General features: G+C 41.0%; 3 protein-coding genes and 7 long non-coding RNA genes across 12 annotated transcripts; 2 read left to right on the top strand and 8 right to left on the bottom strand.

Annotated features, from left to right (window-relative positions):
* The first annotated feature begins 27,370 nt into the window (after positions 1-27,370).
* LOC120438761 lies at positions 27,371-28,383 on the top strand. The gene is made up of 2 exons (XR_005612119.1): positions 27,371-27,489; positions 28,044-28,383. It is a non-coding gene; the product is annotated as an uncharacterized LOC120438761 (long non-coding RNA).
* A 6,166-nt stretch (positions 28,384-34,549) lies between these two features.
* On the bottom strand, positions 34,550-38,871 carry LOC120438744. Of its 2 annotated transcripts, none has more exons than XR_005612095.1 (4): positions 38,817-38,871; positions 36,913-37,048; positions 34,708-34,784; positions 34,550-34,604 (listed from the first exon to the last, which is right to left on the bottom strand). It is a non-coding gene; the product is annotated as an uncharacterized LOC120438744 (long non-coding RNA). The 2 variants fall into 2 exon arrangements; XR_005612096.1 differs by lacking the exon at positions 38,817-38,871 and adding an exon at positions 38,624-38,810.
* Positions 38,872-72,137: 33,266 nt separating this feature from the next.
* On the bottom strand, positions 72,138-219,629 carry LOC116336284 (NACHT, LRR and PYD domains-containing protein 1b allele 1-like). Its single transcript, XM_039609149.1, has 15 exons — positions 218,931-219,629; positions 216,317-216,493; positions 212,843-213,016; positions 83,741-83,914; positions 80,836-81,009; positions 78,297-78,470; positions 76,189-76,229; positions 75,981-76,010; positions 75,759-75,835; positions 74,934-74,989; positions 74,587-74,801; positions 74,125-74,384; positions 72,854-72,973; positions 72,615-72,756; positions 72,138-72,471 (listed from the first exon to the last, which is right to left on the bottom strand). Exons 1-15 carry the CDS (start codon positions 219,512-219,514, stop codon positions 72,152-72,154), a joined length of 2,718 nt encoding a protein of 905 aa, XP_039465083.1. The 5' UTR covers positions 219,515-219,629; the 3' UTR covers positions 72,138-72,151.
* LOC120438737 (focadhesin-like) lies at positions 114,836-115,323 on the bottom strand. The gene is made up of 2 exons (XM_039609163.1): positions 115,201-115,323; positions 114,836-115,086 (listed from the first exon to the last, which is right to left on the bottom strand). Exons 1-2 carry the CDS (start codon positions 115,303-115,305, stop codon positions 114,919-114,921), a joined length of 273 nt encoding a protein of 90 aa, XP_039465097.1. The 5' UTR covers positions 115,306-115,323; the 3' UTR covers positions 114,836-114,918.
* Positions 169,039-169,776, bottom strand: LOC120438747. Its single transcript, XR_005612101.1, has 2 exons — positions 169,724-169,776; positions 169,039-169,251 (listed from the first exon to the last, which is right to left on the bottom strand). It is a non-coding gene; the product is annotated as an uncharacterized LOC120438747 (long non-coding RNA).
* LOC120438758 lies at positions 202,961-203,700 on the top strand. Its single transcript, XR_005612116.1, has 3 exons — positions 202,961-203,081; positions 203,179-203,326; positions 203,443-203,700. It is a non-coding gene; the product is annotated as an uncharacterized LOC120438758 (long non-coding RNA).
* A 1,085-nt stretch (positions 219,630-220,714) lies between the features above and the next one.
* LOC120438738 lies at positions 220,715-225,297 on the bottom strand. 2 transcript variants are annotated; one of them, XR_005612087.1, is made up of 4 exons: positions 225,179-225,297; positions 223,927-224,062; positions 220,873-220,949; positions 220,715-220,769 (listed from the first exon to the last, which is right to left on the bottom strand). It is a non-coding gene; the product is annotated as an uncharacterized LOC120438738 (long non-coding RNA). The 2 variants fall into 2 exon arrangements; XR_005612088.1 differs by lacking the exon at positions 225,179-225,297 and adding an exon at positions 224,986-225,172.
* A 14,233-nt stretch (positions 225,298-239,530) lies between these two features.
* Positions 239,531-240,378, bottom strand: LOC120438734. Its single transcript, XM_039609160.1, has one exon. The coding sequence runs from the start codon at positions 240,361-240,363 to the stop codon at positions 239,536-239,538; it is 828 nt and encodes a 275-aa protein (XP_039465094.1). The 5' UTR covers positions 240,364-240,378; the 3' UTR covers positions 239,531-239,535.
* A 19,553-nt stretch (positions 240,379-259,931) lies between these two features.
* LOC120438756 lies at positions 259,932-261,790 on the bottom strand. The gene is made up of 3 exons (XR_005612114.1): positions 261,778-261,790; positions 261,083-261,111; positions 259,932-260,564 (listed from the first exon to the last, which is right to left on the bottom strand). It is a non-coding gene; the product is annotated as an uncharacterized LOC120438756 (long non-coding RNA).
* Positions 261,791-278,803: 17,013 nt separating this feature from the next.
* LOC120438752 lies at positions 278,804-279,200 on the bottom strand. The gene is made up of 3 exons (XR_005612108.1): positions 279,171-279,200; positions 278,951-279,054; positions 278,804-278,854 (listed from the first exon to the last, which is right to left on the bottom strand). It is a non-coding gene; the product is annotated as an uncharacterized LOC120438752 (long non-coding RNA).
* Positions 279,201-288,358: the final 9,158 nt, after the last annotated feature.

A 288,358-nucleotide genomic window follows, 5' to 3' on the forward strand; every position in this document is an offset into this window, starting at 1 on the left:
CTACTGCAGTCACTTTTTAAAAGAATTTCACCTACACTGCTTTTGATGTGGAATTTAACCTTAAATTTAGATGGTCCATTTATAATATAATATGAAACTGATTTCTTTGTTTCTCCCCAACATCACAACAAACCATTTCTGTTCCTTTTGCATCAGGAACTAAAGTGGGGTGTGGCTTTAATTTACTGCCCCAGCTGTGGATATCTTGAGAGTAACAATACACATTCATAACCATCGCTGTCTTATGGTCTGAGGAGACCCTGAAGGATGAAGATAAATAAAAAGAAGTTTATGTGCCAGCCAGCCATGTAAGGTGGACGTAGCAATGTGAGCACAATTCTCACAGTGTTGGATTGCTCTCTGGGTAGATCACCCCACTGATGTTGATGCCTGCCTCACATATAAGGTCAATAAAAGTAATGCAGCACACATGGAGGAATGGCTGTGAATTATTTAGAGAGGAAAGATTTGACATTTTCTCGATACTGCAGCAGAGGCAGGGGATGGGAAAAAATGAAAAGAGCCTCTCACCCTCATTTTCCAAATCAGCCTGTGTGCTCAACTGGTGTCCTGATAGATTTATTGTGAGAGCATTATCTTCTCTGGTGTTGGGCTTCATCTCCTGCCCACTTTGAGACTTATAAGCGAGAAGAACAAACACTCACAATTAGAGCTGCTTTTCACTCTTTTAAAAATACAGACCTGACACAGTGTGGGGGGAAATGATCTGTATGTAAAACATCGTTTGGTGTTCTACATATCTGAGTAAGGAGAGGAAATTACATGAGGTCTATTGATTGCATTTTTGTCACCAAGGAATTAGTCATTAGTCTGTAACTTGGAGGGAATCAACACTCTTAACAAGAAATGAAAGCAGTTTTTTTTAATCACTCACATTTAGTTTGTATGAAAAGATGAATATTGAGGAAGAACAAGGTTGGCAATTTAAGCCAAATCGGACTAATAACAATAATAATAATAATAATAATAATAATAACATTAAACACAATAGGGTGTAAGACCTTATCTGTTCATACCGGGTCTGGGGCCAGGTGTTGGTGCCATCTGTAGCAGTTTAACACCTCAGCCTGGATGATCCAGATGTAGAAAACTGTGTGCTCTGACCTCTGGCTCTGGCGGGTCTGCTGAAGACGGAGCGCTTCGTGTTGCTCACCTTGTAGTCGCTAACTCTCACGCTGAGGTTCCCCCACTCCGCCACAGTCCCGTTCCCCGGCCGCAGAGCCATCCTCTCTTCGCTTCTGGTTTCACACCTGCGCGGAGTGACTGAGCCGATCAGCCCGCCACCTTTTCCTCCATAACAGACGGAGAAGGGGCGTTTAGGAAACTTGGAGGCGGCCCAGAGTTCTGTTTGCTTTTCTTTTCCTTCTTCTTCTCTTTTTAAAATCTCAAGCACGGTGGAATAAATGGAGACCAGGCGGAGTGTGACAGGGTTAACTGATGGGGAGCCGTGAGGGAAGCCCCGGGAAGCGTGCAGTACAGCGTACTGAAGCCCGACTGTGGAGGAATGAGGCTGCGCTGCTAAGGCAACTGAGGAGCTCTCACACTCTCTTCCTCTCTCTCTCTCTCTGTTCACATCACCGTCACTGCAACAGTTTAGAGAAATCTCTACACAAACTGGCTGCTGCTCATCCGTAGGTGGACTGACTTCAAGCTCCATCAACTCCAGAGCTTTCTTTTCTAAGTGACACCGCAGCAGTGGTGGAGACACTGTTTATATGGGGGTGTCCGGTATTATGTGAGCCTTGCTAAGCTTCCATGTTTAGTTAGAGCAGCCTCTAGCTGATTAATTGTGGTAGCACCTGGACATGTTGAGCATGTAATATTTGTCACAAACTGGCTCAAAGTAGTTGACAAGTAGGGAGTTTGTGACCAAGGGTTAAACGATAAAACTAACTGAGATTCAGTAATTTCCTGTATTATTTTGTGTTGTATAAAAAAATGAAAACTGGTGCTTTATTGATAATATGGTTGCAGGGATAACTGGGACAGTTTCCCAGACTAACCAGTAGAGGGGAGCACAGCTTCACATTTGGGAGTTTCACGCTACAGTGAACGCCATCTTGAACCTACTGTATGCCTCGTCACACCTCAGCCTGGGCATCATTGAATTTAATGAAGCCATTATTCTCAAAACAGGCAAAATATCTGAGATAAAGTTCAATGATGTCATGTTATTGGCAGGCTTTACACCCCCCCCCCCCCCCCCAACAGCCCACTGAAAAAAGAAACAATCAAGAAGTTAAATGAACTCTCTCAGCTCTCTGTGTTTGGGTCATACAGACAGTTTAAAGAGGGGAAAATCCAATGGAAGAGTACACAGTCTCACTGGTAATTCAACACCAGTCCAAGAGTCACTTTGAGAAAGCACTGGGAGAATCACATTGCATTATGCATGTATTACCCTGTATTAGCCACAAGGGGGAACCACAGCACCAAGTTAAATGAGCAGCTGTCAGTGAACTGGCTAGCAGAGTTTAGCCATTATCAAGCATTGCAATGTGTGAGATTGGAAAAATACTGTAACAGAATAATGAAATATGTGTTAAATATTATGAAATAGGTGAAAACTAGAATCCAAAAGAATCCAAGTGATGCATCACAGAATTTGAAGATGTAAGATAAAGCACCCCACAAAAAAAAAAAAACACAAGGAATAGTGTGTCTACATCATGTATCTACTGTACATACTGTACATAACGACATGACATAAAAGCTGCTACTTCATCTTTACTGTAGCTCACTTCCTTATTCAAACAGATGATTCCAGCAGCAGGTCTGACTGTTATTGAAGTTTCAGGCCATTTTTTCTTCCTTAGCCTTTTCATGTGTTCTCCCACAGCAATGCTCTTAACTCCCACTCATATTTTCCCTCTGAACCACATGTCAACTGACATTTCCCCTTCTCATGGGGTCAGATCTACTGCCCAGGTAGGAAGACATTCATACAGAAGCCGGGGAAAAGAAGATAGACTTCTTGAGCTCTGAGCTCCTGTTGAATCTAATCAAGAAATTTGTGTACTTGTTTCTTCAATGTATAAAATGCATAATTGATGCAATTCAAAGTAGGTTGCTAAAGTCATAAATACTACAGCTGCTGTGGACTTAGCCACCATGACATTATCCATTGGCCTGTGATCGCCATCTTTAGTGTTTTGAAACCAGATGAGACAGGTCAAGGAAGGATCTCACTTCCTCTGATCCGCACGCTCGGTGGCTAATGAATTTTCCCAAGTCATTCGCCAACAAGCATATCCTGAATAATCCTCGTCTCTGGCAGTTAGAATGACCAAATCTGGTAAATGGGCTCAAAGTAATGCAGTATGACCTGAATCGAGTGACTGACCCCAACACTTGCTTGCCAAGCAAGTGTTTCTATTAAAGTCAGGGATTTTGCATAATAAAGTTAAAAAATTAATTTAAATCCATCTGTTACATCTCAGCTAACGGTGGCTACACAGAGAAATTCTTCTGGTTTGCCTGCTGTTCAGAGCCTAATCTGCAAAAAGCTATGTGCCGACAAAACAATGAACTGTTCATGCATGAACTCTGGACAGTATTAGAGGTTAGAAGAGTGTATGACTCTACAATAATAGAAAGAAAATCCCAACAATCAGATATCCCCCTATCAGGGGCGGATCTAGAGAAATTTTTTTAGGGTGGCATGAGGGTGGCAAAGAAATCAGATGGGGTGGCAAAATCAAAGCCTTTTTTTCATACACATATGCAGGTGGTTACATATGGTTAAAATAATTCAAATGCAGTAAGTATACACGTTTTTCATATAAATATAGTCTATAACTTAATTATTGTCTGTAGCCCACATAATTACACACTTTAGTTACATAAAACGTGAGTTTTGGTGCTATGTACAGTATAGCCTGTATGATAAATAAATATGTAGCCCAATAAGTATAAAATCCAGAAAGCTACACAACATGGGGCGGTTCATTTACAAACACACGTCTAACTTAAGTTTCACACTGTTTTTTGTTAGAAAACAATCACATTGTTACAGCTTAAATTACACAAAATGTCAGAAATCTGCACTGTCATGAACAAAAATTTAAACCTAATTTTTCATGATTTGTTGGATTAACCCTCTGAGGTCTGAAATACAACCGGCCAGTTTTGACTCCTTTTGAGTTTACGTTTGTATTTCACCCTCAAATTGTTTCATTTTATTTTTTCCCCCTTGCCTTGTTTGGTATCGTTCTTTCCAGCTCAACTGAATTTAGTTGTTTTTTTCACTGACATACTGCATTAGTGTTACTGATCTGAAATCACACAAAGAACTTAAAATCCTAGTAGTATTTTTTACTGTAAAAAAACCACAGACATGTTGAGTAAATGTTTATAACTTGAAATGGAAATATAAAATGTACATTTTGTAAACATATACAACTATTTATCCAAAAATGCAGCCAATACACCTGCTGTTTTTTTCATTTTGTACAACCATTTAAAAATATTACTAAAACTAAAATGAGAGAACAATCAGGTGTTGCAATAAAATGCCCCACAAATGATGTGTGCCAGTAAAAAAAAAGTTTGTCCAAAGTAAAGACAGAGGAGAACAGCACAGGGACAAACCTGCAGGCCTGACAACAGGAGGTGTATCACTCCGCTGGTTTTCTACTTAGTGACAGTGTTTACAAATGTGCCTTTGTGACATTCATTAGTGCCCTCACTGACACACAAAACAAAACGACTACATAACAGAACAGCTACACAAGACAACACAACACACTAACTGTACACTCCACACTAAACGTCACAAATCTCCCACATCTAAAAACTCTCTCGCTCGCTCTGTCTCTCTCTCTCTCTCTCTCTCTCTCACTCGCTCGCTCTGTCTCGCTGCCGTCACTCCCAAAACTCTCCCCTCTCCCTAAACAACCAAATCCCACGTGTTGACTTTTTTAAAAAATTGGTTGACATGGTACATTTTTCCACCGATAGGAAAGAGGTGGCTTCTTTTCCTTTCTTTACTGTTTTCGCGCTTTCCTTAGAAAACGTTTAAAATACACACACACACATAAAAAACGTGATGACAGTATTTAGAAAAAAGCATGGATTATATATATATTATCATAACTCTGGATTTACTGGCTTGTAATTAAAATTTAAAAACTTTGAAGTCCGAACTTTCAATGTGGGCTGAAATAGAGACTCAGCGTGGCTGCAGCTTGTTGCTACGTCAGTCATGTGATTTGGAGGTGCAGCGTGTCCGTGGACCACAGAGGGTTAATAACACTCACCTTCCTTCCATTTGCAGAGTGTAACATCCAACCACCTGTGTGAAATCCGAAATTCCCATGGTGTTGTTCAAAATGTGCTCTGGCACAATCATAAGCTTCGCTTGTTACTGAAAACAAGAAAAAAGCCGTCCTGCTATGGGCTGAACCATTTGTTAATGGTGGAGGGGGGAACACTATGCAATATATTCAGTTTTAGCATTTATATTCACTGTTGACTGTAACTACGCTCAAACTGTTAATGCTATCTTATTTTAATAAACAACACTGTCATATGCAAAACTGGGGTGGCACTTGGGGTGGCAAGGGATCATTTTAGGGTGGCACTTGCCACCCCATGCCACCCTTCTAGATCCGCCCCTGCCCCCTATAAGAAAGCACTTAATGATGAAAACTCCCTTTTAACACAACGAAGCCTCTGGCCAAAACAGATTCAGGGAGGAAAGCTTAGTGCACCTGGTATTCCCAGGCTATCTCTCATCCAAGGACTAACCAGGCACAACCCTACTTAGCTTCCAAGATAGGACAAAGTCAGGCATGTTTATGGTGGTATGGCACTAGACCTCGGGAGGAAGTCTCTCCAAATCTATGACAAGCACCCCTTGATCAACAACACTGGTCATTTGAGTTGAATTTAATGCTATTAGAGACATCATAAAAGAGAGAGAGCTGAGTTTAAATCAAAGGGGGGATTCTATGTTTTGTTCTGTTTTGCTTCTGTCTTTTAACTACTGCATAAATAACATGAATGTTCTGATTATATAGCATATTTAATCTCTTAAACCAGTATGCAGCTAGATTTTTCTGACTATAGTTTATTAGCTATCTCAGGAGCTTATTTACAGATCCTTTAGCTAACTGTTGCAGAGCATTGTAAATATTCTTACTGTCATTCTAACTGTTGTTGTCTTTGATATATATTTAAACCATCTCCAATTGTTTTTAGCTATTTCAATTAGGATTAATTAAGCTCCTGAGGAAGGGTGATCTAGGCAACTATAGCAAGTGGCGAGGAATCCCACTGCTTTCCGTTCCTGGAGAAAGTATTCTGTCTAGTCCTCCTGAACCGATTACAGCGGGCAGTCAACGAAATGTTACGTGACGAGCAGGGCGGATTTCAAAGCGGTCGATCAGGCGTGGAGCAGATCGTTACTCTGTGCACCATCGTCGAACAGACGCTGGAACATCAACGGAAGCTCCCGATCAACTACATTGATTTCGAGAAGGCGTTCAACGGCGTACATCGACAGACAATTTGGGCTAAAACTATTAGAACCTCTTTTTGGGGGCGGGGGCTAACTACCTAATGCGTTTATTAGGCAACTATATTTAGATATATTTAAGCTATTTAAGACAATTTAAACTTTTCCAAACAGTATCTGGTACTATTTAAGGGGTTAAAAATATTTTTCTTTTCCTTTATCTTTGCTAACTGTTCACACCATTGCTTTGCTTTGATTTCTCCTGCATTATGCCCCAAATTTATTAGATCAGATGTTATAGTTCAATATCCCATGATCTCTACTTCATCAAATAACTTCTAGGCACAACATGGGATACAAAAACTCTGCACTAATACTGCCAGGCTGCTGTTTCTAAATAAACATGTAACTACAGTCCCACCTTATAGTCTTAATTACAACAATATTCCTTTTCTTTTTTCGTAGATAGAAATGTGTGTTTAAGAAGTACCATTAACCCAAGTGAGAATTCTACAACCACTAGATATGGTCAGGGTTGTGACATTGCACACTGTATTGTGATTTACATATTGTTAAATGCTTATTGGTACGCTGAAGTCTGGCACTTTTTTCAAATTGTCTCATTTACTCAAAAATTGTATGAGGAATATACGCCTGTAGAAAAACAATCCCGTGTAAAAGAACCCTTTCTTTGACGTAAAATACTGTTTTTGTGGATTCTCACTGAAGCAGGACTTTTCATCTACACAAGTACAATATCTCTTTTGTACTAAGTGTATTTCAAAGATACCTTCCATCTTGTCAACACTAAAGTTGACAGACTTGCATGTGGAAGACACAAGAACAAATAGTAAGTCAAATATTGTTCTTTCTCCTTTATGTGTGAGTAGATAGAGCACGTGTGTTTTTCTTAAGGAGCTCATCACTAAGGCTAAAAAACCCAGTCTGTGTTCTCTGTGTTCATGTTCAAAATGAATCGGAGATGCCAGCCTCCCTCCCACATCTTGTCCTCTCGCTGCCCACTCTTCTCTCCAATCGCAGTTTATTCCCTGAGCAAACTGGCATCCAGGCTCATTCTTAGCCGCTTCAATAACGTGACACCTCAGCTGCCGGTGCCCAATAGACTGCCCAGCGCCTGGGCTCATCTGCATCAAAGCTCTCACTGCGACTGCAAGTTGGCGAGGTTACAAAAACCTCCTGGATTTGTTACTGCAGGTGCCTGAGGGAGAACAGCTGGTGCTACGACTGCGATGCTCTCCTTTGAGGAGTTAGGCAGTTTGACATCAGAGTGAAAGAGAATAATGTGTTTACATGGTCTTTTTGTCTGAAAGGAAAGCAAAGGAAAAAAGGTGCTACACAAACACAGCAATGCTGAAGTCCGGCGATTCTGTAGTCTCGTGTCGTGCCCTCGGGACACACGTGTCACTTCCCATCTGTCTTGTGCACTCTTGTCGAACAAGCTCCCGGAGCCATTGTGTTTTCAATCTTGGTTGAAAGAGCAGCTACTCTATCTTGTACAGCACATTAAATTTTAACGCCGTCATATGAGTTTCTTCATGTGTTTTGTTGTGTTTAAAGAATCGCCTTGTGGTGCTCATGTGTCTTCAGCAAAGGCGAAGGGGAGTTTATTAAAAAGCTGCGACATGTGATCTAATAGTTTGTGTTTCCTGACGCTAATTTTATTTCTGTTTACAAGAACACGAGTGTTCAGTAGAGCAGACTCGTATCTACTTATCCGTGTTGATGCACAAAGTTTGACAGTTTTCAACATGTGTTGAAGACACATTCGTACTATTGAATTACAGTACATTATTTTTAATGACTGCCACAAAACAATCAATAATTCATGTAGGTTAAATAGTCAGTTTTTGGGGTGTTTCACTTTAGTGTTTAGTGATTTTTTTGCCTGTGTAGGTTCTCAGTCATCCACGTCATGGAAGTTCTTTCCATGACGTGACTGGACTTGTTAAAGTTTCCGAAACCTCTCATCTGAGAAGCTTCTTCAGTCCTAAGACTAAATGGTGGAGAGTCCCACGTATTTAAGCCCTAGTGGGAGGGAGTAAAGAAGGTCAGACACCAACTACTAAGAAACAGGATAAGAAATGGAGCAGCATTGTCATCCCTTAGGTAGCAAGTCCATCTTCATCTAAAGGACGGAGCTCACTCATTCGAGGACACCAATGTCCACATTTTGGACAGAGCTACAAAGGGTATTTTACCGTGTTAGGTCAAGTAATTAAGTCAGCACTGAAGTTTGGATGGAGTTTGATGGAGCGATGATAATGAGCTGTGATGCCAGCTATCCAACCTGAGGTACAGTGGTCCCTCGTTTATTGCCGGAGTTATGTTCTAAAAATAACCCACGTTAAGTGAAATCATGAAGTAGCCAACTCTTAATAAATTATTATACATGTTTTAAGGCTGTAAAACCCTAACTACACACTTTATACACTTTTTTTCAGACAGGCATGAACATTTTCACACTTTTTCTCTTGTTTAAACTCTCAAAGTTCAAACCATGTAGAAAAACAAGTGCAGTATTATAGAATGAAACCAAAGGCACCCATGAGATGACGACACACAGTACAGCACTTCAGAGTCACAGAAAGCGACTGATCTGGACATTAATCAGTATCTCTTTTCTTTGCCTTGAGAAACTCCAAAGACCAGTTACCTGCTTCCACTGGCAGCCATGTCAGCCCATGCTATAATATTGCCAGAACTGTTTGACAAATAACGATAATGATGGGATGAAAACTCTTCCCATCTTTCTGTAACTTCTTTCTTTCTTTTTCTGCAGACTCTTTTTGATGTCTTTTTAAAATCTGTCCTCCTTGTCTTTCAGTGCATCCATTGGTTTGTACTTTGTTGTAAACTGGAATTTCATTATATTCATTAAAGCATCTCAAGACTGTACTGTACTGAATAGGTGTTATGAAGTGATTTTTCTTATCAATGGAAAGAAGTCTTCATGCAGTTCAGTTGTCTTCTGTTGTATTTCAGACCTTGCTGAGTTAGCCAGTGCATTCCTTCTTTCAAAGAATCCACCAAATTGCTGAATTTTTGCTATTTTGCTAACTGATTGAGTTTGTTTTTCAGTGTAATGATGGCCTCTGTCCCTTGAATCAGCAACTGGGAGTACCAGGTAAAGGTAAAGTTACCAAATGCAAGTTCAACACCTGGAATAAACTGCAGACTTTTTTTTTAATCATGTCGCTTCGTCATGAGTGAAAGGAAGCAGCCCAAGATGATCAAGATGGCGATAAAGGAAGTTCAACAGAGTGACCACTGCATCATCCACACCTCTATGAGGCCTGTATGCAAATTGTAGTGGGTCTATAAGCTTCTCTACTTGCTGCAGGATCTCCTTCCTGACAAGTTTTTCAAAGGACTTCATCACTAAGGATGTTAAAGCCACAGGCCTAAAATCATTTAATGATGTAGGTTTTGTGGTCTTAGCAACTGGAGAAATAATTGATTTTTTCCATACCTCTGGAACCTTCTGTTGCTGAAGAGATAAAAGAAAGATGTAATAAAAAATACTGCATAATTGCTCAGCGCATTTATGCAATATTTGCATAAGCACCTGGCCACATATATTATCAGGACCTGGACTTTTATTAGTCTTACTCATTTTAAAAAGATTTCCCACCCTTCTTTCATCAAAGAACAAAGCTGGGGGGGCTCTGGTGCTCTCTATTAAGAAATCAAGTGTATTCCTTGAATTATAATTATCATTAAATCTCAAATAAAATCTATTCAGCTCATTGGCTAACTGAGAGTCTGAACTAAAACCAGGGAGACTTATCTTATTACAGTCACTGTAACAGTGGCCAGTCATGTGTTTCATGCCTGCCCAGGCCACCCTTAAGTTATTGCTAGCCATCTCCACCTCTACCTTATCCTTGTATTTTATTTTGGCTTTTTTAATTTCTGATCTGATCTCCTTCCTAATTTCTCTAACTTTCAAGATATTCCCTTCAATAAAAGCTTTTTTCCTTTCATGAATCAGCCTCATAAGAGCTTTTGAAGACCATGGTTTGTAGTCGCCATGATGTCAGCCATTGGTTCCAAGTCCCAGTGTGAAGCCTCATAGTTTCACCATCACTGTTTTAGAGTTTTGAAAGCGGCTTTGGCAGACAATCTGCACACTTATTTGCTAACACATTTTCTAAAGCACGTCCACTTTAGATTTCACTTTTCAGACTCAAAACTTTCAGACATCTTTTAACTGGGGGCTATAGAAATAAAATTCAATTCAACTTGAATCTAGTCTGTGGTGAACACAGATGACTATTTGCTAACCAGTGGCTTTTACAACATACAAGTTGATATTTTGGCCAAGTGTTTCACACAATAGGTAACAAATTAGCTATTGTTGGTTTACTTTGCACCTTTGCAGCCAAAATAAATTCAACCTCAAAGTCAACCTCAGTGCCCGCCTCTCTCTCACGCACACACTCACATAAACAGTCATATACTTTTATATAAATGACAATTGCATATTCATTAAACATATGTGACAGCTAAAAATTATGTTAATAATGCTTGCAGCCATAGTCACACATGGAGAACAGATGGCAAGAGCACTTACTGTGATTTCACCTCACATCTTTGTCACAAAAAATCTCTGTGTTTTACAGTCAGATGGTGAGAGGTAGGTGTTAAACGGTGTGTAGCGAACAGAAACAACGAGGAAGTCCACACATGCAGTGTGCAAAATTTCACATATTGGAAGAAAAACCCGAGAGTCTGTGCCTGTATACTAAAGAGGAACGAACATGTAAAAGGTTGATATCCTGCAGGTTTGAATTGTTGTATAAGTCAGAGGTTAGCAGATGTTAAGGTGGTTTGATAAGATACAATGGATATGAGTTTGTCCATTAATATCAGCATTATTTTAGAAAGTTACAAGTTTTTTAATGTTGCCTTGTGAATTGGATTGTGGGGTAATTTGCCAACATGAAGCTTGATTTTCAGACTAAATTTGTTTATATTTAGGAAAATTGCAACCATTATTTTTTTTCATCAATTTCAATCTGCATTCTTTTGAAATGGCTAGCAGGGGGAGGCTCCTCTGGAACAAAAACCAAACAAACAAACAACAAATAACTTACCAGGCTTCAAAAGGCTTTAAATGATCAGTGAGGTTTGAAAAGCAGGGTATAAATGCAAATACATTATGTCATAGGGGCTATGACGTCCGTGTTTCATATACAGCTGAATGTGGCAAAAGTTAAAGATAAAAGTTAAATGTATGTAAAAGTAATCTTTGTGAGCCCTGGGGTTTTCATCTTCTCCTACAAGCTGTCATAACACCTACAATATACAGGCAGGTTATCACAGTGCTGGTGTGCTGCCCCTCAGTAGGCTTCAGAAAGCTGGCCATTTAGAAGAAAGTGGGCTTAAAGAGACAGTAACTTAGGCTACGTTCACACTGCAGGTCTTAATGCTCAATTCTGATTTTTTGATCAAATCCGATTTTTTTGTCTGCTTGTTCACACTACAAATAAAATGCGACAGCAAACGCGCTCTAGTGTGAACGCTCAATGCGGCCCGCATGTGCAAAAGAAGATGTCACACACAACGCGCTCTGTTTAGACCCAGACCAAACAGTATTGTTTGACTGATGGCCCTTAATATAAAGACTTCGGACTTTACGTTTCCCAATTTTTGCTTTAAGTTATTTTGTTATTTACATAATAATGTAGATAACCTAATAATTATCCTTATTGCAGTTTTAGAGGAGCGGTGCTTCAAAGGATAGTTGCAGATTTCTGTCAGAATCAATTTCAGGTGGTGTGGATAATTTTGCCGCAAAATACGGCAGAAGGGAGCGGCCGAAGAGTGAACTGTCAAAAGTAAGTACTGAATATGATGTCACTTATTTATGTGCGAATGTTTAAGAACATTAAAACATTACTGTTGGCCACATGTCGGCAAAGTTATATGACATTAGTGATGTTTGTACTTTCAGCGGTAACTTGGTTTTAAAGCCTCTACTTCTAAATATATATATAGTTGACCTTAATCTTACAGAGAATGTGATGATTTTATGGATAATTAAAGTCAGTCATATATCCACAAACACAACAAGCTGAAAGTCGGTGATGCTGCTCGGTTTGCAGTCCTGAATATGACGGCACAAGCAGGATTCACTGCACTGTTAATGTTAGCTATGTTATATTGCTGCCTCTGTTCGGTGGTGTCGAGCCAAACGGACTTTAACGTGTGTTTGAACGAGCTGACGGTTCACTCGTTAAGCTGAAAGAAAGATGCTTTAATCACAGGAGTCACACATGTGTCCACTGGACCATCTGGGAACTCTTCTTGTTTAGCACTCGTAATAACACAAACACTAAATCCTCCTTCTCTTGTGCTGTTTTGTAGCAGTGTGTACACCTGAGACTGTCACCTGTCTGTCTGTCCTGCACTCTCTCTCTGTTTCTTTCTCTCTGATTGTGGAATAAAAGTATGAACATGTATTTATAAGTTACACTTGTGTTTGAATCCTGCAGCTTATCACACATTTGATTTCCATGTGTGACGACTGCAAGTGTCCAGAGTGAGGACAGACTGAGGGACCCACTGCTGCACATCATCTGTGAGGCTTTGCACCCTGATGATCCACCAGGACAAACTCAGCAGTGTGTGAGGAAGAGGAGGAGGAAGAGCCAGCAGCAGCTGACAGATGGAGAGAATAGACAGACTGTTCCCTGTTTGTGAAGGACTGCTAGGAAAGTTTAACATAACTAATTGTCTGTCCTGAATCATTATTAGGTAATGTTCAAATAATGTTATCATCCCAGTGTTTTCAGTGTGGGAGAAAGTACTCAGGGCCTTCAAGTTACACACTATGAAAGGCAGCAACAAGTTTAATATTCAGAAACCTAAAGTATGTATCAGCAGCAGAATGGAGCTAAAAATAAATGTTTGTTTCAGTTCTATGAAGCTTTGAGTATTTTGGATTAGTAGCACTGCTGTGTTTGTTGCATCATATTGCTGTAATAGTTTATATGCTTTATATATTCTGAGCTAAGTTGATCTATAGTGTTACATCATATTCTATAAGGATGTTATGTGTTTGTAGACTTTCTGCCCAGTTTGACCCATTTAGCAGAAGTCAGCCTGTTTAAGGCTCTGATATCTATTCTGTATGACTTAAAGCAGTTATGACATGGTCTGATTTTCTCACCCATCCATCCATCCATCCATTCGCTTCCGCTTCTCCTTTTCAGGGTCGCGGGGGGCGCTGGAGCCTATCCCAGCTGTCATTGGGCGAGAGGCGGGGTACACCCTGGACCGGTCGCCAGTCTGTCGCAGGGCCAACACACAAGGACAGACAACCATTCACACTCACATTCGCTCGCACATTCACACCTAGTGGCAATTTGGTTTATCCAATTAACCTATCCCCACAAGTTGCATGTCTTTGGACGGTGGGAGGAAGCCGGAGTACCCGGAGAGAACCCACGCAAACACGGGGAGAACATGCAAACTCCACACAGAAAGACCCCGGCCTGATGTTGGAATTGAACTCAGGACCTTCTTGCTGTGCGGCAACAGTGCTAACCACCGTGCCACCGCCGTATTTTCTCACCCAATAAAGGAATATTTCATATATCAGTCTACTCTTCATTCCATCAGAAACAGTTTTCACAGCTCGTACATTTTCCTTTTTACACATATATGTAAGCATTGAGCCAAATGTAATAATGCTAACATATTAGATGAACAATATTTGTCTCTTCTTTATAATACATCTATATATACGCTGTCAAAGATACTTGTCTTTGAGTGAAGATTTAAGGTAATAGGAAATATAAATAACTGCTACTTGCATCTATGACCCAGAGTTCAAGCTCATCTATCTATCTATCTATCTATCTATCTATCTATCTATCTATCTATCTATCTATCTATCTATCTATCTATCTATATATATAGTGAGAGAGAGAGACAGAGAGAGAGAGACAATCTGACAATACATATAATATTGTCCATATTATATTTACATTACCACAGTGAGATGACTTTAGTCTCATGAACAACATTAGCTAATTGTTATTTACTAACTAATCTTGAAATGACTGTTCAGCACAGAAATGAAGCCCAACAATCATGTTTTACAGTCCTGTGGTCTCAGCCTCAGATACTCAACTAATCAAAGTGATGTCATGACAAAAATGAAGGACCAACAGGACATTTTTTCTCCTTCATTTCTGTCAAACAAAGCTGTATGAAACGTTTCTCGCGGTTAGTATCATGGTTGCTAGGCAACCTGAGGAGCTCGACGAAGGCTAGACCGTCCCATTTCACAAGCCTCTCACTTCCGCACTTCCCGTACTTGTAGTACGCACCGTACGTAGTGTGCGTACTTCAAGCGTGCATACCCTGAATTGGGACACAGTCAGTGGCTGAGACACAGGTCTCCAAGTGTCCAGCATTCAGACCTGAGGACACAGTATATACATCTACAGTATATATCAAATATATATCAGATAGATAATATATATCAGACAGAGACTGTGCAGAGACTGTAGAAGGACAGAGCAGCAGCAGAGCAGTCCAGATACACTGATGATCCTCTGTCAGATCCAGAGGGACACACAGGGATGATGCTGGACTCTACATTGTGTCTGACAGTGGAGCTGTTCTCAGAGCAGTTCACTCTGCAGCACTGACAGTCATCTGCACTTCATTCCTCTGTCAGTCACTGCTGGATGAAGCTCTCCTCTCCACCTCCCAGTAACATGGCCCAGTCAGAGCGTCTCTACACACAAGCTGCTGCTGCTTCAACCTCTCTGGATCATCAGGACACAGCTGCTCCTCTCTCAGCACACACACCGTCCTGTTTACCATCATCACCTCCACCTGCAGAGAGAAGAAGGAAGAGCAGAGGAGATAAACGAGTGTTTCCAGAGACTCTTCATCAGCTGTCAGTCAGTGATGCAGCACATCCAGTATAAAGAGCAGCAGGGACTTCAGTGCTGGGACTGTACTAGGACTCATTGTTGCTTCACTTTTTCTAATCTTTGGATTTTTATTGAAGTTGATGAAAATGTTTTTCACTCCTACTTTGAGTTTGGACTTTCATTCATTAGAAGAACCTTGGTGTGTCCACTCTGAGCTCTGTAGGAACCCCAACAACAAGCCCAACAATCCAGATGGACGCTTCCAGCTGTTAACTGGAGGAATTCCATCCAAACATCTGCTCTCACTAAATTCTTCCTCACCTACAGACTGTGTTCTTCACTGCTTTAAACTTGGAAATGAATGCAGTCATTGGTCTGCATGCTGCTTTGTTCAGAGAGCTGATTGGCTGTTGACAGTGTTTGATCAGAGCGTGTCAGCCGTTACTATGGTGACCATAAAGGTGAGAAACAGGAAGTGTTTGTGTCCAATCCTGAAGCCTGTCACCATTCTCCTCTCACAGCTTCACTGAGAAGCTGCAGCTTTACAGGAAACACTGGATCTTTGTTTCATACTGACTGTGTTTAGTACAATACTGCTGACAGCACCACCCACTCACTCCATCACTCTACTGACCTCAGAGTCTCCAGTCTGTAGTCTGGACTCTGCTGAAGATCAGACAGCTGCTTCACATCTGAATCCTTCAGGTTGTTTCCTCTCAGGTCCAGCTCTCTCAGATGGGAGGGGTTGGACTTCAGTGCTTCTGCCAGATAATCACAGCTGATCTCTGACAAACCACAGCTCTTCAATCTGTATAAAGAATGAAAGATGTAAGTTTATTAGACAAAGTGCTTGAAATCATTCAGTGTTTCATCATCTGTTCAGAGCTGAAGAAGGTTCAGAATGTAGAAGTTTAGAAAATGGAAACTCCAAACAGCTGAAGCCAACAGGAAGCAGCTTCAAACAGGAAACTGTGCAGAGTTTCAGACTATATGTCCTGATGTAGCCAGTTGGATTTTGGAGATTTGAATCTCTGTTCTGTGACTAAGTCCTTGAATCATTTCTTCCAGTTGGTCCAACAAGACAGACTAAGTATTGGACATGTGTTGTGGCTCCATTAGGGGAGCTTCTAAATGTGATGTGATGGCCTCTCTGGGTCTGTCAGGTCACAGGACTGAAGAGAGCTCAAACTGGGCACACAGTTGTTCCAGTCTGGACCAAAGACTCTATACTGGGACTGAGGGACTGCTTTGACAAACCCACTGGGACTTTTTAAAGGCTCATGGTCTCACTTAGATCATCGATTTCTACTTTCATTTCTTTCTGGGAAAAATGGGGATTACTTTGAAAACAGGAAGTATTTTCCCCAATAAGCAGCCCTGGATTAGTAAATCACTCCAACATGTTCTCAGGCAGAAGAAGCTGTCTTGTTATGAGGGAGAGAAGAAAAAGATTGAGGCACAGAAACTTGTTGAAAGAGAGATAAAGCAGCTAAAATCAGGTGTAAAAGTAAAGCAGAGGATGAGCTGAATAAAGGACACTCAAGGCTGGCTTGGAAAGGAATGAAGTCCATGGTGGGGATGCAGAACAAGGAGCAAAGATGAATGTGATGCTGAATCAGCAGAAGACTTGGACTCATTGGATTCCAGCTTTGATATCATTGATTTCAATGAAGAGCTTTGTGATTGTAGCAAAGAGCTGGTAGCTCTGAGAGTCCCACTGATGAGGTGTTTGTGTGGAAATCTCTTAGTGGGACCAAAGAGAGAAAAAGCCCTGGTCCTGATGCTGTGGGAGGGAAATGATTGAAGTGTGCTGTGAGGAACTGACTGGGAGATTTTCACACATTTTCCAGTCCTCCTTGGAAAAAACAGGAAGTTTCCAGCATATGGAAACAAAGGTTAAGTGTCCTATGGCACTCAGTAGGGATGGGTACCAGTATCCGGTGCCATTTTGGCACCAGTTCTGACATAAACGGTAGTAATGTTGGGATTTAAATATATATTCTTAGTGCTTATTTGCTGATTATATTGTTTTATGTATTTTAATAAGAGAGGGCCAGCTCTGAGTAGAGTCTGAGCCAAAAGTACTGACAGGAAACTGCATGCTTATGCACAGCACAGGAGGTGCAGACAGAAAGTGAAACTAAGCAGTGTTTTGATGAAAACTTAGAGTGTGTGACGTGCTGCGGAAATATATAAATAACCATGCTGGCTGCTGCTGCTTACAGACCTGAGCGTGTGTGTTCGTGTGTTCAGGTCTCCATTCCCAGGAATGTAAAATAAAGATCATTTTTTGAGCTTTGACCACCCTGGGTCCAGTCTGTCTTTTCCGGCAAAACAATTCAAAGAACGAAATTTAGTAGTAACCAGACTACATTTTGGTGCTTTTTTTCCCTGAGATGTCATACACTTTGTATTCTAGCCAATCATTTTACCTTTCCAAGGATAGTAGGCAGGCGTACGTTCTTTTAGAGCAGAGCTACAGATTAAAAATGCCCAAGGCGAAGCGATCAAAAGTCTGGCTGTACTTCACAGCAAAAGATGTAAACTCAGCAGCCTGCAACAAGTGCTTTAAGGTGATACTGTGCAAAGGAGGTAACACCTCGAATCTAATGAAACACCTGGTGACGCATAGCGTTCTTTTAAAAGCCAAGAAATGCACCGTATTTGATAGCTTGCCGCAAGACCTCACACCGAGCACATCTACTGCGGGTGTGGTGCCTGTTATTGGACCCGGAGTTAGCAACATCCCCCAAGAACGCAAAGAGGAGAGTCCTGGCCCCTAGCCCTGCCAGTGTAGCAGAAATGATGACCGATGATGGTGGCAGCAGCAGCCGTTCTTCTCTGCGTGAGTAGCTTAATGTTGTTCGTGTGTAATTTACGTTGAGTAGGCTAACCACGTTATTACTTTAATGCATGTAAGGTGAACTAGCAAACACCGTCGTAGTTACATGCGGCTGTCTTCTTGTTTGATGGCAGATACTCCCTTCACCCTGGCCAAAAAGGCTAAAATGACCAAAGAAAAAGTGGAAAACAGCTAAACATGAGAAGTTTTTTGACAAAGTTTGTGTTCTCCATTCTTTTAGCACCGTTTGAGCACCGGCACCATTTCAAAAGTACCGGGTTGGCACCGGTATCGGATAAAATCTAAACGATACCCATCCCTAGCACTCAGTGATGATGGTGCTGTGGCCCCACCACCTCCACCTCTTTGTAAAGGAACTAACTGTAATCTGAAGCTTCAAATGGAACTAAGACTTCCTCCACTAGGTGGCAGTGTCTGATGAGAAAGTGTTAGTGGAGCTGGCCTGGAGTCAGAAACAGGAAGATGCAGGATTTGGGCTGAAATGCGGAAAAGTGGTTGGCACTAGTGCCTTAAAGCAAGAAGGTTGTAGGTTGAAGCTTGTTGGCCTTTCTGTGGAGGTTGGATGTTCTCCCACAGTCCAATGAAATGCTGCTTAGGTTCATTGGTGCTTCTAAATTGGCTGTAGGTGTGGATGTGAGAGAGTGCTTCTCTGTCTCTTTCTGTTGGCCCTGTGATGGACTGCTCACCTGTGCAGGTGGACCACGCCTCTTGCCCTATGACAGCTAGGGCACAGGCTGCAGCCCTGTGAGCCTAAGCTGAATAAACAGTTAGCAAAAATGATCCATAGATGGCCTGAAATTCCCCAGTTAGCAGTTTGGTAGATAGCTATGACATGCTAATCCCATCCAGCAGCTGTATTCTACCTGTAAGCTGATCCCTGCTGAGCCAAAGCACTTTTTCATATACAAATTACAACCTTTAATAGAAACCTATTGGTCAGCATCTTATTAGCCTGCTGTTAGCTTCATTCCACAGAAAACTGAGAGAAACTAACAGAGTTGATAAAGAATAAAGAGAAATGTGCTGATTTAAAGCCTTTGAAGTGCTTCAGATGATCTGTGTCCACTTCTGTCCACTCATTCATTCATGTAAGCTTCTAATGCAGCTTTGATCTTCACAGTCTGCTTCATGAAACTCATTCTAACCCTGAATGTCAGAGTGTTCCTCCTTCTCTTTCCCATCATTCATGCTGGCAGTGGAGGAGATTTGGATGTTGGACTGTGTTTTGGATGATGTGTGTATGTTTGTGTTGGACTGCTGTCTGTAAAGCAAACGCACATTTTGCTTTGGATTTCAGTGTCAGACAGACTTTAAGGTGGAATGAAGAGTTGGAGAGTTTCACAGTGAATTATCCAGTGGAGGATTTTTCTTCTTCTTTGAAGGTTTGAAATGTCAACATTGTTCTGCTGCAGTCAATGGACTAAACCAGAGAAGAAGAAAACAGACTTTACCATGAAGATCCTCAGTGTGGATCAGTATAATATCAGCCTGATGTCTGCAGTTTAGTGTCAGCACAACTTTCACATCATATTCATCTCAGCACAACTAAAACATGCTGACTGACCTCAGAGTTTCAAGTCCACATCCTGGACTCTCCAGGAAACCACACAGATGCTTCACTCCTGAATCCTGCAGCTTGTTGTTGTAGGTCAGGTCCAGCACTCTCAGATGGGAGGGGTTGGACTTCAGTGCTGCTGCCAGATAATCACAGCTGATCTCTGACAAACCACAGCTCTTCAATCTGTATAAAGAATGAAAGATGTAAGTTTATTAGACAAAGTGTGAGCTTGAAATCATTCAGTGTTTCATCATCTGTTCAGAGCTGAAGAAGGTTCAGAATGTAGAAGTTTAGAAAATGGAAACTCCAAACAGCTGAAGCCAACAGGAAGCAGCTTCAAACAAACACAACAAGAGAAAAAACTCTGAATGTTTCACATTAAAGTCGTACATTTCTCATAAAAACAGGACAAAGACTTGAAAAAGTCGTGTTTTTCCTTCCAGGAACCACAAGGCTTCACTTTTAAAGGTGAAGTGTGAAAGAAACGGACATATTTGAAGTCCAACACCTTTTTCCAGTCACATGATTAAAGCAGACAAACTACAAGCTCATTTTCATTCCAACAAGTCATCTTCTGACCTGGACTAACAACACTGGTCTCTATGTGCAGCTGGCTGTGAGACCAGTGCTCAGGGAGCGTCTACAAAGTGCAACACTGAAAGAACATCACACACTCATTTGCTTCCAGCACTTTCACACAAACATCTACTGTCATTATTGTCACCAAACTCTGTGGATCCTTTATTGCAAATTCAAATGGGATCAAATGGTCAGACAAAAGAGGATTATGAGGAAATATGATGAAATGTTGTGTATTAGCAGCAAGTTATTGAATCATTTTCCTCAGAAACCAAACAAAATGATTGACAAAAATGTTTTTACAAACTCAGTGTTGGACTTGGATCAGCAGGATAAGCTGATGTTTAAAGGCATTTGAGTCTCGCTGTATGAGAGTCCAGTTATTCCTCAATATTTATGGATGATGTTCTTTCAGTGTTGCACTTTGTAGACGCGCTCCCTGAGCCTCACAGCCAGCTGCACATGGACCAGCTGACATTACCCAGCATTAGAGGCGGCTGTAAAAAATGGATTTTCCTATTTAAATGGTTTTAATTTGAATGAAGCGATGTTGATTCATTCAATCCTGAATGGATTTTTTTAATATAAATGTATTTTGCCAGAATCTCAGGTTAAAGCTCCCAAAAGTATTTCAACAACAAGCAAACAGATAAAACAGTAAATGAGAGCAGCTAAACACACAAAGATGGAAACACAGAGCGTGGATCATTCACTCGGACGGCACGCACACGGACACGCCGTCGGGGCTGAAAGTGGACAGCTCACAGATCCTGAAGCTGCAGGTTTCATCTGTCTCCAACCAAAACTGAGTGAACCAGCAGCAAAAGAAGATCCAAACTACGCTTTACGTTTGATGAACATGGTCATGAATTCTCTCTGACTTTGACCTTTACTTCCTGCACAGCTCTCTCTCTCTCAGTGTACTTCAAAAATCTGTTTTCTGCATTATTCACTGCTTATTACGCACCAGTCTGCTGTTGTGTTCACTTCTGTCGGCCTCCGAAAACAAAGCCTCATTTCTGCTGTTCAATACTGAAGAAATTGAAACCTTTTAAAATGCTGACAGATTACAAACTCTCAGCTGTGTCTGTAATCAAACCTCTGTAACTTTGCTTCCCTTCAGCAGCATCACCTCATGTTCACATGTTGATTCATGGTTTGCTTCAGTTTTTGATCGACTGCAGAATATTTTGAAGGTTATCTGCTATAAAAAGCCAGAAGAGGAAAATCTGCTTCATGTGTTTCTGTTTGATCCTCAGTGACTTTGACACAAAGGCCTCTGCTGTGATGATCACACCTCTGATCAAGTCTCACAGTGTTTGTTTTATACATATGGATATGTGCTGATAAATGATCAGAATTAGAATATTTCCACTGTCTGCTGTGTGCCGTGACCTTTGACCTGCTAAAGACAGACAGCTGTGGATTATTCATTGTTGTGTCTGATACTTAGAACTGTGAGGAAGAACACTACACAGTTAATCAGGGTCCCCCTCTCTGAATCAGGAAAGGTGGGCAGGCAGGCGTGTGGGCGCGGGCCATACGTTGAGTCTCACTGTTTGAAATGTGAACATTGTTCTGCTGCAGTCAATGGACTAAACCAGAGAAGAAGAAAACAGACTTTACCATGAAGATCCTCAGTGTGGATCAGTATAATATCAGCCTGATGTCTGCAGTTTAGTGTCAGCACAACTTTCACATCATATTCATCTCAGCACAACTAAAACATGCTGACTGACCTCAGAGTTTCAAGTCCACATCCTGGACTCTCCAGGAAACCACACAGATGCTTCACTCCTGAATCCTGCAGCTTGTTGATGCTCAGGTCCAGCTCTCTCAGATGGGATGGGTTGGACTTCAGCGCTGCTGCCAGATAATCACAGCTGATCTCTGACAAACCACAGTCGTTCAATCTGTATAAAGAATGAAAGATGTAAGTTTATTAGACAAAGTGCTTGAAATCATTCAGTGTTTCATCATCTGTTCAGAGCTGAAGAAGGTTCAGAATGTAGAAGTTTAGAAAATGGAAACTCCAAACAGCTGAAGCCAACAGGAAGCAGCTTCAAACAAACACAACAAGAAAAAACTCTGAATGTTTCACATTAAAGTCGTACATTTCTCATAAAAACAGGACAAAGACTTGAAAAAGTCGTGTTTTTCCTTCCAGGAACCACAAGGCTTCACTTTTAAAGGTGAAGTGTGAAAGAAATGGACATATTTGAAGTCCAACACCTTTTTCCAGTCACATGATTAAAGCAGACAAACTACAAGCTCATTTTCATTCCAACAAGTCATCTTCTGACCTGGACTAACAACACTGGTCTCTATGTGCAGCTGGCTGTGAGACCAGTGCTCAGGGAGCGTCTACAAAGTGCAACACTGAAAGAACATCACACACTCATTTGCTTCCAGCACTTTCACACAAACATCTACTGTCATTATTGTCACCAAACTCTGTGGATCCTTTATTGCAAATTCAAATGGTCAGACAAAAGAGGGTTATGAGGAAATATGATGAAATGTTGTGTATTAGCAGCAAGTTATTCATCATCATCATCATCATCATTTATTTATATAGCACTTTAAAAACACACCTGGTAGACCAAAGTGCTGTACAATACTAATATGCGCATTGTAATAAAAAAAATAATATCAATAAAAAATAAAAGAATAAAAAATAAAAATAAAAAATCAGTTACCCACAGAGTTAAAAGCCAAGGAATAAAAATAGGTTTTTAATAAAGACTTAAAAACTGGCACTGATGTAGCCTGTCTAGTATGGAGAGGAAGGTTATTCCAAAGCATCGGCGCTGCAACAGAGAACGCTCTCTCTCCTCTAAGTTTCCGCCGTGACTTTGGGACAGAACGCAGCGACTGCTCAGCTGACCGAAGGGAACGAGTGGGGATGTGGGGCTTCAACAAGTCAGCCAAATAAACAGGTGCCAGACCATTTAGAGATTTAAAAACCAATAAAAGGACTTTAAAACGGATCCTAAATTCAACTGGAAGCCAGTGTAGAGAGGCCAATATCGGAGTGATGTGATCAAATTTTCTTCTGCCAGTTAAAAATCGTGCCGCAGCATTTTGCACTAATTGCAAGCGTGACAAAGTGCCCTGCACAACCCCTATTAAAAGAGAATTACAATAATCTAAACGTGAGGTAATAAAGGCATGAATAACACGTTCCAAGTCACGCTTGGAAAGAAAGGGCTTAACCTTTGATAAACATCTGAGGTGATAGAATGCTGATTTTACCACCCCGTTTACATGGTCATCAAAGGTAAGTGCAGAATCAATTTTAACTCTGAGATTTGTGATCGAACTCTTTAGTTGGGAAGTTAAAGCTGCAAGATCAACATCCGGAGTATGAGAAGAACGATTTGGGCCAAATAAAATTGCTTCAGTCTTCCGATCATTAAAATTGAAAAAGTTTTTTGCCATCCATGCTTTGACGTCAGTAAGGCAGTCAAGCAGAGGTCGAGTTGGGAGACTATCAGAAAGACTAAAGGGTAAGTAGAGCTGGCAGTCATCTGCGTAAAGATGGAATGGCACTCCATGTTTCCGGAAAATCGCGCCAAGAGGCAAAAGGTACAATGAAAACAATAACGGCCCAAGAATAGATCCCTGTGGCACACCCCAAAGCAGAGGGGCCACAGAGGATGAAGCCGACCCCAGCTTAACACAAAAGGTCCTATTTAAGAGATAGGACTTTAACCACAAAAGTGCCAAACCAGAAATTCCCACACAGTGCTGTAAGCGGGAGATCAACAAATCATGATCCACTGTGTCAAATGCAGCGGTCATGTCCAACAAGACCAGCACTGCATATTTACCATGGTCTGTGGCTATCAGGATGTCATTCATAACTTTTACGAGGGCTGTCTCCGTACTGTGAAATGGCTTAAAGCCGGACTGAAAGATTTCTGACAAATTAGAGTCATTCAAGTAGTCCATCAACTGAGTATAAACAATCCTTTCCAGAATCTTACTAAGAAAGGGAAGCTTAGAGATGGGTCTAAAATTGGATATGACTGAACTGTCTAAGCCCAGTTTCTTAAGTAAAGGATGTATGACTGCATGCTTAAATTCCCTAGGTACTTGACCAGACAAAAGACTAGTATTAATAATGTTCAGAATGTGTGGTCCAATGATAGGAAATACCTTTTTAAGAAAAACGGGGAGGAACAACGTCATTAGGAGAGCCACACGGTTTAGCTTTCAACACAAGTTTCTCTAAGTCAGATAAAACAATTGGTAGAAAAGCAGAGAACAGACTTGAGCAAGAACCATGCATGGCTGGGTCAGCAATAGGTAGAGTCAGAGGTCTCAAACTAGCAACCAAGTTATTGAATCATTTTCCTCAGAAACCAAACAAAATGATTGACAAACATGTTTTTACAAACTCAGTGTTGGACTTGGATCAGCAGGATAAGCTGATGTTTAAAGGCATTTGAGTCTCGCTGTATGAGAGTCCAGTTATTCCTCAATATTTATGGATGATGTTCTTTCAGTGTTGCACTTTGTAGACGCTCCCTGAGCCTCACAGCCAGCTGCACATGGACCAGCTGACATTACCCAGCATTAGAGGTGGCTGTAAAAAAATGGATTTTCCTATTTAAATGGTTTTAATTTGAATAAAGCGATGTTGATTCATTCAATCCTGAATGGATTTTTAATATAAATGTATTTTGCCAGAATCTCAGGTTAAAGCTCCCAAAAGTATTTCAACAACAAGCAAACAGATAAAACAGTAAATGAGAGCAGCTAAACACACAAAGATGGAAACACAGGCGTGGATCGTTCACTCGACGGCACGCATACGGACACGCCGTCGGGGCTGAAAGTGGACAGCTCACAGATCCTGAAGCTGCAGGTTTCATCTGTCTCCAACCAAAACTGAGTGAACCAGCAGCAAAAGAAGATCCAAACTACGCTTTACGTTTGATGAACATGGTCATGAATTCTCTCTGACTTTGACCTTTACTTCCTGCACAGCTCTCTCTCTCAGTGTACTTCAAGAACAGTTTACCTTCAAAAATCTGTTTTCTGCATTATTAAGTGTGCCTATGCCAAGAGGCACACTTATTACTATTCCTCGGATTTATTATTCTTATTATTCTTATTATTCTCCATAATCGTACTGCCTGCTAGCTAGCACGACGGGACTTACTATACAGCTGTGTCTTGGCGCTAAGTTATTGACGTTGAACTTTATTTTACTCATAAGGGTTAGTTCGTAGAGTTGCCATACAAATGGAATCGTGCCACATTCAGAGAAAATATTACGATTTATTCTGTCGTTATGAAGCCTCCCCTGTCATTCTCTGGCCTGTTGCAACTTCAATCATGAAACTGATCAACAATCGGCTTTTTCGCTCTTTTCTTCTCTTTTCGCTAAACAACAGCAGCACGTTTAAGCTTGATCAGCTGTTGTTAGAATTCATTTGATTTTAATTTCTAGTATCAGCTGATGTTTGCTGGAGCCACAGCTGTAGAAGCGGCTGGTCCAAACCAGGAGATGTCCTTACTGAATCATCAGAGCTGAACTGGTGATGGAGAAACAGGTTTACCTTTTTTTTAGGTGACATGAATGAGTTGAAGGGAAGTTATGAACTGTTTCTGAGAGACAAATAAACACCAAGCTCCTGTTTTCGTGTAGCTGACAGCTGGTAACTGTGCAGGGGCGGATCTAGCAAAGCTTTTGCCAGGGGCCAGGTAGGGCATTAACAGGAAAGGGGACACAAAGATATACTTTTCTTTCTTACTCTAATATCAAATATTTAGCTTTTTATTAAATAGTTATCTGCATCTTACAACCAAAGTTTGTATAATAATACACAAGATTGGCTGTAGACCATTATTCATCATTCAGAACACTGTAAAAATAACAAAAACAAAAAGTGAATGCAAAAGTGCATAAATATTTATTTTACGTGTTTGATGTGTGTGGCGGGCGTGGTCTGCAGTGCTGCTGCAGGGAGGTGGACCCACCTGAGCGGCATCTGCAATCACGCCTCTCGGGCGTAGTCTGTGCTCTCTCGGCTGTTTTTGGGTGTGTATCGGGCTGTGAGTTGAAAAGCTACAGCCGGCTGTGTGGGTACACCAACCATGTGTGAAAAGTGGTCCATAACGTAATGCTTCAAAGTGTGTTCATGCAAACATTGTCGGGTCTGCCGTGGTACAATGGGACTTCTGCTCATGAACCTGTGTGCACAGCGTCTGCAAATCGGCGCTGTACAAAGTCACTTCATCTTTACCCAAAACTGTAAGCTGTCATCTGTGAGGCGCGAGCGGTGTTTGTTTTTACCATAGTTCATGGTGGAGAATGGCTGCTCTTCTGAGTTTTGCTCTCTGTAGCTGTATGAATGGCAAACTACACTGATTAGCAGCAGCATAGGCACACTTAAAATTTCTTCAGAAATTTTCGCTTTCTAGTTCACTGCTTATTACGCACCAGTCTGCTGTTGTGTTCACTGCTGTCGGCCTCCGAAAACAAAGCCTCATTTCTGCTTTTCAATACTGAAGAAATTGAAATCTTTTAAAATGATGACACATTACAAACTCTCAGCTGTGTCTGTAATCAAATCTCTGTAACTTTGCTTCACTTCAGCAGCATCAGGTCATGTTCATGTAACCCAGTGTTAAAAATGGGATTAAAAGTATAAATATTCATACTCTCACAATGGGAATAAATATTGATAAAAACAAAGTTAATTATAATAAATACTGATAAAAGCATGTAAACATAAGTTTAATTAATTTGTACATATGTATATGTAATATATAAATGGTGTGGGGCAGGACTTAGTCCTGCAGAGTGTGTTTGGTTAGATCCACTGAGCGACCAATCATTGGCGGTCTGACCCTCCCCAGTCTGGGTGCGTTGCTCAGACATCTGTGTGTGCCTTCGTGTGCCAGTCAGATAGCCAGAGACACAGATGGTGAAAGATCAGTTTACTCGTGCATGCGGCGAAGAAGCTAGCTGGATAGTGAAAGTCCTTTTTCGGCAAGAATAATAAGAGTGATACTGTATTCCAGAGGCCGTGAGCCAGCGTGAGCACTGTGAAGCCCCATGTAGCATTTGTTGCTTCACATGGTAAGTCCCAGGCAGCGCATGTGCACTAGCATAGCATGCTACTTGCCGCTAGCTCCGATGCTAACTTCCGTTAGCCATTTTGCAATGAAAGTGCCTTTTCCGAGGCTAAAGCAATTAGCACTGAGTCTGCTGCACTTTTATACGAAATGTTCTTTAAAGGTTCATGTCATATTACTGTGGTATTGATGTATAATGTATGGTTTTGTGTGGAGTTATTATGTTAGTACATGTTCACTTTTCTCATGGTGCTAATTATAGTTCTACACACTAAGTATTAACAACGTGAAATTGAGTGCCTTCACCTGCACTTTACTTAGCTGAAACTTGATAAGTCTCAAGCCAATGTGTATTTTTAATGCACTGCCGAGCTATTTTGTATTATTTTAAATGTGTGTTTCCTATGCACTTTTTCCCTTTGAAATTAGAATAATTTGTTGTACAACATAGAATATTTTGAAAGAAATTTAGAAGCACTACAAGCAACTAGTAGTAATAATAAGTTACAGACATCATAGCTTAAATGTTGAACTACTGTGTTCTGGCCTGGTCCCCAGGTCAGGTTTTTTTTTCCCTTTGCTTATTTGGATTGGATTGGTTTTGAGGACCTGAGAAGAATCGAGGATCCTTTTTCCAGTACTGGATGGCAAGCCCAGCCCAAAGAGCCGGATGAACTGGTAGATTGTAACCCGACTGGTTACAAACACACTGAGTGAATATTGAACATTGAAAGACTGAAATTGACTTTAAAAAAAGGCACAAAAGACAATATATCCTTGGGTCGACCATTTGTGGGGTTTATTTTATTTTGTTTTCAATAAGCACGCTCTACTTTTGTTAAATGTGCACAACCTGCTAAACTTTAATAATTGCTAATAAATGCAATTGTGTTTTCTACACCTATTGCGTACAAGTCCTCTTTTGTCATACACCCTTGGCTCCTACGAATCTTGAACCTGTCTGATCTGGTCCATATTTGCCTTCTGTCCTCGTACTGTGGTTAAAGGTAACTATACTGCCTGTACTACAGGCAAAGAAGGCAAGAAGTAGCACTAACAGGTCTTACATGCCCATTACTAGTATTGCACCACCAGTGTTAAATTCACATGTTGATTCATGGTTTGCTTCAGTTTTTGATCGACTGCAGAATATTTTGAAGGTTATCTGCTATAAAAAGCCAGAAGAGGAAAATCTGCTTCATGTGTTTCTGTTTGATCCTCAGTGACTTTGACACAAAGGCCTCTGCTGTGATGATCACACCTCTGATCAAGTCTCACAGTGTCAGCTTTGTTTTTATACATATGGATATGTGCTGATAAATGATCAGAATTAGAATATTTCCCACTGTCTGCTGTGTGCCGTGACCTTTGACCTGCTAAAGACAGACAGCTGTGGATTATTCATTGTTGTGTCTGATACTTAGAACTGTGAGGAAGAACACTACACAGTTAATCAGGGTCCCCTCTCTGAATCAGGAAAGGTGGGCAGGCGGCGTGTGGGCCGCGGGCCATACGTTGAGTCTCACTGTTTGAAATGTGAACATTGTTCTGCTGCAGTCAATGGACTAAACCAGAGAAGAAGAAAACAGACTTTACCATGAAGATCCTCAGTGTGGATCAGTATAATATCAGCCTGATGTCTGCAGTTTAGTGTCAGCACAACTTTCACATCATATTCATCTCAGCACAACTAAAACATGCTGACTGACCTCAGAGTTTCAAGTCCACATCCTGGACTCTCCAGGAAACCACACAGATGCTTCACTCCTGAATCCTGCAGCTTGTTGATGCTCAGGTCCAGCTCTCTCAGATGGGATGGGTTGGACTTCAGCGCTGCTGCCAGATAATCACAGCTGATCTCTGACAAACCACAGTCGTTCAATCTGTATAAAGAATGAAAGATGTAAGTTTATTAGACAAAGTGCTTGAAATCATTCAGTGTTTCATCATCTGTTCAGAGCTGAAGAAGGTTCAGAATGTAGAAGTTTAGAAAATGGAAACTCCAAACAGCTGAAGCCAACAGGAAGCAGCTTCAAACAAACACAACAAGAGAAAAAACTCTGAACGTTTCACATTAAAGTCGTACATTTCTCATAAAAACAGGACAAAGACTTGAAAAAGTCGTGTTTTTCCTTCCAGGAACCACATGGCTTCACTTTTAAAGGTGAAGTGTGAAAGAAATGGACATATTTGAAGTCCAACACCTTTTTCCAGTCACATGATTAAAGCAGACAAACTACAAGCTCATTTTCATTCCAACAAGTCATCTTCTGACCTGGACTAACAACACTGGTCTCTATGTGCAGCTGGCTGTGAGACCAGTGCTCAGGGAGCGTCTACAAAGTGCAACACTGAAAGAACATCACACACTCATTTGCTTCCATCATCCAACCTGAAGAGGAAACAGAGACGGCTCCCCTTCAAAGTAAAAGCTGCTCCTTTTGGACACAGTATCAAAGAAAGTCTACAGTATAACATAGAAAAGACAGAAAAAAGTTTTGGTTGTTTTTGAATTGTGCAGAAATGAAACTACACTAAGCTCAATTATGTGACAGACATTTCATCCCATGTCAGTTTGGCCTCATCCTGGGCCGGATTATCCAGCACACACTCTGACCACAGGCCCAGGGGCCACGCACAGCTGGGCTCCATCCAAGAGACAGGAAACAAACCAACACAATAATAAAAAGCACCATGTGATCTTCTTACATCTTCAAGACAAACATAGTAAAACATATTTGTTTCCTGATAAAATGATGTGACAGGTAGAACAGAGTAAAGTGGTGGTGTTACAGCCTTTCTCCCTCTGCTGCCGAGGCTGTTAGTCTCTCCCAAACTCAGCTACAGGACTTCCACATGAATGAAAGCAGCAGAAGTGGCTTTACAAATGAAAGAGGAAGAGGGAGAAGAGAGAGAGGAGGCCACCTGACCATCACTCCAGCTGAAAACATCAGACTTCCATTAAAGTTGGTGAGAAAATGTTGAGCAGGATGAGCTGCTGGCTAATCTGGAGGCTGTAGCAGCAGCTCACAGTCACAGTGGATTTCCACTCATGAAAAAGCTCTGGCTGCTTCATTTCTCATCTCATATCAGAGACTTTAGTGAAGCTGTACTGTGATGCTTCCATATTCCAGTGAGGCCTCCAGAATGATTTCAGCTGTTCTGTACACACACTGTGTGCCCTGTATGGCTCAAAGTCTCTGCAGCCTGTTTTTATCTGCTATCATCAGATCTTCATCATCCTCATTCACATCCCTCACACACTCTACAGCCTCATCAGCACTGACTTCATCTTCACTGACTGATGGAGCACAACATGAACCTGTGGAGGCTGAAACACTGTCCTGTCAAACATCTCCCCGTCACCACTCCACTTCTGTCAGCCTTTAAATGAACCCTGCTCAAGTCTGTCACTTCTGTTTGGAGCCAAAAGGAAAAACTGTTGTTCAGTCATTTGGAAAGACACAACATTTCTGAAAGCACTCAAACTTCTTCACATTTGTCTTCAGACACATCCTGAACATTTAGGAACTAAAGAAAGTTTCAAACATCAATCAAAGACCTGAAATATAGAAAAACAACAACAGCTGCAGTCAGTGAACTCGCCTCAGAGTCTCCAGTCGACAGTTTGGACTCTCCAGTCCAGCACACAGAAGCTTCATCCCTGAATCCTGCAGGTCATCATTTCCACTCATGTCCAGCTCTGTCAGATGGGAGGGGTTGGACTTCAGAGCTGAGGCCACAACTTCACAGTGAGACTCTGAGAGTCCACACAGAGTCAGTCTGTGATGATAGAAAATATAAAATGTGTTATTATAAAAGCAGAAAATCTGCATTATAAACACAGACTGAATGTATATGAAGACAAAACAGAGTGAGGTCATAATCTGATGAATCTGCTCTTCACATCTGTGCTTCAGCTCCTCTTACTGTGTTTGACATGACACAACGATTGAGTCTCTCTCAGACCTGCAGACTTTTAATGAGAATCTTTGTTTGGCTTTAATCTGCAGATGAAGGAGGAAGATGGTGTCACATTTAGGCTTCCATAATGTCCACAGTCTGTCACTGAGATCTGATCCAGAGTCAGAGTGAAGACACACATTTGGACTGTTTCCTGTTTTGACTCCAGAACATTTTGAATGAGTTCAGCTCAGTGAAGAGTTCCAGCTGGAAAGATGATCTCTGTTTGCTACCTGCTGCTGTCAGGTACGACTGTTCACGTCCACACGCAGGAAAAACCTGCTGACTGTTACCAAACGGAGCAGAAATCTCATCACTGGACAATAATGATGAATGAACTCAGAGCTGCTGATATCAGATCTGATTTCAGGGAACTAAACACAGAAATGATTGGCTCATTTTAGTTTTCTGAGCCATTATCTGCTGGTGTGTTGCTAGTTGGCAGAAAATGATTTGTATTCCTGTTCAGGGCTTCAGTGTTTATGAGTCCAGATCCAGGTGACAGCAAGTCCAAATGATGTTACCTGTCTGTGTCCAGCAGCAGCCTGTATTCACTTTGAATATTGTTAGAACCTGACATGGATCAGTTTGTCTTTGATTGGTCTGTAAATGTCACTGTTTCCATTGGACCTGAGTGACGGTACAAAGACAGAGAGGAGAGAAAGGAGAGAGAGGATGGAGACAGCAAAGAGAGAGCAAACACAAACAGGTGAGAGTGGACAGGTGACCAAGGTCAGCAACCAATCAGAGAGCTTCTGTTTGACCCACAGTCACTGATGATGACTGCACATAACCAAGCAGTGTGTTACTCTGATATCAAATATGGATCCTGCTCTTCTAATAATGATCATCAGATGATATTATTGTGTTATTTTGTAGCTGAATACGATGTTTGTGTGATTATCAGTGAAAGAAGCAGTGAGGAGGATGGAGAGAGAGAGGACAGAGGGTGAAGTTAGAAACACTAAAAGGATTTTTCATGGATTTCATGGATGATTTGAGTGATTTCCAGCAGGACACTTAAACATGTCAGTGGACGTCCTAAAGAACATATTCACTGATATGAAACGTGTCATTGAACAGGATTAATATCAGTGGAAACATGGTGGAAACAGCTGTGACTGCATGGATGTGACACACTTCAAATCTGTTCTCCACTCTTGGATTTGGGATCCATGGAGCTGCTGCTGAGTCTGTACAATAAAGGATGGTGTGGAAGGTTGCAGCGTACGGACACAAACACTTTGTGGTTACAATCTGATTTTATTTTCAAAATTAAACTACTAACCTACACTGATCAATGATGTTAATGATCACATCTGGACTCACCCAGCCTTTCTGCAGTTCCTCACAGCTGGAATCAGTCTCTGTCGTCCCCGCTCTGATGTGTTGTACTCCTGCAGGTCCAACTCATCCAGAACCTCCTCTGACATCTGCAGCATGAAGGCCAGAGCTGAGCACTGGATCTCAGAGAGTTTCTTCTCTGATCTGTTCTCTGACTTCAGGAACTCTTGGATCTCCTGAAATAATGAGAGGTGGTTCATCTCCATCAGACAGTGGAAGATGTTGATGCTTCTGTCAGGAGAGATTTCATCACTGTTCATCTCCTTCAGGTTGTTGATGACTCTCTGGATGGTTCCTGGACTGATCTCTGTCTGACCCAGCAGGCCTACTAAGAGTCTCTGGTTGGACTCCAGACAGAGGCCATGAAGGAAGCGAACAAACAGGTCCAGGTGGCCATTTTTACTCTGGAGGGATTTCTCCATGGCTCTCCTCAGAAATACATCAAGTGATTGGAGATCTTTGTTATCAAAAACACTGGAAATCATCGTGGTCAAAGATTTTAGTTTAAGGAAGTCCTCCAGCACCTCTGTCTTCCTGTTGGTGTGACAGTGGAACATGTAGACAGCAGCCAGAAACTCCTGAATGCTCAGATGAACAAAGCAGTAGACTGGTTTCTGGAAGATCACACACTCTCTTTTGAAGATCTCTGTACAAACTCCTGAGTACACCGAGGCCTCTGTCACATCCAGACCACACTGCTCCAGGTCTTCTTGGTAGAACATGATGTTTCCTTTCTCCAGATGTTCAAACGCCAGCCTCCCCAGCTTCAGAAGAACTTCCCTGTCAGCCTCCGTCAGCTCCTGTGGACTCGTCTCATGTCCCTCGTGGTACTTGTTCTTCTTCCTCTTTGTCTGAACCAGCAGGAAGTGTGAGTACATGTCAGTCAGGGTCTTGGGCAGCTCTCCTCTCTGCTCTGTAGTCAACATGTGCTCCAGAACTGTAGCAGTGATCCAGCAGAAGACTGGGATACTACACATGATGTGGAGGCTCCTGGATGTCTTCATGTGGGAGATGATTCTGCTGGACAGCTCTTCATCACTGAATCTCCTCCTGAAGTACTCCTCCTTCTGGGCGTCAGTGAAGCCTCGTACTTCTGTTAGCCTGTCAACACATGTAGGAGGGATCTGATTGGCTGCTGCAGGTCGGGAAGTTATCCAGACGAGAGCCGAGGGAAGCAGATTCCCTGGATGAGGTTTGTCAGCAGCTGGCTGACTGATGACTTCTGTGTGACATCAGACAGCAGCTTCCTGTTGGTGAAATCCAATGAAAGTCTGCTTTCATCCAGGCCGTCAAAGATGAACAAAAGCTGAGAGACAGCCAGCTTCTCTGCTGTGACCTTCTGTAATGTTGGATGGAAAACATGGAGCAGCTCCAGAAGACTGTACTGCTCATCTCTGATCAGGTTCAGCTCCCTGAATGAAAGCAGAACCACCACACTGACATGTTGGTTCTCCAAGCCCTCTGCCCAGTCCAGAGTGAACTTCTGCACTGAGAAGGTTTTTCCAACACCAGCCACGCCGTTGGTCAGAACCACTCTGATGGGTCTCTGTTGGTCAGGGAAGGCTTTAAAGATGTCCTGGCACCTGATTGGAGCGTCATGGAGGGCGTCCATCTTGGAAGCTGTCTCCAGCTGCCTCACCTCATGTTGGGTATGAACCTCTTCACTCTGTCCCTCTGTGATGTAGAGCTCAGTGTAGATCCTGTTGAGGAGGGTTCTACTTCCTGTTTCATCACTTCCTTCAGTCACACGTTCACATCTCCTCCTCAGACTGATCTTATGTTCATCTAAAACCTCCTGCAGACCAACATCTGCTGAAAGAAAGAAAAACAGAAAGAAAACTCTTCAATGTCTGAACAACACAAGAAGTCCAGTTTTCAGAAATGAGTCCATCAGCAGACAGATGTTCAGTCTTACTTTGTACACAGCTGCTCTGACTGGCTGTCTGCAGTCCAGCTCTGCTTCTGGATCTTTCTCCACACTGTGCAGAAGCTCTGATGGTGACACAGAAAAGTCAAAGTGGAGATACTTCTGTCCACCTTTGATTAGACTCATTATAAAAAGGAAACAAAGTTTGAACACAGTCATGTTTCCAGTTCACTGACTTGCATTTATTCCATGGACACTCACTCTAACCTGAACCACAGCTACAACCCAACATTGTTGAGGCCTCATCTCCTCCTTTCCTGACTGTAGAGCTTAAATATGCAACAACCAACAAATAAAGAATTTGGTTCATTTCAAAGAAATTCACATGGTGACCAAGTAAAGTAACCGTAGTAAAGGAGACAACATCCCGTTGATGGTGGGATTATTTTAAAGATTTGCTTTAGTCACGTCACCAAATGCAGTTGAACCACCCGTGGATCCATGTTTGACCATCTACCACTCTGAGCTCTGCTTTTTAATCATTTTATTATTATCATCATTCATTCATTCATTCTTTGGAGGGGGGCTATTTCCTAATGCTGCCCTAATAAGGTGATGTTCAAGGGGAAATATAACAGAAACTCTTTCAGTGTTATTCATGAATAAATTAACAGATAAACTGTGAAGAAGAAGAAAACTGAGATTTAAAGGAGAGAGTGAGAAACTTGATCATCCATCCTCATAATCCATGTTTCTCAGTATCTGCTGTGACCATCCTGCAGTAATAACTACAAGTCTACATTTCTGTGACTGTTGATCAATCACAGCAGGAATCTGAGCTCATCTCTGCACACAGAGCAGCTTCAGCTCTGGGATAAACTGCTCGCTTCACGTCCTTCTCAGCTCACAGACACTCATCCTGATATTTTCCTTTAACGTTTGATGGTATAATTCATCTGAGTTTACACTTAATCTGCATAAATACAGAAAAACAGACCCAAACACCATAAACCATCAGTTTCACCATGTAGAATATGTTGTTGTTCCCTTGCTTTTAATTCAGAGAAAAACTCTGATTTTGATTTTCTCTGTTCTCTTTGCCACAGCCCATCCCAGCAGCAGCTGAAGCAGCTGACTGTCACAACACTGAACAACCTGGCTGGCACACATGTTAATGTTAGCCATTTAAATATTAGCAGTTAGCTGAGGCCACAAGAAGAAGAGGCCCTAGAAGAACGATGGATGATAAGATTAGATTTTCAAGACTAGGCAGAGACGTGTTTTCCTTTACTGTCTCTTACAGAGGAGGGAGCAGATACCAGACGAGGTCACGGAGGTACGGGGAGGATTCGCAGCAGACAGCAAGACTGCCACGTCCATGCGAGAGAGCGATGGCTACGATAATCTCTGTTTTTGTCTCACTATATAATGTTGTACAGCCCATTTGAGGGTTCTCCTCTCTGTGAACCAGATGCTTGATTTCACACAGAGGTCTACAGCGCTGTGTAAACTTGTAATTTCAACTGCCAAAGCAAATTAAATCTTTTTAAATGTAAAATAGAAAACCCAAACCCAGATAACTAGAAGGGTCGCATCAGGAAGCATCAAACACATGGATCCATCTACTGCTGCAACCCCTGTGGAAATAAGGGAGCCTCCCAAAGGACCTTTAGCCCATAGCCACATTAGCAGTCTGCTAAGCTAGAATTAAGGTAGCTGTTAGCTGCTATGGCTAATAAAACAGCGAGGCAACAAACGTTATGGTTGTCCTGTTGGTCTGTAACATTATCATAGATGGAGTTAATTTAACAGGAAAACAGTTCTTTATGTTTCTCTCACAGAACCTGATTGAACAGCATCAATGACACAGAAACAGGATCAGCCTACATCACCAACTGAATTTGATCAGTTATGGAACGATTTACCTCGACAGGCTCCTTCACTCGCTGCTTTTAAACCTCCTTTAAAACACACTTTTACTCCCTGACCTTTGACCCAGTGTCACATGTTGACTCACTACCTCAGACAGCTTAAAAATAGTCTTTTTGTTTTTTGGTGCTGTCTAAAAGAACCGTAAAATATCTGTCCTATTTACAGTTATGTTCATATATTTTTGTACTACATCAGGAAACTCAAAAATATAGTTTGTAATGTTTTAATCCTTATTTTCAAAACTGTTTTTGTCATTTTTCTTGTCCTATTGCATCAAAAATCATTATTTACACTGAATAAATGAGTCAGCAGCTCTCTTACATTGTTGCTGCAGGTTCATTACTGAACACTGGAGGTTCTCCTTTGGACCGGTCACTCCTCACAGACACACAGCTGGATGCTGCAGATCCTGCTCCATCCTCTTCCTCCATCTTCTTGATGTCAGGGTGGAGTTAGTCTGAGAGGTAAACACACACACTCAGAGGTGCTGTTGTACTGGAAGCATCACACTGACGGGTTTCTAAAGTTCTCATTGATCATTTCATGGAGTTTCTGTGGTAAACACTGTCCTGTGACGTATGTGTTATGGTGAGGGTCATGAGGGCTAACCAGCCCCACTCCTTACTCCTCATATTTCAGCCTGAAGCACAAGAACAGCCTCAACCTAACCAGGAGGCTGTAACCTCAAAGGGACTTCATGGTTAGAAATAAAGGTTCAATGAAATGAAGCAGATCATAAAAACATGAGTTCCAACTTTAAAGGAAGCATCCACACGATGACGGCACAGCAGAGGAGCACTTTCTCTAACACACTGATTCAGTTCCACTGACACAAGGACACACACAGGAAGGCGCACACACACAAGCCTTTATAAGAAACAACACAATCATCTGCGCTTGTCAATCCAAGTCCTTAGCCCATGAGCCCGCGGTATCACACCACAGATATTCCCTTACTTTGAAAAAATAAAGACAGTTTTCAGAACAGACCTGATGTTTCTGCTACAGCCTGTTTACCAATATAATCAATATCAGATATCAGAGCAACAGAAACCTCGGTGATCAGGACGCTGGGACTGAGAACAGGAAGTGGCTCAAACGTCACAGTTTCATAACGTCAGCCTGAACTCCACTCACGGAGTTTCTGTCGCCATTGTAGTTTTTAAAGTCCCGTGATAAAGTCTGTGAAGGTTCTCAGTCATCCAGGTCATCGTAGTCAAAGGAGTTAGCAAAGAAAAGCGTCTGGACTTCTTTAAGTTGCTTGAAGACGTTTCACCTCTCATCCGAGAAGCTTCTTCAGTTCTAAGGTCAAATGGCCGAGAGTCCCAGATTTAAACCCAGTGGGAGTATCCCCCCAAAGAGGGACAAAGGACCCCCTGATGATCCTCTAATCACATGAGCCAAGGTGTGAAAGTGGGTGTGGGACCTAATCAGCCAGGGTTTCGGGTGAGCTCATTGTGAAACCTGGCCCCACCTTGTCATGTGAATTCCTGAGGTCAGATGGCCCAGGATGTGAGTGGGCATTAAGGCGTCTGGGGAGGGAACTCAAAACTGGATTATAGATGGCAGACAGTTGGTGTCGTAAACCACCGCCTCTGTTCAAAGATGGTCGCTCAGAGTGGACATAGATGGCCTCTTTCACTCCTCTTTCAAACCATCTGTCCTCTCTGTCCAATATGTGAACATTGGCATCCTCGAAAGAAATCTGGGACTCTCTGCCATTTGACCTTAGAACTGAAGAAGCTTCTCGGATGAGAGGTGAAACGTCTTCAAGCAACTTAAAGAAGTCCAGACGCTTTTCTTTGCTAACTCCTTTGACTCCCGTGATAAAGGCGGGTCTTTCTGTGACTCCGCACGCTCATTGGCTAATAGCTCGAGATTGACACATCGTTATCCAATGAGCGTGCGGGAACTTCCGACATAAAGTTGTTTCCTTTGAAAAACCAAAGTCTGATTATTTTTGCCTCCACTGACGGAGCCTGTTGTTCCCGCCACAGAGACACAGTAATGTCAGAGCGGTGTTAACACTCACCCTGCCTCAGCACAGCTCTCACTCTCCTCCTGCTCTCTCACACTAAACGGAGGCTCAGCTAAACTCACTTCCTCTCTACTTACAGGAAACCAGCGCTCAGAGGAGCCGACCGGCCTCACATTTCACCCACAGACACGAACAGCGTGGAATTATTTTATGTCATAAGAAGAAACATATTCATGTTAACACTCACCTGCCTCAGCTCCACCTTCCTCCTCCTGCTGCTCTGAACGGAGGCTCAATACTTTCACTTTCACTGCTGCTCCCTAAACACAGAGGATGCTGGGACTTGTAGTTTTTTTTTCCTTCCGGTGCGGTCTTCCTCTTTGTTTGTTTGTGTTTATGTTCAAGTTATTTCGATCATGTAAACATCAACAGAACACGTGAAGCCACACAGAGTTTGTATGTCGAGGTGGGTAGGAGGGTTTGAGGGTTTGGGGAGGGGTCAGAGGGAAGAGGTCTTGGCAGTTGCAGGATCTCTAACATTAGAATCTAAAAATGTGTCTCATATAGGTGTTATTTTGGTACTTTACACGTCACACAGTTTCGACAACTCCTTATATGGTACAAGTTCCTCTTTTCTTTCTGGCTTCCCGTATTTATTAATATACTTGTATAGCTCTACACTAACTTCCTGTTTTTCAGTCTGGCTGAGCACTTAGTTTGTGAGTCAAAAGTGGCCTTGCTTTACAAACCTTCATTATTAAAGTACATAAAACTGTCACAGTCCCCGTGTCTCTCTGGTTGGCTCACGCTGGCTACAGGTTTTGTTGTTGTTCGTTTTTTTTTTTTTGTCTCTCCTCCTCCTCTCTGCCTGGGTGGAGCTCGTTACGGGCTCTCGCTCTTGGCCCACGCACCTGTGTGATTGTGTCCACCTGCTGTTGATCTGGCTGATTTCCCCAGCTGCTATTTAAGGCAGTGGCACAGAGCAGCTCACCGCTGGAACATTGAACCTCCTGAGTTCGTGCTCTCGGCATTATCAAAATAATCCCCTGTCTGTATTTTGCTGTGGAACTAACGTTAACTTCTGTGTGTAGATATCCCTCTTCCAGACCAAATCACGGGACCTGCCCGGGTGTGGCAGCGTGTGTGGAGTTTTGGAGCGAGTGCGGCTGAAGAGGAGTGCGTGTGTGCGGAGGAGCTGTGGCGGTGACTGTGTGGAAGAGGAAGCGTGTGTGTGGATTCCCCCCCCTTCTCTCCCTGGAGCCCTGGACCCTCCTCCCAACTCACTGTACATATATATAGCACTGAGGTGATCCCTGTTGTAAATAAATCTCCTTTTGTTCTCTAAGAAAGAACTGTCTGCGCGTGAGTCCATCCAGTAGCCATGACAAAAACAATATAATCAGAAAATAAGCACTAAGAATATATTAATTACATGACAGTTCTCCCCCTTTTCGTGTTTCCTAAGAAACTCGACATAATTCCTAATCTATCCCATTAAGTTTACTTGCATGTTAAAAGGCTAAAATATAACGTACGTAATATTTTATATTATATTATATAATATATTTTATAATATAATATAAAATATATTATGCTAAACAAAATGAAACCTTTCAATTGCCCAACCCTATCTGTCCCCTCAACGGGTTGTATGTTTTCAATGTTTCCTTATTATTCCGTCATAATTATTTCTATCCACAACAAATAAATCAAGCTCTAAGACAGCACCTTGTGAAATGTGAAATGTCCTAAATCTACTTCCTACACCCCCTTTTTTTTACCCAGAATCCCAATTTAAACCCACTTCTGACTTCCCTCAGTGCTCACTGTAAACTCCAAACAGATACAATTAGCTTTTCTGGTAAAAGGTCCTAGATTATTTTGTCAATCTTTGGAAACATTCTCTATAGAGTTAACCCATTTCATCTTCAAAACTTAGCCCTGGTTTCTTTGCCCCCTTTAACGGGTAGAGCATATCCGGCCTGAACACTGTGTTTGGGCAATTTACATAACACAGAAATCCTACAACTATTCCTAAAGTCCCTCTCATTACTCTTCATTACTTTTATGCTCACATTTAACCTGTGTCTAACGAGCTTTTAATTTCCTAAACAACACATTTTCTGGAACTATGGTTCTCTGTGCTCTGTGCTTCTTTTTGGGTTCCCCTTTCTCTGGTTTGTTCCGTTCGGTCTGGGGCTTCCAGGATTCTCACCACCAATGTGGTCGCTGTGGTCCTGAAATCTTCTCCTGTAAAGGATAGAAAACAAAACGCCTCTCTCTGCTACACCTCAACAATCTACTGTGTTCATCTATTGTTCCCTTAATTATTCAAAGTTGGTTCACAATATCATGTTCTGGGCTCTATCCTTTATATTAACTTTACTTAATCTTTACGTAATCTTAATTTATTTAATCTCAATGTTCTTTATGTGTGTGAGCAACACTTTTAATTTTATTAAACACACCCAGTGTCAGATATACACCATCACCATATCAGCATAAAAACAGACAAAGACGTTCCTCTTTCTGTCACATTCTTCCATACATGGCAATTTGTTTCACCTTCCAGATTCCTGGGGACTTACAATTTCTTGACTCTTCTTCTGTCACTTGTTACTAGGCAGCTCAAATGCAGTTAGAAGCTAAATGAATTCCAGGCCCTCGGCCTGGCCTATGTTTAAATCATTTGTGTTTGTAAGTCTGTATGCGGTTTAACCTTCTGCTGCTCCAAGTCACTTACACAATAGATCGTCGGGAGATTGTGCCAAACGAAGCTTAAGACCTTGAATATACTGAGCATGAACACTTTCATGAGCACAATATGCAATGTGTGTATACAATGATTATAGCTGCACCTTTAATAAAAGTTTTAGTCTAATGCCAGTAGCTTTAATAAACATTTTAATGCAATGTTAATGATGAAGGCTATATTGTAGCAGTAAAGTATTTTCTTTATTCCCACATTCCCTCTCTTGACCTTTCAAAAAGAAAGGTCACCACACTTCATGTTGTGTCACTCCTCGGCTTATTCGGCCGCTTCTAAGTCCATCAATGGTATCATGGCCACCGGAACCACTGTTCCGGGGTCCACTGCCCTCGTTATTACCTTTTCCAGCAGTCCTCTGGCGTAACGAATGAGACAACAACCGCAGGTGACCAGTATCCCTAAAAAGCGGCAGTAGAAAACATTGCAGACATGAAAAACCCCTTCCATTTCCCAAACACTGAGGTCATCCAGCTGTCCAGCGGATTGTCAATTCCCGAGTGCTCATGCATGGTTTTAGACAGAGTTTTCAGCCCCTCCAGAGCTCAGGTTACTGAGCCATCTGGAGCAGTGTTGTTGGGGATAAAGGTACAACACACTGCTCCAACACACGCCCTCTTTCTCCGCCAACAACATGTCTAGGGCCATTCGATTTTGCAATCCCATCAGCGATGTCGGACCCAACTGTTCTGTGAACCCCTCCATGGCATCTCTGGTCAGGTTAGAGAGTCTCAGCACATTATAATGAACATAGTTAATGCGATCAACATTCTTATTTGGAGTTATCCATATGAACATACTTTCAAATCCTGAAGCTATTTGGTCCACTAGTTTATACTCATCTGGAACTCCCCTGGGCACTCCTATTGAGTCAATCCAGGTAGGCGAGTTCATTCTAGGGTCATAAGCATGTATCCCCTGTGTCCCTCTCTTTGCCAAAGTGTGTCTCTTACGTCTGGCTGCCAATGTGCGTGTGTTGCGTTGTGGTATGGCTTTTACTTTGTTCCTGATTAGCATGAGTGGAGCTCCGAGTTGCACCATTGCGCACGTCCCTTCACTTCCCATATGGGCACGAACCAAAAGGGTGTTACGTCCACAATAATAATAGAGCCCACTTCTTGCCCATGTTCCAATTAAAGTGTTCATTTGGCTTACATTGTTTGTCGTTCTCCCCGTGAGTGTGACAGAGCACCAACTTGGGTCAGTCTCTCCCAACTTGTACTTTACCGTATCCGCTGAGAATTTAAAGCATGTGTAGTTTTTTCGCTTGGGCATGAATGGTCCTACTTGTGTTTGCTTGTGAATTAGGGGAAATAAGCTGGACAAGATAGTCCAGTTGCCAGTACTCACCGCTTCTCTAGTCAACCGCAACATGCAGTCATAGCCCCACTTGTCCTCTGGATACAGTGGTGCGGGCTCCGTGAACAATGGTCTAGCTGAAGCACAGGCAACACAATCAGATACATGTTGTTCTTTAGCATTTTGAGCCACCCAGTCCAGCCAGGGGTTACTGTCACTGAAGCCGGTGACACGCTCAATCAGGTTCTCAGGGTTCAACCTAGTGTAATCCACCGTCAGGACTTTTCTCCCTTTTGTTTCCTGCTCCTCTTAATGTAATGGTACATTTTATTTTACTTTATCAGACTTACCCAAAATATATATGCTTTCGTTACTTTGCTCCTGTCTTCCTCCAGTACCAGCTCTTTTAATAATTTACTGTTTTAAAGGGAAAAAACCTTGGTCACTTGGACAAGTCTTTGTTATTCTATAACTGCATTTTTATATGAAAAGTCTAGCGATCCCCTATGTGACTCATAAATATTACTTTGGTTGTAATTATTTTGCTCTATCAAATTTAATTGACTTCTACAGTGGCCTGCTTTTGTTAATAGTAACATGAGTAACATCCAACATTTTCTCCCCTTTAGCATTTGGTATTTTCCCCACTATATAATTTACTACCATAATCTACACCCAGTCAATAAAACAGAATTTTCTCAAAGCAAACATCAGAAACCCAAAATCAGCAGCCCCAGAATTAAGTCTTCCGCTCCTCCTGCTCATAGCAAAAGCAAAGCAAAACAAAGCAAAACAAAACAAAGCAAAGCAAAGCAAAGCATCCCCTTTCTCTTGCTAGCGTGGTGAATTGTTTGTCAACATCTACTCATTCTACTCTTGGTCCAATCTTTATCTCAGTGTCCAGTCAGTCCAACCTTTAGTCCACATCGTCAGTCCAGTCACACGCATTCACACCAGATATTGCTGATATTGGAGATTCCCGCGCAAATAATCAGATTCTCCACCCTCAGCAACGTGAGCTCATACATTTGTTTTATTTTCTTTAGTTTTTTGTTTTTTAGAAAAGAGTTCTTTATGCTCTTGGACTGGATTGACTCGCTGCATTCATTTTAGACAGGGACTTACAACCTGATCAGGTCCCCATAGGTCGGCTTTTCCTCAGCCCATTGTAATCTGGAAAAGCTCACCTTATATTTGTTCTCCCGAAAATATTTACAGCGCTGTTAATTCAATCTTGCAGGCCTTCTTAGAACAAAAATGAGAAAAAGAGAGCTGATTATTAGCTCATCAAAACACAAAACATCATCACCTGACAGGTTTTCTCTTAAGTGCACTGTTACAATTTTTAAGGGCCCAATTCTAACCATGTCCATGTTTAGTAAAACTCCCTCTACTGAAATAAGAAAACAGTCTGAGGTCAACTGACATAACTTCACCTGCTAAATACACAGAAAATCTTGTTAAAGGCCGCACAGTTTTGCACACCATTGATATTCTCATTAAGCCCTTTCTAAAGACGTTATTAGGGATGGGTACCGGTATCCAGTGCCATGATGGCACCGGTTCTGTCATAAACGGTAGTAACCAGACAGAAAAGCAGCGCACATTTCGGTGCTTTATTTCGGTGCTTTTTTTTTTCCTGAGCTGTGATACACTTTAGATTCTAGCCAATCATTTTACGTTTCCGAGGATAGTAGGCAGGTCCAGGTACGTACGTTCTTTTAGAGCAGAGCTACAGATTAAAAATGCCCAAGGCAAAGCGGTCAAAAGTCTGGCTGTACTTCACAGCAAAAGATGCAAACTCAGCAGCCTGCAACAAGTGCTTTAAGCTGATACTGTGATACTGTCAAAGGAGGTAACACCTCAAATCTGATTAAACACCTGGCGACGCATAGCGTTTTTTTAAAAGCCGAGAAATTCGCCGTATTTGATAGCTTGCTGCGAGACCTCACACCGTGCACATCTACTGCGGGTGTGGTGCCTGTTATCGGACCCGGAGTTAGCAACATCCCCCAAGAACCCGAAGAGGAGAGTCCTGGCCCCTAGCCCTGCCAGTGTAGCAGAAATGATGACGGATGATGATGGCAGCAGCAGCCGTTCTTCTCTGCGTGAGTAGTTTAATGTTGTTCGTGTGTAATTTACGTTGAGTAGTGTAACAGCCCTTTTGGGTTATAGCACCACTAGGGGGAGTTGCCCTACTATTGTAGTAGTTGTGGGAGTCTCCTAGTGAGTGTGTGTTGTTAGCGGCAGCCATTCCATGATGCTCATGTTCCATTCTCCGAGGAAACACCTTACTGTTGTAACAGCCTGGCGCCGGCAACCACCAAACCCCGCACATGTATGTACAGACAGAGTAGAGCCGTGGAGACCTGGCTTGTATGGTCTTATGTTGCTGATAATGAATAAAGGTCTGTTGTTTAATTTAACTGACTGGCTTCGAGTTATCCGGCTAACCTCCACACCACATGCCCGCTGGACCTGCTAGCCGCTCCTTCCTCGCCAGACTGCTGTTACAAAGTGGCGCCCGAACATTGTTCTCTGGATCTTCGTCGTCATCCGGACCGACAGACGGTGGGCTCGGATATTTTTCCCGTGTTTTCCAATGATCAACACTTCGGCTGAGGTGGTGTGTTTTTTTCTCTTCGTCTGGCTGCATTGGCCTGGCCGATAGGACGCCGTGACGGAGCCAACTCCCCGTGATTTCAATGATATTTGCAGGCACGGATAAGCACCGACCCATCGCTTGACACGCTCGCCTGCCGAGGGAGAGTACTCCGTGAGTAACTGTACGGTCCGTTGGACCGCCAACTCAGTGCTATTGGACCGTTACGACATCGGCGGCGCTAAAGGTAAGGCTAAGGCTACAGTGACTTTGACTCAGTGTTCATTCAGAGGGACGTGTTGTTTTGTGTGAAGCATTGAAGCATCAGAGTGTGCATGGACGCTCTCTGTCTGACTGATATTAGCGCTTAGGTACTCTGTGTGAACGCTCTTTTCACTTTGCCATAACTTTTGTGGGAGCAAGTTGTTTCCACACTTTTAAAATGGCGTCCCACGCAGACACGGGGAGTGAGAAAGATGGCTGCGACCCGGATGCTGAGGCGCCTGGCCTGACAAAGTACATCATCCCTCACTCTACACCTCTTGACCTCAACCTTGAAGTGGAAAACTTGGAAGGAGAGGTCGAGAAGCCACGAGTTTGCTTACAGGATCATGGACCTACGGGAGAGCCGGGAGAGCGGCCATCTCCCCAACGAACCCCGCCGGTGCCCCGTAATGACCGCTGGTTGGACGGGTACCAGGTGGACTAACCGTTATCATACGGACAGACTCAATGTTGACTGAGAGTTGGTTTCATACATGTACATGCTGTAATTATTCTGTTCATAGCGGGTGATTACTTGTTCTGTTCCACTGAGCCCTCGTCATCGTGGCCCATGAGAGCCTTTGTTTGGTTTTCTGTTGTACTGATTTGAGTGACCGGTTGTGTTGTATGTTTGACTGTTTCCCTTGTCTGGAACCATCTCCAGAAGATGACTAACCAGTATCTCTGCATGTTCTATATTGTTTGCTTCAAGAACTAACTTTGTTTTTTGACTGTACCGATGCTGTATAACACTTCCTCCACAGCCTGCTTACTACCTAAAGTAGCTATGTATAGTGAAAGGGGGTAGCGGGAGGAGAGTTACCTGGGTCCGGCTGAGGACAGCCTTCTAATTGCCGGGGGGGTGATGTAACAACCCTTTTGGGTTATAGCACCACTAGGGGGCTGTGACTCAGTATGCAAATTAGCTGAAATAAGTGGAGAGAAAGAAGCTTCCTGTGTGTCTGTGTGTCAGAGGTGTAAAATGGAGGAAACAAGGTCTCTTCAGAAGTGCAGAGTTGGACAAGAAATATATAATTTAGTGATGATACATTGTTATAACGGGTTTATATCTTATGCTAGATCTAAGTATGTTAAAGTGCTTAAAGGGGAACATTACTGTGTGCAAACTGTGTGGCTTTTAACAAGATTTTTTGTGTATTTAGCAGGTGAAGTTATGTCATTTGACCTCGGACTCTCAGGACGCTGTGGAATCTGAGGCCAACAACTAGATATGATGTGGGGAAAATGGACAGAGGGAGTGAGTTGAAGTCTGATTTCAGACTATGTAAGTATTAATTAAACCAAGAGTAGGGCAAAACTTTTGTGGCCCTGAAGTTCTAATCCCTACAACATATAGATAGATTAATAAGCAAAATTTTCTGTGTTTAAGATCTTTGGGGTTGTTGGTTGTAGTGATGGGTTGATACTGTCAGTTAGGTTTGTGTTGTTTTTATTTAATAGAGGGAGTTTTAATAAACATGGACATGTCTAAGGGGGCCCATTAGTTTTGTAACAGTGCACTTAGAAAAAACCTGTCAGGTGATTTTGTTTTGTGTTTGATGAGCTCACAACCAGCTCTCTTTTTCTCATTTTTGTTCTGAAGCAGGCCTGGAAGAGAGTGAACTAATAGCGCTGACAAAATTTCGGGAGAACAAACATAAGGTGGGCTTTCCAGATTATAATTGGCTGAGGAGGAGTCTACCGGTGGGGACCTGATTGGTTGTGAGTCTCTGTCTAAAAGGATTGTAGCGATTCAATCCAGTCAAAAGCCTAAAGAACTATTTTCCTAAAAGGAAAACAAAACAAAACAAATGAATGGAGCATCTGATTTTGCACAGGAGGCTCCACTATCAGCAAAAATATCATGTGTGAATGTAGGTGAGTGAATGTGTGTGACTGGACCAAGGTGGGGATGATTAAAATTTATCATGCGAGCAAGAGAAAGAGGATGTTGATTTTAGGTTGCTGATGTTTGCTTTGAGTGAATTTCTGTTTTATTGATTGGGGTTAGACTATGTTATTACATTATAAAATGCTAAATGCTAAAAGGGAAACATTTTTTGATATAACTCATGTTACCATTAACTGAAGAAACACATGATTGATAACTGTTCTGTTTTAAGTTTAGTTTTTGTTATGACACAGATTGGATCATAAAGGGGGAGAGTTGAGTATGAAATGTAAAGTACAGGTTTTTGTTTTCAGGAAATTCCAAGGATCCAGACTTTGAATGGAGCAAGGAGTTCGAGGAGATGTGGAATGATGATTAAATTGATTTTATTCCTTAAACACAGGTTTTCAGGGTCGGAGCGAAATACCTGAGAGGAGGATGGCTGAAGTGTTTGGAGAGATGATAGGACTAACCTTTTTTCCCTTTAATTTCTTAAGCCCGGGTGACGCATTTTGAGTTTTATTTGGACACACATGTGAAGTCCAAATAAAAAAGGGGGGATTGAAATAAGTTTTAGGATCATTTAATGACATTTATTTTGGAGTTTTTTGATAGTTTAGATATGGTAGCACTGAGGCAGAAATTGTTATTTTTTAAAGAAAGGACTAAAATGAACTGAATTCGGTTTAGAAGATAAAATGCTGTGTTCATAAGAAGCTGTACACCATACTTAAAGGGAAACTGTGGAAATAATAATAATAATGGGGAAGATTAGCGAAGATTTTATGAGTAGAAAATGTTTGATTTCTTTTTGATTTTTAGAATAAGTTGTTATAATGTAGGCTTTAGAAACAGATATTAAATAGATTTATTTCTAGGGTAAAGGAGAGCTTGTTATGAGAATGTAAAAGTGCCGCTGTCCCAAATGAATAGCATTCAAGATTACACACATAGAAATGATTTCATACACATTGCATTTTGTGCTTATTAAAGAAATGTTGCTCAAGTCAATAACTGAAGGTCAGAAGCTTTGGTTGGCGTTATGTCCAAGCAATTTATTGTGCAAGATGACAGAGCATGGAAGGCCGTACACGCCTACAGACATATAGAGTTCATAAACACACATGACAGTATTGATTCCAGGCCAAAGGCCTCAAATGCATTTAGCATTTAACTGAATAGGAGTTTCGCTTGTAACTAAACTGTGTGACATGTAAAATATTGAGATAACACATCCAGCTCCACATGAGTCTTATTATATAAAATGCAGTTACAGAATAACGAACGCTTGTCGAAGTGACCAAGGTTTTTTTTTTTGCTTTAAACCAGGAGAAAGCTTATATATATTTTGGTTAAGTCTGATAAAGTATAATTAGAATGTACCATTACATTAAGAGCAGCAAAATGAAATAAGATGCTATACCAAAACAGGTTATAACACAGGAAATGTGAGTTCTAAAATGAAGTTAGTGTTAACACACAGAAGTTGTTTCTAGGCAGCTTTTAGCTATGGTGAAATTTATTCAGGAGTAATTGATTATATGCTTACACTTAGTTGATTAAAATGGTTGTTTTTTCTTTGATCCTTTAGTAGAGTAGGTGCTTATGATGATCTATTGTGAAAGGTGACTTTAGGTCAGAGCTACGTGCAGCTGAGACAGTACGGGATGTTGAATAGAGTGAACAACAGGATACATGTGTGAAAGCAGTGCTTTAAGACTGTTAAAATGCTGTGGATTGAGATGAGTGAAGTTTAAGACTATATATGAACAAAAGTCAGAAGGTCAAAACATAATTAGGTTCATGCTTTTGAATAAAGAGAACAATTGAGGAACAGAGTGAGTTAGCGAACCGTAGGAGGAAAAGGTGTTTTGTTTCCTTTGCAGGAGGCCTGATGGACCACAAGAGAGGGACCGAGGAAAAAACCTAATCTTACGCATGGAGTGTTATCAGGGGGGAGTTGGTGTTTTATTACTGGACCAGTTAGATGACATGAGGTTGTTGTCTGATTTACTGAGCCTGAGGGTGGCTTGAGAGGGTCGGAGCGGGAACAGTGACCCGGATGTCCATGATGCCATGGATGGACATGGGAGCAGTTGAATGGGCCAAGGAGTGACCCCACACAATGTATGGCGACCTCTGGTTTGCCAGAGGTCGAGAGAGGGAATTGTGAAGAGTAGAAAGAGATTTTGCTGCTATTATTTGCTGCTATTTTTTATAATCATCATTACCATTTCATTAATAACAGTTTTGATATTGCATTCAGATGTTCAAACATACTGGTATCATATTAGTCTTTAGTATAGGAGCAGTTAGAACCACTTTAAACTGTGGAGTTGAATCTATAATCCTAAATGCTTTTGAATGTTTTTATACTCTTACACTGAAGTCCAGGGTCAGTGGGTGAAAGACTGGGTTGCAGGCTGACAGGAAACTGCAAGTTTGCAGAGTATGCTTTGCAGGAAATGAAACCGAAAGCAGAGTCTCAGGAGACTCTCACCAGTTTATTCTTTATTAGCTTTTATGTATCTATATCTTTTGATTAAGCTTTTAATAGAGGTTCTTGATTAAAACATTTATTCAGTAGATTACATATACATAGTTTCAGTTTGGTTATTACATATATGAGAGTGGCTTCTGTCTCTCTGTCTGGTGAGAGGTCAGGAGCTAGTCGGCAAGGTGAAATAGGGTGCAACTGTGGTTAGCACCCTATTTGGTTAGCACATACACACACATACAAGTTAGAGAGAATCATTTATAGGTGAAAGTTTAATCATGTTTTGCTTGCAACTGCAAAATTGTGCCGGCACGAGTGACAGTTTGTGCAGAACGTGTGCCTGATGTTCCAGACAGATAAGCGCGGGCAGGATGGTGACAGGATGCACCTGCCGACAATGTTCTTTTTAAACTGTGTTAAAAGTCATTGTGGTTTTGATTTGACGTATGCAAGTATTGTATCTGCTTAGTGCATGAAGGGGCGTTGTATTACCCCGACCCTATAAAACCTTTGTTTTGTTCATTGTTCGAGAGATCCACCTCTGATATTCTGCAGGGTGCATCTCCCACGCGTGTGTTTCATTAAAATCATCGTTTGACTCCACCTGGCAGGGTCAGTGTGTTATTCCGATCTCCTCCACCTCTCTCTCCTCAAAATGAACCTTAACAGGGGGTTGCCCTACTATTGTAGTAGTTGTGCGAGTCTCCTAGTGAGTGTGTGTTGTTAGCGGCAGCCATTCCATGATGCTCATGTTCCATTCTCCGAGGAAACACCTTACTGTTGTAACGGCCTGGCGCTGGCGACTACTGAACCCCGCACATGTATGTACGGACAGAGTAGAGCCGTGGAGACCTGGCTTGTATGGTCTTATGTTGCTGATAATGAATAAAGGTCTGTTGTTTAATTTAACTGACTGGCTTCGAGTTATCCGGCTAACCTCCACACCACATGCCCGCTGGACCTGCTAGCCGCTCCTTCCTCGCTAGACCGCTGTTACAGTAACCACATTATTGACTATGTGCACGTTAGCATATGCTACTTCCGGTGCAGAAACTCCTGTGGGGAGCTTTGTTTCCGGTGTCCTATTCGCTCCTTTTTTACGGTCCAAAACAAGTCAAGCAAATGAATGAATCAAGCGGCGATTTACATTTCTATAGATGTCTTGGGCATTTACCCAATATATCTGTAAATGATGTTCATCGACTTGTCGATATTTTTTCCCCGCACCTCAGAACAAAAGAGAAAAGGGATTCAAATGTTATATTTCTCAGTATCTGTAAACAGCGGTCCCTCGTTTATCGCGGGTGTTATGTTCTAAAAATAACCAGCGATAGGTGAAATCAAGTAGCCAATTTTATTTTTTGATGGTGCAAAACGTTTCGTGGACATCGTGGACATACAGTACTGCACTTCAGAGTCACACTGCTAGCATCGATGCAGCGATTCTGTACTGTACAGGAGAGACGGCACGGAGGAGATCGTCTGCAGCGATCAGGACGCAGGACACGATGTGATGTAAAAAAAAGCATGCAAACTTGCACTAAAAAATCTGCGAAACAGCGAGGTGAAATGTGAACTGTGTTATAGTGAGGGACCGCTGTAATTTTGAAGATAAGTCACAACATACCCTTTGTAAATACTAATGTATAGAAACCCTTAACAGCAATCGTTCATTTTTGTGTGGCTTTTTTTCATGGTTTGTTAACATGCTGTGTAGGTGTGTACTTGACTAGCTGATAACGACATAACGGGGAAACATCTGGTTTGACTATTGTTGACCTGTAGTTTGAATGCTGGACATGTGCCTGTTTAAACCATAAGACCAGTCACTATACAGAGATGTGCTTCTGAATGTGGACGATGTGTCTTCTGCTGCAGTAATGCAGTTCTGCTTGTGTTGAGTGATGTAAACAACCGATCAATCTAAACTCTTTAAACGTCAAAATTGATCATTAGATTTTTTTATGACACAACAGTGGTGAGTGTTCCCACCTTCTGCTCTTTGTAACTTAACGCGATCTTTCCGTTTTCGAGTTTTGGACATGATTTTGGAGTATATCTTCGCAGTAGCGATTGACCACAAAGTAAAGCTACCGGAAATGTACAACCCCACATCAGGTCTCAAACCAGGAAGTTAGCATTTTCTCGGGCACAGGGTCAATTACATTAATGCATGTAAGGTGAACTAGCAAACATCATCATAGCTACATGCGGCTGTCTTCTTGTTTGATGGCAGATACTCCCTTCACCCTGGCCAAAAAGGCTAAAATGACCAAAGAAAAAGTGGAAAACAGTTAAAAATGAGAAGTTTTTGGACAAAGTTTATGTTTTTTCCATTGTTTAAGCACTGCTTCCAGCCAAGAATGATACCATATATGTCCCATAGCTGCAGAAAAGGCTAACATTGTTATCTTTTTACAAAAAAACAGCTGAACATGAGAGGTTTTTGGACCAATTTTGTGTTCTCCATTCTTTAAGCACCGGTTTGAGCACCGTTTAAGCACGGGCACCATTTCAAAAGTACCGGTTTGGCACCGGTATTGGATAAAACCTAAACGATACCCATCCCTAGACGTTATAACAATCTATCATCACTAAATTCTAAATTTCTTTTCCAAATCTGGACTACTGCACTTAGTCACAGACCTGAGCACTTTATTCAATTATCCTGTCTGTTACCAAGCCTTTCTTCTCACACAGTCACAGTGTGTCTTTCAGTGCAAGCTTCACTCATCCAGTCAGACAGGAAACTTAAGTTCTTTTTCTATTCCTGTCCCCAGTCATTCAACTAATTTGCATACTGAGTCATATCTCAAGAAGTTGCCGTGACAAGAGAAATGCATATTTAACCATTAAGAAGAAAGAAAGAAAGTATACTTTATTGATCCCCATGGGGAAATTCCTTCTCTCCATTTAACCCATTCACTCAGTGAAGCAGTGGGCAGCCATTGGGCGCACGGGGAGCAGTGTGTAAGGATGCTACCTTGCTCAGGGGTACCTCAGGGTAACTGTTCAGGGGAATCGAACCCCCAACCTTCCGATCATGGGGCCACCACTCTACCTACTGAGCTATCCCTGCCCCCATTACCACATTATTGAATTATTTTTATTTTCTTTCTACAGTAATCACTTGTTTTGATCAATCTGTACAGGAGCACTCCTAATTCACTATTCTAAAAACTACTTTAAGCTATAATCACTTTTTCCTTTTCACAAAAATCACTCTACTGTCATGGAACTTCCCTGAGTTATTCCTCAACTTCAGGGTTTAAGTGTGTTAAATTCACACTATTTTAACACTAATGAAAGATAACAAGCTGATTTTCATTGCATGTGTGTTATTAGGCAGGTTTAATCGATGTCTGTGCAGTGGAGCTGCAGATCCAGCAGGTCATGTTCTCAAAGCTGCCTTTCCTACACATTTCTCTGCTATAATTGGATCATTTTTAACTACTTTGATATTAGTCCAATGATCTTTGTATCACTTTTTCATCACACTAAGCGACTTGGACAAGATGATAAACAGACTCACATGCTGAAGATGCTGTCTAATCTTCGTGAGCTCTCTTGTATTTGTAAGTGTTAGTAAGGTTAATACATTTTCTGCTTGTGTGTGTGATTTTGTATATGTTTCTTTTTGCAGTGTTTCAGACTCCTTCACAATTTTCCCACTTAAGCAGTCAGTTTTCTTTTCCCCAGGTTTGCTAACCCAAATTTAGATTTCCCACATTAAATAACAGCATTCCTCTGTGTTCTCACCTACTGCTCTCACTCCGTTGTCCTCTCCCACTTCCTGTCCAATAACAGGAAGTTCTCTTTCCGCTTTGTCCTGCATTCTCCACTGTCTCTCTTTAACTGCCATGTTATTGCTCTTTGGAACTGCATTCCTCGTCTTCAGTTAGGAGCGAGAGCTCACTTGTCAGGTTTAGTGACACATGACGCTGTGAACAATTCAACCAGAAACTTGGCCTGAACGTTTCCAGTGATGTTAACCTATAACTTGCTTCCGACTGCTGCATGTGGAAAATTGATCCAGGTCTGCTTTGCACCTAAAAGTGACAAAACTAAGACATTTTCATTATTATCATCACTGCTTAAACAACACACTTCTCTCTCTCCAGCCAGAAACACCAATTTATGTCATGTATTCACATACATGAATGTAAGCGTGTCTTTGTTGCGTGTATGTTGTGTATTCATATTAATATTGAGTGTAAGCTGGTTTTCGTTGCCTTGATGTGTTTTTATAACAATCATCCTCAGAAGAAGCTTAAAGGACAGTTAATCTCCTGATGAAGAGAGAAGACAGACAGAACAACACCGTGGACTTGAAGAATTCACAGCAGGCAAAAAGACAGTGCAACTGACCTAAAACATTGAAGGCTCCAGCAGCATGTATGTTGATGGAAACATGCGCTCTGAATTACAAGCTGGAAAGTGTACCAGTGACATGACTGTGTGAAACCACTGGATGGGACTGTTTGAGTTCATATTTGCCATGCTGGGAGTTAAGCGCCAAGAAAAGACTGAAAAGAGGAAGAGAGAATGAAGAGAGAAGAAGAAACAGCTGATTTGGGCCTGTGTTTGATTTGGGAGGCCACACAGGAAGTTGAGAGAAGAGGGGACGAGGACCGGTGAGAGGTGAACGCTGGACGTGTTAAAGTGACAGCATAGGAACATTGGGTTGAAGATTGAGGCTGAATTTGTGGGTTTAGAAACATCCAGAGCATCACAACAGAAAGGTAAAGAAAAAAAGAAAGAGAGAGAGAGAGAGATAAATAAATAAATAAACTAATAATACATAAATGAATAGAAAAATAGAAAACACACATGTAGAAATTGTCACATGTGAAATTATTTTTGGAGAGAATCAGAAGTGAGACAGTTTGAATCCACAGCTCAGCGCAAAGATGCAGGAATTAAATCTGATTATAAAAACACATCGAGACAACGAAGACCAGCTTACACTCAATATTAATATGAATACACAACATACACGCAATGAAGACATGCTTACACTCATGAATGTGAACACATGACATAAATGCTAAATGGTGTAGATTTAACACACTTAAAGGCTGAAGCTGAGGAATAACTCAGGAAGTTGCAGGACAATAGAGTGACTTTTGTGAAAAGGAAGAAGAGACTGGGAGGACCAACCAGTGATTAGAAGCTTAAAGCAGTTTTAAAATAGTGAATTAGAAGTGGTTTCCAGCTGATTGAGCAAAAGAAGTGACTACTGTAGAAATAAAAATAAAATAATAATAATTGAATTATGTGGTAATGTTTTGAATATGCATTTCTCTTGTCAGGGCAACTTCTCGAGATTTGACTCAATATGCAAATTAGTTGAATGAGTGGGGACAGAAAAAAAGAAAAACTAAAGTTTCCTGTCTGAGACATGAGTGAAGTTTGCATTGAGAGAAATATATCTGTGACTGTGTGAGAAGAATTGTTTGGTCAAATATATGATAGCAGCCGCAGGACAATTAAATAAAGTCTGTGACTAAGTGCAGTCGTGCAGATTTGGAGAAGAAGTTTATAATTTAGTGATGACACATTGTTATAAAGTGTTTAGAAAGGGCTTAATGGGAATATTACTGTTGGGCAAACTGTGCGGCTTTTAACAAGATTTTCTGTGTATTTAGCAGGTGAAACTCTGTCAGTTGACTTCAGACTGTCAGGAAGCTGAAGAACCTGAGGCCAAGCACTGAAATATGATGTGGGCAAAATGAACAGAGGGAGTGATTTTAAGTCTGATTTCAGACCATGTAAGTATTAGTTAAGCCAAGAGTCGGGCAAAAGCTTTATGGCCCGGAAAGTTCTGATTCCCACAACATATTGTTTGATTAGTAAGCAAAACTTTTCTGTGATCAAGATTTTTGGGGTTGTTGTTTTAGTGATGGGTTCATTCTGTCAGAAAACAAGCCAAACCTAAATTATTTCAATAGAGGGAGTTTTAAACATGGACATGTGGAGGAGGGGCTCCTTCTTTCTGTAACAGTGCACTTAGAGAAAACTGTCAGGTGTCACCCCCTTTGGTGATGATGTTTGTGCTTTGATGAGCTAATAATCAGCTCTCTTTTCTCATTTTTGTTCTAAGCAGGCCTGCAAGATTGAATTAACAGCGCTGTAAAACATTTTTGTGAGAGCAAATATAAGGTGAGCTTTTCCAGATTACAATGGGCTGAGGAAAAGGTCACCTGTGGGAACCTGCCAGTTCCTGTCTAACAGGATTGCAGCGAGTCAATCCAGTCCAAGATCATAAAGAAGTCTTTTTCTGAAAACAAAAGAAAAAACAAATAAATGAGCTCATATTGATGAGGGTGGAGAATCTGATCCTTTGCGCGTGAGGCTCCACTATCAGCAAGATCTAGTGTGAATGTGTGTGCATGATGTGTGTGACTGGACTGTGACTGGACTGACCATGTGGACTAAAGTGGTGACTGACTTGACACTGAGACAAAGACTGGACCAACGTTAGGATGAGTAGATGCTGACAAACAGTTCACGACGCCGGTAAGAAAAGGGTGGATGCTTTGCTTTGCTTTGCTTTTGGCAGGAGCAGGAGCACAAGAGAGAGAGGGAGACCGAAAGGTTCACATGAGAGTGTGGAGCTGCAGACTCCACCCTTGGGCGGCTAATTTTGGGTTGCTGATGTTTGCTTTAAGAACATTTTGTTTTATTGACTGGGTTTAGATTATGGTATCACATTATATTGTTGGGAAAATGCCAAATGCTAAAGGGGAGAAAATGTTTGATATTACTAACCAAAGCAGGCCACTGTAGAAGTCAATGACATTTTATAGAAGGAAAATAGAACCAAAGCAAAATGTAGGAGTTATATAGGGGATTGGTAGACTTGTCACATTCCAAATCCAGTTATGGAATAACAAACACTGGTCCAAGGGAAAGGGCAGGTGATACGAGGTGGTACTGGAGGAAAATGAACAAAGTAAAGACAGCAAACCTATTTTGGTTCGATTTGATAAAGTCAAATTCAAAGAAGTACCATGACACTCAGAGGATCAACGTGAAACTAAAACATATGCACATTTTGTATGAAGCACATGACTGATAACTGTTCTGTTCTAAGTTTAGTTTCTTACAGCACAGAGTGGATCACAGTGAGGGAAGGACAGGGGGGGAACTGAGTTTTAAATGTGAAGTTGATGCTAATATACAGGTTTTGTTTCTAGGTGGTTCTGGGGATGCAGGCTCTGGGTGGAGCCAGGAGCTGAAAAGATCTAACATGATAATTAAACTGATTTTATTATTTAAACACAGGTTTGCAGCAAATATACTCGAGAAGAGAATCGCTGAGGTTTTCTGAGAAATGATATGATGAACCTTTTTCTTTTCATTTTGTAGTTGTGGTTTTGTTTGACACATGAAGATGTGACAAAAGGGGGAGTTTTAGGTCTAATTTGAAACAATGGATTATATGATCAGTGTATGACTTTTTGTGTGTTTGATCATTTAGCTACGGTAAAACTTAGGCATAAGTAATTGCTTTTATGCTGAAGCTTAACTGATTGAAAATGTTTGTTTTCTTTATGATTTCTTTTACTAGAATAAGCGCTTATAACAGGGTTCGTACGCTTTTTTCAGGGTCAAATTCAAGCACTTTTTAAGCACTTTCAAGGTCCCTTTTTAAGCTTTTCCAGCACACAGTTGCAGCAACTGTGACGTTCACTAGTAGAACTGACACACAAAACAAAACAAAACGACTACACTACACACTAACTACACAAGACAACACACTAACTTGAGACTCCAAACATGATAAACGTCACAAATCTCTCACGTATCAAAACTCTCTCTCTCTTCCCAACAACCAAATACCACATGTTGCCGTATCATTTTTTGATTGGTCGACATGGTACATTTTTCCACCAATAGGGAAGGAGCGTTTTTTCTTTTTTCACTCACAAGCAAAGCGTGTTTGCTAGCACTCTCCTTAAAAAACGCCGTTTTTACCGTTTCTTCCCGGAGTAAACGCCACTGTTTTATTCAGAATATACCCCAAAAACATCGGCTTTACATGACCTATCGACACAATTTAAAAACTGGTATATAGCTTGAAGTCCGCACGTTCGACCCAAGTTGAAATGGAGACTCTGGGTCCGTCGACCCCAGAGGGTTAATCAGAAAGCCTTAAGTTAGCTAGTTATGTATCGGGCTAATGTTTAAAGCTTTCACTTGAGTAAATTAACTCATATTACTGCTAAGTAATGTTAGCTAAGTTCACAGCATATTCCGTAATAGCGCTGCCATACTGCATCACACTCAGTGCATTTCAATCATTTCTCCAGCGAGTTTGGTAGCTAGCAAAATAATAACCATAATTTAAAAACAATAGCATGTGTAACGTGCACGTACTGGAAAATTATTTACTAGGACTCACCTATCATGTGACTGGAGAAGGCAAACTCCGCCATTGTTGTTTTCCATCAAACACTCATTAAAACAGCAACCTACAGGTATGTTAGCGCACTCATCCCCGACTGTCCGAGGGAGGGGCGGGGTCACGTATTGAAACAGACCAAGGCAGCCCAGGCGGGAAATTTTGCTTTTGCGTCTCATTTTATTTCTCTATCTGATAAGAAAACAATTCAATCAGATAGCTACTTATTGTGAATGAAATACAGTTACATTTTCAAGCACTTTTAAGCACCACATCTGAAATTCAAGCACTTTTCAAACCTTGAAAAGACGACATTAGAATTCAAGCATTTTCAAGGATTTCAAGCACCCGTACGAACCCTGTTATAATCATTTTTCATACACACATTGCAATTGCACTGATAGGAGTTGCCACTCAGTCTTGTGAAGGTCATAAGCTTCGTTCAGCGTGACTGTCTGAGTCCTTTTCCTACCATATTTCAATCCAGAGTGCTTAGGGGTGAATGCAAACACGCTTACACACAGAAATAATAATTAGGCTAATCCTTTTGATTAGAGAGTCCCGAATGTGATACTTTGAACCAACTTTGAATAATCAAGAGAAGAATTGATGAACATATTAGATTATTGAGGCGTAGCAGAGAGAGGTGTTTTCCTTTTCTGTCCTTTACAGGAGAAGATTCCAGAACCACAGCAAAACCACGAAGGGGTTGGTGAGAATCCAGGACCCAAGAGGAGGGGCACCCAAAAGAAGCACAGAGCACAGAGAAACCTCTCAGAAAATGTGTTGTTTAGATTGAAAAGAACATTAAAAGCTTGTTAGACAGAGGTTATAATGTGAGCACAAAGTAATGAAGGGTAATGGGAGGATTAGCTTTAGTAATAGTTTGTATGATTTTTATGTGATGTCAATTGCCCAAACACAGTGTTCAGACCGGATATGCTCCACCCGTTAAAGGGGGCGAAGGGACAAATGAAGTGAACTGTAAGTGTGCGCTTAGAAACCAGGAGTAAATGTTTAAAAGAGGAAACGGGTTAACTGTGTAGAGATCGTTTCCATAGAGTGACAAAAGTAATGTTGGACCTTTTTACCAGGACAAAGTTAATTATATCTGTTTTTAGTTCACAGTAGTTATTGAGGGAGTCAGTTAATTAGGTTAACTCATAAAAAGAGTTAAAAAGGGGGAGACTGTTACCAAATAAATATATATTCTTAGTGCTTATTTTCTGATTAGATTGTTTTTTGTACTTTGACCTCGTTCTCTCTCACAAACTTTATTACAGAGGGTGACAGGTCGCCTAGCAACAGAGGCTTTAGTAAGGGGAGGTTAAGAAACAGGAAGTTTAGTGCAGAGCTGCAGAGGCACATTAATAAAATACAGGAAACCAGACAGAAAAAGCAGAACTAAGTAACACACACACACACATTAGTCAGATCAGAAGGAGTTGTTTTGATCGAAACTGTGTGTGTCTGTGTGTGACCTATAGCAGAACTATGTTACCCATTCTGGCTTCTAATGCTTTCAGACCTGAGCGTGTGTTAGTGGGTGCAGGTCTCCGTTTCTGGAAATGTACAATAAAGATCATTTTTTGAACTTGACCAGTCTGAGTCGGACGTCTTTCTCTGTCGCCAAAAGAATTCAAAAGAACGGAATTTAATAGTCACATGGCATCGATTTGTCACATGGCATCGGTATGTTAGGTTTTGGGATGAGAACGTGTTGGATGGTTACCTGTCTTGGTCTGGTGGAGGTCTCTTCCCATAAGAAGACTGATGACTTTTTCATTAACACTGAAGTGTTTCTCTCTTCTCTCTCCCCTCAGATGACTTCACACTATAACCAAGGACACCTCATAGGGGATCATCTGATTGTGGCTTCTCTAATAATCTTTCTAATAGTAATATTGTTCACTGTTATGTTACAGAGTGAAGTGAGATTAGTGCTGTAAAACTTCCATAACACTGAACAGATGCCACCACAGATATGTTGAAATCTCAGTCAAAACAAGTCAAAACAAATGAAATCCATGAATCAGAAATGCTGATTGTTGAACAGATAATTCAGCCCCTCGGGCACCCAGCTGACGTGGCATCAGGCTGGACGGGCCCCTCGGACCCCCCAGCTGACGAGGAAGGAGGCTGGACGGGCCCCTCGGACCCCCCAGCGGAGACTGGTGGCTGGATGGGCCCCTCGGACCCCCCAGACCCCCCAGCGGAGACTGGTGGCTGCGTGGGAGCCGCAGAGTGCTGGGCAAACTGTTGAGCAGACTGTTGAGCAGTTGATGGTGCAGATGATTGGGCTAATGAAAGGGGTATGGGTGACGGAACACATGACTGAGCTAATAACTGAGCAACAGACTGAACTATGGAAAATATGAGAGGTTGTAGTGATTGTGGTGGTGGTTGCTGACTTAACTCTGAGACTCCAGAACTCAAGGACAGGGGCTGGATAGGCTCGCCTGAGCCTCCAGCAGACACAGGAATGGGTGCAGGCATCCACCGGACACGAGCCGCTCCCACCCAAGGAGTAGGTACGGGTGCGGTGGTAGGCTGTGTCCTGGCTGGCCTCACCCTGGGAGCCGGGACAGGTACCGGCGACAGCTGGGCAGCTGCTGTCCCCACCCGAGGAGCTGGTACGGGTGCAGGGACTAGCAGAGCCTCAGCCGGCCTGGAAACCAGAGCAGGGACCAGCTGGACCTCAGCCTCCTTTATCCGAGAAACAGGTACAGGTGCAAAGGAAGGCCGAGCCCTAGCTGCCCTGGGTGCAGGGACAGGAGGTGCAGAGTGGAGCTCAGGAGCATTTTCACTAACAGTCTCTATATAAGCAGGCTGGTGAGCAGGACAGTTTGGAAGTGAAGCCATACTAACAGTCTCTTGAGACGTTGCCTGAACAGTATTAACTGGGACAGACACAAAAGCATGGTGAGCAGGCTCAAAGTTAAATGGCTCTGAAACACAAAACTCAACTTGATTCACTAGTTCTGAGACACTGAGTCCAAGCTTCTTAGCCAGTTTAAGTATGGCAGGTGGCACTCTGTTACTATTTACATTTTCCAGCTGAGGCCCAGAAAAAAAAAAATAAATAACTGACCGAGATACTGGCAGAGCATCACAGAGAGTCAGATACAGGATCAGGATTATGAAGGTTCAGAGGAGCTGGTTGAAAAACTAAAGTGTTCATAGGAGCAGCATGACTAACCGTGGATGAAATGGCAGAAGGTCTGGTACCAGATTGCGGAGAATGTGGCAAACTGTCATTTTCACTCACGAAAGTGGTCTGCTCAGCTGCCGTGGAGCGACAGCAGCGTGAACGCTGCATTCTCCTGGAAGAGGGAGGAGACGAGTCAGCCCGCGAATCCTCCAGCGGGCTTGGCTGAAAATCCTCCGGCTCTTCACACAGGAGCGGCTGCTCAGGTTGGACATGTACAGTGGAAACAAGGAAGTCGTGAATGAGTGGGTGTAGCACACCAAATAGCCAGGGAAGTCCGGAAACCATTCTCTGTAACCAAATGGCTAACTCCTCCTGGTATTCCTTAATAGGCAGGGCAAACCACTCCTGACATAGAAACTCCATCGTATAAATTATGTCCTCCTGGAGCTCAGTGGAGGGATTGTGAGCTGGTGGGTCCATTATCTGGTCGTAGTCTTCTGTCATGATTCGGCTGTGTGCAGGCAGGAATAGGACCCAAACGCAAACTCACTGGAGACAGGACTGAACTCAAAATGGCAGCTTTTATTGCTGAACACAAAACCTAAACTAGGAAGAATCTAACAAAACACACACAGGGAGCCACAGATAGAAACACACAGCACAAGAGAGACTACGACACTGACAAAGCCAAACACAGGGCTTAAATACACAGAGGGATAACGAGGGAATGAGGCACAGAAGGAGAGCACAGCTGGGAGTAATCAGGCTGGACGAGACAAGGGAAGCAAAACTAGAAATACTGAGATGAGACACAGACCTTCAAAGTAAAACAGGAAACACACTGACTGAACTCTAGACATGTAAACTTAACAGAAACTGGGGAGACAACATAAGAACCTGAAACATGGTACAGAAAGGCACAGTAGACATACGACGCCACAGGGGAAGAGTAAAACAAAACACAGAAGCACAGGACCTCTTTCAAAACAAAATAGGAAACATAATGAGACAGACATGACAACATGAACTTAACAAATGACATGCAGACATGAAACACATGAGGGACGAGGGAGACTTAACACAAGGGTTGAAACGACACAAGGGGAATCTAATAACAAATGAACTAGAAAACCTAATGAGCTTAACCCTATACTATAAACATCAAAATAAACTAAAACTCAAAGCGCTGGGTCATAAGACCCAGGATCGTGACACTTTTATTAAAACATGCATATTAGGGCTGGGTATCGTCACTCATTTCTAGAATCGATTCGATTCCGATTCACAAGGTCCCGAATCGATTCGATCCACGATTCGATTCAATTTGATTCAATTTGAATCGGGGAAATTTTGCCTCAGACAGTCAGAAATATTATAATTCACGTCATGCATCAGTACATTTCTATATTTTTATATCTATAAAAAGAAATCTGACACTTGCGAGACTTTATCAAAGGTGTGAGCATCACAGCAGATGCCTTTGTGTCAAAGTAGCTGAGGATAAAACAGAAAAACATGAAGGTTTTCCTGTCCTGGGATTTTATACAAATATTCTGCAGTAGATCAAAAACGAAAGAAAACCATTAATGAACATTTGAACATTACCTGATGCTGCTGACGTGAAGCAGAGCAAAGTTACAGAGGTTTTAGAGACAGCTGAGCGTTTTGCAATTTTACATAATTTTAAAAAGGTTAAATTTGTTCAGTATTGAACGGCAGAAATGAGGCTTTGTTTTCAGAAGTAAGTAAAAGGAAAAAAAACAGCGGCCGACAGCGCTGTAAGGATGGTAGACTTGTGCGTAACAAGCAAGCGATTAATGCAGAAAACAGATTTTTAGACGGGAAACTGTTCTTGAAGTACAGGGAGAGAGAGAGAGAGAGAGAGAGAGAGAGAGCTGTGCATGTAGTGTGATTTTATCGTGGTGGCAGCAAAACAATCAGAGGGAATTCATGTTTATGTGAAGCGTAGTTTGCTTTGCTGCTTTACTCAATATTGTTTGGAGAAAGATCAAACCTGCAGCTTCAGAATCAGCGCAAAAAGGGCGTAAACACAAAGCGCGGACCCGCCGAAACATCAGAATCAGCGAGCTGTCGGCTTTCAGCTCGTGTCCGTGCAGTCAGGTGAGAAAGTCACATCTCACTGATTCTGATGCTTCGGCGGCTCCGCGCTTTGTGTTTACGTCTTTGTGCAGAATCCGTGATCCTGCTCTCATTGACTGTTTTAGCTGTTTGGTGGTTGTTGAAACTTTGTGAGGTTTAACCTGAGATTCTGGCGTTTTGGCCAAAATAAATTTATATTAAAAAATCGATTCAGGATTTTAATGAATCGATATCACGTTATCCAAGCGAGAATCGATTTTAATCGATAAATCGATAATCAAAACCCACCCCTGATGCATATACACGGGTCACACTGCTTATTCAACCCCCTCCAAAGATCAGATCTGAATCAGACAGGTTTTTGTTTTTTGTTTTCAAAGTTTAGACTTTGCTTCTATCGGACTTTTTATCAGTAACACGTGCTCACTTTTTGCAGGAACAGTTGAAACTAACATAAATAACTCAACAGGTGATAGTCAGCAGGGGGTTTACAAGTTGTGTGCTGCGTTGTCGGCGGTATAAGCTCGACCACTTGCAAGGTGAGCTGGCAGACATCACTGAATTCATCAGAGATGATTAGGTTCATTTTGACAAAGTGAGCAGATATTTAACCTCCTAGGACCTGGCGTCCACATATGTGGACATCACATTTTGGGTTGTTTAGACCAAAATACTAAATTTTGCTCTACAAGGGCCTGATATCCACTTACGAGGATGTTATACTGCCACTGTGCTATCGAAATTTTAGACAAATATCCTCATATGTGGCTCTCATTTTTCTCAGAACCAAAAAAAAATAATTCTTTGTTTTTACATTCATCAGGTCCCAATCAGCCCAAATATCAAAGAGAAATTAAAAATGAATGCCACGGAGGAGTTCGGGTCTTAGGAGGTTAAAGATGATGCCACTACTTTCTTGTCTAGAAGATATTAAAGTGTATTTGGTGACACACAAAAAAGGGTAAAGTTTAAGTATAGTTTGGGTCCACACATGTCCAAACCCTGGTGTGTGGGCCTACTTAGTTTTGAGAAATTGTCATGGGACCGGGCTCTGGGTGACCCAGGGCCTGTAAGAAGTTATGGACATGTGTGTTTTTGGTGCTGCTGTCTCCTGTTTCCATGTTTGTGTATCTAGGTGTGTGTGTGTGTGTGTGTGTGTCAGCCAGGAGCCTGGCCACACCTGCGGAGGAGAATTACTCACACCTGCAGCTGATCAAGCCTCGTCAGAGGAGCTACTTAGGAGTGTGGTGGAGCTCTCTCCGATGCTGGATCATTGCGTAACTTCACGTTAGTCTCTTGACGAGTTAGTTAAAGTTAGTCTGCCGCATTGTGGTGTTGCTGACGGCTGCCTCTTTGTTATTCCCCAGGAGGAGTGTGGAGACGAGAGGGCAGCGAGCACGGGGTGCTCAGACACTGAGGAGCGGAGACAAAGAACACTAACACTGGCAAGAGGACATGTCAGTAGTGATGGGAAGATGAAGCTTCATGAAGCACTGAAGCTTTTCATCCAATTGGTTCACCCCAGCGCAAAGCTTCTTGAAGCTTCATTTGCTCTAGTAGGACATCTACTGGACGTAACAATATTAGTTGGCATGAATTTGAAGAGTGTGGCATTTTGCACAGAACCTGTAAATGTCAACAACAAAAGGAGTGTGTAAAACACGTATATTGTAGTTATGGCTAGGGATGGGTATCGTTTAGGTTTTATCCGATACCGGTGCCAAACCGGTACTTTTGAAACGGTGCCGGTGCTTAAAGAATGGAGAACACAAAATTGGTCCAAAAACCTCTCATGTTCAGCTGTTTTTTTTGTAGAAAGATAACAATGTTAGCCTTTTCTGCAGCTATAGGGCATATATGGCATCACTCTTGGCTGGAAGCAGTGCTTAAACAATGGAAAAAAACACAAACTTTGTCCAAAAACCTCTCATGTTTAGCTGTTTCCCACTTTTTCTTTGGTCATTTTAGCCTTTTTGGCCAGGGTGAAGGGAGTATCTCCCATCAAACAAGAAGACAGCTGCATGTAACTACGACGGTGTTTGCTAGTTCACCTTACATGCATTAATGTAATAACGTGGTTAGCGTACTCAACGTTAATTACACACGAACATGAAGCTACTCACGCAGAGAAGACCGGCTGCTGCTGCATCATCATCCGTCATCATTTCTGCTACACTGGCAGGGCTAGGGGCCAGGACTCTAGTCTTCGGGTTTTTGGGGGATGTTGCTAACTCCGGGTCCGATAACAGGCACCACACCCGCAGTAGATGTGCTCGGTGTGAGGTCTCGCAGCAAGCTATCAAACACGGTGCATTTCTCGGCTTTAAAAAAAAAACGCTATGCGTCGCCAGGTGTTTCATCAGATTTGAGGTGTTACCTCCTTTGACAGTATCACAGGATCAGCTTAAAGCACTTGTTGCAGGCTGCTGAGTTTGCATCTTTTGCTGTGAAGTACAGCCAGACTTTTGATCAGTGTTGCCAACTCCTCAGTAAGGAAAATCGCTATTGGTTGTCCTAAAAGTCGCTAGAAGTCGCTAAATGACGTCATCACCTAATTTGCATAATTGGTCATGCTAATATAATTGTAACCTATGTTGTTGGAGAGAGAAATAACATCGTGGAAGAGACATAAAGTGAGTAAAAAACGTCCTAAATGCATTTAGAGTTTATTTAGAACTACAAATTAAATTTCTTTTATCAATTATTGTTTTTTTTTTTTAATGTCACAATTCCAACCCTGCTTCTTTACCCGGGCTTGGACCAGCAAAAGTGACCCGAAATAGGCACTCTGGTGGAGTTACTTTGTGTGTGTTCATAAGTAGTTTTAAACCTTGTGATCCACAAAACAGCATAAGAGTAAAAGAGTAAAAGAAGAACTGACTGCGTTACATACAGAAGCATAGAGCTGCTACCCAGGCAAAAGAAAAATAGAAGTATATCACATTATAACGTGAAAAGTTTATCGTTCTAACAAGATACTTTTCATGTTTGTACAAGATACTATCATGTTTGTACAATATACTTTTCACGTTTGAACAACATAATATGACGTTATTACAATATACATAATTATCACGTTCGTACGAACGTGATAATTATAACGTTATAACATGATATACTTCTATTTTTCTTTTGCCTGGGTGGCAGCTCTACGCTTCCGTAGTTACAGCACCCGCTGCTTGTTGAGAGTAAAAGCGATAGGCGCTTTCACGTCTTTTTTTAGCGACTTTTTTTCTTAAAAAAGTCGCTAGGGGGTCTGAAAACTCGCTAAATATAGTGACAAAGTCGCTAAATTGGCAACACTGCTTTTGATCGCTTCGCCTTGGGCATTTTTAATCTGTAGCTCTGCTCTAAAAGAACGTACGTACCTGGCCCCGCCTACTATCCTCGGAAACATAAAATGATTGGCTAGAATTGGCTCAGGAAAAAATAAGCACCGAAATGTGCGCTGCTTTTCGGTCTGGTTACTACCGCTTATGTCAGAACCGGTGCCATGACACCGGTACCCATCCCTAGTTATGGCAGTATACTGTGTATATTTATGCTGGCAGTATGGAAAATGATTATTTGGAAATGCTAAAAATGGAAATGGTCATTTACTGTGAGGTGAGGTGTGGTTGGGGTATGGACAGTGGTTGTGCTTTTGTAATGTTGCGGTATGGACAGCTACACACTGAGGCTTTGAGCCTCAGTCCTGCCTGTTCACATTTTATTCTGTAAAAACTAAATTTTCACTGCTTTTATGACCTTTTTAGTGGGGAGAACATAGCTAGGATTTAATGATTTAACAAATCTTTTAAATCCTTTGTCCTCCACAATGCTAAATGGCTGGGAGTCCTCAATCATCATGCTAACCAGGTCTTCATCTATTTGAGATTGTTTTTAGTGTCTTTCCTCAGGAGAACAAAGCACAAATATAAATATCACACACGTAATGTATTACAGTTGTATAATATTGTTATATCATTTAGTAACATTACAGCATGCTATATTATCATGGCATTTGATGGCTCACCTGGTCGGACATCATCATTTTCAGCTCCTCCCATAAATGAAGCAAGCCTCGATACGCGCATCGCGGAAACGCCCCCTCCATTACTCGACACAAGCTTCGAAGCCTCAATACACAACGTCACATCACTACATGTCAGAGTCGGGAACGCACTGGGGATTTATTGTTGTTTGGATTATTTTGCATCACTGTAAATAAATGCACTGACCTCATCAAAGAGTCCAGCATTTGGGTCCTCCTTCCCTCATCATAGTCTGCCACGCAGGCCGTGACAGAAAAGCCCAAAAAAGAACGCCCACCAGACCAAAGCAATGGTTTTGACTTGATCAGCATTAACCCGCCCCTGACTTTGATGGGTGAAGCTGACAAATAAAATGTATTTATGAACAGCGATGCAGGGCCAGGAGTAGCAACGTGAATTAAATAAATACATCATTAAATAATTCATTAAATGTGTCAGTAAAATAATTAAAATAGAAAACAAACCAATAATTGATTAAATATGGAATTAACTAATTAGAATTGTATATAAACAAATAATGAAACATTTTCAATGAAATTAATGGATAATTCATTATTAATATATTTCTTTAATTGATTATGTACATTTTTAAATTAATTACTGAAATAATTAATTCATTAGTGATGTATTTATTTAATACAACCATAAAATACCATAAAATTGCTGATTTACTCAAAATAAATTGAAGACATCAATATTAAAGGTTAAATTATGATAATGAATACATGCAACTATAACTGATTACATAATGAGGATTTCTTAAGCTAAAGCCAAAGTGCTGACTCATTTGGCATATTACTCTCAAATGTTTTCCCTAATAACAATAACATAATTACACTTTAGCCACAAGAGGGCAGCAGCATTAATATAAGTCACATGTATATAAAGGTACAGTGATTATATTACAGTGATTTTGACAAAAACAAAACAGAAGTTGATGGCAGTGTGTTTTTCCATGACAGAATAATTACGCACACCCCCCTGCCTCATCTCGGACTCTCTGATCATCTCTCTCTGTCCCTGATCCCTGCTTATAAACCTCTAATTCAAAGACAAAAACCATCTGAAAAATCAGTAAGAGTGTGGACCACGGAAGCCACCATGGCCCTACAAGACTGTTTTGATAACACGAATTGGAGTGTATTTGCAGAAGGATCAGACTTGGAGGGCCACACATCTGCTGTACTCTCATACATCAGCTTCTGTACTGAGAGCGTAACAACAACAAAGACTGTTAAAGTGTTCCCGAACCAGAAGCCATGGCTCAACAGTGAGGTGAGAGTCCTACTAAGAGCACGTGACAGCGCCTTCAAATCAGGAGACCAGCAAGTCTACAAAGAGGCATGCCAATCTCTGGTCAAAGGCATAAAAGAAGCCAAGCGCAAATACAAACAGCGCATCGAGGAACACTTTAACACAAAGAACTCCAGAAACATGTGGCAGGGGATCAAGACACTCACCGGCTACAAAGACAGTTGCACACAAACCAACTCCCCAGACATCACCTTACCTGACACCCTAAACCATTTCTTCGCCCGCTTTGACCAAGAAAACAGGGACACCATCACCCATCCTGCCATTACAGAGAGGGATGACGCTCCCATCCAGCTGGAGCAGCACCAGGTCAGAGCCACACTGCGCAGAGTCAACGCGAGGAAAGCAGCTGGTCCTGACGGTGTAGCCGGTAGAGTGCTTAAAGCATGTGCAGACCAACTAGCAGAGGTTTTCACCACCATCTTCAACCTCTCACTGCTACAGTCTGTAGTACCATCCTGCCTTAAGTCAGCCACCATCATTCCAGTGCCCAAGAAGAACACAGTGAGCTGCTTGAATGACTATCGTCCAGTTGCTTTAACACCCATAATTGCCAAATGTTTGAACAGCTCATCATGTCCCACATTAAAGCTGCCATCCCTGCAAACCTCGATCCATACCAGTTTGCATACAGGGCAAACAGGTCGACAGAGGACGCCACAATAACAGCTCTTCACACAGCCCTCACACACCTGGACTGTAGTAACACCTATGTGAGAATGCTGTTTGTGGACTTCAGCTCTGCCTTCAATACAGTTCAACCCCACAAACTGGTTAATAAACTAAGCAACTTAGGACTCAGCAGCTCACTGTGCAGCTGGATACTGGACTTCCTGAGCAACACACCCCAGAACGTAAGAATGGGAGAGCACACCTCCTCCACCCTCATTCTGAATGTGGGTGTCCCACAGGGTGTGTCCTCAGTCCCTCTTATACTCACTTTTCACCTATGACTGTTCACCAATCCACACCAGTAACACCATTATAAAATTTGCTGATGACACCACTGTCATAGGACTGATCAACAACAACGATGATTCAGCCTACAGAGAGGAGGTTCAGCATCTGAAGCAATGGTGTGACGACAACAACCTGCATCTGAACACAGCCAAGACCAAGGAGATGGTAATCGACTTCAGAAGAACAAAGCGATCTGAGCACTCTACCCTCTACATTGATGGGAGGAGGTAGAAAGGGTAGAAAGCTTTAAGTTCCTCGGAGTCCACATCTCGGCCGACCTTACCTGGTCCACAAACATCTCCCACCAGGTAGGGAAAGCACAACAAAGGCTGTACTTCCTCAGGAAACTACGTCAGGCCCAATTACCCCAAAGACTGCTAGTAAACTTCTAACGCTCCACCATTGAGAGCCTTCTGACTTACTGCTGCACACTCTGGTTCAACCGCTGCACCGCGGAGGACAAGAGGAAACTGCAGCGGGTGGTGAGGGCAGCAGAGCGGGCAATCGGCACTTCACTAACCCCCCTCAGAGACATCTATACTGGCAGACTTCAGCAGAAAGCCAGCATCATCATCAAGGACCCCTCACACCCTGGACACTCCCTTTTCCCCCCCTTCCCTCTGGTAAACGCTACAGGTCCATCAGGTCAAAGACAAACAGACTCAACAGAAGTTTTTACCCACAGGCTGTCAAACATGCCCTACCTCCACCCTGATTGGAGGATAACTGCACTGCCAACACTCATGGACATTACACCTTATTTATAAATCGTATTTCTGTTTATACTTCAATGCAACCAACACCTTTACCTCTTTAAACTGTATTTATTATATAGCACCCCACCCCCACCCCCCCCCCTACTCAATGTGCAATATCATCCCCCCCACACACACACTCAATGTGCAATATCACTGATCACACTGCACCTCTCAATGCACCTGCTAGTTAGATGGCATGTATATGTATGTATATATATGTAAGTGTGTATGTGGAAATATGTGTGTGTACGCATGTACGGATGCAAATATGTATATATACATATATGTATGTATGTTTGCAGGTGTATGTATAACTTGTACATATCTTCTCTTGTGTAAATGTAAATTTGTCTGCTATTGTGTAAATACATTTGCTATTGTGTACTTCACACATATGGAGAGATGCCAAACTGCCTTTCACTGTTCTTGTAACAATGACAATAAAAAGCTATTCTATTCTATTCTATTCTATATTAATTATATTAATAATATAATTAATATGTCAATAATTAATTAAATGTGTCAATGATTAATTAATTAATTACATGTGTTGTAAATATTTATGTAATTAATTATTTCCGATTTTAATTCATTATTACCACATTTAATTAATTATTTAATGGTGTATTTAATTAATTCATTATGGCAGTCCTGGCGTTCCATATGTTCAGAGCCCAAGCTGCAATGTGAATACGTTAAGAGACTCGTTCGGGATAAGTTTTGTAGAGGACAGAGTTTAATATACGTTTTTAATGAGTTTTAGCCAAGAATGCAGCTGAAATGCTAGCATGCTAAGTTAGCCTGATTGCTACAGGCTTGTGAGCGTATTCGCTGCAGTTTTTTTAACAGCGTGCACTCTTTTTTCCTTCGTCAGGAGAGGTGTACTGGCAGGCACGTGACACAGATCAGACACTTATTTCTGTGTTGCAGATGTGCAGTAAAGAGCCAAAGACCCAAGTGCTGTCTCCTGCCTCTTACTTTCACGCCAGAACACAACGCAATGATGGGCGTAACACATGAACGGGTTACACGAACAGGAAGCTCAAACTGTTTAAAAACATGAATTCAAACTCCAGCATAAGAAAGCAAACAGCAAAACTTTATTTATACAGGCAGAAACACAAAATGCTGCTCAAAGCAGAAGCTAGCACAGACGAGAACCTCAGTAATCAGATTGTAAACACTGATCATGTGATTCAATATGTTATTCCAGCATTAAAGGTAAAAACAGCTTGTAATATTGTTGGAAACAGATGCCGGTCACAGATAACTTGAGGTGTTGCTCTTCAACCTGTAGATGTGGTTCAGCATCTACAGGTTGGAGCTTCACATATTTCCTGGTTTGTGCACTAATAATGAGCAGCCCAGAGACTTACTGAGGTCCCAGACTCTGCTTCAGTCCATCCAATGTCCTGCTCAGCTTCTAGTCAGAGTCCAGGTTTTAATAAGAACTAAAGTCCAGTTTCCAACACACACATGAAGATCACAATAATGACACTGTCAGTGGTCTTTGAGATTTATGAGAAATCTGTGTTCATTCACATTAAGTTCAGCTCCGTGAAAAGGCATGGATCCTCCTCACAGAGAGCATCGATCAGAAGTGAGCTGGCTTTACTTCCTTTTCGTCGCACTGTGTCAATAACGTCTCGTGCTTTATCTGCTCTGCTCTGCTGTGATCTTACTGATTCCATCTCCTGATCATTGATAACATGCTGCTCCAGGAGTTTATCCAGAAGTTTTTTTAAAACAGGTTCAGACACTCTGTCAATAAACTGTGAGTAAACTGTGAGCAGCCTCTCGTCTGCCGGGACTCCGGACTCAGCTGGGACATTTCTCATTAAGGTTTCTGTTCTTGGTGCTGAAGGAACAAAGAAAGATAGACATTTAACAGCACTCTGAACTGAGAATGAAAAGAGAAGTATGATTTCAGTTGAAGTTTTATAAAATATAAAATAAAAAGTTTGTAGGGTAATTTCTGCTGGTATTTGGCAGGAATCTTACCTGGCAGGCAAACAGATGATTTCCAGATTTCATTCCCCTCTTGGTCTTTGACCATCAGAGTCACAAACCCTGAATTTGTACTCAGGAAAACTTGAAATGTTGGATGGTAATTTGGGCCAGACTTTGAGTGAAACTGTGTTTGCTAAACAACAACACAAAGGTGCCATTTTCATGACGAGTGGGTTATCCAGGACTTTCATTTCATTTCAGCAGCATATAGTTTCTAACTGCTGACTCACCTTCGGCTGTATTATCCTGCTCTCAGGGTCACAGTGGACACTGTACCTTTGACTGAAGCTGAAAAGACAGTCAGCAGGGGTCTGGATGTATTTAGCATCATCGTGTTGTTGGGCAGACACCTGCAGTGACAGGACAGTTTATTATGCTGGTAACATTAATAAGTCTATTCACCTGTAGAGCTCATTTAAACATATCAGGTGTAGAATATCATGTGTCAGTATGAATCAAAAACAATAATTCTTCAGATTAGGGCTGTGCGATATGACCAAAATCTCATATCCCGATATAAGAATTCTATCGTCAGATAATGATATAAATCCCAAAAATGTAACATTTTCTGTAAATTCTGTGAATCTCGGGCAGCTCAACATGCGCGAAGTGTTTCAGCTGCATGTCATGTATCTGGAGTCGAGTGTTTTAACTGATGCATGAAATGATACATTTTTAGACATAAGTTGTAACGGCCGCCGTTTTCTTTGTGAGTATTTATTACACAGCGTGCTGCAGGGAAAAGCCTGTTCTAACGTTCGAGTCTAAGGTTTATTTTTTAGCACCTGTCGGCTCTTTTTTGCTTCTCATCCGTAAATAATCTGCTCTTTCACGTGATTCAGTTTATTTTGAAAAGTCTCAACAGGATCTTGAGTTTTATAGTGAAAGGTTTATGTGGAACATAAACAAGCGGACACGAGGTGGTTTTACCGTCGTTGTTGCTAACGACAACGCATAAAAACAAGCGCTTGTCCGTCAGTAGTGTGGTTATATTAAATATAAGAGAAAGAGAGAACTTTAGGAAATTAATATAGCCACTACAGTGACCATCAAAACGATGAAAAAATATTGCCGTAAACAGTTTATTTTGCGACACCAGGAAACAAACAATAGTGTAAAATGAAACGATAGATGTTTTTATATCGTCATCCGATATATATCGTTATATCGAACAGCCCTACTTGAGATAGAATAGCTTTGCACAGAGAAAAAAAAAGCTCCATGATTTTATTTTTATCAGTGAAGTGTCAGATCTGACATTATGGGTCACAAACATCAAATGTTCACAGCTTAGGGTCATTACTGGGAGTGAATAAAGAAGAGCAGTGATTGGTCAACAATGTGGGTAAGAAAAGTTAAATGGAGCCTGACTCTTTGTCTCAGGTAATCAGAGAGGAGTGACCAGTAAACCTGTACATAACTTTAGTTTATTATCAGAAAGCTGCTGAGAATCATTTGGATTCTGAGAGGACCACAGAGTGAAGATGATGAAACTATTTACCTCTGACAATGGGATATTTTCCTGGAGTAGAAACACGTTGATTCTTGCAGGTTCTGTCTCTGAAGGTCGGAAGAACAGCAGAACTTGGCCATTTACTGTTATGTTCAGGAGCCGCTTAAAATCATCCCAGATGAGGCCCCACCCAGAGAGGTGAGGAACCTTCACAACCACATGGGTGGCAGTGATCTCCAGCGGCTCCAAGATGCTCATCCCATCATCAGAGATGTGGGCAACAGACAGCAGGCCATCAACACACAGCGCTGTGAAAGGAAAGAGCTTTTCATTCTGAGAGTTCAGATTTACTTCTCACCTTATCTGAGGATTGCATCTCCTGCAAACAAGTTCACCTCCATCCTTTTTTGTTGTAAATAAACAGCATTATGGTTATTTTTATGATAAAGAACAGTTCATATTAGCTGAGCACCACACAGTAACACAGATGTTTCACAGCACAGTGCTCACCCTCCTTTGTTTCACAGTGTGGCAGGTGGAGCTCCCAGACTGCATCCTCAGAGCATGTGATGTTAAACAGCGGCCCTGCAGCTGTTTTTCCAGCTGATTGAAGGAGGCTCTCATCCCATTGGACAGTCCTGTACAACAGCTCCGCCTCCTGAGCCATAACAAACACTAGTCTGGTCAGAGTACACTGGAACACACCTGGACCAGGACACCTGAACCTGTAGGACACAGAAGGGCTGAAGCACTCCAACCAGCCTGTATGAGCTGAGGTCTGATCACCTACAGCTGTATCACGGGTCTTGTCACATCATTACATACATGTTATCAACCTAATGTGAAACTAGAAGCACCTGTAGGAGATGTGTGTGGATTCAGTTTGTACTTGAGGGGTGAAGCTTGATGGAGGCTGGAATTCAGAGAGGAAATACATCAGCTGTTTAAAGCAGCAATAAACAAGTAAACAGTGAACAAACTATACAGAGTACATCCATCCATCCATCTTGCATCTTTTCTTCCGCTTTATCCGGGGCCACAGGGGCAGCAGCCTAAGCAGAGAAGCCCAGACCTCCCTCTCCCCAGCCACCTCCTCTAGCTTGTCCGGGGGAACACCAAGGTGTTCCCAGGCCAGCCGAAAGATATAATCTCTCCAGCGTGTCCTGGGTCTGCCCCGGGGCCTCCTCCTGGTGAGACATGCCCAAACACCTCACCCAGGAGGCGCCCAGGAGGCATCCTTGTCAGATGCCTGAACCACCTCAGCTGGCTCCTTTCAATGTGGAGGAGCAGCGGCTCTACTCTGAGCCCCTCCCGGATGGCCGAACCTCTCACCCTATCTCTAAGGGAGAGGCCAGCCACCCTTCTGAGGAGGCTCATTTCCGCCGCTTGTATTCGCAACCTCGTTCTTTCAGTCACTACCCACAGTTGGTGGCCATAGGTGAGGGTAGAAACATAGATGGACCACACAGCTAGTGGCGTGTGCCCCTAGGCACACAGAGTACACATCAGGTGTTATCTGTACACACTTTCAAAACTGCGAGTAACATACTGACAATGACACAGAATCTTAAACCTGACTGGTTGTCTGCCCTGTGCTTTAACACACCTGACACAATTTCTGTGCTGAAGGCCTCTTTTTTGTGTCACAAGACAATAATCAGATCCACATGTTTTTCTCTCACCTTGTGCTTTATGTCATCCTTAGACAAATCAAGCTGTGTGTCTAATGAGTCTGGATTCAGTCTGACCTCAGAGTCACCTGATGAGAGACAAACATCGAATAATTCAGGATTCCCTGGAACTCTAACTGGTGCTGTTTACAATCACATTAGTTTTTTTTAGTGGTTTTCTGATCAAATACAAACTGTCTGTGAGGGATTTCTCTTTCTTCCTTAAGGACACACCATCTTCTTCAGCTGCAGCCTTCTCACTCACTAAAAAGATTTTAAAAAGTATTAAAATATTTTGACCAAAACCAGTACCTAAAAACACATCCTTAAAAAAACCCATAATTTATAGATTTTTGCAGAATGAAATAAGCACAAACGAGCTTTCATGTGATATGCTGTTGATGAAATAGCGATGAATGTGACGCAGAGTCTCAGTACTCACTGGTTTTGTCTATGGAAGATTCAAAAGTCTTGTCATCAACCCTGCAGAGAGCAACGTTAAAACACAACTGCAACTGATTAATGGTGTACTAAGCCTAGCCAGAGAAGAAGAAAACAGACTTTACCATGAAGATCCTCAGTGTGGATCAGTATAATATCAGCCTGATGTCTGCAGTTTAGTGTCAGCACAACTTTCACATCATATTCATCTCAGCACAACTAAAACATGCTGACTGACCTCAGAGTTTCAAGTCCACATCCTGGACTCTCCAGGAAACCACACAGATGCTTCACTCCTGAATCCTGCAGCTTGTTGTTGTTACTCAGGTCCAGCTCTCTCAGATGGGAGGGGTTGGACTTCAGGGCTGCTGCCAGATAATCACAGCTGATCTCTGACAAACCACAGTCGCTCAATCTGTATAAAGAATGAAAGATGTAAGTTTATTAGACAAAGTGTGAGCTTGAAATCATTCAGTGTTTCATCATCTGTTCAGAGCTGAAGAAGGTTCAGAATGTAGAAGTTTAGAAAATGGAAACTCCAAACAGCTGAAGCCAACAGGAAGCAGCTTCAAACAAACACAACAAGAGAAAAAACTCTGAATGTTTCACATTAAAGTCGTACATTTATCATAAAAACAGGACAAAGACTTGAAAAAGTCGTGTTTTTCCTTCCAGGAACCACAAGGCTTCACTTTTAAAGGTGAAGTGTGAAAGAAATGGACATATTTGAAGTCCAACACCTTTTTCCAGTCACATGATTAAAGCAGACAAACTACAAGCTCATTTTCATTCCAACAAGTCATCTTCTGACCTGGACTAACAACACTGGTCTCTATGTGCAGCTGGCTGTGAGACCAGTGCTCAGGGAGCGTCTACAAAGTGCAACACTGAAAGAACATCACACACTCATTTGCTGAATGGATTTTTAATATAAATGTATTTTGCCAGAATCTCAGGTTAAAGCTCCCAAAAGTATTTCAACAACAAGCAAACAGATAAAACAGTAAATGAGAGCAGCTAAACACACAAAGATGGAAACACAGAGCGTGGATCGTTCACTCGACGGCACGTACACGGACACGCCGTCGGGGCTGAAAGTGGACAGCTCACACATCCTGAAGCTGCAGGTTTCATCTGTCTCCAACCAAAACTGAGTGAACCAGCAGCAAAAGAAGATCCAAACTACGCTTTACGTTTGATGAACATTGTCATGAATTCTCTCTGACTTTGACCTTTACTTCCTGCACAGCTCTCTCTCTCTCAGTGTACTTCAAGAACAGTTTACCTTCAAACATCTGTTTTCTGCATTATTCACTGCTTATTACGCACCAGTCTGCTGTTGTGTTCACTGCTGTCGGCCTCCGAAAAAACAAAGCCTCATTTCTGCTGTTCAATACTGAAGAAATTGAAACCTTTTAAATGATGACAGATTACAAACTCTCAGCTGTGTCTGTAATCAAACCTCTGTAACTTTGCTTCACTTCAGCAGCATCAGCTCATGTTCACATGTTGATTCATGGTTTGCTTCAGTTTTGATCGACTGCAGAATATTTTGAAGGTTATCTGCTATAAAAAGCCAGAAGAGGAAAATCTGCTTCATGTGTTTCTGTTTGATCCTCAGTGACTTTGACACAAAGGCCTCTGCTGTGATGATCACACCTCTGATCAAGTCTCACAGTGTCAGCTTTGTTTTTATACATATGGATATGTGCTGAGAAATGATCAGAATTAGAATATTTCCCACTGTCTGCTGTGTGCTGTGACCTTTGACCTGCTAAAGACAGTCAGCTGTGGATTATTCATTGTTGTGTCTGATACTTAGAACTGTGAGGAAGAACGCTACACAGTTAATCAGGGTCCCCTCTCTCTGAATCAGGAAAGGTGGGCAGGCCGCGTGTGGGCCGCGGGCCATACGTTGAGTCTCACTGTTTGAAATGTGAACATTGTTCTGCTGCAGTCAATGGACTAAACCAGAGAAGAAGAAAACAGACTTTACCATGAAGATCCTCAGTGTGGATCAGTATAATATCAGCCTGATGTCTGCAGTTTAGTGTCAGCACAACTTTCACATCATATTCATCTCAGCACAACTAAAACATGCTGACTGACCTCAGAGTTTCAAGTCCACATCCTGGACTCTCCAGGAAACCACACAGATGCTTCACTCCGGAATCCTGCAGCTTGTTCCAGCTCAGGTCCAGCTGTCTCAGATGGGAGGGGTTGAACTTCAGTGCTGCTGCCAGATAATCACAGCTGATCTTTGACAAACCACAGTCCCTCAATCTGTATAAAGAATGAAGAGAAAGTTTATTAGACAAAGTGTGAGCTTGAAATCATTCAGTGTTTCATCATCTGTTCAGAGCTGAAGAAGGTTCAGAATGTAGAAGTTTAGAAAATGGAAACTCCAAACAGCTGAAGCCACCAGGACGCAGCTTCAAACAGGAAACTGTGCAGAGTTTCAGACTATATGTCCTGATGCAGCCAGTTGGAGTTTGGAGATTTGAATCTCTGTTCTGTGACTAAGTCCTTCAATCATTTCTTCCAGTTGGTCCAACAAGACAGACTAAGTATTGGACATGTGTTGTGGCTCCATTAGGGGAGCTTCTACATGTGATGTGATGGCCCCTCTGGGTCTGTCAGGTCACAGGACTGAAGAGAGCTCAAACTGGGCACACAGTTGTTCCAGTCTGGACCAAAGACTCTATACTGGGACTGAGGGACTGCTTTGACTGCACCCACTGGGACTTTTTAAAGGCTCATGTTCTCACTTAGATCATCGATTTCTACTGACATTTCTTTCTGGGAAAAATGGGGATTACTTTGAAAACAGGAAGTATTTTCCCCAATAAGCAGCCCTGGATTAGTAAATCACTCCAACATGTTCTCAGGCAGAAGAAGCTGTCTTGTTATGAGGGAGAGAAGAAAAGTTTGAGGCACAGAAACTTGTTGAAAGAGAGATAAAGCAGCTAAAATCAGGTGTAAAAGTAAAGCAGAGGATGAGCTGAATAAAGGACACTCAAGGCTGGCTTGGAAAGGAATGAAGTCCATGGTGGGGATGCAGAACAAGGAGCAAAGATGAATGTGATGCTGAATCAGCAGAAGACTTGGACTCATTGGATTCCAGCTTTGATATCATTGATTTCAATGAAGAGCTTTGTGATTGTAGCAAAGGGCTGGTAGCTCTGAGAGTCCCACTGATGAGGTGTTTGTGTGGAAATCTCTTAGTGGGACCAAAGAGAGAAAAAGCCCTGGTCCTGATGCTGTGGGAGGGAAATGATTGAAGTGTGCTGTGAGGAACTGACTGGGAGATTTTCACACATTTTCCAGTCCTCCTTGGAACAACAGGAAGTTCCCAGCATATGGAAACAAAGGTTAAGTGTCCTATGGCACTCAGTGATGATGGTGCTGTGGCCCCACCACCTCCACCTCTTTGTAAAGGAACTAACTGTAATCTGAAGCTTCAAATGGAACTAAGACTCCCTCCACTTGGTGGCAGTGTCTGATGAGGAAGTGTTAGCGGAGCTGGCCTGGAGTCAGAAACAGGAAGATGCAGGATTTGGGCTGAAATGGGGAAAAGTGGTTCGCACTAGTGCCTTAAAGCAAGAAGGTTGTAGGTTGAAGCTTGTTGGCCTTTCTGTGGAGGTTGGATGTTCTCCCACAGTCCAATGAAATGCTGCTTAGGTTCATTGGTGCTTCTAAATTGGCTGTAGGTGTGGATGTGAGAGAGTGCTTCTCTGTCTCTCTCTGTTGGCCCTGTGATGGACTGCTCACCTGTGCAGGTGGACCACGCCTCTTGCCCTATGACAGCTAGGGCACAGGCTGCAGCCCTGTGAGCCTAAGCTGAATAAACAGTTAGCAAAAATGATCCATAGATGGCCTGAAATCCCCAGTTAGCAGTTTGGTAGATAGCTATGACATGCTAATCCCATCCAGCAGCTGTATTCTACCTGTAAGCTGATCCCTGCTGAGCCAAAGCACTTTTTCAGATACAAATTACAACCTTTAATAGAAACCTATTGGTCAGCATCTTATTAGCCTGCTGTTAGCTTCATTCCACAGAAAACTGAGAGAAACTAACAGAGTTGATAAAGAATAAAGAGAAATGTGCTGATTTAAAGCCTTTGAAGTGCTTCAGATGATCTGTGTCCACTTCTGTCCACTCATTCATTCATGTAAGCTTCTAATGCAGCTTTGATCTTCACAGTCTGCTTCATGAAACTCATTCTAACCCTGAATGTCAGAGTCTTCCTCCTTCTCTTTCCCATCATTCATGCTGGCAGTGGAGGAGATTTGGATGTTGGACTGTGTTTTGGATGATGTGTGTATGTTTGTGTTGGACTGCTGTCTGTAAAGCAAACGCACATTTTGCTTTGGATTTCAGTGTCAGACAGACTTTAAGGTGGAATGAAGAGTTGGAGAGTTTCACAGTGAATTATCCAGTGGAGGATTTTTCTTCTTCTTTGAAGGTTTGAAATGTGAACATTGTTCTGCTGCAGTCAATGGACTAAACCAGAGAAGAAGAAAACAGACTTTACCATGAAGATCCTCAGTGTGGATCAGTATAATATCAGCCTGATGTCTGCAGTTTAGTGTCAGCACAACTTTCACATCATATTCATCTCAGCACAACTAAAACATGCTGACTGACCTCAGAGTTTCAAGTCCACATCCTGGACTCTCCAGGAAACCACACAGATGCTTCACTCCGGAATCCTGCAGCTTGTTCCAGCTCAGGTCCAGCTCTCTCAGATGGGAGGGGTTGGACTTCAGTGCTGCTGCCAGATAATCACAGCTGATCTCTGACAAATCGCAGCTCATCAATCTGTATAAAGAATGAAAGATGTAAGTTTATTAGACAAAGTGTGAGCTTGAAATCATTCAGTGTTTCATCATCTGTTCAGAGCTGAAGAAGGTTCAGAATGTAGAAGTTTAGAAAATGGAAACTCCAAACAGCTGAAGCCAACAGGAAGCAGCTTCAAACAAACACAACAAGAGAAAAAACTCTGAATGTTTCACATTAAAGTCGTACATTTATCATAAAAACAGGACAAAGTCTTGAAAAAGTCATGTTTTTTCTTCCAGGAACCACAAGGCTTCACTTTTAAAGGTGAAGTGTGAAAGAAATGGACATATTTGAAGTCCAACACCTTTTTCCAGTCACATTATTAAAGCAGACAAACTACAAGCTCATTTTCATTCCAACAAGTCATCTTCTGACCTGGACTAACAACACTGGTCTCTATGTGCAGCTGGCTGTGAGGCTCAGGGAGCGTCTACAAAGTGCAACACTGAAAGAACATCACACACTCATTTGCTTCCAGCACTTTCACACAAACATCTACTGTCATTATTGTCACCAAACTCTGTGGATCCTTTATTGCAAATTCAAATGGGATCAAATGGTCAGACAAAAGAGGGTTATGAGGAAATATGATGAAATGTTGTGTATTAGCAGCAAGTTATTGAATCATTTTCCTCAGAAACCAAACAAAATGATTGACAAACATGTTTTTACAAACTCAGTGTTGGACTTGGATCAGCAGGATAAGCTGATGTTTAAAGGCATTTGAGTCTCGCTGTATGAGAGTCCAGTTATTCCTCAATATTTATGGATGATGTTCTTTCAGTGTTGCACTTTGTAGACGCTCCCTGAGCCTCACAGCCAGCTGCACATGGACCAGCTGACATTACCCAGCATTAGAGGCGGCTGCAAAAAAATGGATTTTCCTGTTTAAATGGTTTTAATTTGAATAAAGCGATGTTGATTCATTCAATCCTGAATGGATTTTTAATTTAAATGTATTTTTCCAGAATCTCAGGTTAAAGCTCCCAAAAGTATTTCAACAACAACCAAACAGATAAAACAGTAAATGAGAGCAGCTAAACACACAAAGATGGAAACACAGAGCGTGGATCGTTCACTCGACGGCACGGACACGGACACGCCGTCGGGGCTGAAAGTGGACAGCTCACAGATCCTGAAGCTGCAGGTTTCATCTGTCTCCAACCAAAACTGAGTGAACCAGCAGCAAAAGAAGATCCAAACTACGCTTTACGTTTGATGAACATCGTCATGAATTCTCTCTTTGACGTTTACTTCCTGCACAGCTCTCTCTCTCTCAGTGTACTTCAAGAACAGTTTACCTTCAAAAATCTGTTTTCTGCATTATTCACTGCTTATTACGCACCAGTCTGCTGTTGTGTTCACTGCTGTCGGCCTCCGAAAACAAAGCCTCATTTCTGCTGTTCAATACTGAAGAAATTGAAACCTTTTAAAATGATGACAGATTACAAACTCTCAGCTGTGTCTGTAATCAAACCTCTGTAACTTTGCTTCACTTCAGCAGCATCAGGTCATGTTCACATGTTGATTCATGGTTTGCTTCAGTTTTTGATCGACTGCAGAAGATTTTGAAGGTTATCTGCTATAAAAAGCCAGAAGAGGAAAATCTGCTTCATGTGTTTCTGTTTGATCCTCAGTGACTTTGACACAAAGGCCTCTGCTGTGATGATCACACCTCTGATCAAGTCTCACAGTGTCAGCTTTGTTTTTATACATATGGATATGTGCTGATAAATGATCAGAATTAGAATATTTCCCACTGTCTGCTGTGTGCCGTGACCTTTGACCTGCTAAAGACAGTCAGCTGTGGATTATTCATTGTTGTGTCTGATACTTAGAACTGTGAGGAAGAACACTACACAGTTAATCAGGGTCCCCTCTCTGAATCAGGAAAGGTGGGCAGGCTGCGTGTGGGCGCGGGCCATACGTTGAGTCTCACTGTTTGAAATGTGAACATTGTTCTGCTGCAGTCAATGGACTAAACCAGAGAAGAAGAAAACAGACTTTACCATGAAGATCCTCAGTGTGGATCAGTATAATATCAGCCTGATGTCTGCAGTTTAGTGTCTGTTACGGCCCTGGGCCTTGGAGGGAGTGAGACTGCCTTTTTGTGTTCATGCAAATCCAAGTGTGCCATGACTTGTGGGTGATTGGCTGCTCGGAGTCCTGTGCCAGCCTTCTTTTATGCAGATCACAGTGTGCCAGACCTCGCGGACGATTGGCTGCCTGGAGATCCCATGACCACTCCAAGACCAATTGACTGGCTGATTGTCTGCACCTGGGAGGATAAAAGGCTGATGATCCTTCACACTATGGGGAACTGCTGCTCTGAAGTGAACATGCAGTATCCTCCTCGTCTGCGTTGCATGTGAATGTTGTTTGTTAAACCTGTTTGCTGTGTTACACCTGACATTCAGCCGACCTTAGTTTTATAAGAGTCTTGTGTTTACTGGCTCACCTTAGTTAACCCTTAGCTTTTATTCTTCCCTGTTCTTTTCACTGTGTATTAATTGTTTCCCCAGTGGTCTGTTGAACAGCCCCGTCAGTTTTTGGTTTAATGTTTGTAATAAAGCCCTTTATTAACTCAGATTTCGTGAGAGGGCTTGTGTATGTTTCTCCCCTCCTGTCGCCTTGCAGAGGGGGTCGTAACAGTGTCAGCACAACTTTCACATCATATTCATCTCAGCACAACTAAAACATGCTGACTGACCTCAGAGTTTCAAGTCCACATCCTGGACTCTCCAGGAAACCACACAGATGCTTCACTCCTGAATCCTGCAGCTTGTTCCAGCTCAGGTCCAGATGTCTCAGATGGGAGGGGTTGGACTTCAGTGCTGCTGCCAGATAATCACAGCTGATCTCTGACAAACCACAGCTCATCAATCTGTATAAAGAATGAAAGATATAAATTTATTAGACAAAGTGTGAGCTTGAAATCATTCAGTGTTTCATCATCTGTTCAGAGCTGAAGAAGGTTCAGAATGTAGAAGTTTAGAAAATGGAAACTCCAAACAGCTGAAGCCAACAGGAAGCAGCTTCAAACAAACACAACAAGAGAAAAAACTCTGAATGTTTCACATTAAAGTCGTACATTTCTCATAAAAACAGGACAAAGACTTGAAAAAGTCGTGTTTTTCCTTCCAGGAACCACAAGGCTTCACTTTTAAAGGTGAAGTGTGAAAGAAATGGACATATTTGAAGTCCAACACCTTTTTCCAGTCACATGATTAAAGCAGACAAACTACAAGCTCATTTTCATTCCAACAAGTCATCTTCTGACCTGGACTAACAACACTGGTCTCTATGTGCAGCTGGCTGTGAGACCAGTGCTCAGGGAGCGTCTACAAAGTGCAACACTGAAAGAACATCACACACTCATTTGCTTCCATCATCCAACCTGAAGAGGAAACAGAGACGGCTCCCCTTCAAAGTAAAAGCTGCTCCTTTTGGACACAGTATCAAAGAAAGTCTACAGTATAACTTAGAAAAGACAGAAACAAGTTTTGGTTGTTTTTAAATTGTGCAGAAATGAAACTACACTAAGCTCAATTATGTGACAGACATTTCATCCCATGTCAGTTTGGCCTCATCCTGGGCCGGATTATCCAGCACACACTCTGACCACAGGCCCAGGGGCCACGCACAGCTGGGCTCCATCCAAGAGACAGGAAACAAACCAACACAATAATAAAAGCACCATGTGATCTTCTTACATCTTCAAGACAAACATAGTAAAAACATGAGCATATTTGTTTCCTGATAAAATGATGTGACAGGTAGAAGAGAGTAAAGTGGTGGTGTTACAGCCTTTCTCCCCTCTGCTGCCGAGGCTGTTAGTCTCTCCCAAACTCAGCTACAGGACTTCCAAATGAATGAAAGCAGCAGAAGTGGCTTTACAAATGAAAGAGGAAGAGGAGAAGAAGAGGAGAGGAGGCCACCCTGACCATCACTCCAGCTGAAAACATCAGACTTCCATTAAAGTTGGTGAGAAAATGTTGAGCAGGATGAGCTGCTGGCTAATCTGGAGGCTGTAGCAGCAGCTCACAGTCACAGTGGATTTCCACTCATGAAAAGCTCTGGCTGCTTCATTTCTCATCTCATATCAGAGACTTTAGTGAAGCTGTACTGTGATGCTTCCATATTCCAGTGAGGCCTCCAGAATGATTTCAGCTGTTCTGTACACACACTGTGTGCCCTGTATGGCTCAAAGTCTCTGCAGCCTGTTTTTATCTGCTATCATCAGATCTTCATCATCCTCATTCACATCCCTCACACACTCTACAGCCTCATCAGCACTGACTTCATCTTCACTGACTGATGGAGCACAACATGAACCTGTGGAGGCTGAAACACTGTCCTGTCAAACATCTCCCCGTCACCACTCCACTTCTGTCAGCCTTTAAATGAACCCTGCTCAAGTCTGTCACTTCTGTTTGGAGCCAAAAGAGGTCAAAGGTTATGCCACTACATTCTTGTCTAGAAAATACTGAAAGTGTATTTGGTGACACACAAAAAAGGGTAAAGTTTAAGTATAGTTTGGGTCCACAAATGTCCAAACCCTGGTGTGTAGGCCTACTTAGTATTGAGAAAAGCCCACTAAAAGAACGCCCACCAGACCAAAGCAATGGTTTTGACTTGATCAGCATTAGCCCCGCCCCCTGACTTTGATGGGTGAAGCTGACAAATAAAATGTATTTATGAACAGCGATGCAGGGCCAGGAGTAGCAACGTGAATTAAATAAATACATCATTAAATAATTCATTAAATGTGTCAGTAAAATAATTAAAATAGAAAACAAACCAATAATTGATTAAATATGTAATTAACTAATTAGAATTGTACATAAATAAATAATGAATTATTTTAAATGAAATTAACCGATAATTCATTAATATATATTAATATATCAATATACAGTGGCTTGCAAAAGTATTCGGCCCCCTTGAACTTTCCCACATTTTGTCACATTACAGCCACAAACATGAATCAATTTTATTGGAATTCCAGGTGAAAGACCAATACAAAGTGGTGTACACGTGAGAAGTGGAATGAAAATCATACATGATTCCAAACATTTTTTACAAATAAATAACTGCAAAGTGGGGTGTGCGTAATTATTCAGCCCCCTGAGTCAATACTTTGTAGAACCACCTTTTGCTGCAATTACAGCTGGCAGTCTTTTAGGGTATGTCTCTACCAGCTTTGCACATCTACAGACTGAAATCCTTGCCCATTCTTCTTTGCAAAACAGTTCCAGCTCAGTCAGATTAGATGGACAGCATTTGTGAACAGCAGTTTTCAGATCTTGCCACAGATTCTCGATTGGATTTGGACACCAGACAGGTCAGGGATAAAGTTACTGAGAAATTTAAAGCAGGCTTAGGCTACAAAAAGATTTCCCAAGCCTTGAACATCCCACGGAGCACTGTTCAAGCGATCATTCAGAAATGGAAGGAGTATGGCACAACTGTAAACCTACCAAGACAAGGCCGTCCACCTAAACTCACAGGCCGAACAAGGAGAGCGCTGATCAGAAATGCAGCCAAGAGGCCCATGGTGACTCTGGACGAGCTGCAGAGATCTACAGCTCAGGTGGGGGAATCTGTCCATAGGACAACTATTAGTCGTGCACTGCACAAAGTTGGCTTTTATGGAAGAGTGGCAAGAAGAAAGCCATTGTTAACAGGAAACCATAAGAAGTCCCGTTTGCAGTTTGCCACAAGCCATGTGGGGGACACAGCAAACATGTGGAAGAAGGTGCTCTGGTCAGATGAGACCAAAATGGAACTTTTTGGCCAAAATGCAAAACGCTATGTGTGGCAGAAGACTAACACTGCACATCACTCTGAACACACCATCCCCACTGTCAAATATGGTGGTGGCAGCATCATGCTCTGGGGGTGCTTCTCTTCAGCAGGAACAGGGAAGCTGGTCAGACTTGATGGGAAGATGGATGGAGCCAAATACAGGGCAATCTTGGAAGAAAACCTCTTGGAGTCTGCAAAAGACTTGAGACTGGGGCGGAGGTTCACCTTCCAGCAGGACAACCACCCTAAACATAAAGCCAGGGCAACAATGGAATGGTTTAAAACAAAACATATCCATGTGTTAGAATGGCCCAGTCAAAGTCCAGATCTAAATCCAATCGAGAATCTGTGGCAAGATCTGAAAACTGCTGTTCACAAACGCTGTCCATGTAATCTGAGTGAGCTGGAGCTGTTTTGCAAAGAAGAATGGGCAAGGATTTCAGTCGCTAGATGTGCAAAGCTGGTAGAGACATATCCTAAAAGACTGGCAGCTGTAATTGCAGCAAAAGGTGGTTCTACAAAGTATTGACTCAGGGGGCTGAATAATTACGCACACCCCACTTTTCAGTTATTTATTTGTAAAAAGTGTTTGGAATCATGTATGATTTTCGTTCCACTTCTCACGTGTACACCACTTTGTATTGGTCTTTCACCTGGAATTCCAATAAAATTGATTGATGTTTGTGGCTGTAATGTGACAAAATGTGGGAAAGTTCAAGGGGGCCGAATACTTTTGCAAGCCACTGTAGTACTCTGCTACGGATCTTTTGCGGCTCCGTTTCTGCCTGGCTGTCTCACCACCTGTGGCTCTATACTTCTACCTGGACATCGCCTTCCAGCCCCGCCGCAGGTATATCCACCAAGGGCTTCGGCGGAATTTCAACATCAACGACACTAACTCAATATTTTCCATCTGGTCAAAAACTCGTCGTCCTCCCTGCAAGACTGACCGGGCTGTTGACCACAGTGTGCTGGCCCACCTGGCTAGATCAACTAAGCCTACTGTCAGGCATGGTAACTCCAGCATCAAGTTTGGTCTATTAAACATCTGCTCTCTCACTGGTAAGGGACATCTCGTACATGATCTCCTCTGTGATCGTAAGTTGGACTTTCTTTGCTTGACTGAAACATGGCAACAGCCCAATGACTTTGTTTCTCTCATTGACTCCACTCCATCTGAGTTTGTTTACACCTGTCAACGTCGCATCTCGGGGAGGGGCGGAGGTCTCGCGATAATTCACCGGAGGCACTGGAAAGTACTCCCTGTCTCTGCCCCTCCCTCCCATTCATTTGAATACATTGCACTACAGCTCCCTGGATCTACCCCCACCATCATATGTACTGTTTATCGGCCACCTAAGCCAAACAAGGAGTTTTTAAATGAATTTTCTGCTCTTCTCACTCATTTCTCTGTACTTTCTCCAAATCTGATCATTGCTGGTGACTTCAATATTCATATGGACAATGATAAAATCCCTCTTTCCAGAGATTTTACCTCATGCCTGGAAAGTTTTGGGCTTCTACAGTACATAAAATTTCCCATTCCAAAGGTCATATCCTGGATTTGGTCTGTTGTTCTGGCATTACCCCCACCCATTGTAGAGCCACATTGTTTCCCCAGTCTGATCATATGTTTATCTCTTTTGATGCAAACATAACCGCTTCCAAAACCTGTATCTCTCGTAATATCACTTTTAGGAAAATTAGTAATATCAACCCAGCTGTTTTTTCATCTGCCGTCCATGATCTTCCATCTATCTACAGCTCCTCAAACCCTCATGAACTCGTTTGTCATTATAATGTCAACCTTCATAACCTTCTTAACATATTTGCTCCCCTTAAACATCAAACTGTCTCATTTTCCCGTTTAGCTCCATGGTTTACCTCTGACCTGCGTCACCTTAAAGCTAAAGGACGCCAACTCGAACGTCTATTCAAGAAAACCGGACTTACTGTACATAAAGAAATGCACAATGATCATGTTTTGTTCTATAAGGACTGCATTGCCTCAGCCAAATCTGCTTACTACTCTGGTTTAATTAGTTCTAATGAAGGTAACTCCAGGTCCCTCTATTCATTGTTCAGTAAAATTACAAAACCTCCAGACACATTCCCCTCCCACATGTATTCTGTTGAGTTTTGCAACTCTCTTATCTCTTTTTTCACTTGTAAAATCTCCACTGTCTTCCTGTCAGTTATTTTCAAGCTTTACTCTTCCCTCCATAACTGATGTATCTAATCTCATTAAAAAATCTAAGTGATCCACCTGTCAACTTGACCCTCTCCCTACTGTGTTAGTTAAAGACTGTCTTCCCTCGTTAGCACCTCTCATAACCAATATTATTCATTCCTCCCTGAACACTGGAATTGTTCCTGAAGCACTGAAAAAGGCTTCTGTTATCCCAATTCTCAAAAAGCCTGGTGCATAACTTTGATAATCTTTGATAATCTTCGCCCTATATCAAATCTCCCCTTTATTTCAAAAATTCTTGAAAAAGTTGTCGCCGCCCAGCTTCATTTACATCTCAATGACCATAATCTCTATGAACAATTTCAATCTGGTTTCCGCCCCAATCATAGCACAGAAACTGCTCTGTTAAGAATTACCAATGACCTTCTGATGGCAGCTGATTCTGGTCTCCTATCCATCCTCATCCTTCTTGATCTTAGTGCGGCGTTTGATACCATTTCTCACAATATTCTCCTGAACCGGTTAGCTTCCATTGGTATTAGTCATACCCCCCTTGCCTGGTTTACCTCCTATCTCTCAGACTGCACTCAGTTTATCCAACTTAAATCCCACTCTTCAACTCTCTTTCCTGTTTCTGCTGGTGTGCCCCAGGGTTCAGTATTGGGGCCTCTTTTATTCATTATTTATTTGCTCCCTCTTGGTTATATATTCCGAAAATATAATATAAATTTTCACTGTTATGCCGATGACACCCAGCTCTACCTTTCTTCTAAACCCAATTCATCCCTCCCACCTACCTCCCTCTCAGACGGTCTTATTGAGGTTAGCTCCTGGTTCTCCTCCAATTTCCTCAAACTTAACAGTAATAAAACTGAAGTTTTACTTGTTGGTACACCATCTATCTTAACCAAATCCCACAGTTTTCCATTAACATTGAAAATTCTCCCACCCTTCCCTCCCCTCAGGTTAAGAGTTTGGGTGTCATACTTGATAATACTCTTTCATTCCAGTCTCACATTAATTACATAACCCGGTCTGCTTACTTCCACTTACGTAATATTAACCGACTCCGTCCCTTCCTTACTCCCCATGCTGCTGCCATCCTTGTCCATAGTCTTATTACGTCCCGTATTGATTACTGTAATTCCTTCCTATTTGGTCTCCCTAAAAGGTCCCTTCATAAACTCCAACTTCTTCAAAATTCTGCAGCTCGGGTCATAACCCGTACTCCGTTAAGTGCTCATATTACCCCAGTTCTTCAGCAGCTTCACTGGTTGCCCATAGAGGCCAGGATAAATTTTAAAATCTTACTTCTTACATACAAGTGTATCCATAAATCTGCTCCTTCATATTTGTGTGACTTGCTCCATATCACCACTGTTTCCTGCCCTCTCAGATCATCATCTGCTATTCATCTTACTGTTCCATCCTCACACCTTATTACTATGGGGAACATAGTATTTAAGTCACAGCTCAAAACACATCTGTTTAAACTGGCTTATTCGCTTTAATGCTGATTTTATCTGTTGTCATGCTTCGTTTTGTAATTTTAACTTATTTTATGTATTTTATGACTACTACAATAAAATTATTGCTAGTTTACTCAAAATAAATTGAAGACATCAATATTAAAGGTTAAATTATGATAATGAACACATGCAACTATAACTGATGACATAAGAATTTGGATTTTTAAGCTAAAGTGAAGGTGCTGACTCACTTGGCATGTTTCTCTCAAATCCTCCCTAATAACAATAACATAATTACACTTTAGCCACAAGAGGGCAGCAGCATTAATACAAGTCACATGTATATAAAGGTACAGTGGTTATATTACAGTGATTTTGACAAAAACAAAACAGAGGTTGATGGCAGTGTGTTTTTCCATAACATACCAACCAAATTAAATAATAAAAACTTTATAACTTACAGAGCTTTTTTAGAGACTTTGACCACTGGCAGCAGCCTCAGAACAGCCTCCTCTGAAGCAAAGTATTTCTGCAGGTCAAACACATCCAGATCTTTTTCTGATGACAGTAAGATGAAGACCAGAGCTGACCACTGAGCAGGAGACAGTTTATCTGTGGAGAGACGTCCTGATCTCAGGGACTGTTGGATCTCCTCCAGTAGAGAACGATCATTCAGTTCATTCAGACAGTGGAACAGATTGATGCTTTTCTCTGCAGACAGATTCTCACTGAGCTTCTCTTTGATGTACTGAACTGCTTCTTGATTGGTCTGTGAGCTACTTCCTGTCTGTGTCAGCAGACCTCGTAGGAGAGTCTGATTGGTCTGCATTGAAAGACCCAGGAGGAAGCGGAGGAACAAGTCCAGGTGTCCATTTGGACTCTGTAAGGCCTTGTTCACAGCACTCTGGTGGAGAGATTGGAGTTTTGGTTTATCAAATAATTTAGACCATATGGACGTTGTTTGTTGTTCTTCCAGCAGATTGAGTCCAGAGTTGATGAAGGTCAGATGGACATGAAGAGCAGCCAGAAACTCCTGAACACTCAGATGAACAAAGCAGAACACCTTGTCCTGGTACAGTCCTCTCTCCTCTTTAAAGATCTGTGTGAACACTCCTGAGTACACTGAGGCTGCTCTGATATCGATGCCACACTCTGTCAGGTCTGGTTCATAGAAGATCAGGTTTCCTTTCTGCAGCTGATCAAAAGCCAGTTTTCCCAGTGACTCAATCATCTTCCTGCTCTCTGGACTCCAGTGTGGATCTGTCTCAGCTCCTCCATCATATTTGATCCTCTTGACTTTGGCCTGAACCACCAGGAAGTGGATGTACATCTCAGTCAGGGTCTTGGGCAGCTGTCCTCCCTCTGTGGTTTCCAGCACATCCTCCAGAACTGTAGCAGTGATCCAGCAGAAGACTGGGATGTGGCACATGATGTGGAGGCTTCGAGCTTTCTTGATGTGGGAGATGATCCTGCTGGCCTGCTCCTCATCTCTGAATCTCTTCCTGAAGTACTCCTCCTTCTGTGGGTCAGTGAACCCTCTGACCTCTGTCAACATGTCGACACAGACAGGAGGGATCTGATTGGCTGCTGCAGGTCGTGTGGTTATCCAGAGGCGAGCAGAGGGAAGCAGGTTCCCTCTGATGAGGTTTGTCAGCAGCTCATCCAATGAGGTGGACTTTGTGGTTTCAGTCAGGATTTTAGTTTTGTGGAAGTCCAAATTAAGTCGACACTCGTCCAGACCATCAAGTATGAACACAACCTGGAAGTCTTCAAGCCTGCAGATTCCTGATTGGTTAGTTTGATTAAAGAAGTGATGAACAAGTTCCACCAAGCTGAACTTTTCCTCTTTCAGCACATTCAGCTCTCTGAAAGTGAATGGAAATATGAACTGGATGTCCTGGTTGGCTTTGTCTTCAGCCCAGTCCAGGCTGTATTTCTGTGTTAAGACTGTTTTCCCAATGCCAGCCACTCCCTTTGTCAGCACTGTTCTGATTGGTTCGTCTCTTCCAGGTGAGGCTTTAAAGATGTCTTCTTGTCTGATGGTTGTTTCTGGTCTGTCTGGTTTCCTGGATGCTGTTTCGATCTGTCTGACCTCATGTTCATCATTGACCTCTGCAGTCCCTCCCTCTGTGATGTAGAGCTCTGTGTAGATCTGATTCAGGAGGGTTGGGCTTCCTGCTTTAGCGATGCCCTCAAACACACACCGGAACTTCTTCTTCAGTTGGGCTTTAAGTTCACATTTACAGAGTGAAGCAAATATTTCTGAAGGTAAGAAATTCAGAAAAAAATATTATATAATAAATATCACAGCCTTTCAGTACCCTGAAAGGATGAATGTCTATTGGTCCATTTCTTGAGCTATTAGGAAAGATCAATATTCAGTCTTTAGAGAGATTCTCTTACTGCTCTGCAGATGGTCAGCCATCTCATGCTGCTTAAGTCTCCTCAAGAAGTGGAGTGTGATCTTCAGAAATGCTTCTCTGCAGCTCTTTCTTTCATCTTCATCCTCACCTCCAAACATCTCCTCATCCTCCATCTGGCTCTTTAAAGTTTCTGGGTGATCTGGACTCAGAAGCTTCTGGATCTTCTTCAGCTCGTTCTTCACAAACATGGTGATGTTGTCCTCCAGCCGCTGGAAAAGAAGACTATATGAATTACCCAGTGGTAAATGGACTGGTTCTTATATAGCTCTCTGTGATACTCTGTGCACACAAAGCATTTTATACAACATGCCTCATTCAACCAAGCACATTGTTCTATGCTTAAATACTTTCTTTCACACTCTGATGGATGCATCAGAGGGCAGCTTGGGTTTAGTACGTTACCCAGTACATTTGCCAGCCAGGGTTTGATTGACAAACCTTCTGACTAGTAGCTGACCTGCTCACTTCCTGAGCTACAGTCACCCCAATCTGACTGAAATCATGGAGCCCAAACTCTGATTTATGTTGGACACACTGACAATCCTCTGGTCCACAAAGTGCAGCATAGAGGTGACTGAAAAGAACAAATGTAAACGTAGTACTACAAACCATAACCACAGAGTCCAGGTGTGTTTGATGTTGCTGTGCAGACTGACCAGTGGAAACCTCGGCTCTCTCCTGCTCCACTCTGTGGAGGAGTAATGAATAATTAGCTCATGTTATGTCTGTCCACACACAGACACAAGCTAAAGGTCCATGAAGTGATGTTTGGATGGGTTCAGTCAATCAGATGACTGTCATGGTGAAGCTTTGCTAGTCCTGAGAATTAACAACTCAGTTTCCAGATGTCTGTAGTTTTCTGCTCAGTTTCTTTAGTCCCAACAGCTCTTACCATCTCCTGCATAAAGCTTTGTCTCCATGCTCAGATGCCCTGGAACAAGGTGCTCTCTTTATATCAGTGACTGGTTTAAAGGGACAACTTGCAGTGCTCGCCAAACTTTGTGTCAGCAAAAGTAGTTCTAATGTTTATTACACTTTTTACATTTTTACACACACAAATCAATGAACGCAAAAACATAAACTTTTCAGATATTTTGTTTTACAATGTTACAAAACTCAGTTCACAACTACACAGTCTGATTTACAAAATATTTATGACCACAGTTTGAGCCGATGTCTGTCCCGAGTCTGTGGACTCAGTAGTTTTGTTTTGATTGTTATTGTCTTTTGTTACAATTTCATCCTGATATAGATTTTCTAGTTCTGAGGTTTTGGTTTCTGTGTTCCCTCTGTACTGTGTTAGTATTGTGTCTCTGTGTTCACTTCCTGTTTTATTTTGACAGAGCCATGTCCTACGTTAGTGTGTCTACTTTTGCTTCCCCTTGTCTGGTTATGTCCAGTTAATCCTGCTGTGTCTCCCTTTTCTCATTCCCTGATTGCTCTTTTGTGTATATGAGCCCTTTGTTTTCTCCTGCTTGTTGCTGGTTCGTCTGTGTTATCTCCCCATGTCTCCGTTTAAGGTTTCAGGTTAGTTTTTTAGTTTTTTCAGTAGAGGTTATCTTAGCTTCTGCACAGGCCATCTCCACTGCACTTCACCGTTTCAATAAAGCTCACTCACTTCACAGCAGTGTCGGCATCTTGGGTCCTTTATTAAATTCAACATGGCTCGCCCCGCTAGCTGTGACATAAGATGTGAAAACAATATCCAAAAAACATGAGGGACAAACAGGGAATAGTTTTAAGGTGCAGGGCCAACAAACTGAGTCCAGCCATAAACTCAGAGTTGATTGAATTAGCATTTTGAATTGGCTGATCTGAGTTACTTCAATCAAGTCTATGTTCACTTTGAGTTAAGATTATAAATGATTAATGTAAAAGAAAAAAGCCATCATCAGCAACTGATTCTGATTCAGCAGGTTTTCAAATCTACACGGTACCCATCCCTAGCTGGCTGTAGTTAAACCTTTACTTAAAAAGCATCCCTAGACCAGCTGTCTTAGCTAATTACAGGCCAATCGCCAACCTGACAATCCTTGAAAGAGTAGTTGGGGGGAGACAATCAGAGGGGCAGTGTGATGATCTTAGGTTACAAACTACCACAGTCAAGTCATTAAGGGAGACGGGATCAAACTGCTCTAAGACAGCTGAGCACACAGGAGAAAGACTCGGATCTGAGGCAGCAGTCGGCGAGACAAGAGCCCTAATAGATAGAACCTTGTTGTTAAAAATGCTAAAAAATCATCACAAATACTTGGTGAAGAAACGACTCCGACATTATCACGTGAAGGAAGAAAACGATTGAGGACATTAAAAAGTACCTGAGGCCTGTGACTGTTTACTGACACTAAGTTTAAGACAAACTGTGTCTGCAGTTTTTACAGCTTCTTGGTGAGCAGAAAGACAGAAAGTCCTTAAAATCTGTAGAGAAACATACAATCTGTCCTTTCGCTCCTTTTGGCGCGTCTACAGTCACGTCTAAGGGAGCGCGTATGTTCATTCAACCATAGCTCTGATAAATGCTGAGTGCGCAGAGTCCTGAACGGAGCAGTAGAGTCCAAAATATCAGTGCAGGTAGAATGAAGAATGTCTGAAAGGTCCTCAACACTTTAACAGCTGGAGTTCATTATTCCAGAGTCCATAAAGGCAGCAGAAAAAGCGGCGCTGTTAGAGCATTAAGCACTCGCTTTTTACACGCTGAGGCACACGGCTTATCTACCGAGCAGCGCAGCGTTACAGTGAACAACACAGGAAAATGATCGGAGATGCCCAACTCAGATATTTCAGTGATGCACACATCCAGCCCGTGGGAAAGCTCCAAGTCCAGGGTGTGACCTTTTTCATGCGTGGGACCAGTAACCCACTGGGTCAAGTTAAAAGAGTCAATAATATTCCCTCTCCCCACTCCTTTTTGCTCTGGCCCTTGAGCCGCTGGCAGTGGCTATTCATAGGGAGCCCAATTATCCATGTGTCAGTATAGGGAGAGACTGTCATAAACTGTTGTTGTACGCCGATGACATTTTGCTTTTTATATCAGACCCAGAAAAGTCTTTAAAGTCCTTGCAGGTAATAATAAATACGTTCTCAGCTATTTCTGGTTACAAGGTGAATTGGAAAATCAGAGGCCCTTCCGTTAACTAGTTATTGTCCTAGGTCACTTTTTCAAACCGGTATGTTTTCCTGGCCTCAGAAGGGCATTAAGTATTTAGGCATTACCTTCCCGCCTCATCTGTCAGACCTGATAAAGATAAATTTTGAACCTTTACTCAGCGATATGAGAATTAATGTTGATCGTTGGTCTCAGATGTATCTCTCAATGTGGGGAGAGGTAAATGTAATTAAAATGGTATGTACACCTAAGTTCAATTATTTGTTGGAGGCTCTTCCAATTCATGTTCCTTTGAAATACATCAAACAATTTGACCAGCTTTGTAAAGCATTTATATGGAGTAATAAAAAGCCTAGATTGAATCTGAGAAAATTGCAGAAACCAGTGGACAGAGGTGGGTTAGAGATGCCCAATCTACTTTTATATCATTATGCTTTTTCTCTTCGGCATTTGGCACATGAGAAAGCGCCTCCTTGGTTCTCCATTGAAAGTACTGCTTGCTCGCCATTTACACCATTATATAGCTTATCAACTAATCTGTCCCCCCACATCCAATCACATCCGGTATTTTCTCATTTGAAAGAAGTATGGAAAATAATGTCCAAATTATTCAAATTTGACCCATATCTCAACCAATCTGCTGGTATTTGGTATAATCCCAAACTTTCTATTGCCAAATTACCCTTCTTTTAGAAGCTCTGGTTTCAGAGAGATATAACAGTGCTGGGGGATCTTTACGAAAACAGTATATTTAAATCATTTGAAAAACTTGCAAAAGAATTTGATTTACCTAGGCAGCAATTTTGGAAATACCTTCAACTAAGACATTTGATGGTTAATACATTTGGCTCATCCGCAAAGTTCCCTTTAAGCTGCAACTTTCTGGAGGGAACCAAAAAAATCTTCGGGCGTGGACAAGAGGCATCAGCTTATTACAAAATGCTTTTATTAGCTTCTGATCCTAATACACTGTCCCTCAAAAGAACGTGGGAAATGGACTTAAATCTCAGCTTTACAGTGGAGGAATGGAATGGCATTCTTAGGAATCTGAAAAAAATGTCACGTGAATTGCGTTCAAGATTGGTTCAATTGAAGATTTTAAATAGAGTTTACTGGACACCCTCACGGTTGCATAGGCTGGGTCTCAGTGGTATATTTCTTTGGGACAAGTGGCAGCTTACGAAAGATTATCATATAGACTGCTAAATAGACTGGACGACTATAATGATAAATGGGCCAAATACCTTTCATATACAGGTCAGTGACGTATCCGGCTAAAGTAGTTAAGGTCGGACTAAATATGATAGCTGTAATTGGGTCTATGTGAAATATTGGCATCATTGTGTATTTACGTTATTTTGGATTTTGTTTTTTTGGAAGAGAATATGTATTGATTCTCTATTTGTTTTGTTGTTGTGACTGGGAATGTCCATTCTGTTATCTTCTGTGTTTTTTTGTTTGTTTGTTTTTTGTTTTAATACTAAAATCTAATAAAGTTTGAGTAAAAAAAAGAGTCAATAATATTTAAAAAGTCCTTGACCAGAAGTTTAGAGTCACAGCAGACATGGATGTTGAAATCACCAAGGCAGCATCATCAGAAAACATAGCACACCCAGCTCTATCTGTCCATGAAGCCAGGTAACACACACCAATGAGTTACACTGCAGGAATGTCTTAAAGACATAAAGACCTGGATGGCCGCTAACTTTCTGCTTCTTAATTCAGATCAAACTGAGGTTATTGTACTCGGCCCTGAAAATCTTAGAAATATGGTATCTAACCAGATTCTTACTCTGGATGGCATTACCTTGGCCTCCAGTAACACTGTGAGGAACCCTGGAGTCATTTTTGACCAGGATATGTCCTTCAATGCACATATTAAACACATATGTAAGACTGCTTTCTTCCATTTGTGCAACATCTCTAAAGTTAGAAATATCCTGTCTCAGAGTGATGCTGAAAAACTAGTTCATGCATTTATTACTTCCAGGCTGGACTACTGTAATTCATTATTATCAGGATGTCCTAAAAACTCAATGAAAAGCCTTCAGTTAATCCAAAATGCTGCAGCAAGAGTCCTGACAGGGACTAGAAAGAGAGAGCAGATTTCTCCTCTTTTGGCTTCCCTTCATTGGCTTCCTGTTAAATCCAGAATTCAAAATCCTGCTCCTCTCATACAAGGTCTTAAATAATCAGGCCCCATCTTATCTTAATGACCTTGTAGTACCATATCACCCTATTAGAGCACTTCGCTCTCACTCTGCAGGCCTACTTGCTGTTCCTAGAGTATTTAAAAGTAGAATGGGAGGCAGAGCCTTCAGTTTTCAGGCCCCTCTTCTGTGGAACCAGCTTCCAGTTTGGATTCAGGAGACAGACACTATCTCTACTTTCAAGATTAGGCTTCAAACTTTCTTCTTACTTAACGATTAAGTCCCTGTATTCCACCGTTATATGGAAATCAGCCATTATAAGTTGTGTCAAATCTACTTGTACCTCACAGTTTTCTAAGTTCACAGAGAGCAGTAAACCTCAGAGCAGCAGCACATCAGACTGTGTGCAAAAAATCTAGAAGAGAAAATATTTTGACCCATTTCTAAACTAGAAAAATTTGCATTTCCTGCGAAAATGCTGTGTGGATGCCTTAACGCTGAAGCTGTCTGCTGAAAAGCTGAAAAAGCTGAAAAGTTGCAAAAAGTTGTATGGTGGTGAAAAAAAACATGTCACCCTAAGCAGGATTCAAACCTGGCCCTCCTGGTCTCAAGGCAACTACTCATCTCACTGAACTAAACTCATTCTCTCAAGAAGAGGAGGAGAGACCGACAATTCTGCTAAAATGAGCAGAAGCTGCTGAGAATTGTGCTGAGAAGAGGTGAAAAGGCTGAAAATTTTGCAGAAAAGAGGTAAATCAGCAGAATTTCTGCAGAAAAGAGGCAAAGGAGCAGAAACTTGCGCTGAAAAGAGATGAATCAGCAGAGTTTCTGCTGAAAAGAGTTTTTTTTCTGAAAACAGCCCAAAAAATGGAATTTGTGCTGAAAAGGGGTGAAAGAAATGAAAATTTTGCTGAAAAGGGGTGAAGAAGCTAAAGTATACCAAATCAAAGTATTTGTGCCAAAACATAGTGTTTCTGCCATATTGTGGTATTTGTGCCACAAAAGTTACTACATTACAACATGAATACGGATTAAAGATGAAAGAAACTGGCAACAAATTCCTCCACTACAAACCAGTCTGATACCACTTCTTTGCAGTGTTCACGTTTACTAAGGCACTACCCAAAAGGCGCCACAAGAGGGCACTCCAACACAAGAGAAGAGGTGAATGAGCAGAATTTCTGCTGAAAAGAGGCAGAAGGTTCTGTATGTAGAAAAAGAAACACTGTTGAACCATGTGTGAAATAAATAAAGAAATGAAATGAAAGAACAACCTGGTTCTGCTCAAATTCACCAATCAGAGGTACTGCCTCAGTCTGCTTCATCAGGCTGTGTACTTGTTTCTGCCATGGGGCGTTAACAAGAATCTGAGGTCCATATTAGAAAAGCTACTAAAATCATAAAACTTTGCAGAATTGTAATAAATTAGCAATATAAATTACAGGTCTGTGATAGTGTATAAATTTGTAGTGAAAAAAAAAAACACGTGGACCAAGGTGGGATTGAACCCACGACCTTTGAGCTGCAGAGCCGTGTCATTACTGATTGCGCCACCTGGAAAGGGGCAGCGGTCTGAAAGACAGATACTTGGGCAGTCAGAAAATAGATCGCGGTGAGAGGCAAAAAACGCCGTTTTTGAGTTACAAAACGTCGTGTAACTCAAAAACTAGGAGGGCTAGCAGCATAATTCTTGTAGTGGGTGAATCAGCGGACTTTGGTGTATTTTGACTGCGATTTTCATAGCTCGTTCTACCTCCGTCGCGGAGATATGACGAGAGAAGAAACGGCTTCATTTCCAGAGTTTGAAGACTGAGAGAAGGACAGATTTCCACCCTCAAACAAACGTAATTCATTGCTCAACGGTAAGATAATTGTAAAACTGCTTCCACTGTGAGTGTCAGCAGTGTCTGAAGATATATTGGCACAAGCCTCATGTCCTAACTTTGCTTTGTTAAAGAGATATGGCAATTTGAAAATGCCTCCCGTTACAGAATTTCAGCTCTGAATTTCAAAACCTCCCCATAGACTTTGAATGGGGAGTTGTCAGACCTTGTGTCACTCCGAGGCAAATTGCGAAAAAACGGTAAACCTCACAATAAAGATAGTGACATTTTCTGAAAGCCAGCAAAAGTACCTACGTTTTGATGTAGAATTTGTGGGGTTGAGTGGAAATTGTGTGAGTAGCAAGAAGTTGTTCAGACATGAAGAGAAAATTCAGAACGGACCAGCACTCACTCTGACTTAATTGCATAGCAACCATAGCAACGCATGTATTTTCTGAAAAATCACAATTTTGCAACTGAAAACTAAAGAGAGATAAGATTAAAACGGTAGAAGATCTGAAAAAGCTGAATCAGAGAGGAATAGCCCAATAATCTGAGAACATTTTAAAGTTTGAATGGAGTTTCTAGGTGAAAGCATGAGGACGTAGTTAAGTTTCAAAGACAAGCAAGTTTTAGCAGAATTGTGGAAGTTTCCCATTCATTTCAATGGGACAAATTAAAGGAAAAAAGTGTAATATTTTAAAAAGTATAACAGTAATAAACACCAAAAGTCATAGCCGGAATTAGCAGAAATAGCAGAACAGTTTAGAGTTTGAACGGAGAAAATCGGCTGAAAACTGAGAAAATCGCAGTCAAAATACACCAAAGTCCGCTGATTCACCCAGTACAAGAATTATGCTGCTAGCCCTCCTAGTTTTTGAGTTACACAACGTTTTGTAACTCCAAAAAACGGCGTTTTTTGCCTCTCACCGCGATCTATTTTCTGACTGCCCAAGTATCTGTCTTTCAGACCGCCGCCCCCTTTCCAGGTGGCGCAATCAGTAATGACACGGCTCTGCAGCTCAAAGGTCGTGGGTTCAATCCCACCTTGGTCCACGTGTTTTTTTTTCACTACAAATTTATACACTATCACAGACCTGTAATTTATACTGCTAATTTATTACAATTCTGCAAAGTTTTATGATTTTAGCAGCTTTTCTAATATGGACCTCAGATTCTTGTTAACGCTCCATGGCAGAAACAAGTACACAGCCTGATGAAGCAGACTGAGGCAGTACCTCTGATTGGTGAATTTGAGCAGAACCAGGTTGTTCTTTCATTTCATTTCTTTATTTATTTCACACATGGTTCAACAGTGTTTCTTTTTCTACATACAGAACCTTCTGCCTCTTTTCAGCAGAAATTCTGCTCATTCACCTCATCTCTTGTGTTGGAGTGCCCTCTCGTGGCGCCTTTTGGGTAGTGCCTTAGTAAACGTGAACACTGCAAAGAAGTGGTATCAGACTGGTTTGTAGTGGAGGAATTTGTTGCCAGTTTCTTTCATCTTTAATCCGTATTCATGTTGTAATGTAGTAACTTTTGTGGCACAAATACCACAATATGGCAGAAATACTATGTTTTGGCACAAATACTTTGATTTGGTATACTTTAGCTTCTTCACCCCTTTTCAGCAAAATTTTCATTTTTTTCACCCCTTTTCAGCACAAATTCCAGCTTTTTTTGCCTGTTTTCAGAAAAAAAAAAAACTCTTTTCAGCAGAAACTCTGCTGATTCACCTCTTTTCAGCGCAACGTTCTGCTTCTTTGCCTCTTTTCAGCCTTTTCGCCTCTTATCAGCACAATTCTCAGCAGCTTCTGCTAATTTCAGCAGAATTGTCAGTCTATCCACCTCTTCTTTGAGAGAATGGGTTTGGCTCAGTGAGATGAGTAGCTCCCTTGAGACCAGGAGGGCTAGGTTCAAAACCTGCTCATGGCAAAATTTCTTTTCACCACTTTTCAGCAAAAATTTCTCCGTCTTTACCCCTTTTCAGTAGAATATTTGGCTTTTCTGCAATTTTCAGCAAAAATTTGAGCTTCTTCACCTGTTTTCAGCAGAATTTTCAGTTCTTCACCGCCATACAATTTTTTGCAACTTTTCATCTTTTTCAGCTATGTTCAGCAGACAGCTTCGGCGTTAAGGCATCCACACAGCATTTTCGCAGGCAATGCAAATTTTTCTAATTATTCTTCATCTTCAAGTTGCTTCCGTACGTTTTTTAGCCTTTAACTAGTTCCACAATTTTTGTGCTATTTTCACCGTTCAAATTTCACAATATTTTGCTATTTCTGCTCTTTCCGGCTATGACTTTTGGTATTTATTACTATTATACTTTTTGAAATGTTAAGTTTTTTTCCTTTAATTTGTCCCATTGAAATGAATGGGAAACTTCCACAATTCTGCTAAAACTTGCTTGTTTTTGAAACTTAACTACTTCCTCATACTTTCACATAGAAACTCCATTTAAACTTTAAAATGTTCACAAATTATTGGGCTATTCATGTTTGATTCAGCTTTTTCATATCTGTTACCATTTTCATCTTATCCCTCTTTAAGTTTTGAGTTTTATCTTTGTGATTTTTCACAAAATACATGTGTTGTTATGGTTGCTATGCAGTTGGTTCTGTGTGAGCCACTGTACCTTTCGCAATTTTCTCTTTATGTCCGAACAACTTCTTGCTACTTGCTCAATTTTCACTCAACCCCCACAAATTATACATCAAAACGTAGGTATTTTTGCTGGCTTTCAGAAAATGTCACTATCATTGTTGTGAGATTTATAGAATTTTGGCAAATCTCCTCAGAGCAACACAAAGTCTCAAAAATCCCCATAGAAAGTCAATGGAGAGTTCATTTAAAATCACCGCTTGATTTCTGTAATGAGAGGCATTTTCGAATCGTCATATCTCCCGAACGAAGCGAAGTTGAGACATGAGGCTTGTGCCAATATATCTTCAGACACTCCTGACGCTCACAATTCAAGAATTTTTTTTCTCACCTATTACCATTTGGCCATAAATTGGGTTTGTTTGAGGGTAGGAAATTTGTCCCTCGCTCAGATTTCTTCAGATTTCAAACTCTGGAAATGAGGCACTTTTTTCTCTCGTCATATCTTTTTGATGGATTTCCACACAGACCTGAAAATTTCCATGACTGTTCACCAAAGCCTGCTGTCTCTTACGGTGAAAGAATGATATCAATACTCCAAATAGATTTAGAGTTAGAAAGCGTTGTTCGAGGGCAAGTCAAGGCAAGTTTCGCTTTGCCTCTACTCAGTTATGGTGCATTAGAAGTCAAATATCTTCAATAATTCATATTTTAATGATAAATCGTGAACACTTGAAGATTCCCTCATCTCTTCTGAACAAAACGGTGTAAGAATGACTGTTCTAGCCCCTACGGTTAGGAAATTATAGCCATTTGTTTGAGGGGTGTCTTCACTATTAGAAATAGACTGCAGAAATCCAGTCTCTCTCTGTGCTGCGTGTGTGTAAAAACAGGTGCACCTGTTTTGGCGGGAAAAAGTACACAGCCTCTCTGATTGGTGGATTCAAATTTAGCAGCTCCCAGGCTGCTTGACTGACCTAGAAACTTGGTTTTCTCTCCCTGTGTGCGTGTGTGTGTGTGTGTGTGTGTGTGTGTGTGTGTGTGTGACAGAGAGAGAGAGAAAGAGAGGGCGAGAGAGAGTTTTTATGGGAGCATCTTATTGTATGATTTAAATTCAATATATTTAGACTGGTTGACTGAATTTGGTCCTGTGTGTCTCTCTGTACATGTGTGTTTCCATATGTGTACATATTTGTGATTGTGTGATTGTTATACTTTTGTTTTTGCTGATTTTTTTTCATTTAACAATTACATTTGAGGGACCCTTAGCATGTTCAGGATTTTTTCAGCTGTCCATTTTGCTTTTCCAATTTTTCTATTTAACTTATTACGATTGTGCTAAGTCATAGCATTTCTGCTGCTTTTCAGTATTTGTGCTAAACACAGCATTTCTCCTAAATCATACTATTTCTGCTATTTCATAAGATTTGTGCTAAATATAGTATTTCTGCCAAATATAGTATTTTTGATTAATTATAGTTTTTCTACCAAATCATAGTACAGTTTTACTGCTTTTTATATGGCTTCTAAGACAGCCAATCATATCTGAGGGTATGCACATTAAAATTTGCATATTGTTGCCTTAATGGCTTCCCAGCCAGCCAATCATATCTGAGGGCTGGCACATTCAAATTTGCATATTGGGGCATTCATGGCTTCCCAGCCAGCCAATCATATCTGAGGCCTGGCACATTCAAATTTGCATATTGGGACCTTCGTGGCTTCCCAGCCAGCCAATCATCTATGTCATATATCTATAATATTTCATGTTTTTATTTTAAATGGTCAACATTTCAAGATTCTCCCATGTCGTCTGAACAAAACGGTCTAAGAATGACCGTTTTAGCCCCTACGGTTAGGAATTTATGTCTGTTTGTTTGAGGGGAGTCCTGACTATGAGAAATAGACTGCAAAAACTCCTGTCTCTCTCTGTGTTGCGTGTGTAAAAGCCTGCACTTGGTGCACCAGTTTTGGCGGGAAAAAGTACACAGCCTCTCTGATTGGTGGATTCAAATTGAGAAGCTCACAGCTGTTTGACTGACCTAGAAACATGCTGTTAACAGTGTTGCCAACTTAGCGACTTTGTCGCTATATTTAGCGAGTTTTCAGACCCCCTAGCGACTTTTTTTTCTAAAGAAAGTCGCTAAAAGACGTGAAAGCGTGATCGCTTTTTTACTCTCAACAAGCAGCGGGTGCTGTAACGCAGGCAGTTCTTCTTTTACTCTTATGCTGTTTTGTGGATCACAAGGTTTAAAACTACTTATAAACACACACACACACACAAAGTAACTCCACCAGAGTGCCTATTTCGGGTCATTTTTGCCGGTCCAAGCCCAGATAAAGGAGCAGGGTTGGAATTGTGACATTAAAAAAAACAATAATTGCTAAAAGAAATTTAATTTGTAGTTCTAAATAAACTCTAAATGCATTTAGGACGTTTTTTACTCACTTTATGTCTCTTCCACGATGTTATTTCTCTCTCCAACAACATAGGTTACAATTATATTAGCATGACCAATTATGCAAATTAGGTGATGACGTCATTTAGCGACTTCTAGCGCCTTTTAGGACAACCAATAGCGATTTTCCTTACTGAGGAGTTGGCAACACTGGCTGTTAACAGCCCCTGTTCACTTGCTGATGCTGCTGCTGTGTGTGTGTGTGTGTGTGTGTGTGTGTGTGAGAGAGAGAGAGAAAGAAAGACACACACACACACAAAGACCCTTTTTAGGGCAGCATTTCATTGTTGGATAAAAATATAATATATTCAGACTGGTTGACTGGCATAGACCCTGTGTGTGTGTCTCTCTCTGTACATTTGTGTATGCATATTTGATTTTCTGTGTATTTGGTGATTTGTGTATCTATATTTGATTTTGTGTATATCTGTTGGCTGTTCTTATTTGTTTTTTTTTCTAAATGTATTTTTATTTTATTTTTTTTCACAGGTGAACAAAAATTAGTTTTGAGCGAACTTAACCATGTTCCTTTTTATTCAGTTTGTCATTTTACCTTTCCAATATTTTCACTTAAGTTATTACTATTCTGCTCAATCACAGTATCTGTTCTAAATCATTGTTATTAAGCTATATTGTAGGATTTCTGCTAAATCATAGTATTTCTACTATATTATATTTTTCTTTCTAAATATAGCATTTCTGCTATAGAATACTATTTCTGCTATGTTATAATATTTGTGCTAAACTGGAGTATTTTTGCTAAAACATAGTATTTATTTAAAATTACAATATTCATAGTATATTGCAGTGTCTCTGGTAAATCACAGCATTTCTGCTATGTTGTACTGTTTTTCTAAATCATAGTATTTCTGTAATGTTTAAGAATGTTTGGCTAAATATGTTCTTTCTGTTATCTTATACTATTTCTTCTAAATTCTTGTATTTTTGAGAAGTTATCGTGTTTCTGGTAAGTTACAATGTTTCTGCTAAGTTCTGCTATGCTATTGTATTTCTGCCAAGTATTATGTTTCCTCTAAGATATTGCAGTTCTGCTAAGTAATTACATTTTAGCAAAGTTCCTTTGCTTCTGCAAAGTTTTTACAATTTCTGCAACTTTTCAGCTTTTTCAGCTATTTTTAGCAGACAGCTTCAGCATTACAGCATCCACACTGCATTTTCGCAGGAAATGCAAATTTTTCTAGTTCCCTTTGGGGTTTTTCTACTTTTGTGCTACAAAATGTTCAAGCTGATTACATTCATTAGAATAAAAGTTCAGATAATTTTCTCATATTAATGTTGGAGGTAGAAATTCAGGTAACTTTGCACAAAAACTGGCAGAAATTTCCTTCAAAGATGGAGTTTTGACTTTAATACTGTGAGTACATTTCAGAGCCTGGACTCTTTTACCTTTACTTGAGTAAAGAAGTTGAATCAGTATTTCAGCTTTAAGAGGGTATTTGAACACAAACATCAGTCCTTCTACTTAAGTATGTTTGCCTCTTTGTTTACGCCTAAATTAACTTTACTGTTAACGAGTTTTCATGTTTCTGTAATCCACCAGTGTGCTCATGCTTTTTTAATTGAAAACACATTTTTAATGATCAAATATAATTATTTTTGTTATTTGCGGATTTTAAATGTCCTTGACAGAGACAGATGATAATCATTATCCTGCACTGTGGTCTCAGGTTTGGTCGAGCTCGCACAGAGAATGGCTGCTATGTTGAACTTCCTCCTGGGATCTACACTAAGAAGTGAGTCCAACATTAGCAGGGTCTCTTTCCTTTATCTGGATTCACTTTAGCATTCACAGTCACGTCAAGCTTGTTATTAACTCGATAAGTCAACCCAGGGTTTCAGCTGAGCGTTCACATGAAACACATGGTGTTGGCAGCATCTGATCAATCATATTCATGGAGATGTGTATCAGCAACAGAGCAGCTGAGTTTGCAGAAGGAAGTCAAACTAAACCATAGGAACAATATGAGGAGATTACACACATAATAAAATACTAGCAGTAACACAGCTGCTGCAGACAAATCAGTCGTGTGATGGTGTGTGAGAGGAGAAGGACTGTAAAGGAGTTTGGTGTTAAAAGCTCTGTATGAATGTGGGAGACTTTGAATAAAAGGCAGCAAAACTGCTGACTGTGAAAGTCACCAGACTTATCAGAGCTCTGTGATTAAGACCTGTAAGAACACCTATTTGTACTTGTTGGCATTATAGCAAACACACACGTATATTAAGCCTTTGTTTGAACTCTGGTTGAATTTGTTACTTTCAGACTGAAACATCACAGAGGCTGCAGCTGCAGATCTTTGTTTCACCTGGAAATTTACTTTAAATGTTAGATGGAAAATGTATTGCTCAGTTTAACCAAAGTAAGAACAATAATCCATAAACCTTCATAAAGACAAACATCTCCCCAGAACATTGAGCTGCTGAAGTGTCACTGAAGGGAAAAACTATTTGTCCTCCTCCATCCAGCAACACCTGAAACACCTGAGTGGAAGCTCCTCCCTACACTGTGTTTGAAGCAAAGCCCAAAGGAGACACCTGCTGGAGCAGCTGGAGTCCTACAGACACTCAGCCTCTTCACTACACAAACACCTCCTACAACATCCACTCTTTCCACTCTGACTGCTGTGTTTGTGGAAACACTCCAACACACACCGCTTCACATACCAACATAGAAATGTGTGTGAAAAAGAGCTGAGCTGATATTAAACATGAGGATTTATTCAAAAATACAGGAACAACATCCAGACACACATTACCTCTCAGCAGCAGAAGAACAGCCTTTAAAGTTTATATCAACATCCTTCAACTCGTTGCTCTTTAAAGACACACAGCTGGGTTCAGGTCCAGGTTCTGGATTAGTTTTAGGGTTATGTCCAGCTGAGCCTGGTACGCCCCACAGCTCTGGGCTTTAAAACAACACACACAGAGGTATGAGTGTGAATAATGATGGAGCAGTGATGTGAGTGCTGAGCTGTGACATGGAGAAGAGTCATGGACAGTTAGAGATGGTCATCTCACCTCTGAGCTTTGGTCTGGCTCTCATGTTCCCCACACAGAGTGCTTTTAGAGGGAGGGACTCCCTCCTCTCTGTCCTCACACTGATCCATGCTGCTCAATTCCCATCAGCTCACACACACTTTCTACCTTCACCTGCAGAGGAAACACAAATCATCCCAGCACACACACTGACTGACCCACTCAGCACCCACTGATTAATTCAGACACATTTTAATCCCCAAAAGTTGATTCTGTTCATCTGGATGTTTTCAGTGGGAGAAACTTTTCGTCACTCATCCAGGTGACTCCTTCAGTCTCAGCTGGCTGCAGGTTTCCCCGATCTTATGAATAGGACATTTGCACAATGGCTGGGAGGTCATGACCCTTGATCAACAACCACTGATCAATGGCCATGAGTCCCATTCACAGAGAGTTGGGGAATGTCTGCAATCACAGCATTGCCTAACCCTTTCCTGGATGACTGGAAAGAGGAAAGAGGGGAACGTGAGGAGAAAGTTTACGGTCAGGAAGAACCAGGTAAGGAAACAGACAGGGAACAGTGACAGGCAAAACAGAAACTGTTAAACTGCTTGAGAGAGTTGACCACCAAAAAGTGATAGACAGATTTGCCAACCTTAAGGTGAGGCGACGCAGGTTAAAATAAAATAAAAAATCTGCAGAGCCATAGTAGTATCTGCAGTAAAGATCTTTTCATACATTCTATACACTGTACTATAGGCAGTGTTGCCTCCATTTTTATAATTTTTTTTATCAACATTTTGTACATTTGTACATTTCAAGGACTCTTCTATTTTTGGAGTGTATTTTTATGTATCTGTATTCCTTTCATCTGATTGGTCAATGTCAATCACAATTGTAACTATCCAATCAGAGAACAGATGGGTTTGGCTGTTGGAGAGGAGCTTTTTTTGAAGTGCAGGTCCTTGAAGGGTAATACAGTTTGAAGCTGGATGATCTCTATATAAATATCCGATAGCAGCTAGGTCCCCTAACTTTCAGTAGCTGTTGAAAGGATAAAATTGTGGCATATCAGTGGTTAGAAATACCATTATTACTTTAGGATTAGTTTAACACAAAGTCAGGGCTGACCCGGGACCATTGCTGTGAGTCACAGTGCGCAGCATAAAGGTCCTTTCACATCTGACGGAGCATGTGCTGCTAATGCTAACTGCTAACTAAAAGCAAAGGATCCAGAATTTGTTGCGCTGGCTGCTGGGCTCTGTGGGTTTTTGCAGCAGCTCTACTAGATGCACCTGCTCCTTGTCGTTTCTATCTCTGACTTTATGTCCTCTACAAGAGTTTCTGGTTTTTTTTGTTGGTTCTTCAAATGTTCAATAAAAACATGTATGCTCATTCATAACGAAGAAAGCTTTGTAATGAAGACTGTCATTTCCACAACACACCAATGACACTGGCCAATCAGATGAAAGGAAGAAAAATAGGGTCGTACTTGTAACTTGAAACTTGAGTGCAGAGTTTCACACGTATTTCTTGGCTAAGTCCACACACAAATCTTTTTACACCTACAAATCCTGATTTACAAGTACAAAATATTTATGACCACAATTTGAGCCCATACATCCACAGACTGATGGAGGCAGGAGAAGCTGCCTACAGTCATCAGTCAGTGGATCCACAGTAACATCGACTCTGAGCTGCTGATCATCAACTAACTGTTTCTGTCTCATTCCCAGACTCTGATCTCACATAAAACGAAGCCTCTCCCTCTGCCCTCTCATAATGTCTGGTGTTTTTGTGTTTGTTGTTTTGTTTTTATTTTGTTTTATTTTGCGAGTTGGTTATTAGATGCTGCTCCAGGCAGCCAGAGAATCCCCCGCCGCCCCGCCCTCTCCTCCCTGTGCAGCAAGCAGCAGGCGCACCTCGCAAACGAAGGGCGCCCTTACTCCCAGGAAATGGGCGATAGAAAACCGATCGGTGCCTGTGCCATGCCCAGTATGCGCTGGCTGATGTCGGGGCAGCATGAGTGCGGGCAATTTTTGTTGTTTTTTTTGTTTGTTTTTTTTGCCGATGCCTGTGATGTTGCCCCCCACCACGATGCCGCCCCGGGCAACCGCCCGTATCAAAAACCGCTACTGCTCACTTAAAACGAAGCAGATTTATGCTGAAACTAAGCTGCACACAGCTGATGTTTGCCAGGAAACAGTACAGACTGCTAACATTACCTTAACATGGAGACGATCAACTGCGCCACAACATCCAGGAAAGCGAAAGTAAAAGCGACGGAAGGAAACGATCAGAGAGGCGTTTGAGGGACGTTCAGAGTCAGGAACCTCAGAAACGGATCAGGCTGGAGTTTAATTCTGTTTTCATCTTTAGAAACATCTGGAAATAGTTATAAAAATGCTGCGTAATAAAGAAAAATAGTGTAGATTAGTTTGAGTTGTGTTTAGCTGAGCTGTGTCTTTAATCAAATCTAAACTGAAGAGTTCATTTTGTGGAGGAGCAGCAAGACACACAAGCACTTCTTTTTCTAACAATGACACTATGATGGATGCATCGGAGAGGAAGTTCCATATCTTGCCCAAGGATACCGTGGCGTGCAGACTGGAGCAGCCAGGGATCAAACCTCCAACCTTCCAGTTAGTAATTCTACCTGCTGAGCTACAGTCTGTATTTCCTGAACAACACACCCTCCTTTTGTTTCTTTATTTCCAGTAGCAACCAGGACCATAATGAACCCTGACTCCAACAGACACTCAGGATCCACCTGCCCAGTAAGTCACCCGCTAACTGTAACTATCAGAGCCCTGACCTTCTGCAGAGACGAGTCACACTGAACACAGCAGGTGTCCCTGCTCTCAGATACAAAACCTGCCTTTAAAAGTTAAGAGTAATGAAATCAGCAGTTCTGATTCTATAATTTGTAGTCTCACACACTTGTGCACTTTTGTTGTTTTGGTTCACATCGGTTGATATTCTGCTGCAAACAACTAATGAGAACATTTTCTAAAACCTCTGAGTGTCCATCAGGATCCTGTAGAAACAGCTTCCTTCCTAAATACTAAACATCATTATTTACATTCTGTTTATTTATTGTTTTAAAGTCACTCTAGCACAGATTTCTTTAGCCAAATGTCTTTCTGTGTCTTCCATACAAACGTTAAACATGCAAACACTCAACACAGCAACACTGAAAGCATTGGAGTGTAACTTTCATTCAAATCAAACTTTATACACAATTACAATCTAAATAGTAATACACCACAACCACTGCAGAAATAAATAAAAGAAAACCAAACACAATCCAGACATGAATACACAAATATATTTAAATCTATCTATTTATACATTTTAATATGATGTAAAAGAATACAAATACAAAACCTATCAAACTACCAATATAAAAAACAAGATCAGAATCAGAGACTTTATTTATCCCCAAGGGGCAATTAACCAACACCAGAGCAGCATGACGTTGAAGATAAGCACAATGAGAGTGAGATAATAAATACACAGAATATACAGTTTTAAAATTACACAGTTTTAAAATTAAAGTGACTGAAAGGTGAATAAATAACTGTAAGTGACTAAAAGTGAGTAAAGTGTTGGTAGTATAAGAGTGTAGTTTATGTTTCTGGTGTGGGAAATGTTCTTATCGGCTGGAGTTAAAAAGCAGAGTGGCTTTGGGGACAAAGGTGGTGCTCCTCCTCCTCTCAGTCCTGCAGGAAATGCAGCGGAGGCGTTGCCCAGAGGGGAGCCATTGAAATGCGGGGTGAAGAATGTGAGAGGGGTCGTTGATGAATTTGGCTGCCTGTCTGAGGGCCTGTTGATGAAAACCTGAGCCAGAGTTCTGACAGGCAGGCCGATGATTTTAGATGCAGTGTGCTGCAGTCTGTTCCTGTATGAAGGCTGAGGGAGTGGAACCAGCAGGTGATGGAGAAGGTCATGATGCTTTCCAGGAAGGCGTAGTAAAAAGTCATCATGATGGGTGTGCTGACTCCAAAGGAGTTGAGTTTCCTAAGGAGGTTTAGCCGTTGGTTTCATTTTACATTCACCGATTTTCACTAAGCTTAAGTTCACACAGCAGAGAAATTTGTGGCTGACTCAGTGTCTGCAAGGTGCTGCACAGGTCCTGTGGCTGCAACCCAAAAGCATCCCTACCTCAGCATGCTGCACAGCTGCTATCAGGCGTCCTGTACTAATATGGTATGTTTGGTTTTGGTCTTTGGTCTTGTGTTTGTTTAGATGCAACTTTGCAAACCTAAGCTGTACTGCCATAGCATTGTTAGAGAGGAGGAGAGCTTTCCAACAAGCAGCACTGCATGGTCTAGGATTCATCTGCTGGGACGGCCACTGCTGCACTGTGTTGAATCCTCCAGAGCAACAAATTAGCAAAACTTCTGTTTTTAAAAAGATGCTCACACTCGCTGATCCATTTATTAGTTACTGACCCTGTGAAGTCCGAGCAGAGCAGGACTCTGAGGACTGGACCCTCACACGTCTGTACTTTGTGCTTCTACCCAACTTTACATTGATGTGCTAACTTTAGCTACCAAACACAATGATGTAGAGATGTGATTCTACAGTAAGGTTAGAATACACCAGGGGTAGGCAACCTTTCTGATGGCGAGTGCCATTTAAAATTTCCTCAGAAGTCAGTGTGCCATATGATTGCATTAGCAGTAAATTTAATAACGCTCTATATGAACAGTTACACATTATATAGAACCACTTTATAGAATTATATTTGTTTGCAGATGTTGGCGGCTATCAGCGAATAGTTATCAGCTATTTTCAAACAAAAAAAAGACACTTTTTATCCATAACAGCAAATGAACTGTACAACAGAAAATACAAATGCTATTTATGGTCTCCTCACAAAATAAACTGGGCCAATATGGCATGTTTGTTAATACAGAGACACACATGTTAATGTGATCTCTGGTCTCCCACTCAGAGACACAGGTCTCCAAGTGTCCAGCATTCAGACAGCTACCTGAGGACACTCATGTGAGAGAAAATCTGCTCACACAGATATGTAGAGCCAAATACTGTCAATAAGGCCTCTGCAATGTTCTGAAGACAGTTAAACTTGTCAGGTAGTGATGTCCAGCAGGTGAAAATGCAGCTCCATGAACACACACAGCTGTAGATTCCAGCTGCTTCGATGTTGCATTAACTGCCATTAACTCAGCCAGTTAATGAGAGACAAATCTAGCTGCTCATTAAAGATTTCTGGTTTGATCAGAAAATAAAACATTGGTCCATACACCTGAAAGTCCCAAAAATGCATTGTGTCTCGAGTCTATGGATGCATTTTGACTAAAGACCGGCCCCCCAGATATTAAAGCCATAAAGCCTTTGAATGAAAACAAACGCTGTTGTGACAGTGATGTACAGTCTTGTTGGTATATGTATGATTTCTATACATTTTACATCAGATGAAAACTTTGGTTGTAAGCTTCAGATAATTATTTAATAACAGCCAGACATTTTAAATGAGAATAAGAAAGTATTTCTTTGTGCCCCCCTTTCCCGGTAATCCCCTACCTGGCCCCCTGGCAAAACTTTGCTAGACCCGCCCCTGCACAGTTACCACCTGTCAGCTACATAGAAAAGGATCCTGGTGTTATTTGTCTCTGAGAAACAGCTCATAACTTCCCTTCAACTCATTCATGTCACCTAAAAGGTAAACCTGTTTCTCCATCACCTGTTCAGCTCTGATGATTCAGTAAGGACATCTCCTGGTTTCATCTTCATGTTTCCCTCTCACCAGATAACCAAACCGATATCATGACCAGCAGTTTTTACAGCTGTGGCTCCAGCAAACATCAGCTGATACTAGAAATTAATATTAAATAAATTCTAACAACAGCTGATCAAGCTTAAACGTGCTGCTGCTGTTTAGTGTGACATCCGGCGGTTTCCTCTTTCTGGCGCAAAGTGGGCGATAAACAAACACGAGAGAAACGCTGATCAGCTGATCACTGATCAGTTTCATGGTTGAAGTAGCAACAGGAGAGGGAGGGGGGAGGATGAGAGAAGAAGATGCAGCTGTGCAGCAAAGACACACAATAACTCCAGCTTTGTGTCTTTTTCCATCCTGGCTGAAGTCTGGGACAAACTGTGCTCCTTCTCAGCTCAACACAAAACGCGTAATAATTTCTCTGAATGCAGGACGATTCCGTTTGTACCGGACGGTTGGCAACTCTACTAACTAACCTTGTGAATAAAATAAAGTTCACTATCAGTAACATCACAGCACCCACCCAGCTGTATAGAAACTCCGTCATGCTAGCTAGTACGCAGTACGAGTTATTGTAACTGACTGTAAAAAGTCAGCACAACGAAAATATACTCCACCTAAACTTGGTTTATATCTGACCCAGATAGACTGCAGGTCATAACTTCTTACCTGAAGTTCAGTTCACCTGACACTCGGACCGGCGGCTGCCTCGGGTCTCTCCTCCTCCTTCCTCCCCTCTCCCTCATCCACCTGCTGGCCTCCACCACTTGTTAATTTTACTGAATCTGTGGAAGCTCCGCCATAGCCAACACCAAACAACTGAGTTATTTTTTTACACACCGACCAGCGTCTGGCCAATCCACCACCAAAAAAAAAAAAAAAAAAAAAAAAATCATCGGGCCACCGAGCAAATGCCCAGTATGCCCGATGGCCAGTCCAGCTATGGTCGTGCGTGCCATCAGTTAAACCTTCATGTGCCAACAGTGGCACGCGTGCCTAGGGTTGCCGACCCCTGGAATATACAAACAGCTGGTGAGAGTCCTGTTTACAGACAGAACCACAGAGAAAAACATAACCTGGTGGAGTTCCTGTGTCACTCTGTTAGCTCCTCAACACAGAGGAACATGAACGTTATGACGCACCTCGTACTGCTCTGATTTAACTGTGAGCTGAGGCACCAGAGCCAAAAGCTCAGCCATGGCTTGAACCACTCCTGGCTGTGAGTGACAGCTGAGCTCAGGCCAAACAGTTCTCCATGCTGAGATAATATCCACCACCTGAGAAAGAAAGATTTATTTTAAGACCAGAACTTTGGACAAGATTCAAAAGTTATGATCCAGAAACATGATGATTCCTGAATTTAAAGAGACAAATGGAGACAGACGAGGTACCTCTGCTCGACACAGCTCCTGTAGTGCCTGCAGGACGAGAGCAGCCGGGGTTGCCAGGTCTGGTCTGTTGCATTGTTTTAAAGTGAGTGAAATGGCAGCCACCATGTCCCCTGCATGCTGGTAAGGCCTGGTTAACACACACATCAGCGTGGACAAAGTGGAAAATGTGTTTCTTCTCATTTTGTTACTATTTTTATTATATAAAAAAAAAAGCATTAAAAGTGCCAGGACACGTTTAATCAAGTAAATGCCAAACACAGCTTCTTATCATTGCAAACTCTTATGGCTGCAAATGTTTTACAATAAAAGCAAACATAAGCATTTGTGAAAACAACGAAACAGCTCAATGATTTGCTAAATTTGTACTGTAGCATCCATCCAGAGGGTTTCCCAGGTTTTCACTAATGCTGGCTAAAAAAGCTGCATGTACATGTTAGCAGGTGTAACAGGCCCCGGGACGATGGACAGTGTGCACCAGCTGGTTAGAACAAAGGAAATAATCAAATAAAATCATCGTTTTATTTCATCAATTATTTCTTTTTAACACACATAAAATAAAAAACACATAGTTTGGGTTAAAGGTTAAAACTATAAAGTTATGGCTCACTTGCTTAGAGTTGTATTATATGGGAAGCAATGCTTACAGACTGACATAATAATAGTTTGATTTCTTTTGCTTCAAATGTATACTTTTATTTTGATAGTCTGCCAGAGACAGGAAGTTAGGCGAGAGGCGAGTGGAGCTGCCTCTCAGTCTCTCTGTTTGAACTGAACTTTGTAAGACTTTGATCATTCTGCATTCAGTCACGTGTACCTGCTCTGGACATTTGTACGGAAATATTTAAAACTGGACTCTGAGGAGAAATTTATTTTGAGCGAAGAAAAGCTGAATTTCAGTGAACAAAACTCATTGCTGCGTGCAAAAAATGTATTTCAGTGTTTGCTATTATCCACACACACACAATAGCAGCCCCTCTCCATCAGTTTTTGCATTTGCGCTCGCTCGCAATGTGTTGCTCGCGCTCTCAACATTTCTGCCCGTGCACGCTCAACTCTTTCTGCACACTGTTATATTTGTGCCACAAAACCAGCCAATCACAGACTTGGATGCAAAAAAAATCTGATTGGCTGTTTTGGTCTCCAATCAGCTCGAAATGACAAAATGCAATATCCCAGAATCCATTTCGTCCAAAACTCAAACAAGGCAGTGGCGGAGGAACACAGAGTGGCGGAGTTTGAAATATTACTCTTTCTGGGTCACAAAATAAACTTTTAAGATATTTTCACGTGAGAATGTTGCTGTGTAAACTTCAAATACCTGCTCGATTCATCAAGACATCACATATTTCCATAAGTGCTCTAACGTTCTCGGAGATGCCTGTTACCCACCAGCTGACCGGGTGGTCACTCGGGTTAAACATAATATAAAAGGCTGAACTGACAAAAAAAATCACCGACTACACCACCAGGTATTATATGAAAAACCATAAAGCCTTTGAACTAAAACAAACGCTGTTGTGACAGTGATGTACACTGTTGTTGGTATATATGCATGATTTGTATCACCTTCATGTTTCCAAACCCATATCATGACCAGCAGCTTTTACAGCTGTGGCTCCAGCAAACATCAGCTGATAGTAGAAATTAATATTAAATAAATTCTAACAACAGCTCCTCAAGCTTGAACGTGCTGCTGTTGTTTAGCGCGACATCCGCTGGTTTCCTGTTTCTGGTGCAAAGTGGGAGATAAACAAACAAGAGAGACGATCAGCTGATCATTGATCAGTTTCATGATTGAAGTAGCAACAGGAGAGGGAGGGGGGAGAGAATGAGGGGAGAAGAGGCAGCTGTGCAACGTAAAGACAGAATAACTCCAGCTTTGTGTCTTTTTCATTCTAGCTGAAGTACGGGACGAATCGCGTTCCTTTTCCTCTCAATACGGATGTATTGTAATTGGTCCAGCCCAGAGTTGATCATGACCAATTGGCTAATCCACCACCTTTCATTGTTTATATCGTTACAAAAACACACAAACATAAAAATGAAAAATCATCATCGGCCCACCGGGCAAATGCCCAATGGCCAGTCCAGCTATGCGGTCAGCTGGTGGGTAACAGGCATCTCCGAGAACGTTAGAGCACTTTTGCAAATATGTGATGTCTTGATGAATCGAGCAGGTATTTGAAGTTTACACAGCAACATTCTCGCATGAAAATATCTTAAAAGTTTATTTTGTGACCCAGAAAGAGTAATATTTCAAACTCCGCCACTCTGTGTTCCTCCGCCACTGCCTCGTTTGAGTTTTGGACGAAATGGATTCTGGGATATTGCATTTTGTCACTTCAAGCTGATTGGAGACCAAAACAGCCAATCAGATTTTTTTGCATCCAAGTCTGTGATTGGCTGGTTTTGTGGCACAAATATAACGATGTACAGAAAGAGTTGGCGCGCATACGGGCAGAAATGTTGAGAGCTTGAGCAACACATTCATGAGCGGCGCAAATGCAAAAACTGATGGAGAGGGGCTGCTATTGTGTGTGTGTGGATAATAGCAAACACTGAAATATATTTTTTGCACGCAGCAATGAGTTTTGTTCACTCAAATTCAGCTTTTCTTCGCTCAAAATAAATTTCTCCTCAAAATACAACACTTGCACCTGCAAACCTTTTTTACGTGCGCTCAGAATAGCGGCACAAAAATAACGCCATAGACTCCTGCTGATTTTTGGAGAAACAGGGACTCAGTGGAGCGTCGAGCTGAGGCTTCGTTCACTGCAAAGCTACAAAGTGCATTCATTTATCTTAACAAGCAAAGTTGATGTGATGTGACTGAAGCTGAAAAAACAAATATTTCTATTTTTCTGAACTTTTATCAGCTTGTTGAGCAGAAACATCTATGAAGAGTCCAGTCAGTGATTATTACTCATTAGAAGGACGGGAAGGTGAATAATCCTGGTGTTGGAAGCTCACACTGTCTGCACTGTGCATGCAAAGTCCACTGAATGAATGAAACCAGCTCACTGACAGAGTGCTTTATACTACAGAGCACTGCATCTATCCCACACAGAGGCTGCTGTGGTGGAGTCCAATCCCAGCTCCTACAAACTGGGTACAAGAAACACTGTCCGTGTTCACAAAGAGAAAACTGTGTGGAAGACGCGGGAATTTCTCTTTGTTCCTTTGTCAAAGTGCTAAACATGGAGAGGGGAACATTTCAGTTATGTGCACAAACTGATTTACCAACATTTGCCACACACAGTGTCCTGCTAATGGTGCTAATGTTTAACACAGTTTGTTTATTGCAGTGTTTGATTTTTTGCTCTTGACATTGTGCACGGAGACGGCGTCACAGAGATTTGACAGACTTCAGTCTGATCTTTGCTTTACACTGATAAACCTCAAAAACACATGTTTGTTCATAAGGTTCATTTCAGGACCACAGACAGCGCAGGACGATCAGCTGTGCTTTATGGATCTACATAAACTCAGCTGCATTTGATGTGACAGACATGAGCTGTAGATCACAGATACACACACCCCATCAGCACAGATGTGTTAGTGGTGCTGTTAACACCAGCTGGAGACATTTACAGTTTGTTGTATCCCTCAGCTGTTGTCTAACTACATGAATGTATGTGTAGTTAAAATCCTGTACTTCCAGTCCCACATTGGAGCCTTTGGATCATGTGACCTCTGTTTATATGATTTCATTAGCTGGGGCTGTTCTATTAGTAAATTACTGGCAACCAAAAATCTCATGTTGCTCTGAACTGAGCAGCTCCTGGCAGACTGAACATGCTGTACTGAAATGAAATGACAACTTTTATAAATCACCTACAAAACTAAATTAACATCTATCGCTGCTATTGGTGGCTTGTGCTCACAGGCTGGTTTGCCAGTGACCCGGGTATTTGGGACACGCGGGTCACTGGTTTTTAAACTCTAGAAGCCTCCTGGATGAAGAAAAGCTCCTCAGACTACATGACCTGGATGACCACACAGATAAAAGCTCATCTGTATGTATGATGGACTAAAACACACTGTGAGCTCAGATGAAGTAGAAAGGTGCTGCTTATGTTCCAGCCCCATCTCCAGACGCTCACAGTCAGTACAGGCTCTTCTTAGTCGTGCTGCGTACCTTATGAGTGCCGAGGTTTGGCAGGCTTGTGAGAACAGCGTGAGCCAGGACGGGATTCTTCTCTTTGGTCAGTTTGAACAAAAGAAGCAGCACGAGGGGCGGGACCTGCAGAGGGAAACACCCACATCAGCAAACACACCAACCAAACATTAAATGCACTTTGTCAGACCTTACAGAGGCTGCATCATCCACCTGTACGTGCACACAAACTGACAGCTTCACAGGATGTTCAGCATAAACAGATAAAGCAGGGCTGAGTCTGCCCTTGTGATATTAAATGTGTTGTGCCCATCTTGTACTCTGCAGTCAGTTAAAGCTTCATAGATCACACATGAAGTCCCAACACTTTAGTATGAGACAGGTTACAAATAAGGAAACAGTGAGACAGCATCATGGTCCTTAGATACACCACGCTGCTGTGTCACAGCTCTTAATTACCACCACACACCTAATGGCACACCGAGCCTTAACTGTTGCAGAGCGACCGCTTCACCTGCACGGCCCGAGAGCGAGAGGGAGGGGCAAAGAAAATAAAGCTGAGCGATGACACGTTTAATGCTGTCGAGCCAAAAACATCACTTTGAATCAATATCACTGCAGGAAATCATCATCTAAGGTTTCATAGTGGTTAGCTTCTGGCTTTTCCTGTAACAAAGACCTGCTGCTGCACAAAGGCAGATTTAAGATGACAAGTACGAGCGAGCAGAGATCTCCAGAGGACTCAAATATGCCAACAACCTTCAACCAGTGCATCCAAACACCAGTGTGTGCAGCACTCTGGGAGCAATTAGAGCAGAAGGTGAATCCTCTGGGGCCCGGTGCACGCTTGAGTAATGAGGGGTAAACTTCACACTTCATCAGGAGCTAGTGACTCCAACACAAGTCCAGAGGGAAGTCTGTCCCCTTAAAGCACTCCCTAACCACTCCCTTTATACGGCAGCAGATTAGCAGCAATCACACAGCAGTGACAGCTTTTATCTTCCTGCTGATCTGAACCATTTCAAAGTCATGTGTTGGTGCCAAAATACCAGGTTATCAACATGTGTTTACTGCTCTTAGAAAGACAAACACAAGCTAGCTCCCTTACATACAATATATCTACATGTCAGAGGGAACATGCATTACTTTATATTCAGTCCACAGATTTAAGAGAACCAGTTGTGTGGGTTATCTACCTGGCAGGGGTCGGCAGCAGCGACAGCCTGGCTTGCTTTCAAAGCCAGCTGGCAGATGTTTTCCTGACCCGTGATGATGAGATAAGTCACAATCAGGACAAGAGAGGAGGACAGGCGCTGGCTGGACGACAGGGCGGAGCTGACCGCCAACAGCCAATCGGTCGCTGCCGCTGGATTGTTGGCCACTTTGCGCAGTACCGACAAAGACACGCTGAGCTCACTATACCAGGAACTCAGAGACAGAGTCAGTGATGGGGCAGGCTGAGGGGAGACAGATTCATGAGAAACAAATGATAAAGAACAAAGAGCAAAGCTACAGATGCACCATGAATGTTAATGAAGTGGAATTTAAGGATCAAGCAAAGCATCCCAGAGGAACAACACTCCAGAGACTGGATGCTGACCCTGAAGAAGAGGCCATGCTACAGAATGGTAAAGCCCTGTTGCTATGACACTGAGAGGGAAACAGTATTTTTGGATGGATGTCGTCTGTGCTCTAATGCTCTGTCCACTCACCACCTAACACCTACCTGCACTATTGTAACAGTGTTTGAATTACGTGGCTACACCTCAAAGAAAGACTCCAAAAACTGAATGTGAGAAGCAGGCCTGGGGCTACCTGCTGGGTTACCTGTTGGGCTACCTGCTGGGTTACCTGTTGGGCTACCTGCTGGGTTACCTGCTGGGCTACCTGCTGGGCTACCTACTAGGCTACCTGCTGGGTTACCTGTTGGGCTACCTGTTGGGCTACCTGTTGGGTTACCTGCTGGGCTACCTGCTGGGTTACCTGTTGGGCTACCTGCTGGGTTACCTGCTGGGCTACCTGCTGGGTTACCTGTTGGGCTACCTGCTGGGTTACCTGCTGGGCTACCTGCTGGGCTACCTACTAGGCTACCTGTTGGGCTACCTGTTGGGTTACCTGCTGGGTTACCTGTTGGGCTACCTGCTGGGTTACCTGCTGGGCTACCTACTAGGCTACCTGCTGGGCTACCTGCTGGGCTACCTGTTGGGCTACCTGCTGGGCTACCCGCTGGGTTACCTGCTGGATTACCGGTTGGGCTACCCGCTGGGCTACCCGCTGGGCTACCGGTTGGGCTACCTGCTGGGTTACCTGCTGGGCTACCTGCTGGGCTACCGGTTGGGCTACCTGCTGGGCTACCTGCTGGGCTACCGGTTGGGATACCCTCTGGGCTACCTGCTGGGTTACCTGCTAGGTTACCTGCTAGGCTACCTGCTAGGGTTTATCTGCGGGCCTGCTAATGCTGCGCAGCAGGCTGTGAGCCAGCCTGTGGTTGGTGCTGTGTGTGTTCTGGTCAGACAGCGGCTCAGTGAGACCCAAGCAGGACAGGAGCTGCAACACAGGGAGAATCAGGACCGGACTCAACCAGGGCGACGCCTCCGCTTGTTCAGGGACCAAACTCAGTGCTGTGTTGAGAGAAAGAATATCTCATGTAGGACACAAAGCTCTGTGAGGTTCCAACCATGACCTGCACACACAACCTGGTGAAGATATGCATAGCTTATTTGTGAGGTTAAAAATGTGTAGATAGCATGTAGAATTGTTGTAGAGAAATTGACACTGCCCTGGATGTAATAAAGGCCTGACTGTGTCATGAACTTAGGAGTATATTTTAGGAGACCCTCCCCCAGTTTGAACTGTGAAAGTAAGACAAAGAGGAGTTAATGCTGAGTGGAAATTCCCCAGAGGATACCTGGGTGGGGGTCTCAACATGTAACTGGATAACTGTGGTCTGGAAGGGAGATGGGCTTTTATGACCCCTAGGAAGTCACGTACACAGAGACACACACAAACAGTGCTTCGACTGTTACGACACACCCACACCTACATGCACACTCACTCACGTGCACAGACATACACACAGGTACGCGCGCACACACAGGCACTCACGTGCTCGTGCATACACACACAGACACACAGAGTTTGCAGCACACCATGGGGGTTTTATGATGGGGTCGCTTCTATAAAGCTGGCTGTAACTAACAAAGGGGTGAAGATTTTTGCAGAGGGACACCGGCCTCGTCTTCCCTTCTAGAAGAATGCATGCTTAAATAAAGATGAATAAAGTTTTTGTAAAAATGACTACTGGGTCCGGTGCCATCTCTGGAGGCCCGAGGAATAAAAAGAACCGGGGTAAAACTGATTTCCCAACACTAGTTTTGTTCCCACTAATTCTTTCACTTCTTCAACGCTTCAAAGTCCCGTCTCTTCTCTTCTCTTGGCTCTTGACGGAGGCGGTCACACTTTCTCCTTCTCCCTCTCCCTTATCTTTCCTGCTTGGCTTCTCATGTCCTTTGTATAGTCTCGCTTATTCTCTAACCCTAAGAGAGTCTCCCAGACTTGCTCTCTAAAAACCTAAAGAAGAATTATGGATTTGATCAACTGGTCCCTTAATGAAACTGACAACTCCTGACCTTGGAAGAGCCTGATTGTCCTGCGGAGATGTTTGCTGACGGATACTCGATGGTCGGTTGCGTCGTGTGTCTGGCGACACTCTCGATGGAGGACATTGAACGACATCTACCAATTCAGAACCACGATAACAGAGTTCTGGCTGATCTGAGCTGGCTCGGACCCGGCTTATTGAAGAACAAGAAGCGGCTACAGCTGTTCAAAATCCCACAAGGCTGGCCGACATGATAGACGATGGGCAGGGCTGTGAGTACTCAGACTGTGCTTATTGAATGCAATATGGATAACATCTTGAAGAAGAACAACGGGAATTGAGAGACCTGGTGACCAGTGACGGACATTAGACCAACTGTAAAATTAGAAGCATTTTGTTCGCACTAACCAAAACAGCTACCATCTTCATCTCATGCGGCCCCCCTGGCGCCAGCTGGATGCTCAAGGCAAAAGCTGACGGGAATAACAATTCTTCCTTAGATAACAAAACTGTGTTGTGACTCTTCCCCCTCCTTCAAGGCCACCCGTGTCGACCGAAGATTGTTGACTTTTGCCTAATCGGGTGAAGGGACACTTTCTCTCGGCTGAACACTGAACACACACACACACACACACACACACACACACACACACACACACACACACACACGCATGTACACTGACACAGACCTGCACTCACCCCCCCACCCCCTCCAAACGCTTTCGAAGCTTATGTCTTCTATGTTGTGAGATGTGCTGATTCATGTGCTGAGGTGTTTTTTTCTGTTCTCAAACTGATCTCCCTGTTGGAGCTCAGTCTGGGGGGAGTTATTTTTTTCTTTCCTCATGGTGTGCATTTTCTGTGGTTGTTCGGTTCCGGGTCGCTGCTCGTGCGGCTGACCGGCCAGCTACCTGTTCTGACCTGTCTCCCCAATGTGATGTTTGTGTATTGTATGTACGGTCAGCAAGGTCAGTCTCTTAATTGCCCTTTAGGGATAAATAAAGTCTTCTGAATCTGAGTCTCTTAAAGGAAGCTAAAGCCAGCAGAGCTTTGTCCAAAAATAATCACTTTACCAAGTCTGAGAAGGCTGGTCAGCTGATCTGAAGGGGCTTCCAACAAGAGCAAGGCCACGCCCATCACCAGCTCATCCAACAGCAACTCCTGCAGAAAACAAACAGCGATGCCAACAGGTCAATGCATGCCACAGAGGCCCGAGGGCTTACACATTAAACCTCAGGTGTGTTTTCCCTGGTAGTAACAAGGCAAAAAAAATGTTGCTTCCTTGAAAAGGATGAAATTTCTACAAAGTGTCTTTGAATGTCAGATATTCACATGTGTGCATGTCCATGTCAGCCCGCTGCTGTCAGTGAAGAAGCTGATAAGCATTAATGCCAAATAACCAGCTCCTGTGAGTCCAGGCTCAGGTTTGGAGCAGAGATATTTGCACACGTAAAACAAAAAGCATCACTTTTGTTTACTTCCATATTTAGGCTCGCTCACGTTAACTAGCACAGCAGCGCGGCTTCTTTATTTTTGTATCAGTGCACCTTACAGTCATGTTACTCTATCAAATAGTTACGTTACTGATTACTCTGTCTTATCAGGATACTTTTTTATGAGTATTACTGAATTCCTGTTAATGGTAGAGATTTTCTGCCTGTGTGAGCTGCTAGCTTACCTCTATCATCAACAAATCACTGGTACCTGTGGAATCTCTGCAGACAAGGGAAGGATCATTTACCATTTGTATCATTTGGATGGGAGGAGTCACAGAGCAGAGTCCGCCTCTTACCTGGGCTTGTATGACAGGGCTGGGGAACTCGAGCCGCGTCTTTAAACTCTCCATCATGTCACTGGATCATACCTGTGAACATCCAGAATCTCCATTAGAACAAGAGAAGGAGGTTTGATCAAAGTAAAGACAGCTCTCCTGTTAAACTACAGATGATCACATATCAGGGCAAATCAGACTTTAGCTCAGGGACGTGACATCGAACCCCTGACTGATCCAACACTTTATTCTTCCTCTCAAACAAACATTCCCAAATGTTTGTCCCAAACAAAGGAAACCAAGATTACCATTCAGCATCCACCCACTAACTGAACAACACTTTAGGTTTTCTTACATATTTTAATATGAATTTATGCTTCTTGATGTTATGCAAACTGAATATTTTGCACAAAATAGAAATTCTCTTTGAGTTGGACTGAATGAATTTCACATAACCTGATAATAATATTTATAATAACAACAAACATTTATTACATATACTAAACAATGAGGGGATGAGCAGCATCAGTAAACACATATTGCTTTTTTAATAATATTAATATATTAACACAGTAACCCAACCCCCTCCCCAAACACATCCAGCCCCACCCACCTGCTGTTACCATAACGATAAGCCAGGCTGTACTGTCCACCTGCTACCAGCAGCCTGTTTACTGGCTCCCAAAAACAGGAACAGGTAAGTCAGCACCTGTTCATCTTATCAACAGCTTATTTACTACAATATGTAGAACAGAGTTACTGACCAGTCAGAGCAGCGTGACAGTGCACACACACACACACACGCACACACACGCACACACACACACACACACACACCACTGCACATTAAATCTGAACACTTTAACGTGTCACCAACATGAAGAAGACATTTCAACAACATACAGAAAGCCTTCATTATATTTTAGATGAAGCTGAAAATAAGCTCAGTCCAGTTTCATGGCTGTGAATGGTTTGAAAGTCTGAAACCAAACAGTGCCAGCGGTTTCTACAGGATGTTGCCTATACAGCAAACAATACAGGCTGTGCTGTAATGCTAGGTCTGCACTAGCAATACAAGCCAGAACAATGCATGAGCACGATGCTTTAGAAATGACACCACGGAGGCTTTGCTGTGCAACACTCAGACTGCACGAGCCCGACGGGCCTGACGGGCCGCAGCTTTTTGGGAGAGCCCTCAGCGGCACAGTGGCAGCCTGTGATTGCTGTGGTGGAGCCCTGAGCTCATCACAGTCGGGCTCTGATGGGCAGAGCTTTGACTTTTCTGTGTAAGTACATGAGATTTATGGCAGTTACTTTTCATTTTGATATGTTCTCGTTTATTCTTGTGTTAGTTTATAGAAATGCTTTAGTCACTCTGGGGTCACCACAGCAGGAAGCTCCATTTGTTTCATATGGCAGCTTTTATTTTGTAAAGCTTCTTATTTGCCTTTAACCAGTGACTTTGTCACTTCCTGAGCCAACGTGTTAACCATGACACTAAGGAGGCACACTGGGAATACTGGGAATACAGAATTAGGAAAAGCTGTGGTTCTTTAAGAGTTTTAGACCTGAGGCATCATCTGCAAAGGATTTTCATCAAGGTATTGAAGAATGAAAGCAATACTTTTGTTAAAGCTTCAAATCTGTACTTGAATCATGATTTAAACTGTGGTTGTGAACAGGAAATAAAATGATGTAAGCAGGTGATGTTGCCGCTGCCCCTCACCTCAGAGACATGTGATCAGTCTGGATGAAACTTTGTATGAACTTACATGACGTGTACATTGTTGTTTCCAAATGCATTTTGCTAAACTATCTTAGTACTGTGGCAGTGTGTTGTCATGTATATCTATTAATAAGTGTTCAAACAGAGATGCTAACAGTGCCTGATTACGTTATCTTATATAACAAATATGTAGCTTTCAAAGAGAACACATGGTGATAGATGATGAAGTCTCCCAGCAGCCCTCCTACTGCAGTGTTTCTGGGATACGGCTCAGAGACACCTGATCCAGTTCTAACAATAAGCGTTAGTGAAAAAACAAAAACTAAATCGGGAGTCTCATGAATCCAAGCTGGGAGCTGGTCCACAGGAGATGGGCCACTGAGAGACAGCTGAAGGCACTGCTGAAGGCACTGCCTCCTATTCTACCTAGCAACAACAAATAAGGCTGCAGTCTGAGGAGGGAGTGTTCTACCAGTATAACTTTGTACTACAAGCTTTTTAAGAGACGACAGAGGCTGATTATTCGAGACCTCGTCTGTCAGAAGGAGGATTTTAAATCTTGGATTTAACAGGGAGTCAGTGAAGAGGAGCTAATATGTGACAAATATGCTCTCTTTCTACTTCCTGTTGGTACTCGTGCTGCAGCGTTTCAGGTTAACTGCAGGCTTTGAGGCTTTTCATGGCACTTGTCTGATAACACTGACTCACAATCATGCAGCTAGAATCACTCTCAGCTTAGTTCACTAGTGATGGGTCCAGCAACACTGACGCACCGACGCTTGTATCAAGCTCACAGAGTGAAGCCTGTATCGGTGCGTGCGTCGCTTTAAGAAAAAGTCACGTGATCGATACAGCTGCTGTATCGCTCATTGCCAACGCGCCAAGCTGTGTTTAAAAGGTACCGCATCCGCATCTGCCAACGGAATGAGTCGCCACCAAAAACAAAACAAAACACAAAATTACTCTCGTAAAGATAAAAATAAATAAATAAATACACATCTCTCCATAACAAAATGGAGCCCGAAAGAAAAAGAAATGTTTCTGCTGTGTGGGATCATTTTGATCTTTTAACTGGAAATACGGTAATAGTTTGTCTGTCTTTGTTTCAGTGTAATCTATCAGAACACCTCCTCAGTGTTTAGGCATTACACAGTGTTACGGGTCCGAAATTGAGGATGAGAGTAAAACAATGATGGTCCAGAAGAGGTGGTTCAAACAATTGATTTTAATGAATGCACGCAGCGTGGAGAGGTGCAAACTGCAAAGCAGTTGTACATCTCTACCCAAATTACACTCTAGATTGCTTTTATAACATCAGGGTATTGTAACGCCCCTTCTTGCGTTTACAAGCACATAATTTGCATGTACAGAACATTCATGTATTTTAAGAATTAACTGCAACATAGAGGTTCCTCCTTGTGGCATACTCTTAAGAATATGGTGATGATCTAAGGCCTTTGAGGTCACCATGGGCTGGACATCCTTCCGTCACCTGTAACTAGGCAAACTCAAATGCAACAAGAAGCTGAATACATTCAGGCCTTTGCTCAGGTACTATTTTACTGTACCAATATACTCAGCATATGAGTTATGATATATATATATATTTAACTCAATCATTTTAAAGTAGTTATAACTGCACCTGTAATAAACATGTTAATATTTGCTTATGATAACCCCTATAATATAAATTATACCATAATGCCAGCAGCTTCAATAAACACTTTGATGAAATGATAATTAATGCAATGATAAGATGATGGTTATGTAAAATAATCCCTGTAATTCCACAATTCCCCCTTTTGACGTCTTCCAAAGACGTCACTACACCATTCCCAGGTCCACTACCTTCGCTCTGACCCTCTCTAGCCGCCCCTGACTCAGCAAATCCGACAACAACCTCATGTCCTCTAGGTGGTCCAGCAATAAAACACCAGCTCCCACTTGAAAACACTTCATGCTTAAGTGGTCTCTGCTCCTTTTCTGGGTCTCTCTCTAGTGGAAATCTTCTCCTGTAAGGGATAGAAAACAAACAACCTTTCTCTGCTACACCTTACTAACTTACTGTGTTCATCTCAGGTTCCTGTCATTATTCAAAGTTGGTTCCCAATATCATATCAGGCAAAATGATAAACCCTACTGCCACGTCTACTTTGTTAAGCTCTTCAGCTAGACTCTGTACCGGTTTGCCAATCTGTGTGTACATGTCTCTACACTTTTAATGTCTAAATGCACATCTGGATGTATGTGCACTTGTATGTCTATCTGCATCTATGAGTCAATGATTTGTCAGATATAAGGCGTTAATGTGAGAAATGTTTCCTGACTATTAACTCCTGATACTCAAGGAACTTTCCTGTTTGCCGAACTTCCTAGGTTTGGCCTTTTACACTTTTACTAAAGAAATTTTAACAAAGCCCAAAAAGATTTTTATTTTGCTCCTGTGCTTGACAGGTTAAGCGAAGTTATTTTTGTTTTGTTTTGAAATTTTTCCTTCTGTGTGTGTGTGTGTACATAAGTAAGAATATAATAATCAACATAAGATCCCTGGTTTGCAAATGATTTTCTGCCCCGCTGCAGGGCAACCTCATGTGGTGGTGAGTCTATGTTGGCTAGTTTAATACAGATATGTAACAGTTGCTTGATTGCATGGCCCACTCAGAGTTGCGCAGTTTCAAAGTATGTGGAGAGTTCAATACACATTTCTTGGCTAATTATTTTCCCAATAAAAGTGAAATCATACATTGCATTTGATTTCACTTATATATTATCATGTTCTGGGCTCTATCCATTATATTAACTTTATTCAATCTCAATACTCTTTTGTGTGTGAGCAACGCTTTTAGTCTTATTAAACACAACCCAAGTAAAATGCACACCATCCCCATGTCAGCCTAAATCTCCGCTAAAAAGCACACTTCAAAGTTTTCTATCTGGATTTACGCCTCTTTTGGCCTCAAGCATATACATAACATGCCAAGGTTACTGTTAATGCCCGTTAGACAAGTTTCCATTATCTACAACATTTTGTTTCACCCGGCTCACCTTCACACATTTCCTGTTCGCTTATTGCATATTTATCTTTAACACCTTTTACCTCCGGAGTTGCTAAGCAGAAACAAAGCAACCTGTGGTCCACCTTTACCCTGTAAAATAAACCCCTGTCATGATTGTGTCTGTAAGCATGTTTTGCATTCATTCATTACACTCCCCGCCATTCCTGCAAGTTAGGAGCTGTAAAGTTGAAAGCTGCATCAAGTCCAGGCCTTTGGCCTGGCCTATATTTAAATCATGTGTGTTTGTAAGCGCGCATGCAATTCACCTGCTATGTTCTCATCATCCCTCAACATGTATCACCTGGACACTCTCACCAGTGAAGCTTAAAACCCTCTTGGATAGAACATCAACTCTAAACAAGCACAGTTATGCATTGCGTATAAAATTAACTCAACCTCATGCTAACCTACATAAGTACCTGTCTTAAGAGAGACCTCTGCACAGCTCAGACGCCAGTTGCAAGAGCTCTCTAACATTAGAATCATCAGCTGTGACCAGTGCTTTAAGTGGGCCGGTACGCGCCGGTACTCAGTACCGCCACTTCTAAATATAGCTCTTGAGAGTACCGCCACCTCTCCATGCGCCCAGAACGTGCTTTTAGCGTACCGGTACTCTCATTTGCACATCTGTTATAATCGTTTGGCTGCGCTGCCGCTTTTCAGAGCGCCCTTCACAAGCACGCTTCCTAATTCGTCCCACCGAGAGCAGAGACTACATTACCCATACACCAATGTGTTTTACAAGTGAAAAGCGCATGCGTCGCTTTTGCCGTTGTCATGTCAACGTGGTCCGGAGAGGGTGTGTAAAGCAGCGCAAACAGCTGCTCGGTTAAAATACAAAACAATGAACACTTAATATGCTCTCCTGGCTTCAGACTCTGTAGTAGTAAAGAACAAGGTCAGAATCAGAGGACTCGCTGGCTGACACCCCACCAAGCCAGAATGATATCGCTGCAGGTCAGGCGCAAGCTAATGAAAGCTGCACTAGTGCCGCAGCCGCGGGACGACGGCACTTTTGGCGGCGGCGAGGACGAGAATGACACCATGGCCGTTTATCAATGCCCAAATGCACGCGATGCGTACGCATCGCGTGCTCGGTGAGTACGCACCCGCCGAGAACGCGAGCACGGACTCGTGGGCCGTTCTCAGTTTTCAATGCACGCGAGCACGGACTCGTGATTTGTACAGTCGGAACACCTGCGACGTGATGATGTCACAGGTCGGAGTTTTACTGCCGTCCCCTCCTAATTTAACTGTGAGTAACATGTTATGAAGCTTAACTGTAATCACAGCCAAACCGGTTTACTCAGGAACAAATAAAACACTGAAATAAACCAAACATTAACATTTAGAAGTGATCTAAGTGACTTATATATCATTTTTAACCTCAGTAGTGAAACCTCTAAAATAAAAATAGTGTACATGTACATACGTGTACATACCTTAATAAAAACAAGCAGGTGAGATGTTAGAACGCTTTTATTTCTATTCTAGTGGACACTCAATACTATAGACAGCTGCTGGAGTTTCTTTAACCTGAGTAGTGAGAAGTCCGCGCGCGGGGGTGGGGGACGGACGATGTGCCGGGAGTCCGCTGTTGAGTTTTGGACGAAATGCATTCTGGGATATATAGCTGTCCCAAGTCTACACCGATGCATGCTCGATAAAATGGGCGGATCGAGAACACATCCGGGACTTTTTCGCGTTCTCGGCGTGATGCGTGCCAATTGGAACAGTACTTGGTCTCCGACTGATGACGTATCACGAGTACACGAGAACGCAAGTACGCTGAAAGCACGCATATTGATAAACGCCCATTTCTACCGATGACAACAGCCGCGTTAGCGAGCATGAGTGGCCAGAATGTTGGTCCCAGGCACAAGTCGGTATTTCTCCACAAATTACAAGTGGCTGATCAGCAGAAATCAAAAGTTGGGTTGTAGTGTGTGTAGTCAAGTTTGTGCTCGGCGTGGACATGTAGCAAGGGCAGAGAGTGTCGCAGGAGTGGAGTGGGTGCTTAATCTCGTCTTTTGGAAGGGACAAGGCTGCACAACAAAACTCACTACGAAAAGAAAATAAAAGAGCACAGAGACTCAATTTATCACAAGAAAGCTGTTGAAATAAAAGAGAAGGCAACACAAAATACAATGCAAAAACACATTGAAGATATGAGAAAGGCTGACTACGCTTCAACTTGCAATGTGTTTAGAACAGCTTATAAGATTGGCAAGCATGGGCGTCCCTTTACAGACATGCCAATAGATGTCCAGTTGCAAGTCTTAAATGGTGTCAAGATGGGCAGAGTTTTGCACTCTAATAACTCATGTGCAAATATACTGGATCACATTGCAGCTGAAATGAAAAAGAAGGTAGTCAATGACATAGTGATGAATGAAAGAAAATTGTGTGTGCTCATTGATGAATCCACTACAATAAGTGGAAAGTCTGTGCTTGTCGTGTGCCTGCGGTCAGCTATTTCCAGTGAAAATCCAGACACAATATTTTTTGAACTGATTGAGCTGCAGGGGACCACAGCAAAGGACATCACTGAAGCACTGTTAGGATGTCTTCATAATAATGGCTTTGACCCTCACTACCTACAGGAACATTTGTTGGCATTTGCTTGTGATGGAGCCTCAGTGATGCTTGGGAGGAAAGCAGGAGTTGCTGCGCAGCTTTGTTCCAAATTCCTTACCTGTTTGTCTGGCATTGTTCCAATCACAGACTGGAACTGGCAGTTTGTGATGTTTTGAAGGAGGTAGGAGGAATCAACCACTTTAAAATATTCTTAGATCAACTTTACTCCCTCTATGCATCACCAAAACCAAAGGGAGTTAACCGAGAGTGCTCACAATGTTGGACAACGTCTCCTTGTGATAGGCCGTGTTTTATCAGTGCATTGGGTTGCTTCAAGTGAGAGAACAGTGAAAGCAGTATGGGAGAACTACCAAGCTCTGCAGGTACACTTTACAAGTGCTGCTGCTGATAGCAGCAGTGACTCAAGAGAGAGCAAAATACAAATTAGTTTATAATTTATTTTATGTACATTTTGTTAAAAAAAAAAATTCAGTACCTTTTTGCACATTTTATTTATGTTCAGTAGCTCTTTCTAGCTCAAGCAAATCCACAAACTAATAAAATGATTTATTATTTTGTATAAGGTTGTCTGTTGACTGTTGTATATAAAACCCATTCAATATAGTTGTTGTTGTTACCTCAGGGGAGGCGGAAAAAAAAATAGAGTACCGGCACCTCTTTTGGGCCACTTAAAGCACTGGCTGTGACTTATATAGTGTTATTTCGGTACTTTATACTTCACACATTTTTGAACGTTGTTTATATGGGGAGTTCCTCTTTTTGTGTCTATATTTATTAATATGCCTTGTGCACTAAAACTTCCTGTTTTTCAGTCTGGCTGAGCTCTTGTTTGTAAGTCAAAGGTAGCCTTGCTCTACAAGCCTTCATTATTAGAGTACACATTAAAAATATTTCTTTTATTCCTAACACCAGTCCCCCTTTTTCATTTCTCACTTGAGAAATGAACTAATTCCTAATTTATCACATTAAGTTTACTTCAATACAATTCAATTGAATTTTATTTATATAGCGCCAAATCACAACAAAAGTTGCCTCAAGGCGCTTCATAGATACAGAGAAAAACCCAACAATCTTGTGACCCCCTATGAGCAAGCACTTTGGCAACAGTGGGAAGGAAAAACTCCCTTTTAACAGGAAGAAACCTCCGACAGAACCACGCTCAGGTACGGGCAACCATCTGCTGCGACCGCTTGGCGTGAGCTAACAGAGGCTTTGAAGAGAGAGACCTAATATTTAATAATCCACCTTTCACTGTTTTATTCTTCGGTTAAATGTGGATTCTGTATTGTTCTTGCTTTGTTACTATTGATGTTTAAGTTGTTTTATTGCTAGATTTGGTTTGTTGCTGTCTGTTTGGGAGCTGACATAGTCTCTATGGATAAGGGTCTTTGGCAGGGTAGCATCAGGAGAGAAGCTCCAGAGAGGCATGTTCCCTGTTAAAGCTAAAATATAACAAAAGAAATTATGCTAAACAAACAAAACCTTTCAATTCCCCAACCCTATCTGTCTCCTCAACGGGTTGTATGTTTTCAATGTTTAAAATAAATCAAACAAATAACTTAAGCTGTGTGACGGCACCTTGCGTTTACGCCAGGCTGTGAGCTGCCCTAAATCTACTTGCTACACCCCCTTTTCACCTAGTTTAATTTTTTTTCAATCCTAATTTAAACTATTCCTGACCTTCTCCTTCTCTCGTCTGATCGTCTCAAGCACGTCCTGTACCAAATTTACTTCCTCTTTTCAAGTCCCACATTTAATTACAAGCTCAAACAGATTTGCCCTATATTGCTGTCTCGGCGTGTTTCCTGTCAACTTAACAGAGTTATTCTCAAACTCAGAGCTGAGGTTCCCCTTTTCTAAGTCTGTATGTTCTACAAGAGAGCAAGTCAGTAAACAAGTTTATCCTCACAAAGGTTATTAGGCAAAGGTCACGTAGACATTTGCCTAGTAACCCTAAAAGAACACATTTCATGTAGCTAATCGCATATATTAACACCCCCCTTTTTGTGACACATCTCATGTGTTACAAACTCAAAATCCTTCACTCAAGCTTAGGAAATTAAAAGAAAAAGGTTAGTCCTATCATATTAGGCATACATGCTCCGGCCCTTCAAACCTGTATTTAAGGAATGAAATCAAATTAATCATCATGTCAAATCTTTTCTTGGCTCCATCCACAGCCTGCATCCTTGGAACGTCCTAGAAACAAAAACCTGTGTGTTAACCAGAACATCACCTTTTATACTCAGTTTCTCCACTTCATCCAACCTGTAATATAAAAAAGTTAAAACAGAACAATTATCAGTCATATGTCCAACCTTAGTCCAGTCTTTTGTCAGTGTCCAGTCGGTCCAACCTATGGTCTGCCTCGTCCGTCCATTCACCTGTCCATTCCCACACATTCACTCACACGCATTACCATCAGGTATTGCTGACAGTGGAGACTATCTCGCAAATATTCAGTCTTCACTCTCAGCAACATCAACTCATTTATTTGTTTTACTTTGTTTTTAAGAAAATAGTTCTTTCTGCTTTTAGACTGGATTGGCTCGCGGCAATCCTTTTACTTTGTCAGCGCTGTTATCCACTCTTTTGCAGGCCTGCTTACAACAAAAATGAGAAAAAGAGAGCTGAGTATTAGCTCATCAAAGTACAAAACAAAATCACCTGACAGGTTTTTCTTTATAAGTGCACTGTTACAAAACCCTTAAACATGTCCATGTTTATTAACACTCCCTCTTTAAAAATAAAACAACAACCTCAAAAATCTTCAACAATCTTAAATTTCACCCATAGAACACACCCAAAACGTAAAAAGCTACACCGTTTTGTACACGAGATCCCCCTTTAAGCACTTTACCAAACTCACATTCAACCTTAACATATAAGCACGTTCTCACAATATGTCAACACTAATTTATAAACCTCTTAATCAAATTTGCACCTCTGAACAATCTACCCCTCCTTTAAGGCCTCAATCACACACACACAGCAACCTCCTCTGTCCACATTCACACGAGCTCTCAAACTTTTTCCATACTCAGCCATATCTCAACAATTTAACTTGGCAAAATAAATACATGTTTAAACTTTATCACATTATTCGATTCTTTTCATTTTCTTTCTATACTAATCACTTACTTTGATCAATCAGTGCAAGAGCACTCCTGAGTCACTCTTATAAACACTTTAATCACTTTATTAAACATTCACACCATTCTATCACTCATACAAGTAGCAAGCCGATCTTCATTGCGTATGTTTGTGTGTGCTATTTTGCATATATGGCTTCACAGTCTCACAGACACTTTCCCATTCTCCAGTTAAAGAGTCAGTTTTCTCCGTCCCCGAATCACTAACCCCAACTTTAATTTCCCACCTTAAATCACAGCCCTCCTGGCCTTCCGCCAGCAGTTAGGGCTTGCTCTCAGGTTCCTGGACACTGTAAACAATTCAACCAGAAACTTGCCTTAACATATCCATTCATGTTAACCTGTAATTTCTTCAGACTCCTGGATCTGGAGAATTGGTCCAGGTCTGCTTGCCCCTAAAAATAACAAACTAAAACATTTTCATTATTATCACGGACGTCTAAACGACCCACTTCTCTTTTTCTAGTCAAAACTACCAATTATGCCATGTATGTAAGCGTGTTCTTCCTTGCGTTTTATGTTAATTGAATGTAAGCTGCTTCTTCATTGCATCCTTATGTATTCATTGCATTTTCATGTATTCATATTTAATTTATGCATCTTTTCACTGAGCTCTAGATTCAAACTATCTCACTTCTGATTCATTTCAAAAATAATCTCACATGAAACAATTTGTATGTGTGTTTTCTATTCATTAAGGTAATAACAATTATTTCTTTCATTATTCTTACCTTTTCTAATGTTTACCTCTTTGTTATGCTATGGTGGACATCCCTAAACGATTCATGAGTTCAGGTTTCAATTTTCAATCCAATCATCTCCTATCTTCTCGCAGTCAAACTCGTCCAGCTTCATCTCTCACTGGTCCTCTCTGCACAATGTCCTGTTCGGGCTTCAAAGCTCCAGCAAACACAGTCTCAACTCGGCTGCTGTCTTCTTCTCTGTTTCTTTACAGTCTTTCTTTCAGATTAAGTCCCAGCATGGCAAAATATCACTCAATGTCCAGTGCTCTTCCACAATTCTTTATCCCACTGTTCAACTGCCCAGCCTGTATTTTCACAGTACATGTTACATTACTCTTACATGCTGCTGCTGGTCGTCAGTCGTCATCAGTGTTAATGGATCAGTGGCACTGTCGTTTGCCTGCTGTATTCAAGTCCACGATGTTCTATCGGTCTTCATCAGGCGATTAACTGTCCTTTGAACTTCTTCTCCGCTTCAGGGACAAAGTGAGAGATCCAGCCGCACAATTTCGAGCCAAAACTGGCTTATTCTCCCATTCTTTTAATCTACTTTTCTGCTGCTGAACTCAAGGTTGCAAAGTTGAAAGAGGCGCCCACCTGTATTGACACACTAAACCATATAATTAGTATTATATTCATTTTTTCTTAAAGGCTTCATTTGCTTCATGTGCCTAGAGTTAAATCTCTCTCTCTGTGTTCTTTCTGTACACACTCAGTTCCCATATATGGGCATGCACAGTTCCTGTTCACTATTTCCTGTCGCTGCAGCCCCGGTACACAGAGCAATATTTCCTGTTCCTCAAACTAATCTAACTCCTTTGTTTTTTTTGTTTTCTTGAATTAAAAACACTTTCAAACTTTAGCACATCCTACTTTTCATCACACAAGAAATATATTTCACACTCCTTTATTCCATACACACCTTTTAAATGCTCTAACCTCTTTCAGACGCCATAAATCGTCTCACACGCACTGCCTTTCTCTCTCTCAGACTTCCCTTTTCACTTACTCAGACAAATCACCCAGTCACTCAAATCAAATACTGACAGCATTCACACAGTTAAAATCACACAAAATACGCTTTCATACGAGTATCTTGGACATGCCTTCCATGATCAGAAAGAGCAAGTCAAAAGAAAAAGAAAAAAAAACTGAAACCTCTCATAACATCACTGAAGGTCAAATATCTTCATAGACCCAAAAGTAAGCATATTATTTCCCTAGTCAAAAGTCAAACCGTTACTCACAGTAATTTTAATCTCACAGCCTTTGTGTTTTGAAACTAAAAGAGGAAGGACAGCGCCCAATTTAAAGTGCACATGTTGTCACTCAACGACACACACACAAAATGTAACTGTATATATATTATCTCAAACTGAAACAAAACCCATCTAAAAATCCTAAAACATCTTACTTCGACACCCCAAAACACACATGGCTTACAGACATATTTATTAATTAAATTATCTCAAATTCAATTTCAGTTCTCAGAACCCAGGTAACGGTCTTAAGTATCAACAGTTTATGTATCCTATCTCAAAACCCCTCAAAAAGTCATACAGTCATGGCAAGAAATAAAACTTTACTTACATATTGTAATAAACAAAACCAGCATCTTAAGTACATGCACCAGCAATGTCTAGCAGTCCCTATTAACTTCCTCATACTCTATTGACCTCTCAGCTGCCTTATTTGCATTCTCACACACACACACACAGTCTAAAAATAATACCAGCCTGACTCACAGACTCAGACAAGTCTCTTAATATATTTACACAGACGTCCTATGATTACAACTGCACAGATTTTAGGCTTCTCATTTCAAAACCTACACAATTTAGACAATTTTTAAATTAACCCTCCAAGGGACAAACTCCCTGAGTTTTTTGTGATCAATTTAACCAGTCTCGGCCCCGGACCGTGGTCAAATATCTAAGACCCTACACAATTTAAAAGCGTCAACCAACTCAACCCCTCCCGAAAAGCTCTGTTTTGGGGACATTTCACATCCCAGGCTTCCCCGAAGTTTTAAGTTAAAAGTTACACGCCCGAAACCCGGTTTCTACTGACCAAAAAAGTGCAAACCACCGCCCCGGACGGCAAACTGACCCAGTCAGTGGCTATTTTGGAGTGTCGTAGTTCTCCACACTTGCCAAGTGAACTATCCCTCCCCGAGGAAGATGTCGATCGTCACCGACAAATTGGAAGCGTCACCTTCCGACAAATGCACTTGTTAGACTCCCAGAGTCCCGTTCTATACAATTTAATTATTTTGAAGACACCCCGAAAATCACAAACCCACCATATCGGTGTCCAAGCCCGGCTTTATATTCAATTGAGACTTTAATGTCACAAACTTCACCAATTACCTATTATTCTAAATTCTCTTTATCCTAAATCCTCTTTATTCTTATTCCTTTGGGACTTTAACCCGGTACCTTTAGTGAGACTCTAACTCACTTTTACTCTTTTTCTTATCATTACTTCAACTTCAACTTCTCATGAGATTTTCACCAAAACCAAAACAGACCTTTACCAGTAATTTTCAGTGAGTAGACTTTCAATTTTGTCAGAACCAATTCAGCACTGTTTGGAAATAATTCAACAGGTAGTGCCTTACCTTTGAATAAGCCGGCTTATGTCCACTCACTTCGACCACTGACTCGTGTCTGCCTGTTTGAGCACCTTGGACCCTCTCAGTCTCAAGCTCCAACTTTTCTCCCTCAACCCTCGGCCAATGCACCAAATGTTACGGGTCCGAAATTGAGGATGAGAGTAAAACAATGATGGTCCAGAAGAGGTCGTTCAAACAATTGATTTTAATGAATGCACGCAGCGTGGAGAGGTGCAAACTGCAAAGCAGTTGTACATCTCTACCCAAATTACACTCTAGATTGCTTTTATAACATCAGGGTATTGTAACGCCCCTTCTTGCGTTTACAAGCACATAATTTGCATGTACAGAACATTCATGTATTTTAAGAATTAACTGCAACATAGAGGTTCCTCCTTGTGGCATACTCTTAAGAATATGGTGATGATCTAAGGCCTTTGAGGTCACCATGGGCTGGACATCCTTCCGTCACCTGTAACTAGGCAAACTCAAATGCAACAAGAAGCTGAATACATTCAGGCCTTTGCTCAGGTACTATTTTACTGTACCCATATACTCAGCCTATGAGTTATGATATATATATATATTTAACTCAATCATTTTAAAGTAGTTATAACTGCACCTGTAATAAACATGTTAATATTTGCTTATGATAACCCCTATAATATAAATTATACCATAATGCCAGCAGCTTCAATAAACACTTTGATGAAATGATAATTAATGCAATGATAAGATGATGGTTATGTAAAATAATCCCTGTAATTCCACAACAGCCAAACATGAAAATGAGGAGACAAACACACCGAGAATGAACACAGGTCGGCCTATATAGACACTGAACAGCTTTATCATATTTTTTTTTATTATGTGTTTTATTATTTTGAAATCAAGCATCTAGGAAGACTGTTCTGGGCCAGGCAGTCCTGAATTTCATTATAAAGGACTGCCAGCCCCTTAGTATTGTGGAGAGTGTTGGAGAGAAACATTCCAAGATCAGAGGATCCTTTAAGGTACTGAGGGAATAGGAAGACATCTTATCAGAACCTTTTCCACCTGGCTTTACAATTTTTGTGTAGCCCAGCTTCATCTGTGCCTGTGAGTTTTCCAAAGCTGGGGAAATGGTGCCAAAAAAAACAAAACAAAACCCGCAATAGACTGAATGCAAAAACAATGGATAAACTTATTTTTCTGGATAGAAATTTATAATAAACTCTGAGTCAATTACATTTAAATGGGTAATATTATGTTCACAGTACTTTCATTTTAATTTTCACTTAATGTCATTCACAATATATTTTAAAGATGTCTAAAATATTTGAAATGTAAAAGATATAAAATGATTCCATGGAAAATACAATACCTTACAGTGTATACACGTATGTCTAGGTCATTGAATCAGTGTCTGTTTGAGTCTCAAGTAAGTTGCCTGCAATGATACTTAATGTCCAGCAGGTGTCAGTATGGAGCAAAACAGCAACACTGTGTCGACACAGTATCGATACAGTTTGGGGAATGTGCTGAAACGCTTCACGAGGCCTCATCTACCCATCACTATAGTTCACAGACCTACATGGTTGTTTGTGCACACTGAGTGATATATTCTGCTCAAAGATGGCTCCTCACAGCTTCACTGGAGGCCACGATGATGCTGTTTCTAAGAGTTTTAGGGCCGAGCACAACGGCCTCTGTCTGAATTTAGAAGCAGGAAATTAGAGGTCACCATTAGAGGTCACCAAATCACAACAACAGTCACTTAAAGGCACAGACCACGAAGTACAGAGAAAATCCCACTAACCGGTCAACCCCAATGAGCAAGCCCTTGGCCACAGCAGGAAGGAAAATCTCCCTTTTAGCCGAACCAGACTCGAGGACGGGCAGACGTCTGACCGACTGGTGGAGAGGGAGGGACTCACATGGTGGATACACATCTCTCACAGACGGTGAGAGGACAAAGACAAAAGTGTCACCTCATATCAGGCGGCACCTCCAGGGCTGAAAACTGAAACCTGTGCAGAAGTGCCAAAAACTGCAATTCCCCTAACGGCCTCTGGAGCCTGCATCCAAAAGTGAGACAACCCCAGCAGCCCCCTATATGAGCACTGTTACAGTTTACAGCTGTAGCTTTTTAGCAGGCCTCACCTCTGCCAATCCAAGTGACCCACCTGTGTCACACACTGTGAAGCTAAGCAGTGTGTCACAATGAAAGCTCCTGCTGCTTCCATGGTTTATATACACATGCTGTGTGGATCTGTGTCTGAAGGAGCAGAATACATTGGGACGCACACTCATTGTGTCCCAAGTGTCACTTTCAAACTATAAAATACAAAAATAAAATCAGCAGCGTTTGCTCTGTTGGTCTCTAAAGAGGATATCAGGCTAAATACATCTACTGTTATTAAATTAGTGCGACACACCATGATGAGCTGCACTCAGACTGATACAGCCACACAGTACGTGACAGCTCAAATAATTAATCAAGAATAATCCCCCAGATATATAACAATGCTCAATCTGGAAATGGCAAAGCCGACCACCCAAGACAGAGTAGCATGTTTGTTTACTGCGGTGCACAGCTCGTCCTGGTGTTTCCTACATTTCCCACAGGCCAAAGCGCTTCACCACAAAGCTTCCGTTCACACGAGGCCATCCACAAATATCTGGTGATCGTAATACGGAGAAAACTAAACTGTAAAGTCGTCTGGACACAACTTAGCACTGAACAGGACCTGCTAATAGCAGCTTTCCATCAACACAAGCTAATGCTAACGTTATACAGCTGACGGTAGATTCACTGTAATAGATACGCGGCTGTAAGTGTAACTGCAGCAGGCTAAGAAAGACTAACGAAGCTCAGTTAAAGTTATACATGCTGTTCAAAAAACTTTACCTCCTCCAAATCTCATGAACCCATACTTTACTCATAACGCAACATAGAAAACATATGAGCTCATTGTGAATTTGGTGGCAGCAACATCCCAAAAAGCTTGCAGCATGGCCATGTTTCCAACATCACCTCTACTTTCAACAACCGTCCATAAACACCTGGGAACTGAGGAGACCAGGTGCTGGACTTTTGGGAGAGCATCATTTGTGTCTGATATAAGAGACAGAGCTGCTCAACAGTCCTGCAGCTTTTCATCTCGTGATGTCACAAATACCTGGACCACAGACAGGCTGGTTCAGGACTTGCGGTCTTCCACTACAAAACCCTGCTGTAGTGTGCAGCTTAGCAACATGTAAAAGACATCATCTCCATGGGAGCACATGTTGCTCTAAAACCTGTGTATATAATTCAGTCTTGGTTCCTTTCCAAATGTGCAAGATGCCAATTCCATAGGCACTGATCTAATGCCAACCATCAGAGATGCAGCCTTTTTAAACCGAACACTGATAACAAACTTCAGCTCAGTCCATTTGGATATGTCAGTGTTCACAGGCAGAACGTGCAGGTGTTCCTAAACCCATGCAGTGACTTCCATGACAGCGTGCCACCTGAGTAACAGAAGATCATGTTGGTTTTCAGATCTTTACTAGATTTACCCAGTAAAGATTTCACACTGCAGAACATTATTCTGATACTGTGCCACAGTTTGTAGATGGGTAAACCAATGAGAATCCTGTTCTTCCAGTATGCTCCTTTTATACCCAATTAAATGACTTCCCTATGGCCAGTTAACGGAATTAGTTGCAAAATATTCCTGTCCCTCCAACACTTACTTCTCTGGGTTTTTCTTGTCCTGTCCCACCTTTATAAAGATGAGTCGATGCCCTTAAATTCAAGATCAACTAATACTTTTCACAAAGTAGTAAAATCTTTCATTTTAAATATTTTTGAACATTAATTTAAATTAATAACTGTTGCCTGAATGTACAGTTTCCATTTCGTGAATACCATTTTTCATATGCATGGCCTTCTGCTGATATTATTCCTGGTAAATCTCTCAAAGATTTCTGGTCATCTCCCCTTTCCTTCATGTTATCAGCTTTTGCTTTGGATACCTGAACACTTGAAGGCAGCCTGTGTCTTCCACTGTTATATAATTACAGCCACATTTCTAAAATACAAGTCGTTACTGAAGTTTTCCAAAAACCTGCTTCTTCAACTGGTTAAGGAACCCTGCACCTTGCATCAGTTCTAATCTAGTTTCTCTCAGAGTCACAGCACTAAAACACCATCTATCCATCCTCTTAACCTCTCCTCCAACTTAGGAACCTGTGGTGTCACGAACCCATCCCACCTGTCACCTCTTGACCTGCCACTAGTCCATCACTGAGAGACAGAACCACACACTCATATTCACACTATGGTCAATTAAATTTAGGACCCTTGGATTATAGGAGAAAACTGTAATACAGCCCCCCGCTGACAGGCGTTAATACCAGGAACAGGTTTTTTGCAGGAAGGCACCAGTGTGTAAATCACTGTGCCTGCTGAAACTCCAAAATAATATTCTTGAGTAATGGTAAGGTGTTTAATGCCATTCTAACACACAGAATAGTGAACTGAGATTATATTTATAGCAATGCTCTCACATAGTTTTCATCATTCTTATCTCAAAACACTTCAAAATTCATATAAATAACTACAGGGCTTACTCCACTCCTATGGGATCCCACAAGGGTCAATCCTCAGACTAACTCAGGTTTTGTTGTATGTTAATTAAGGGTAACTGGACACATTCAGTGGGAAGAATATGCAGCAGTCCTGTACTGTACTATGTACCGGTACTAATTAGATGTAATTTCATTTCCTTCTATCTCCATCCATTTATCCAATCCCCATTGACTTTTGACTATGATTCACACCACTGCTTTAATGTTACTATGTTTGTAAGAAGGATCTGTAACAGTTTATGTTTGAATATACATATTTCTATACTGTGTGATGTGATATGTAGACCTCTCTGTGATGTCTGAGGTGCGTTTTAAATAGTGCTATACAATAATGATGGTTATTTATTGTTATTATTATATGACACTTTAAGTTTCTCTGGAGTACACTGAAGGCTAGTTTGTGTAAGAGGATTTTCCATAGACTTTCTTATTATTTTGTCCAAATTTGGGAGTTATTATGCAGTTTAGTAAAAAACCTTTTTAGTAACATATATGCACACACTGGAAAAAATGGCCCTCCAAAAACAAGAAAAAAAAACTTAATACAAGATATTTTAGCTTGAAATAAGTGAAAAAAATCTGCCAATGGAACAAGTGAAAATTCTCTTGACAAAATTTCTTGAAATAAGACAGTTCATCAAGCCTTACGAGATCTTGAAATTAGCTGGAAAAACTCATTCTTAGCTATATTTTACTAGTGTTGTGAAGTTTTTGTGTCTCATAATAAGTTTGTGACGCTCAAAAGTAGCTTCTTTTTTTAAACCTTCCAACATCACACTCTTTGTTGTAAGTGTATATAACTTATTTTCAGTTCTAAAATGTGACACTGTTCTAGATTTAAGTCCAACACCTTACTTGAAATAAGAAACTGGTATTTTGAGACAAAATTTATTTAAGTTAGCATTCTTTTACTAGTATTTTTGTAATAATTCTCCATTTCTAGTGCATTTACCTTTCTATACAGCAGTAATACTGTTCTAGATTCAAGACATTTACCTACAGCTTATAAGAAAAAAATATGAAAACTATAGATTTGCAGAGCAGCAACTTTATTGGTAAAGCCCCATAAAAAGAGAGGACTGCATTAAAGAAGCCATTTTGCAGTGACTTTTTGTTCTGCCCAATCTGGCGCTTAATACACTGCTGAAATCTGTGCATTGCACAGGCACAATTCAAAGCACAGACAAACACACTGCTAGGCATACTAAAACTGCTCAACCTCTAACATTTGTTATTAATACAAAGAGTTTTTATCATTTAAATTAAAAGTCCTGGGCTATATTAACATGGACATTTGACAACATTCTTCAAACAATACCATTGTAAAATTATCATTAAGGATGCACGAAGACTATCTGCTGAATACACTGTAGCCTAAACTCAACATTAAAAAAACAACAACTTTAAAATCAACTAAAAGGTAGGCAGCCTCTGCACTGCACAAAACAAACATAAAATGTCGGCATGTTCGCCGATATTACCGTGCACCCTTAATTATAAAACTGGGCTAACCTGGCCAATTTCCAGACAAAAATCAATCGCAACCAACATGGACTGTAGTAGCCTTGGAAGGAGAGAAGAAGTGCTTTCCTATAGTCCACATCGTAACCACACTGGCTCTACTGGCCAATAAAAGCATTCCAGTCAGCCATGCTCTTCTGATGTGAGATCTCGCTCATGGATTTTGTCCAAGAGAACCTCTGTCTGTATGACGGACAGCAGAGAGGCTACACACTTTGGGTATGTAAAGTCTAGGGTATAATAGTAGGCCATAAGGTATAAAGCACCCTCCGTAACCTCGTCTTTTCGAAACGTGGTTATTGGCACATCTCCTACCGCTAGGATGCAGTTGGACGGACTCACGATCAGGTCTGGGCAGGAGAGAGGACGTTTCATTAAATAGGTATTAGGGTCTTCTTGGTCCTTTAACACATAACACAGACATACTTTTGTAACAATTATGCACTATTGTTTCAACAAAAAGCTAAAGCTAAATTACAACAAAAGTTGAAGTTGTGAGAAACTACATCTCAATTTGCTACTTTTAATTATTCTCAATGCGATTACTGTTCACAAATGTCTAGCCTTCCTGAAAAACAGAAAACCAAGGCGACATTTAATTGGTTATCATTGAGGTGATAAAATCTGCTACCACATAATACATCCATGTTTGTATTTACTGGCCACAGAGATCTAACCTGTGAGAATCCGCATTCCCAAAAAATATGTTTTAGGTACCTTTGAAGGATTAGAACATACAGTATGTGAATATGAAACACTTTGGCACTCATCAGAAGAAGCGCCCCCCCAGTACTGCTGTCACAAAAAAAGTAACAAAAAACACAAACAAACAAAAAAAACCCCAAAAAAACAAAAAGCTACATTTTGCACAGCTCACCTCAAGGACATGCACCAGAGCCTCACTTCGATCTCGTACCCTCTTTGGAGGGGCAGAGGTGGATGGGAACAATGATGGCAGCACACGTAGGATCTCGAGAGCCTGTTCAGCTGTACAGAAAAAAGAATCATCATCTCATTACCACACTTGAACAAAATACTCAAGATTAAAATTGATCAAAAAGGTATACAATTGAAAAACAAACAAAAAAAAACACACATTTGGCCAGTGATTGGATAAAAGGTGAACAAGACACTAACACGGCAATTAAAGCTGTAGTCCATAGTTTTTACTTGTTAAAGTAACCTAAAACATGCTTAAATGTGACTATCCAACCATGTTCTCTGATTTAAAGTAGGTAATTTGTCATACTTTTTATTTCCCCCCAAGTCCCTCCTCCTGCCTCTACAACAAAACAAAGCAGTCAAGCGAGCCTAGAGCGTTGACCAATAGGTTTGTGTACTCTCTAGAGGGAGCTGTCAGTCAATGAATATGCCCTCCAGCTTGCACAACAATGGAACAACATTCCGAAGTCAGCTTTTAATAAGCCAGAAGGAACACTGTAGAGCAACCAAAGCAAGGAGAGAAGTTACCAATCCCTGGACTGCCTTCTACTTCACAAAAAAAATTTAAGCAAAGTCCTTAAGTTTAAAAGTCCTTCAAAAACTTCTGTTAGACGTTTACGACAGTTGAGCAGAATTTGCTTTTAAAAGATGGACACAGCTTCATGATGTACAAGGGCTCAAAACTGATATAAAGTTGGCAAAGTTTCTTTTAGACAGGTAAAACACAAAATTTATTTCAGGGAACTGTAAACTTTTTTTTTTTAAAGGGGTGTAGATAATTGCTGTATACTGTGTTTACAGTAGGCTAATATGACTCTAGCTTGAATGCTAACTGGACCTACATTGCATTAATGTCAGTCTGTAAACTTCATGCTAACTCAGGAGGGGAGGGACGGGAACGAAAAGGGCTTTACCTTGCACTGTATGTTATGTAGGCTCACTGATTAGTGCAGGGCTCAACCTTTCATTACATTGGCCTGTTGGTTTTTATTTTTAGCCTTTGAGTCTGTTTTCCCTGCGCGTGACTTGTAGGAGGTGTGGCTTTCAGCTCCTTCCAGAAGGAGAGGGGGAGTGGGGGATTAGGCCTTTAAAATTTCAAAATCTCCTCCTCCTGTCCTCAGTGACATCACTTTACGGACTACTGCTTTAACATGCCTTAAGATCCAAACTATACTCTGATCACCAATAACACCAAAACATCATTGCTTACCTTTAGCCATTCCCATTGGGGGTTTCAGCATCTTTTTCCATACACCAAAAAACTGCACCTTCTGGCAGAAATCATGCCATCTTTCATTCAGTTCATTGATGAAGTTGACATTATCTTTATCCAAAATGCGATGAAGCTCTTCCATCACCTATAAAATATTCAGCATACCAATACAAACATGTCAATGCTTCAGTGAGGACCAAGAAGTTGGTATGATAAACATTGTGTTTGGTTTGAATCACGTGCATTCAATAATGACTTACATGTCCAATGTCCTTGAAGCAAGGATATGCTTCTAGAACCTTTTTGTGTCTGTCCTCCTCGTGAATAGTATTTGAATCAATGAATGCTCTTCTGGCTGAAAATTCCAAATCCAGGAGCTTAGAGAACCTGGTGGTTTGGGTTTTTTCTTTTAAACAAAGTTTGTAGGGTCTTGTTGTGCTTGGCCAAGGTTGCTGGACGGTGGGTGTCTGGACCGTTGATATCTGCAGGCTTGTTCGCTGCAAGACACATAATTACATAACTAATATGTAATTATGTGACAAAAAAACAACAGCTTGCCCACCCCGATGGGGTTTTTATTGTCGCCGGCGACTTTAACAAAGCATGCCTAAAGACTGTGCTTCCTAAATTTGTCCAGTTTGTAGACTTTGCTACGAGAGGAGAACACACTTTAGACCATGTCTACTCAAACATCAGGCATGCTTTCAGAGCGACACCCCTCCCCCACCTGGCTGGATCTGACCACCTCTGCATGTCCCTCACCCCCACCTACACCCCCCTGCGGAGAAAAACAAAGCCCCAGACAAAGACAATAAAAACCTGGCCTGAAGGAGCCCTCTCTCAACTGCAGGACTGCTTCTCAACAACTGTATGGGATTTATTCTCCAGCCACAACCTCCAGGAGTACACGGACACTGTACTCTCGTACATGAGGAACTGTGTTGATAATGTCACCGTCAACAAAAGGGTCAGGGTGTTTCCAAATCAAAAACCCTGGATGAATAGCGAAGTGCAATCCCTCCTAAAAAGCCGCAACACTGCCTTCAAGTCAGGGGACAGGGCTGCGTATAGGGCGGCCAGGGCAGACCTGAGTAGAGGCATCAGGAAAGCTAAGGCTGCCTATAGGAGGAGGATTGAAGATCACTTTGCTGACAACGACCCCAGAAAAATGTGGCAGGGGATCAAACACATTACCAACTACAGAAGCAATAACCAGGCGACGTCTAGGACTGATGCCTCGCTGGCTGAGGATCTAAATCGTTTCTTCGCCCGCTTGAGGACGACCAGGCCCTCAGCTGTCACACCACTTCCACCGCCCCCAGCACCGGCACACTAACACTTAGGGAGCATCAAGTGAGGTGTGTTCTAAGGTCAGTGAATCCCAGGAAGGCGGCAGGTCCTGATGGAATACATGGCAAGGTTCCCAGAGCATGTGCTGATGAACTGACCGGAGTCTTCACTAAAATCTTCAACCTTTCCTTGTCATTAAACACCGTCCCGCCCTGCCTCAAAACCTCCACCATCATCCCCATCGCCAAGAAGTCAGCTGTGGTCAGCCCAAATGACTACAGGCCTGTTGCACTTACGCCTGTAGTGATGAAGTGCTTTGAGAGACTGGTCTGTCAGCACATCAGGGCCGGTCTGCCTCCCACTCTGGACCCCCACCAATTTGCCTACAGGACAAATCGATCCACCGAGGACGCTATCACCATAGCGCTCCACACTGCGCTGAGTCACCTGGAGCACCGAGGAAGCTATGTGAGAATGCTCTTTCTGGACTTCAGCTCAGCATTCAATCATATCATCCCAGAGATCCTGGTCCAGAAACTGTCTCACCTGGGACTCTCCACCCCCATCTGCCTCTGGATCAAGGACTTCCTGACAAACAGACCACAGTCTGTCAGACTCGGCCCCCACCTGTCCAGCACCATCACACTCAGCACCGGGTCTCCACAAGGATGTGTTCTGAGTCCCCTCCTGTTTACGCTCTACACATCCGACTGCTCCCCTACCCATCTCTCAAACACCATCATAAAGTTCGCGGATGACACCACAGTGGTTGGACTCATCTCAAGGGGGGATGAGTCGGACTACAGAGATGAGGTCAACAGACTGACTGAGTGGTGTTCAGTTAATAACCTCCAACTGAACACCACGAAAACTAAAGAACTTATCTTGGACTTCAGGAAGGGCAGAGCAGACCCGGCCCCACTTTACATTCACGGGAACTGTGTGGAGAGGGTACACTCCATGAGGTTTCTGGGCGTGCAGATCTCTGATGATCTCTCCTGGACTGCAAATACCACAGCAGTGGTAAAAAAGGCCCAGCAGCGTCTCCACTTTCTGAGAGTGCTCAGGAGGAACAACCTGGAGGAGAGGCTGCTGGTGACATTCTACAGAGCCACCATAGAGAGCATCCTAACGTACGGCATAACAACATGGTATGCAGGGTGCTCAGCTGCAGACAGGAAAGTACTGCAGAGGGTCATCAACACAGCCCAGAAGATCACTGGCTGCTCTCTGCCCAGCCTGGAGGTCATTGCAAACTCTCGGTACCTCAGCAGAGCTGGCAATATCATCAAGGACCATTCTCACCCCAGTAATCAACTGTTTGAACTATTATCGTCAGGCCGACGGTACAGGTCACATAAAACCAGGACAAACAGATTCAGGGATAGCTTCTTTCCCAGAGCTGTCACCGTAGTAAATAAGCACCAAAAAAATTGAACCTGCTTAGCTATATCATACTGTCACTGTCATTATATTATGCTGCTATTCATACTGTCATTATATTAATGCTGCTGTCCTGTATATATATCGTACTTACTATTGTTTGAGTACTTACGATTGTTTTATTGTACCTTTTATATTTTACATTTATATTTATTATTGTATTCTGCACCAAGGGAGTGGCACTCCAATTTCGTTGTACCCTGTACAATGACAATAAAGGCTATTCTATTCTATTCTATTCAATTCTAATATCTCTCACTTTAAAATAAAAATCTTATGTCATTAAAATGACAGATGTCAGAAATCTGCCATAAAAAATATATGTATATACATACATACACACACACACACACACACACATATACATATATATGTGTGTATGTGTATATATATGTATGTGTATACACATACATATATATCCCAAAAGTTAATCAATTAAATGTTAATTAGTAGGGGACTCCAAAATGGCGGCGCATTAGCTAGACGCACACTTCCCTCCTCCGTAAATCTTTGCCAAGACACCTAACATAATATCAACTTTTGAAGTTAAACTCTAACGGTATCCGCGCTTTGGACTCTTTTATGTCGTCTGCACCAGGTAAATCGGGCAGGGGTCGTGGTAAACCCTCACAACCTAAAATTGATTTCGGACCAACTAAACAAACTGGAAAAGCTAAAGCTAGCGCCATGTCGGAAGAGTCAATTAGCGCTGAAGAGGAAGGACCAAGCCACGCTCCGATTCTTGAAGCTATCAGAGACTTGAAAACCGACTTCTCCAACAGGTTTGACGGAATAATGGCTGCAATTGAGGGAGTGAGAAACGAGGTCGGAGAGTGCAAGGCGTATTGTAAATGTCGAGACACGCATTTCCGACACTGAGGACACGGTCGATAGCCTTCAGAGAAAAGTCCAGAGTCTCGAAAAGAAAACCAGAGATATGGAGGACAAAGTAATGGACTTGGAAACAAGGGCCAGGAGGGCTAACCTGAGACTGGTGAATTTACCGGAGAAGGTGGAGGGAGCGGATGCTTGCGCATTTCTGGAAACCTGGATCCCGGAGACGCTGGACATCCCTCTGCTGAAGTCAAAGCCATTCCTGGAAAAGGCGCACCGAATCGCCCGAGAAACGACCCAAACGCCCCCAAGAACACTGATCATGAAATTCCTGAGCGATAGGGATAAGGCAATGGTGCTGAAGGCGACCAAAATCAAAAAGCAAATACTCTACGAGGACAAACCGGTGTGTTTCTACCCGGACATGGCAGCCGGCATACATAAGATGCAGAAAGAGTTCGACTCCGTGAGACGACAGCTCCGCAGCATGGGGATAAGACACGGGATGCTTCTCCCCGCCAGGCTCCTGGTGACCTACAAGGATAAAACACTGACTTTTGGCAAACCGGAGGACGCAGAGACTTTCGTTACGCGGATCCAAGCAGAGCGGGATGAATAGCGGTACGGATAGAGTTGGTAAAATAATTGAACGTTTTGCCTGGCAGCCAATTCCTGGGGCTACTGTGAACTGAACATTGAAATATATTCATACTGAACATCTGTACATGCCTCCGTTATGTCTGTATGGGGTTAAAGACGCTGGTGATTACCTGTTTTGTGAGTATACCCGACCCCCTTTTTTTTTTTTTTTTTTTTTTTTTTTTTTTTTGTGGGGATTGATTACTTTTTGTTTTCTAGGAGGACTCTTTGAGTTGTTGTTATATTTAAATAGAGTTAAAGCACAGTAGACCCCTAACATTTATTTTATTTACATGAGTATATTTGGGATGGCAATATATTCCTGGCAAAGTAACTATTATTTGTATGTAAAAGCTAACAATGGAGGAGTGTTTAAGTTTAGGATAAGTCATGTTGGATCATTCCTCAATAACTGTGGACTGGTCATTAGCATTACCGGAGTGTGTAGTAAGGAGAAGGGGAAACTGGCCTTTAGGTCAGAGGGGTTGTGTTCAATGGTTGATGCAGTTAGACGCATCTGTGTTGTCTGTATTGTTTTGGTTGTTTCAAGGTACACTTCTATATACTAGCATGAGAAGATCATCTGAAAATAGCAGCTATGTCCAATGTCTTAGAAATTAAGATGACATCGTGGAACTGTAGGGGCTGCAAAAACTTAAAAAGTTAAACAAGTGATGAGAAGGTTAAAAGATATGCATTCCAAAATAATTTTCTCCAAGAAACTCATCTTACTGGAAAAGAGGACTTAAAGATTAAGCGGAGGTGGCAGGAGAGGTTTTTCAGCACCATTTAACTCCCAAGCGAGAGGGTTTTGACTCTAATACACAAGTCTGTCCCCTTTAATGTTTGTAAGGTAATTGCAGATAAGATGGGAAGGTATTTGATTGTTCAGGGTGCTCTCTATGCAGAACCTCTGATTTTAGTTAATATTTATGCCCCAAATAAGGATGAACCATCTTTTTTTAATAACTTGTTCTGCACGCTGTCAGCACTTAGGGGTCAATATATTTTAGCGGAGACTTCAATTGCACTCTGAACCCAAGTATAGATAAATCATCACATTTAGACAAATCTCATAGCCAGAGTAGGGAAACCATTCTTCAGTTTGCTAAGGAATTAAATCTTATGGACATATGGAGAGACAGGAATCCTGGTGTATCGACATATTCATGTTATTCAAGCACACATAAATCATACTCACGGATAGACTACTTTTTAATCTCAGCAAGTCTGTCCTATAAAGTGAACGGTTGTGATTATGGCAGTGTCCTTATCTCAGACCATGCCCCAGCCAGTCTGGTCTATTTGGATCCAGGGCTAGTACGAGATCCCCAAAATGGAAATTTCAGCAAAATGGATAAAGGACAAAGACCTAATGGCGTACCTTGACAAACAAATTACTGATTACTTTGAGCTCAATACTTCTGAAACATCTCCGTGTATTAGATGGGAAGCATTCAAAGCCTTCATTAGAGGCCAAATAATTAGCTTCACGAGCTCAAGATCTAGGAAGGCCAGACAAAACTGAAATTACTGGAATCAAAAATTAAAGCTACTGAGGATATGTACTTTAAGAACCCCTGTCCCAAGCTGCACCAAAGTTTGCTGTTATTAAGAGCCCAATATAATGAAATCTCAGCTTCAAAAGCTACAGCTAACTTATTAAAACTTAAGCAGTCCGTTTTTGATCAAGGGAGAAATCAGGTAAAATTCTGGCTTGGCGTATAAAACAATTCCAATTAGAAAGATCAATCACTGCACTTAAAAATGATAAAGGGAAACGATCTCTGACCCTGCTGCAATAAGTGACTCTTTTAAGGTCTATTATGAAAGGTTATACAGTTCTGATCTAAACCCAGGTGAACCAGACCCAAATTTTTTCTCTTTTCTTAACAATATGAATATCCCCAGAATAGAAGAAGAGGAATCCTTGAGACTGGGGCTAAATTGACTCTGGACGAAATCTCAGAGGCAATAATGAGTATGAATTCTGGAAAGGCTGCGGGGCCAGACGGTCTGCCAATTGATATCTATAAAAGTTTGCATCCAAATTAAAGGTACCCCTTTTGGAAATGTTTTCTGAATCTGCTCAAAAGGGATACTCCCACCCACTCTGAGAGGGGCCTTAATTACACTTCTTCCCAAACCTGGAAAATCGAATGATAAATGTGAAAACCTGCGCCAATTAGCCTCTTAAACTCAGATTTAAAGATACTCTGTAAAATTCTAGCAAAGAGACTGGAGTGCCTTTTGCCAGCTATCATCAAGGAAGATCAAAATGGGTTCATGGTTGGGCGTCAGGGATTCCATAATGTTCGACGAGTGTTAAATATTTTACACGAGCAAGGGGGTCTTCAGATACAGCTTTCTTGGCACTAGATGCCGAGAAGGCTTTCGATAGGGTAGAGTGGCCCTATTTGCTTGAGATTCTTGGTCGCTTTGGTTTGGGAGAGGGATTTTGTAACTGGGTCAAGCTTCTATATAATAATCCTTATGCAGAAATAATTACCAATAATGTTGTCTCAAAACCAGTTGAGATTGGAAGAGGTTGTAGACAAGGTTGCCCCTATCCCCCTTTTATTTGTAATTGCAATTGAACCACTTGCTATTGCTATAAGAGAACACGGTATGATCACGGGTATAGAGATCGGAGGGCTCGACCATCGAATAGCTCTTTATGCTGACGATGTGATCCTCTTTCTTAAAAATCTGGGAAAATCTATTCCAGCCATTTTAGACCTAATTGGAAAATTTGGACATATTTCTGGTTATAAAATCAATAAATCAAAATCTTCCATAATGCTTTTGAACTCAGAAGAAAGGATGAATCCACCTAAATACACCTGCCATTTTAGAAATGTGAATCAGTTTACTTATCTAGGTATTCAGATTGTCCCGAAATTGAAGAGGTGGTGAACCATAATTATGGTCCAATTATGACTGACATATCCAAATCAGTGGAGAGATGGTCGAGTCTCCAAATTTCACTGATTGGTAGAATAAATATACTAAAGATGAACGTGCTCCCTAAGCTTCTGTATCTGTTTCAGAATATACCCTTGCCACCTCCTCAGACTTTTTCCTTAAAATAAGAAAACTGTTTAATCAGTTTTATGGAATAACAAGCGTCCCAGACTTCGCTTATCACTTTTATACTTGCCCTTTGATGCCGGAGGGCTGCAATGTCCTAACATGGTTTGGTATTACTGGGCAGCCCAGTTAAGAACTATAATGTTCTATTATGCTGCAGAAAAGCCCCGCATGGAGAACTATTGAGTCTCTCTCTCTTAGGCTTCCACTTCCTACATATGTATACTCTGATAAATATAATAAACTTAAAGACATTACGCTTAATCCTATAGTTAAAAACATGATTTATATCTTACATGTCACTCAAAGATATTTAAACATAAAATCTCCCCTCTCCGTTTTTAGCCCGATTTGGGGCAACAATTATTTTGCCCCAGGTAGAGCGGACGGTGGTTTTAAAATATGGGCAGACTCGGGGCTGGGACTGGTGAAAGATGCTTTGGGGTGATGGAAGACTTTTAAGTTTTGAACAACTAATCTCTAAATTTAATATCCTCGAAAGCACTTTTTCAAATACCTACAGTTTAGGAGTTTTATCAGGTCTTATCATAATGATTTTACACAAATTCCCCGCTGTCCACATTAGAGAAAATCCTAACCAAAAACCCCACTGGTAGAGGAATGATATCTGAATTATATAACTTGATGATGACATCCTCTCCTGATTCATCTGCTGCTAAGCTTGAAGCTTGGAGGTATGACTTACAGGAGGAATTGACAGTGGAGCAATGGAGTAAAGCATGTAAGCTAGCCCAAACACAGACAGGTAACACACGTCTAAAATTGCTACAATTTAATTGGTTGATGAGAGTGTACATAACACCAGAAAAACTTAACAAATTTAATATGCAGATCCCTGACATCTGTAATAGATGTGAAGAAGATAAGGGCACATTGCTCCACTGTTTATGGTCATGTCCAAAAATAAAGGAGTTTTGGGAAGAGGTTAGAGTAATGATAAAGGAGATTTTGTCAATTAAACTTGTGATGGATCCCAAACTTTTCCTACTGGGATTATATCCTGCAGGATGTAACATAAATCATTTTGAAAAATTTTCATAAATATGGGAATACTGCAAGCAAAGAGAGTGATAGCTCTAACGTGGAGAAGTCTTGGCAAACCAAGTATTTCACATTGGTTCAAAGAATTGTCTTTATGTTTACCATTAGAGAAAATTACATATACTTTAAAAGATAAACAAGAAATTTTCCAGAAAATTTGGGGCGCTACATCCAGTATATTGAGAATGAAGATCTTTCTGGTTTACTCATGGAGACAGGGACAGCCTAACTATTCCCTGTACAGGACCACAACCATATGCTGCAACCTGAAGATTACTCTTTAAAATCTGTCAGAAGTCTCATGGACTCAAGTGCTTTCATTGAATGTACCTTGTGTTTCGTTTATTGTGTAAATTTGTGTGTGTATGTACTTTATATATGTATATATGTAAAACTTTAATAAACATATTGTTGAAAAAAAAAAGTTAATTAGTAAATGTTACTGAGCACTATCCACCTCTAAGGATGAATAAATACACTTGCATAAGTAACACAAATAACTACAAATGTTCCTAAAATGAGGAAATGATCATGTGAAGTAGAAGGTAAAAAATAACTTAAACATCATAGACCACATCATTTATAAAATAATTTAGTTTACACACTTCCGTGTTAATACACCTATGTAAAAAAAAGTCAATTTAATCTGTTTAAAAATAAAACTTGCATACATTACCCCTTAAAATCGACACTGTGACCTCATAGAGCTCTTCCATGGTGTTAGCTGATTTAGCTTACTAGTTAGCTCGGCTGGCGTTAGCTAGCCTTGTGTAGTCGTGTAGTCAATATAAATGCATCGAAACATTTAGAACATTTAAAAGGAGTGTAATATGTACGAAAAAATTAGCACTGTACAATACATTTTAACTTACTTCCAATGAAACATGGATGCAAAGAACTCTCGGACAGTAGTGGCAGGCACGTGGCTGCATGAACTGAAGATGTTAGTGATGGGTTGGTCGCAAATGAAATGGCTCTTAGAGCCGAATCTTTGACGTGAACGACAGGAGCCGGCTCCTTATGACGAGCCGTGGGTTTTTTTTCTTTCTTTCTCTCACCCTCTCTCTCGCACTTTTTTTTCGCTTCACTCCACACGCGAGCCTTGTGCTTTGCGCTGGGCAGAGGGGGGAGGGGCGGTAGTTACAGTCGCAGTAGCACAGGAACAGAGCGGGAGGGAGAGAGAGAGAGCCAGGGACAACAACGCCACATTAGAAAGGTATAGTAATCATCCACAACTATTTTCAGTTGCAGATGATAAAGGATTCAGAAAGTTTATTCATGCAGGCCCATATGACAATTCAATTCAATTCAATTCAATTTTATTTATATAGCGCCAAATCACAACAAAAGTCGCCTCAAGGCGCTTTATATTGTACAGTAGATAGCACAATAATAAATACAGAGAAAAACCCAACAATCATATGACCCCTATGAGCAAGCACTTTGGCGACAGTGGGAAGGAAAAACTCCCTTTAACAGGAAGAAACCTCCGGCAGAACCAGGCTCAGGGAGGCGGCCATCTGCTGCGACCGGTTGGGGTGAAAGAAGGAAAACAGGATGAAAGACATGCTGTGGAAGAGAGACAGAGATTAATAACAGATATGATTCGATGCAGAGAGGTCTATTAGCACATAGTGAGTGAGAAAGGTGACTGGAAGGAAAAACTCAATGCATCATGGGAATCCCGGCAGCCTCACGTCTATTGCAGCATAACTAAGGGAGGATTCAGGGTCACCTGGTCCAGCCCTAACTATATGCTTTAGCAAAAGGAAAGTTTTAAGCCTAATCTTGAAAGTAGAGATAGTGTCTGTCTCCCGAATCCAAACTGGAAGCTGGTTCCACAGAAGAGGGGCCTGAAAACTGAAGGCTCTGCCTCCCATTCTACTTTTAAATACTCTAGGAACAACAAGTAGGCCTGCAGTGCAAGAGCGAAGTGCTCTAATAGGGTGATATGGTACTACAAGGTCATTAAGATAAGATGGGGCCTGATTATTTAAGACCTTGTATGTGAGGAGCAGGATTTTGAAATCAATTCTGGATTTAACAGGAAGCCAATGAAGGAAGCCAAAACAGGAGAAATATGCTCTCTCTTTCTAGTCCCTGTCAGTACTCTTGCTGCAGCGTTTTGGATTAGCTGAAGGCTTCTCAGCGAGTTTTTAGGACTTCCTGATAATAGTGAATTACAGTAGTCCAGCCTGGAAGTAATAAATGCATGAACTAGTTTTTCAGCATCACTCTGAGACAGGATATTTCTAATTTTAGAGATATTGCGCAAATGGAAGAAAGCAGTCTTACATATTTGTTTAATATGTGCATTGAAGGACATGTCCTGGTCAAAAATGACTCAAGGTTTCTCACAGTGTTACTGGAGGCCAAGGTAATGCCATCCAGAGTAAGAATCTGCTTAGATACCATATTTCTAAGATTTTCAGGGCCGAGTACAATAACCTCAGTTTTATCTGAATTAAGAAGCAGAAAGTTAGCGGCCATCCAGGTCTTTATGTCTTTAAGACATTCCTGCAGTTTAACTAATTGGTGTGTGTTACCTGGCTTCATGGATAGATAGAGCTGCGTGTCATCTGCATAGCAGTGAAAATTTATGCTATGTCTTCTAATGATGTTGCCTAGGGAAGCATGTATAATGTAAATAGAATTGGTCCTAGCACTGAACCCTGTGGAACACCATAATTGACCTTAGTGTCTGAAGAGGACTCTCCATTTACATGTACAAACTGGAGTCTATTAGATAGATATGATACAAACCACTGCAGTGCAGTACCTGTAATACCTACAGCATGTTCTAATCGCTCTAATAGGATATTATGGTCAACAGTATCGAACGCAGCACTGAGGTCTAGCAGGACAAGCACAGAGATGAGTCCACTGTCAGAGGCCATAAGAAGATCATTTGTAACCTTCACTAAAGCTGTTTCTGTGCTGTGATGAGCTCTGAAACCTGACTGAAACGCTTCAAATAAGCCATTCCTCTGCAGATGATCAGTTAGCTGTTTGACAACTACTCTTTCAAGGATTTTTGATATGAAAGGAAGGTTGGAGATTGGCCTATAATTAGCTAAGACAGCTGGGTCTAGAGATGGCTTTTTAAGTAAAGGTTTAACTACAGCCAGCTTGAAGGCCTGTGGTACATAGCCGATTATTAGAGATAGGTTGATCATATTTAAGATCGAAGCATTAATTAATGGCAGGACTTCTTTGAGCAGTTTTGTAGGAATGGGGTCTAAAAGACACGTTGATGGTTTGGAGGAATTAATTATTGAAGTTAACTCAGAAAGATCAATTGGAGAAAAAGAGTCTAACTTAACATCGATGGTACTAAGAGTAGCTGTAGATAATATTACATCTGTGGGATGATTATTGGTAATTTTTCTCTAATGATAAAAATTTTATTTGTGAAGAAGTTCATGAAGTCATTACTAGTTAACGTTAAAGGGATGGTTGGCTCAGTAGAGCTCTGACTTTTGTCAGCCTGGCTACAGTGCTGAAGAGAAACCTGGGGTTGTTCTTATTTTCTTCAATCAGTGACGAATAGTAAGATGTTCTGCTTTATGGAGGGCTTTCTTATAAAGCAGCAAACTATTTCTCCAGGCTAAATGATGATCCTCTAAATTTGTGACACGCCATTTCCTCTCCAGCTTACGAGTTATCTGCTTTAGGCTACGTGTTTGAGAATTATACCACAGAGTCAGGGACTTTGGATTTGAGGCCTTAGTTTTCACAGGAGCTACAGTATCCAGAGTCGCACGTAGTGAGGAGGTAAAATTATTAACAAGATAATCGACCTCTGTTGGAGTAGCGTTCAGATAGCTGCTCTGCTCTATGTTGGTACAGGGCATTGAAGATGATAACAGTGGGTGGATTATATTCTTAAACTTAGTTACAGCACTTTCAGAAAGACATCTACTTTGATAAAGTCTACTCTCCACTGCTGTGTAATCAATTATTGTAAATGTAAATGTTATCAGGAAATGATCAGACAGCAGAGGGTTTTCAGGAAACACTGTTAAATATTCAGTTTCTATGCCATATGTTAAAACAAGATCTAGAGTGTGATTAAAGTGGTGGGTGGGTTCTTTTACATTTTGAGAGAAGCCAATTGAGTCTAGTAACAGATTAAATGCGATGTTGAGGCTGTCATTTTAGCATCTACATGGATGTTAAAATCACCCACAATAATTATTTTATCTGAGCTGAGCACTAAATCAGATAAAAAGTCTGAGAAATCAGAGAGAAACTCTGTGTAAGGCCCAGGTGGACGATAGATGATAACAAGTAAGACTGGTTTCTGAGTTTTACAGCTGGGGTGGACGAGGCTAAGCATCAGGCTTTCAAATGAATTAAAAGTCTGTCTTGGTCTTTCGTTAATTAATAGGCTGGTGTGAAAAATTGCTGCCACACCGCCCCCTCGGCCTGTGCTTCGGGATTTCTGGTAGTTAGAATGACTCGGGGTGTTGATTCATTTAAACTAACATACTCATCCTGCTGCAACCAGGTTTCTGTAAGGCAGAGTAAATCGATTTGTTGATCAATTATTAAGTCATGTACTAACAGAGACTTAGAGGAGAGAGACCTAATATTTAATAATCCACATTTCACTGTTTTACTCTTTGGTTCAGATGTGGATACTGTATTGTTCTTTCTTTGTGATTTTTATGTTTAAGTTGTTTATTGCTGGTTTTAGTTTGTTTTTTGTCTTTTGGGAGCTGACACAGTCTCAATGGAGATGGGTTTTTGGGGGTAGCAGGAGGAGAGAAGCTGCAGAGAGGCGTGTAAGACTGCAACTCTGCTTCCTGGTCCCAACTCTGGATAGTCATATTTTGGGGGTTTAATGAATTTGTCCATATTTCTAGAAATGAGAGCTGCTCCATCCAAAGTGGGATGGATGCCGCTCTCCTAACAAGACCAGGTTTCCTCCAGAAGGTTTGCCAATTATCTATGAAGCCCACATCGTTTCTGGGACACCACTCAGACAGCCAGCAATTTAAGGAGAACATGCGGCTAAACATGTCACTCCTGGTCTGATTGGGGAGGGACCAGAGAAAACTACAGAGTCCGACATTGTTTTTGCAAAGTTGCACACCGATTCAATATTGATTTTAGTGACCTCCGATTGGCGTAACCGGGTGTCATTACTGCCGACGTGAATTATGATCTTACTGTATTTACGTTTACCCTTAGCCAGCAGTTTTAAATTTCCTTCAATGTCGCCTGCTCTGGCCCCTGGAAGACAATTGACTATGGTTGCCGGTGTCTCTAGCTTCACATGTCTGAGAACAGAATCACCAATTACCAGAGTTTGACCCCCGGCGGGTGTGTCGCCGAGTGGGGAAAAACGGTTAGACACATGAACAGGTTGGTGGTGTACCTGGGGCTTCAGTTTAAGACTATGCTTCCTCCTCACCGTCACCCAGCCGCCCTCTTTCCCCAGCTGCTTGGGGTCTGCCGGGAACAGCTAGCGGGCCTACGCTATCTTCGGCTGCACCAGCTACAGGGGCCTGGCTAGCTACGGGTGAATGAAGGGTGCGGCCGAGTCTCCAATTCAGTAATCCTGGCCTCCAGAGCTGCAAATATGCTACATTTATTACAGGTATCATTACTGCTAAAGGAGGCCGAGGAGTAACTAAACATCTGACACAATGAGCAGGAAAGTGCAGGAGGGACAGGTGAAGTAGCCATGGTGCTAACGAGTCGGCTACGAGCTAAGCTAAGCTAGCGAAACAGTAAAGAGACAGTGAGTGAATACTTTGGCTATAAATTAGGTAGTGAGTACACAGAAAGGGTGATTCAGATGAAGCACGTTAAGATTATACTATGAAAAAGGGATGTATCAAAAGATTTAAATTAAATTGCTAAGCAGAAAAGCTACTCAGAAACACCACTGTGTTTGAGCAGGAACAGGAAGTGATACTATACCACAGAGCGAGCGAACACCAAGTGACAGCGCCACCAAGAGTCAGGACAGACAGAGAATATGCATCTTCTTTTTCATATTTTAATTTATATTTAATTGTGTTGTGGTTTGCAGTGTTTTGTGTTGTGTCATTTTAAATTTGTTTGAAAGGAAAAAGCTTAAAATTTAAATAGTTAAAAGTTGAACTGTGACTAGTTGGTTTTTGTATTATATGATTTATTTATTACATTTTATGTGGAGTGAATAAATAAAAGTATATTTACGGTGGCCCCTAGAGACAAAGCAGCACGTACAAACTTCAAAACACGTACAAACCCTGAAGCATGTACATACTCCAAAACACGTAAAAACTCAGAAGCACGTAAAAACTCCAAAACACATTAAAACTCAGGCTACGTCCACACGTACCCGGGTATTTTTGAAAACGGAGATTTTTCTATGCGTTTGCACCTTTCGTCCACACGTAAACGGCTTTTTCGGTCACTGAAAACGGGAGATTTCTAAAAATGCCTGTCAGGGTGGATATTTTCGAAAACTCCGTTTTTGCATTTACGCGTGGATGAGGAAAACGGAGAAAACGCAGCGTCAAAGATGTGCACCTTTTTTGACGTCACACTGTGCGCCACGTTTTGTTTCGGTGAAATAAATCTCTACAATACTGTTACTGTTAATTGTACTCTCTGCAGTGTTTAAATGCTTACATATACACACACAGTTACTGTCCCTCCACACATACGACTCGGTTCTGCATCTATGCCCCATCTTTGTTTACTATTTCTCACCGAGGCTTCTAGACTTCTGATTGGCCAACATTTCTACACGTTTAGGAATATATCGGCACCTGTTGCTTTGGCATGCTCCTAGCAGCGTTTTCCTTCATTTCTGCATTTACATGTGGACGGGATTTTTTTTAAAAACGAAAACAGAAAATCTCTGTTTTCAAAAATACACGTGTACGTGTGGACGTAGCCTCAGAAGCACGTACAAACTCCAAAACATGTACAAAAGACAACAGAAGTTCTTCAGAATGCTAGGCGCAGTGTTGAGCTTTTGTTACCTAGAGGCTACACAAGCCAGCAAGTACCAACGACCGGTGTGTGGTAGTAAGAGGTAAATGAACTTTTTTTTTTAATTATTTGAATATATATGAGTGCTTGTGTATAAATACACAAATAATACACATATGCTTTCAATTGTGTAATTTAAGTGATCTAGGTAGCTCTGTTTTGGAAGTTCAGTTAACGCTAGAAATGTGTTTTAGAGTTTGTACGTGCTTTTTGGAGTTTGTACGTGTTTTGTCTTTAGGGGCCACTGTATATATTTATATATAAACATATATAAATAAAACCACTTTTTTAGTAATTCCTTTTGTGCATAATTTTATATTATTGTAATAATAAATTAATTAAAGCAACAAAACAACCTGAAGAGCCAGTTCAGAGCCGAAAGAGCCGGCTCTTTTTAGTGAGCCGACCTGAAAGAGCTGGTTCTCTAAAAAGAGCCGGAAATCCCATCACTAGAAACTGGACTTTCACTGAATTGTTTCTTTTCATTAGCCAGGAACAATCAGATTATCATTTTAAACGTAAACTCCAGTTCGAGCGACTTTGAACGTTACATTTAATTGTTTTAAGGCAGAAACATCAGGTTTCCTTTGGGACCTGAACGTAGCGTTCTTACGGGAGGTTGCCGGTAGTTGATTGGAGATCTGTGGATCTGTTGTTCTCTTATTGGTTCTTTGCATCTCGTGCTCTTTCAGAGGCCTCAAGCGGGTACACCAAGACGTGCGTGCGCTGTGCCTCTTAAAGCGATCCGTAACAAAGACCGTAACGGAAATGACCGCAGTTCATGTTCAAAATAAAATACTGGATAATTTTTGGATAAAGTGCACCGTAGTTAGCAGTCATTAAAATAAATTTAAAGATAAATAATGACACTGTAGTGATAATTAATAATAATTATTAATAATTACTATTACTATTAATTATTAATATACTAGAGGGTGGTGTTGACTCACAAATGAGGAAATTAGCCTAAATTAACTATGATTCTGTGTTTATGCCTGTCATGTCCTGTCATGTCATTATGATAATCTTTTTCTGGTATCTGGTTCTGTCCAAGCTCAGTCTGGTATGGGGTTCTCTGTAATACTGAATGTGAGAGATGTTGAACCAGTGAATGAGATGTTTATGTTATTTCTTATTTGTATTCATTTTAGAACCACATCCTTACTCGCCAGCAAGAGTGTGAGTTCAATGTGGGCTCGTTGTAAATAAAGTTCTTCAACACTCTGACATCATTCCACGCCCTGAAAGGACCTTTTTTACCAGGGAACAGTACAGAATCACGTTTCAGAGAAAGTGGACTAGGGTGTCCACTATAAGATTCTGCCAAGATTAATCACGTCTGCAGCATCTGGAAAGAGTTATGAGAGAGCAAAACACATTGCAATGCTGTAATTATTTCTTTTTTTGTTGATTTTACCCATTATTTGAGGTCACTGAAGTTTGATGTTAATAGTTTGGAAATCTAGCTTTTGGCAGTTACGTTTATGTGGTTCTGATGTATTTTGTATTCTGTTCGAGCAACTGGTTTAAATTCTTTGAACAAACCAGATTTGGTTAAATACACCCTCTGTAAGCGCTGAAACACTTCTCTGTCAATGGCTTTTATTTGAAAATGAAATTAGAATTAGAACATTTTAATATGCTTGGATAAGACTTTAATAGTTTTGTGAAATATTTTAACAAACATTTGTGGAAATGTTCATTTAGGTTCGGGGGATGCGTCTACATGTATTCTTGTGACGTCTGAAAGTGGATGAGTGCCTGAAACGCCTCCTACACTTTTGACAGATGTACGGTTTCTCTCCAGTGTGGATTCGCTGATGACGCTTCAGATGTGATGACTGACTGAATCCCTTGTCACACTCATCACAATAGTACGGCGTCTCTCCTGTGTGGATACGCTTATGCCTCTTCAGATGTGATGACACACTGAAACCCTTTCCACACTGATCACAGGAGTGGGGCTTGTCTTCAGTGTGGTTATGCTGATGTACCTTCAAATCAAATCAAATCAAATCAAATCAAATCAAATCACCTTTATTGTCACATCACATGTGCAGGTACACTGGTACAGTACATGCGAGTGAAATTCTTGTGTGCAAGCTTCACAAGCAACAGAGTTGTGCAAAATACAATAACGTGCAACAAGCAAAATATAAAAATGGTTAATCTAAAAAGTAATAAATATATGTACCATATATAAAGGTATATACATTACTGAATGTGTGTACTAAATATGTTTTTCTACGTGTGTGTGTGTGTGTGTGTGTGTGTGTGAGTGTGTATATACATGTTTTACAAATGAAATAGAGTAAACAATAAAATAAGATATATAAAATATAAAATATACAGAGGTAGGTATGTGCAAAACAGTGGCATTAATGTACAGTATGGAGTGCATAATGTTGAAGTTCCAGTAGTGAGGGTGAGGTGTCTATGACGTGTTCAGCAGTCTGATGGCCTGGTGGAAAAAGCTGTCTCTCAGTCTGCTGGTACGGGACAGGATGCTGCAGAACCTCCTTCCTGATGGAAGTAGTCTGAAGAGTTTATGGCTGGGGTGACTGGAGTCCTTGATGATCCTCCCGCTTTCCTCAGGCACCGCTTCCTGTAGATGTCTTGGAGGAGGAAGCTCACCTCCAATTATCCGTTCAGCACACCGCACTACTCTCTGGAGAGCTTTGCGGGTTGTAAGCGGTGGTGTTGCCATACCAGGTGGTGATGCATCCAGTGAGGATGCTCTCAATGGCACAGCGATAGAAGGTCCTGAGGATGCGGGGCTCATGCCGAATCTTTTCAGTCTCCTGAGAAAGAAGAGGCGCTGCTGCGCCTTCTTCACTGTCTTGTTTATGTGTACTGACCACGTAAGATCCTCAGCCAGATGTACACCAAGGAAGCGGAAGCTGCTCACTCTCTCCACAGCGGCGCCGTTGATGGTGATGGGGGTGTGTACTCCTCTGCACCTCCGAAGTCCACTATCAGCTCCTTTGTCTTTGCGACGTTGAGGGTGAGATGGTTGTCTTGACACCAGTGGGTCAGGCGCTGACCTCCTCCCTGTAGGCTGTCTCATCACCGTTGGTGATAAGACCCACCACTGTAGTGTCGTCCGCAAACTTCACAATGATGTTGGAGTTGTTAGTGGCCGTGCAGTCGTAGGTGTAGAGTGAGTACAGGAGAGGGCTCAGTACACACCCCTGTGGAGCACCAGTGTTCAGTGTGATGGGGGATGAGGTGGTGCTGCCCAGTCTGACCACTTGGCGTCTGTCAGACAGGAAGTTAAGGATCCAGCTGCAGAGGGAGCTGCTCAGTCCTAGATCCTTCAGACTATATAGATGACTGAAGCTCTTTCCACATTCATTGCAGGCATAGGGCTTTTCTCCCGTGTGGATACGCTGATGAACCTTCAGGTCTGATGATCTACTGAAGCTTTTTCCACACTCATTGCAGGCATAGGGCTTTTCCCCAGTGTGGATACGCTGATGAATTTTCAGGTCTGATGACTGACTGAAGCGCTTGTCACACTAGTGATGGGATTTCCGGCTCTTTTTAGAGAACCGGCTCTTTCGGCTCGGCTCACTAAAAAGAGCCGGCTCTTTCGGCTCCGAACCAGCTCTTCAGGTTGTTTTGTTGCTTTAATTAATTTATTATTACAATAATATAAAATTATGCACAAAAGGAATTACTAATGTAAAAAAAGTGGTTTTATTTATATATGTTATATATAAATATATACAGTGGCCCCTAGAGACAAAACACGTACAAACTCCAAAAAGCACGTACAAACTCTAAAACACATTTCTAGCGTTAACTGAACTTCCAAAACAGAGCTACCTAGATCACTTAAATTACACAATTGAAAGCATATGTGTATTATTTGTGTATTTATACACAAGCACTCATATCTATATTCAAATAATTAAAAAAAAAAGTTCATTTACCTCTTACTACCACACACCGGTCGTTGGTACTTGCTGGCTTGTGTAGCCTCTAGGTAACAAAAGCTCAACACTGCGCCTAGCATCCTGGAGCACTTCTGTTGTCTTTTGTACATGTTTTGGAGTTTGTACGTGCTTCTGAGGTTACGTCCACACGCATATCGCGTGTTTTTGAAAACAGAGATTTTCTGTTTTCGTTTTTAAAAAATCCCGTCCACATGTAAATGCAGAAATGAAGGAAAACGCTGCTAGGAGCATGCCAAAGCAACAGGTGCCGATATATTCCTAAACGTGTAGAAATGTTGGCCAATCAGAAGTCTAGAAGCCTCGGTGTGAAATAGTAAACAAAGATGGGGCATAGATGTAGAACCGAATCGTATGTGTGGAGGGACATTAACTATGTGTGTATATGTAAGCATTTAAACACTGCAGAGAGTACAATTAACAGTAACAGTATTGTAGAAATTCATTTCACCGAAACAAAACGTGGCGCACAGTGTGACGTCAAAAAAGGCGCACACCTTTGACGCTGCGTTTTCTCCCTTTTCCTCATCCACGCATAAATGCAAAAACGGAGTTTTCGAAAATATCCACCCTGACAGGCGTTTTTAGGAATCTCCCATTTTCAGTGACCGAAAAAGCCGTTTACGTGTGGACGAAAGGTGCAAACGCATAGAAAAATCTCCGTTTTCAAAAATACCCGGGTACGTGTGGACGTAGCCTGAGTTTTAATGTGTTTTGGAGTTTTTACGTGCTTCTGAGTTTTTACGTGTTTTGGAGTATGTGCATGCTTCAGGGTTTGTACGTGTTTTGAAGTTTGTACGTGTTTTGTCTGTAGGGGCCACCGTAAATATACTTTTATTTATTCACTCCACATAAAATGTAATAAATAAATCATATAATACAAAAACCAACTATTCACATTTCAACTTTTAACTATTTACATTTTCACCTTTTTCCTTTTAAACAAATTTAAAGTGAAACAGCACAAAACACTGCAAACCACAACACAATTAAATATACATTAAAATATGAAAACAAAAAGAAGATGCATATTCTCTGTCATATGGGCCTGCATGAATAAACTTTCTGAATCCTTTATCATCTGCAACTGAAAATAGTTGTGGATGATTACTATACCTTTCTAATGTGGCGTTGTTGTCCCTGGCTCTCTCTCTCTCCCTCCCGCTCTGTTCCTGTGCTACTGCGACTGTAACTACCGCCCCTGCCCCCTCTGCCCAGCGCAAAGCACAAGGCTCGCGTGCGGAGTGAAGCGAAAAAAAAGTGCGAGAGAGAGGGTGAGAGAAAGAAAATTAAAAAAAAAAAAACACGGCTTGCGATAACGAGCCGGCTCGCGTCGTTCACGTCAAAGATTCGGCTCTAAGAGCCATTTCGTTCGTGACCGACCCATCACTATGTCACACTCATTGCAGGAGTAGGGTTTTTCCGCAGTGTGGATACGCTGGTGACGCTTCAAATGTGATAAACTCCTGAATCTTTTCCCACACTGGTCAAAGAGGCAGACTTTGCCTCCACTTTGGCTGGGAAGATCAAGCTGTTCTTCAAAAAAATCTACCCCAACCTCCTCATGAAGTCTGTCTGGGTTGACAGAGTGACAACAATCTAAAACATTGTCAAGTCTGCTGAGGCAGACAGTGTGGAGATGAGAACGTGTGGACACAAATGCAGGAAACGGAGATGGAGTGAGAAGATAAAATAAAATCAAGCTTTTATTTTGGCCTGCACAAAACACTACAAAACAAAGGGCAAAAGGAAATTGAGATAAACTAGCAAAACCCTAAATTGGGGAATGCTTTGGTAGACATAATTAGTGTATGAATTCCAGAGTAACGGCTGATAAAGAAAATGTTTTCGGCTTTAACTCTAATGTTTTCCTCCTTAGCAAATTTCATTCAAGTCTATTACTCTCTATCACACATGAGTACACTAGCATGTGTTCTTCTAGTGTCAGCAGGTTATAACATAACAAAAGTAATGGTTGGACTGCAAACAAAAGCCAGAAATGTAAAGTCAAAGAAAACAGAGCATGTCACAAAGCCTCAAATACAGATGTCAGCATATGTAGACGTAATCTCTGTGAGCTCAGCAGCCATTTTGGAACAGGTTCAGGCAGTTATTTCACAGCTTTGACTTAAATAAGTGGTGAGAGAGACATAACTACATTTAGATGATGACTAGGACATAAAAACTGCTTGTATTAAATCATTAAATCTGATTGAAATCAGTTAAACCTTTTGAATACCAAAACAAAGACTACATTAATCTAAATATTTTAGTTTGCTATGTATGCTTGTTTTCCCCTGCCAGCCAATAAAGCTGTGATTTTGAGTTCATCCCTCGAGTCTGACTGCCTGCATTTTGGGTCCAGCTCCTGCCTGGTTAAAGGGACTTACCTCTGCCAGTGTCAGCATTTGCTGCTGGTTCTCATCGTCCACAAACTCCTCCATCGGTGAATCAGCTCTGACAAACATAAAGATAACAAGTTAGAGTAAATGATTCATTTACTGCCATAAAACAACACCGATGTTAAGGCTTCCCAGATAGCAAGGAAACATTGAAACAATGTTGAGTCAATATCAGGCGACGTCATTGAAGCAACGTTGAAGTGTGACGTTGACCCAACATCATTCTTGCACCCATTTTTAACGTTGAAACAACGTCAGGTTTTGATGTTGAATCAATGTTGAAACCTGACATTGATTCGACGTTATATTTTCTAACACTGTTGACATTGAAACAATGTCAGATTCTGATATTGAAACACTGTTGAGCTATGGTATTGATTTTCCACCTCTTTTCGCACAGTTGCTTTTTATTGAAAAAACAAACAAAAAAAAACAAAAAGGTCAATAGACATGTATCATTTGCAAAATACTTTATTAAAAGACAAAGTTTCCTATTTACATTTCTATGTTTCACGTCACTTTTTATTATTTACTCCGGGATGGGGATGGATGATGTGCGTCCTGCGCGCCACCCGTACGATCTGGATCATATCTGAGCCATTTCTGGACTGCTTGAGCAAAGACCAACTCAGACATAGAGTTCGCCCCTACCTGCTGCGCCAGGCCATCTAGGACAAAAATAGACACACACACACAAAAACAAAGACAAAAAGGGAATTAGAGCACATGAATAAGCTCTTGTTAATTGTCTTCAGCAGGGAGAAAGTATGTAAACCCTAGGCTGATAAACATGAAAGTCACCAGGCGGAAATCAGCAAACTGCCGCATTTGATTCCCAAAGAGCTATAAGCTGAAAATGTGATATGTCTTAGCATGGTGTGCCGTGTATCCTTTAAAAAAAAAAAAAAGAAAACATGGGGTCCTCGGGCTGTACAAAGTGTACAACCAGAGGACAAAACAAGTTAAAGACCAAAGACTCCATCTCCAGATTAACCGGACATGAAAGTCTTGTTATTAAGAAAGACAAAGTAATATAGCAAAAAAACAGACATAGGAAATGTGAAACGCACCCAGCACATCAATTGATCCCTTTATTGTTCACTTTAGGCTCATAAAACTACAATAAATGTTAAAACTTACCAAATATGCATCTGCACAGCGCTGTCTCTTTAAATGCCCTTTTTTGCTTTGTCTGGTCCTTGGTTTTTTTTCCCCTGCCCAGTTGAGTACAGAGGCCAGCTCCTTTGTAATGGCATAAACCATTACACGGCAGACTCGCACCTCCAGTGTGGTCCAGCAGCACCAATCAACGCAAAGCGTCTCACCTATAGACACATTTTATGAGATGGAATTAGCATGTCTCATGTCTTAAATGTGTATGCAAGTGCTTGTGTGTTTACTTCATGTTATTGATGATAGAAACATGTCATTTAGTTTTCCTAAAGCCTGATTTTCAAGTCATACAAAGAATAAACCAAAGTATTGGCAGTACAATGTATTTCTATTCCCTTTTGTTGGATATTCATTTGTTAGTTCTTGTAACTGCTAAAAGTGTTTACTAGTTTTTGCCTGTCACATATATTTGTTATACCATGTAAACTGTGAAATTCCAAGATTTTCAAACTTGCCTTGTAATAGTGGCCTCACAGAGTCTCTGGAATCTACAGAAAAAAAAAATCACAACAAGATGACATTCAGGAGTATAAATTGGGGTTTTTAGATAAGAGTACAATGACATTGTGATGCAGCTTTAAAGCTTTTTTAAAAGCATACCATCTATAGGGAAGACATCAGACTCTGCATGCTGGCGAGATCGCAAAGCTGTGTCGGCTTGTGCCGGAGTGGCGAAAGGTGCCGGAAGCTGGGTGGGGCATTATGATGGTTGCTATCAGTGGGCTGGGGGGGCAGACTGCGGAGTGATGAGGGCTGTTTAGAAAAGATAATTTTTAAGTATTTAAGAATACAGACAACTTGTCAAAAAGTTTCCTCGTGTCAGACACAGATATGTACACAGACACTAGACAGTATTTTATTACCTGGTATTTTCACCTCGGGGCCTGGGGAAACCGTTTTTTGTAGGCTGCTCATCCTCTGAGTCCGTATATGTGTACAGGGATTTGGTCTAAAGAAAAGAAATTAAAACGGTCTTAAGTAATTGTAAATATGCTTTTGGCATATTGTTTCCTAAAGTTAGTTTGATTTCTAACAACACACACAGGAAACAGAGACGTGCAAGAAGGTACAATATACAATGAATTTTTGAAGTGCACAAGTGTACACTGCTTTGCATTTTTAAAAAGTTTACAAACTTCCACTTTTTGGACTATATTATGTGGTGATATTGCAGTATGCAAGCACCACAGATATGTATAAAAGACAAGATCATAAATTCTTAACAATCAAAGATATGTTTGTGAATAAAAGGGTTTTACTTGTGCTTTCTTTTAAGACTGGTCTGGGTTTCTTCTTCGGACTGAAGGTCAGACGTATCACAGCGTTCACGTGGATATCTCTGACGACTGCGTTCTGCTTCGTGAAATGTGCCTGGAAATACAAACACAACGTACGGCCAGACATACATTACGTGTGGACAAAAGGTGCAAACGCATAGAAAAATCAGCGGTTTCAAAAATACGCTGGTACGTGTGGACGTAGCCTTATTCATTATACAAGGCACAAACGGGAAGTCACGTACGTGTGCAACGTACAGTCACGTGGGCATGCTGCGTGAGCATTCAAACTGAGTCTAAAGTTTTCGTGTGCGAATTGAAGCGAGTGCTCTCCAATCATCAAAAGTAACAAAGTCATTGAACACGTTTATACAGTTAACTTTACGTTTATCAATCATATATCACAGATTTAGAATTTTTTGTAGTACTAAGCAACTACAGAGCGAAAGTCTGGGTCAAGCGCCGAGGCCACGGCAAGAACAAAGGAAACCTCGAAACGTTAAAGCTAGCTTTGTAAGGGAATATAACGAAGAAATTATGAAACAAAAATGTTTTCTTTGTTGATATACTTTGTTTGCAGTGCAATTTATTTGTTGCCGGATTGCAAGAAGTAGACACAATTTCGGGCTCCCACATTTTGTGGGAGCAACGTAAATAACAGTAAAAAAAACTCGTAGTTTTTTTTTACTGTTATTCAAATGCAAACATGGAAATAACGAGTAGGAAAAAAAAATCATTCATTCTTACCTTATACTAATCGTGGTGCAGGCCAGTGCAGTGCATGACCTGATGCCTTCTCCGGTCAATTCCGCTGAGAGTAAATCAAATGTCCCGCTCTACTGTAGAAGACCTGGGGGGATGTACCAATGTGAGAGGGGTGCTGCGGAATAGTCCAAGTGATCGCTGCTTTAATTTCCCGGTCAACTATACATAAATTGTACGTAGACACGATTTTTTAAAGCTGGTGAACTAGACCAAGTCATTGATAACAAATGAACAATAAATCTACTTTCTCTGGTACTTTATACCCGATCAGTTGCAATGCAATTTAATGCTCAACTACAAATCGATGGTTTTTGATGGTGACCAGAGCTGAATGATCGTCAACTATAAATAGACGTTTTCTCGATGTTGTTGTTGTCACCTGGTCGACTATAAATAGATCAAATATCAATGACAAAAAAACAACGGTGAATCAACATCGTTACAACGTCTCTATAGTAAGACCGTCGGTTTACCACAGTATTTCAATGTTGTTACAACATTGGCATTTCAACCCCGACCATATACCACGGTTCGGGTGAAAAATCAACATAGATTCAATGTCGTCTTGCTATCTGGGTTATCACTCAGGTACAAGAAATATGTGTAAGAAGAAATATTTGTGAGTAGCAATAAGAAAGATAATCCAGATAGATACTTCAAATTTACAGACATTTCATCTTAAGACTGTGCAGTTTTTAAAAAAAAACTGGATGTGAAACATTAATTCAATTTAAATTAAAGTAAGGAGAAGTGCAAAACACTCTGAATGTCCTTTGATTTACTAGAACAACTACTAACCATCAGGTACAAATGAAACAAGTGAAGAAAACTTGTTCTTAACTCTGAGATGTAAATTAAGTGATTCAATCCTGTTTACTGGTCGCCTTCACAAAGTTCACAGAGCTCTGAAAGATGCACTGATAGTTCCCATGGTAACCAAAGTTGACTCCAATTCAAAAGGTCCCAGAAGTGAATTTAAAAGTCAACACCAAGTATTTAAACATTAAAAGACGTCATTTAATGAATTTTCCGAATTTGCAAGACAATCTTTTATACATTGTTGTTGAATTATTTGCTCTGATGTGTGACATTGTTAAAATGACTGCACAGCTTCTTCCTAAAACTCATTGATCTGGGGGTATGATTTCACTTTGGGTGTGGTCCTGTGTTCAAATGCTATATGTGTTGTTGTGCTAAGTTTTGTGTTGTTGGTGCAAGTACTAAACATGAAGCTCACAAAAAAAGCTTGGAAATGAAAGAAGCGGCGTCAAAAATGAATGTTTCGTTTTTCCTTTTTTTATTAGTTCACTAAGGCTAAGTAACAAACATGATCAGTTAATGTCTCAACAACAGTCACTTGAAGGCACAGACCACGAAGTACAGAGAAAATCCCACTAACCGGTCAACCCCAATGAGCAAGCCCTTGGCCACAGCAGGAAGGAAAATCTCCCTTTTAGCCGAACCAGACTCGAGGACGGGCAGACGTCTGACCGACTGGTGGAGAGGGAGGGACTCACATGGTGGATACTCATCTCTCACAGATGGTGAGAGGACAAAGACAAAAGTGTCACCTCATATCAGGCGGCACCCCCAGGGCTGAAAACTGAAACCTGTGCAGAAGTGCCAACAACTGCAATTCCCCTAACGGCCTCTGGAGCCTGCATCCAAAAGTGAGACAACCCCAACAGCCCCCTATATGAGCACTGTTACAGTTGACAGCTGTAGCTTTTTACCAGACCCACCTGTGTCACACACTGTGAAGCTAAGCAGTGTATCACAATGAAAGCTCCTGCTGCTTCCATGGTTTTATATACACATGCTGTGTGGATCTGTGTCTGAAGGAGCAGAATACATTGGGACGCACACTCATTGTGTCCCAAGTGTCACTTTCAAACTATAAAATACAAAAATAAAATCACCAGCATTTGCTCTGTTGGTCTCTAAAGAGGATATCAGGCTAAATACATCTACTGTTATTAAATTAGTGTGACAGACCACGATGAGCTGCACTCAGACTGATACAGCCACACAGTACGTGACAGCTCAAATAATTAATCAAGAATAATCCCCCAGATATATAACAATGCTCAATCTGGAAATGGCAAAGCCGACCACCCAAGACAGAGTAGCATGTTTGTTTACTGCGGTGCACAGCTCGTCCTGGTGTTTCCTACATTTCCCACAGGCCAAAGCGCTTCACCACAAAGCTTCCGTTCACACGAGGCCATCCACAAATATCTGGTGATCGTAATACGGAGAAAACTAAACTGTAAAGTCGTCTGGACACAACTTAGCGCTGAACAGGACCTGCTAATAGCAGCTTAGCATCAACACAAGCTAATGCTAACGTTATACAGCCGACGGCAGGTTCACTGTAATAGATACGCGGCTGTAAGTGTAACTGCAGCAGGCTAAGAAAGACTAACGAAGCTCAGTGAAAGTTATACATGCTGTTCAAAAAACTTTACCTCCTCCAAATCTCATGAACCCATACTTTACTCATAATGCAACATAGAAAACATATGAGCTCATTGTGAATTTGGTGGCAGCAACATCCCAAAAAGCTTGCAGCATGGCCATGTTTCCAACATCACCTCTACTTTCAACAACCGTCCATAAACACCTGGGAACTGAGGAGACCAGGTGCTGGATTTTTGGGAGAGCATCATTTTTGTCTGATATAAGGGACAGAGCTGCTCAACAGTCCTGCAGCTTTTCATCTCGTGATGTCACAAATATCTGCACCACAGACAGGCCGGTTCAGGACTTGCGGTCTTCCACTACAAAGCCCTGCTGTGGTGTGCAACTTAGCAACATGTAAAAGACATCATCTCCATGGGAGCACATGTTGCTCTAAAACCTGTGTATATAATTCAGTCTGGATGGTTCCTTTCCAAATGTGCAAGATGCCAATTCCATAGGCACTGATCTAATGCCAACCATCAGAGATGCAGCCTTTTTAAACCGAACACTGCTAACAAACTTCAGCTCAGACATGTAAAGCATCTCATTACAGACGATTTACAGCCGGCGAGCCTTCAAAGTCTTGGGTCTGAGATGAGTCCATAAGAAACCATGTCGGCCGGTTTGGAAGCACGTAGCGAGGCTTCAAATGCTCCACCAGACCGCCGACAGGTCTCGCACACCACAGCCGCTCTATCACGTGACATATACTGCTCCTATGTGCTGAGGTCATGTGTTGGGTTACGCCATGTCGCAAGTTTTGTGAGGTGCTTTTGTGATATTCAGTAGATCGGATTACATCTTTTTTTATTTATTACTTATATACGATCCAGTAATTTAGGTCAGTATCGGACTGATACCGATACGCAACATCGGATCGGTCCATCTCTCGTTCAGATGGCTTTTAATGAGCCTTATAAACTCTGTTAAACAGTCAGAGTGTTTCTCTAACAGCAGGAGCCTCTTTACACTCAGCTAGTGATGTTCGATTCGTGAACGAATCGTTCAATACTCGAGAATCACTTTACTGACTCGTGAATCATGATTCACAAGCGCAACTGACTCACTGACTCATCCCTGTTGCTGTTAGCAAACTAATTCCATTAGTAGAAATATATCTAGCTTATAATTAAAATTGTGGGGGGGAAAACAACAGCCAGTTTATTAGCAAAAACATTCCTGCTCTGAACTGGAAGAAAAAACCCTGAGTAGAAGCTCACATCAAGACAATAGAGATTGAAAATGTGACGTCAGTCAGGGGTAAAACCGCAAAGGATTCTGGGAACTCATGGCAAGAGGTACTAGCGCACGCAGGCTTTCAATTGAAATCAGTTACACAGCGGATAAAAAGAAACACAAAAAATGGCAAGAAGCTGTTGTATTATTAACTGCAATAGCCGGTCGCATGACAGCCACGGGAAGCCGACGGGTAAAGAGATCGGTTGTTATTGGATTACATTGTTGAAGAGAAATTGTTCAAGCCATGTTTCCGAAGTAACAAAGAGCCGACAGGTGGCCTGGATTGCAGCCATTCAAAGACCAAATATAACGTCTCAGAACACTCCAGCTCACATGTTAGTCTGCTCCAAGCATTCCCACAAAGGTCAGTGTTTTGTAGTAGTTAATACGTCATTTTTCATAACATAATTGGTGATATAGGATACAAGCAAGTCTGGCGCTGAACAGAAATGGTCGCGCTATGCTCCTTTGTTTATTGTGCATAAATAGTGAATTGTCCTGACACAATATTACGTTTCACTTCCGTTATTACCACGGTACATTGACAAAAACATATACTTTTATTCACAGGATAAAACAGTTTTTTTGTATCACTAATTGCCCAGTACGATTACAGCATACAATATTATTGTCACTGCTACATTTCTGTAATGCATACCATATATTCTTTGCACTACTAATTAATTACCGTTGAGCTTAAAGGTCCTATTAATAAACGGTTAACGAATGTGTATTTATGAAGACGATTTGTGAGACTGGTAAACTTATGATATGTACGATGGTCTTTCGTTCTACACGGTGCATTTCAAGGTCCTGTACTCATCCGTCCTTAAACTGTACCTGGGCTTGTTGCAGTGACCTGAAGTTACTAAAAACTTCATGAGTGTATGCACTCACTCCAAGAACCGTATAATTATAAATCTGAGCGTGGGGAAAGTTGGGCAGCACGCTAACGTCTTTTGTCCACTCTGTGTGCTCATAAGGGTCTAACCCTTTCACTCCTTTGATTTTTTCCTCGTATCTTTTCTTTGACTTTTCATCAAGTCTGTCTTTGTACAGACCGGCATTGTTCTCCTTCGGTTTTGTACATACCTTTTTGGGGGACAAAGAAAAAGCAAGAAGGTATTGGAACCGGAGAATGAACGTTTTGCGGTGCTGCAAATGCTTGCATTTGATGCAGTACTTGGATTGTTTTGCCACCAGTGCCCGGCATGCAATGCGCGAAAGTCACGTGGTCTGTCAATCTCTATAGCTCCTCGGTTCACAGTAGCATCGCTCAGCTAGCATGCTAACAGCACATTTGAGGTACTCACCCCCTCCCTTGCTGTGCTGAATCATAGCATAAGCGAATCACTCAGGACTCTCTAACCCCCTCTCTCCTGGCTCACAGCTCAAACGAGTTGAACGAATCACTGAATCACTCACCCCCTCCCTTCCTGTTACGAATCACTCACTGGTCGTGTCCAAATTCATGGGCTGCATCCTCCTGAGGCCGCATTTGTAGACCGATTACGTCACAGCGACGCGCCGAAGGCTGTCCAAATTCGTAGACTCCTCTGAATGCAGCCGACAAATGCGTCCTCCTTTTCCCCGAATTTGAAGGATGGGTCATGTCACTACCCGATCCGTACCGGAAACCCGATCGGTACCCCGCATGCGCGAAAGGTGTCTACTTCCGGTCGAAGCATTTTACGATAGTTACGGTCAGAGTATCTGTTAAGATGTTAAGAATAATAAGTGTCTCTTAAAATGTTTCCGATAATGGAACATTTAATATAATGTAGACAAAAACAAAGAAATAAAAAGATAGTGACGGATCGGGACTCCCCGATCCTTACTGCGCATGTGCAAAGTCGGACCGTACAAATCGGGTCTACCCGATCCGTACCGCGCATGTGCAGGGGTTTTCTTCTTCTTCTGTTCGTTTAATAGCAGTTTACTCCCCAGTGTACGAGGACACTGCCACCTGCTGACCGAGCAAATGAACCGCATTGTAAACTGAATTAGCGTCATTACAAATGTGTGTTAGAATGGATTTAGTGATAGTCGAGTGTGTTTATGCTTGTCTGTGTGGAGAGAATTGATTGGAATAGTGATGATGATGTCCGCTATCACTGTCAATCGTCAGTAAACACTTAATCTGGCTGATGAATCTTCACGTGACATATTACAAAGTCTGTATTATTAACTCTGTAATTAGGCGCCATTCTTCTTATTTTATGGCGCTGTTGTTCAATCGGGAGACGCTCTCTGTTGAGGAGAAAAGCATGAATTTGTTTGAATACGCATTATCCATTGTTTAAATGTCCCGGTAGTCGAAAAGGAGGCAGAGCTGTTGAGAAATGCTAGGAGCTAACTGGGCGCTAACCGTATCATTCAAATATATTGAATGTCGCAATGTTGGCAAAGAGAGGAAGTGACGTAAGATTTGCGCATGCGGGGTACGGATCGGGTTTCCGGTACGGATCGGGTAGCGACAGGTCGGGTGTGTCCTTCGTGGCCCACCATATCCCAGAATTCATAGCGCGGCCCAGCCAAACTCCAGTTTCCGGCAATGGCGGCCGCTACTAAGTTTTAAAATTACTTTTATTAATCTTTCTGGGTCACAAAATAAACTTTTAACATATTTTCAGGCGAGAATGTAGCTGTGTAAACTTCAAATATCTGCTCGGTTTATCAAGGTATTGCATATTTGCAAAAGTGCTTCGACGTTTTCGGAGACGTCTGTTACCCACCAGCTCGATAGCTAGCCGAGAACTCGAGGGTCACTGAAGCCACCGAGAACGGCACAACTCCCGGCACATCATTTTCAGATCACCGCGGACTTTCACTACTCAGGTTAAACGTAATATATAAGTCACTTAGACAACCTAAAAATTATATTGTTTGGCTTTTTTCAGTGTTTTATTTGTTCGTGAGTGAATCGGTTTGGCTGAGATTAAAGTGATTAGATTAGATAAAATAAAACTTTATTAATCCCCCGGGTGGGTTCCTCCTTGGTTTTCACACAGCGGAATAAACGTCAAACAGAAAACTGATTAAACAGAAGTGTGAGATGGTCGAGAATTTACACCAGTGTCCCGTTATATTTTAGATAGCAAGGAGCAGACGGCTGAGTTTATTAAACTCCACCGAGACAGCGGTGACGCAAATCTGAAGGTTAGACCGTCCAATTTCACAGCCGTGTACTTCCGGCCTACCCGACCTTCTGAGGACCCGGCCCACGTAGACCGCGAAGGCCGGGTCCTCAGGAGGATGCAGCCCATGAATTTGGACACGACCATCCACTCACCCCCTCCCTCCTGGCTCACAGCTCCTTCTTCTTCTTCTTCTTGGTTGGCAACCAATGTTAAGGCGCTTTACCGCCCCCTGGCTCACAGCTCAGTGGACATTTAGATAAGAAAATATATATTTGACACATTTAAGGAAAATACCAATAAAATAAAATAAAAATAAATAAATGTTCCCTTTAGAATTTTTTTGCTCTTTTTTGCTCTAAAGAAAATAGTTGTTTTCTTAAAGTAGGATTTACATTAAAAGAGAAACAAATTAAGTTTGAGTGAAAATATACATTTTTGCACTCTCTGGTCAACTGACTCAGTGACTCAAATGACTCAAGAAACCCGATTCACTTTGGTGAGTGACTCATTAAAACTCGATTCAGTAAAAAGAATCGAATTTACCATCACTACACTCAGCTTCACACAGACGAGCTGAGGAATGATCAAGCAAACTTCTTCTTCTGTCATTTTTAACAGCAGCTTGCATCCAAAGATGTTGAACTACTGCCATCTCCTGGCTTTTACTCTTACTTCTCTTCCAGATCCTCAGATCCTCTTGATGACATCAGTATTTCTCAAAAAACAAAAAACCGCTCCTTTCACCTCATCATGACTTAACTGATTAACCACTTTTTCAAATGTAAGTTTCATTTCACCACCAGTTCCTACCCTCAACACTCTCCTTTGACTTCTATACTTCCTGCAACTAATAACCACATGTTCAACCGTCCCCATAGCATTACACCATCACATAACCCAGTCGGATGTTTCCCCATCATAAAAAGAGAACCATTCAGAAAGCAATGACCTGTTTGTGTTCTCCTGCTGCCTATTTAACCCACGACTCCTCTTAACTTCTATTGTGTTTTGTACCCTGTCTCCCTTTTGTCCCATTATCCCATGCCATTCTCCAGAAGTTCTTACTTTGTGTCCAAACTATACTTTTCCCTCAGATTTCAACAATGGTATCTGCACATCTATGTCTACTTTTTTAACAGCTGCTTTAGCCAACCTATCTGCTCTTTCATTACCCACAATACCTAGGGTGAGGGGGTCAGACCAGCACAGTCTCTTTCAGCACACATGGATATTTCATCAGTCTCATAGACACTGAGAACAATTTGTGTATGAGACTAAAGAAACAGTCCACACATAATTGAACAAAAGGCCTCTAAAGTTCTGTGGTTGACACATTTCCACATGACTGTTTAATTACAGCAAAAACCATAATTATAATTATCTTGATTGATATTGTAATCTCAGTTTTTCAACATAATTATTCATTAACTTAAACATCCTGAAGTTAATGAATTTAAATTTTTACAGGAGAATTCCTTCAACTTTAGGTTTAATTTAAAGCAAAAACAGAAGAAAAGTGAGGGTGGTGTCGTAGGGCATTAGGCTCTGATCACTGGATGTTTTTGACCTGAAAGTCTGTCTCACGAGGACAACCAGTCCATGCAGTCCTGCCTCCACGTGATGTCTGCAGACTGGGGCACAGCTGTGAGGCAAATAAACAACAGCTGTAGTTAACTGTTGAACTGAGTCCAAGTCACCATCAGCCCAGTATTCACAAGCACAATCACTGCCCCATCTTTGAAAACACTGCAACAGTTTTAATTTCTCACATCCTGTTGGATTTATTCAAACATCGACTGAAATCATTTCAATAAGGAGAGATCATTAGAAAAAATGAACATGATTTATTGATGAACAGAATTTAGATAAAGGTGTTTGGTGGTTAGACTCTGATGGGCCGGCTTGGTGAAAAGGAACCCCACCTGTGAAAGGGATCAGAGCAGGAACACCCGGAGCCCAGACGGTGGTGGTGGAGATGAAGATGGTGGCTTGAATGTAGCCTGAGGGAGGAGAAATGGCAATGGGGAGAAGGTGGGCTGCACAAAGGTGTCTGCAAAGGAGAATGACAGATGCAGAGTGAGATTAAACGTATGTGGCATGAATGCTGATTGGCCTGGAGAAGGCCGGAAGAAGGTGATTGGACTAGACCAGTGATGTCACAAACAGCTGGACAGCGTCAGAAAGTGGGAGTGATGCGAAGCTGAGATTTAGCCTCCAACAGCTGGGGATGGACAGATGTGAGACCACAGATGTTCCTTCTTGAGCTTACACATAAGCTTCATGATGTTGGTTTTGTTTGATAGACCTCTATTACATCAATGTAAAACAAGTTAGATGAATGAATTAGTGATGTGTCCTGTGTGTCGAAGCTTCGAATCGCGCTTCGGGTAATCTCGGGGGCGTGTCTGTGAAGCGCGTATCGAGGCTTGCTTTGATTACGTATGCAGTGACGTTCGAGGCTTCGCGGGCAGTCCGTACCACGTGACTGATTCGGGAACTGGTTCACTGGTTCGCGCCAGATTCGAAATAAAATGGGCAGCAAAACACAGCTGATTCCCCCATCACATTGTGTTGCGGAATTGGATTACGTACGTGCTACATAGTTACTTGATCATTTCCTCCCTCGATGGAACCAGCAAGGAAAAGAAAATTTTCCCCTGTCTGGCAACATTTTGATGTCATCTCTCCTAATAAGGTATATACACTGTAATAAATAAATGATAAGTACCATAATATAAATAAACCACACCACAGATCCTATAATCAGATTTCTGTATTTTGGTTTATTAAAAGGTGAAGTGTTTGCTGTGTTCTAAAGAACTTGGATACAACAACAACACTTCATCTATGCTGAGGCATTACAGAGCCCTGCATGAGAACAAGGAGACTAACCAAGGTGGACCAAGCTCAGGTGAGTTTTTGTAGGTTTTAAGGATACGGTCATTTGATACATTTATATTCCCCATGTAATTCATTAATATTTGGGTTGTATTTACTGATATATGTAATTTCCTAATGTTTTTTTTTTGTATCAGGGCAGAGGAATGATGTGGATGAGGCCTTGGTCAACATGGTGATAGAGGATTCCCAGCCCTTCACTATTGTGGAGGACAGTGGGTTTAGGAAGCTTGTTAAAGTTTTGAACCCTAACTATGTTCTCCCCACAAGGCAGGTGTGTATCTTAAAATATGAAGCATGTTTCCATTTTGCCTTTATTTCCATATTAAGTACTGTACCTTCTTTTGTTTAGGCTTTGAAAGCTATGGTGGACCAAAGATACAAAGAGTCCAAACAAAAAGAAAAACTCACTGTTGCCAAGGCTTCTGCAGTTAGTTTGACATCTGATATGTGGACCTCCATTAACACAGAGGCTTACCTAGCCATCACCTGCCATTTCATTGACTCTAACACTGCATTGCATTCTGTAGTGTTAGGTGTTCAGCACTTCCCTCAAGCACATACTGCTGTCAATTTGTCACAAGTAACAGCAGCGCTCATGTCAGAGTGGGGCATTACAGACAAAGTTACGTGTTATGTGACTGATGGAGCAGCAAACATGGGTGCTTGTGCTAAGGAGCTTCGTTTGCGTCACAGTAATTGTGTGGCGCATACATTAAACCTAATGGTCAAAAAAGCTCTTGATCAACACACTACGCTGTCTGACATCCGGACTACCTGTAGGAGGATGGTGGGATATTTCAAGAGCAGTACAACTGCTAAGGTTTGTTCCATTATTTCATTACTGCTTTAAGGTGCTGCTGCAGTAACACAGCTTGAATTAATCAGTTTGTGTTGGCTGTTTTTCTAGGAGAGGCTGACAGAGGTGCAGGAGCAAATGGGCCGGCCTGCACTGAAGTTAATTCAAGAGGTGGATACACGTTGGAACAGCACATTCCAAATGCTTCAACGTGTTCATGAACTCAGAGAACCTATTGGAGCATCGTTAGCTGGCCTACACACTGATATTTGCCCACTATCCTCTGAACAATATGACCTTATGGCAGAATGTCTTAAAATACTCTCCCCATTTAATGATGCCACCACTGAGCTGTCAGAGGAAAAGCGAGTGTCTGGATCCAAAGTAATTCCACTTCTGACAATGTTGCACCATGCACTAAATGAAGAGGAAATGGGAGTTGTCCTATCTCCAGAGAGCTCCACCATGGTTGAGTGTCTAAGGAGACAATTAAAGGAGAAGCTCTACACATTGCAGTCAATGAGCATCATGTCACTGGCAACATTGCTGGATCCAAGGTTTAAAAAAATAGGCTTCTTTAGCCCAAATAAAGCAATGGATGCTGAGAAGAGACTTATTTTTGAATGTGCTGCTATTTTGCGGCACTTGGCTCTCTCATCAGCAGCCTCATCAGCAGCAGCCTCATCATCAAAAGCTTCTCAGCCTGTGACTCAAGGTATATAAGCACATTTCGATTATTATATTGTATTTAGTTACTTACATTCTGTTTGTTTTAGGTAGCAAACTGTGGCATCGTTTGGACACCACTGTTCTGGAGACAAAGACCCCAAATGCTACTGCTGATGCAACAGCTGAAGTACAGAAATACCTCCATGAACCAAATATCGGCAGACTGGAGAATCCGCTGGAATACTGGGCTGGACACAAATTTCTTTATCCAAACTTGTATAAACTTGCTGTGGTTTTTCTTGCAACCCCTGCTTCATCTGTGCCCTGTGAGAGGGTATTTTCAAAAGCAGGAGAAATCCTCTCAAAAAAGAGGAACCGTCTTAAGCCCAGCACTGTGGAAAAGCTGCTATTTTTGAATAAAAACAAATGAAAACTTTTCCCTAATATCATGAACACTGTTACAAGTCACAAGCACATTCACATCACAACTCCCTCCCTTTTTTGTTTCCATATGCATTCCTGTGTTAAGCTGCCAATTTATTATACACAAACATTAATTAGATTAATATAAAATTAGTATAATATTAAATATAGCTAACATTTAGAGTTTAGTTATTGGTGTCATGATCAAAAGTAATTTTATTATTCATTCAACTTGAAGCGCCACACACTAGTTTGTGTCATCATTGAGATGTACATAAGCATGATTACACAGTTACACAATCATCCCCAAAACTCTGTCCTGATATTTTCCACTTTCTCTTTTGTATCAGACATACTGAGACAATATTCGGGATAAATAACCATAAAAAACAATTTATTTATTCAGTTTAGAGGTTTACACATCACATCATTATAATCATTGAGCCCGTTTCACTTGAATTGTCCACTTGATGGCGCAGTAGAGCAAATGAATCATCACAATGCTTCGAACCATGAGTCGACCAGCTGGATGGAAAGCTTCAGTTCATCACGAGGCTTCATCTCACCATCACTAGAATGAATGAGCCACACAAAATCAAATCAGGGTGTCTTTATTTCTAATCCTGGCAGTGATCGTTCCCATCCTGAAACTGCTGCAAGACAGTCAAGAGGCCTCACAGATAGTTGAAATTTACAACAAAGGTTTTGACCTGCAGGTGGGTTTGTGTGCACATGAAGCTGTAAGAAGTGAAACCTTTATTAAACCAATCTGACTGAAAGCTTCAGGTTTTGATGAGGCTTCATCTGAGCATGCTAGCTGCTAGAATGGCCCAGCCAATCACCTGACCTGAATCTAACTGAAAATCTATGGAAAGAATTAAAGCTCAGAACTCATAGAAGGACACCACAGAAGGTTTAGGACGAAGTATTAAATACAGTTCACAAAGCTGAAAGTGTTTAAGAGTTTTTCCCTCTGTCATTTTGTCATTATTACACATCATTTATGGACATCTGTGGTTTGATTTCTTTGCATTTGATGATTGGACAGTGTTATCACCATCTAGTGATAATTTCATATCAACAGCACATTTAGAAATATATTTAAATTGGTGATAAGTTCAATACTTATTTTACCCGCTGTACATAACGATTGTTATTTAATCTATTTTTAATCAAAGATTCAGAACTTTTGATTTTCTTCTCTGGAGAAAAGTACAGAGCTGGACTCATAGTGTTGATGTTTGGCAGACAGAGTCCTGGAGCCAAACCTACAGAGCACAGATGCAGAGCTGAACTCTCTGCAGCTTTATTGCTAAACTGCAAGATTACACAGAACCTGAGAAAAAGAAAAATGATAGAAAAATCAGTTTTAGTCATCAGAAACAGGATTTTCTTTCTTCTGTTTCCCCTCAGATGGTTTGGACCGTTTTCACTCCCAAAGCGTAACATACCATCGATTTGTCACATGGCATCGGTTTGTCACATGGCATCGATTTGTCACATGGCATCGATTTGTCACATGGCATCGGTTTGTCACATGGCATCGGTTTGTCACATGACATCGATTTGTCACATAGCATCGATTTGTCACATGGCATCGGTTTGTCACATGGCATCGATTTGTCACATGGCATCGATTTGTCACATGGCATCGGTTTGTCACATGGCATCGATTTGTCACATGGCATCGATTTGTCACATGGCATCGGTTTGTCACATGGCATCGATTTGTCACATGGCATCGATTTGTCACATGGCATCGGTTTGTCACATGGCATCGATTTGTCACATGGCATCGGTTTGTCACATAGCATCGATTTGTCACATGGCATCGGTTTGTCACATGGCATCGGTTTGTCACATGGCATCGATTTGTCACATGGCATCGGTATGTTAGGTTTTGGGATGAGAACGTGTTGGATGGTTACCTGTCCTGGTCTGGTGGAGGTCTCTTCCTGTTCTTCCTCCACACTGTCACCGTGTGCTGCTTTCAGTAGATTGTTTGAATGTTAATTTATGAATGTTTTTCAGATTTTATAAGAAAGTTTTATGCTCCAGAGATGAACAACAGTCAGTGTCAGGGAGGACTGTAGTGACCATATCTCATGTTTCCTGTGGATTATCTGTTAGTCTTGATTACAAGTTCAGTTTGAAGCCAATGACTATGCTGACAGATTGATATTTATGTGGAGCAAACATGGTTTCACGCATATAAAACACACTGAACATAAATCTCACATGTGTGGACTCATGGACTGATGACTTCTTATGGACATGCAGCTGGAATCAGTCTGAGAGAAGTTCTGGTTGATGTGAAGCAGGACTCCAACTGGTTCAGACAGACATGGAGAGAAAATGACTTTTTCATGAACACTGAAGTGTTTCTTTCTTCTCTCTCCCTCAGATGACTTCACACTATAACCAAGGACACCTCATGGGGATCATCTGATTGTGGCTTCTCTAATAATCTTTCTAATAGTAATATTGTTCACTGTTATGTTACAGAGTGAAGTGAGATTAGTGCTGTAAAACTTCCATAACACTGAACAGATGCCACCACAGATATGTTGAAATCTCAGTCAAAACAAGTCAAAACAAATGAAATCCATGAATCAGAAATGCTGATTGTTGAACAGATAATTCAGTCTGTACATGAGGAGGAAACACTTTAGACTAAACTACATACAGAAACACAGGAACCAGGGCACAGTGTAAATCCAGGAGCTCTGTGTGCAACAGCTGACCTGTATGAACACAAAACATTGACTGAAGTCCACGTTGATGCTTTCTGTCTGTTTAACTTTTACATTTGAAGTAACACATTTTACTTCAAACACACAGATCAGGTAGAAAACTGTGGATTAGAAAACAAATTCATCAAGAAGGTCCTGAAGCAAAAAGTTCATCATTGCATAGAGTAAGAAAAAGGACATGAATCATCCCACAGGTCTGTGCAGTCGTTATATTATCATCACCTAAATCATGTCTGCATGCTGTGTGTGTGTGTGTGTGAGTGTGTGTGTGTGATAAAAACATTGCACTGCTTCATTTAATATTTAATTGAACACATCTGTGGTTGAATTTGAATCTGAAATGTTTTTGATTTCAAAGATGTGGTTCTGATATGAAGGAACAGGAAGTAAATTGTTGCCATGGATACAGAGAGACAGACGCCTCAGACCCTTATTTTTTATTTCTTTGACTTTTTATTTTATTGATTCATTTCTTTATTTTTACATTTTAAAAAGTGTATTTGTCTGAATGAACTAATCCCCATTTCCCATGCTTTGTATCACTGGTCATACTGGGAACAGCCACAGAAAATGTTTGTAAAGAAGAAATGTTAAACATGAGCAGATTCTCAGGCGATTTCTGTTTCCTAACCATTGTTTCAGTGCACACGTCCCATCACTACATGTGTGTTAAAGATTTCTTTGGGATCAAAATCATCCACTGACAGTTATCAGTACAAACAGAATGCAAAAATCCAAAGTTCAGACTTCAGAGTTACTAAAGCAGAGATCTGAGGAAAACTGGTTATTCACACTACTTTTCATGTGTGAACAGTAGAGCTGGTTTCATTTTCAAATGTAGGTATTGCAGTGAGGATTGCAGGGAGACATTTGCTGAATAGCTGCAGCTCTGCTCCTGTAGACTGCCTCTGAATGTGTGTGTGCTAATAAAGTCACTTTAATTAAATGTCACCTGTCAGGGAAAACTTTGTGTTAACTGAAGAAAGTTCACTTCTCTTTCATTGCAGCTCCACTCTTATTTTTGATGCACTCATTTGTTTCATAAATGATTTCAATGATTTTGCCACACCTCTGCATTGTCAGGTCGGAGCATGTGTGCTTTTGATGAAACGCTGATATGATGACGCTTGATTGGGGAAAGATTTCCACAGGTGGTGTTGTTGGTCTCCTTCTTCCAGTGTTCTTGTTGCTGCCTCTCTCCTCGCCTCAGCTGCTGCAGCTGTATCATGTATGTTGTTATGTTACATACAAAGAGGAACAGGAATCTGTGACATTAAAGAGTAAAGATTCTTCTAATTGTTTTCCATCTCATCTCCTACTGCTTTAGTCTGCGTGGACAATATATGAGTAAATCATTACCAAGCCAGATTATATTTGGAATATTTCAAACAGAGGACATTACAGTGAAATCTGCTTTCAATGTGACATTTACTTTGGTCCTTTAAGACACAGTTTATACACCAAACTGTTTGTAGAGCGATTAAATGTTTAATATTGTTGTTAAAGTTGTACAGATGAGCGTTAATCACCAACAGCTTCATTAATGTGGATGAACTGGACGCTTCCAGGGAAACTATCAGGATCACATGCCTCCAGTGGTCACTGTGAGTAACTACAACTCTGCACATACAATAATTAAGATGAAGATATGTTTTTATTGTAGAAAGATGAACCAAATTTAGTTTGACTCTCTGACAAACGATGGCAAGATAAAAGTAGTTTGTTAAAAAAAGACAAAAATGGTAACAATGTAAACAAATACAAACAACAGCATATCCTGATATGAGGCTCACAGATCAGGATCAATACAATACGTAGCAACCGGCATTGATGTTGCCATGGTGACCACTGCCATATATAGTATTTCTGTTACCTCACTTGTCTTAAACATCAACGCTGGCTGTTTTTCATTTTACTAATGAGTCCACTCTCTTCCCTCACTTTCGTCTCTTCCTCGTGTTTGAGCTCCTCTCAGAGAGGATTTAAGAAAGAGCTTTGATGATGCTGTAGCTCAGGAGATAGAGCAAGGCATCTAATGATCAGAAGGTTGGTGGTTCAATTCCTGACTGCTCCAGCTGGCACGCAAAGTGTCCTTGAGCAAGACACTAACCCTCTCCGATGCATCCATCAGAGTATGAACGTATTAAACAAGAATCAGTCCATTCACCATGGAAATATCAAAGTAGAAAGTGATGTCAGTTATGATTGGCTGCACAGCTGGATCACATGACCAGGTGAGTGGTACAAATAACAGGAAGCTTCTCTTGTGGGTTTAATAATCATTTGAATTGATAACTTATGATTTACAGACTGTTCTTTATCTTTTCATTGTCGTCTGAAACACAGAAAAATATCAATGTTGGAAAATATGACATTTATATCTAGTTTCTAAAGGATGGTTTAATTCTCCAAAGGCCACCACAGACATGACAAAGTTATTTCATCATTACAATGCACAAAAATCAGGATGAGCCCTGCTGCTCACCAAACTTGTGTTGAATAATAATTTGTGAATCATTTAGTGTAAAACATCAACAGACTGAATCCATGAATCTCATCATGTGTTTCAGAGTGAAAGACACAGACATGACAGTGCTGCTGACTGAGGCCATCTACAACACAACAGGACCTGTGCTGGTGGCTGATGCATGGCTGATCAACTCCGAAGCTTATAGAGGGTGGAGAGTTCACTGCAGCGAGCGTGGAAAGAACGTCGCACCGTATCACGTATAATTTGATTCACATATACGTTTTTGTGAACTCCATTGTACACGAAGCGATCTTCACGGGTGGGGGGGGGCAAAACGATCTGGTCGATATGCCCCCGAAGGCCGTTAAGGCGCTACTGGCAGAGGATGACAGCTATGTCAGTGTTAGCACGGTGAACGCTATGCTGGTACAGCAACGGGAGTTTTACAAAGATCTGATTCACCAACAGCAAGATAACTTTAAGACATTTGTCCAATTAATCATGGATGGAACTAACAAAAGGTTGGACAGCATTCTAAGGGATATACAGGATGTTAAATCCAGCCTGCAATTCACGGATGGGGTTGTCACCGAGCTGCAAACTGAAGAGAGGTGCATCAAAGCAAACTAAAAGAGTTTGAATCGGCGGTTAGCAGAATACGCGAGGAACACAGAGAATTAACAACCAAGATGGATTTTCTAAATAATCCATTGAGAAGGAACAACATTGTGGTGGATGGATTAATAGATGAAAAAGCAGAAACGTGGGAAGGATCAGAGAAGAAAGTCCGACACATGCTGAAGAACAAGCTGGGCCTGGATAGTGACAGCATTCAAATTGAACGCGCTCACAGAGTCGGTCCATACAAGGAAAATGGAAGAGCCAGGCAGATTGTGGTCAGACTACAAAGATTTAAAGATAAACAATTAATTTTCTCATCTGGAAAGTTTTAAATAATATAATGGGTAGAGATCTTGCTCCGGTGGTGTCTCACATCTACACGTTTGGTACGTTTATAAGTAAAGCTAAGGACATAGCCAATTATTTTGTGAATTACTACAGCAATAAAATAACAAATTTAAAATCTAATATGAGCAGAGGCGATCCCACCTTATCACGTCGTCTTATACAGGATGTTATCATGAATAATAAGCAATGCCAATTTAAGTTTGAGGCAGTGAGATGGTAGAGCGCTTATTGATATCCCTTCCTGACAATACATCCTCCGGCTCTGATAACATAGACAGTAAACTGCTCAAAGTTGCAGCCAAGTTTGTGTCCCTTCCTATATGTCACATATTTAATAGATCTTTGGCATGCAGCTTGTTTCCATTGCAGTGGAAAGAATCAAAAATAATTCCCATTCCTAAAAACAAGAATGACATTTTTAATGGTGTCAATAGCAGACTATTAGTCTACTCCCCGTTCTAAGTAAAATTATGGAGAGGATTGTCTTTGAACAAATTCAATATTACCTAACAGAAAATCAGTTACTCACTCAGTTTCAACATGCTTACAAACCCAGTTATTCCACCAGTTCAGCTCTCATTCACATGACAGATAACTGGTATAAATATCTAGATAATGGGAATTTGGCCGGGGTGGTATTTTTGGATTTTAGTGCTGCATTTGATTTGATAAGTCATGATCTTTTGATAGATAAACTAAAATGTTATGGATTTTCACCAGCTGCTTTGTGCTGGATGGAAAGTTATTTGTCTGGAAGAAGGCAAAAGGTTTATTATAATGGTTATTTCTCGGAGGGCTGTGAAATGAACTGTGGTCTACCCCAAGGCAGCTGCCTCGGTCCACTTCTCTATTCAGTCTTCACGAACGATTTGCCGTACGTCCTGGATAAATCCCATCTTGTAATGTATGCTGATGATTCCACCACGTTTTATTCAGCCAGTAGCTACTCTGAATTGACAAGCGTATTACAACTAGATTTGCTGAATGTGTTTGACTGGATAAGTAAAAACAACATGATTTTAAACGTGTCTAAATCCAAATCCATGTTAATAGGAAGTAGAGTACGCTTAGTCAACAGCCCACGGCTAAATCTTTCCATAGCTGGATTGGTATTAGAACAGGTCACCCAGATTAAATTACTTGGTGTTACCATAAACCACCACCTTTCATGGTCTCAGCACATCAAGTCTGTTATTAAGAAAATGGGACAGGGCATAGCTATAGCTAGGAAATGCTCCTTTTATATTACTTCTTCAATTATGAAAGATGTCATTAATGCACTAGTATTATCTCATCTAGAGTACTGCTCAATCATTTGGTCAGCAGCTAATAAGACAGATCTGAACAGACTTCAGTTAGTCCAAAATAGGGCAGCCAGATTAGTGTTAAGGTGTTCATATTATACAAATGTTGATAAAATGCACGATAAACTTTCTTGGCTTTCTGTACAAGCTAAATTATATTATGGCTTACTTGTATTTTTAAAGAAAGCAATACTGGCAAACACACCACACTTTTTTATGCTTAGTTGCAGTATCCAGATGAAATACATAATCATGCTACACGATTCTCAATTAACCACAATTTAGTAACTCCTCGAGTTAAAAGTAACTTTTTGAAAAACTCTGTTATATTTAGAGCATCTTTTCAGTGGAATAAGTTGCCTTATGCAATTAGAGAATTGGCTTCTATTCATAATTTTAAAAACCACCTAAAAGCCTATTTAGGCAGTTTTTAATTAATTTGTAAATATTGAAAGAGGGTAATGTCACTTGTAATGGAAATTGTGTATTTTGTTTGAGTGATTTTTATATATTTTTTTATATTTACATGCTTATATTTTCAGAATTGTAAAACCTTATTGTGGATGTAAGAGCCAAATTATGTGGATATTTTGCATCCACTTCATTGTGTAACATTTTATTCGATGGTATTTGATGGTTTTGCCCCAGGAAGACTAGCAACCACTGTTGTGGAAGCTAATGGGGTTCCTTATCAATAAACAAATAAACAAATAAACAAACATGTACAGACTGAACTGTTTCTCTAACAGGTCAGACTAACTACACAGAGTCACCAACTCAGGGCCAAAAAATAGTTTATTCAAAGGACGGGGATAAATGTTGATAATATCCTCTATCAAACCATACAATGGAGCCCAGAACCCAAACCCAGGATAAAGAGTTTGAGTGAATGTGGTGTTGAAGGTGTGGAGGTGGATCAGAGTGTCAGAGGAGACTCTGTAGAAGGACAGAGTGCCAGCAGGACAGTCCACATACACTGCTGCTCTGTTAGAGACAGAGGAGGAGGAGGAGGAGGAGGAGGAGGTGATGAATGTTTCTCTGTTATTGTGCCACACAGAGGAATAATGATCAGAGCAGAAAAGACTCCAGGACTGATCATTTCCACCAAAAACGCACTCATCACTCCTTCCTTTCCTTTTGATTCCTCTGTAACTCACTGGTATCCAAGCCCTCCTCGTCCACTCGACCTCCCAGTAACAGCGACCAGTCAGACCATCTCTACACAGCAGCTGATGATAAACATCAAATCTGTCTGGATGATCAGGATATGACTGAACCTCCTCCACATGTGTCACCTTCCTGTTGTTGTCAGACAGTTGGAGCTTTGTGTGCACTGTGTTTGTGTCGATTGTGAGTTGACAGGAATCTGATGGAGAGAACAAACACAATCCAGCTGCAGTTATTGATCCATCATCTGTTCATTGATTGACACTTTGATGATGACTCCTGACATGATGAAGATGGTTGAATGTGTGCTGCTTTGTTTTGATGAATCCCATTAAAAACACACTTACACTTCCTCAGACCTGGTCTCAACCATCGGACTCCAGCAGGCTCCACCCTGAAAGGAGGAGGGGTCAGAGCAGCACAGTCAGCATGCACACATGGACACTTTAGATAGCGCAGCTCAACCTGCGAGGGAGAGGCTGTCGGGATTCAGACGAGACACAGACCAACAGAACTGCAATGGATGAAAGGATATAGGCTACGTTGCAGGGTGAATTTAAACATTATTACTATTTTCTTACTTTAAAGGAGATTTACTTTTGTATTGTAGAGTATTAGCCTAATATACCAATCTGGGTCAAACCAGTTATAGTGACTCACGACTTAAGTTTAATAGGTCAGTAAAACCGATAAGTGTCTTGTTGTAACCACCAAATGTTGGACATTTCTAGTTTTTGTGGGTTTATTCTCACAGCTAGGGAGGCCCCCACTGTAGTGAGGACACACCCCTCCTCCCACCAACAGGGACTATACGGGATGGATAAGTACATCCCCTTTTTTTGAAGTCACAGTGTTCAGTGTACAGTTGTTATTTTTTGTTTCTGTTTTTTATGTTTGGAGTTGGACTGCAGCTTGAACTCATTAGAAATGATAGATCATAATATTAAAATACTGACGTTGAATATTAATGGTCTAAATAATCCAATGAAGCATCAGGAGGTAATGACCAAATTAAAGAAAGATAAGTCACAGATTATTTTTTTACAAGAAACGCATCTGTCTAATCTGGAAAGTGAGAAACTTAAGAGGTTTGGATATGCTAATGCATTTTACAGTTCATATCATCATGGACGTAGAAGAGGTGTGATTATACTGATTATATTATATATAATTTTTAACTCTGTGGTTAACCCTTCCCCGGATATGTCTTTAATTTATTCTCAGGCTCTCTGTGAGCGATTTCAAATTCACTTTTTAGATAAGATCACATCTCTTAAGTCCTCTCTTCCCCCTATTTTATATCCCCTCCCCATCCCCGAGTGCACTTCAACTTTCCACCAGTTTGAGCCTGTGTCACTTTTGTCTCTTAAGCGGCTAGTTGTTCAAATGAATAACACCAATACTGTGCTTGACATTCTTCCATCTCGCATAGCTAAGGACTGTTTTGATCTAATTGGACCTAGTATCCTATTTCTTATGAACTTTTCCTTGCTCTCAGGCTGTGTTCCTTTGGCTTTTAAGCATGCTGTAGTCCACCCGATTCTTAAAAAAAGAAACTCTGACTCTTATGACCTTTCAAACTACAGACCGATCTCTAAGCTTTCGTTCTTGTCCAAGATCCTGGAGAGACTAGTTCTCTCCCAACTCCAGGTGTACTTGGACACGAACCATATCGCTGAGAAATTTCAATCTGCCTTTAAGCCATTGCATAGCACTGAAACGGCGTTTGTTAGAGTTCTTAATGACATTCTTGTAATCACTGATACTGGACGCTCTATGGTCCTAGTTTTACTCGACCTCTCTTCGGCCTTTGATATGGTGGACCATAACATTTTATTGCTAAGACTTGAGCACACTGTGGGTATTAGAGGCACTGCCCTCGACTGGTTTAAATCATACCTCGCTGACAGATCCTTTTCAGTTAACTTAGGCACCTTCTCCTCTTCCTCCACTTCGGTCTGTTGTGGAGTGCCTCAAGGATCAGTTTTAGGCCCTATTCTATTTTCACTGTATTTGCTCCCCCTAGGCGCAATCTTTGAAAAATACAATATCGCCTTCCACTGTTACGCCGATGACATACAGATCTATTTTGAACTTACTGACGACCTTGCTGTGTCCCTACACTACTTTCAAGAATGTATGCAGGAGGTCAAAGAATGGTTCCTGAGTAATTCTCTTGTGTTAAATGATAAGAAAACTGAGATTGTGGTGTTCAATAGTAAAGTCCCTCGTCCCCGACTCTGTGCTGCCCTGGGTTCCTTTGCTAATTTTTCTTGTGACTATGTCAGTAACTTGGGTGTACTGCTGGATAGCTCGCTCAAACTCGATAAGCAAGTATCTGCTGTAGTGAGATCTAGCTTCCACCAACTGTGCCTTATCTGTAAGGCTAGGCATTATGTTCCACATGAGGACCTGGAGAAGCTTATTCACGCTTTTGTGACCTCCAGGCTGGATTATTGTAACTCCTTGTACTACGGTCTTCCCTCTTCTCTTCTTCTTAGACTGCAAACAGTCCAAAATGCAACAGCCGCCTCTTGACTGGTACCAGGAAATTTTGCCCTATTACTCCTGTTCTAGCTAGCTTGCATTGGCTGCCCATAAGGTACCGTATTCAATTTAAAATACTACTCCTTACATTCAAAACTATTAATAAATTGGCGCCAAGTTATCTTAGTGAACTTCTCAAACCACATACTCCTGCTAGAACACTTAGATCTGCCACTCAACAACTTCTGATCCAACCCAGATCTCGGCTGAAGTCCCGGGGTGACCGTGCGTTTGCTCTGGCTGCCCCGGTACTGTGGAATACCCTTCCTCTCGACCTCCGCGCATCTGATTCCATTGCACTGTTCAAATCAAGACTAAAAACCCACTTATTCAATCTTGCCTTTCCCTCTAGTTAATATTTCTTGTATGATTTTATACTATGCACTTTTATGCTCATTTAATTTCTTGTTTGCTCTGTACCTGTTGCCTTCCTATGTATCAGTGACAGCTACCTGCTCGCATACTTAGTACTTGCTTTGGTCCTATTTCTATTATCTTGCTTCTATTCCTTATCTTACTTGTTAAGCACCTTGGCATACCCTTGGTTTTTAAGTGTGCTTTATAAAGTTTATTATTATACTTATCCTCGTTTCAGTGAAATTTGAATGTATTTAAAAAATTGTGATAAAGAAGGGAGATTTATTGTGAGAGGAAAACGAAATGGTTACACTAGTTAATGTGTACGCTCCACCTGATAGTACAAAACAATTTTTTAAAAACATTATTTGATACCATTATTTTACAAACGGATGGAATACTAATATGTGGGGGTGATTTTAATATTGTGATGAACAGTAACCCAGATACAACTAATAAGAATAAGCATACCAACCAGGTTATGAGAACGGTCAAGAGAATATTTAAAGAATACGGGATAGTTGATATATGGAGGGAGTTTCACTCCTCTAAAAAAGACTATACACACTATCCCCACCACAACAGTTATGCTAGAATCTACTATGTTTTCATGAATAATAATGATTTAAATAGGGTAAAAGAGTGTGAAATTCAACAAGCAGATGTCTGACCGCTGTGCAATTCACCTTATAGTTAATTTGAAAGTCCAGGAGAAAAATACGTTATGGAGGCTAAATGTGGGAATATTAAATAATAAGTCTAACGTGGAGGAACTAAAGAAGGACTTTATAACCTATCAAAATGAGAATGATAATGAGAGGTTCCCCCAGTCATGAAACGCTGTGTGGCAGGCAGGACCCAAGGTGCAGACACTCAGACTCGAAGGATGAACTCAAAACACAGCTTTATTCGCTGGCAGGGGAAAGCATACAAAACTTAACTGGGAAATATAAACTTACACTTGACGGGGAGGCACACAAGGAAACACACAGCTAGAGGGACAACGCGACACTGACTCAGAGAAACACAGGGTTTAAATACACTGGGAAGTAACGAGGGGAATGAGACACAGAAGGAGGGCACAGCTGGGAGAAATCAGGACTGACGAGACAAGGAAGCAAAGCAGGACACATTCACATAAGACACGGACCTTCAAAATAAAACAGGAAACACACACACACACACACACACACGGACACAGACTCCGAGACGCGGGCTTAACACAGGGACCTGACCACACTAGAGGGGATACACAGGCAGGGACGACGGAAAACAGAGGGCGCACAGAATGAACACTTGGGAAACCAAAACAAACTGTCATAATATCAAAAATAAGAGTACAAAATCAAAAACACTGGGTCACCGACCCAGAACCATGACACCCCCAGTCATTTTATGGGATGCTCTTAAAGCAGTTATAAGGGGAAAATTGGTTGCTAAGACTGCCACGATTAAAAAACACAGAGAGGAGGTATACAAAAAAGAGAAGGAGAATCTTTTTTTAATTGAACAACAACACAAGACCACACAAGACCCTTCATTGCTTCCAAAAATTAAAGAAATTAGGGATAAAATAGATAAAATATTAGTTACAGAAATAGAAAAGAAGAAAAGACTTTTAAAACAATCCCACTATGAAGTGGGACCAAGGGCAAAGAAATTATTGGTAAAACAATTAAAAAAACAGCAAACAGATCAGACAATTCATAAGATAAGGGATATAGAAACTAATCAAATAATTTATGACCCTAAAGAGATTGGAACTTGGTTTAGGATAGGGATGGGTACCGGTGTCCGGTGCCATGATGGCACCGGTTCTGACATAAACGGTAGTAACCAGACCGAAAAGCAGCGCACATTTCGGTGCTTTTTTTTTCCTGAGCCAATTCTAGCCAATCATTTTACGTTTCCAAGGATAGTAGGCGCGCCCAGGTACGTACATTCTTTTAGAGCAGAGCTACAGATTAAAAATGCCCAAGGCGAAGCGATCAAAAGTCTGGCTGTACTTCACAGCAAAAGATGCAAACTCAGCAGCCTGCAACAAGTGCTTTAAGGTGATACTGTGATACTGTCAAAGGAGGTAACACCTCAAATCTGATGAAACACCTGGCGACGCATAGCGGTTTTAAAGCCGAGAAATGCGCCGTGTTTGATAGCTTGCTGCGAGACCTCACACCGAGCACATCTACTGCGGGTGTGGTGCCTGTTATCGGACCCGGAGTTAGCAACATCCCCCAAAAACCCGAAGAGGAGAGTCCTGGCCCCTAGCCCTGTCAGTGTAGCAGAAATGATGAGGATGATGATGGCAGCAGCAGCCGTTCTTCTCTGCGTGAGTAGCTTCATGATGTTCGTGTGTAATTAACGTTGAGTACGCTAACCACGTTATTACATTAATGCATGTAAGGTGAACTAGCAAACACCGTCGTAGTTACATGCGGCTGTCTTCTTGTTTGATGGCAGATGCTCCCTTCACCCTGGCCAAAAAGGCTAAAATGACCAAAGAAAAAGTGGAAAACAGTTAAACATGAGAGGTTTTTGGACAAAGTTTGTGTTTTTTCCATTGTTTAAGCACTGCTTCCAGCCAAGAGTGATACTATATATGCCCTATAGCTGCAGAAAAGGCTAACATTGTTATCTTTTTACAAAAAAACAGCTGAACATGAGAGGTTTTGGGGCCAATTTTGTGTTCCCCATTCTTTAAGCACCGGTTTGAGCACCATTTAAGCACCGGCACCGTTTTAAAAGTACCGGTTTGGCACCGGTATCGGATAAAACCTAAACGATACCCATCCCTAGTTTAGGAACTACTATAGAAAGTTATACAGTCAACCTCTCTCAGCTGACATTGATCAGATAAAAGTTTTCTTGAGAAACTGGATTTACCCTCAATTGGGAACAATCAAAATGACCTTCTGACCTCTCCTATTACGAAAACAGAGATAGATAAAGCAATAAATAAATTAAAATCAAATAAATCTCCCGGCAGTGACGGTTTACCGTCTGAGTGGTATAAAACCTTTACAGAACAGCTTATACCACTACTTGAAAAATCATTCAGTTATGTCTGTGGTCTATCTGGTATAATGTTTGGAAGTCTATTAAAATAAAAATAAAATCAGATGTGTGGTCTTTTGGTTGTTTTGTTCAATAAGCAGATGTTGGTGTTTCAGCAATGCAGTAACTTAAGTTTAAAAGGCTTGTTAGAAACTATGAAACACATCATACAGACTTCTGGACAATAGAAGACAACTAATAATCATCATGAATAAGACTAAAGGCAGGAAGGTGTCCTTATAACTAATAATATTAATAGTGGTTGGCACCTCCAAATTTATATCAGAGTCTGTCTGCAGCTGAGACAATACAAACTCAAACTGTGGGGAGAAGATTATATCACTTCAGTTTAAATTGACCTGGAAGCGCCACATTTTCACAGACTTCTTTATTTACAGCATTTTTACGTGCTGTATAGATTATACAGTTAGGTCCATAAATATCTGGACAGAGAGAACTTAATTTCTAATTTTGGTTCTGTACATACACTAAAATCAATTTTAAATGAAACAACTCAGATGTGTTTGAAGTGCAGACTTTCAGCTTTAATTCAGGGGGTTGAACAAAGAGATTGCAGAAAAATGTGAGGAACTAAAGCATGTTTAACACAATCCCTTCATTTCAGGGGAAATGTAGAGGAAAAATTAGAAAAATTAAATAACTTAATGAAATTAATTAAATAATAAGATTGTCAGCTGATAACCAGCTTCATGCGACTCTTATCCTGGTCCCAGTGTTAGTGTCAGTGACTCCAGTTAACAGAAAGATATCCTGGATATACTTGACTGACTTTTTAGACTCAAGATTAATAATCATAATAAAAATTATAGTCTAACATCCAGAAATCTGTACAATGTGTTTCATTATGTCTAACAAGCCTTGTACAGTTAAAGCTAACAGTTACTACATGACTGAAACACCAACATTATCTCTTTTATTAAAACATGCATATTAGGGCTGAATCGATTCGATCCACGATTCCATTCAATTTGATTCAATTTGAATCGGGGAAATTTTGCCTCAGACAGTCAGAAATATTATAATTCAGGTCATGCATCAGTACATTTCTAGATTTTTATATCTATAAAAAGAAATCTGACACTTGTCAGACTTTATCAAAGGTGTGAGCATCACAGCAGATGCCTTTGTGTCAAAGTAGCTGAGGATAAAACAGAAAAACATGAAGGTTTTCCTGGCCTGGGATTTTATACAAATATTCTGCAGTAGATCAAAAATGAAAGAAAACCATTAATGAACATATGAACATTACCTGATGCTGCTGACGTGAAGCAGAGCAAAGTTACAGAGGTTTTAGAGACACAGCTGAGCGTTTTGCAATTTTGCATAATTTTAAAAAGTTTAAATTTGTTCAGTGTTGAACGGCAGAAATGAGGCTTTGTTTTCGGAAGTAAGTAAAAGAAAAAAACAGCGTCTGACAGGCTGTAAGAACGGTAGATTTGTGCATAACAAGCAAGCAAATGATGCAGAAAACAGATTTTTAGACGGGAAACAGAGAAAGAGAGAGAGAGAGAGCGAGAGAGAGAGAGAGAGAGGGAGAGAGAGAGAGAGAGGGAGAGAGAGAGAGAGCTGTGCATGAAGTGTGATTTTATCGTGGCGGAAGCAAAACAATCAGAGGGAATTCATGAGGATGTTTATGTGAAGCGTAGTTTGGATCTTCTTTTGCTGCTGGTTTACTCAATATTGTTTGGAGAGAGATCAAACCTGCAGCTTCAGAATCAGCGCAAAAAGGGCGGGACAACAAAGCGCGGAGCCGCCGAAACATCAGAATCAGCGAGCTGTAGAAGAGTGAAGCTGACCCCACCCACTTGAAACGTAAAGGCAAACAGGCGGAGCGGTTAGTGCTACGTTTGTGCAGATTTGTGCAGGTAAAATTAGCGTTTGTGCTGCTACGGTTTTTGAGATATTAAACTTTATTTTATAGGTCATTCAAAGGTCACCATCCCCCCAGACTGCTCCAAAAAGACCAAAATGGTCGACTTTTTTAGTTTCTATGGTTTCTGAGATATAACGATTTTAATTCTTCCAGCCTACGCTGTATAACACCAGTGTCTGTGGCAGTGAGTTTCAGCAGCTGTGGAGTTTTGCGCTTTTATAGAAGACTGTCCACTTTTCTTAGGCTTGCTGCATATTGAGGTTCATTAGTTTACACTTTAGTAGCACAATTTATTCAGCAGAAAGGTCGATATTTCTTTTGTTACCAGTGCAGAAACCTACACAAGGTAGGCTAAAGTTTTTATTTTTTTCTGTGGAAAACTGAGTTTCATGTGAAGTGATTCACATATACCTAAATTATTATTATTTTTCACATACCCAGTTGGCCTCTATGATTTTGTTTTGAATTATATATGTTCATTATTATTAATGTAGCTGTGTCAGAAAAAATAAAGTGTTTGCTTTCATAGGTTGCTACCTATGTGTAGAAAACTGAATATCCCACAGCACCTCGGCCAGGGATCTTCAACCTGCGGCTCTAAAGCCACATGTGGCTCTCCGGCCCCTCCACTGTGGCTCTTATAAGACCAAGTAAGTTGTGTTTTATTATAAAGAGAACAAGAAAGGGTTCTGTTAACAGTTTGTTTTTATGAAATATCTGCATTATCTATTCACAGGCTTTTAAAAGTGACTTAATGTTTCTCAGCTTCAAATCTGTTTACTGTAATTTTCAAGTTGGTTGCCCATCTTTCCTAATTTTCAGTTATTATGGAAAGGACTCATTTTAACAAATACTTTTTTCTGTTATAAAGCTTTGATGATTCATTTTCTTATAAAATAAAAATAAACATTTTTATTTACATTTCCATAGCTTACACGATACAACAACTCATTTTCTAGATATTTATAAGCTCTTTCTTTTTTTTAGGCTGGTTAAGGGTTCAAATATTGAGGAGAGATACAGGAGGAAATAACAACACTGGTCCAGGAGGTGAAGTCAAACGATGATTTTAATAAACACACGCGTGGGAGACAACACTGTGCAGAATCAGCGTTGATCTCTCAGACAATACTCGAAACAAAGGTTTTATATGATTGGGGTAATACAACGCCCCTCATGCATTAAGCAGATACAATACTTGCATACGTCAATCAAAACCACAATGACTTTTAACACAGTTTAAAAAGAACATCGTCTCGGTCTCCACGGCAGATGCTTCCTGTCGGTGCCGGACGCCCGCTTATCGTCTGGAAAATCAGGCACACATTCTGCAACTAACTGTCCCTTATGCAGGGATAATTTTGCAATTGCAAGCATTGCAAACTATTATTTGAACTCTTACCTAAACCTGAGCCTCACTCTGGTGTGTGGGTGCGTGTGTGTGTCTGTGTCTTGAACTCAAATGCACTCTGCCTCACCTCGCCGACTAACTCATGACAGAGAGACAGAAGCCACTCTCATATGTGTAATAACCTAACTGAAACTATGTATATGTAATCTATTGAATACATGTTCTAATCAAGAACCACTACTAAAGCTTAATCAAAATATATAAATAGATAAAAGATAATAATGAATAACCTGGTTATTCAAGTAGCATCATCCAAACAGCTCCTCTGCTTTAGTTTCACTTTCTGCAAAGGCGTACTCTGCAAAAGCATGTAATTTCCTGTCAGCCTGCAACCTAATCTTTCACTCAAGTCTGGGCCTCATTTACATTTAAGATTATAAACAGCATTCAAAAGCTTAAGATTATAGATTCAACTCAACAGTTTAAAGTGGTTATAACTGCTCCTGTAATAAAGGCTAATTGGGTGCCAATATGTTTAAACATCTGAATGCAATATCATTAATTATTAATGCAATGGTAATGATAATGATTATGAACAATAGCAGCAAAATATTTCTCTATTGTCAATAGGCTCTGGACAGGTTTTGTAGCAGCAGGGCAAAAAGGGCCCTTTGAACTGAAAAGGGTGCTGACCCCTGACTTAAGCCACGAGGTCAACACAAAACAAATCCAGAACAATTATTGACAGAAAAATGGAACGGTTACTTTCAAGGCTACAGGTGAAGGTGAATGTTTGTGTAAAAGCAAATATGCATCAGACTGACAAAGAAAAGAGTGTTAAAAGATTTTTAATTTAGAACTTTAACTTTATATGAAAAACTGAACTTACTGATAACACACAGCAGCCATTTGAACACATGTAACTGTAAAGAACCAAATCAAACAGAAAAATGCAGGCAGCACTCATTACACTGTGTATAACACAGCATGGGGTTGTATTTCTTTCTTTTCAGATGCTCCTGTCACTCCATTTCCCAGGTCATCACAGAACTCCCACACACATGGAGCTCTACTGCAGTATGCAGTGTAATGGCCCAAACCATCACTGGTCATCTTTCCATGGAGAGCAATTAATGCCCTCAAAGTGAACGACTTTCCTTGGAGAACCAGGTTGGAGGGAAATTCATTCAGTGGAAATTCTGTTTGGTTTGCAAGGTCAGTATCAATCCACACGATATCTCCAATGTTGTAGCTGTGAGTAACTGTCCCTGCACAGAGCTCATTTCCTGTGGTGCTGTCTTCTGCTTGGACTTCTGATGGACACAGAGATGGATTGGAGAGTGGCCTGAGGCAGGTAGACTCAGGTAGGCCAAGTCCTGCTTCCACAGCAGTGCCAGGATGAGCCATAGCAGACTCTTTGAGGACAGAGATAGCAGGAGAAACAAATGGCACTTCCCTTGTCATCCCTTTGCTGAGGTAGCAGTGCTAGAAGAGCAGTGTTTGGTAAAATAAACACTTGAGATGTTCCTCATTGTCTTAGCAATTACAGCGGAGATATTGCACCGAGCATGGATTTGGATCGCAGCAGACCTCAACGAGACAGCTTCAAACATTACACTAAGCAGCTCTGCTCTCCTCCTGTAGGTTTGTTGGGTCACCATCTGTGGCAATGGCTTTCACCAGCTGCAGGACTGGGTTTTCACTGTCCTTCAGAACAGCAATTTGAAATGTGGAGCTGTCACAGAAGGCACAACATAAGCACTGAAAAAATGCATCAAATGCACAGGTATTGAGCACAGAGATTGTTGATTCCCCTAATCTAATAGGCTGATGGAGGTTTCCATTTTTTAATAATCCCACCTTCACTCTTTTGGCCCCAAAAGATTCATCTGCATGGAGCCATTCGGTACATGGAGAGAGGTAGGAAGTCCTCTTCCTTTTTTTGGGTGGAACAGCCAGGCCCCTCCAGTTCTCAACTGCATCTTCATCAGCCGGAGGAATTTTTGTGGCAGCATCAGATCCCACAAACGGGTGAGCATCCATTTTTATTTTGTCTTCTGCACTGTGAGTCGTCATGGATCCAGAATTGGCATCTGTGACTTTCAGTGATCCCACTGTTGCCTCATCTTTGATCTTTTCTTTTGCAGAACAAATCCGCATATTTCCCTCGATGAAGGAAAGATGACGAGCAATGAAGCGATCGACTCGAACAGGCAAGTTTTCATGTTTGAAAAGGCCGTGTTTTATGTTTTTGAACTCAGCTTCAACAGTGGCTGAACTTGCTGTGATGCTGGTGCTTTGGAAGAGAGGGACCATTATTCCTGTCCAGAGAGGCAAGTAACTTGTCAGTCTTATTATATGAGGAATAATCTCAGGGAGAAAGTGAATATTAGTCCCACTGGCATATCAGCTTGATGCAGTGTGTTGATCATGACGATGCATGTTTGAAAATCATAGGAGTATATAAAAGATGAAAATAGCAACCTGGACGTCACACAATGGTTTGTAAAGTCCCAGTACGAAGCCTCAGATTGAGCATTATTGTAGTCGGCATCACTGTTTTTTGAGCCCAGGTATCATAAACGAGGCATCTATGTGACTGAGAAACTGAGGGACTCTAAAGCGTACACTGCTCCGTTTTTGACTCCAGTGGAGACCATAATTTGCAAAATGAGCACTTGAAACTGGTGATTGAAGCCAATAACCTCATCAGAAAAGTGTTTACCAAAGTCACAAATCAAGGAAGCAGAGGACTGTTTTCCCATAGATTTCCAAACAACCAGATTTAGTTTTTCCATCCAGAGGATTCATCCTCTGAAGGCCATTGGAAATGACATTTTCAGGACATTATGTCCATCTTCTAACCTCACAAAACACATTGAAAGATGCTAAGATATTTCACTGGTGACCACGCTGCTTTGTTATACATTTCATTGAAGTAGAATGTCAAATGAAATGCCAATTTCAGTGGCAAACCTTTCAGTTGATGCTTCATAAAAGCTTTAAACTGCTGGTGGTGCAAATGAATACTCAGGGGATCTAAACATTATATTCTTATGTTCTGGGGAAAAGCTGTAGCATATTTTAATGCATCAAACAATCATGTCAAACAAACAGAAACAATCATGTTTCTCTGACAGCATTTGCACCACTGGCACACTGGGGCAATTGTTTTCTGTCAGAGTACCTTGATAAAGGAAGATATGACCAGATTTGCCAGATTTGGACTCAGCAGTTTTTTCCCAACTGAACCGGTTGCATCAAAACACACAGTTGGGGGAGATTTTTTTGACAATGTCTTGTAAACATGCATCTGAGTTTGACTCCAGCAGTGACAGAAAAATCTGTCCAGGCCAATATCTCGATGCTACCACTGTGAGGAACACTATATTTTAACAATTGCAGGGATGCAATGGGCTCCTTATCTCCTAATTCCAAGTCTTTTCTCTCTTGTTTGGCTTTTCGCAGAGTGGCCAAATTTGGAAGGTGGCTTGGCTCAGGATCTCCAACATCCATCAGATCTGCTGCCTTCGCTGACCTCCATACAGCCGGTTCCATTCTGCCCTCACACAGCTCTTTAGCCATCTGTTCACGCAGGTTTCCAGACATGAACCGCTTGGAGTGGCCAGTGTGCAGGGAGAGATCTGTATTTCTCATGAAACACTGGAGCACCATTGGACTATTGATTGCTGGCTGTCTGTCACATGACACTCCTTACAGTCGCCTCTGATGTCCAGATAATTATTGTGGACAGTTGGATGGACCTTTGCTCTTCAGAACACAAGTGCACATGTATTTTTGATCTTCTTCCATATAAGATTGTTGATGATATGAGTCCAAGTGCCAGGCTTCAAAATTGTGTATTCCCTTTTTTGAGAAGGAGAAAACTTGTCATTGTATTCAACCTTTTCAGGAAGAAATTTAACCCAGTCCTCAAAGGTTTTCTTGTCCAGGAGAAATGCAACCTGACTCTAACTCTCCTTCACTATTACTTTCCTGATCACTGATTTCCAAAGCTGACCAGATGTTGTGTCTATTTAGCTTCACAAAGGTGTACAGGGCCTTTGCTGACATCATGTCTTCTAGCTGCTGACTCAGCTCTTTCCAGACTGGTGCAGCTGGAGGGGCTATTTTGCCATTTTGGACTATGGCCTCTTTTGAATTGCAAAGAATTGCAAAAATGGAAACCTTGTCTACAGATGGCTTTCGAGGCATCTAAATTAAAAACACACTATGATTATAATGGAGCAAAAGATGATTTCTGCCCTATATATTCAGCCAGGAGCAACAAGTTCTCCACCAATCTACACGTTCATATTTTGTGGAATTATTGTTTTTAAGATGGAGCTATTGAATTTGTGAGTTTATTAAATTGAGTCTGAGTGTTTAACCCACCAACATGTACTGTACAGCACTTTAGTCCAGTGTACTAAATGTTTTTAAAGTGCTTTAGAAACTTTTTCTTGGATTTGCAAATTTGCAGTTGCTGTATTTTTGAAAATGTTTAACATTGAAACAAAATCCCTTTGATCCAGACAGTTCGCTATAGCATGTATTAACTCAGTAACTAAAAGCTCAGTATTTTAAATGTAAGCTGACCTTGTTCAGAAACCAGATGTAACAGCTGTTCTAAGAATCCTTCAGACACTTTATGCCAAATAATAGTTTTTTTCTGCCAGAAAATGTGTATTTGATGCAAAAGACTGCTAGCTTGTTCGTTTCTCAAAAAGTGTTCATGGGAGTGTAAAATGTTCAAATGTAGTTTTCAATAAAGTTTTTTTAATCCACTCTAAAAAAATAAATACTCAACCATTTGCATCGTAGTTTTATGAACGAAAAGTGATTGAAGTAAAGAAATTGAAGTTAAAAAAAACTACACTCATTACAAATTTAGCTGATTAAATACAATAAGAGTTTTTTTTAACAAAACTTTATTGAACAAGTGAACACACAAAGCGAAAGGTCATTTGAAAAAGACATTTTTCAGCAGTAACACCATAACAGAATATCTCATATCATAGCAGCACAAACGCTACTTTTACCTGCACAAATCTGCACAAATGTAGCACTAACCGCTCCGCCTGTTTCCTTTACGTTTCAAGTGGGTGGGTGGTGTGAGATTATTATATTATCTTATGCCATGTTATACCCCTTAAAGATTGTGAAATTATTATGTAGTTTTAGTTTGCATTATTCTCCTGAATTAGAAGAAGGTGATAACTATTACATTTGTTAAATTGATTTGTATTACATTAGACTGCTGATTTATTGTGAATGAATGATATTGTCTTATGATGTATTATACTGCTGAGTTATAAGAAATACTGTGTGCAGAGAGTCAGGGCCTCTCTGTTCTGATAGCAGAAAAACAAGGAGCCGAGGTCATAACTTAGGCGCCTTGTGAGAGGAAGAATGTGAATATTTAGGTTTTTATGACTAGGTGGGGGCCACTAGAGGCTATAAGAGTTTGAGTAACCCTCCACCAGTTGGAGATTTGCTGTGACCCTCTGCATGCATGTCTCCCTATCCGGATGGTTTATGCTCATAAAGTGTTGAATTGTATGGAAATAAATAATTGTTGATTGAGCATTTATACACCGAGTATTGTCCTTCCTTCAGCCCAAAGATTAAAAGAATTGGGAGAATTTAACAGTGGTCAGCTTCACTCTGCTGCGAGCTGTCGGCTTTCAGCTCTCACTGATTCTGATGCGTCGGCGGCTCCGCGCTTTATGTTTACATCTTTGTGCAGAATCCGTGTTCCTGCTCTCATTGACTGTTTTAGCTGGTTGGTGGTTGTTGAAATTTTGGGAGGTTTAACCTGAGATTCTGGCGTTCTGACCAAAATAAATTTATATAAAAAAATCGATTCAGGATTTTAATGAATCGATATCACGTTATCCAAGCGAGAATCGATTTTAATCGATAAATTGATAATCAAAACCCACCCCTGATGTATATACACGGGTCACACTGCTTATTGAAACCCCCCAAAGATCAGATCTGAATCTGACAGGTTTTTGTCTTTTGTTTTCAAATTTTAGACTTTGCTTCTATTGGACTTTTTATCAGTAACATTTTATCAGTATTGAGAAATTGTCATGGGACCGGGGTCTGGGTGACCCAGGGCCTGTAAGAAGTTATGGACGTGTGTTTTTGGTGCTGCTGTCTCCTGTTTCCATGTTTGTGTATCTAGGTGTGTGTGTGTGGGTGAGTGTGTGTGTGTGTGTGTGTGTGTGTGTGTGTGTGTGTGTGTGTGTGTGTGTGTGTGTGTGTGTGTGTGTCAGCCAGGAGCCTGGCCACACCTGCGGAGGAGAATTACACCTGCAGCTGATCAAGCCTCATCGGAGGAGCTACTTAGGAGTGTGGTGGAGCTCTCTCCGATGCTGGATCATTGCGTAACATCACGTTAGTCTCTTGGCGAGTTAGTTAAGGTTAGTCTGCCGCATTGTGGTGTTGCTGACGGCTGCCTCTTTGTTATTCCCCAGGAGGAGTGTGGAGACCAGAGGGCAGCGAGCACGGGGTGCTGAGACACTGAGGAGCAGAGACAAAGAACACTAACACTGGCAAGAGGACATGTCAGAGTCGGGAACGCACTGGGGATTTATTGTTGTTTGGATTATTTTGCATCACTGTAAATAAATGCACTGAGCTCATCAAAGAGTCCAGCATTTGGGTCCTCCTTCCCCTCATCATAGTCTGCCACGCAGGCCGTGACAGAAAAGCCCACTAAAAGAACGCCCACCAGACCAAAGCAATGGTTTTGACTTGATCAGCATTAACCCCGCCCCCTGACTTTGATGGGTGAAGCTGACAAATAAAATGTATTTATGAACAGCGATGCAGGGCCAGGAGTAGCAACGTGAATTAAATAAATACATCATTAAATAATTCATTAAATGTGTCAGTAAAATAATTAAAATAGAAAACAAACCAATAATTGATTAAATATGTCATTAACTAATTAGAATTGTACATAAACAAATAATGAAACATTTTAAATGAAATTAATGGATAATTCATTATTAATATATTTCTTTAATTGATTATGAACATTTTTTAATTAATTACTGAAATAATTAATTCATTAGTGATGTATGTATTTAATACAACCATAAAATTATTGCTAGTTTATGAATACCATAAAATTACTAATTTACTCAAAATAAATTGAAGACATCAATTTTAAAGGTTAAATTATGATAATGAATACATGCAACTATAACTGATTACATAATGAGGATTTCTTAAGCTAAAGCCAAAGTGCTGACTCATTTGCATGTTACTCTCAAATCCTCCCTAATAACAATAACATAATTACACTTTAGCCACAAGAGGGCAGCAGCATTAATATAAGTCACATGTATATAAAGGTACAGAGATTATATTACAGTGATTCTGACAAAAACAAAACAGAAGTTGATGGCAGTGTGTTTTTCCATGACAGAATAATTACACACACCCCACTTCGCAGTTATTTATTTGTAAAAAATGTTTGGAATCATGTATGATTTTCATTCCACTTCTCACGTGTTCACCACTTTGTGTTGGTCTTTCACCTGGAATTCCAATAAAAGTGATTCATGTTTGTGGCTGTAATGTGACAAAATGTGGGAAAGTTCAAGGGGGCCGAATACTTTTGCAGCCACTGTAAAGTTCACTATCAGTAACATCACAGCACCACCCAGCTGTGTAGAAACTCCGTCATGCTAGCTAGTACGCAGTACGAGTTATTGTAACTGACTGTAAAAAGTCAGCACAAGGAAAATAAACTCCACCTAAACTTGGTTTATATCTGACCCAGATAGACTGCAGGTCATAACTTCTTACCTGAAGTTCAGGCCGCCTCGGGTCTCTGCTCCTCCTGCCTCCCCTTTCCCTCATCCACCTGCTGCCTCTGTGGAAGCTCCGCCATAGCCACCACCAAACAACTGACTTATTTTTACACATCAACCAGCATCCGGCCAATCCACCACCTTCCATCGTTTATACCGTTACAAAAAAACATCATTGGCCCATAAAAACGAAAAATCACCATCGGTATGCCCGATGGCCAGTCCAGCTATGGTCGTGCCATCAGTTAACCCTTCACGTGGCAGCTGTGACACGCGTGCCCAGGGTTGCCGACCCCTGCTCTAAAGCATCTGATTTGGATTCCTGAGATCAAATATATTTTCCTTTGGCTTTGTTTTCTTCCCATTTGTGGCTTTAATGTAGTGTTACATCCTGTTTGTTTGCTTCCATCTGTACACATGTCCAGATTCACTGTTATGTTTCTATTCTTACATTGCTGTGTGATCACTGTTCCCTCTGCTGACTGATGTGACCTTTTGTATCTCACACTGATACTTGTCATATTTGTATCTGCGCCTAAAAGATAAAAAGTTTTCCATGCTAAAACACAGCTCCACCTCCTGCAGTTCTCCTCTGAACCACTAGATGTCTCTGTTATCTAAATGAAGACGTGCAGCACAGCAACCACAGCAGCGCTCAGATCACACGTGTCCTGTTATTATGTATAAAAGCATGAAACAGGTGAGACAGGTGGGATCAATATTAATGTTGTGGAAATATATGAAAAAGCAACAGAAGAGTGAAAACATTTGGTGTTTCTAGAAAGATCTTTCAGCTCATAGCTGCTCACAGACTGTATTTACAAGTGACAAACTGCAACTCTACAGTACATCTACAGTATATATCAAATCTATTCTGTATTCAAATCTATTGAGTGATGTTTGAAAGTCTTTCCAGGTGAGTTTGATCCAGGAGGGTCTGAAGCCAGAGTCAGACAGAGACTGTGCAGAGACTGTAGAAGGACAGAGCAGCAGCAGAGCAGTCCAGATACACTGATGATCCTCTGTCAGATCCAGAGGGACACACAGGGATGATGTTGGACTCTACATTGTGTCTGACAGTGGAGCTGTTCTCAGAGCAGTTCACTCTGCAGCACTGACAGTCATCTGCACTTCATTCCTCTGTCAGTCACTGCTGGATGAAGCTCTCCTCTCCACCTCCCAGTAACATGGCCCAGTCAGAGCGTCTCTACACACAAGCTGCTGCTGCTTCAACCTCTCTGGATCATCAGGACACAGCTCCTCCTCTCTCAGCACACACACCGTCCTGTTTACCATCATCACCTCCTGCAGAGAGAAGAAGGAAGAGCAGAGGAGATAAACGAGTGTTTCCAGAGACTCTTCATCAGCTGTCAGTCAGTGATGCAGCACATCCAGTATAAAGAGCAGCAGGGACTTCAGTGCTGGGACTGTACTAGGACTCATTGTTGCTTCACTTTTTCTAATCTTTGGATTTTTATTGAAGTTGATGAAAATGTTTTTCCCTCCTAGTTTGAGTTTGGACTTTCATTCATTAGAAGAACCTTGGTGTGTCCACTCTGAGCTCTGTAGGAACCCCAACAACAAGCCCAACAATCCAGATGGACGGTTCCAGCTGTTAACTGGAGGAATTCCATCCAAACATCTGCTCTCACTAAATTCTTCCTCACCTACAGACTGTGTTCTTCACTGCTTTAAACTTGGAAATGAATGCAGTCATTGGTCTGCGTGCTGCTTTGTTCAGAGAGCTGATTGGCTGTTGACAGCGTTTGATCAGAGCGTGTCAGCCATCACTATGGTGACCATAAAGGTCAGAAACAGGAAGTGTTTGTGTCCAATCCTGAAGCCTGTCACCATTCTCCTCTCACAGCTTCACTGAGAAGCTGCAGCTTTACAGGAAACACTGGATCTTTGTTTCATACTGACTGTGTTTAGTACAATACTGCTGACAGCACCACCCACTCACTCCATCACTCTACTTACAGCAGATACTCCAGTCTGTAGTCTGGACTCTGCTGAAGATCAGACAGCTGCTTCACATCTGGATACTTCAGGTTGTTTCCCTACAGGTCCAGCTCTGTCAGATCTACTGTCATTATTGTCACCAAACTCTGTGGATCCTTTATTGCAAATTCAAATGGGATCAAATGGTCAGACAAAAGAGGGTTATGAGGAAATATGATGAAATGTTGTGTATTAGCAGCAAGTTATTGAATCATTTTCCTCAGAAACCAAACAAAATGATTGACAAACATGTTTTTACAAACTCAGTGTTGGACTTGGATCAGCAGGATAAGCTGATGTTTAAAGGCATTTGAGTCTCGCTGTATGAGAGTCCAGTTATTCCTCAATATTTATGGATGATGTTCTTTCAGTGTTGCACTTTGTAGACGCTCCCTGAGCCTCACAGCCAGCTGCACATGGACCAGCTGACATTACCCAGCATTAGAGGCGGCTGTAAAAAAATGGATTTTCCTATTTAAATGGTTTTAATTTGAATAAAGCGATGTTGATTCATTCAATCCTGAATGGATTTTTAATATAAATGTATTTTGCCAGAATCTCAGGTTAAACCTCCCAAAAGTATTTCAACAACAAGCAAACAGATAAAACAGTAAATGAGAGCAGCTAAACACACAAAGATGGAAACACAGAGCGTGGATCGTTCACTCGACGGCACACGTACACGGACACGCCGTCGGGGCTGAAAGTGGACAGCTCACAGATCCTGAAGCTGCAGGTTTCATCTGTCTCCAACCAAAACTGAGTGAACCAGCAGCAGAAGAAGATCCAAACTACGCTTTTACGTTTGATGAACATCCTCATGAATTCTCTCTGACTTTGACCTTTACTTCCTGCACAGCTCTCTCTCTCAGTGTACTTCAAGAACAGTTTACCTTCAAAAATCTGTTTTCTGCATTATTCACTGCTTATTACGCACCAGTCTGCTGTTGTGTTCACTGCTGTCGGCCTCCGAAAACAAAGCCTCATTTCTGCTGTTCGATACTGAAGAAATTGAAACCTTTTAAAATGATGACAGATTACAAACTCTCAGCTGTGTCTGTAATCAAACCTCTGTAACTTTGCTTCACTTCAGCAGCATCAGCTCATGTTCACATGTTGATTCATGGTTTGCTTCAGTTTTTGATCGACTGCAGAATATTTTGAAGGTTATCTGCTATAAAAAGCCAGAAGAGGAAAATCTGCTTCATGTGTTTCTGTTTGATCCTCAGTGACTTTGACACAAAGGCCTCTGCTGTGATGATCACACCTCTGATCAAGTCTCACAGTGTCAGCTTTGTTTTTATACATATGGATATGTGCTGATAAATGATCAGAATTAGAATATTTCCACTGTCTGCTGTGTGCCGTGACCTTTGACCTGCTAAAGACAGTCAGCTGTGGATTATTCATTGTTGTGTCTGATACTTAGAACTGTGAGGAAGAACACTACACAGTTAATCAGGGTCCCTCTCTCTGAATCAGGAAAGGTGGGCAGGCGGCGTGTGGGCGCGGGCCATACGTTGAGTCTCACTGTTTGAAATGTGAACATTGTTCTGCTGCAGTCAATGGACTAAACCAGAGAAGAAGAAAACAGACTTTACCATGAAGATCCTCAGTGTGGATCAGTATAATATCAGCCTGATGTCTGCAGTTTAGTGTCAGCACAACTTTCACATCATATTCATCTCAGCACAACTAAAACATGCTGACTGACCTCAGAGTTTCAAGTCCACATCCTGGACTCTCCAGGAAACCACACAGATGCTTCACTCCGGAATCCTGCAGCTTGTTCCAGCTCAGGTCCAGCTCTCTCAGATGGGAGGGGTTGGACTTCAGCGCTGCTGCCAGATAATCACAGCTGAACTTTGACAAACCACAGTCGCTCAATCTGTATAAAGAATGAAAGATGTAAGTTTATTAGACAAAGTGTGAGCTTGAAATCATTCAGTGTTTCATCATCTGTTCAGAGCTGAAGAAGGTTCAGAATGTAGTAGTGATGGGTCGGTCGCGAATGAAATGGGTCTTAGAGGCGGATCTTTGACGTGAACGACGCGAGCCTGCTCCTTATCGTGAGGCTTGGATTTTTTTTTCTTTCTCTCACCCTCTCTCTCGCACTTTTTCCCGCTTCACTCCGCACGCCAGCCTTGTGCTTTGCGCTGGGCAGAGGGGGGAGGGGCAGTAGTTACAGTCGCAGTAGCACAGGAACAGAGCAGGAGGGAGAGAGAGAGAAAGAGAGCCAGGGACAACAACATCACATTAGAAAGGTATAGTCAGTTGCAGATGATAAAGAATTCAGAAAATTTATTCATGCAGGCCCATATGACAGAGAATATGCATCTTCTTTTTCATATTTTAATTTATATTTAATTGTGTTGTGGTTTGCAGTGTTTTGTGTTGTGTCATTTTAAATTTGTTTAAAAGGAAAAAGCTGAAAATTTAAATAGTTAAATGTTGAACTGTGAGTAGTTGGTACGTGGAGTGAATAAATAAAAGTATATTTACGGTGGCCCCTTGAGACAAAGCAGCACGTACATACTCCAAAACACATAAAAACTCAGGCTACGTCCACACGTACCCGGGTATTTTTGAAAACGCAGATTTTTCTATGCGTTTGCACCTTTTGTCCACACGTAAACGGCGTTTTCGGTCACTGAAAACGGAGATTTCTAAAAATGCCTCTCAGGGTGGATATTTTCAAAAACTCCATTTTTGCATTTACGCGTGGACGAGGAAAACGGAGAAAACGCAGCGTCAAAGGTGTGCGCCCTTTTTGACGTCACACTGTGCGCCACGTTTTGTTTCGGTGAAATAAATCTCTACAATACTGTTACTGTTAATTGTACTCTCTGCAGTGTTTAAATGCTTACATATACACACAGTTACTGTCCCTCCACACATACGACTCGGTTCTGCATCTACGCCCCATCTTTGTTTACTATTTCACACCGAGGCTTCTAGACTTCTGATTGGCCAACAATTCTACACGTTTAGGAATATATCGGCACCTGTTGCTTTGGCATGTTCCTAGCAGCGTTTTCCTTCATTTCTGGGTTTGCATGTGGACGTGATTATTTTTTAAAACGAAAACAGAAAATCTCTGTTTTCAAAAATACCCGTGTACGTGGGGACGTAGCCTCAGAAGCACGTAAAAACTCCAAAACATGTACAAAAGACAACAGAAGTTCTCCAGAATGCTATAAATACACAAACAATACACACATGCTTTCAATTGGGCAATTTAAGTGATCTAGGTAGCTCTGTTTTGGAAGCTCAGTTAACGCTAGAAATGTGTTTTAGAATTTGTACGTGCTTTTTGGAGTTTGTATGTGTTTTGTCTCTAGGGGCCACTGTATATATTTATATATAAACATATATAAATAAAACCACTTTTTTACATTAGTGATTCCTTTTGTGCATAATTTTATATTATTGTAATAACAAATTAATTACAGCAACAAAACAACCTGAAGAGCCGGTTCTCTAAAAACAGCCGGAAATCCCATCACTACAATGTAGAAATTTAGAAAATGGAAACTCCAAACAGCTGAAGCCAACAGGAAGCAGCTTCAAACAAACACAACAAGAGAAAAAACTCTGAATGTTTCACATTAAAGTCGTACATTTATCATAAAAACAGGACAAAGACTTGTAAAAGTCGTGTTTTTCCTTCCAGGAACCACAAGGCTTCACTTTTAAAGGTGAAGTGTGAAAGAAATGGACATATTTGAAGTCCAACACCTTTTTCCAGTCACATGATTAAAGCAGACAAACTACAAGCTCATTTTCATTCCAACAAGTCATCTTCTGACCTGGACTAACAACACTGGTCTCTATGTGCAGCTGGCTGCTAATCTGGAGGCTGTAGCAGCAGCTCACAGTCACAGTGGATTTCCACTCATGAAAAAGCTCTGGCTGCTTCATTTCTCATCTCATATCAGAGACTTTAGTGAAGCTGTACTGTGATGCTTCCATATTCCAGTGAGGCCTCCAGAATGATTTCAGCTGTTCTGTACACACACTGTGTGCCCTGTATGGCTCAAAGTCTCTGCAGGCTGTTTTATCTGCAATCATCAGATCTTCATCATCCTCATTCACATCCCTCACACACTCTACAGCCTCATCAGCACTGACTTCATCTTCACTGACTGATGGAGCACAACATGAACCTGTGGAGGCTGAAACACTGTCCTGTCAAACATCTCCCCGTCACCACTCCACTTCTGTCAGCCTTTAAATGAACCCTGCTCAAGTCTGTCACTTCTGTTTGGAGCCAAAAGGAAAAACTGTTGTTCAGTCGTTTGGAAAGACACAACATTTCTGAAAGCACTCAAACTTCTTCACATTTGTCTTCAGAAATATGTCTGTGAAGGTTCTCAGTCATCCAGGTCATCATAGTTAAAGGAGTTTGCAAAGAAAAGCATCTGGACTTCTTTAAGTTGCTTGAAGACGTTTCACCTCTCATCCGAGAAGCTTCTTCAGTTCTAAGGTCAAATGGCCGAGAGTCCCAGATTTAAACCCAGTGGGAGTATCCCCCCAAGGAGGGACAAAGGACCCCCTGGTGATCCTCTAATCACATGCGCCCAGGTGTGAAAGCGGGTGTGGGACCTAATCAGCCAGGGTTTCGGGTGAGCTCATTGTGAAACCTGGCCCCACCTTGTCATGTGAATTCCTGAGGTCAGATGGCCCAGGATGTGAGTGGGCGTTAAGGCGTCTGGGGAGGGAACTCAAAACTGGATTATAGATGGCAGACAGTTGGTGTCGTAAACCACCGCCTCTGTTCAAAGATGGTCGCTCACAGTGGACATAGATGGCCTCTTTCACTCCTCTTTCAAACCATCTGTCCTCTCTGTCCAAAATGTGAACATTGGCATCCTCGAAAGAGTGACCTTTGACCTTTAGATGCAGATGGACTGCTGAGTCTTGTCCTGTGGAGGTGGCTCTTCTATGTTGTCCCTCTGGGTTTAAATCTGGGACTATCGGCCATTTGACCTTAGAACTGAAGAAGCTTCTCGGACGAGAGGTAAAACGTCTTCAAGCAACTTAAAGAAGTCCAGACGCTTTTCTTTGCAAACTCCTTTGATTTGTCTTCAGACACATCCTGAACATTTAGGAACTAAAGAAAGTTTCAAACATCAATCAAAGACCTGAAATATAGAAAAACAACAACAGCCGCAGTCAGTGAACTCACCTCAGAGTCTCCAGTCGACAGTTTGGACTCTCCAGTCCAGCACACAGAAGCTTCACTGCGGAATCCTGGAGGTTGTAGTTTCTACTCATGTGCAGCTCTGTTAGATGGGAGGGGTTGGACTTCAGAGCTGAGGCCACAACTTCACAGTGAGACTCTGAGAGTCCACAGTCAGTCAGTCTGTGATGATAGAAAATATAAAATGTGTTATTATAAAAGCAGAAAATCTGCATTATAAACACAGACTGAATGTATATGAAGACAAAACAGAGTGAGGTCATAATCTGATGAATCTGCTCTTCACATCTGTGCTTCAGCTCCTCTTACTGTGTTTGACATGACACAACGATTGAGTCTCTCTCAGACCTGAAGACTTTTAATGAGAATCTTTGTTTGGCTTTAATCTGCAGATGAAGGAGGAAGATGGTGTCACATTTAGGCTTCCATAATGTCCACAGTCTGTCACTGAGATCTGATCCAGAGTCAGAGTGAAGACACACATTTGGACTGTTTCCTGTTTTGACTCCAGAACATTTTGAATGAGTTCAGCTCAGTGAAGAGTTCCAGCTGGAAAGATGATCTCTGTTTGCTACCTGCTGTCAGGTACGACTGTTCACGTCCACACGCAGGAAAAACCTGCTGACTGTTACCAAACGGAGCAGAAATCTCATCACTGGACAATAATGATGAATGAACTCAGAGCTGCTGATATCAGATCTGATTTCAGGGAACTAAACACAGAAATGATTGGCTCATTTTAGCTTTCTGAGCCATTATCTGCTGGTGTGTCGCTAGTTGGCAGAAAATGATTTGTATTCCTGTTCAGGGCTTCAGTGTTTATGAGTCCAGATCCAGGTGACAGCAAGTCAAAATGATGTTACCTGTCTGTGTCCAGCAGCAGCCTGTATTCACTTTGAATATTGTTAGAACCTGACATGGATCAGTTTGTCTTTGATTGGTTTGTAAATGTCACTGTTTCCATTGGACCTGAGTGACGGTACAGAGACAGAGAGGAGAGAAAGGAGAGAGCGGATGGAGACAGCAAAGAGAGAGCAAACACAAACAGGTGAGAGTGGACAGGTGACCAAGGTCAGCAACCAATCAGAGAGCTTCTGTTTGACCCACAGTCACTGATGATGACTGCACATAACCAAGCAGTGTGTTACTCTGATATCAAATATGGATCCTGCTCTTATAATAATGATCATCAGATGATATTATTGTGTTATTTTGTAGCTGAATACGATGTTTGTGTGATTATCAGTGAAAGAAGCAGTGAGGAGGATGGAGAGAGAGAGGACAGAGGGTGAAGTTAGAAACACTAAAAGGATTTTTCATGGATTTCATGGATGATTTGAGTGATTTCCAGCAGGACACTTAAACATGTCAGTGGACGTCCTAAAGAACATATTCACTGATATGAAACGTGTCATTGAACAGGATTAATATCAGTGGAAACATGGTGGAAACAGCTGTGACTGCATGGATGTGACACACTTCAAATCTGTTCTCCACTCTTGGATTTGGGATCCATGGAGCTGCTGCTGAGTCTGTACAATAAAGGATAGTGATGGTAAATTCGATTCTTTTTACTGAATCAAGTTTTAATGAGTCACTCACAAAAGTGAATCGGGTTTCTTGAGTCATTTGAGTCACTGAGTCAGTTGACCAGAGAGTGCAAAAATGTATATTTTCACTCAAACTTAATTTGTTTATCTTTTAATGTAAATCCTACCGCTAAAATGAATGATTGTAAAAGAAAACAGCTATTTTCTTTAGAACAAAAAAGAGCAAAAAAAATTCTAAAGGGAACATTTATTTTAATTTTATTGATATTTTCCTTAAATGTGTCAAATATATATTTTTTCATCTAAATGTCCACTGAGCTGTGAGCCAGGGGGCGGTAAAGTGCCTTAACATGGTTTCCAACCAAGAAGAAGAAGAAGAAGCTGTGAGCCAGGAGGGAGGGGGTGAGTGAGTGAGTGATTTGTAACAGGAAGGGAGGGGGTGAGTGAGTCAGTGATTTGTTCAACTCGTTTGAGCTGTGAGCCAGGAGGGAGGGGGTTAATGAGTCCTGAGTGATTCGCTTATGCTATGATTCAGCACAGCAAGGGAGGCAGTGAGTACCTCAAATGTGCTGTTAGCATGTTAGCTGAGCGATGCTACTGTGAACAGAGGAGCTATTGTCTTGATGTGAGCTTCTACTCAGGGTTTTTTCTTCCAGTTCAGAGCAGGAATGTTTTTGTTAGGAAACTGGCTGTTGTTTTTTCCCCCACAATTTTAATTATAAGCTAGACATATTTCTACTAATGGAATTAGTTTGCTAACAGCAACAGGGATGAGTCAGTGAGTCAGTTGCACTTGTGAATCATGATTCACGAGTCAGTAAAGTGATTCTCGAGTACTGAACGATTCGTTCACGAATCGAACATCACTAATAATCAGAATCAGAATCAGAATACTTTATTGATCCCTAGGGGAAATTATTTAAAGGAATGGTGTGGAAGGTTGCAGCGTACGGACACAAACACTTTGTGGTTACAATCTGATTTTATTTTCAAAATTAAACTACTGACCTACACTGATCAATGATGTTAATGATCACATCTGGACTCACCCAGCCTTTCTGCAGTTCCTCACAGCTGGAATCAGTCTCTGTCGTCCCCGCTCTGATGTGTTGTACTTCTGCAGGTCCAACTCATCCAGAACCTCCTCTGACATCTGCAGCATGAAGGCCAGAGCTGAGCACTGGATCTCAGAGAGTTTCTTCTCTGATCTGTTCTCTGACTTCAGCAACTCTTGGATCTCCTGAAATAATGAGAGGTGGTTCATCTCCATCAGACAGTGGAAGATGTTGATGCTTCTGTCAGGAGAGATTTTATCACTGTTCATCTTCTTCAGGTTGTTGATGACTCTCTGGATGGTTTCTAGACTGTTCTCTGTCTGACCCAGCAGACCTACTAAGAGTCTCTGGTTGGACTCCAGACAGAGGCCATGAAGGAAGCGAACAAACAGGTCCAGGTGGCCATTTTTACTCTGGAGGGATTTTCTCATGACTTTAGTCAAAAAGACATCCATATAAGATCCATATAAGACATCCATCCTATAAGACCTGGAAGATCTGTTTTTGTATTCTTCTCGGAAATTCCCTAGAAAACCTTCTACCACCTCCGTCTTCCTGTTGGTGTGACAGTGGAACATGTAGACTGCAGCCAGAAACTCCTGAATGCTCAGATGAACAAAGCAGTAGACTGGTTTCTGGAAGATCACACACTCTCTTTTGAAGATCTCTGTACAAACTCCTGAGTACACCGAGGCCTCTGTCACATCCAGACCACACTGCTCCAGGTCTTCTTGGTAGAACATGATGTTTCCTTTCTCCAGATGTTCAAACGCCAGCCTCCCCAGCTTCAGAAGAACTTCCCTGTCAGCCTCCGTCAGCTCCTGTGGACTCGTCTCATGTCCCTCATGGTACTTGTTCTTCTTCCTCTTTGTCTGAACCAGCAGGAAGTGTGAGTACATGTCAGTCAGGGTCTTGGGCAGCTCTCCTCTCTGCTCTGTAGTCAACATGTGCTCCAGAACTGTAGCAGTGATCCAGCAGAAGACTGGGATACTACACATGATGTGGAGGCTCCTGGATGTCTTCATGTGGGAGATGATTCTGCTGGACAGCTCTTCATCACTGAATCTCCTCCTGAAGTACTCCTCCTTCTGGGCGTCAGTGAAGCCTCGTACTTCTGTTAGCCTGTCAACACATGTAGGAGGGATCTGATTGGCTGCTGCGGGTCGGGAAGTTATCCAGGCGAGAGCCGAGGGAAGCAGATTCCCTGGATGAGGTTTGTCAGCAGCTGGCTGACTGATGACTTCTGTGTGACATCAGACAGCAGCTTCCTGTTGGTGAAATCCAATGAAAGTCTGCTTTCATCCAGGCCGTCAAAGATGAACAAAAGCTGAGAGACAGCCAGCTTCTCTGCTGTGACCTTCTGTAATGTTGGATGGAAAACATGGAGCAGCTCCAGAAGACTGTACTGCTCATCTCTGATCAGGTTCAGCTCCCTGAATGAAAGCAGAACCACCACACTGACATGTTGGTTCTCCAAGCCCTCTGCCCAGTCCAGAGTGAACTTCTGCACTGAGAAGGTTTTTCCAACACCAGCCACGCCGTTGGTCAGAACCACTCTGATGGGTCTCTGTTGGTCAGGGAAGGCTTTAAAGATGTCCTGGCACCTGATTGGAGCGTCATGGAGGGCGTCCATCTTGGAAGCTGTCTCCAGCTGCCTCACCTCATGTTGGGTATGAACCTCTTCACTCTGTCCCTCTGTGATGTAGAGCTCAGTGTAGATCCTGTTGAGGAGGGCTCTACTTCCTGTTTCATCACTTCCTTCAGTCACACGTTCACATCTCCTCCTCAGACTGATCTTATGTTCATCTAAAACCTCCTGCAGACCAACATCTGCTGAAAGAAAGAAAAACAGAAAGAAAACTCTTCAATGTCTGAACAACACAAGAAGTCCAGTTTTCAGAAATGAGTCCATCAGCAGACAGATGTTCAGTCTTACTTTGTACACAGCTGCTCTGACTGGCTGTCTGCAGTCCAGCTCTGCTTCTGGATCTTTCTCCACACTGTGCAGAAGCTCTGATGGTGACACAGAAAAGTCAAAGTGGAGATACTTCTGTCCACCTTTGATTAGACTCAATATAAAAAGGAAACAAAGTTTGAACACAGTCATGTTTCCAGTTCACTGACTTACATTTATTCCATGGACACTCACTCTAACCTGAACCACAGCTACAACCCAACATTGTTGAGGCCTCATCTCCTCCTTTCCTGACTGTAGAGCTTAAATATGCAACAACCAACAAATAAAAGAATTTGGTTCATTTCAAAGAAATTCACACGGTGACCAAGTAAAGTAACCGTAGTAAAGGAGACAACATCCCGTTGATGGTGGGATTATTTGAAAGATTTGCTTTAGTCACGTCACCAAATGCAGTTGAACCACCCGTGGATCCATGTTTGACCATTCTACCACTCTGAGCTCTGCTTTTTAATCATTTTATTATTATCATCATTCATTCATTCATTCTTTGGAGGGGGGCTATTTCCTAATGCTGCCCTAATAAGGTGATGTTCAAGGGGAAATATAACAGAAACTCTTTCAGTGTTATTCATGAATAAATTAACAGATAAACTGTGAAGAAGAAGAAAACTGAGATTTAAAGGAGAGAGTGAGAAACTTGATCATCCATCCTCATAATACATGTTTATCAGTATCTGCTGTGACCATCCTGCAGTAATAACTACAAGTCTACATTTCTGTGACTGTTGATCAACCACAGCAGGAATCTGAGCTCATCTCTGCACACAGAGCAGCTTCAGCTCTGGGATAAACTGCTCGCTTCACGTCCTTCTCAGCTCACAGACACTCATCCTGATATTTGCCTTTAACATTTGATGGTATAATTCATCTGAGTTTACACTTTATCTACATAAATACAGAAAAACAGGCCCAAACACCATAAACCATCAGTTTCACCATGTAGAATATATTGTTGTTTCCTTGCTTTTAATTCAGAGAAAAACTCTGATTTTGATTTTCTCTGTTCTCTTTGCCACAGCCCATCCCAGCAGCAGCTGAAGCAGCTGACTGTCACAACACTGAATAACCTGGCTGGCACACATGTTAATGTTAGCCATTTAAATATTAGCAGTTAGCTGAGGCCACAAGAAGAAGAGGCCCTAGAAGAACGATGGATGATAAGATTAGATTTTCAAGACTAGGCAGAGACGTGTTTTCCTTTACTGTCTCTTACAGAGGAGGGAGCAGATACCAGACGAGGTCACGGAGGAGTGCGGGAGGATTCGCAGCAGACAGCAAGACTGCCACGTCCATGCGAGAGAGCGATGGCTACGACAATCTCTGTTTTTGTCTCACTATATAATGTTGTACAGCCCATTTGAGGGTTCTCCTCTCTGTGAACCAGATGCTTGATTTCACACAGAGGTCTACAGCGCTGTGTAAACTTGTAATTTCAATTGCAAAAGCAAATTAAATCTTTTTAAATGTAAAAAAGCAACCCCAAACCCAGATAACTAGAAGGGTTGCATCAGGAAGCATCAAACACATGGATCCATCTACTGCAACCCCTGTGGAAATATGGGAGCCTCCCAAAGGACCTTTAGCCCATAGCCACATTAGCAGTCTGCTAAGCTAGAATCAAGGTAGCGGTTAGCTGCTATGGCTAATAAAACAGCGAGGCAACAAACGTTATGGTTGTCCTGTTAGTCTTTAACATCGTCATAGATGGAGTTAATTTAACAGGAAAACAGTTCTTTATGTTTCTCTCACAGAACCTGATTGAACAGCATCAATGACACAGAAACAGGATCAGCCTACATCACCAACTGAATTTGATCAGTTATGGAACGATTTACCTCGACAGGCTTCTTCACTCGCTGCTTTTAAACCTCCTTTAACCCTTTAAGACCTACCATAGAACCAAGTTCGCCAGAGCTTATATTATATTTTTACATGCTGTGGTGCCATTTTTGGGAGCATTTGTTGATATACATCAATACAACCATTATAGCCCAAATTTTAATATTATGTATGCATTAAGTGCATAGTAATCACATAAATAGCAAAAAAGTGCAATAAACTACAAAGAAATTGAAAATCGTTTTAGTTTTTTTAACATATATTTCTAGCTAGAGAAATTTAAGAGGCTTATCCCTCAAAACTGTAAATACAAAAAAGTTGCACAAAATAGTTTCCCACCACAGGAAATTTATTCTAAATGCCTTCATAGTTTTATTTTTGAAAATCACAAATTTGTATATACTGCAGGAAAAACAAAAAATAAATATTATAATGTAAATTTGCAAAAAAACAGCATGTGCATCAAAATAAACTATTTCCAGCAGTGCAATATGAGTCCTAAGCATCCCAGAAACGACACAGAAAGTCAGAAAGTCAAACATAACTTTTAAAAACACCAGTATAGACTCATGAGGCCCTGAAGGTAAAAAATACATTTCCGCAAAATGACATCACTTCCGGTTTCGGGCAGGTCATGGCAGACGTGATAGTTCGCGGTGATGGACGTAGGAAGTGTTATGAACAGCTGATCGGATCGGCAAAGCGTGTTTCTGGAATATTATGTTTTTGTTGCTGCAAGTGCTTTTTATGCAGTTTTTGCAAAGCTATATGTGGAAGGAAACTGTGACCGAGGACAAGCTGATGGCATAAGATGTAAGTGCTACCGGGATTTAAAAATAGTTACGCAAAACGGAGCGTGCCCGCTCCCACCGGCTTTAAAGGGTTAAAACACACTTTTACTCCCTGACCTTTGACCCAGTGTGACATGTTGACTCACTACCTCAGAGAGCTTAAAAATAGTCTTTTTGTTTTTTGGTGCTGCCTAAAAGAACCGTAAAATATCCGTCCTATATACAGTTATGTTCATATATTTTTGTACTACATCAGGAAACTCAAAAATATAGTTTGTAATATTTTAATCCTTATTTTTAAAACTGTTTTTGTCATTTTTCTTCTCCCATTGCATCAAAAATCATTATTTACACTGAATAAATGAGTCAGCAGCTCTCTTACATTGTTGCTGCAGGTTCATTACTGAACTGTCGAGGTTCTTCTTTGGACCGGTCACTCCTCACAGACACACAGCTGGATGCTGCAGATCCTGCTCCATCCTCTTCCTCCATCTTCTTGATGTCAGGGTGGAGTTAGTCTGAGAGGCAAACACACACACTCAGAGGTGCTGTTGTACTGGAAGCATCACACTGACGGGTTTCTAAAGTTCTCATTGATCATTTCATGGAGTTTCTGTGGTAAACACTGTCCTGTGACGTATGTGTTATGGTGAGGGTCATGAGGGCTAACCAGCCCCACTCCTTACTCCTCATATTTCAGCCTGAAGCACAAGAACAGCCTCAACCTAACCAGGAGGCTGTAACCTCAAAGGGACTTCATGGTTAGAAATAAAGGTTCAATGAAATGAAGCAGATCATAAAAACATGAGTTCCAACTTTAAAAGAAGCATCCACACGATGACGGCACAGCAGAGGAGCACTTTCTCTAACACACTGATTCAGTTCACACACACACAAGGACACACACAGGAAGGCACACACACACAAGCCTTTATAAGAAACAACACAATCATCTGCGCTTGTCAATCCAAGTCCTTAGCCCATGAGCCCGCGGTATCACACCACAGATATTCCCTTACTTTGAAAAAATAAAGACAGTTTTCAGAACAGACCTGATGTTTATGCTACAGCCTGTTTACCAATATAATCAATATCAGATATCAGAGCAACAGAAACCTCGGTGATCAGGACGCTGGGACTGAGAACAGGAAGGGGCTCAAACGTCACAGTTTCATGACGTCAGCCTGAACTCCACTCACCGAGTTTCTGTCGCCATTGTAGTTTTTAAAGTCCCGTGATAAAGGCGGGTCTTTCTGTGAATCCGCACGCTCATTGGCTAACAGCTCGAGATTGACACATCGTTATCCAATGAGCGTGCGGGAACTTCCGACATAAAGTTGTTTCCTTTGAAAACCAAAGTCTGATTATTTTGCCTCCACTGACGGAGCCTGTTGTTCCCGCCACAGAGACACAGTAATGTCAGAGCGGTGTTAACACTCACCCTGCCTCAGCACAGCTCTCACTCTCCTCCTGCTCTCTCACACTAAACGGAGGCTCAGCTAAACTCACTTCCTCTCTACTTACAGGAAACCAGCGCTCAGAGGAGCCGAGCGGCCTCACGTTTCACCCACAGACACGAACAGCGTGGAATTATTTTATGTCATAAGAAGAAACATATTCATGTTAACACTCACCTGCCTCAGCTCCACCTTCCTCCTCCTGCTTTCACTTTCACTGCTCCTCCCTAAACACAGAGGATGCTGGGACTTGTAGTTTTTTCCTTCCTCTTTGTTTGTTTGTGTTTGTGTTCAAGTTATTTCGATCATGTAAACATCAACAGAACACGTGAAGCCACACAGAGTTTGTATGTCGAGGTGGGTAGGAGGGTTTGAGGGTTTGGGGAGGGGTCAGATGGAAGAGGTCTCTCAGTCTGGACAATCCACATTGATGGCGTTGCATCTTTCAACGTGTTTGTGGGTCGATTTGGATGCTCCAGGTGTGAGAGCAGCCACTCAGCCTCTACTGCAGATGTGTGTCACAAGTTCATCTAGTAGTAGGCTATGGCACTTGGCCACAGGTGGCAGCAGTGGACTGGCCTCCATTTGAGACTGCTCCAGCTGCTCTGTGATAGTCCAGCTGCAAACTGAAGATCATATGCAAGTTTTGGAAATTAAACTGTACAATATAAAGCGCCTTGAGGTGACTGTTGTTGTGATTTGGTGCTATATAAATAAAATTGAATTGAAATTCAGAATATTCTTAACTTGGCTTTAAAACCAACCCAATCTAACTCTCCTCCACACTCAAAAACAAAGACAAACCAACTGACACATCTGAGTCCCTCACTTTCTTCAATCCACTCACTCTCACAAGCTCCACTTAGTCACACTGGCTCTGTTTATTACTGATTACTATTGTCTCCCCAGGAACACTTTTGTTTTATTTTTTCCTATTTGTGTTTTCGTTTTTTGAATTTGCATTTTATTTTTTCCTATTTCAGTTGTGTTTTTTGTGCTTTTGCAGCATTTTTTTTATTGCTGGTGTTTTCTTAAGTTGCAGTCCGTTTGGCCTCTCAGGGCCACCGTAGAGATAGGCCAAAAATAAATACATAACATCATTTCAATCAGTTTAAAGGTTTATTTGCAAGACACAAAAACAGTAAAAATTAAAAGTTACAAATGTATTGTGCATGAAACAGGAATTCAAACGTGGCTCAGATGTGTGTCACAAGTTCATCTGGCTGTAGGCTGTGGCAGTTGACCACAGGTGGCGCTAATTGACTTGACTCCATTTGAGTGCACACAAAGTAAACTGCACACTTTACTTGTGAAGCGAAAACACTGAAATCGCAGTAATAACACGTACGAGGGGAACGATCACGAAGACGAGATGCTCCTGATCGTTACTCTTGCTGTCCTGTGAACAGCATCGGCGTGGTGTTAATTGTTTGCTTTTGTTTTCGCGATCGCCCCGTGAATGAGAATATGACCAGGTAAACCCGCCACATTTTTAAATAGTTTGTTGTTCAACAGCAACAAGACTGACGGAGTGTGTTTGAGGGAACTTCACAAATGTCACAGATGAAATATTTGGTGTTTATTTGCTGGTTTGTCGGTAGCAGCTCCTTAAAGTAAGTCTACCACATCCAGTGATGGGAATAACAGCGTTACTTGTAAGGGCGTTACTTTTTTCAGTAACGAGTAATCTAACTAATTACTATTCCTATCGTTACAACTCCGTTACAGTTACTAACAAGGAAATGCGGTCCATTACTATTTTTCAACAAACAGACGGTTGAAGCTGTGTTCAGCTTACTGCATCTTATATCAGCTGCAGGAAGCAGCTGTAAGTAATCTGGACGCTACAGCTTTAACACGCTGCGCGCTCCCGCAGGTGGTAATCACGATCAGTGTCTAGCACAACACCTGGAGCTAAGGGGGCAAAACAATCGCATGAGTGCTGCTGGTTGACTGAGGAAGAATAACGTAGTCGTGGTAAGCCAATCACATGACCACTTAAAGACAAAGCAACACGTGATATATACCAGTTTATAAATTGTGTTGATAGTTTATCTTTATTTATAGATTTATAGGCCACGTAAACCAGAGTCATGATAAACAATATATACGTGTTTTTTCCTCAATAGTTTCATCATGTAAGGACAGCGCTAGCAAGCACTCTTGGGAAGTTTTAGGAGTGTGTGTGTGTGTGTGTGTGTGTGAGAGAGAGAGAGCAGAAAAAGAGAGAGAGAGAGTTTTGAGATGTGAGAGATTTGTGACGTTTAGCGTGTTTGGAGTTTGTAGTTAATGTGTTGTCTTGTGTAGTTAGTGTGTAGTGTTGTGTTTGTGTTGTGTGTCAGAACAATGAGGCGACTGCTGTCTCCAGGTAGAAACAGCAGTGATACACCTGCTGCTGTCAGACCTGCAGGTATCAGGCTGTGATGTTCTCCTTTATAGTGGACAGAAATTATTTTTTTGGAGTGGCACAAATAATTTGTGTGGCATCTTATTGAAGAACAGCTGATTGTTCTGTAAATAGTTTGAAATGGTTATTTAAAAAATCAAGGTAAAAGGTAAATGGCTGCAAATAACTTTGTTGTTTGCAAAACTTGTGCATAGGATTTTTAAATTGACAAATTATATTTGCATTTAAAGTTATGATTCATTAAACATGTTTGTGGTTGTTACAGTAAAAATATAACTTTTTCTACTCTTATTTTATATTTTTTGTCTGATTTTAGATCAATTGTGTTAATACAGTATGTCAAAATGAAAACATGACTGTAAATTCAGACACGTGAGGTTGTGCTGATGATACCAAACAAGACAAAGTAAACAGTTTTTAAAGGTGAAATGTGGAGGAAACATCAAAAGTAGTTAAAAATGACCAATTATACCCTGGAGCCCACAGGGTTAAACGTTTTTTTTTAAGTAAAGCAATAGTTACTTTTCAAGTCATTAATTACTTTTAGAATATTGTAACTCAGTTACTAACTCAGTTACTTTATTGAAGAAGTAACTAGTAACTATAATTAATTACTTTTTCAAAGTAACCTGCCCAACACGGCACACATCTGTTTGACCAACGCCAGTTGATTTGGATCACCGGTCCAAACAATTTGAACGATTGTTATGTTTCCTTTTGTGTTGAGTTTGACTGATATTTGCTGGATAGCAAATGTTTTAAAGCTGTGCAACCTTTATCTGTACATAGCAGTTAAACTGTTTAGATCAATCTTTATTGATAAGATACATTGTTTATTTATTTATGAATTACTGTGTACACAAGAATAAGTTAATGTATTAAGCTAAACTGGCTGAAAGTTTTGTATTATTCTTGTGAATGTTTTTATTGACCCTGTTTATTTAATGCAGGTCAGGTGGCCCTTTAGGGGTTTAAAATGCCGAGCCAATGAACGGCTGGGAGCAGGAATCTTTCTTCATTGAAGCTTCCACTTCCACTGGTCTGGTAGGAAGTTGTCAAAGACGATGCTCTGCCTCCTCCTCCTCCTGAGCATGAAGCAGGTATGGAGGAGATCCAGGCTCCAGACATCCAGAGGCCCTCAGAGCACAAGAGAGCAAGGAAGACCAACAGAGGGGCAGCTGCGCCACTATCCCGGAAAGAGCTGAGGAGAGCCCGGATGAGGGGTCAGCCACGGAGCAGAAGCCAGGGGGGATTGCAGTGACATGCCCGTGAGCTCCACCGGCAGCCAGCTGTGCCAGAGTGACCGAGCCCCAGGCTGAGAGGCCGAGGGCACCCCACCCCCGAAGGAGCCCGAGCGAGCCCCAGGTTCCAGGCCCCGACAAGCAGCCACCAGGAGTGAGCCAGTGCGTACCTGGACGCATCCCTGGACACAAAGAACCACCAACGCACCGATGTCTGAGGGCGTCTGCCACTGGCAGGGGGAGTGGTGGGGGGAGATAGGCCTCCATGCCTTGGAGGACCTGAGATGTCCCCAGAGAGGTGGCGTCTGATACCCAACCTGACATATAGACACAGACAAACAGGCACACACAGATACAAACATCCATTCCCACCCTCATGCTCTCATATGCAATTACTCAGCAGCAGGTAAGCACAGAGCCCCTCCTGATAGCCCTCAATGTCTACGTGTATTTAAAATTGAGAGGTGGGCAACGGCGCCAGGGGTGAGGTCGTACACCCTGATGGTCTTCTGGATGCCGTGTAGCGTGCCCACCCCCAAGGTCCTATATGTATGTGTTATGAGAGTGTGAGTAATGTGAATGTCTAAGTTGTGGGATAAAATTGAGGCACAGGCAGCCAGAAGGGGACAGAGGGGGATGCCTCCCTGCACCCTGGTGACACACCTTTACCCCAAGGCCCTGCATGTGTGGGTGATTGTGGTGGAGCGGGAAGAGGGAGGCAGCTGGAGATGGGGAGGGAAGGAAGGGAGGGGCAAGGGGGCCCAGGCCCATCCGGACCGGGGCCCAGTTCAGCAGCGCCGCCCGGCCCCACAGAGCTCGGGACGGCCCACCCGATCCCACCACAGAGAAACTGCACCCACCCTGTCATCCACTCATCCTCCAGACTACACAAGACAATAGACACCCAGGCTGAGTTCTTCCTCCACCTCTCCTGTATCTCCCCCACCTGAAGAGTGAGTTGCTGGAGAGAGGAGACCTCCTGCAAGACGTAACAGCCTCCCCCACCAGTCTTCCATACAAACGTTAAACATGCAAACACTCAACACAGCAACACTGAAAGCATTTGAGTGTAAATTTCATTCAAATCAAACTTTATACACAATTACAATAATGGAAAAAAGTCTAAATATTAAAACACTACAACCGCTTGAAGAAACAAATAAAACCAATCACAATCAACATCAAAATATGATCATAGAAAAATAGAAGAAGAAGATGACAGCTCCAGCACCGCCCACGACCCTGAAAAGGATATGTGGAAGCGAACGGATGGATGGAAAAATAGAAGAGACATATCATACAATTCATATACGTTCATGTGATCTCTACGTTCAAAAAACCCAATAACCTTGAATCCTTCATTTAAATTACATTTAAATTTCAGCTGGCAGCAAAGAAATTAATCAGAAATTAACCACAATGAATCTTCAGCTTCATCAATGTGATGCTGAGTTTCTGACTGAAATTGAGTCTGAACATGTCTGACTCTGTTAAACAGTCAGAGTGTTTCTCTAACAGCAGGAGCCTCTTTACACTCAGCTTCACACAGACGAGCTGAGGAACGATCAGCAAACTTCTTCTTCTGTCATTTTTAACAGCAGCTTGCATCCAAAGATGTTGAACTACTGCCATCTCCTGGCTTTTACTCTTACTTCTCTTCCAGATCCTCAGATCCTCTTGATGACATCAGTATTTCTCAAAAATGAAAAACCACTCCTTTCACCCCATCATGACTTAACTGATTAACCACTTTTTCAAATGTAAGTTTCATTTCACCACCAGTTCCTACCCTCAACACTCTCCTTTGACTTCTATACTTCCTGCAACTAATAAGCACATGTTCAACCGTCTCCATAGCATTACACCATCACATAACCCAGTCGGATGTTTCCCCATCATAAAAAGAGAACCATTCAGAAAGCAATGACCTGTTTGTATTCTCCTGCTGCCTATTTAACCCACTACCCCTCTTAACTTCTATTGTGTTTTGTACCCCATGTCTCCCTTTTGTTCCATTATCCCATGCCATTCTCCAGAAATTCTTACTTTGTGTCCAAACTATTCTTTTCCCTCAGATTTCAACAATGGTATCTGCACATCTATGTCTACTTTTTTAACAGCTGCTTTAGCCAACCTATCTGCTCTTTCATTACCCACAATACCTCGGCTGAGGGGGTCAGACCAGCACAGTCTCTTTCAGCACACATGGATATTTCATCAGTCTCATAGACACTGAGAACAATTTGTGTAGAGACTTGTTAAGAGAATATTGTATAATATGATCAGCTATATGAAATGTATCTTTTTATATTATTATTAAGCACATGTTTAAATGACTTTTTACCTAGTAACTTGTGTGCAGCTACTAACCGCTTCCTGTCTTCAGAGAACAGAGAAGTGAAACCTCAGCTCTTTTAGAAGAACATGCAAATGCAGTGAAGGGGAATAACCCGCTACTAGAGTGATGACGTTATCTATGTAACATACACACACACACACATACAATACAGACAATCTTGTATAAATAAATGTCGCAGGCAGTCGTGGGGCGCAGTTCGTGCGTTCCATGACTGCCCCTCGCGAGTGAAAAACTTCTGCAGTGTTTGTGTGTTTTCTGACTCAGACGTCTCAGCTGAAGAACGGCAGGGTGATTTAAAGAAATCCTCTGTCATTTAAATTGGTCCTTCGAACCTAGAGATGGAAACACCAGACACGTTTCTGTGACTCCAATAAGGTCTGATTGCTGCATCCTGACGTCGTGGGGAAGCCAGAACCGAAGTCTGTCGACAGCCCTCTCTAGGTAGAGGTGAAAGCCCTGGGCGTAAATTCGTATCCAGGCCGGGCCTGGTCCACGACGTTGGGGTCCAGCCAGATGACCTGAACAACCAGCAAAAGACAACTGAGGGTAAGAAAACACTTTTTAGGTCTAACCCGCCGCAAGGGTTTGAAAAGAGAAGCGCATAGGTCTTATCCGCCGCAAGGATTAATAGCGCATTAGGCTGACCCACTGCACGGGTGCACAAAAGAGAAGCGCATAGGTCTTATCCGCCGCAAGGATTAATAGCGCATTAGGCTGACCCACTGTACGGGTGCATAAAAGTTAGAACTGGCCTGGTCCGCCGCAAGGACCCGCGCGCGTAAAGAAACAAGAGTGAATATATGTGTTTTGTGTATGTCATTTTTCTGTCTGTTGGAGGTAAACTAATTTTACAGCACAATACGCTGCTGAGTTGCCTCCAGTTGTTATTGTTGTTTTATTTGCTGTAAGACGCTGAAGTACTGGTGACGAAGAGGTAGGTTGGGTTCCGTCCCGTAAAACTGACACCGCTCCGCGGAAGTAGCCCCGGAGTAGAAGGGCGTGTCAGCAACCACTCCTGAGTCTCATACCAGAGAAAGCTCTGCAGGTGTGTTGTAACAATGGGGAATCAGCCCACAAAATTCACTGCTGACGAGCAGTGGTTAGAAAAGAAATGTCCAGGCGCCGGACAAATCAGTGCTTGTAGATGGAGAAATCCTAAAAAAACAAAATGTCCCACTTGGGAGGGGAAATGCAGCCCCTCAGCACTTACACAGTTGAAAGAAGCTCTTTTGCAAGAAATAGCAGAAACAAAAAACTTAAAAAAGAAAGGAAAACGCTCACAAGAATCACAATATTTCCAGGCCTGGAAAGAAGAAGCAGCTAGACGAGAGGAGAATAAAAAGAAAAAACAAGAGAAAAAAGATAAAAAGTCAGAAAAACAGAACTTAACCGCCAGTTTAGTAAAACCAGAAGACGAGACACTGTGCAGTGCTCGCAATATGCGTATTAATCCACCACCATATGCACCGCCACCTCCCACTTCTGCAGCCACAGCTGCAGCATCACCCGCTTCTGCAACTACAGCTACAGCTACAGCACCACTTACTACACACTCACCCATATCAGGAAGAACTAGGTCACACACACATCATCATCCTTATGTAAAAGCACAGACAATGCTAAACGAACTTTCACTCAAAAATAACCCACAAGAAGAAATAGGTCGTGATCCCACTGGGGCCGACATCTGGGGAGACACAGTCGACCCGCCAGCCACTGGTATCTACCCATTGGTAGCAGTAGCTAACCCCAGATTTGGCCTAATAATAGGGCCAGAAGGACAAGAAGAGCAAGATGACCGCCCAAACATACATATTTTTTTCGTCCGTGGTCACAAAAGACAGACAAAATGTCCTGAAAGACGTTCCTCCACTGAATGAAGGTTTTATACCATGGAGGGATGCTGTAGAACTGATCAGAAGACAATGGTATTTAAACGGTCATGAAATGCTTCAGGTCGTGCAAGATTTATTAGGATTAAAGATAGGAACAGTTAGAGGAGATTTTACCGGCTCAAATGCTGGGGGTGTAGCATACGCACCAGGAAGCACCGACCTAATCAATGCCCTAACAAATTTATATGAGAGAATTAGAGTACGGTTGGCCCCAAGGGCTGACTATGGAAAAATAGGAGAGGTGAAACAAAAAGAAGCCGAAACAGCTTCTGATTTTCTGGACCGCCTGCGTCCAGTTTTTAGACAACATTCAGGTTTAGATTATGAAGAGGGTCCAGAGACCCCATATCAACAACAACTAAAGAATGCCTTTTTAAATGGCCTCCTACCACCAGTGAAATCACATGTAGAGAAACACTGGGTGACTATGAACACAGGATCACTGCCCGACGCACTGCAGTATGCAGAGCATGCTGTCCGTGTTCTAAAAAAGAAAAATGAGAATGTAGGCACATTCACAGTAGATCCAGAGACAGGATTTATTGCATTTTCGGGAAGACAGATGCAAGGACGTAGGAGTGGAAACAGAGGAAGGGGCAGAGGAGGTTATAGAGGCAGAGGAAATAACAGATCAGAACGTTTCGACAGGGAAAGAGACAATACCTGTTGGCAATGTGGAAAGGAGGGACACTTTTCTAGAGACTGTAGATCAGGAAAGAAAAGAGAAGGAAGGAATGAAGACTGACTAGACAGAGAACAGGGAAGTGAGGAAAAACAGGATGACACAGAAGTGTTTAATGTGTATGAACTAGTCACACTGTTAGAAGACAAACCCATACTAAAAATTCATGTAAATGGCCAACCCATGACTATGTTATGTGACACAGGTGCATGCAAAACTGTGCTAAATCAAAAACCTAAAAATCTAAAATTTTCAAAAGACACCCTGACAGTTAAGTCTGCATCAGGTCATACTAGTGTAAAATCTCTAACAGAAGGGCTTCTGCTAGTGCATAAAGAAAGTGGCAGGAGCTGTAAAAATCAATGTATATATGATCCATCCTGTCCAGCCAACCTCCTAGGGAGAGACAGCATGGAGAAACTAAAAATAGGTGTAGTGCCAGGAGCACAAGGCATGCACGCAGAATTGATGTTAAACTATGAAGAGGCAGGAGAGGAGGGACAGATTAATTATAGCAGTGAGGGAGAAGGAGTGCCCCACTACTATTGGACTCTAGACCTTCCACCATTAGAGCCTCTACAGAGATTGGCTGAAAAGTATTTGCCACCAGACTCCCGATCACTTGCTTTTGATGAGTATCACAATACTCTAAGATTCAAACAAAGCCCAGGCCCAGATCCTTCATATGACACACAAATTCACAGATTAGGCCCACAGAAGCTTACATTGCAGCACCTCTATGTAACTAAAAGTGGCAATGCTGTGTGCTCAGTGATACAAACAGGAAGAGTACAGGAAATGAATAGAATGTCTAAACCGCATGTGTCTGTAGCACGAAATGAAAACACAGACTGGAGGGAGTTAGGTCACGTTCTGACTCAAGTTGAAAGAGACAGATATGAAAAAACTGAAGAAACACATGAAGGGTGGCTTCAGGGCCGTAGAACAGGATGTATGAGGTACACATTAGGGTGGGTGCTTACGACACAGCCAGCAACTCATCTATCTGACTGTGCAGATACTCACATGTCTGACACAAATAATGAATGACACTTACTCTCACTAGAGCTCTTCCCAGAATTAAAGCAGTTGCCTGAAAACCTGTGGTCAACAGGTCCAACTGATGTTGGACTAATCAAAGGTGCTGACCCTGTTGTGGTAAAAACAACCTCTATGTACAGACCAGTTAAACCACAGTATCCCCTGACAACAGAAGCAAAAGCAGGGATCAAACCGGTAATTGCAGACATGGAGAGAGCAGGCATTCTAGTGAAAACAGATAAAGTATCTTGCAACACACCTATTTTCCCAGTAAAAAAAGCAAGCACGGGAAAATATCGTTTAGTGCATGATCTCAGAGCAATAAACGAAGTGACGGAGCAAATCCCACCCGTAGTGGCAAACCCACACACAATTTTGAATCAAGTGACACCCAAAGAACAGTGGTTTTCAGTCATAGACCTGTCAAATGCATTCTTTTCTGTGCCATTACATCCAGAGTCACAAAACCTTTTTTGGATTCACATTTAATGGCCAGAAATACACGTACACGAGACTCCCTCAGGGTTTTCAAAACAGCCCAACTTTGTATGCAGAGGCGTTAAAGAAATCTATGTCACTCTGTACATTGCCCGCACCAGGGCAGTTTCTCTTGTATGTGGACGACATCCTGATTACAGGCAACACACAGAATGACTGTAAAGCTAACACAATGGCAGTACTACATCATTTAGCTGAGCATGGACACAAGGTGTCACAACACAAACTCAATTGTGGAGTCCCAAAGTTACATACTTAGGGCACACACTCACAGGAGAGGGAAGAAACTGTTAGACAGCAGGAAACTAGCAGTACAGAACGCTCCAAAACCTCTCACAAAACAGCAAATGATGAGTTTTCTAGGACTTTGCAATTTTTCAAGAAGTTGGATACGGAGTTTGCTTCACTGGTTGAACCCCTGCAAAGTATGATCTATGGCAGGAATTTGGGACTGAAAGACAAAATACAATGGACTCCAGCAGCAGAGGAAGCATTCAGTAACTTGAAACTGGCATTACAGACAAATATAGTTTTGGCCTTGCCTGACTATGAAAAGCCTTTCTACTTACATGTAGATGGAGGTGCAGGTCACATGAAAGCCGTGCTAACACAGGCATTTGGAGAAAAACAGCGCCCGCTTGCATTTTACTCCTGTAAATTAGACTCTGTTGCTTCAGGCCTGCCTACGTGTGTACAGGCCTGTGCAGCAGCAGCAGAAGCAGTAAAAAAGTCAGCTGACATTGTTTTAGGGCATACTTTGATTATCAAGGTACCCCATGCAGTGACTTCAATACTACTCCAAGCCAATTTGTCCTACCTCACACACGCAAGACAACTGTCATATGTTGGAATCTTGTTGTCACAATCACACATCAGCATTGAGAAGTGTGGTCAATTAAACCCTGGCACACTTTTGGCCTCACCCGACGAAGGTTATCCGCACTGCTGTATGACAAAGTTAGATGAGGAGACAAAGCCACGAGCTGACATCTACAGCACACCACAAGCTGGTTTCACTGACATTTTGTAGACGGTTCAGCGTCTAAAAATAGCCTAGGACAAAACTGTGTAGGTTATGCAGTAACTACAGCAGATAGAGTCGTAGAAGCGAAACCGCTAACATCCTCACACTCTGCACAGAGTGCAGAACTAACAGCAGTGATACGTGCATGTGAATTGCACGCAGGCCAAGACATAAATATCCACACTGACAGCCAGTATGTTTTCTCAGCAGTGCACCATTTTGCTAAAATTTGGCAGAACAGAGGAATGATTACCTCTACTGGTAATCCAGTGAAACATGGAAATCTTCTGAAAGCACTGTTGCAAGTGATAACATTGCCAAAACGGTTAGCATTATGCAAATGTGCTGCACATCAGAAAGATACATCAGAAATAACTCAAGGCAATAACTTTGCAGATCGAGCAGCAAAGTTAGCCGCACAACAAATTGTAGACACGTTAATGTCTGCATCCGCTATGCAAATACCACTTGATGTACTTAGAGATGAACAAAAAGCTGCACCAACTACAGAACAAAAGAAATGGTTAAAGTGTGGAGCACAATTGCAAAAAGATTTGATGACTTGTGAAGGTAAACCAATACTCCCAAAGTCCCTACACAGAACAGCAGCACTGGTGACCCATGGGGTGACCCATGTTTCGACGGGGAATGGTCCAAGTTGTAAACACACACTTCTATACTCTGAATTTTGAAACTTCAGCAAAGGAATTTGTGAGGACATGCATGATCTGTCAAAAACACAATTCACAAGGCAATCTGAGGACAAAAAGAGGACATTTCCCCACACCACCTCATCCATTTCACACCATTCACATGGACTTTATTGAATTAAGTGAAAGTCAAGGCTCAAAATACGCTCTAGTGATTGTAGACGTATTTTCAAAATGGCCAGAGATTTATCCAGTGAAAAAAGCAGATGCAATCTCAGTTGCAAAATGTTTATGCAATCATTTCATTCCAACATATGGTATCCCTACTCTGATAAGATCAGATAATGGGACACATTTTGTTAATGATGTGATTAGTAAAGTCTCTGAAGCACTAGGATTCAGCATAAAAAACCATTGTGCTTATCATCCACAAAGTGCAGGGTTGGTAGAGAGAACTAACGGCACAATAAAACAGAGACTCAGAAAATGCATGGCAGAAACAGGAAGACCATGGCCTGAATGCATAGGCCTAGTAAAAATGTGGATGAGATTAACACAAGGCTCTCAAAACTGACACCTTTTGAGGTTGTTCATGGGAGACCTTTTCCACTCCCAGTGACAAGCGAACCTTTAGAAAAAAAATCCGTCAGAGAAACAACTCTGGCAGAATGGATGGCAAAACTACTAGAAAATAAGGATATTGTTTTGAACAATAAACTGCCGTATGAATCTTCTCCAGTCTCTTGCAGGTTGAAACCAGGTGATTGGATCCTATTACGGGTGCTCCAGAGGAAAAATTGGAGTATGCCTCGCTGGGAGGGTCCATATCAAGTGTTATTGACAACACCCAGAGCTTGTAAAATTGCAGAGAGACCCTCCTGGATACATCAGAGCCACTGCAAAAAGGTTGAGGTCCCGAGAAGCCCCGACACCAAGGAGGAAGCACATTAGGGAAGCCTCACTTACGCTTGGTTGCTTCGGGGGTGAGGGGGAGCAGTGCGATTGGGTCCCCGTAGGGTGAGCCCGCACTCTAATCTCCATCCGATCAACTTTAGGGCAGCCAGGTGTAGGTGTGATGGACCTATGTGCGACAATGTGAAGGGGAACCCTGCTGGTTACCTTGACTATAAAAGCTCACCCTTACAGGATCCCAGCTGATGCCAAGAGCAGCCGAGCCACAAGGCAGACAGAGAAGATGGACTCACGACAACTTACACCTAATGGACATGACATAAGATCACATCCATCCTTGGATGAAAGGTGACTGATACAGATATGTGTTTAACAAAACCACAGAGAAAGACTGTTATGTTTGCTCGCACATGCCGAGCATATTGACACAGCCATGTATGAGAAACACCCTGGAACAAGTGCACCAAATTTGTAAGGTGCACAACATCATCAACATCCTGATCCAGGAAGAAGCCAAGTTTTAAAGAGACTGTTGATCGTCATTGAATTTTTCTTGATTTTATTTTGCTTTACTTATGTTATTCTTTGTTTAAAGCTGTAATTTCACAGATGATTAGTTTGTCATTCACAGCATACGCAGATGTACCAAAACCGATGAAGACTTCTTTTCCTATTTGTCAGATGAAGATGAAGTGTAACTAATGATGTGGTAACTGAAAACGTGAGAAACAAGTAGTTACTCACTGATGAATTGTACATTTCATTTCGTGATCAACAGGAGGGAATGTTAAGAGAATATTGTATAATATGATCAGCTATATGAAATGTATCTTTTTATATTATTATTAAGCACATGTTTAAATGACTTTTTACCTAGTAACTTGTGTGCAGCTACTAACCGCTTCCTGTCTTCAGAGAACAGAGAAGTGAAACCTCAGCTCTTTTAGAAGAACATGCAAATGCAGTGAAGGGGAATAACCCGCTACTAGAGTGATGACGTTATCTATGTAACATACACACACACACACACAATACAGACAATCTTGTATAAATAAATGTCGCAGGCAGTCGTGGGGCGCAGTTCGTGCGTTCCATGACTGCCCCTCGCGAGTGAAAAACTTCTGCAGTGTTTGTGTGTTTTCTGACTCAGACGTCTCAGCTGAAGAACGGCAGGGTGATTTAAAGAAATCCTCTGTCAAGACTAAAGAAACAGTCCACACATAATTGAACAAAAGGCCTCTAAAGTTCTGTGGTTGCCACCTTTCCGCATGACTGTTTAATTACAGCAAAAACCATAATTATAATTATCTTGATTGATATTGTAATCTCAGTTTTCAACACAATTGTTCATTAACTTAAACAATGTTACAAGATAAATATATATTCTTAGTGCTTATTTTCTGATTAGATTGTTTTATGTATTTTAATAAGAGAGGCCTTTATAAACCAAGCCGATGAGGCGAACAGGAGACCGGTCTAAAAAGATTTAAAGGTAAGCACAGCCTGTTCAAAGAAAAAAGCCAATTGTGCAGATTGGATGAATTCTAAATTATCTGTTCGCCGAGCTGATGATCTTCACCATTAAATTGGCTCAGTAGTGGTGAAATTAAAGTAAATTATAAAATCTGTTAAGTAGATTTCGGGTGACATGTCCATGGTGATTTTGGGTCATTTGTGATAAATAAAAAGTAAAGTCTGGGGAATATTTGATGAAAACTTGTTTTTAATGCTGGGGTGAATTTTAAAGTTGATGTGTTATGTGTGTCAATTGTGTTACATCAGCCAAGAAAAGAGATTAGATTAGGACATTCGGTTCTTCTTCTTCCTAGCGGTTTATATCCCGCGACGCAGGGTCCGCTATCTTGCATGCCTTCCTCCACTTCTTCCTATCAAGGGCGTCTTCTGGTGTAACATTCACAGCCTTCATATCATCCTTGATTCGGTCCATCCAGCGCTTTTTTGGTCTTCCTTGTGGCCTGTTTCCCTCCAGATCTAATTGGTGGGCTGTCTTTGCGATAGAATTTTTATCGCTACGGACAACATGGCCATACCATCGGAGCCTCGCTTCTCGCATCTTGTCTGTGATCGGTGTCACTCCCCATTGTTTCCTGACCTCTTCGTTCCTCACTCGGTCAAGTCGTGTGAGACCCAGAGGCCACCTCAGCATCTTCATCTCCATGGTGTGAAGAGCTTGTTCATGTTTGGTCGTCGCTGGCCAGCACTCTGACCCGTAGAGTGCCACTGGGCACACAATCGACTTATAGACTTTCGCCTTAAGATAGATTGGCATTCTCTTGTCGCATAAGACTCCACTCACCTGACGCCACTTCATCCACGCTGTGTTGACACGGAGTCTGGCGTCTGGCAGGGTTTCGCAGTCTGAGGTGACAAGGGACCCCAGGTACTTGAATTGGGCAACTTTAGTCAGCGGCTCGCCGTCGATAGTGATGGTACTGTTGGTCTGGGGGCCGCATTCAAGGTACTCTGTCTTCTTGATGTTCAGGCGCATGCCGTTTTCGGAGAGCCGGTCTTTCCATGCTTGTGTTTGGATTTGCAGGGCTAGGCAGTTTTCTGTTTCTGATAGGCACACATCATCTGCATACAGGAGGCTCCATGGATGTGGTGATTGCAGATCAGCCGTCGCGGTGTCCATACAGAGAGTGAACAGCAGGGGCGAGAGGGCCGAGCCTTGGTGGACACCAACGGTAATTGGGAAGGCTGGTGATATTCCCGCTGAACATCGGACCTCGCTTGTGACATTACGGTAGAGCAGCTGAGTCCATTTCACATAAGCTTCCGAGGCACCATGATTAGGACATTCGGTTAAGGGATTTAATTCCCAAATTGATTATAGGCTTGGACCCGAGCATCAGATAAATAAACTGGCGATTACAGTCCACAGTGGTACTTCTAAATGTATTTAATTTGATCTAGGACTGGGGTTGGACTCCTAGGAGCGCAGTGTTCAGCGTGTGGCAATGACTCCTGATCGTGGACGCGCGGTAAGGCCTGGTGACGTCCAGTTAGCCCGGGTGGTTCCCGCGAGGATTCAACTCCCGTTAATAACCAAGTGGTCAAGGATCACTTCTTTTCTGCACTGTTTGAACGAAGAGCTTGGCTCAGGCGTGACCATTTCAATGCGGGTGACAGGAACAGCTTTAAGTAAAGCTTCAGGCGCCAGTTAAATACTGAGATGCTGGTTAAGTGGAGCTTCCGGTCAAGCTGCGGGGAGCGCTTAAATTAATATAGGGCCTAGAAATTTGACCGTTATCAGTGACGGCGTTCCCGAAGCGGGTTGATTGACCAGCAAGGTTGGACCTGGGCTTAGAGGCTTTTAAATTTGTCGAAATTGTGTAAGAAAAGTCTGGTATCACCAGAAGCGGGCATAAGGGTTGGACCCGGGCGTTGGACGCCAGAAAACCCCCGTAGGGATCATGGTGTTTGTGTCTGTGTGTACTTGGGTTGTCTGATTATTGTGTATTGCTGCAAGTGTGCAAGAATTCTGCTAACCACGCTGAGGATTTTGATGTGAAGGATGTCGTTTGGTTAATGTTTGCAAATGCAAAGAGCTTAGTATATGTGTGTGTGTGTGTGTGCTGAGGGTGCATTCTTTTTATATTAAAATCAGTAGAGTTACAGAGGGTATATAGTGTGAACATAAAATAAGAGCTCGATTAGGCTGTAGAAACGGATGAAAGTCCAGTGAGTGAAGAGTGTGTGTGTGTGTGTGTGTGTGTGTGTGTGTGTGTGTGTGTGTCTGGCAGGAAGTGAAGCAGGAAGTCTGAATAGAGCTTGTGAGCTTTTGAGAGACGTTTCAAAATGAAAACAGAGGAATTAGAGAATGAAAGTGCAAAGTAATAGTAATGAAAATGATATTAAATAAATGTCTTAGTGTGTTAATACAGGTGCCCATGGACTTGCTCAACCTCCTGGAAGAATACAGCAGAAAAATGATAGATTAACAGAATTGGGACGAAAACAGGCTTTGGTTTAAGATTTCACAGCTTCACCTCTCATCCTGTCCTTATCCTGAGAAGAAGCTTAAAGGACAGTTAATCTCCTGATGAAGACAGAAGACAGACAGAACAACACCGTGGACTTGAAGAATTAACAGCAGGCAAAAAGACAGTGCAACTGACCTAAAACACTGAAGGCTCCAGCAATGGTCAATGGTAACTTTATTGTCCCTAACGGGAAATTGATTTGCAGTATGTCCGTACAAACAAACAAACAGACAACCAACACATCACATACACACACCAAAATAATATAATATAATATAAGCCTGAGAAAACAACCTAGATTTTTCATCAAAAAAGTGCAATATGCAATGGCAACAACACTTATGGTTTAGTGTTATTAACTATGATAATAGCACTGGGTACAAAAGACAGTCTATGTCTCTTTGTCTTCACTGCAGGCACTTTATAACGACGACCTGATGGAAGCAGTTGAAAATCATTAAAGAGAGGATGATCTGAACACAACAGGACAGAGGTTGCCTTCCTCAGCACCTGCCTGTTATAAAAGTCCACAAGCTGGACCTGAGACCTCCCTGAAATCTGACCTGCCACTTTAACCAGGTTGTTAAGTCTGGTCTTATTATTCAGGGACATATTACCGTACCAAGCAATGATACTGTCATGGTCCTGGGTCGGTGACCCAGTGTTTTTGGTTCTGGACTTTTACTTTTGATGGTTTGTATTATGACTGTTGATTTGGGTTTCCTAGGGTTTAGTTGTGTTCCCTCTGTTTGGTGTCTTCCCTGCTTGTGCATCCCCTTAGTGTAGTAGGTCTCTGTGTTTAGTCCGCGTCTCTGAGTCTGTGTCATTACGTGCATGTGTTTCCTGTTTTACTTTGAAGGTCTCTGTCTTATGTCAGCGTGTTCTGTTTACCTTTCCCCTGCCCCGTCAGCTGTTATGTTTCCCAGATGTGTTTCCCTCCTGTTTCCCATCCCCTGATTACTGGTGTGTATTTATAGTGTGTGTTCACCCGTCCTCGTTGCTGGTTCGTCTGTGTTGTTTCCCCTCGGTCTCCCTGCGTCTCTCCGTGTGTATTTCCCCGGACCTCCCTGCATCTTCGTTTCTGGTTTGTTTTGTTAGTTTTACCCAGTTTAGGTTCCAGTTTCATGTTCCCAGTGCCATTGTTGTTTGTATTTCCTTTTGTTTAATAAATACTCACCTGCACCTGAGCTGCCGCATTTTGGGTCCTAATATATTCCACACGTCTGCCACACCGGACGTGACAGATACAGAAGGTTAAAACAGATTCAATAAAACTTTTATAAAAACGAGTCATCACTTCAGATGAAACATTAAAACCTCTCCACCTCCTTAAAAAGTACAGTCTTTGTTGAACCTTTTTCACTGTAGCAGCAAGATGTGACTCAAAGGACAGAGCCTTATCAAGAACAAGCCCCAAATACTTATAACTGTCCACCAGTTCAATGGCTGCACCATTTACCCCTGTTAGTGCAGGATGGGGAGATGTCTTCCTGAAGTCAGTTGCCATGTCCTTGGTTTTCAAGGTGTTAATCATTAAGAAGGACTGATCACACCACGAAACAAACTCATCCACAACAGTCCCATGGGAATCCTCTTCACCATGAAGGAGGCTTACAATGACTGTGTCATCTGCGTATTTAATGAAATGCCTGTTGGGCTGTATACTGCGACAGTCATTAGTGTACAAAATATACAGTAGAGGAGAGAGACAACAACCTTGTGGTGAGCCAGTAGAAGAGTTCAGCTGTTTGGAAAAACAACCGTTTACTCTCACACACTGAGATCTGTCAGTTAAAAAGTCTAAAATCCAACCAACGAGATTAAAATCAAGTTTAAACTGGTTAAGAAGTTTATCAACTAAAAGATGTGGCTGGATAGTATTAAAAGCTGAAGAAAAATCAATAAATAAGAGCCGAGCATGAGCTTTGGCGCCATCAAGATGGCGATAAAGGAAGTTCAACAGAGTGACCACTGCATCATCCACACCTCTACGAGGCCTGTATGAAAATTGTAGTGGGTCTATAAGCTTCTCTACTTGCTGCAGGATCTCCTTCCTGACAAGTTTTTCAAAGGACTTCATCACTAAGGATGTTAAAGCCACAGGCCTAAAATCATTTAATGATGTAGGTTTTGTGCTCTTAGCAACTGGAGAAATAATTGATTTTTTCCATACCTCTGGAACCTTCTGTTGCTGAAGAGATAAAAGAAAGATGTAATAAAAAATATTGCATATTTGCTCAGCGCATGTTCTAAGCACCTGGCCACATATATTATCAGGACCTGGACTTTTATTAGTCTTCCTCATTTTAAAAAGATTTCCCACCCTTCTTTCATCAAAGAACAAAGCTGGGGCGCTCTGGTGCTCTCTATTAAGAAATCAAGTGTATTCCTTGGATTATAATTATCATTAAATCTCAAATACAATCTATTCAGCTCATTGGCTAACTGAGAGTCTGAACTAAAACCAGGGAGACTTATCTTATTACAGTCACTGTAACAGTGACCAGTCATGTGTTTCATGCCTGCCCAGGCCACCCTTAAGTTATTGCTAGCCATCTCCGCCTCTACCTTATCCTTGTATTTTATTTTGGCTTTTTTAATTTCTGATCTGATCTCCTTCCTAATTTCTCTAACTTTCAAGATATTCCCTTCAATAAAAGCTTTTTTCCTTTCATGAATCAGCCTCATAAGAGCTTTTGAAGACCATGGTTTGTTATTAGGGAAAAATGCACAACCTTTGAAGGGATAATCATGTCTCTGCCAAAGGAGATATAGCTGCAGACAACGTCAGTGAGTTCATTAATGTCTCTACATGATTCTATAAACACCGACCAGTCTGTACAGTCAAAGCAGCCCTGCAGGGCTAAAGAGGCCTCGTCACTCCAAACCTTTTTCCTCACTTTCTCTCTTCTCAGCACAGTCTTGTAAAGTGGCAGAAGATGCACCGTGTTGTGATCCGAGGATCCGAGGGCGGGGCCAGCCACAGATGTATACGCACCTTTTATGGAACTGTAACACAGATCCAGAGTCTTATTGAAGCGTGTGGGACAGTTCACATACTGATAAAAACTGCTCAGTGTTTTCTTCAAGTCGCAGCGATTAAAGTCCCCAGAACAATATTAGGGGCTTCAGGAGAGAGAGATTGTAGTGAGTGGATGACGTTAGAGATGGTGTCAGTCGCATTCTTAGGATTCGCTTTAGGATGGATGTAAACGACGGTGACGTTGATCTGTGGGAATTCCCTCGGCAGATAAAACGGCCTCAAAGACACAGAGAGGAGCTCAATGTCAGGCAGACACACTTGTTTACAAACGGTCACATTTTTACACCATTTCTGATTTATATACAAACACACCCCTCCTCCTTGAGATTTCTGGGTAGCTCCGGGGTCTCGATCCAAACGTATGGGAAACCCGAAGCCATTTAGTTCCAGAGAACAATCGGGGTCAGAATCCTTGAGCCAAGTCTCTGTGAATGCCATTAGACATGTATCCCTGTAGTCACGTAAATGTGCGCCATTCAAATGCAGTTCATCCAATTTACTCCTCAGAGACTGCACATTAGCCAGGATTATTGATGGTAAGGGAATACGATTGTATCGGATTTGCTTCCGCAATCGCTGACGTAGGCCTCCCGTCTTACCCCACTTCCTTGCTTTGACTCTGTTAAAAACAAAAGTGCCCCTGTGGTTACTGGATAATCCAGAGCTGGAAAACACTGGAGGGTGAAAAGAGTCCAGAGACGGGCCTTTCCACCGAAGATCCAGAAGAAACTCCCGTGAATATGTAATTGTTTGAGAGTAGCAATGACTCCAAACAACCGTCAGGATTGCCAATAAAACCATGCGAAATAAAAAACCCATCTTCATTAAAAGAAGTTCCACAAAGCACAAGCCGATGCTATAGGATTTCCTCAGGGGAAAAAATAAAATAAAACTAGAAAGTGCATTTTCTGAAGAAACTGCAGTGTGAATGCTTGAATCTGAATGTATGCACTGAAATGAATTAATTGCTGAATTTTAAGTTAAAAATGTTGAATGAGATGAAAAATACAGAAATTTGCACTTGAAAACAAAAGTGCTGAACTGCTAAAAGCTTACAACTACACAGAAGAAGTTGGAAAAGAGCTGAAAATGTTTCAAATGTAAATTTGAAAAACCTAAGAAATGAGAAAAGTCTATTTAGAGCCAGAAAACATCTGAATGAATATTAAAAGTTCATATTTTTTGAATCACTGAATGACTAAAATGTGATCCCTCCACTTGGATCCACACAGTTTGAAAGGTTTACATCTCTGAGCTTGGAAAGACACGGTGCTGGAAAGAGAACAACGATGGCAACGTTTTGAGGGTAAAATGATGTCTGTAGAGCAAACACTGTGGACACAGCAGCAGTTGAAAGAGAAGTGTTTAAGATTAATCTTGGCACAGTGAGAGACAGAACTCGTTAGGCAGGCAGGTGTGAGCCTGGTTGCTATAGTGACTGCACCCAATGGCTCCATACACACGCTCACAGACATGCACCTCACTTTTGCTGCTTAAAATGAACAGAAAAGTCAGGCCGAAACAAATCGCTCCCAAACGAAAAGTATAGGTCGTATTGACAAAATTCTTTCACCGTGAGTGGCAACAATGTCTAGTCTACCTAATTCTCAGTTTTCATGCCTGTGGAGTCTATTATATGGACGTGGTGACAGTGGAAAGACACCATGTTCTTCTGATTTTCAAACGAACCTTCTGAGCCATTTTAACATTAGAGTCTATGCTTTGGTGACATTTATGAAAGAACCATAACACCTAGGACAATAGTAAACACATTGGATGAAAGAGGACAGCGATGGCTACGTTTTGAGGGTAAAATCATACCTGTAGAGCAAACGCTGCGGACACAGCAGCAGTTTTAAAAAAGATTTTAAGATTAATTTTTTTGCTCCTCTCACTCTAGCAGTTGAGCTGTCTCACTCTAGCCCCAACATTCCGTCCCATACACACCCATTATAAACTCTGAAATGGCTGAAAAAACATCATGAAACTTAAACTGGAACTGAAGAAAAAGTATAATAGATATTGAAAAGATAAATACAAATTGAATAGTTGAATGTTTTGTCTTCGTTTTAAAGTTTGAATGATGGCTCTATGTCAACGTATGTGGAAGTAGATACAGTTTAAAAATGAGTAAGTTGAATGAGGATTTGAAGGGTCTCCCCATTGAAATACATGGGAATTTTTTGTTGAAAAAAGTTAAATAAAATTAAAAATATAAATGTTAAAAATGAGAAAAATAGAAGCAGTCATGTCCAAAGGAAGAGGAATCTAACGGTGTTTGAATGGTTTTTCTAAGTTGAACAGTTTTGAAGGAGTAGGACTACAAAAAACGTACGGAATATATAATAAAATATAACTAGAAAGTGCATTTTCTGAAGAAACTGCAGTGTGAATGCTTGAATCTGAATGTATTCACTGAAATGAATTAATTGCTGAATTTTAAGTTAAAAATGTTGAATGAGATGAAAAATACAGAAATTTGCACCTGAAAACAAAAAAGCTGAACTACTAAAAGCTGACATCCACAGAGAAGAAATTGGAAAACAGCTGAAAATGTTTTAAATGTAAATTAGAAAAACCTAAGTAATGAGAAAAGAAAATTTAGAGTCAGAAAACATCTGAATGAATATTAAAAGTTCATATTCTTTGAATCACTGAATGACTAAAATGTGATCCATCCACTTGGATCCACACAGTTTAAAAACTTTACATCTCTGAGCTTTGAAAGACACAGTGTTGGAAAGAGAAGAACGATGGCGACGTTTTGAGGGTAAAATGATGGCTGTAGAGCAAACACTGTCGACACTGCAGCAGTTGAAAGAGAAGTGTTTAAGATGAATCTTGGCACAGTGAGAGACAGAGCTCATTAGGCAGGCAGGTGTGAGCCTGGTTGCTATAGTGACTGCACCCAATGGCTCCATACACACGCACACAGACATGCACCTCACTTTTGCTGCTTAAAATGAACAGAAAAGTCAGGTCGAAACAAATCGCTCCCAAATGAAAAGTACAGGTCCTATTGACGAAGTTCTTTCACCGTGAGCGGCAGCAATGTCCAGTCTACCTAATTCTCAGTTTTCATGCCTGTGGAGTTTATTATATGGACGTGGTGACAGTGTAAAAACACCATGCTCTTCTGATTTTCAAACGAACCTTCTGAGCCATTTTAACATTAGAGTCTATGGAGGAGTTGGAGGGAGGAGGCTGTGCTTTGGTGACATTTATGAAAGAACCATAACACCTAGGACAATAGTAAACACATCGGATAAAAGAGGACAGCGATGGCTACGTTTTGAGGGTAAAATCAGACCTGTAGAGCAAACGCTGCTGACACAGCAGCAGTTTTAAAAAATATTTTAAGATTAATTTTTTCGCTCCTCTCACTCTAGCAGTTGAGCTGTCTCACTCTAGCCCCAACATTCCGTCCCATACACACCCATTATAAACTCTGAAACGGCTGAAAAATCATCATGAAACTTAAACTGGAACTGAAGAAAAAGTATAATAGATGTTGAAAAGATACATACAAGTTGAATAGTTGAATGTCTTGTCTTCGTTTTAAAGTTTGAATGGTGGCTCTATGTCAACGTATGTGGAAGTAGTAGGAGTTTAAAATGAGTAAGTTGAATGAGGATTTGAAGGGTCTCCCATTGAAATACATGGAAATTTTTGTTGAAAAAGTTGAATAAAATTAAAAATATAAATGTTAAAATGAGAGAAAAATAGAAGCAGTCATGTCCAAAGGAAGAGGAATCTAACGGTGTTTGAATGGTTTTTCTAAGTTGAACAGTTTTGAAGGAGTAGGACTACAAAAAACGTACGGAATATATAATAATAATAATAAAATAGAAAAATAAAGATTACAACAACAATACTGTGAATGCTTTTACAAGCATTCACACTAATAAAGATTAGAAGAACAATACTGTGAATGCTTCAAGCATTCACACTAATAATAACTAGAAAGTGCATTTTCTGAAGAAACTGCAGTGTGAATGCTTGAATCTGAATGTATGCACTGAAATGAATTAATTGCTGAATTTAAGTTAAAAATTTTGAATGAGATGAAAAAAACTGAATTTTTAACCTGAAAACAAAAGTGCTGAACTGCTAAAAGCTGACATCCACAGAGAAGAAGTTGGAAAATAGCTGAACATGTTTAAAATGTAAATTAGAAAAAGATGAGTAATGACAAAAGAAAATTTAGTCAGAAAATATCTGAATGAATAACAAAAGTTCATATTTTTCTAATCACTTAAAGAGTGGAATTATGTATTATAAATCTCTAATTCATAAAAGAAAAATAATAAAAGTAAATGTAAAAACAAATGTGTTGAATTGAACTGAAAAGATGAACAAACATTCTGGAGAAAATACAAACTTTAATATACAGCATGTTTTCCAGACATATACACATGTGTATATCATGTTTAATGATATTACATATATCAATTTGTTTTGTATGTCATAGAAAATAACATAAAATCTTAAGTAATATTTTACAGCTTCTTTCTGAAAAGGACTTAAATTAATTCAACATTTTTTTAATTAATTTTTTTTGCAAAATAGAATAAAAATAATTTTAAAAAGAGACGCGTTTGCAATGTTTTAAGGTGTTAATAATCTGATCCTGTCATGTATCTGTTCAACTTTAGTTTCTGGCAGAGACTCCATTCTTAAAGAACAAATTACAAAATAATAAACAAATAAAACTGAAATTAAAGTAGCTTTTTTTGTTAAACACTTCACAGGAGAATAAATAAAAATAACTAAATTAAATAACTAAATGAAAATAATAAGCAACATATGGAATACATGAAAATTCAACTTTTAAAACCACAATCCTGAACCTTTAAATTGCGTTGGTTTCTTAGAACATGGCTGAACAGCCGTTTCTATCGGTCTACTTAATCCACTGATCTGTCTACACATCTTTTTATTACTCATTCTTTTTTATGTTTTAATCTAAACAGTGTCCACACAGTGGTAAATGAGAACTGTATAAAGATTTTTGAGTAAACTCAAATGAAAGCCTAAGGTGGTGACACAGTTTTTAACACATGTAAATAATTAAATAAACACATTAGTCCTTTTTGTGAACATGCATAAATAAGTATCATTAGTTTACAGCATTGTTCAGCCATGCCACTAAATGCTTTTTACACAGTGATTTAACCTGGGCTCAGACACAAAGTCACAAATTTAGTTAGTCCCTGACTTTGAGTTGTGGTTATGACTAATTATTATACACAAGGCTTTATCTATCTGAACTCTAAGGACACAAATATGAATAAACCTATACTTACCAGCTGATACCCCACGTTACACACTAGGTGTGCCATGTGACCTGAAACTTTGGTACAAACCCATCATAATCATTCTGTTAACACTGTTTTTTTTTAACACTGTTTATGTTGCTGTTCAGCAGTTTAAAATGTTTTAGATTGGATTACATGGAATGAATTTGAGTTCTCTTGGGATTTTTGTGTGTGTTTGTTCTTAGCAGATTTTTTTTACATACTGTTGAATTCCAGTTACCACATTTCTGGTCATATGACATTCCGAGTGCCCACTTAAAAAAATCCCCACAGTTAATTCAACATTAAAACAAAATAAAAATATGTTAAATAAATAAAGGTTTGCTCTGTGATGAAATATTAAACAAGCATACACTGTACAGAGCTCTAACAATGAAAACAATCCTTTAGCCTGTTGATCAGAGAGAGGCAGTCATTATGTCCATTTAAAACCTGTAATTAAGGAGCACAACATTTCTGTGAAACTATAAAGTCCCATATGATCCTCATCATGTCCAGTGACTTCAGAGTGGATCCTCCCTGTCACCCGGCCAGTGTTTGATGTGTGGCAAGCAGCACAGAAGCAGGATAGCTGAGGACTTTAAAAGAAGAGCAGAAAACAGGAACATATGTAGTTGTAAATGTAAATATCAGTGATACTTGTCTTGTCAAAGGGAATAAAATAATGAAAATGTTAACTTACACACTCATTTAAGGACGATCTTGACACTGCACAGAGGAGGCACAGTCAGTCTGACAATGATGGTGATCTCCAGGGATGTTTTCCTGCAGCAACATTCCTGCCAACTGGCCATATGATCCAGAGTAGTTGGTTTGTAAGGAACAGAAAGGTGTATATGTTAGGTAGTGTGCACTTAGAGCTGGTCCTAAGAAACAAACACATCCTGTAATAAACTGAATACCTGTAGTAGTGCTGCTGCAAATATAAAGCCCTTCTATCATGTGTGGTTTCAAAGAAGGTGTTTTGGAGGCTCAGTCACAGAAGCTGTGCAGTCTGTTCAGTCCTGAGTGTCTCAGCTCTGAAGGGGATAGATAACAGAGAGAAACACCTGAGTACAGACATTAAAATACACTCAAAATAACACTCCTAAGGTCAAGTGAAAACACAATTTAAACATTTAACAAAGAATTATTACATGTTTTCATGAAAATAATGTCATTAACCCCTTTTGTTGTGAGTAAATCTCACCGACTGCTAGTGGGACAAGCTAGAAGGAAGACTTATCACAGAATTTCTCCTGTGCTCCAGATGTGAAGTCTCACGCTCTGATCGTACGGCGATGAAGATGGTGATGATGAAGCCTCTCTGATCTGTGGCATTACAGTTTCTGGCTGCTATGTGCTTTACACTGTTGAATTTTGCATGTGAAGCTTGGAGAAGACACAGAACTGTGTCTCTCTTAACAAAAAAAAAAAGAAAAAGAAAAAAAGAAACCTGACAACCTCCCACCGCACCCCCCCCCTCCCCCAACTCAACTCCCACCTACCCACTCCACTCAACTTCCCAGCCTCACACCACCCGATGTCTATACAAATGTAGGGTATCAGCTGGTAACAAAAAGCAAGTGTAACATATGTAGTACATATGTGACACTGCTGAAACATTTCTGGCCAGAAATGTGCAGTTATCAGCCAGTGCATTTATAAATCCAGACTCAGACCCACCCTGATAAATGCACTGGCTGAAACATGATGAAAGCTCATAAAAATGTATGTTTCATCGAAAGATTTGTCCAAATATATAATCATATACTTTTGAAAACTTTAAAGATTATAACAGACTGAAATCAATAACATTTTTGTAACTATTATTTCAAAATAGAGGCACAGATAAACTGGCTTAACTGTCATATTTATTGCTGTAATTAGGTTTTTCTTTTTTTTTTTTTTTTTTTAAAAACCAACCGTTAGTCTGTGTTGTTTATTGAGAAACAATGAAGAATCTGTTGAACATTTATGTGTTGTGTGGGCAATCCTCTGGTCCACCCTCCCTCCCTCCCAGCCACAGTGAGACTGGGGCAGCCTGACAGGATTTTGAAGCCTGGCTGCACAGAGGATATGCCTACACTGTTTGTTTTAAACTGCTATATTTGATTTTTCTGACATTCATAGATTACTGATTTTTAGATTTTCTGTAATAAATAAAATTGTCATCTTTTACTGATATCATTACTTAATTCATTTAATTGTATTTTATGTAAAAAAAAGATTCAAACATTATACTGCAATGCAGGGCGTTTTTTTCTTAAGTCAACTTTTAAATATCGCTCTACTTTCTTAAGTCATTCAGAAATATAAAAATTACTTACTGTATTCAAAGATCTAGATGATGAATCATCACAGGACAAAACACAGTATACAGGGTCATGGTAACTATGGTAGGTCTTCATGACTCCAGAATGGAGACATCGCTCTGGCTGAGAAATGAAAATTAGGTCAAGCAGTGTGTTCTTCTCTGTGGTAGGGGCAGTGATGACCTGTGCATATCCCCTAGACTCAAACAGCTCCAGGATTGGTTTTTTTGCACTGGATAAAACATTCTCATTAAAATCACCACACACTATGATAGGATGACAGTCCATGATCTCTAATGAGTCTAATAGGCTTACCAGGTTTTTCAGGAATGGCCTCAGAGTGTAGTCTGGAGGTCTGTATACAACTACAATCAGAGCACTGACTGGTGCTTCAACCTTTAAAGCCAGAAATTCAAGGTCAGTTACATTATGGATGTACTGTTTTTCATGCACTTGAATGTCACTTTTCACATAAACAGCAACTCCACCACCACTTCTGTTTGCCATCTGGGGAAAGTTTGTGTAGGACAGGTGTCTGTTGCATTTGAACAAATTGTAATTTTCCAAGTGGAGACTCTCTGCGACAAAAAGAGCCCCGCAGGTGTGTTTCTGTTAGGCACAAAACATCTGCTAGACACAATTCATGGTGACTCTTGATGTCATTAATGTGAGCTGGCAGTCCCTCTGTATTATGATGAACAATGGTGAAAACCTCTGACCTGCTCAGTGTTTGTCTCACGTGTAGAAGAGGCATCATGTCATCAAGGTTGGCTTGTCTCATGTTCTCAAGCGCTGCAGTGATTTCTGGGTTGGTGAATATTTTTTCTCCTCCATATCAAGAAGATACAGTCCACTGAGAGACGTCACTCTACTGACAGCTACGTAGGCCATGCCGGGCTCAAAATGCTCTTAAGAGAGACAACAGCTGATGTGGTTGTCATACCCTGTACCTTATGTATTGTACATGCAAAGGCCAGCTTCACTGGGAACTGTCTTCGTACCACTCCTTTCTGCTTTAGATTCTCCTCTGCTCTCTCAATGTACACCATGTCGTCTGCTGGTGTGCGGTTATTCTTTCCAGATGTTTCATTATCCATTTTAAGTCCAAGCTTGATGATGTGTTGGTCATTTTCAGAGTAAACTACTCTAAGTAGTTTTCCAAAAGCTCCATTAACCAAACCATTTTGTATGTCAATGTTTCTGGTGAGCATGACACGAGCTCCTTCTGCAACTTTCAGTGTGTCTGGTAACTCGTTTTTACCTCCTTTGAATGGTCTGTCGTGAAGTGCCATTCTGCCAGTTCTAGGATCCTTTCTATAATCATCTGCATGGATGTCAATGATATGAGTGTGGAGCAGAGCCAGTGTTGCAGAGTTGTGCGCATCCACTTCTTTATTAGTTGCAAAAATGTGCAACGCATCAGTCGGACAAAGGCCTGGTTCAGTTATGGCCTGTGACAACAAATTTCTATCTGCTTCGCAAAGCTCATCCAACTTTCCTTTCACACGGATTCTGTTCAGCATCTCAGCAAAGACAACATCATCTTTCTGACGCATAATCTCAGTCAGAGTGATCATCTGAAAATGCTCCCGCCACAGGTCGATCTCGGACGGGTCGTGCACACAGAGAGGTTTAGACTGTCGCACTGGGGGTAGCTAATAGAAGTCTCCAACAGCAAAGACTGACATGCCTCCAAAGGGTCCCCGAGTCCCTTTGATCTGTTTGAGTCTTGCATCTACATATGCAAAGAGATGTCTTGACACCATAGACACTTCGTCAATGACGATTATTTCAGCATTCAAAAGTTCTGATCTGACTTCATCCAGCTGATTGCCAAGTCCCTGAATGGGAGGTTTTAAACTTCTCGGGAGTTTGAGGAGAGAATGCAGTGTTGTTCCAGAAATGTTAAATGCTGCAGTCCCAGTGAAAGCGGTTAACAGGACAGTGGGTTTTGATATGTCAACGTCGTCTGCATATCTGGGCACTTTGCTCAGTATCTTAGATGCTTCTGAGTAGATGCATTTGATAAGATGTGATTTTCCTGTTCCAGCACCACCATTAATATAAAAGAAAAACTGCTCTGGATTTAGAGCACAGACTCTTTTAATGCACCAGTCTCTAACTGCATAAAATATGCAGGCTTGCTTCTTATTCAGATTCTGAAACATCTGACGTAACAAAGTGGGATCAATAGCAGGGGGTTCCCTGATGGCTCTGACTTCTGTTGAAGCATCAGCCTGACGGCTGTAGTCGGGCACATCTTCCTGTTCATTTTCATTGTCTCGCTCTCTTTCTTGTTCAACAAGTGGCAACCTTACGAGATCTGATTCAGGTGCCAGATTACACCATTTCGTCAGTCACACCTCTGTTCTGCTCATATTCCTCAACAGCGCTCTCGATCTCCTCACACTTTTTTCTCATATTTCTCTCTGTTTCTTTTGACAATGTGTTGCACGTACTCAAGATGGTCAGTACCTGGTAGCTGTACACAGCCAGCACCATAGAAAGCCTGATAGGTTGGCAAAGATGGTGTTTTCAGTTCGTGGTCTGAACGATGAGGAAGGTACAGTTTAAGAAGTCTTCCGTAATATTGCTCTGGATGTTTTTCCTGTGAGCAGCGGTGAAATCTGATGATAGCAGGGTTATCGTTTTTGCGCCTTTGCACAAATCCCATCTCATTGAGAAGGGGCAAAACATCTTTACCTTTTGTCTGTTGGCCATAGACAATCCTGCAAGTAGCAGCAAAGTCTGCCATGCACATCTCCTCATACTCTGGTGTTTCAGGTCTGGCTTTGTATTTGTCATTCAAAGATGTCATCCAAACATTGGAAGACTCAGGTGTTGTGTTGTCCAGAACTGACAGGGGACGACTCATTTTCACTGGATTATCATCAGTTGGTATGAATATTACAGCACGTGAACATTGCTTCATGTGAAGACCACATGCACGAGCAACACACTCCTGTGCACTGATCTCTCGCTTCTTTGAATATGCCTGCATGACGGCTCTCATTTCATCGCACTCATTTACACTGTCCTTATGGGAGTTCTCAATGACAGTTTTCAGGTACTCAGATAGCCCGCCCTCTTTTTTGATATATATTTCATTAAATAGTTTGCAGCTACCGAAAGCATCTAGAACAAAGCTTATGTCGATATTACTGTTCCAGGCTTCAAGCAGATGTGGATTATAGCCTTTTATCCAAGAGTCTTTTGGATCACGCTTTAGTATGATCGTACTCCTTGTGTTCATTTTATTCAGGTATCGCTCATATTCTGCATGCGTCAACTTGCATCGAGCCAAGAGCTGCTCTAAACTCATGGAAGCAGTTTCAGGTTCATTCAGCAGCTGGTTCAGTGGTCTGAGCTTGTTCTTTGCTGTTTCTACCTCCAGTCCATCATCCTCATTGGGTCTTGTGATCATTGTCTCATTGCAGGGTGGTTTGGGAAAACCAAAACGGCACCCGGAGCTTAAACTCCTAAAGCACGTCTTTGTGTGGTTTTTACTATGTTTTTGCACTTCTGTTACTTTCTTGTACAGTTCAGGTTGTTTATGTGGATCAGGGAGCTGAGCTGTGATGTATTTGTTTATAAAATCCACAACAGTTTGCTCATCATCCTCCTCAAACACAGGAGCACCTTCTACCCACAGGAGGCAGTGTATGTGTGGGCTTCCTCTGTGCTGAAACTCAACTCTGTAAAAGTAGTCAATAACTTTGCCAAGTGGCTGTGCAGGAGATAAGAGTAAATCTCTGAATAATGCTTCAACTCTCTTGTCAAACATGCGCATTGTTGTGACAGGATTGCTTCTCAGGATGTCACACTTTGCTGACCAGTCGAGTCCTTCAAAATTGACTTGTTCACCTTGCTGCCTTGATATTGCCTCAATCACTTCAGGCCAGCGCATTTCAGCAGCTGAAAATGTGCAAAAGAACGTGGGAGTTCCCAACTGTCTGATCATGGCAAAAAGATCTCTTGTTGTTTTCTCCCAATAGGCTGGGGTTCCTCTCAGAGGCTGCATGAATCTCACTGCATCTTTATTTCGCACCAGTTTCTCCACCTCATGTTTATCCTGTAACATGCCTGAGGTTATTTTTCTCCCATCTCTGGTCAAAGGCTTTGCCTTCCTTAACTGTATTGTCATGCTGGAAGTAGCCAAATGTATTTCAGTCACAAACTGTGCAAAGAACAAATAGTTTGTGTCTCTGGCAAAACGATCATCAGTGCAGAAAAGTCTTGATTTGAAATACCCACTGGGGGATACTTTGATCAGCCTTCTTTCATCAAGTGTGTTTTGGCCTGTAGGAAACTGCACAGGGAAGGCCATGGCCTCCAGTTTAGGTGTTTTGAAAAAACTTATTGGATTGTTTCTCTCTGCAGGAGCAACAGAGTAGATTCCTTCACTGAAACATAATATCTCCTCAGCCACATCAGGGGGCTGCAAACAGGACTCGAGTGCAAAACCACCATTAGTCAGTCCATCTGCTTGGTCTGAATCATCTCTCATCTGCTCACGTGGTTGTTCACCATCACAGGGTAACATGTCAATATCCTGTTCATTTTTATTTTGTGCTTCACACAGTGCATTTTTCTCACAGCTGTCAATTTCCATTAAATCAGCCGCATCATAATCGTCCTCATTCATGTTTTCATCATCATCCTCCTCCTCATCATCTTCATCAGGAAGAGTTGGATCACACAGCTCAGCATCATCTCTGATGCTCACATCCTTATACTGTGGATGAATCTGCTTGAGTTTATGCAGTGCTTGCACAAGTTTAGACCAGCTTACAGTCTGAAACAGCTGATGACCTTTGTAAGACAAGCGTCTCTTCAGTTTTACTCTCATCACCTGAGAATTAATTCTCAATCGAGGCAATGCTTCAACAGTTTCCTGTACCTCTGATGGGACACAGACCACATTCCCTGTAATTGCTCTTTGTCTGCCTTTGGGAAGAGGAATAATCTTGGCAAATGGTATGCACTTGGCTATGAGATGTCTCTCCAGTATGTTGAGATCAGACAGTTCAGGTGGAATATCAGCAAGATCCAGTTTATTGCCAACAGCAAGCGCTGGCATGGATCCATTTTTAAGATGAGTGTGGCAGGTGTGACAAATCCACTCTCTCTTTCTCTCATCAGGCACATTGCACTGCTCATTTCTGCAGTTTTCATCACAAACATGGACAAACCTTCCTGTCAAACATGTTGCAGCCACATGTGCGTTTTTGACATAATTTGACCTTCTGCAGGGTCGCACTTGGTTTGGAAATGAAGCCTTGAAACATACAGTACATGGGTAAGATGGTCCAGCTTTGATTTGTGATTTGAACACAGATATGGCCTCGTTGATCACACTGTTGTCACTCTCTTGGGTTTGTCTGTTCACCCATCTGTATTTCCTTTTTATTTTCATGGCACATCTCATGTTGTGCATAATCCTGAATGCAAGATTACTTTGATACCTGTCTCACATTAGTTGTTTCATCAGTTGTCTGTGTCTTACTCTGAATGCATTGTCACGTGCATAACGCTGAGTCACTCGAGAGCTCTGTCTCTCTCTGAATTCTGGGCTCTCTTGATACCTTTTAGTGATATAGTTTTTTTGTTTTTGTCTAAATTCAGCATTGGTACAGTAGCGTCTTTTAATATATTGTTGTTGTTTCTTTCTAAATTCATCGTTCTCACAGTAGCGTCTTTTAATATATTGTTGTTGTTTCTTTCTGAATTCATCATTCTCACAGTACAGTCTTTTAATATATTCTTGTTTTTTCTGTCTGAATTCATCATTCTCACAGTAACGTCTTTTCATATACTGTTGTTGTTTCCGTCTGACTTCAGGATTATTTTTATATGCCTTACTTGTGCAAGATTTTTTCTTTTCTTTATATTCTTTATTTGAAGCGTACTTTTGTCGTTCTTTCCTTTTTTGGTTTTCTTTTCTCTGATTTCTCAGTTTGTCTGATGCCATTAATCTTCTTTTCATTTTGCGCCTTTGCTGTTTATTAACTTTTCTCACTTTACAGATTTTTTGCAAAACTGTATCTGAAAGATTACATGCAGCAACATTTTTTATTGCAGCATTTGATTGACATGAAAAATCACAATTTGATGGAAGAAAATTAAATTCACTGCATTGTTCTTCAGTAGGTATATTAGTAAATTCATTCTGAGGAGCTTCATGTGATGTGAACTGAGTCATGTGCACTTGTTTCCCCAGTGGTGTACAAATGGACATTTGAGAGATCTCAGTAAGATCAGTGGTTGTGTTTCTCCTTGGAGTAGAGGGGTTTGCTTCATCAACAGTTGAATCAGAGTGAGTAGGTGCCACAGCAGTGGCAGCTGTTGGTCTGCAGACTGTGTCTGCGATAATATCACTCAGGTTGACTGTGCGCACACTGTAAAACTGCACAGGCTTCAGTTCATAGTTACAAGAGGGTGATATCTCCATCATTTCATAAGAATCTTGGAGCCTCTTAATCATGTCACTCAGGAGTGTGAATTTCAGCATCACTGCTGTACCACGATTACGTGACTGTAGTGGTAGAGGAAGACCACTGGCTGTTCTGGAGTGTGGGTCAAAAAACCCATATTCGCCTGATGTGGATCTGAACACTGCGATACACAATCCACTCATAATCAGTAAGGCATACTGCACATCTGACAACAGGCAGCTCAGTCCTGCTTCTAAGCTGAGAAAGGTATCTACTGCTTCCTCTGGAGGTTCTTCAAATGTCCCATACCGGGAAGGCTGTGTCATGTCGACATGATACATAGACCTGCGAGCATCAACTTTGTCTGGCAGCTCATCGGTTGCCAAATGAATATTTTTAGGAAATCTTTTCTTGGCCTCTTTGTACATCATATCACCTTTATCCAAGACCAGATTAAGGTCAGGTGTAGTCATGTTTTCATTCTCATGAAGGAATGCAAGAAATGTGAGTGAGTTGCATGTGCACTGCTTGTTTCTGGAGTCTCCATATTTAGGATGTGCCTGACTGTGAGATGCACAGACATGTGTTACAGAGGGCTGGTTTTCAAGGTTCACTCTTTCTGCATGATATGGTCCTGCCACATCACTGTGACAGCCCCTTTGCACAAAATCAGCATAACCCACCTGTGGGGCACTTGACACCTCATGTTGTTCATTACATTCATTCTGCAGTCCACTCTTTACAGCATCTGCATAGGATACCTGTTGTACATGTGCAGGAACATGTTGACCTGCCTGTTTGACACCATTACCATTGGTCTTTGCAGACGCACTGTCTTCTGCAGAGCTCTGAAGAAAATCACACTCAGCTTGTTCACATGTTGGTACACTATGAATCCCATGGAACTTCTTCCAGCGTTGTTTTGCAGCTTGTGACTTTTTCTGCTTCCTTGGCATTTTTACTCACCTGTAAGTGTTTCTTAGTCTTTAGAAAATATATTCAAAAACTAAGAGTGGCACACAGCAGGAGATGTTTTCTTTGTCTTTATATTTCAGTTTTTATTTCTCAGAAACAGATGTCTTTGTTTGTTTGACAGTTTGTTCTTCAGTCAAGAGAATATTATGCACTCTCTTTATTGGCTTGGCACAACTTAGCAGCAAGCCCAGAATGAAAAACAGGTAGAGAAAATTTAGAAGAGAGAATAGACAGAGCAGGAGAGACACGGCTTGGAAATCACAATCAAACCGTGAATTAGTTTGTTCTCAGGGTAGAGGCAATATATGCACTCTTTATTGTTTTAATGGCTTGGCATTTTTCAGCAGCAAGCCAAGAGTGAAAAACAGGTAGAGAGAAAATTTAGAAGAGAGAACAGGCAGAGCAGGAGAGACACGGCTTGGAAATCACAATCAAACCGTGAATTAGAGTTTTCTTTGTTTGTTCAGTTTGTTCATAGGTTGAGGCAAAATATGCACTCTTTATTGCTTTATTGGCTTGTGCATTTTTCAGCAGCAAGCCAAAGAGTGAAAAACAGGTAGAGAGAAAATTTAGCAGAGAGAACAGACAGAGCAGGAGAGACGCGGCTTTGAAATCAAACCGCAATAAGATTGTTGGTTTGGCAAAATTTCTCACAAACCACAGGGTGAAATACAGATGGAAAGAAGGCAGAGACAACAGGTGGAGTAGGACAGAGGATAGAGGGGTTGGGGGGTTGGGATTTGAGAAAGAAGACTGGAGATCTGGTCCTTGTTCTTCTTCTGCACACTGTGAACAAAAATATGAAGAAAATACATTAATTGGACGAAAATAATATCACATGCCAATTGTATAAACCAAATGTCTTTACAGCAACTGTGACTACTGAAACAAATATTCAAGCTAAACTGTTCTTGGCTACCATGTTCAAAAAGTTGGACAATTGTGTATTTTTTAAAAGAATAAATTATGAGATTGTCAACACAAACTTAGAATTCACCGGTTTGAATATAAATTTAATTAAATTCAACAATAACATTTTTTAAATTAGATTGAAATCATTTCTTGATAATTTTAATTACTCATTGTTCATGATTAAATGAATCATTAAATAATCACATGTAGTGTGACTACAAACATGTACAAAAATTTTTTTTGCCCAAGTGTTAAGCTGCATAGTTCTGTATTTATTATAAAATTATGTTTAAAGGGCCTAACACACAGTTTGAACCCTCACTTTACAGTTTACATTAGTCAGATTATGTTTTTATTTTGGTCGACTTCTCTTAAAGTGTGTACACACCTACCAGGCAAAGCACTGATGTCAATCAGGTTCCTGAAAGTGTAAGAGAAATAATATGTTAGTTGTCTGTACAATATTATCAGACTAACAGAAATACAAAGCCAACTCGCCATGATACACTGAACTTACAGTCAGCAGGTTAATCATAGAGTAATATAGCACACCAACTGACACAGCAGCCTTTTTATAATTCCAAAAATTAACTGAAGAATTTTCCGTTATGGAAGGCTAGCATTAGCCTTAGCATTACTGCTGGAGTTAACACTACAGCTAGTGTTAGCATTGGTACTACCATTAGCACTGCAGCTAGCGTTAGCATTGCTGCTAGCGCTAGCCCTCTTACTGTTAAAACTGAGCCACACAGGGAATAACAAAGCTCATTTGTTACTTTTGTCTCACTGACCGCCAATAAATATCACAGGAATAGCACAGAAATACTCTTCTTAACAGTTAACAACTGCTAAGGCTAGCATTAGCATTGTCGCTAGCGTTAGCATTGTCGCTAGCGTTAGCATTGAAGCTAGCGTTAGCGCTGCTGCGTATAGTAAAACTTCATAAACAATAGCAAAGGTCGTTCTTTTTATCCCTTTCTTTATTCTTTGAACTGTGTTGAACTTTACAGCACTTGCCATGTGAGTTTAAATGTCAAATATGTATTTTTACCATCGCAAAGAAAAACCCTCAGTGTATTGTACTTACCACAGCAGAGAGCAAAGCGGAATGAGGACGGTTGGCTCGTGATGGGTTAAAAGAAGATGAGGCGTTCAGGGGGTGCTTGGAAATTTGAGCATCACTTTGAACAGCAAGCTAAAATGACATCTGTGAGCTTGAACGTGTCTGTGTGTTGGTCTGTTGTTGGTGTGTTGGAGATAGAGAGAGAAAAGTACACTAGAGTCATCGCTGTACAAATAGGTACTCTGTGTGTCAGTGAGTATCAGCAAATGAGTGAAATACACTGAAAGAGGTGAACTGGCATCTAACCAGCAGGTAAAAAAATTTTTAATCTTGAACTGCATTGTGGGCTTTATTTGCAGACTATTTTGAGTTTGTTAGTGGGGAGATAAACTATACAAACTATAAACAGAGACATTAAATGAGGTTAGATTAGTTGAACTGTGGGAAAATCTACTAAAGAGCTGAAACTACAGGTAAATAGTTTCAGCTCTGATAATCCAGTGAAAATCAATTATTCCTAATGTCATCAACGGAGTCCAACTAGCCAGATCTGAACCACCTATCTGATGAAGACAAATCTAAAATATCTGTGTGAGTGTCTTTCTATCTGTTTGTGTCTGGTTGTCTTTTAGTATGTGTGTGTGTGTGTGTGTGTGTGTGTGTGTGTGTGTGTGTTATTTTGTCTGTCTGCATGTGTGTAAAATGTTTGATGAAAAAATGTTGAATGAGTTGAAATATACCAAATCATTCAACTTAAAGCCAAAGTGGACAACTGCTAAAAGATGAAGTTTACACACAGAAGAAGTTGGAAAATAGTTGAAAATGTTTAAATGTAAATTAGAAAAGCCTAAGAAATGAGAAAAGAAAATTTAGAGTCAGAAAACATCTGAATGAATATTAAAAGTTCATATTCTTTGAATCACTGAATAACTAAAATGTGATCCCTCCACTTGGATCCACACAGTTTAAAAATTTTAAATGTCTGAACTTTGAAAGACACAGTGTTGGAAAGAGAACAACGATGGCGACGTTTTGAGGGTAAAATGATGGCTGTAGACAAAACACTGTGGACACAGCAGCAGTTGAAAGAGAAGTGTTTAAGATGAATATTGGCAGAGTGAGAGACAGAGCTCATTAGGCAGGCAGGTGTGAGCCTGGTTGCTATAGTGACTGCACCCACTGGCTCCATACACACGCGCACAGACATGCACCTCACTTTTGCTGCTTAAAATGAACAGAAACGTCAGGTCGAAACAAATCGTTCCCAAATGAAAAGTACAGGTCCTATTGACAAAATTCTTTCACCGTGAGCGACAGCAATGTCCAGTCTACCTAATTCTCAGTTTTCATGCTTGTGGAGTTTATTATATGGACGTGGTGACAGTGTAAAGACAGCCTGTACTTCTGGTTTTCAAACGAACCTTCTGAGCCATTTTAACATTAGAGTCTATGGAGGAGTTGGAGGGAGGAGGCTGTGCATTGGTGACATTTATGAAAGAACCATAACACCTAGTACAATAGTAAACACATTGGATGAAAGAGGACAGCGATGGCTACGTTTTGAGGGTAAAATCATACCTGTAGACCAAACACCGTGGACACAGCAGCAGTTTTAAAAAAGATTTTAAGATTAATTTTTTTGCTCCTCTCACTCTAGCAGTTGAGCGCTCTCACTCTAGCCCCAACATTCCGTCCCATACACACCCATTATAAACTCTGAAACGGCTGAAAAAACATCATGAAACTTAAACTGGAACTGAAGAAAAAGTATAATAGATATTGAAAAGATAAATACAAGTTGAATAGTTGAATGTCTTGTCTTCGTTTTAAAGTTTGAATGGTGGCTCTATGTCAATGTATGTGGAAGTAGATACAGTTTAAAGAGGAGTAAGTTGAATGAGGATTTGAAGGGTCTCCCCATTGAAATACATGGGAAATTTTTGTTGAAAAAAGTTCAATAAAATTAAAAATATAAATGTTATAAATGAGAAAAATCCAAGCAGTCATGTCCAAAAGAAGAGGAATCTAACGGTGTTTGAATGGTTTTTCTAAGTTGAACGGTTTTGAAGGAGATAGATGCACAAAAACGTACGGAATATGATATAATAATAATAATAACTAGAAAGTGCATTTTCTGAAGAAACTGCAGTGTGAATGCTTGAATCTGAATGTATGCACTGAAATGAATTAATTGCTGAATTTTAAGTTAAAAATGTTGAATGAGATGAAAAATAAAGAAATTTGCACCTGAAAACAAAAAAGCTGAACTGCTAAAAGCTGACATCCACAGAGAAGTAGTTGGAAAAGAGCTGAAAATGTTTTAAATGTAAATTAGAAAAACCTAAGAAATGAGAAAAGAAAATTTAGAGTCAGAAAACATCTGAATGAATATTAAAAGTTCATATTCTTTGAATCACTGAATGACTGAAATGTGATCCCTCCACTTGGATCCACACAGTTTAAAAAGTTTATATTTCTGAGCTTTGAAAGACATGCTGTTGGAAAGAGAACATCGATGGCGACGTTTTGAGGGTAAAATGATGGCTGTAGGGCAAACACTGTGGACACAGCAGCAGTTGAAAGAGAAGTGTTTAAAATGAATCTTGGCACAGTGAGAGACAGAGCTCGTTAAGCAGGCAGGTGTGAGCCTGGTTGCTATAGTGACTGCACCCAATGGCCCCATACACACGCAGACATGCACCTCACTTTTGCTGCTTAAAATGAACAGAAAAGTCAGGCCGAAACAAATCGCTCCCAAATGAAAAGTATAAGTCGTATTGACAAAATTCTTTCACCGTGAGCGGCAGCAATGTCTAGTCTACCTAATTCTCAGTTTTCATGCCTGTGGAGTTTATTATATGGACGTGGTGACAGTGTAAAGACAGCCTGCTCTTCTGATTTTCAAAGGAACTTTCTGAGCCATTTTAACATTGGAGTCTATGGAGGAGTTGGAGGGAGGAGGCTGTGCTTTGGTGACATTTATGAAAGAACCATAACACCTAGCACAATAGTAAACACATTGGATGAAAGAGGACAGCGATGGCTACGTTTTGAGGGTAAAATCATACCTGTAGAGCAAACGCTGCGGACACAGCAGCAGTTTTAAAAAGATTTTAAGATTAATTTTTTTCGCTCCTCTCACTCTAGCAGTTGAGCTGTCTCACTCTAGCCCCAACATTCCGTCCCATACACACCCATTATAAACGCTGAAATGGCTGAAAAAACATCATGAAACTTAAACTGGAACTGAAGAAAAAGTATAACAGATATTGAAAAGATAAATACAAGTTGAATAGTTGATTGTCTTGTCTTCGTTTTAAAGTTTGAATGGTGGCTCTATGTCAACGTATGTTGAAGTAGATACAGTTTGAAAATGAGTAAGTTGAATGAGGATTTGAAGGGTCTCCCCATTGAAATACATGGGAAATTTTTGTTGAAAAAAGTTGAATAAAATTAAAAATATAAATGTTAAAAATGAGAAAAGTAGAAGCAGTCATGTCCAAAAGAAGAGGAATCTAATGGTGTTTGAATGGTTTTTCTAAGTTGAACGGTTTTGAAGGAGATACAGTACAAAAAACGTACGGAATATATAATAAAATATAATAATAAAGATTAGAAGAACAATACTGTGAATGCTTTTACAAGCATTCACACTAACTAGAAAGTGCATTTTCTGAAGAAACTGCAGTGTGAATGCTTGAATCTGAATGTATGCACTGAAATGAATTAATTGCTGAAATTTAAGTTAAAAATAAAAATGTTGAATGCGCCTGAAAACACAGAGTTTTTAACCTGAAAACAAAAGTGCAGAACTTTTGAAAGCGGATGTTCACACAGAAGAAATTGGAAAATAGCTGAAAAGTTTTTAAATTAAAATTTGGAAAACCTAAGAAATGAGAACAGAAAATTTAGAGTCAGAAAACATCTGAATGAATATTAAAAGTTCATATTCTTTGAATCACTGAATGACTAAAGTGTAATCCCTCCACTTGGATCCACACACTTTTAAAGGTTTACATCTCTGAGCTTTGAAAGACATGCTGTTGGTAAGAGAACAACGATGGCTTCGTTTTGAGGGTAAAATGATGGCTGTAGAGCAAACACTGTGGACACAGCAGCAGTTGAAAGAGAAGTGTTTAAGATGAATCTTGGCAGAGTGAGAGAGAGCTCGTTAGGCAGGCAGGCAGGTGTGAGCCTGGTTGCTATAGTGACTGCTCCCACTGGCTCCATACACACGCGCACAGACATGCACCTCACTTTTGCTGCTTAAAATGAACAGAAAAGTCAGGTCGAAACAAATCGCTCCCAAATGAAAAGTACAGGTCCTATTGACAAAATTCTTTCACCGTGAGCGACAGCAATGTCCAGTCTACCTAATTCTCAGTTTTCATGCTTGTGGAGTTTATTATATGGACGTGGTGACAGTGTAAAGACAGCCTGTACTTCTGATTTTCAAACGAACCTTCTGAGCCATTTTAACATTAGAGTCTATGGAGGAGTTGGAGGGAGGAGGCTGTGCTTTGGTGACATTTATGAAAGAACCATAACACCTAGTACAATAGTAAACACATTGGATGAAAGAGGACAGCGATGGCTACGTTTTGAGGGTAAAATCATACCTGTAGACCAAACACCGTGGACACAGCAGCAGTTTTAAAAATATTTTAAGATGAATTTTTCACTCCTCTCACTCTAGCAGTTGAGCTGTCTCACTCTAGCCCCAACATTCCGTCCCATACACACCCATTATAAACTCTGAAACGGCTGAAAAAACATCATGAAACTTAAACTGGAACTGAAGAAAAAGTATAATAGATATTCAAAAGATAAATACAAGTTGAATAGTTGAATGTCTTCTCTTCGTTTTAAAGTTTGAATGGTGGCTCTACGTCAATGTATATGAAAGTAGATACAGTTTTAAGAGGACTAAGTTGAAGGAGAATTTGAAGGGTCTCCCCATTGAAATACATGGGAAATTTTTGTTGAAAAAAGTTGAATAATTTTAAAAATATAAACGTTATAAATGAGAAAAATAGAAGCAGTCATGTCCAAAAGAAGAGGAATCTAATGGTGTTTGAATGGTTTTTCTAAGTTGAACGGTTTTGAAGGAGATAGATGCACAAAAACGTACGGAATATATAATAATAACTAGAAAAAATTTGCATTTCCTGCGAAAATGCTGTGTGGATGCCTTAACGCTGAAGTTGCCCGCTGAAAATGACTGAAAAAGATGAAAAGCTGCAAAAATTCTATGGCAGTAAAGAAACTGAAAAATTATGCTGAAAACAAGTGAAAAAACAGAAACTTTTGCTGAAAAGAGGTGAAAAGGCAAAGATTCTGCTTCAAAGGGGTACAGAAGTTCAAATTTGTACTGAAAAGAGGTGAAATGGTTTCCTCTGAAATGAGCAGAAGATACTGAGATTTGTATTGATAAGAGGTGAAAGGCTGAAAATTCTGCTTAAAATAGGTGAATCAGCAGAATTTCTACTGAAAAGAGGTAAAGAAGTAGAACGTTGCGCTGAAAACAGGTGAATCAGCAGAATGTCTTCTAAAAAAGAGATTTCTGTTGAAAACACCTGAAAAAGCTTAGATTTGTGCTGAAAAGGGGTGAAAACACTCACAATTATGCTGAAACGGGGTGAAGAAGAGGTGTTGGGCTGTTGAGAAGAGTTAAATAAGTTGAAGTGATATGTTTGTGTACAAATACTATGATTTGGCAATAATACTGCGTTTTAGCACAACTCCTGAGATTTGTTTGAAATACTATGATTTAGAAGAAATATTATGACTTTGTACAAATACAATGTTTTGGCACAAATACTATGATTTGGCAGAAATACTATTATTTAGTAGAAATACTATGATTTACCAGAAGTACAAGGTTTCTGCAAAAATACTATGATTTTGCAGAAATACTATGCATTAGTAGTAATACTATAACATCACAGATATATGATGATTTTGCAGACATTCTGGTTTTACACAAATACTATAATGTGGCAGTATACTATGTTTTAGCACAAATACTATGATTTGCTATAAATACTATGATTTGGCACAAATACTATATTCAGCAGATATACTATAACAAAACAGAAAGTCTACGACTTAGTAATAATACTATAACATAATAGATATACTATGATTTTGCAGACAGTCTATTTTTTGCAGAAAAGAGGTGAATCAGCAGAAATTCTGCAGAAAAGAGGGAAAGAAGCAGAATGTTGCGCTGAAAAGAGGTGAATGAGCAGAATTTCTGCTCAAAAGACATAGAACAACCTGGTTCTGCTCAAATTCACCAATCAGAGGTACTGCTTCTGTCTGCTTCATCAGGCTGTGTACTTGTATGTATTTCTGCCATGGGCGTTAACAAGAATCTTAGGTCCGCATTAGACAAACTACTAACATCATAAAACTTTGCAGAATTGTAATAAATTAGCAATATAAATTACAGGTCTGTGATAGTGTATAAATTTGTAGTGAAAAAAACACCATGTGGACCAAGGTGGAATTGAACCCACGACCTTTGGGCTGCAGACCCGTGTCATTACCAAATGCGCCACCGGCAAAGAGAGCCAGTGCCTGGAAAAGCGGGAGATGAGCAGTCAGAATTAGATCGCGCGAGAGGCGTAAAAGCGCCGTCGTGTATCTCAAAAACTAGGTGGGATAGAAGCACAATTCCTTTACTGGGTGAATCAGCAGAATTTCATGAACTTTGACTGCGATTTTCATAGCTCTTTGTTCCTCCGTCGCGGAGATATGACGAGAGAGGAAACGGCTTCATTTTAAGAGTTTGAAAACAAACGTAATTTATGGCTCAACAGTAAGATGACAGTAAAAACTGCTCCAATCGTGAGTCTCAGCAGTGTTTGAAGATGAATTGGCACAAGCCTCTCATCTTAACTTTGCTTTATAAAATTATTGTGGCATGCAGATGAATCTTGCAAAGAAGCTCACAGGGAGAGATTGAGCCTGTATTTCCACCCCAAGCTGGTAAGGGGAGCTTTTTATTGAACATACTTGCTTGTGCTACAATGTGCTTCAAGGGTCAATAACAGCATAACAGAACTCACTTATGGTACTGCATTCTTCCTATAAAACAATAACTGTCAGTGACTTTGTACTGTAGTATAAACACAACATTCAAGACAACAGTTAAAAGTAACGTAACCATAAACAATGAAACAAGAACATCTAAAATGCAGCACATGTCCCAAAGCATGATGGGAGAGAACTAGCTGTTCCCCAACACGCCACATTATTTATGATTTATGATTTGGCAGAAACACTGGGACTTGGTATAAATACTATAATTTACATGAAATACTTTGACTTAGCAGAAATTCTGTAATCTAGCAAAAAGCACTTCAGCATAGCAGAAATTCTATGATTGAGCAGAATTACTAGGATTTAGCACAAACACTATGATTTGTCTAAAAAAACCCTTTATTTTGCAGTTATATTGTGATTTGGCAGAAATACTATGCTTTGGAACAAATACCAAGATTTGGCAGAAATACTATGAGCAGTAATAATATAACATAGCAGAAATACTGTTATTTTGTGGAAATACTATGCTTTGGCACAAATACCATGATTTGGCAAAAATACTATGATTTAGCAGAAATACTATGATTGAGCAGAAGTACTAAGATGTAGTAGAAGTACTTTGATTTAACAGAAATACTATTATGGAGGAGTAATACTTTAACATGGGAGAAATATTGATACAGACACAGAAACACATACACATACACAGAGCCTAAAGGGAACAGTGGCTGTTAAGAGTCTGGGCTTGGTATATCTAGGTCAGTTAAATTAGCTGCACCTGCTGTAATCAGCCCTTACACACACAGACACAGAGAGAGGTATGAGTTTTCTGCAGTGTATTTCTCACATTCACATTCAGGATTCCCCTCGAACCTCCTGGTCTCACGGCAGCTACTCATCTCACTGAGCCAAACTCATTCTCACAAAGAAGAGGTAGATAGACTGACAATTGTGCTGAAATTATCAGAAGCTGCTGAGAACTGTGCTGATAAGAGGCAAAAAGGATGAAAATTTTGCAGAAAAGAGGTGAATCAGCAGAGTTTCTGCTGAAAGAGAGTTTTTTCTGAAAACTGCCAAAAAGCTGGAATTTGTGCTGAAAAGGGGTGAAAAAAATGAAAATTTTGCTGAAAAGGGGTGAAGAAGCTAAAGTATACCAAATCAAAGTATTTGTGACAAAACATGGTATTTCTGCCATATTGTGGTATTTGTACCACAAAAGTTACTACATTACAACATGAATACGGATTAAAGATGAAAGAAACTGGCAACAAATTCCTCCACTACAAACCAGTCTGATACCACTTCTTTGCAGTGTTCACGTTTACTAAGGCACTACCCAAAAGGCGCCACAAGAGGGCACTCCAACACAAGAGATGACCTATGTACACTGATGCACTTAGTAACAGTCAGCCTCCTACTTAGCCACTACGTAATACAGCGATATTACAGTGTACAAATTCACATAAATTTGCAGGGGAACAAACAAAGCAGGAACAAGCCCAAAACAATCAAATAACTGTGCTGCCATAGCTATCGCTAACTAGCACATACGCTAAAGGTAACTAAAACCAATACACACAAGTAGCAGGGTAAACATCTTAAGCATGGAACATTAACTCACGTTTATGTGACACACACCTTCCCAACAAATACAGGATGGGCTAATTGCTCCCCTTCCCAGCAGCTCTCTCCTCAATCGTTAGCCCAGGAACGAAGGAAGACCATCTAGCTCAGAAGTCCCATGAATTCCCTCACTGCTCAGAGGCTGCTGGGTAATGTAGCTCACACTAACACAGGTTTTTCTACAAGCACAAATACTATAACATAGCAGAAATACTGTGATTTTGTTGAAATACTATGCTTTAGGACAAATACTATGATTTGGCAGAAATACTATGTTTTAGGACATATACTATGATTTGGCTCAAATACTATGATATAGCAGCAATACTATGTTTTGGTACAAATGCTGCACTTAGGCACAAATATTACGATTTGGCAGACACTATGATTTAGCAGAGATAATATGATTTGGCAGAAATACTAAACTTTGGCACAAATACTATAATTGAGTGCAAGTACTTTAAGATAACAGAAATACTATGATTTAGAAAAGATATTATGACTTTGTACAAATACAATGTTTTGGCACAAATAATATGATTTGGTTCAGATGCTATGATTTGAAACAAATACTATGATTTGGGAGAAATACTATTATTTAGTTGAAATACTATGATTTTGCAGAAATACTATGCCTTAGTAGTAATACTATAAGATAACAGATATATGATGATTTTGCAGACATTCTGGTTTTACACAAATACTATAATGTGGCAGAAATACTATGTTTTAGCACAAATACTATGATTTGCTATAAATACTATGATTTGGCACATATACTGTATTCAGCAGATATACTATAACAAAATAGAGAGTCTACGACTTAGTAATAATACTATAACATAATAGATATACTATGATTTTTCAGACAATCTATGTTTTTGCACAACTAGCACAATGTGGCAGAAATACTATGATTTGGCACAAGTACTATGATTTAGTAGAAATACTCTTTTGGCACAAATACTATGTTTCAGTACAAATACTATGATTTGGCAATAATACTGCGTTTCAGCACAACTACTGAGATTTGATTGAAATACTATGATTTAAAAGAAATACTATGATTTCATACAAATACTATGTTTTGGTTCGAATACTATGATTTACAAAAATAGTATGATTTGCACAAGTACCATGATTTAGTACAAATACTACGAATTGGCATAAATACTGAGACTTAGTAGTAATACTTTAACATAACAGATATACTGTGATTTTGCAGACATAGTATGTTTTGCACATATACTACGATTTTGCTCAAATACTATGAAATTGCAGTAATACTATGATTTTGAAGGAATACTATGAATAGGTAGAAATACTATGCCTTAGTAGTAGTACAATAACATAACACATATACTGTGATTTCATGAGACATAGTATGTTTTTGCACAAATACTACGATTTTGCTCAAATACTCCGAAATTGCAGTGATACTATGATTTTGAAGGAATACTACAATTTGGCAGAAATACTATGTTTGGGCACAAATACTATGATTTGCTATAAATACTATGATTTGGCACAAATACTATGATTTAGCAGAAATACTATGATTGAGCAGAAAGACTATGTTTTAACATAAATAATATCTTTTGACAGAAATTTCTGCTAAAAGGTACTATTTCTGCTTTTTAGCAGAAATACTCTAATTTTGCATAAATACTATGATTTGGGATAAATGCTATGATTTGGCAGCTATATTGTATTCAGCAAATATACTATAACATAACAGACATTCCTCCACTTAGTAGTAATACTATAACATAAATAAATATTATGGTTTTGCCCCAAAACCATGATTTGGCACAAACAACATGATTTTTCAAAAATACTATGATTTAGCAGAAATACTATGATTGAGCAGAAGTACTAAGATGTAGTAGAAGTACTTTGATTTAGCACAAATACTATTATGGAGGAGTAATACTTTAACATGGGAGAAATATTGATACACACACACACATACACAGAGAGCAAAGTGTACAGGGGCTGTTAAGAGTCTGGGCTTGGTATATCTAGGTCAGCTAAATTGGCTGCACCTGCTGTAATCAGCACTTACACACACAGACACAGAGACAGCTAAGGGTTTCCTTCAGTGTATTTCTCACATTCAGGATTCCCCTCGAACAAATGGCCATAATTTCCTAACCGTAGGAGCTAGAACGGTCATTCTGACACCGTTTTGTTCAGAAGAGATGGGGAAATCTGCAGGTCTTCATAATTCAGAGATAAAATATAAATTATTGAAGATATATGACTTGTAATACACTGTAACTGAGTAGAGGCAAAGCAAAACTGCCTTGACCTGCCCTCAAACAACGTTTTGTAACTCTAAATCTATATGGAGCATCAAAATCATTCTTTCACCGTAAGAAACAGCAGGCTTTGGTGAACAGTCATGGAAATTTTCAGGTCTCTGTTGAAATCCATCAAAAAGATATGACGAGAGAAAAAAGTGCCTCATTTCCAGAGTTTGAAATCTGAAGAAATCTGAGAGAGGGACGAATTTCCTACCCTCAAACAAACGTAATTCATTGCTCAACGGTAAGATAATTGTAAAAACTGCTTCCACTGTGAGTGTCAGCAGTGTCTGAAGATATATTGGCACAAGCCTCATGTCCTAACTTTGCTTTGTTAAAGAGATATGGCGATTTGAAAATGCCTCCCGTTTCAGAATTTCAGCTCTGAATTTCAAAACCTCCCCACAGACTTTGAATGGGGAGTATTGAGACCTTGTGTCACTCCGAGGCAAATTGCGAAAAAACGGTAAATCTCACAATAAAGATAGTGACATTGTCTGAAAGCCAGCAAAATACCTACGTTTTGATGTATAATTTGTGGGGTTGAGTGGAAATTGAGCGAGTAGCAAGAAGTTGTTTAGACATGAAGAGAAAATTCAGAACGGACCAGCACTCACTCTGACTTAATTGCATAGCAACCATAGCAACGCATGTATTTTCTGAAAAATCACAATTTTGCAACTGAAAACTTAAAGAGAGATAAGATTAAAACGGTAGAAGATCTGAAAAAGCTGAATCAGACATGAATAGCCCAATAATCTGAGAACATTTTAAAGTTTGAATGGAGTTTCTAGGTGAAAGTATGACAAAGTAGTTAAGTTTCAAAAAACAAGCAAGTTTTGGCAGAATTGTGGAAGTTTTCCATTCATTTCAATGGGACAAATTAAAGGAAAAAGTGTAATATTTTAAAAAGTATAATAGTAATAAACACCAAAAGTCATAGCAGTCGTTAGCAGAAATAGCAGAACAGTTTAGAGTTTGAACGGAGAAAATCGGCTGAAAACTGAAGCAGTAGTTAATCGGTAAACACGGAGCAACTAGAAGAATAAAGTAGAAAGATAAAGAATAAAGAGAAACAGGAACTCAATAGTGTGGAAGCCCTTTGAGGGCATCCACACAACTAGAAAGTGCATTTTCTGAAGAAACTGCAGTGTGAATGCTTGAATCTGAATGTATGCACTGAAATGAATTAATAGCTGAATTTTGAGTTGAATGTTGAATGAGATGAAAAATACAGAAATTTTCGCTTGAAAACAAAAGTGCTGAACTGCTAAAAGCTGACAACCACACAGAAGAAGTTGGAAAATAGCTGAAAAGTTTTTAAATTAAAATTGGGAAAACCTAAGAAATGAGAACAGAAAATTTAGAGTCAGAAAACATCTGAATGAATATTAAAAGTTCATATTCTTTGAATCACTGAATGACTGAAATGTGATCCCTCCACTTGGATCCACACAGTTTAAAAAGTTTATATTTCTGAGCTTTGAAAGACATGCTGTTGGAAAGAGAACATCGATGGCGACGTTTTGAGGGTAAAATGATGGCTGTAGGGCAAACACTGTGGACACAGCAGCAGTTGAAAGAGAAGTAGTTAAGATGAATCTTGGCAGAGTGAGGGACAGAGCTCGTTAGGCAGGCAGGTGTGAGCCTGGTTGCTATAGTGACTGCACCCAATGGCCCCATACACACGCAGACATGCACCTCCTCCTTTTGCTGCTTAAAATGAACAGAAAAGTCAGGCCGAAACAAATCGCTCCCAAATGAAAAGTATAAGTCGTATTGACAAAATTCTTTCACCGTGAGCGGCAGCAATGTCTAGTCTACCTAATTCTCAGTTTTCATGCCTGTGGAGTTTATTATATGGACGTGGTGACAGTGTAAAGACAGCCTGCTCTTCTGATTTTCAAAGGAACTTTCTGAGCCATTTTAACATTGGAGTCTATGGAGGAGTTGGAGGGAGGAGGCTGTGCTTTGGTGACATTTATGAAAGAACCATAACACCTAGCACAATAGTAAACACATTGGATGAAAGAGGACAGCGATGGCTACGTTTTGAGGGTAAAATCATACCTGTAGAGGAAACGCTGCGGACACAGCAGCAGTTTTAAAAAAGATTTTAAGATTAATTTTTTCGCTCCTCTCACTCTAGCAGTTGAGCTGTCTCACTCTAGCCCCAACATTCCGTCCCATACACACCCATTATAAACGCTGAAATGGCTGAAAAAACATCATGAAACTTAAACTGGAACTGAAGAAAAAGTATAACAGATATTGAAAAGATAAATACAAGTTGAATAGTTGAATGTCTTGTCTTCGTTTTAAAGTTTGAATGATCGCTCTATGTCAACGTATATGGAAGTAATACGAGTTTAAAAATGAGTAAGTTGAAGGAGAATTTTAAGGGTCTCCCCATTGAAATACATGGGAAATTTTTGTTGAAAAAAGTTAAATAATTTTAAAAATATAAATGTTATGAATGAGAAAAATACAAGCAGTCATGTCCAAAAGAAGAGGAATCTAATGGTGTTTGAATGGTTTTTCTAAGTTGAACGGTTTTGAAGGAGATAGATGCACAAAAACGTACGGAATATATAATAATAATAATAATAACTAGAAAGTGCATTTTCTGAAGAAACTGCAGTGTGAATGCTTGAATCTGAATGTATGCACTGAAATGAATTAATTGCTGAATTTTAAGTTAAAAATAAAAATGTTGAATGAGCTGGAAAATACAGAGTTTTTAACCTGAAAACAAAAGTGCAGAACTTTTGAAAGCTGATGTTCACACAAAAGAAGTTGGAAAATAGCTGAAAAGTTTTTAAATTAAAATTTGGAAAACCTAAGAAATGAGAACAGAAAATTTAGAGTCAGAAAACATCTGAATGAATATTAAAAGTTCATATTCTTTGAATCACTGAATGACTAAAGTGTAATCCCTCCACTTGGATCCACACACTTTTAAAGGTTTACATCTCTGAGCTTTGAAAGACATGCTGTTGGAAAGAGAACAACGATGGCTTCGTTTTGAGGGTAAAATGATGGCTGTAGAGCAAACACTGTGGACACAGCAGCAGTTGAAAGAGAAGTGTTTAAGATGAATATTGGCAGAGTGAGAGAGAGCTCGTTAGGCAGGCAGGCAGGTGTGAGCCTGGTTGCTATAGTGACTGCACCCACTGGCTCCATACACACGTGCACAGACATGCACCTCACTTTTGCTGCTTAAAATGAACAGAAAAGTCAGGTCGAAACAAATCGCTCCCAAATGAAAAGTACAGGTCCTATTGACAAAATTCTTTCACCGTGAGCGACAGCAATGTCCAGTCTACCTAATTCTCAGTTTTCATGCCTGTAGAGTTTATTATACGGACGTGGTGACAGTGTAAAGACACCATGCTCTTCTGATTTTCAAACAAACTTTCTGAGCCATTTTAACATTGGAGTCTATGGAGGAGTTGGAGGAAGGAGGCTCTGCATTGGTGACATTTATGAAAGAACCATAACACCTAGTACAATAGTAAACACATTGGATGAAGGAGGACAGCGATGGCTACGTTTTGAGGGTAAAATCATGTTTGTAGAGCAAACGCTGTGCACACAGCAGCAGTTTTAAAAAAGATTTTAAGATTAATTTTTTCGCTCCTCTCACTCTGGCAGTTGAGCTGTCTCACTCTAGCCCCAACATTCCGTCCCATACACACCCACTATAAACTCTGAAACGGCTGAAAAATCATCATGAAACTTAAACTGGAACTGAAGAAAAAGTATAATAAATATTGAAAAGATGAATACAAGTTGAATAGTTGAATGTCTTGTCTTCGTTTTAAAGTTTGAATGGTGGCTCTACACCAACGTATGTGGAAGTAGATACAGTTTAAAGAGGAGTAAGTTGAATGAGGATTTGAAGGGTCTCTCCATTGAAATACATGGAAATTTTTGTTGAAAAAGTTGAATAAAATTAAAAATATAAATGTTAAAAATGAGAAAAATAGAAGCAGTCATGTCCAAAAGAAGAGGAATCTAACGGTGTTTGAATGGTTTTCTAAGTTGAACGGTTTTGAAGGAGATACAGTACAAAAACGTCACGGAATATATAATAAAATATAATAATAATAAAGATTAGAAGAACAATACTGTGAATGCTTTTACAAGCATTCACACTAATAAAGATTAGAAGAACAATACTGTGAATGCTTTTACAAGCATTCACACTAATAATAACTAGAAAGTGCATTTTCTGAAGAAACTGCAGTGTGAATGCTTGAATCTGAATGTATGCACTGAAATGAAATAATTACTGAATATTAAGCTAAAAATGCTGAATTAGCTGGAAAATACAGAATTTTTAACCTGAAAACAAAAGTGCAGAACTTTTGAAAGCTAATTTTCATACAGAAGTTGGAAAATAGCTGAGCATGTTTACAATGTAAATTAGAAAAAAATGAGTAATGACAAAAGAAAATTTAGAGTCAGAAAACCTCTGAATGAATAACAAAAGTTCATGTTCTTCTAATCACTTAAAGAGTGGAATTATGTATTATAAATCTCTAATTCATAAAAAAAATAAAAAAAATAAATGTAAAAACAAATTTGTTGAATTGAGCTGGACAGATGAACAAACATTCTGGAGAAAATACAAGCTTTCATATACAGCATAATGTTTTTCAGACATATACACGTGTATATCATGTTTAATGGTATTACATACATCAATTTGTTTTGTATTTCATAGAAAATAACATAAAAATCTTAAGTCATATTGTACAGCTTCTTTCTGAAAAGGACTTAAATTAGTTCAACAAATGTTTTTTTTTTTTCAAAATAGAATAAAAATCATTTTAAAAAGAGACGTTTGCAATGTTTTAAGGTGTTAATAATCTGATCCTGTCATGTGTCTGTTCAACTTTAGTTTTTGGCACAGACTCCATTCTTAAAGAACAAATTACAAAATAATAAACAAATAAAATTGAAATTAAAGTAACTTTTTTTGTTGAACACTTCACAGTAGAATAAATAAAAATAACTAAATGAAAATAATAAGCAACATATGAAATACATGAAAATTCATCTTTTAAAACCACAATCCTGAACCTTTAAATTGTGTTGGTTTCTTAGAACATGGCTGAACAGCTGTTTCTATCGGTCTACTTAATCTTCTGATCTGTCTACACATCTTTTTATTACTCATTCTTTTTTATGTTTTAATGTAAACAGTGTCCACACAGTGGTAAAAGAGAACTGTATAGAGATTTCTGAGTAAATGCAAATGAAAGCCTAAGGTGGTGACACAGTTTAACACATACAAATAATCAAATGAACACATTAGTCCTTTTTGTGAACATGGATAAATAAGTATCATTAGTTTACAGCATTGTTCAGCCATGCCACTAAATGCTTTTTAACACTGTGTTTTAACCTGGGCTCAGAAACAAAGTCCCAAATTTAGTTAGTCCCTGACTTTGAGTTGTGGTTATGACTAATTATTATACACAAGGCTTCATCTATCTGAACTCTAAGGACACAAATATGAAAAAACCTATACTTACCAGCTGATACCCCACACTACACACTAGGTGTGCCATGTGACCTGAAACTTTGGTACAAACTCATCATAATCATTCTGTTAACACTGTTTTTTAACACTGTTTGTGTTGCTGTTCAGCAGTTTAAAATGTTTTAGATTGGATTACATGGAATGAATTTGAATTTTCTTGGGTTTTTTTGTGTGTGTTTCATTCTTAGCAGATTTTTTTTTTACATACTGTAGAATTCCAGTTACCACATGACATTCCGAGTGCCCACTTAAAACAATCCTCACAGTTAATTTAACATTAAAACAAATTTAAAATATGTTAAATAAATAAAGGTTTGCTCTGTGATGAAATATTAAATAAGCATACATTGTACAGAGCTCTAACAATGAAAACAATCCTTTAGCCTGTTGATCAGAGAGAGGCAGTCATTCTGTCCATTTAAAACCTGTAATCAAAGAGCACAATGTTTCTATCAAAAAATAAAGTCCCATATGATCCTCATCATGTCCAGTGATTTCAGAGTGGATCCTCCCTGTCACCCGGCCAGTGTTTGATGTGTGGCAAGCAGCACAGAAGCAGGATAGCTGAGGACTTTAAAAGAAGAGCAGAAAACAGGAACATATGTGGTTGTAAATGTAAATATCAGTGATACTTGTCTTGTCAAAGGGAATAAAATAATGAACTTACACACTCATTTAGGGAGGATCTTGACACTGCACAGAGGAGGCACAGTCAGTCTGACAATGATGGTGATCTCCAGGGATGTTTTCCTGCAGCAACATTCCTGCCAACTGGCCATATGATCCAGAGTAGTTGGTTTGTAAGGAACAGAAAGGTGTATATGTTAGGTAGTGTGCACTTAGAGCTGGTCCTAAGAAACAAACACATCCTGTAATAAACTGAATACCTTTAGTAGTGCTGCTGCAAATATAAAGCCTTTCTATCCTGCGTGGTTTCAAAGAAGGTGTTTTGGAGGCTCAGTCACAGAAACTGTGCAGTCTGTTCAGTCTTGAGTGTCTCAGCTCTGAAGGGGATGGATCACAGAGGGAAACACCTGAGTACAGACATTAAAATACACTCTAACACTCCTAAGGTCAAGTGAAAACACAATTTAAACACTTTACAAAGAATTAATACATGTTTCCATGAAAATAATGTCATTAACCCTTTTTGTTGTGAGTAAATCTCACCGACTGCTAGTGGGACAAGCTAGAAGGAAGACTTATCACAGAATGTCTCCTGTGCTCCAGATGTGAAGTCTCACACTCTGATCGTACGGCGATGAAGATGGTGATGATGAAGCCTCTCTGATCTGTGGCATTACAGTTTCTGGCTGCTATGTGCTTCACACTGTTGGATTTTACATGTGAAGCTTGGAGAAGACACAGAACTGTGTCTCTCTTAACAAAAAAAAAAGAAAGAAAAGATACCTAACAACCTCCCACCGCACCCCCCCCCACACACACACACACATTCAACTCCCACCTACTCACTCCACTCAACTCCCCAGCCTCACACCATCCAATGTCTATACAAATGTAGGGTATCAGCTGGTAACAAAAAGCAAGTGTAACATATGAAGTACATATGTGACACTGCTGAAACATTTCTGGCCAGAAATCCAGAAATGTGCAGTTATCAGCCAGTGCATTTATCATCCCAGACCCAGACCCACCCTGATAAATGCACTGGCTGAAACATGATAAAAGCTCATAAAAATGTATGTTTCATCGAAAGATTTGTCCAAAAATATAATCATATACTTTTGAAAAAGTTTAAAGATTATAACAAACTGAAATCAATAACATTTTTGTAAATAGTATTTCAAAATAGAGGCACAGATAAACTGGCTTAACTGTCATTATTGCTGTAATTAGATTTTTCTTTTTCTTTTTTTCTTTTTAAAAAAGCAACCGTTAGTCTGTGTTGTTCTCTCAGAAACAATGAAGAAGCTGTTGAACATTTATGTGTTGTGTGGGCAATCCTCTGGTCCACCCTCCTCCCTCCCAGCCACAGTGAGACTGGGGCAGCCTGGCAGGATTTTGAAGCCTGGCTGCAGAGAGGATATGCCTGCACGGTTCGTTTTAAACTGGTATATTTGATTTTTCTGACATTCATAGATTACTGATTTTTAGATTTTCTGTAATAAATAAAATTGTCATATTTTAATGATATCATTACTTAATTAATTTAATTGTATTTCATGTAAAAATTCAAACATTATACTGCAATGCAGGGGTTTTTTCTTAAATCAACTTTTAAATACCGCTCTACTTTCTTAAGTCATTCAAAATATAGAAATTACTTACTCAAAGATCTAGATCACGAATCATCACAGGACAATACACAGTATACAGGGTCATGGTAACTATGGTAGGTCTTCATGACTCCAGAATGGAGACATCGCTCTGGCTGAGAAATGAAAATGAGGTCAAGCAGTGTGTTCTTCTCTGTGGTAGGGGCAGTGATGACCTGTGCGTATCCCCTAGATTCAAACAGCTCCATGATTGGTTTGTTTGCACTGGATAAAATATTCTCATTAAAATCCCCACACACTATGATGGGATGACAGTCCATGATCTCTAATGAGTCTAATAGGCTTACCAGGTTTTTCAGGAATGGCCTCAGAGTGTACTCTGGAGGTCTGTATACAACTGCAATCAGAGCACTGACTGGTGCTTCAACCTTTAAAGCCAGAAATTCAAGGTCAGTTACATTATGGATGTACTGTTTTTCATGCACTTGAATGTCACTTTTCACATAAACAGCAACCCCACCACCACTTCTGTTTGCCATCTGGGGAAAGTTTGTGTAGGACAGGTGTCTGTTGCGTTTGAACAAATTGTAATTTTCCAAGTGGAGAGACTCTGCGACAAAAGAGCCCCGCAGGTGTGTTTCTGTTAGGCACAAAACATCTGCTAGACACAATTCATGGTGACTCTTGATGTCATTAGTGTGAGCTGGCAGTCCCTCTGTATTATGATGAACAATGGTGAAAACCTCTGACCTGCTCAGTGTTTGTCTCACGTGTAGAAGAGGCATCATGTCATCAAGGTTGGCTTGTCTCATGTTCTCAAGTGCTGCAGTGATTTCTGGGTTGGTGAATATTTTTTTCTCCTCCATATCAAGAAGATACAGTCCACTGAGAGACGTCACTCTACTGACAGCTACGTAGGCCATGCCGGGCTCAAAAATGCTCTTAAGAGAGACAACAGCTGATGTGGTTGTCATACCCTGTACCTTATGTATTGTACATGCAAAGGCCAGCTTCACTGGGAACTGTCTTCGTACCACTCCTTTCTGCTTTAGATTCTCCTCTGCTCTCTCAATGTACACCATGTCGTCTGCTGGTGTGCGGGTATTCTTTCCAGATGTCTCATTATCCATTTTAAGTCCAAGCTTGATGATGTGTTGGTCATTTTCAGAGTAAACTACTCTAAGTAGAATTCCAAAAGCTCCATTAACCAAACCATTTTGTATGTCAATGTTTCTGGTGAGCATGACACGAGCTCCTTCTGCAACTTTCAGTGTGTCTGGTAACTCGTTTTTACCTCCTTTCAATGGTCTGTCTTGTAGTGCCATTCTGCCAGTTCTAGGATCTGGGGGTAGCTGATAGAAGTCTCCGACAGCAATGACTGACATGCCTCCAGAGGGTCTCCGAGTCCCTTTGATCTGTTTGAGTCTTGCATCTACATATGCAAAGAGATGTCTTGACACCATAGACACTTCGTCAATGACGATTATTTCAGCATTCAAAAGTTCTGATCTGACTTCATCCAGCTGATTGCCAAGTCCCTGAATGGGAGGTTTTAAGCTTCTAGGGAGCTTGAGTAGAGAATGCAGTGTTGTTCCAGAAATGTTAAAAGCTGCAGTCCTAGTGAAAGCAGTTAACAGGACAGTGGGTTTTGATATGTCAACGTCGTCTGCATATCTGGGCACTTTGCTCAGTATCTTAGATGCTTCTGAGTAGATGCATTTGATAAGATGTGATTTTCCTGTTCCAGCACCACCATTAATATAAAAGAAAAACTGCTCTGGATTTAGAGCACAGACTCTTTTAATGCACCAGTCTCTAACTGCATAAAATATGCAGGCTTGCTTCTTATTCAGATTCTGAAACATCTGACGTAACAATGTGGGATCAATAGCAGGGGGTTCCCTGATAGCTCTGACTTCTGTTGAAGCATCAGCCTGACGACTGTAGTCGGGCACATCTTCCTGTTCATTTTCATTGTCTCGCTCTCTTTCTTGTTCAACAAGTGGCAACCTTACGAGATCTGATTCAGGTGCCAGATTACACCATTCGTCAGTCACACCTCTGTTCTGCTCATATTCCTCAACAGCGCTCTCAATCTCCTCACTGTTTTTCTCATATTTTTCTCTGTTTCTTTTGACAATGTGTTGCACGTACTCAAGACGGTCAGTACCTAGTAGCTGTACACAGCCAGCACCATAGAAAGCCTGATAGGTTGGCAAAGATGGTGTTTTCAGTTCATGGTCTGAACGATGAGGAAGGTACAGTTTAAGCAGTCTTCCGAAATATTGCTCTGGATGTTTTTCTTGTGAGCAGCGGTGAAATCTGATGATAGCAGGCTTATCGTTTTTGCGCCTTTGCACAAATCCCATCTCATTGAGAAGGGGCAAAACATCTTTACCTTTTGTCTGTTGGCCATAGACAATCCTGCAAGTAGCAGCAAAGTCTGCCATGCACATCTCCTCATACTCTGGTGTTTCAGGTCTGGCTTTGTATTTGTCATTCAAAGATGTCATCCAAACATTGGAAGACTCAGGTGTTGTGTTGTCCAGAACTGACAGGGGACGACTCATTTTCACAGGATTATCATCAGTTGGTATGAATATTACAGCACGTGAACATTGCTTCATGTGAAGACCACATGCACGAGCAACACACTCCTGTGCACTGATCTCTCGCTTCTTTGAATATGCCTGCATGACAGCTCTCATTTCATCGCACTCATTTACACTGTCCTTATGGGAGTTCTCAATGACAGTTTTCAGGTACTCAGATAGCCCGCCCTCTTTTTTTGATATATATTTCATTAAATAATTTGCAGCGCCAAAAGCATCTAGAACAAAGCTTATGTCGATATTGCTGTTCCAGGCTTCAAGCAGATGTGGATTATAGCCGTTTATCCAAGAGTCTTTTGGATCACGCTTTAGTATGATTGTACTCCTTGTGTTCATTTTATTCAGGTATCGCTCATATTCTCCATGCGTCAACTTGCATCTTGCCAAGAGCTGCTCTAAACTCATGGAAGCAGTTTCAGGTTCATTCAGTAGCTGGTTCAGTGGTCTGAGCTTGTTCTTTGCTGTTTCTACCTCCAGTTCATCATCCTCACTGGGTCTTGTGATCATTGTCTCATTGCAGGGTGGTTTGGGAAAACCAAAACGGCACCCAGAGCTTAAACTCCTAAAGCACGTCTTTGTGTGGTTCTTACTGTGTTTTGCACTTCTGTTACTTTCTTGTACAGTTCAGGTTGTTTATGTGGATCAGGCAGCTGAGCTGTGATGTATTTGTTTATAAAATCAACAACAGTTTGATCATCATCCTCCTCAAACACAGGAGCACCTTCTACCCACAGGAGACAGTGTATGTGTGGGCTTCCTCTGTGCTGAAACTCAACTCTGTAAAAGTAGTCAATAACTTTGCCAAGTGGCTGTGCAGGAGATAAGAGTAAATCTCTGAATAATGCTTCAACTCTCTTGTCAAACATGCGCATTGTTGTGACCGGATTGCTTCTCAGGATGTCACACTTTGCTGACCAGTCGAGTCCTTCAAAGTTCACTTGTTCACCTTGTTGCCTTGTTATTGCCTCAATCACTTCAGGCCAGCGCATTTCAGCAGCTGAAAATGTGCAAAAGAACGTGGGAGTTCCCAACTGTCTGATCATGGCAAAAAGATCTCTTGTTGTTTTCTCCCAATAGGCTGGGGTTCCTCTCAGAGGCTGCATGAATCTCACTGCGTCTTTATTTCGCACCAGTTTCTCCACCTCATGTTTATCTTGCAGCATGCCTGAGGTTATTTTTCTCCCATCTCTGGTCAAAGGCTTTGCCTTCCTTAACTGGATTGTCATGCTGGAAGTAGCCAGGTGTATTTCAGTCACAAACTGTGCAAAGAACAAATAGTTTGTGTCTCTGGCAAAACGATCATCAATGCAGAAAAGCCTTGATTTGAAATACCCACTGGGGGATACTTTGATCAGCCTTCTTTCATCAAGTGTGTTTTGGCCTGTAGGAAACTGCACAGGGAAGGCCATGGCCTCCAGTTTAGGTGTTTTGAAAAAACTTATTGGATTGTTTCTCTCTGCAGGAGCAACAGAGTAGATTCCTTCACTGAAACATAATATCTCCTCAGCCACATCAGGGGGCTGCAAACAGGACTCGAGTGCAAAACCACCATTAGTCAGTCCATCTGCTTGCTCTGAATCATCTCTCATCTGTTCACGTGGTTGTTCACCATCACAGGGTAACATGTCAATATTCTGTTCATTTTTATTTTGTGCTTCACTCAGTGCATTTTTCTCACAGCTGTCAATTTCCATTAAATCAGCCTCATCGTAATCGTCCTCATTCATGTTTTCATCATCATCATCCTCCTCATCTTCATCAGGAAGTGTTGGGTCACACAGCTCAGCATCATCTCTGATGCTCACATCCTTATACTGTGGATGAATCTGCTTGAGTTTACGCAGTGCTTGCACAAGTTTAGACCAGCTCACAGTCTGAAACAGCTGATGACCTTTGTAAGACAAGCGTCTCTTCAGTTTTACTCTCATCACCTGAGAATTAATTCTCAATCGAGGCAATGCTTCAACAGTTTCCTGTACCTCTGATGGGACACAGACCACATTTCCTCTAATTGCTCTCTGTCTGCCTTTGGGAAGAGGAATGATCTTTGCAAATGGAATGCACTTGGCTATGAGATGTCTCTCCAGTATGTTGAGATCAGACAGTTCAGGTGGAATATCAGCAAGATCCAGTTTATTGGCAACAGCAAGTGCTGGCATGGATCCATTTTTAAGATGGTTATGGCAGGTGTGACAAATCCACTCTCTCTTTCTCTCATCAGGCACATTGCACTGCTCATTTCTGCAGTTTTCATCACAAACATGAACAAACTTTCCTGTCAAACATGTTGCAACCACATGTAGGTTTTTGACATAATTTGACCTTGTGCAGGGTCGCACTTGGTTCGGAAATGAAGCCTTGAAACATACGGTACATGGGTATGATGGTCCAACTTTGATTTGTGATTTGAACACAGATATGGCCTCGTTGATCACACTGTTGTCACTCTCTTGGGTTTGTCTGTTAACCCATCTGTATTTCCTTTTTATTTTCATGGCACATCTCATATTGTGCATAATCCTGAATGCAAGACTACTTTGATACCTGTCTCGCATTAGTTGTTTCATTAGTTGTCTGTGTCTTACTCTGAATGCATTGTCACGTGCATAACGCTGAGTCACTCGAGATCTCTGTCTCTCTCTGAATTCTGGGCTCTCTTGATAGATTTTAGTGATATAGTTTTTTTGTTTTTGTCTAAATTCAGCATTGGTACAGTAGCGTCTTTTAATATATTGTTGTTGTTTCTTTCTGAATTCATCGTTCTCACAGTAACGTCTTTTAATATATTGTTGTTGTTTCTTTCTGAATTCATCGTTCTCACAGTAACGTCTTTTAATATATTGTTGTTGTTTCTTTCTGAATTCATCGTTCTCACAGTAACGTCTTTTAATATATTGTTGTTGTTTCTTTCTGAATTCATCGTCCTCACAGTAACGTCTTTTAATATACTGTTGATGTTTCTGTCTGACTTCAGGATTGTTTTTATATGCCTCGCTTGTGGAAGATTTCTTCTTTTCTTTGTACTCTTTATTTGATGCGCACTTTTGTCGTTCTTTCCTTTTTGATTTTCTTTTCTCCGATTTCTCGGTTTGTCTGATGCCATTAATCTTTTTTTCATTTTGCGCCTTTGCTGTTTAGTAACTTTTGTCATGTTACAGATTTTTTGTAAAACTGTATCAGAAAGATCACAGTTAGCACCATTTTTTATTGCAATCCTTGACTGACAGGAAAAAACATCATTTGATGGAAGGAAATTAAAGTCACTGGATAGTTCTTGGTAGGTATAAAAGTAAATTCATTCTGAGGAGCTTCGTGTGATGTGAACTGAGTCATGTGGACTTCTTTGTTTCACCAGTGGTGTACAAATGGATATTTGAGAGATCTCAGTAAGATCAGTGGTTGTGTTTCTCCTTGGAGTAGAGGAGTTTGCTTCATCAACAGTTGTATCAGACTGAGTAGGTGCCACAGCAGTGGCAGCTGTTGGTCTGCAGACTGTGTCTGTGATAGTATCATTCAGGTTGACTGTGCTCATACTGTAAAACTGCACAGGCTTCAGCTCATAGGTACAAGAGGGTGATATCTCCATCCCTTCATAAGAATCCTGGAGCCTCTTAATCATGTCACTGAGGAGTGTAAATTTCAGCATCACAGCTGTACCACGATTACGTGACTGTAGTGGTAGAGGAAGACCACTGGCTGTTCTGGAGTGTGGATCAAAGAAACCATATTTGCCTGATGTGGATCTGAACACTGCGATACACAATCCACTCATAATCAATAAGGCATACTGCACATCTGACAACAGGCAGCTCAGTCCTGCTTCTAAGCTGAGAAAGGTATCTACTGCCTCCTCTGGAGGTTCTTCAAATGTCCCATACCGGGAAGGCTGTGTCATGTCGACATGATACATAGACCTGCGAGCATAAACTTTGTCTGGCAGCTCATCGGTTGCCAAATGAATACTCTTGGGGAATCTTTTCTTGGCCTCTTTGTACATCACATCACCTTTATCCAAGACCAGATTAAGGTCAGCTGTAGTTATGTTTTCATTCTCATGAAGGAATGCAAGAAATGTGAGTGAGTTACATGTGCACTGACTGTTTCTGGAGTCTCCATATTTGGGATGAGCCTGGCTGTGAGATGCACAGACATGTGTTACAGAGGGCTGGTTTTCAAGGTTCACTCTTTCTGCATGAGATGGCCCTGCCACATCACTGTGATGGCCTCCTTTCACAATATCAGCATAACCCACCTGTGGGGCACTTGACACCTCAGGTTGGTCTCTATGGTTTACCTGATGTTCATTAAATGCATGCTGCAATCCAGTCTTTACAGCATCTGCATAGGATACCTGTTTTACATGTGCAGGAACATGTCGACCTGCCTGTTTGACACCATCAGCATTGGTCTTTGCAGACACACGGTCTTCTGCAGAGCTCTGAGGAAAATCACACTCAGTTTGTTCACATGTTGGTACTTTGTGAAACTCATGGAACTTCTTCCAGCGTTGTTTTGCAGCTTGTGACTTTTTCTGCTTTTTGGCATTTTACACACCTTTAAGTGTTTCTGTTAGTCTTTAGAAAATGTATTCAAAAAACAAGAGTGGCACACAGCAGGATATGTTTTCTTTGTCTTTATATTTCAGTTTTATTTCTCAGAAACAATGTCTTTGTTTGTTTGACAGTTTGTCAGTCGAGAGAATATTATGTACTCTCTTTATTGGCTTGGCACAACTTAGCAGCAAGCCCAGAATGAAAAACAGGTAGAGAGAAAATTTAGAAGAGAGAATAGACAGAGCAGGAGAGACACGGCTGGGAAATGACAATCAAACCGTGAATTAGAGTTTTCTTTATTTGTTCAGTTTGTTCTCAGGTAGAGGCAATATGCACTCTTTATTGCTTTAATGGCTTGGCATTTTTCAGCAGCAAGCCAAGAGTGAAAAACAGGTAGAGAGAAAATTTAGCAGAGAGAACAGGCAGAGCAGGAGAGACACGGTTTTGAAATCAAACCGTAGAGTTTTTTTTGTTTGTTCAGTTTGTTCAAAGGTTGAGGCAAAATATGCACTCTTTATTGCTTTATTGGCTTGTGCATTTCTCAGCAGCAAGCCAAAGAGTGAAAAACAGGTAGAGAGAAAATTTAGCAGAGAGAACAGACAGAGCAGGAGAGACACGGCTTTGAAATCAAACCGCAATAAGATTCTTGGTTTGGCAAAATTTCTCACAAACC

Source organism: Oreochromis aureus, linkage group 3, assembly GCF_013358895.1.
Source record: "Oreochromis aureus strain Israel breed Guangdong linkage group 3, ZZ_aureus, whole genome shotgun sequence".
In the NCBI taxonomy this organism is placed as follows: Eukaryota; Metazoa; Chordata; class Actinopteri; order Cichliformes; family Cichlidae; genus Oreochromis; species Oreochromis aureus.

Coding starts and splice junctions, on each gene's coding strand:
- LOC120438737 (XM_039609163.1), bottom strand. CDS start 115,305: ATGGTGGCTGCCATTTCACTCACTTTAAAACAATGCAACAGACCAGAC. Junction 115,087..115,200: donor AGGAGCTGTGTCGAGCAGAG/GTACCTCGTCTG, acceptor TTTCTTTCTCAG/GTGGTGGATATTATCTCAGC.
- LOC116336284 (XM_039609149.1), bottom strand. CDS start 219,514: ATGTTCCACTGTCACACCAACAGGAAGACGGAGGTGGTAGAAGGTTTT. Junction 213,017..216,316: donor TGTCGACTGGAGACTCTGAG/GTGAGTTCACTG, acceptor TTCTTTATACAG/ATTGAGCGACTGTGGTTTGT. Junction 76,230..78,296: donor TGTGGACTTGAAACTCTGAG/GTCAGTCAGCAT, acceptor TGCTCTCTGCAG/GGTTGATGACAAGACTTTTG.
- LOC120438734 (XM_039609160.1), bottom strand. CDS start 240,363: ATGGACACCGCGACGGCTGATCTGCAATCACCACATCCATGGAGCCTC.